Source organism: Danio rerio, chromosome 3, assembly GCF_049306965.1.
Source record: "Danio rerio strain Tuebingen ecotype United States chromosome 3, GRCz12tu, whole genome shotgun sequence".
Classification (NCBI taxonomy): domain Eukaryota; kingdom Metazoa; phylum Chordata; class Actinopteri; order Cypriniformes; family Danionidae; genus Danio; species Danio rerio.
This window is the reverse complement of record NC_133178.1, coordinates 27,332,813-27,621,170: the sequence shown is the minus strand read 5'-3', so window position 1 is coordinate 27,621,170 and position 288,358 is coordinate 27,332,813. Positions and strand designations below refer to the sequence as shown.

General features: G+C 34.9%; 8 protein-coding genes and 8 long non-coding RNA genes across 37 annotated transcripts in view; 9 read left to right on the top strand and 7 right to left on the bottom strand.

Moving 5' to 3' along the window:
• The first annotated feature begins 2,342 nt into the window (after positions 1 to 2,342).
• eef2kmt (eukaryotic elongation factor 2 lysine methyltransferase) lies at positions 2,343 to 5,500 on the top strand. Of its 2 annotated transcripts, none has more exons than NM_001430946.1 (8): positions 2,343 to 2,543; positions 2,627 to 2,689; positions 2,772 to 2,852; positions 2,925 to 3,026; positions 3,294 to 3,427; positions 4,806 to 4,978; positions 5,128 to 5,277; positions 5,360 to 5,500. In NM_001430946.1, the coding sequence occupies exons 1-8, from the start codon at positions 2,457 to 2,459 to the stop codon at positions 5,458 to 5,460; spliced, it is 891 nt and encodes a 296-aa protein (NP_001417875.1). In that variant the 5' UTR covers positions 2,343 to 2,456; the 3' UTR covers positions 5,461 to 5,500. The 2 variants fall into 2 exon arrangements, with proteins under 2 accessions (NP_001417875.1, NP_001006058.2); NM_001006058.2 differs by having other exon boundaries at positions 4,743 to 4,978.
• alg1 (ALG1 chitobiosyldiphosphodolichol beta-mannosyltransferase) lies at positions 5,470 to 14,824 on the bottom strand. The gene is given in 13 exon segments (NM_199867.1): positions 5,470 to 5,832; positions 7,088 to 7,163; positions 7,234 to 7,348; positions 8,119 to 8,229; positions 8,456 to 8,515; positions 9,107 to 9,145; positions 9,232 to 9,353; positions 9,536 to 9,646; positions 10,075 to 10,164; positions 13,856 to 14,004; positions 14,086 to 14,189; positions 14,280 to 14,357; positions 14,534 to 14,824. Coding segments are annotated over 13 exon segments (1,467 nt in total). The 5' UTR covers positions 14,808 to 14,824; the 3' UTR covers positions 5,470 to 5,694.
• A 3,095-nt stretch (positions 14,825 to 17,919) lies between these two features.
• Positions 17,920 to 23,938, top strand: si:ch211-76l23.7. Its single transcript, NM_001346280.1, has 8 exons — positions 17,920 to 18,117; positions 20,974 to 21,126; positions 21,196 to 21,346; positions 21,426 to 21,543; positions 21,659 to 21,821; positions 21,925 to 22,029; positions 23,410 to 23,487; positions 23,588 to 23,938. The coding sequence occupies exons 1-8, from the start codon at positions 17,934 to 17,936 to the stop codon at positions 23,689 to 23,691; spliced, it is 1,056 nt and encodes a 351-aa protein (NP_001333209.1). The 5' UTR covers positions 17,920 to 17,933; the 3' UTR covers positions 23,692 to 23,938.
• A 279-nt stretch (positions 23,939 to 24,217) lies between these two features.
• On the bottom strand, positions 24,218 to 43,635 carry ift70 (intraflagellar transport 70). Of its 13 annotated transcripts, none has more exons than XR_012400647.1 (20): positions 43,441 to 43,635; positions 43,217 to 43,282; positions 42,369 to 42,578; positions 40,530 to 40,586; positions 39,659 to 39,794; positions 39,257 to 39,361; positions 39,046 to 39,174; positions 37,338 to 37,387; positions 32,953 to 33,105; positions 32,740 to 32,805; positions 32,433 to 32,486; positions 32,287 to 32,352; positions 31,673 to 32,153; positions 31,169 to 31,379; positions 30,508 to 30,555; positions 30,278 to 30,349; positions 30,085 to 30,188; positions 27,616 to 27,694; positions 26,906 to 27,035; positions 24,297 to 24,864 (listed from the first exon to the last, which is right to left on the bottom strand). XR_012400647.1 is itself a non-coding variant. In XM_021471716.2 (20 exons), the coding sequence occupies exons 1-20, from the start codon at positions 43,492 to 43,494 to the stop codon at positions 24,728 to 24,730; spliced, it is 2,004 nt and encodes a 667-aa protein (XP_021327391.1). In that variant the 5' UTR covers positions 43,495 to 43,635; the 3' UTR covers positions 24,297 to 24,727. The 13 variants fall into 13 exon arrangements, 7 of the variants coding, with proteins under 7 accessions (NP_001098119.2, XP_021327391.1, XP_021327382.1 ...); XM_021471716.2 differs by having other exon boundaries at positions 32,077 to 32,153; NM_001104649.2 differs by lacking the exon at positions 30,508 to 30,555 and having other exon boundaries at positions 24,218 to 24,864; positions 32,077 to 32,153; positions 43,441 to 43,584.
• Positions 43,636 to 46,901: 3,266 nt separating this feature from the next.
• si:ch211-76l23.4 lies at positions 46,902 to 51,646 on the top strand. Its single transcript, XM_001334914.10, has 4 exons — positions 46,902 to 46,955; positions 47,416 to 47,536; positions 47,983 to 48,112; positions 50,591 to 51,646. The coding sequence occupies exons 2-4, from the start codon at positions 47,434 to 47,436 to the stop codon at positions 50,790 to 50,792; spliced, it is 435 nt and encodes a 144-aa protein (XP_001334950.1). The 5' UTR covers positions 46,902 to 46,955; positions 47,416 to 47,433; the 3' UTR covers positions 50,793 to 51,646.
• Positions 51,647 to 69,771: 18,125 nt separating this feature from the next.
• Positions 69,772 to 74,276, top strand: LOC110439374 (uncharacterized). Of its 2 annotated transcripts, XR_012401011.1 has the most exons (5): positions 69,772 to 69,835; positions 70,658 to 70,754; positions 71,564 to 71,646; positions 72,217 to 72,309; positions 73,583 to 74,276. It is a non-coding gene; the product is annotated as an uncharacterized lncRNA (long non-coding RNA). The 2 variants fall into 2 exon arrangements; XR_012401012.1 differs by lacking the exons at positions 71,564 to 71,646; positions 72,217 to 72,309; positions 73,583 to 74,276 and adding an exon at positions 70,990 to 71,158.
• A 659-nt stretch (positions 74,277 to 74,935) lies between these two features.
• LOC101885472 (uncharacterized) lies at positions 74,936 to 78,487 on the top strand. Its single transcript, XR_011010384.2, has 7 exons — positions 74,936 to 75,009; positions 75,293 to 75,348; positions 75,738 to 75,797; positions 75,899 to 76,075; positions 76,402 to 76,516; positions 77,159 to 77,265; positions 78,250 to 78,487. It is a non-coding gene; the product is annotated as an uncharacterized lncRNA (long non-coding RNA).
• A 12,881-nt stretch (positions 78,488 to 91,368) lies between these two features.
• Positions 91,369 to 125,583, bottom strand: LOC141381210 (uncharacterized). The gene is made up of 3 exons (XR_012401018.1): positions 125,070 to 125,583; positions 109,592 to 109,732; positions 91,369 to 92,571 (listed from the first exon to the last, which is right to left on the bottom strand). It is a non-coding gene; the product is annotated as an uncharacterized lncRNA (long non-coding RNA).
• LOC101885432 (uncharacterized) lies at positions 119,196 to 122,946 on the top strand. The gene is made up of 6 exons (XR_223292.6): positions 119,196 to 119,312; positions 119,951 to 119,988; positions 120,241 to 120,315; positions 120,611 to 120,777; positions 121,089 to 121,274; positions 121,660 to 122,946. It is a non-coding gene; the product is annotated as an uncharacterized lncRNA (long non-coding RNA).
• On the top strand, positions 124,044 to 198,891 carry gsg1l (gsg1-like). Of its 2 annotated transcripts, none has more exons than XM_073943510.1 (5): positions 124,044 to 125,554; positions 133,535 to 133,582; positions 142,147 to 142,299; positions 145,330 to 145,441; positions 198,124 to 198,891. In XM_073943510.1, the coding sequence occupies exons 1-5, from the start codon at positions 125,266 to 125,268 to the stop codon at positions 198,176 to 198,178; spliced, it is 657 nt and encodes a 218-aa protein (XP_073799611.1). In that variant the 5' UTR covers positions 124,044 to 125,265; the 3' UTR covers positions 198,179 to 198,891.
• si:dkey-20j1.2 lies at positions 142,942 to 225,770 on the bottom strand. Of its 2 annotated transcripts, NR_170144.1 has the most exons (5): positions 225,721 to 225,770; positions 223,768 to 223,855; positions 201,882 to 201,985; positions 145,307 to 145,486; positions 142,942 to 143,162 (listed from the first exon to the last, which is right to left on the bottom strand). It is a non-coding gene; the product is annotated as a si:dkey-20j1.2 (long non-coding RNA). The 2 variants fall into 2 exon arrangements; NR_170143.1 differs by lacking the exon at positions 201,882 to 201,985 and having other exon boundaries at positions 145,307 to 145,489.
• Positions 169,737 to 173,365, bottom strand: si:ch211-286e11.3. 3 transcript variants are annotated; one of them, XR_012401007.1, is made up of 7 exons: positions 173,269 to 173,365; positions 172,907 to 172,962; positions 172,374 to 172,433; positions 172,188 to 172,270; positions 171,444 to 171,558; positions 171,068 to 171,179; positions 169,737 to 169,965 (listed from the first exon to the last, which is right to left on the bottom strand). It is a non-coding gene; the product is annotated as a si:ch211-286e11.3 (long non-coding RNA). The 3 variants fall into 3 exon arrangements; XR_011010381.2 differs by lacking the exon at positions 172,188 to 172,270; XR_012401006.1 differs by lacking the exons at positions 172,188 to 172,270; positions 173,269 to 173,365 and adding an exon at positions 173,061 to 173,115.
• On the top strand, positions 176,810 to 179,965 carry LOC137490606 (uncharacterized). Its single transcript, XR_012401013.1, has 5 exons — positions 176,810 to 176,895; positions 177,570 to 177,687; positions 177,893 to 178,047; positions 178,743 to 178,841; positions 179,193 to 179,965. It is a non-coding gene; the product is annotated as an uncharacterized lncRNA (long non-coding RNA).
• Positions 210,450 to 241,314, top strand: fbxl16 (F-box and leucine-rich repeat protein 16). Its single transcript, NM_001201336.1, has 6 exons — positions 210,450 to 210,765; positions 224,372 to 225,035; positions 234,717 to 235,225; positions 238,064 to 238,148; positions 238,338 to 238,401; positions 240,598 to 241,314. The coding sequence occupies exons 1-6, from the start codon at positions 210,755 to 210,757 to the stop codon at positions 240,744 to 240,746; spliced, it is 1,482 nt and encodes a 493-aa protein (NP_001188265.1). The 5' UTR covers positions 210,450 to 210,754; the 3' UTR covers positions 240,747 to 241,314.
• Positions 241,315 to 248,534: 7,220 nt separating this feature from the next.
• septin12 (septin 12) overlaps positions 248,535 to 288,358 on the bottom strand; it is a 124,928-nt gene continuing 85,104 nt past the window's right edge. For all 4 annotated transcript variants that reach the window (XM_009299472.4, XM_005163961.4, XM_005163960.5 and 1 more), the window contains 9 exons: positions 280,844 to 281,083; positions 268,728 to 268,856; positions 257,954 to 258,035; positions 255,951 to 256,088; positions 254,435 to 254,552; positions 253,372 to 253,467; positions 252,884 to 252,980; positions 252,535 to 252,586; positions 248,535 to 249,715 (listed from right to left, as the gene is read on the bottom strand). In XM_009299472.4, the coding sequence (XP_009297747.1) occupies positions 249,556 to 249,715; positions 252,535 to 252,586; positions 252,884 to 252,980; positions 253,372 to 253,467; positions 254,435 to 254,552; positions 255,951 to 256,088; positions 257,954 to 258,035; positions 268,728 to 268,856; positions 280,844 to 281,083 (1,112 nt within the window). In that variant the 3' untranslated portion in view covers positions 248,535 to 249,555. The remainder of the gene's footprint in view (positions 249,716 to 252,534; positions 252,587 to 252,883; positions 252,981 to 253,371; positions 253,468 to 254,434; positions 254,553 to 255,950; positions 256,089 to 257,953; positions 258,036 to 268,727; positions 268,857 to 280,843; positions 281,084 to 288,358) is intronic.
• LOC141381211 (uncharacterized) lies at positions 282,135 to 285,538 on the bottom strand. Its single transcript, XR_012401019.1, has 2 exons — positions 283,877 to 285,538; positions 282,135 to 283,814 (listed from the first exon to the last, which is right to left on the bottom strand). It is a non-coding gene; the product is annotated as an uncharacterized lncRNA (long non-coding RNA).

Sequence of the window (288,358 nt, the reverse complement as noted above, 5' to 3'; positions counted from 1 at the left end):
TTTAAGCTGTATAGAGGCGTCTTGAAAAATGACAAGTAAAATATTATTTACTGTCATAAAAAAGTTCAAATAAATCAGGTATTAGAGATAAGTTATAAAAACTATTGCATTTAGAAATGTGTTGAAAAAAAATTATGTTAAACAAGCTGTTGTGGGAAGAAGACAGGGTCGGCGATTCGGGTGAGCAAAAATGTTTTATTAACTATTAATTAAACTATTACCAACAGGCTTTCTCAAGCCAGCCTCAAAGTTTGTCTTGACGAACTTTACTGTCTAGTTAGATTTTAAATTACAACACACGTGTGTGCGCTCTCTCCTCTCTCCCGGCTGCTCCTTCTCTTCTTAAGAAGGGTGTCTCTCTCCGGCTCAATCACTTGAATAAACAGGTGTTATTCATTATTTCTGATTGGCCTGCTGATTAGCCGCCGGGCTCTGGGCATGCTCTCCCCCCTCATTGGGTGTTCGATCATGCTTACCTCTCCACAGACTCATAAGGTTAATTTGATTCAGCTTAAAAATGTAAGGCAACCAGAATTTTTAGTGTATATGATAATAATATATGCAGAATTTAAAGTTGAACAAAGTCAAACGTGCACGTGGGCAGCTACAACCCATGGGACCAGTTGCAACATTGATTAAAATGTAATAATAATAAAAATCTAAAACATCAGGTTGTATTTTTGTAACAATTGTAACAAAATACAGACTAAAGACCAAGCAACAGTCAATTATCAGGCCTAAAAAACTGAACAAATATATATATTTTTTTACTGAAAATAAACTGAACCTTTACTAAACTACTTCTTTGAACTTTAAAATTAATTAGTAAATCATTCATTCTTTCAAATTAAACAACAATAAAACTGTGATAAAAATAAACATGGTACATTGTTAATATAAATAATTTAAAAATAATACACACACACACACACACACACACACACACACACACACACACACACACACACACATATATATATATATATATATATATATATATATATATATATATATATATATATATATATATATATATATAAATACTAATAAATACCAAGCTTTTAAATACATTTTGTAATTGGAGACAATTGTCCCAACTCTGTCAACCTTAAATCTGCTAGGGGACATACAATAGCTTTAACGCTTCATAGCTATACATATTTAAAGACTGATTACAAAATAAACGAATGAATAATGTTTTACAAACAGATTAGACAGCATGAGAAATTTTCTGAACATTAAAAAAAAAAAATAACATTTTTCCTCAAAAGGGGTTTTTACACTGAAGGAATGGTCACATGCGGCTGACTTCTCTCAGATTCAAAGAGGGTCTGACTGAGAACATGTAGGCTAGTATGAGTATCATCACTCAGCTTATTCCTGAATGGAGGAATAAGTCCTGTTGCAACCGTTCCCACTCTCCCCTATATTATGTATCGAGTTATATGGGAAGTGACTATGAAAGAAAAAATAAATAAAATGACCTAGCACAAAGGAATACAGCATGCTATTTATATATAAATAATTACAGCATTATAAAGCATTAGTTATAAATATTGTCTGCTTTGTCATCTGTCTGCTCGACAGTTTAATATAATAACATAATTTATTAATTTATTACCGGCAATAACATGTTTTGTCATTAGCAATTTTTTCTTCATCATCACCAAGATGCTCAGCCAGAAGTCTGTCAGCGTCCTGCTGTCTTCCAAACCACGCCCACAGTTAGCCACGCCCAACACTAATCACCCTGTCAAGTATGCACATAATACTGTATATTGCACATTTAAAATGGCAATGGCTGCATCTGAAATAAAATACAATGCCTATATATTTTCATTCATTCATTTATTTTGTTTTCAGATTAGTTAGGGGTCGCCACAGCGGAATGAACCGCCAACTTATCCAGCATGTTTTACATGGCGGATGCCCTTCCAGCTGCAACCCAGTACTAGGAAATCCTAATACATAGTAAGAAAAATGCATAGTACAGGCTTGCTGACTAACAACGACGCGTGGCCATGTTTATTAAGTCCTATAGGGTGCCAAAATCTTCATCACACCTCACAAACGAGTATGCAAAAGGTCATATTGAAAAAAATTAGCTTTTTGAAAATGGAATGCAATTGAAAATTTATTTTTTAGAACACATTACATAATCATAAGCTTGTATACAACATTTATAACACATAATCTACTTGCAGAGATTAGCGTGGGCCCTGAATTTGTGTTTTACGGTCATATAAATTCAAGTGGTACTCACTGCAGAGCCACTTGGGCGTAAATCGACGATGATGCACAACCAAACCGGAGGGTGGCGCTGCATCCACATAATATGTGGAGTGACACACACGAAGAAATTCACACATGCATCTTCCGTAGTGTAAACTATTATGATGGTACGGTTTTAAAAGAAGAGCAATATAAATCCAGTGGGAGTACAAGAAGCTGAAGAAATGGAACACAAAACCAGAAAAGACATCATTCACAGATTCCAAGTAAACTTCCTCGCGATGAGTCTTTTAAATACATTTCCATGGGATGTAAGTGTTGGTTCCTCAAACGTTGATTTAAGATATTGATTACATTTTAGTTCCATAAATAACATAACACACTATTTTTACAGCATTTAGACGAAGAAATTAGAAATTCAAATACTTCAGACATTATAGAAGACATCCTTCATAAGGTAAACAAGCTATTGAGTAAGTTATTTGATAGAACAATCAAATCATTTAGATTTTATTTATATAGATTTCCTTTTTTTACAGACATGCTTGCATCCCATTTGTGTCAAGAATCCTCCCTCTTTAAAATACAGAAGACGTTTCCTGACGGAACTGATTAAAAGGGTAAGTTTCATTTACAGAGATAAAATTGTGTACAGGTTTCCCCCCTTATTGTCATGACTTATTTTTATGTAGCAAGAAAAGCTCTCTGCTGAACCTCTGGATATACTGTATGAGGCTCTCGGTGAGGTCATGTGTGCTCAGGAGGAGGACTTGTGCTTCAAAACCTACTTACTAGTAAGTTAGATCACATTAGCACTGGTTTAATTAAATAATTAATAGACTATTACAGCTCAGAACAATATTTTGTGTACATTTTTTCATATTGTGTGGCAAGTATTTGAGTAACAAATTTTATGATGAACATGCAGGACGGTTGTTTTCACAGGATAAACCCTTCAGTTTTACACAACGATAAGCCTGTCAGGCATTATTCTGCGATAATAACCACCTGAACTTACTTTATCTTTAACATATATACACGTTTTAAAAAATTCTCAACAGCCAACAGGAGATGCTGTTAGTCTAGCAGAGAATGTGGCCCTCATCTCTCAGGGCACCACAGGTCTGGTCACCTGGGAAGCTGCCCTTTACCTTGCTGAATGGACTCTGGAAAATGCACACATCTTCAAAAACAAGTACGACTGACACCTCACAACCATTTAGCATTTTACCTATGAGCTTTGTGTTCAGAAATGTATATAAAAAGTGAGAGTAAAAACATATATATATATATATATATATATATATATATATATATATATATATATATATATATATATATATATATATATATATATATATATATATATTTATTATTTTTTTTATTATTTTTTTACTGCAGTTTCCACAAAAATTAAGTCACTTAAGCTGTTAAAGTAAGATGTTTCCACACAGCAGACAAATGAGTTCTTAAAGCTCATGTGTGACTTAAAACTGTAGTAATAATGTTAAAAAAACAAAACGGGCTATAGAGCAATTACTGTATTTTGAATAAACAAATTAAAGCAACTTAAAAACTAATAAAATTAAACCCAAACATCTGAACTGTAATGTACAAATGATTAATGCATACACCGCTACTTGATATCAATTGAAATGTATTTATTATCTTGGTTAGGTCTGAAACCTTGTTGCCCCGCTAGGACTCGCTATCCTATCATGCAGTGAATCTGGAGGCAGTCTAACAATTTGATCATGTACAAATCAATTACAAGAAAGGAGTACTTTGGCGATAACTAAAGCTGAGGTCACTGCACTTTTCGCCCCATAGACTTTTATTCATACACATGCCAATGCGACAGACTGGAAACACAAGCTCAAGCGACAGATTTCACAGTTCGCTGTGTTGCAAAGTTCAAGCATGGTGAACTCTGACCTGCAAAATTGCATCACATGACTGCGTGAAACCAATCAAAGATCAAAACATGACCTCTCTGTACAGAAATGTAAAATATGGACCAATCGTTTGCTTTTTTAAAATGTCTAATCATCTTGTTTAATCCCACTTCTTTTCACAGCCCCATACAAAAGAGTTCACCTGCCCAAACTTAGTGTGACTGAGGAATAAGGAAGTACAGTATTTGCCTACTAGAATACTAACTTCTTGCTATAAATGCTATTAAAAAGTGGAAAATAGTAGCAAAAACATAAATTTACACACTTAAGCAGTGCGTTGACATACCTTGTTTACTGTTATAGTGCAAATATTAGAAATGTAACAGGATTAGGGGCTATAAAAGGCAGTGTAGGACATCTACCATTAAATTAAATCGGAAGAAGGTCTCTCAGGAAACTTAATGCCTTCCTACTTCAGAACGTTGCAGTAATTTAGAACTTTCAGATGCAATGTTCTTTTTCTAATTTTGCTAATCGCTTGAATTTAAAATATTTCATTAACATGCAGCTATACAAAAAAATGTATATTTGTGTTTTTGTACATTGATGATACAGGACAGTGCTGGAACTGGGTAGTGGAATTGGACTTACTGGCATTGTATTGTGTCGGTCCTGCAGCCTAACCAAATACATCTTCAGCGACTGCCATCAAACTGTGCTCCAGAGGCTGAAGGACAACATCACAAACTGCTTAGCTAACTGTGACGGCGTCAGTGTGGAGGAACTGGACTGGGAAAACGTGTCAGATGAGCAGCTGCAAAGAATACAGGCCAACACAATCATCGCTGCAGGTGACACAAATCCCAGGAATATCTTCTGTATTACAAACAATGAAGATTCAATTATGATTTATATAAATTTTAATTGAATTTTAATGAATCATGTCTAGTTTTGTACAGAGTTATGTTTTTTGTAACATTACCGTATTTGTTTGGGGCAGATGTGGTGTATGATCCTGATATAATTGCGTGTTTGGTGAGACTTCTGAGCCGACTTCTGAACTGTAAGGTTGAAGAAAACCATCCTGATGTTTACGTTGCATCTACTGTACGCAACCCACAGACATACGAGTGCTTTAAGAAAGAATTAGGTAGGTTTTATGTTATTAATATACAGTATATTCTCATCAATTGCACTATTGATTAAAACCTAATTCTTTTATTTATATGCAGAAAGGGCTGGACTGAGACATGTCATCATGAAAGATTCTGTTACTCAAGTGTTTCCATACAACCGAGCCTCCACTATAGAAATGATCAAAATATATGTATGACAAAATCAATTCCTTTGTAATAAAGTATTTATTTACATAATATTTACAGTGACAGTGTGCTTATTATTCTCTTATTCAAGTCTTTCCCATTGGCGTTGCTGGAATGCTGATTGTCCCGACGTGGGGACAGTTAGCTTAAAAATGTACCCTGTGCGAATACCTGACAGTAACTTTCTAGTGAATGTTTGTCAAAGGATTTGGGAGCATGCTACAGAATCCCATCGGTTTTGACGGTCAGTCACAGTGCTCTTTAATAAGTGGCAGAACGTTTTGGTCCCAGTTCTCATCCCATCGCTGCTGCCTGCTTTCCTGTAGATTCTTCCTGAAGATGCCCAGTTTCCCCTGATCACCAGGGAAATCTAAAAACAGAAGCTAAAGAGGTTGCAAGAATTAGCTGTGAACGCTTGTCAAGTTAACTTTAATAGGAGATTCATAAGCTTTACAATACATTTTCCTTTAGCATAACAGAAAAAAGTGGACATAAAACAAAAAGACTTCGATATAATTTTTTTGCTGGCTACCTGGTCATATGGAATTCATATGAAATAAATGAGATAACTGAATGTAAAATTCCGGTGTCTGATTTTAAACCGGTTTTAAATCTGTACAATAAATGGCAAATGTAATGGGATGAATGTAGAACAACAAATAATGTGAAGCGAATTCATTTGTAAACGAAAGAAATAATTACCATTTCAAAAATAGACATGATCAGGTTGTACATACAAAATGTTTAAGTCTTTTTTTGTGTTGAGAACAGAAAGATATCCTGAAGAATGGTGCGAAACAAAAAAAAAAATTAGCCATTCCATCATGTTTTTTTGTTCCTACTATGGATGTCAATGGCTGTTTTTTGTTTTTTTTTTGTTGTTTTTTTTACATTTGCCACAATTTCTTGTTTTATGTTCAAGAGAAGTAAATGGTGAGGAAATTCATGTTTTTGAGGTGAACTATCCATTTAAAATAATCTGAGCATAAGTTATTACACTGTTATTTTCTGCACACCACATGGATCGTTCACTCAAACAGAGCAGTTTTAACTGAGGCCTGGTAGAGTATTTCTTATGTTGCGATGATGCTGTTCACTCGTCACTATAAAAAGGATGAGAACCCTAGCTTCAATTGATAGAGTAAAACCAATGGCATCATTAAAACATACGCTTGCATGCATCCTCATAATGAGATTATAAAGGGACTTTGGCAATATTGTGATTAAATTTCACCTCATGTAAACAATATTTTGATCACACTTATAAGTAACCATCATTGCATTTGGCTATTTGGGGTAGGCCAATTGTAATCACAATAAACAGGGATATAGAAATCTTAAAGGCACAGAATGCATTTTTTGCCACTTAAGGCATGTACACAGATATATGGTTATTATGAATGAATTGTCAAATGAATTAGTGATAATGGTTATCCCTGTACTTTAAATCACAATTTCAGACACAGATAATATTATTGCAGTGTATATTTGAAGAAACGTAAAGTGTTTTATTTTTTTTAAATCTTGGATAGATCAAGACTTCCAGAACAAACTTGGGAAGAATTTAAAATAAATTAAATATTAAATCATCTGTTTTCGGAAGTTTTTCTTTTTTTTTTTTACTAGCAGATGACTTACCTTTAATTGTTCAGCCAGCTCACTGGAGTCTTTGAAAATGAGCCCATTTTCCTCATGTTTCACCAACTCATGCAAGCTAACAAAATACAGATAATGAGCAGATGACTTTTAATCATTTATTATACAGACTAATCTCACAGTCTTACCACTCAAAGTGTATGGCACAGACTGGCAGGCAACATCCAAACATGTCGACCACTTTCATTGGAAGGTCAAGACCACTGGAGGATTTGTGCAAGCAGACCCCAAGATCAGCAGAACCTGTGCACAAAACAAAACACACAAAAAAATAGCAAGATAACGAGGCTATATATTTTATTTTTTAAGAGAAAGGTATCTGGGGTAAATAAGAGGATTTTATTTCTGTTCAACCAGTCTGTTTTTCTTTTGTTTTTTTGAGTCTGATAAAATATGATATTACAGCATGATATGAAAATCTGACTGTCTAATCAAAATGTACAGACCGCTGTAAAAGTTGAGATGTGAAGTAACTGTTGTAAGCAAAGCTAAATTCATGCTAAGCATTTTACACAATAATTTCAACATGTTAGCTAAAGGAAGACGATCGTCGATGACTTGTATTACTTAACAGAGATGTAACATTGTAGGCTGTTGTCAAATTTTATGTGAAATTTTATGTTTTATTTATTATATTGTAATGTGTTGCTTGGCCATGTCATGCATATTTAAACTACCTAGAAATGGGACAATAAAGTACAAATAACAACAACAATAAATATGTGCATTTTAGGCACTCTAGGTTATATTCTGTGATTATGAAAGTCATTTTGAAGTGAAAACAATAAATCTTTTTGGTTATTAAATTTTAACTTCAAGATACACAATGACTTGCATTACCAGCACTTCAAAGATCAAATTAAATGAAGATAATGAATGAGGGAAACATTTATTGTCATGATTTTTTTTCAGTTAAGACTGCTGTGATTAAAAATCTTCTCAAGTATTAGTAGAAATTAAGGCTTATAGACACACAGAACCCCCTGATTTTGCAGTTAATTGCATCCTCTCACCAAGTAAAACAGGATAATCTTCAGCTTCCAGCCATGGAGTGCAGATCTTGACATGATGAAATTCTCTAGAGTCAATCAGTTTCTTGTAATACTCCTTCTGAGGACCTTTCCCTGCATTGACAAATCAAAGCGTTATATATATAGACCATTTCAATGTGGCGATGTCACAGGTCCATCAACATTTCCTGCTTGTTCCCAAACTATTTCCTAACTGTAACCAGGCAATTGAATCATATCTTAATTCAAAATGTAATACAGGAAACAAATTAGGATTATTAATAATTATTGTTATTGTTTACGTCCCTCAAAATGGTATAACAAGTTTCATAGTGTGTACCTGTAATCACACAAACCAGCGATGGGAGTCTGTTCTCGGTCTCAACAAATTTCTCATACTCTGTTGAAAGAAAGAAATAAAATACTGAGATTACAAAGTGTATTCGGTTCCAGTGTAAAAATAAATGTAGTACTAGTAGCAGAATCCTGGACGAGTGGAGAAAGTGTGCTCAAAATGTTATTTAAATAACATGTAAATATAAAAAAAATTATCATTTCACAAGTTAAAATGACTTTAAAATGTATTAATATGATAGCAAAGCTGAATTGTCAGCACTCAGCAGCCATTAGTTGTCTTCAGTGTTACACAATCATTCAACTAATCTGTTCAATATGTAGGAAACAGGATACTGCATATAAATTATTTTATACATATTTTTTGTTCAATGTACAGTTGTGTATGATTATTTAATAAAGTTAAATATTTAAATCAATATTAATTGGATAGATTTAATTGTTTGACATCACTTTTAAAAAGCCATGCATCTGTGCTAAAATATATATATTTTTCTTTTTGACTCCCAAACCATTGAACAATTATGTACACAATTCAAACATTGTATTTGTGATTTTTTTTATTAATTATGCCTAATTTATAGTATCTGTTAAAAATAAGCTAAATTTCTTGAATAGATAAAAAAAAATCAATAACCTTCAAGTGCTTGTAACAGAACTGAGAAGTCTTCATCCTCTGTTAGAGAAAGTAAATAGTGAATAGTTAGGACACTTCAATTAAAGAATGAAGCCAGTGTCAAGCTCAGTGTATGTGGCACTGACCAGTCCAGCTGGTGCTGCTGATTAGCAGAGCAGGTCGTCCAGCAGAGCGTGTCACGGCTCCTGTCTGAGTGTTACGCACTGTGAAGGCTGTCAGTTCCATGTACTCCTTAGTGACAGCAGAACTGAAATAATTCATATAAAATGATATATATATGTATATATATATATATATATATATATATATATATATATATATATATATATATATTTTATTAGTACATAAAATGACAAAGACATAAATGACTGGTTTTATATTCTCTAAAAATGTTTTATACTACAACACAAAAGGTATGAAAATAGGTACCTAGGCCTAAATGGTAGATAAGCACTGCCCATTCTGACAAACAGCTCATGCTGAAGTTTCAAAGGTGTTTCTCGAAATATTGAGGGCGGCTTGTCATATAACGTGGTTGCCCTATAATTGCAAAACAAATAATTAGCACGTCTGATTAAAGCTGCGGTCACACTGGGCTTTTCCTCCCATAGACTTCCATTCATACGCACGCAAATGTGTCAGACCGGAAACACGGGGTCATGCGTCAAGTTTTGCAGGGTGCTGCGGTGCAAAGTTCAAGCTTGATGAACTCTGACCTGCGAAATCGCAACACCTGACTGCGTGAGACCAATCAAAGATCAATACATGACCTCTCTGTACAGAAATTTAAAACAGAGCAATCACTCACTTTTTTTAATGTATAATAATCTTGTTAAATTCCGCCCCTTTTCGCAGAGGCTTACGACAGAATTTCGCACACACAAACTCTAGTGTGACCGCAGCTTACGAAATTATTCAGTATTAATTATTTGATAGTAATGAAAACAAAACATGAACTCTATACATACTCAATATTCCAGTTCTTGCAAAGATCTTCCCTCATTGCACTAGTGACACACAAGTTGTGATCCGAGAGACATCCAAATAGCTTCTCGTACCTTTCAACAAAACAAAGGTTGGATTATTCTCAAGGGCCATTATATCCCAGTGTCCTTAAGAAACTATTTATGCGCGCTGTATGATTTATAATATTCCTTTATGGTTTGTAATTAACACAGGGATCTCTTTTGTCATTAATACTAGACTGTATTACAGTCAAGACTAGCCCACAGTTGTACATCATTAATCTGTGGTACGTTTGATGATAGCGACCTGCATTTACAATACAAGCAGAATTTAAATATTGCTTTGCTAACAAATATAACCTCTTGAACAGCTTGTCTTAAAATGAAAGTTACAATGTGCAGAAAAAAAAAGGCAGTTTGTTGTCGTCACACTAACTGCATCGTCAGGTTTTTTGCTCATATTAGTACTTAAGAAAATGGAAAATAGTTAAAAAAAACTATGACAAACCATTTGACACTGGCAGAATGTTATCTTACTTATTTAAATTTTTTTTGCAGTGGCCATTAAATGGTTAGTTCTAGGGCTGGGCGATTAATCGAAAAGTAATCGGAATCAACATTCAGAACCCATAATTTTTCCAGGTAAATGTTTTCAATTACTTTCCCTACCGAGTAACGTGACCATGCTCTGTTAAGGCCAATTTATACTTCTGCGTCGAACACAAGGGTATGGTCCGGCGTAGCCTTCACTAAAAATTGTAACTACACGTTGCACCTTTGCACTACATTGAGGATGCTTGGAAGCTGTGTCAGAAATGCCTTAAGATGGCATATTTTCTACTACAATAAAATGATCATTTACATTAAAATATTTGTTTACAGAAGAATTAAGAAATGCACTGTTTAAATTATTATTTACAGGATATACAAGAGGTATTTTATTTAGGAGAGATGATGCTTATTTTCAATGGAGGAAAAAACCTGCAAAAACAATGAATAAATAAATAAATACTTAAATATATTAATAAATGAGTAAGTAAAACCATAAATTCCTACATAAGTAAAATAATTAATAAATATGCAAGTAAATAAATAAATAAATGTATATAAAATAATAAATAAAATACATGTTTAAATAATGACTAGTGCGGGCAGGTAAATAATTAAATAAATTACACAAATGTTGGGGGAATAAGAAAATGCTAAGCTGAAAGTTTAGAAATTAAAAATAAAAATAAAAAGTAAATTATTTCTTGAATGTAGTTTCGTATTTAGTTCCCAACATTTGTGTAATTTATTTAATTATTTACCTGCCTGCACCAATAATTATTTATATATTTATTAATGCAGGAATTTGTGGATTTTATATACATTTATTTATTTAGTTGCGTGTTTATTTTTATTTATCCAGGAATTTATGGATTTATTTACTCATTTATTTATATATTTGCGTATTTATTTATTGTTTTTGCAGGTTTCGTCCTCCATCATTTTCTACTTTTAATATGAAAAACATTGTAGATAGTAGATGTGTGTTTCCTTCAATTATTTTAAAATCAAGTAATGCACCCTTCATTTAGAAATCTCACTTATAATATGTGCGCATATTTACTGTACAAAGCTTATTAGTGAACTATAAAGGTAAAAATAAGTAAATAAATAAAATAATTGTTCATTAATTGTAATCAAGTTAACATGTTTAATTAATCAAGATTTTGATTTTAAGCCGAATCGCCCAGTCCTAGTTACTGTAGTTCACACAATAATGTAAATTCTGTTGGAAATTACTCATCCTCATGTAGTTCCAATTTCTTAAGAGTCACAAATTTAGGCATTTTAAATTAAATGTGAGAGCTCCTTAACCCTGCCCAAGTCTGGTTTAAAGTCCAGAAAATGAAACAAAAACATTGTCAAGACATTCTTTGTGACTTCAGTGGTTCAACTGTTATCATATGAATCTTCAGGAACACTAACAAAAACTACAGAATTGTTTGGCCATGTCTTTCGCATTATATCATTGTGTTTAATACAGGCACGATGGAGCTTGCTTGTTCTACTGCTGACTCTAATGGCAAGTTCATTAGCAAAAGCGCATCAACTACCTGACATGGAAGAGAAGATATAGACATGAGAAGTCGCATTTACAGTTTGTTGGTGACACAAACATATTTTTGGAGCTTAATTAGTTGAACATGGAAAGTTTTGACTGTTTTAGTTCCTTTTCTGGACACTTAACGTCACGCTCGCTGTTGTGCATGAATGATAGAGAGAGGGTTTTGAATTTAGAAAATCAGTCCAAGGCACTTAAAATAAAAAATGAAATATAATTTTTTTTTTTTAAATGTTTTGACATTTTTCCAGCGCCCTGGACTGATTTTTGTTGTTTATTCTGATAAATCCCCTTCTCAAAGAGCACCGACATATTATTTTAGCTACCTATGAGCACTTTTTGTTAGATTTTGGGTTTTGAGTTTATTGCCATATCAGCTTCTCTGGCTATCTTGTCAAAAAAAAAAAAAAAACTGATCAAGTTTACCACATTTGATAAATATCACAAATATTATTATAAACATATTTTAACAGTTAAAATTTGTCAACAGCAAAAAATAATACATAGAAAAATACATTGAAAATGATAATAATAAGGCACAGCGGGTAGCGTTTTTGCCTCACAGCAAGAAGGTCGCTGGTTCAAGTCCCGGCTAGGTCAATTGGCATTTCTGTGTGGAGTTTGCATGTTCTCCCCGTGTTCATGTGGGTTTTCTCTGGGTGCTCCAGTTTCCCACACAGTCCAAAGACATGTGATATAGGTGAACTGAATAAGCTAAATTGTCCATAGTGTATGAGTGTGAACGAGTGAGTATGGATGTTTCCCTGTACTGGGTTGCAGCTGGAAGGGCATCCACTGCGTAAAGCATATGCTGGATAAGTTGAAGGTTCATTCTGCTGTGGTGACCCCTGATTAATAAAGGGACTAAGCCAAAAAGAAAATTAATGAATAATGATATTATAAGATAAAAAAATCTAAAACAGTTTTTTAAATTTTACAGTTTATAAAAATTGTGCAATTCTGAAAGGATTCGGATTGGAAAATAATTCATTTTAAGTCTCTCCAGATAAAAATCGTTCTCTGGTAACATTAAAAATAGGGCATTCCACAAGAATATTGTGAACAGTTTGGTTTCTGTTGCAATATTGTCACTTTGGGAGTTCTTCAAATTTAAAGAATTTATTTTATCTTATATCTTAATTTGATTATTAAAGATGAACTAAGCGCTCAGGAGTTTGCAACAACATGTGAGTAAATAATAATGGAAGTTTCACTTTTGCGTTGACAAATATTTTAATCCTCAAGTTTTATACAAGAATTGTGTCCTCAATCAAGTGGAAATTATTCTGAATGATCCAACTAATTTTTTGTTTCCACATTATGAATTGCTTCCCTCTGGTTGGAGATATTAGAGTCCCTGAGCGTAGCTTGAAAAAAATATAAGAAATCCTTTGTACCAGTTTCAGGGGGGTTACTTAACAAGAGTTTACCTTAATTAGCATCATAATTATTGTAATCACTGGATTTTTCATTAGTTTTATTTATATGGAATGTCTGCAGCAATATGGTGATGCCCATAACTAATTTACTATCAAGGACAATACAGTTTTACTACTATTAATAATAATAACCCAGTCTATAAACTCCTCTGATCTCTTGTTCCTTACACTTCTTTGACAACGGCTACAGATTTGTTGTCAAACGTCCAAAATTCACATAATGTGCTTCACTTACCATTTTGCCAACCTAACAATTAAATGATTTTCCCCATGACTTAGAGCCATTATGGTGTATCCATAGTTGTGCCAGTCTATGATAAACTGGTTTCCCCTGATACGGCTCGCCATCCATGTCACCGCTATAGCCGGCAGTCCAGGAGGGTTCTTCGGAAAACACAAATACGACTTCAGATTTGAATGACACCATTAGATTTAGAAATGTCACTTTATACATGAGACCGATACCTGCATAAGAATATAGCCTTGGTCTTCAATCGTCATCAAGACATAGAGCAGCTGGAAAGACTGGAGTATCACCTTTGAAATATACCTGAAAATTCTGGGGCCAACTGAAAGGCACAACGCAGATAACGCTCTTTATATCAAAATGACTTTCTATGGTTGTGCTTGTGCATATCTTTATAGAGTATTTGTATTACCTGTTAGCCCCTTTAGCTCTGAAATGGGAAGAATGTCTATTCTGTCATCTTCAAGAATGTCTTGATGAGGTTTAGTTCCTACATGAACAAGATCTCAGTGTTAGATGTTCTATAATCAAGCACTGCATACTGAAGTGATTCGCATGTTTATCATCAGTATGATTCAGACATAGGGGTTTCTCTTATGGGAACTTGAATCATGCATACAAGCAAACGATGCGAAGAAGTGCATGCGATAAAATGTATAGTTATACCGAGAAAGCCAATTATGGTGACATTGTATCCATGTTTGCTGAGAGAGAGCGCATGATACTGCATGCGAGGACTGCGCCCGATATCTCCCAGCACCAGCACGCAAACGTTCAAATGGGCAAGTTCATCTCGTCCCTTTAGTCCACTGGCTAGTACAAAAATAAGCACCACTACAGCGACCGGCAGAAGAGACCACAAAACGCTTAGCCCCGATAAAAGTCCTAAAAGAACCAATGAAACTGTCACTACAGCTACTGCCGCATTGGCATCCGCCATTGTGTTTTCCTGATTATGACGTGGCCGAATGTAGGGCAGGAGATTTAAAGAGACACGAACTGCGCGCCTGCTTTTAATTACATTGGCAAACTGTGATGCTAATAATGGCTTTGAAGTACATAGACTCAGATTTAAGTAAGATATAAGTATATAGAATTAATAACATATAGAGTTATAGATTTATAAAGTAATAAGTATATAGAGATTTAAGATATAAGTGTATTGAGTCAGATTTGTTTATTATTTATTCAATCATAAATATTAAGTTTGAGAGCAAAACTGAGTATATTGTAATAATAAAAAATTGCAAATAAAATGTTTTGTTAGAACGATTTTAATCTAAAAATAAAATGCTGTAATTTGCATAATTTGTTTGCATAGAAAAAAATCTATTGTCAAAAATCTTATTTGATTGATTAATAAATAAACAAATCTCATTCCATATAAGTAGGCTATACAGTTAATGGTTAGAATTTATTTTAGTCCATTTGAGTATTAGTAGACTGTCTGTTTAATAGCCTATCTGCTGATACTGCTCCTTCAACAGACATTTAACTGGCTATAAGAAACTTTGCAAGTACATGTCAACTTACACTAACCCCAACCCCAACCAAACAGTCTACTTATATTCTAATGAGAATTAGTTGCTATGTAGAAGCAATGTAAATTAAATTCAACAAACGGACCATCAAAATAAAGTGTGACCCAGTTAATGACTTCAAAGTTTATTATTTCGATTGTCAGAGTTCCAGGAGAGGCTTGCACATAATGAAAATTTAATGTATATAAAAATACAAAAATATGAAAAATAAAGTAGTGACCAAAACGAGCAATGTTCTCTGTATAAAGCCATAAACAATAGCACAATTAACTGTATTTATAGACCATTTTTACAATATCATATTCAATACACAGCCATATCACCCTGCAGCCCAAGACTAGTCATTCACTCTGAAGCTAAGCAGGGTTGAGCCTTTCAGTACCTGGATGGGTGACCACATTGGAAAACTAGGTTGCTGTTGGAAGTGGTGTAAGTGAGGCCACCAGGGGGAGCTCCACCTGTGGTCTGTGTGAGTCTTAATGCCCCAGTAAAGTGAAGGGGACACTATACTGTCAGTAGCTATGTTTCCATCAACCTATTTTTATGCACGTTTTGCATATGTGCATAAAAAAAGGTTGATAGAAACACCATGATGTGCATAAATTTTGAAAATGCTCATAAAAAACATGCGCATAACTGAGTAGGATAAACTTTTTATTCGATAAGAAAAGATGCGCATAAACTATGATGGAAACTGATAGTATTAGTGTTATTATATTATTAATTTCCTCCAGAATCAAGAGTGTCTGTGCTCTGCGTCTGACACCAACAAGTGTCTGGATTGCCTTCTAAGGCGCAAGTCATTTATTAAATGAAGAAAAGATTGACGCAGCTTCTCCTACTGCAGCAAATTTCATATTTACTGTTGATATTTGCCGCCATTTAATCAGGAAGTGACCATTTTGTTTGCTTTGACTGGTTGGATGGAAACGCTGATTTATATGCACGTCTTGTGTGCGATAATCCCGTTTTGCGCATCCATTTCATTCACATTTTTGGATGGAAACATAGCTAGTACCTAGAATAGCAAAGTCGAGTAAGGGAGGTAGAGCCTTCTCCTTTATGGCTCCTAAACTCTGGAATAGCCAACCTGATAACATCCAAGGCTCAGACACACTCTCTCAGTTCAAAACTAGATTAAAGACCTATCTGTTTAGTAAAGCATACACTCAATGCATCACTTAGTGGGTTTCCACACAAGTTTCTACATCTTGTTTATATACACTATTAACAGCAGCTACGCTAATTATTCTCTTTATTCTCCATTTCCACCTGGGGATACTCATCCCGAGGTCCTCAGATTGTGCGGAGTCACTGATTGGACCCAAGACCAGCGACGAGATGATCCCAAGGTGTCAATATCCGGGACCAGGCCGTATCCTGAGCTGCTGCTGCTGCGCTGTTGGTCATGGGGGAGTGGAGAGCATGAGACTGATTCCAGTCACGCTCCAGGGACAGACGAGTCTTCGCTGAGGCCAGCTTCCAGCCTCCTCTGCTGAGACTGCAGCTCTGCACAAGACTTTTGGCCAGTGGAGAAATTAAAATGGTCGTGCCGAACTGAGTCTGGTTCTCTCAAGGTTTTTTTCTTCACTCTCCAATTGGTGAAGTTTTTTTTCCCTCTCCGCTGTTGCCACTGGCTTGCATGGTTCAGGATCTGAAAAGCAACTCATCGATGCATTCGCTCTTCAGTGTTTGGACTCTTAAAAAAGACTTCAAACCACACTGAACTGAGCTAAACTGAACTGAACTTAAACACTAAAAACTGAACTACCCTGATCCAGTTACTATGACCATTTATGTGAAGCTGCTTTGACACAATCTACATTGTAAAAGCGCTATACAAATAAAGCTGAATTGAATTGAAAGTTAGTGAGCACTGTCTTTTGGCTGAGACAATAAACTAAGTTCTTGACTTTCTGTGGTCATTACTTCTCATAAAAGAGTAGGGATGTAACCAGTGGCATAGCAGACGGGCCTGATAAATCCCTGTCTCTACAATCCACTAATAGATGGTGTGTGGTGAGCGCACTGGTGCCGTTGTCCTGTGGTTGCAAGATTACAATACAGTAAACCGAAAAGTGTCTTAAAAACATGTGTATGAATTAAATGCCTACAAAAACAAGTATCAACATACACATGAATATATAGATGTATAATATTACACAACCGAAGCATAGTTATTTTTAATCAGAAAATCAAAATATCAGAAATGTTATTTCAAAAACATTCATTCAAAGACTAACAGGCATTAATAATTGTCTTTTGAAGAAAAAAGAAAGAGAGAAAGAAGGAAAGAAAGAAAGATGACAGAACTGTCCGCGGTACATGAGAAACAACGGCTTCTTCAACAAAAGAATGTTCAAACTATGTGGCACCCCATACTACTTCCCCAAATCATATTCGGACCGAGACCGAGTCACGTGATGTGGTTTGCTATGCCGTGCAGCTTCTACTCACGGGGGGACAAAAATATCTGGAGCCTACTTTTTCATTAACGACTGTATTCTACCTGTTATTGTTTCTGTATGAAGTCTCTTAAAATGCTGTATCCGTTATTTATGCTTCTTGTTCTCTCGTCTAAAATCGATTTATCAAACCAGGATGTGATTGATAACATTCTTATGAGTTTATCCAAGGGAATCACTTACTTCGACATGCAGGGCAGTAACATAAACCTGGACGGTGTTGTTGGATACATAATACTACAAGGTAAGCTTTTATGTCAATGTTGAATTTACAATGCGCTTGTTTCACTGTATTTAAGGCTATTTAACTTTTTATAGGTCGATGTTGTCGAATAATATGTATAGAATAAAAATCTTGACATAATTACTTTCGGGAGGACCGTTTTTTTTAACGAAATTTGTTAGGTCCATTTATCATTTTCAGATGTATAATATTCATGGCGCAGCCAGTGTTGCTATTTAGAGCCTTATTTGCACCGTTGTCTAACCACATCCAGTTATCATTATAGATGTTTCAAATAAAATAAATCAGCGAAATTTCTGGCATTTTTTCTGGCAGTTATGTATTCCCTTGATCTGCGCACTTGTCGTTACCCCATCATGCAATAGCACAACATGTCTATAATAAGATTTAGATTTATTGTTAGAGACATAGCTACAGTGTTGTTTGTTTAATTTAAAACTATAATTTATTTAATCAACATTTTTCGACATGACGTTGGACATTTCCAACAAGATATAGGTTACAAGAACAAATTTGCTGTCAAAATACTGAAATACAACTGTTCTTTAACCAAATATGCTGTTTTTGACAATATTTTACACTACAGGATAGAAATGCCTTTAAAGTGAAACCGTATTAGCCTACATAATGGGTTTTATTTAACCTTGAATGTCGAACAACTAAGAACGTTCAAATTAGATACAAACAATATAGACATTGAATAATAATAATACATCCATAATTAGCCTTAATTCTTTCACAGATCTAATAATATCAAAACTTTATCACCACTAAATATTTAAAAATGTAATACATTCACGCTCGACCAACAAAAAGAGAGAAAGAGATTAATAAGGAGTTCGACAAATGTTATTTAATAGTTTCAAATGCTTCGTAAAAGACCCTTAAAGACCATCACATCTGTCACTCTGTGTCCCATTACACATTATATATTTGTCATACCAAAGGAAGGGTCCGTCTTTTTGTGTCATTTATTAACCTTTCTATTGTTAGCTAACCTCTAATTAGCAGTTATAAAGTTAGATGTGATTTACAGAATCATGCTTGAGGCAATCACATCATAGTCCAATTATGAGATTTGGCAAAAAAAAAAAAATAAATAAATCAACTCTTTTACTGCCCCACCAAGAACAAAAATTGGATTGCATTTCTTTACCTCATAACGGGGCTAGTAAACACACTCAATGCATTTTTAAACACATCCTATAATTTCTAAAACATCTGCCTCTACCAAATGATTGATATATTGGTTTATGGTAAAAGTACCGGACTTAATACATATACTAGGGCTGCAAGGTATTGGAAAAATCTAGCATTGTGATATTTTTATTTTATGTTGCAATAAATATTACAATATGAATACAGATTCATATTAAGACTTTATAATATTAAATTGATTGGGATGATTCTGCAGTACCAATGTATGTCAATAAAATCTAATAAACAATCCATAAAATTTTTGGGGTCCCCCGACACATTTTCGTTGTGCTATTTGCAGCACATTTCTGTATTTGCATGTGTTGTGAGTATTTTATTGCATAACAATCTATAAATACAATCAAGAAAAATATACAATTGAAATGAAGTGTTTTATCATTTTCCGAGTCAAACGGTATTAAAGTACAGTAACTGCATGATAAAAATAAAAATAATTAAATAAAATTAATCAATAAAAGTTACAAATGGTACAATTTATTTTGCCCGAATACTTTTAAGGACATTATAGACTGCAGCTCTGCACAAGAAGTCTGGCCAGAGATGAAATGGCCAACTGAGCCAGGTTTCTCTCTAGGTTTTTCCTTCACTTTTGTCAATAGGTGAAGTTTTGTTCCTCGCCACTGTCACTACTGGCTTGCTTGGTTTGGGACTTGTGGAGCTGTGCATCGATGGATTTGCTTTTCAGTATTTGGACTTTCAGCAGTACAAATTAAACCACACTGAAATGAACTTCAACTCTGAGAACTGCACTGACGCAGTTTCAATTTACAAGAACTTCTATGCTAAGCTGCTTTGACACAATCTACATTATAAAAGCGCTATAGAAATAAACATGAATTGAATTGAATTATACAGTCACGGGCATCAAATACGCATGCAAATGATGAATTATAATCCAGACTCAACATTGTGAATGCTCGTGATGTGACTATTGTGAATGATCACATTGTGATATCAATGCTGAAATATATTGTGCAGCCCTAACGTATACTATGAAAAAATAAAGTGTTTAACGAATTTATTTACAAACATGTTCGAAATAAAACATTTCTGAATACTAAATCACCTTTACTTTTTGAAGTATGCCATTAAATATTTCAGATTCTCATTTAAAGTTTTTTTTTTTATATTTTTTTAACAATAAAACCAAAATCAAATGTAGTCGTGCAACAGGATTGTGTTTGTTTGATTGTTTTGTAAACCAACAATGCTGTGTGTGTAAACCATTATTTAAAACAGTCATGCTTTTAATGACTTTAACAGTCATTATTGAAAACAGTCAAAACATGGTCAACCATTTGGTAGAGCAGGCAGTTAAAGGCATAACAAAGCAGTTTTTAAAACAACAGTTTAATTTAAGACAAATAAATGTTTAAACTATTGCATTTTAAATGATAAAAATACTAAAAACAGACATTTTTATTTTTTTTGTGACGGTGAAAATGGCTTGTCACAACAACAAAAATGTAATTGCTTATGAAAAGAAACATTTAAAGACTGCTAACATTTATTTTCTGTCTTATTAAATGGTACAGCGCTTAATCGCAGGGGGGCTCAGACCATTCGAAATCCACTAAACTGAAAATTTTAGGTAAAAAGTGTTTCACAATTAAGCTTCTGTCTGCTTATATAATTCAGCACAGCTGCGGGAGGCAACACGAACTTGGCCGCATTCAGATTTTCTCAGTCTCTCTCAGCGCGCAGCTGCGATTTCCATGCTGAAGAGACTAAGCAAGAGCCTTTCTACTGCGGCCAGCACCCTTCAGGAGACAGACCCCAAATACTTCAAAGGTAAAACTCTTTAAACAGATTGAAAACTTTTTAGATTAATGACATAATGAAAACCTGTTTCCCCTGCAGAGTTCGAGCCCATTTTGGACAGCTCCTTCTGGTCCCTGCCTGGTGAATGGAGCTCCACTGACCCTTCTCTGGTTTATACCTCGGTGAGGGCTATGGAGTGCTATGATGAACACATGAGTGACAAGTGCATGACTTTCCTTCTAGGAACCTGGTGAGAAGATTGTTGCATAAAATTAAAAATATCATCAATACAATCATAGTCAATGCTACAACTGTTATTTCGCTAAAAGGAAAGACAATGGAACCCCATGTATTGTGACTAAGACCTGTAGAGACACAATGACACAGTTTGGATGTCCACACTATTCCCTGTCTCACCAGCTGCTGTACTTCATGATAGGAACAATGGTAATTAAATCTTATTACTCTTCATAAAGCTTAAACAAACCACCGTTTACCTTGTTTTGAGAAAAGAGATGATACTGTGTAATAAATGTCTTCAGCATGATGCTTGTGTCCTCAGAAAGGGTGCTCCAAAATGCTAAAGGGGGACCTAAGATTGTCTCGTGTCAACATAACTGTGGGACATTACAAGAGGATTTTCTGCTCCAATATGATGAAAAGCAACCAGGATATTTTCAAGAACAGTCTCACTGGCCAAATGCAAGACATCTTCATAGAAAACAGTTAGTATGTGGTAGAATTGTAAACAAATGAATGGAGAATTTGGCCACATCTTGTAAATTCACATTAGTTTATTGTATTTTTTATGTGTTTGTTGTTTTGCAGTTCTTCTATGCGGTTTAGTAGGATTCTCAGACTTCTATAAATTGGACTGGCTACAGTCAATTTTAACATGGCAAGATCAAGAAGCGGGTTGTTTTGGCAAAGAAGGTGAGTTAAAGAATGTTAAACATACAAGTCTTAAGTTCCGGTTTGGTGTTCATGTCAAACTAAAACGAACAAAAGTGACTTTTTATACATAAATAATATTTAACTGCAATAATATGACTAAAGTAAAATAGTAAATGTCAAACTATAGTAAATAGTTTAATCATTTAAATCATTTAATCATTTAAAGTTAAAATTAGTCAAATTAATCAAGCTATTAACTATTTTGAGATGTATTTGTTAAACTATATAAAAGAATATGTGATTTCAAATACATGATATATTTAGAATTTTAGGTAGATTTCAAGCATTTTCCATTCATTTTCCTTAAACCAGAATTACATGAACGTATAATTTACAATAAACTGAATACACTACTTAAATGCGATAGGGAAACTTTGATTATGTTGCTTATTTTTGTCTAACTTATTGTTACACTATTTAAACCACTAGCAGAGTTGACAAAAACAAATTGACTTTTGCCACCATTTTGTGCTTGAGCTCAAACCAGATACCACCATGTGACTTGTTTAAAACCGAATTTTAAGCACGTTTTTTTTATCCTATTGTGTCTAAAAAATGAAGGAGAAATTTCATTGAAATAGCGTGATAACAGAGTTGACAAATAATTAATCTAATTTGGGTCTCTTAAAAATTGTAGAAATGAATAAGAGAAGAATAATGACATGTCTCAATGCACATAAAATCACTTTGAGCTAGTCACAAGCTAGTACTATCAGTGCTTTAAAGAGAGTGCCATACCTTTTTATAACCGATGAAACAAGAGTTGACCAGAACATACACAATCTATATATATATATATTACTTAAATTACAAATAATACAGAATACAGATGTGCAATATAGATATTCATTCATTTGACTTCAGCTTAGTCCCTTTATTAATCTGGGGTCGCCACAGCGAAATGAACCACCAACTTATCCACCATATGTTTTACACAGCGGATGCCCTTCCAGCTGTAACCCATCACTGGAAAACATTCATACACGCTCTTTCACATACATACACTACAGACAATATTAGCTTACCCAATTCACCTGTACCACATGTTTTTGGACTTGTGGTGGAAACCGGAGCACCAGGAGTAAACCCACGCCAACATGGAGAGAACATGCAAATTCCACACAGAAATGCCAACTGACCCAGCCGGGGCTCGAATCAGCGACCTTCTTGCTGTAAGGCGACTGTGCTACCCACTGCGCCGCTGTGGTGCTGGGGTAAAGTTTAGGAATTTAAAATGTATAATTTAAATTATAATTAAATTTTTTTTACTGAATGACATTTTTGTCTGTCGTTAAACAAAAAGCAAAAACATTCTGCCACATGGGTGTAAATGAGCTTCATAATGCTTTTCCTCCTCAGAGGACATCTCTCACATCTTTGAGGAATTTTTGGACGCTCCACACAAACGGGTGAAAAGAAGGGAGAAAACCCTGACAGGTGCGTCTTTGATTTTGACATTAGACATAAAAACTGAAGAATTATTAAGTTACTGTATTCAGATGTATTTAGTCTAAAACTAAACTGTTTCTTTTCATAGATGGCTGCTCAAGTCACATGACAGGAGTTGCAGTGAGTGCATTAGGAGGTTTTCTCAACTTTTACCTTTCAGAGCAGGACATAACGAAGAGGCCCATAATTTAAGGGCCATACACAGAATTCCATTATCTTTTTTAAAATGCTTTGTGGACAGGGTTCCCACACTTTCATGGACACCAAATTCAAGCACTGTCATTTAAATAAAAAAAAGTAGACCATTTTAAACAGTTATGTTCAAAGAATGTGTTGTATTCAATTCTGTTCCTATTCAAATGTGGTTTCTGAAATATTGATAAGATGTGCATTATTAGTCATAGTTCTTCTATGAGCTTTAAATTAAAAAATTTTAAATGAAGAGTGTCTTAGTTTTTCATTCAGTTTTTGAGAAGCAGCACAGTACAATTGATTAAATAAAACAATAATAAGCACTTTCAAGGACCAATGTTTGTTTTAAAGTACTTCCCAGGCCTTGAATTCATATGTCTGAAATTCAAGTACTTTCAAGAAGCGTGGGAACCCTGTGTAGATCAGTATTTTAGTATTTATTCTTTTCTTCTGTGAATGTATGTTGGATTTTATGCTGTGCATGTGAAAACAACATGATACTAAGAAGTGAATAAGCCTGGCTTTGAAGATAAAATACAAAACAATAAATTTTAATAGTCAAATAAATAAACAAAATGTACATTTTGTGATAAATAAAAAAACAATTTATTTCCATCTATTTTCTTTTTTATTCTGAAGAAAAATATTTAGACTGTACAGTTTTAATGCCATTGACTGTGATGCACAGAACCTAAAAGGTTAAATAGACATGTTTTATAATATTTAGAGCAAACAGAGCTTAGTTTAAATTAAAAATAGATGCCCTTCTGTGTCGAATATTTCCTCATGGGTTAAGCTTTCCTGTTTCGAGGGAGCAAACCCCTGTGGCTTCATTATTACAATGAATGCATGCTTAAAAATGCATGTTTGAATTCAGTCCAGAAACAGCGTGATCTCCCCAAAAGCCGCTTAAAAAGTAGCCAAGCTGAGATACCTTATTAGTCAAACTGCCATCTATCCAAGACATCATTTAGACTTTAAAGCTTCAGTGAGAAAACCACGCTGTGTGTCTCTGAATATTCGTGATGTATAAGGGTTACTCATTCCATCCTGTGACTTCATAGAAGAGAGCTTTTATCAGGCGGGATTCATACGTGACGGTGTTCTTGCCAATGTGCATGCGATCCTCCTCCAGAGGTTGCTCTATGATGGCAAGCACATCTTTGCCGTACACTAGAGAGGAAGGGGAGAAAGTAATTAGTCCCATGGAGAATCTGAGGATTGGAAATTAATTAGCGTCTCTGCTTTCAAAAAGCAGCATTTCATCTCCACTGAATTAAACAATCAAATCAACGGCAAACTAGTAATCAGTGGATTAGATTTTGAATCTTTCCGTATTACAGGAGGATTAAAGCTGTCCATTGACACAGTCCTGCTATGAATGAAATAGGATACAGCACCTATTTTCCAAACACTTAAGCGTGAGGGTCATGCTAATTCTCAATCTTTCTACTTGTGGAGCCATTATCAAAGGTGATAAATGAAGCGCACCAAGACAGCTGAGCAACTTCTGCTGTTAAAGATAAGCTGTGCATTTTCGGTTTTGTTATTCACTGTGAATGTCCAAAATTCTGACACTTTAAAACCCTAATAAAAACATAAAATGAATTCAAACTTTTATTAAATTATTGATTATTATATAACTTTTGAATTAAAGTTGTAAAATTATAGTTTTCCGTTGAGCCATGATCAGTTTATAGGATTAACAAATGTATTAATTATTCACAGATAAACACTAAAGTATTTATTTATTAGGAGGGATGGGGAATTTACATTAATTAAATCTAAAAAAAATTGAAAAAAAAAAATTTATATATATAATTGAGTAATACAATCATATGTACCCCAACGTCATGGGGACAGTGGATTTTGTTTGGAAATGAAAATCAGATTAACATCAGAACCCAATATCAGGCCGATGTCAGTGTCCAATGTCCAACCTAAAAACAACTAAATATCAATGTCTAATCATGTTACACCTTGACGTTGTGTGGACGTTACCAATATGACGTCTATCAGTTGTTGGATTTTGGTCACTTTCCAATACAACCTAAAATCAACCAAATATCAATGTGATTTGACATCGTTATTGAATGACAAAATAACGTTGTCCTTAGACGCTGGCTAGACATTGAATTTTGGTCACCTGACATCAGGACCTAAATCTTGTGATGTTGTGTGCCTGCTAGGAAGATAATACAAATTTTCCATGATTTTTACAGACCTAGAAATTACACCTTTAAAATTCCTTGTAGTCATCTGAGATTATAGAAAAATACTGAAATAAAACCATGAAGTGCTTTAAAATGTGCAGCTTTTATTTAATGTTTAATGTAGTCTCAAAAGAAAAATGAAGAGAGGATGGGACAAAGAGTAGCTCCTCCTCTTTTAAAAATAACAGCCAATAGCATTTTATTTTTTATCACAGCTCTGCCAGTTGAGCTCAAGCCGTCAAATAATAAGCAAATGAGAAGCGTGTTGAAAGGGGAAAGGCATGTTAGATACTAGAGAGCATTTGATCAAGATATGATGAGAAACTGAAGTATGAGGTGCCAAAAAAATAATTGATCAATTTAGGCAGAAGTGACAAACTGCAAGTTTAGGATGTTTATACTAGTTTTATATGTTCAAAATATAAATTTTATTTCTATTTTGGAGCAAACTCGCTAATAGACAATTTTGAGGGATGTAAACAAAAACAATGGTCCCAACGTATTTCCTGTTTTACATTTTTAATTTCTTTAGTTTCCGAGAATCCAAAAAGAGCCACATATTGATAAATAATGTTATGGCAGCTGTTTTAACAGTAAGTTATGATTGAATTGCCTCTTGTTAAAGTTATGAAATAGTTTGAACTCGCAGGAAATGTTCAAGGGCCAATGGCATGACTACATTAAAATAGTCTATAGACATCCTTAAAACTAACAGCATGAAATTACCATTAAATTCTTTTTAATTTTAATTTCATGTGACCTTTAAGATTTTTTAATACTGTAATTCTACAGTGGCTTATAAAATAATTTAGAGCTTAATATAACTAGTATTGAAGTTTAAAACCTACATTTTAACATCTCTTGTTCTTAAATAAAAATCACAAGTCTAGATTGAATCAATTACCTTTCGTTTTAGCTTATTTTCAATCATATTTTGTCTTATTTTAAAGTCATCTTGCGGCCCTCTAATAGGCTGGTGCTTTAAGATACCATATACTTACATTCACAGTGCTCAAGGAACTGAATGCACTCTTGCACTACTGAATCTCTGAGCATGATCATGTGCTTGGCCATGTTTTCCAGCAGCGAGAGAAAACATCTCTTAGCGTAGAACCATGTGTCTGTTCCAAGCTGAAAAACAGGACGTCAGTGTCATGCCAAGCGAAAATAACTAAGTAACATCACATGAAAAATCACACCAGTAAAACTGGTAAACATCAAGTTGATAAAAAGTTAAGTCTAAAAAGGCAAAGACAGTGCATCTGCTACACTGTTGTGAGAACCAGAATGTTATGTAACACTGTTTATGCAGCTGGACAGAGCTCTAGGATAGATACGGATGTGGACAAAGTTGTTGGTACTCTTCGATTGTGTCCAGGCCAGTTTCATTAGTTTTCCTATTTTAATGCTTCTGTTGAACCACAATTCAAAAGAAATATCAGATTTTCATTAGTTTATTTTCAGTTTAGAATCATTTTGTATTAATTATTACCTATTCACTTATTTTATCAGTTTTTCACTCATATATCTCAATGGAAGAGTACAAACTAATTTGTCCACGTCTGTATTTGTGAATACACTAAAATAACATAATGGAATTTGAGCAAGACTTTGAAAAATAGAGTAAATAAAAGACATGAAAGTTGATGTGCTATAAAGCCTCTTTACATATTATTATAAGCATTGTATATATGAAATAAATAATAATTACCTTTTTGTTGTATGGCTCAAGGCTCTTTATGACTCGGGAAATGCCAAAGTCATAATTCCCTTTAGCACAATACAAAGTCCTGAAGGAAAGCATATGCTTCAAATTATAAGTGCAATTCACACTGATGATATGTCTTTAAATTTAAAGTTACAGTTGGCCCTAATTTAAAAACAAAAAATATATATTAACATTTAAAGATTGAGGTCAGAAAGGTTTTTATTTCTTTAATTATTAAAGAAAAATATATGTCTTTCATTGTTTTCAAAGTGCTTATGTTTATAAAGCTATATTTATTTCATCAAACAAAGTATAGTACTGTATAGGATAATTATTACATGGTATCTGCAGGGTCTTAAAAAGTCTCTTAAATGTCTTAAATTAAAAAAAAAGAAAAGATTTTGGCTTTAAAAGTCTTAGATTCACTAAAATATATATTTTTTCGGTCCTAAATCATTTTAAAAAGTTCTTAATTTTCCTTTGTTTATGTAAAGCTACCCAACTGCTTCAACACAGTTACATTCATTCATTCATTTTCTTTTCGGCTTAGTCCCTTTATTAATCAGGGGTCGCCACAGCGGAATGAACCACCAACTTATCCAGCATATGTTTTACGCAGTGGATGACCTTTCAGCTGCAACTCATTACTGGGAAACACCCACACACACTTATTCACACACGTACACTAAGGACAGTTTACCTTACCTAATTATATATATACAGCATGTCTTTGAACTGTGGGGTAAACCGAAGCAACCGGAGGAAACCCACACAAATACAGAGAGAACATGCAAACTCCACACTGAAATGCCAACTAACCCAGCCGGGGCTCAAACCAGCGACCTTTTTGCAGTGAGGCGATCGTGCTACCCATTGCGCCACTGTAACGCCAACACACTTTCAATCACCAACAATACATCTTAATAAAACTTTTAGCAAAACTCTATTTAGTAACAATATTATAACAGTCTGTCCATACATTTCGTTTTTAAAGTTATGTTGAAAAAAAGTATGTATGCAACTAGGATCTGCTTGTTTTGACACATTATTTGAAATTTTTGGCTAAGAAATAACTAATAAGAATTAGTTTTTTTGATGGGGCACGTACATTTTTTTTTCCTGCTGGTCCATTAAAAAAATTCTTAGCTTTTAGCCCTATATACTGTAGGTCTGAGATTTCACTCTTCATGATCTTAAAAAGGTCCTAAATAGTCTTAAATTTGACTTGGTGAAACCTGCAGAAACCATAGTCTTTTTTAATTTGTTATATTTTAAATACAATTTATTATTGCAAAAGAAAAGCTGAATTTTGAGTCTTATATATAACAGTGATGACAAAAATCAATCTGCTATACTTACTTGGTGAAATATTTTGAAAATTATCAATGTTGAAGACAGTTGTGCTGTTTAATGTTTGTTTTTGTGACAAGATCAAGAAAAAAAACAACGTTTATTTGATCTTTTAACTTTTCGGAAACACTTTATTTTGATGGTCCATTTGAGTATTAGTAGACTGTCTGCTTAATATCTGTTGATACTGCTCCTTCAACAGACATTTAACTGACTATAAAAAACTTTCAATTACATGTCAACTTACACTAACCCCAACCCCAACCCAACAGTCTACTTATTATCTAATGAGAACTAGTTGGCATGTAGATGCAATGTAAGTTAAGGTAAACAAACGGACCATCAAAATAAAGTGTGAACAACTTTTTGCATCCTTGTTGCATTCAAAGGTTTTAAAAACAATGTCTCCTTGTCAAAAAATACTAACCTACAACATTTAAATGTAATATTTCAGAATGTAAAGGACATCCAGTTGAAGTCAGAATTATTAGCCCCCCTTTGAATTTTTTTCTTCTTCTTTTTTTAAATATTTCCCAAATTATGTTTAACAGAGCAAGGACATTTTCACAGAATGCCTGATAATGTTTTTTCTTCTGGAAAAAGTCTTATTTGTTTTATTTCGACTGGAATAAAAGCAGTTTCAATTTTTTTAATCACCACTTTCATGGCAAAATTATTAGCCCCTTTAGGCAAATTATTTTGTTCGATAGTCTACAGAACAAACCATCATTATACAATAACTTGCCTAATTACCCTTACGCTCCCCAGTTAACCTAATTAACCTAGTAAAGTCTTTAAATGTCACTTTAAGCTGTATAGAAGTGTCTTGAAAAATATCTATAACATTATTTATAATGATGTTCAAATATTATTTACTGTCATCATGGCAAAGATAAAATAAATCTGTTATTAGAAATGAGTTATTAAAACTATTATGTTTAGAAATAGATTGAAAAAATATTTTCCCTGTTAAACAGAAAACTGGGAAAAAATAAACAGGGGGGCTAATAATTCTATGGGGCTAATAATTCTGACTTCAACTGTATATAGCACCAAAAATGCTTAGGAAATTTGCACTTGTGTGTTGATTTAACGATTATGCAAAAAATATATTGTACGCACCCTATTACAAGGTTGACAATGCACAAATGAAAGATTTTTTTGTCTGGATCATCATAGGAGATCTGCTCTTCTTCTTTCTCTATTTTCCTCATCAGTTCCTCTGCCTGTAATCGCACACATAAATAAAATAAATGTAGGGAAGACATCTTCTCCCACTGTGTTAATTATATTTCATTTAGATTGAAATGTTTACCTCTTCATTTTGGCTGGTCATGATGTACGACACACACAGGTTTGCAAGAACAATTGCACTGACGTTGAGGATCTACAGGACAGAATGGGTCAGTTAATGTTTTGCAAAGATTTGAATGATATCAGCCACTCTTCAATTAAAAGAAAATAAATAAGTGCATAAAAAAAAAAACATGCCGCAATCCCATGCAGTCACACAGCAAGACTCCAAGAGTCACAGATCATTTTTACCGAGGGTTTAGTTTTGCAGGGACACTCTTGAATGTTACACTGTTCCAGCTAGCAAGCAGAGGAGCAAAGAACATGTTTGCATTTCAAATATTTAGGTTTGTTAATTTAGCTTCACCAACCATCACAAGAAGACAAATGTTTATATATTTATCTACTAATTTATTCATAAAATATGTAGATTTTAGAATGCACTATTAGCTAATTAAATCATCAAAATGAATTTAATGATACATAAAAGGCAGATTGCTGTGCTTCAGGAAGTCATTGAATAATTGTAGTGTTTAATAGTGCAGAGTTATGGCAATTTTGCACGCACAATTATCTTTGTGCACATTAAATCCTCAAATTTTCATCTCTGTATTTCTCTCTCTTGTTCAATATTATTAGCATTTTTAACATGGTTTAAAAAAAATCTGATTGGCTGGTTTGTGTTATTGTTTTTTAACGATCAATCCAAACATAGGCATCTGCAGAACTGCACATATTTGATCAAATATCTGAATATTTCAAAATGTGATTTTTTTTTAAAGTACGGACTATTTTATATCTATTTGTATAAATTGGTATTAAAGAAGTATTTTAAATATTAATTATAAATATATTATATAGTAAAATATATTATGCACAAAAAGGGCATTTGGCAGTATTACACTGTACTTACATTCTCATAATGCTTTTTAACAATGGGCTCATAGAAGCCAATGGCTTCTTTATATTTGTTATCTTGCATGAAGAGCACATGAGCAACATTCAGCTTCCAAGTGTCGTGCTCATTGCAGAACTCCAGTGACTTGTGAAAGATCTTTTCCACCATGCTGTAGTTTTCACGGTTCCAGTAGATTTTGGCCTGTGCCATTAGTACAGGGATGTACCTAAAAGAATGTCAAGAAAACATACTGACAATTAGGTTGCAACTTTACAGTAATACAATATTTATTGATCTTAGTTTATGTTAGTTAATGAAAATAAAGTTGTTCATTGTTGGTTCATGTTAACATATATTCCAATATCTAATGTTAACAAGCATGAACTTTACTTATGCATTAGTAAATGCTAAACTACGCAAACAACAATGCAAAACAGGACAATACTGCATTTAAAGGTTAAAGTAATTTTGATTTACTCTGAATTACTCCACTATGCTAGCAATAATAATGTTACATACTTATCTACAATATCAGGGTTTCTCTGCTTCTTAGATGCTGAAGCTCCAGATAGTGTCTGGTTTTAGTGCATATTTTCTGAAATAAGAGTTACTCAAAAGTAATTTTTAGATGAATTACTTGTGTCTCCTTCAAAACTAAAACATGTTATGTTTAATGTCTCCGTATAAAAAGCAGCTGCTATATCCATGGATTAATCATTATACTCTTTGTGGGCCAGGGGGCGCTCATTGGCTAGACGACTGCCTAGTTCACCTATGCCTAGAAATGGCACTGATTGTTAATTATTGGTTAATGCTAGAAAATATATTAACGAAATATTTTAGTGAAGTGTAAACAAAATGTTGTTATACAATATATAGTTACAATTTTACATGCATTTACATAAATCTAAGAATAAATGTACTTCTCAAGGACTTCGTCATAGTCTTGGACGTATTTTTTTAAGGATTCATCATCTCGGTTGTGCCTTGCTTCTTGCACCTTTAAAGAAAAAGAGTTTCTGATTTGCCATTTGAACGTCAGACACATTGATTTCATCATGGTGTATTCGATATTAAACACAAGCAGGGATGTGTGCTAAGAATTCTAAAAATACAAAATGCCAAGCCGTAACCTGTTTCGTAACCTTGCGGAGCTGTTCAGTCAGTTTCCCAGCATTTTCGTCAAATTTTCGAAACGCCTACAACAGATGAGAAGTCAATCATTTAAAATCGAATGCTTACTAAAGTCTTGCAGAAATTTCTTCAAAAGATCACTCACTTCCTCAGGAGCTGTTTGGCATGTGATCATGGCATCCAGGAACTCATAAAGATACTAAAAACAGAGCAACAAAACTTGAACACTACAGTCTTCATGCAGGTTTGGGCTGATATAAATGTCAATTTGAATAAAGCTACTCTACAATTATTACCTGGTGTGTTATTACTTGCAAAATGCCTTATGGCCAGATGAATTAATCAGTTATTATTGGACTGACTATGTAAGCTAATAAAAAAGAAACTTGCATCTACATGACTCCATTTAAATAAAACTAAAGAGCTGAAAGGAAATAAATATTGTGCCTTACCGGTGTAAGAAACTTGTATGTGAGATGCGCATTTTCAGCCAAGACATCTGCTGCAAGGTCAAAGTACTGTAGATGGCACAAACAAATAACCTCTTGTACACCTCTTGAAAGAACAATGCATTGTAATAGCCTCTTAAAAGACAATTTGTATAATTTTAATGCCATTAATTAAAGAGTTTGAAGTAAGAAGTGTTATCGATATAGTACACTTACCTCATATTTACAGTAAAGCAAAAGTAAGTTGCCAAAAGTAACAGGAGGGAAGGGGTTTTGCTGAAGGAGGAAAGCAAGCTTCTCAAAGCCCTCTGTAGGTTTGGTGTCCATGTTCATTAAGGCCTGATTGTGAAGAGTAACTGGATCCAATTCCTAATTTCAAAAAAAGAAATGCTTATCACTGACGTTTTCTTCATTTCTATGGTTGACATCATACATTCCAATTTGTATATGATCCTATCATGCTATGTCAACTTCTAAACTAGAAATCAAAATTAAAATGTGTGTATTTTAAAGTATTTAGATGGTTCTGTTTTTTGGGGATGAAAATTTCAAATTTTAACATTTTGAATGGGATGAAAGTGCAAGTTCATGAATATCCGATTTGAGGATTTGATTAAAACTACAAAGATTAATGACAAAGTGTTAAAAATCAACACTGCAATTATGTGATACTGATGAAGAGAGCTTTAATAAAGTTTTTATAATCAAAATCTAAAAAACAAAATCAGTATTACCCACATTATTTTATTATTTCACATGCAACAATGCAGTGAGATATTCTAAAAATATTTTTGATCATTACCTTTTCGAAATGTATCATTATGCAAACACACATGAGCATATTTGGAAAACAACATGCTACTTCATTTCTTTTTAATCCAGTAAGAAATTACATTAGATTTAATGTAGATGTTAAAAACGTTTTTCAAAATGATTGACAGGGCAGTTTAAATAGTGACAGAATGTGCATACATAAGCATCAGAGTAGACAGCTAAGAGATTACAGTAGTGTATGCCAACGCATTCTGTTCATGTTTTAAGTTTAGTGCCATTTAAGCTTTACTGGCTATTAGTATATGGTGCATACAATTTAAACCTTTAAGAACATATTGTCATAAAACCAGTACATTAAAAGCAAAGCTTTCATCAAATTAAATACAAATAAAAAAATAATAAAAAAGACAAAATTGAGTGAAAATAAAAATGCTTTTCTATAAAAGAACGTTTATAGAAATGCATTATTTGAATGTAAAACAGTCCCTGTGGTTTTTTAAATGTGGCTTTTATTATTTAATTTTATTATTTAACAATTTAACTGAAGTGAACAGTCTTCAGTAAAAGCATGAACTTCAAATTGGCTACTAAAAGGCAATAACAAGATTATGAAATATTACAAATTATTAAAGTCTGTTAAAAATACCTGTGTGCTTTCAAGCTGTCTAATACGATGTTTTGTATCTAAATAACCCCCAAAAAGTTAATTAATTACACTGCAAGCCATACGCATTATTACAAATTTATACATGTCTTACATGAAAAATAAGGTGGATCAGTATGCAAATAGAGACAAAGAAATAGGAGGCTATTGCTAAAATATAGATGACTTTAAATAGATCCCAACTGATAAGTCTGTCAAATGTTTTTGTAGGGAATCACCAGTGACATTCGTTGTCACTAGAGGGCAGCAGACATCTGTGTTTGCTTATGCATTTGTCAAAACAAGAGTTCTGTTCTGCATATAAAGGCTTCATCATGGAGGGTTATCAGTGCATATATAAACTAACAGTAAAACTGTAATGTATGTTAGTTAAATCTCAAATCATATATAGAGACGCTGTATAAAAAATAGCAAACCTCTGTGAATACTAATTTGTTAAACACCCTGCATTTGAAAAATAAATAAATAAATAAATCGGATACATTTCTTACGCTAGTCCTAGCTACAGATGCAGTGTTTAAAAATACCTGTCCTGCGGGAAGAAACTGTGTATTTAATGAGTGCTTATGTAAGATGGATCACTGTTTGGACTCATTAACTTCTAGGTGCCAGAACAAACTAGCACAGAGACATGTCCCTGCAGCCCACCATCATTCCAGCCAGCAGGTGTGGGCTTACCATTTCTCACAATACAAACCCCTGCAGAAACGGATTAAGCCCTGCACAGAATCACAAAAAACAGGCAATTCCCAGTGCATAACTGAAGGCAATCTTGTTAGCATTTGAGAAAATTAAACTTCTCTTGTGCTAGTAAAACTGGCTTTTTTTTTTTGTTCGTCTCCCAGAATGGATGGCACATGGTCTGTCAATATAGGATAAAAGTTCTGCGAGTGAATTGGCATGCCTATGACATTGATTCATAAGAAGCAATGCTGCAAGAGTGAGCACGCTCAGATCAAACAGCATAACTAATGAGGAAAATATTCTCCTGACAGGCATCTTGTCTTATCCAGCAGCTTTTGTTTTCTGCATCGCTATACAGAAATGAGAAAACAGAACTTTTGGGAGATATAGGAGCTAAATCACCTGGAAATATACCAGAAAAAAACAGTAATGTGCTATTAATACTGTATAAGCACTTTAGATTATTAAATTGGAAAAGCACATAAAGAGTTAGTTGACACAAAAATTCAAATGTACTCACTATTTAATCACCCTCAAGCATCTTTAAACGTTTATGAGTTCTATTGAACACAAGAGACAAAATTTTGAAGAATGTTGGAAACCGGTATCCACTGATTCCCATAGGAAAAACAAATACTATGGAAGTCAATGGTTACAGAATTCAAACATTTTTCCAACCATCTTCTTGTTCAACAGAAAAAAAGATACTCAAGCAGGTTTGTGACAAGTGAGGTGTGAGTAAATAGTGAGATAATCTTAATTTTGTTTCCAATTTTAGATTATAAGCCAAGTGTACATGCATACACAAATACCATGGAAGTCAATGGTTACTGGTTTCAAACATTTTTCAAACCATCTTTTTTGTGTCCAACAGAAGAAAGACACTCAAACAGGTTTGTGACAAGTGAGGTGTGAGTAAATAGTAAGATGATCTTCATTTTTTTTCTAATTTTAGATTATAAGCTAGGTGTACATGCATACACATTATAACCAGATTGTGAAATGATCACCGAAACCCCCGTCAGAAGTTCTTATGATTTTATGTAATGAAGGATAAATACGATAAGATGTACTGCAAATTCATTTTGATTAAGCAGTGTGTAATGATTACACTGATTAAGTTTATATGTAATGAGATTGAGCTACAAATACTAATTGACTGTCACTTTTGATGGACTAGGTTTAAAATTTTAATATCATGTATTTAAAGAGCTTTAGCAGCCTTTCTTCTATTATTCTGCTTGCACAATTAGAATAAAGTCAACAGGCATTTAGGTCTTGCAATCTGCTAATCCAATTTTATGACCAATATCCTATGAATTATTTCACAGACTACACAGAGAATCTTTAATTCCTCTGCCCATGCCTTACTTGTGTTTCTCTTCTCCAGATCTGTTTTTGTGTGGGGCATTTTTAAAATGTTCTCTTTTTCTCTACTGGTATCCTTTACTTTTAAGCAGGGAATATGCATGTATATTTATACATAAAATATATGGCAAATATATACATCATTCAAACATTATACCTTCCAGAAATAAAGTGATGTTATTTGAAAACGAAATTAACCTAATTATACTCTACAATTGATGTTGTCATTAATTTTCATATAGCTTTCCAAAATTGTCTAGTTCAGTGGTAACTACTAATGCTTCCTCTGACAGTCCATCATTTAAATCAAAGTTTTAATTCTTGTGCCTCTATAGTCTTAAATGTTCTTGATGTTAATGCAATGTTGAGTAATATTGAAAAATATGCAAATGTTAAGATGATTTATGTTCAATAAGATCTGTGAAGCAGCACTTAAAGGTCTTAAAGTCTTATAGTGGATATATAAGTGAGCAACTGTAGCTTCCATTACCAATCAAGTGGTTCTAAATGGATTTGCATTTTAAACCTTAAGTAAAGAGTAAGAAGTTATTATTTTATTTCATCTATTATGCTTTCAGCTCCTTTACTTACAAAATCGTTCTGCAAAAATCTGTTAATGTTTTAACAAAATGCTCCACAGGAATAGTAAGAAAGTGCACAGATTCTGTCTGGGCCATGGCTCTTGCCAAACACATTCACCATGCCAATAGTTTTATATGGCATATAAAATATATTTGTCTATGTATCCGTTTTTTTTTTTTTAAATATATATTTTATATATTGCATAGGAAATAGGCCAATGTTGTCATGTCACGAATTTAATAATTTTTTTCTTTCAATTGTGTGAATAACATGAATATGCATAATGTGTGAATATTTTCATGGCATAATATGTCAGCTTTGTGAGAAAACTTTTTTACCTGCATAGTATTGTTTTATTATGGTAAAGTACAGTTTAACGACATAGCATCTCTTTATTACAACATAATTGAATAGAACAAAAAAATGCATGTATGTATGTGGAAGCAGTGTGCCAATTTATAAAAAATGAATAAATTAAAAACACATTTGAATAAAAATGGTAACATTTTAGGAGTGAACATTTTATTACCTCTTCTGATCTGGGAGGCATGTCCGTCAGTGCTTCCTGTGCTGCAGCATCTGCAAATAGATTTAAATATATTTCTCAATTACATTTTTTAATTACATAAGTGCTACAAAACTTATGTTAGCTAACTGAAATCTAATTAGTAAAAGACTCTGGTTGTTCATCATTTACTCATGCTCAATACATTACAAACCTATAAGACTTTTGTTTATCTTCAGAGCACGAATGGAGATATTTTTAAATTCTGTCTCACTGTAGAAAGTCCAGATCTCTTATTCTCTAAAATGTTTGTAAAGAGGGTGAAGCGGTGGCACTACCCACTACCACTATCGCCTCGGCTGGGTCAGCTGGCGTTTCTGTACGGAGTTTGCATGTTCTCACTGTGTTCGTGAGGGTTTCCTTCGGGTGCTCCGGTTTCCCCCACAAGTCCAAAGACATGCAGTATAGGTGAATTGGGTAAGCTAAATTGGCCGTAGTGTATGTGTGTGATTGAGTATGTATGGGTGTTTCCCAGAGATTGGGTTACGGCTGGAAGGGCATCTGCTGCATAAAAGATATGCTGGATAAGTTGGCGGTTCATTCCGCTGTGGCGACCCCAGATTAATAAAGGGACTAAGCCGAAAAGAAAATGAATGAATGTTCGTAAAGAGATGTAAAATAAAGGGTTTTGTAAAATGCAATAAAAATTAGGAACATCTGATTTGTTGAATCTCTATACAGGGACCGTTCATCCAGAATTTAAGAATCTGTCATCATTTTCTCACCCTCAGGTTGTTCATATACAATTGTTTTTTCAGCACACAAATATCTGGAAGAATTCAAGCAACTAAACAGATCTCGCCAGCCTTTTACATACATAGCTGGAAAAATAAATTAAATGGGAGTAAATATGTTGCAAGATCCAATTGGTTACTGACGTTCTTCCAAATATCTTCCTTTATGTCCAACAAAATGGTTTTGTAATCATTTAATTAATACAGGGTTGGAATAGCCTGAAGCTGAGTAAATAATGGCAGAAATGTCATTATTTTCGAAAAACTGTCTCTTTAACCTTTAATATTTACTTGACAAAAGTACAAAAGACATGATTTGCAATGTTTCCACTGACCAAAAACATTTACTTTGCAAATATAAACATTTTTAGATTTTGATGGTTGCAGCACAATCTAAAAACATGAGACAGAGTGATGTTTAAGGTGTCATAAATTGTCATTGTAATTACAATGAGTAATTGTTTGAAAATAGAGAACACTGATTGCTCAAGTTTCACAAGTAATACAGTATGTGTGCCTAATCTGACAAGATACAAGACTTCCACTGCTCAGCCTTCAATCAATATCTAACTCTCATTTTTATTTTGGATCATACATTTTAAATAGAGAACAGATCTAGACTGCACACAGGCAGACTTGATTTAATAACTAGCGAACTATCTATAGAGAGACAGAAACCTCTCAGACTTGTTAAAAATATGTTCATTTGATGAAGATGAGCAAATTTCTCAATGGTATGAAACAACATGAAGGTGAACGGATGATTAAATGAGAAGTTGCATTTAAATCAAATGCATAAACGAATCCTCGAAGGCCACAGACTCTTCTTATGAACCTGTTTTATTATATACACTATGAATAAACAGCACAAATAACCAAGTATATAATAGGAAGGCGCCTACATGAAACCTCAGGCCAGACACTTTATCTATACTTACAGTTCTTTAGCTGGTATTCAATAGCTGCTTTCAGATTAAAGGCTTCAATCAAAGCAGTCTCGTGCAGGATGAGGGTGTTGCCGACACTCCTTACATCAATGCCTTCTGTCGTCATTCCAATACTCAGTTCTAAAGACATAAAATCGGTCTTAGAAACTCACTGTTTAGCATTTTGCAACACCTACAGTAAAGGATTTTCTGTCACACATACCCGGATGCTCTCTAATTCCACGTTCAATAATTTCAGCAATATATTTGAGCGCTGAGGCATACTGTTTTAAACTGTAGTAACAAAGCGCTATATTGTATGCCAGATCTGTAACAAGAAAAAAAACAACAACATTTAATTAGTTCAACATTACAACAGCTACTTTTATAAAACGTCAGTGTGTCAAAAGCTCCCCATATTGCATTCATTTCCATAAAAATGTAAAATTACTACCCTTACGCGGTGTGGTCAGCCAGTCAATGTTATGTTTGTTACTCTTGGCTAACCAGTTACTATGAGACACCAGTGTGTGTATATGTTTTTGCGTGTTTTGTCTATTAAGCATTAGCATGTAGACACCACAAACACACACAGTTATAAATCAGCACAAGTAAAGAAGCTCACCTGGCTGGTAGCCTAGTACATTCATGGAGGACATAAACTTTTTGCAGGCCTCTTCAAACTCGCCTTCCTTATAAAGCAAACAGCCGAGATCCACATCATAGTCTGGATCTTCCTGAGGCAACTGCTCAACCAGTGTCTGGAGAAGCAAAACCAAAGATTCCAGCAAAATAAACATTCATATATGCTGCATTCTGTGGTCAGATGGTGATTCGTTTTCCACATGTGCCATAGCTCAGCGTTCTGACTGGGTGTTTCATGTATACTGAGGTCTCTGAATGCATTTGGGCACTTAAAGGGACAGGACACTCAAAAATATTGCCCAATACAAATAAAATATTTTATGAAGAAAACAAATGAGGGGCGACACTGTGGCTCAGTAGTCAAGAAGGTCACTAGTTCGAGTGCCGGCTGGGTCAGTTGGTATTTCTGTGTGGAGTTTGCATGTTCTCCCTGTGTTCGCGTGGGCTTCCTCTGGGTGCTGTGGTTTCCCCCCACAGTCCAAAGACATGCGCTAAGTGAATTGGGTTAAAATAAATTGGCCGTCGTGTATGTGTGTGAAAGCGTATGTATGGATGTTTCCTAGTACTGGGTTGCAGCTCGAAGGGTATCCACTGTGTAAAACACATGGTAGATAAGTTGGCAGTTCATTCGGCTGTGGCAACCCCTGATGAATAAAGGGACTAAGCCAAAGGAAAATTAATGAAAGAATAAAAACACATAAGACTTCAGTGCTTCTTAATGAAACAGTTCATAGAAGACTGAAAACCGAGTCGTCATTTATCCATATTTCCGGATGTTTATTTTTCTTCAGGTTTTTTTTTTTTCATAGGACATGTGGATGTTTAATTGCAAAAAAAGAAGATGCTCTTACCTTTGCACCAGAATAATCTTCCTCTCCATATTTGATTGCAGCCTGCAGTTTGATCATCTGTTTATAAATTGGACAAATAATATGTTTATTTTAGGATCAATAGAATTACTATAAAAGCCCATTTCAACACATTAAGCAAAGTAATATGATGAATAAATACTGATTTTAAATTGAGTTTATTATCAAGAGTCAAGTAATATAATATATACTTTTTGTAAATCTACATTTTTATTAATGACTACATTATTATTACTTATTTGTATTTTTTATATAATTTTTTTTTAAATATAATAATTGATTTATTTGCTAACCCTGAGGCCTCTAGAACTTGTGCAGTGCCACTTGATCAGATATAAGACCAGTGAAAATATGATGCCAACTATCCAAGCCAACTATCCAAGTAAATATTAACTAACTCGATTACAATTAATAAACGGTAATTTTATTTATTTATTTAGTTTATTTTTTTGCCCTCATAGTGCTCTGACAAGTTTTGTACAGTAAATATGCTCACAAATTACAAGTGACGTTTGATTAAAAAAGTGATTTTTGATTGAGGGGTGCATTACTTAACTTTAAAATAATTGAAGGAAACACACACTATCTACTATATATGATTATTTTTTTAACATCAACATTGAAGAACTGATATTTAAAACAAACATTGCCTAAAACCAACAGTCACTTTCAACAGTGAAACTAATAACTTGCACTTTTGGAAACAAAATAAATTATTTTCAATGTTTTTCATAATAAAAGTAGAAAATAAACAGTATCACTTTTAAATAAGATAACTTGTATATCCTGTAAATAATGTTCTAAACTGTATATTCTTGCATCTTCTGTAAAGAAATATTTTATTATAAATAATAATTTCATTGTAATGGAAATTATGCTGTCTCATGGCGCAGCTTCAAATCATTGTCAATGTAGTGCAAAGTAAGGCTTAAAAACGGATCCATCATCCTACTTGACCAGAGGTCAGATCTGGCTGCAAAGTGTGGCTAACAGAGCGGGGTCAATGGACCCCACATGCGGTAGGGCAAGTCATGGAAAAAGCTTGACCTAGAAAAATTACATCGACTACTGGTTCGAAATATCGATTTCAATTCCTTTTTGTTTAATCGCCCAGCTTTACACAAAGTACTATATAACAGCAGGTTAACTATGTGTAAGTGTAATGTTCACATGTTTCTGATTTTGATTGTGATGCAATAATGTGCACCTTTTGTAAAGCTGCTTTGAAACAATAACTATTGTGAATATATATATATATATATATATATATATATATATATATATATATATATATATATATATATATATATATATATATATTTTTTTTTTTTTTAATATATATATATATATATATATATATTAAAAATAACAAAATAAATCCAATACATTATCTAATACAATACTAATATTTTATCTATACAAGTAAACTTGAATTGAATCTGATATGACAAATAGGATTGTATACACAAAGTGATGAAGGATAAATTGAAACAAATTATGGTAATGCTGCAAGAACTTATATAATTTGCAATACTGGTATTTTAACTTTTAACCGATGCAAGTAAAAACAAAGATATAAAACAAAATATATTCTTAAATATTATGGATAAGCTTTTATGTGACTTTAGGAACATGTGGTTCTTTTTACAAAATGTATAAGGGTACAAATTAATTACAACAATCCAAGATGCTTTTTTTTTATTTTATTTAATTTTTATTGATTTCATGGGACAGCTGCAATGCAGAACTCAGTTTTAAGGCTGGTAAAAATGTAATTCACTCACAAATATGATGACAAAAGATAATTTGATGTTTGTGCACCTTGGTATGACTTGTTGTGTTGTCCAAGAGAAAAGTAGACTTCATGGCCTCTGGAAAGGCACATGCTCCATATAGAGACTGGGCGTAGTAAAGTTTGTAGTCCTCCACCTCAGGGTGAAGCTGTGTTAACTGCTCATAACACTCAGCTGCATTAGTGAAGTCTTGCATGTGATAGTAACAGTAGCCAAGGAGAGACAAAGCAGCCCTGGACTGGATATAAACAGAGAAATAATAAATCATAAAGGTGTATATAATATCCCAGTTTCTCTGGAATTATGATTTATAGTTATGTTTTTCAGTAAATTGTATTTTGTTTATTCATGCATGTTTTATTCTGTAAACTGCTAATGACAGTTCTTATAAATTGAAAATAGGAATGTTATTAATGTGATTTGGTTTTAATGTTTTTAATCAGTTTAAGATAACACAATAGCAAAGTTTTAACAACTTTTAAGGGAAACAAAATCAATAGTTGGTAGAATAACCAATATCTTCAGTCACAATAAACGAAAACATTTGACTCCAGCTGTCATTTTTTAAAGACAAAATACATCATTTTGATTATATGATTAAATAATTATATGATGACTGATTACTAGACAAAAAAATGTTATCTAGAAAGACCTTTATAAAATAAAACAAGTCCATAGAAACTGTGGATGTTCAAGTGGCCTCATAATTATTTTACCATAACGTTAGCTGTATATAAATCCCAGTATAATAACAATAACGTTAAATAATATATGCAGTAATAATATATTGCTATTGATGTTATTAAGAGTTAGTATGGTTACAGTTAGATCGTATTTGGATGTTAACAGATAAAGAATTGGTGCAGTCTAACTTACTTTAGTGTGTTTCTGATGTTCTTTGCTCAGGATATGAATTGCGTCTCCATATCGCCCTTCTTTAATCTTACAAAGACATAGGTATAAATTAATAAAAGCCAGAAATTCCATAAAATGCCTGTCGCTTATTTTAAAACGCGGATGAAATCAAACAGCAGATGAGAGAAGATGAAACGTTAACTAAATTAAGGTTAGCCTGTTAGCTTGTGCAGCTAAGAACTCACCATTTTGTACACGGTGGCCGTGTATTCGCCGTCTTTAATCGTCATTGGCGGCATTATTGAACCCAACGCTTCATGCAGCTTTACTCCATAAACAAAAACGTATTTTTTTTGTAAAGTTGAAGATGCAGCGCTGAATGTTTTCAGTGGAACGACGCAGACATCATGTCGCTTAGCAACCGTCCAAGAAACGGAAGTGACGTAATCAATACATGACGCTTCCCAGAGCTTAAAAACATCAACAAAAAGAAGTACAATTTAAAATATTAAATGATATATACCCTTCTAATAGATTCTTACACCTAAAATTCAACTTAGAAAACTCACCATGCCATTTATGTAAACACTTTAGTGAAGACACAGAACACATATTTTTCTCTTGCAACGCCGTTCAATCATTTTGGAAAAAAGTACAAGACTGGTTGATAATAAAAAACGTGGATGCTGAAGGTTTGACTTTTACATTACAAGATGTACTATATGGAATTACTAAAGATTGCTCTGCTTTACACGATTTGATAAATATGATAATTGTGTTAGCCAAATATTTTATTCATAAATGTAGATATTTCAAAACACCTCCATTACTTATTGTATTTAAAAAAGAACTTAAAATATTTTCAGATGCCCTGGTTAAAATGAAAACAAAAATTGCCTTAAAAATGTTCAATTTATTTGTAGTATATAACTTGCCATAGATGATATATATGTTGTACTTAATTTTTATTTATTTATTTATTTATTTAATTTTTGCGTTTTCCTTTCACTCTTGGATTTATTTAACTTGAATGTTTTTTGTATACTACATTTGTATCTTTGTATATTATTTTGTGTTGAGCCTTCCATATATGACACACAAGTTGTAAAGTTGAATCCCATTTTGTTGTATTTGGATTTTGTATTTTCAATAAAAAAAAAAAAAAAAATCAACTTAACATATTTTTCAGAAAACACTTTCTAGTTTAGGAAACAGTAGAAAAACATTATCTTGTCATGCCCTATTTAAGATTCCCCTGTAACATCAGCACTTGATTTTGAATTAATTACACTCTTAACATTTTATTTTTATTTTAAGCTTTACTTTTTATGTATTTCTTGTTGAACTTATTGTGTTTTGTTATTATTTTATGAATATTGTGCCGGCAGCACGGTGGTGCAGAGAGTAAGCACAATCGCCTCACAGCAAGAAGGTCGCTGGTTCGAGCCTTGGCTGGGTCAGTTGGCATTTCTGTGAGGAGTTTGCATGTTCTCCCCATGTTGGCGTGGGCTTCCTCCGGGTGCTCCGGTTTCCCCCGCAGTCAAAAACATGTGGTATAGGTGAATTGGGTAAGCTAAAATTGTCCGTAGTGTATGGGTGTTTCCCAGTGATGGATTGCAGCTGGAAGGGCATCCTCTACGTAGAACACATGCTGGACAAGTTGACGCTTTAACTTTTTTAAAAAAAAAAATTCTTTTTTACCCCCCTGGCTTCCTCTACATTCCTTCTACAGTTTACAATGATTATACTGTAATAATTACTCACCATTTACTGTTTAAAAAACAACAACATATTTTTCAGATCTTTCTAAAGCAAATTGGAATAACTGCATTGCCAAATTGAACTAGCCTACTAAGAGAGTATTTACTGATGAATAATCTTCCCTTTTTGTAAATGAGAATGTTGATAAAGACTTTTCCTTACTATGGGAAAATGTTTTGTTTGGTTTTGACAATTACAATACAGAATAAAAAGAAAATATATTTCCTTAATTTTATTTTATTTACATAATTTTACAAACATAAATGTCTTTTAAAAAAAAATTTGCTTACTGAAATGCAGTATTATTTTGAAACTATTTATAACTCTTTTACAAAAAGGCTTTATAAACAACTGAAATTTGTAAATTCTAAAATCATTTTCTTTAATGTGTGATATATACAGTATGTACCCCTTCTGTTTGTCTTTTTATATTTGTTTCATTTTCTAATGTACTGATTGTATATTCTCTTTTCGCTTGATGAAAAAATAAAAACATGTTTTTCAGATACAGTATTTGAACATGTTGAAAATGTTTTGTTGTATTATCATCGGCCTATTACAAAAAGGCAAGCTACAAAACAACAACAAAAATAGATATTTGTTTATGTTAGCTTATAAATTATCTGACATTAATAGAATCATATTATAAAGCAGGGGCAGGAAACTGTTTTACAGCAAAGAGCTATTTCTGATTTTATTTGGGCAAATGCATTTTTTAAAGAGTCATTGGGGTACACACACACACACACACACACACACACACACACACACACACACACACACACACGCACGCACACACACACACTACTACTACTACTACTACTACTACTACTACTACTACTACTACTAGTAATAATAATAAATAAATAATACCAAACCTTTATTTGTGTCCATGCACAACTTAAAAAATAAACAAACATAAAGCATCACATGTTGAGCAAGTCCATGAATGACGACAGGACAATTTATTTAAATTTTGGGTAAATAAACTCTTTTTTTCCTGGTAAGCAACACAATTTAAAATAAACGTTTTAATACTATAAAAATTACACAGTTACTTTCAATTATTTAAAATAAAGTATACTACAGGATTTTAATTTTGGCTAGTTTTAAAGAACAAACATCATATTTTACTATTATTTAGAAAATAAAGAGCAAACAACCTACGTTTCTATAATAACTAAAAATGTAGGTTGTTTGCCCTTGATTGTTGTTGCAATTAAATTTTATCCACAGCACAGCACATATGCATTGGTCAAATTTTTGTACTGAGGATTTATTAATTTAGCTGTAAAAAAAAAATTAAATAAAAGGGTAATGTTCAAACGGAAACTGATTTCTAGTTCATTCATTCATTTTCTTTTCAGCTGAATCCCTTTATTAATCTGGGATTACCACAGTGGAATGAACTGCCAACTTATACAGCATATGTTTTAGGCAGCTTACCCTTCCAGCTGCAACCCATCACTGAGAAACATCCATGTACACTTATTCACAAACATGCACAACGGACAATTTAGTTTATTCAATTCACCTGTACCGCATGTCTTTGGACTGTGGGGGATACCAAAAGACCTGGAGGAAACCCACGCAAACACAGGGAGAACATGCAAACTCCACATGGAAATGCCAACTGACCCAGCCAAGGCTCGAACCAGTGACCTTCTTGCTGTGAGGTGATTGTGCTACCGACTGCACCACCATGCCACCCATAATTTAGTTTAAATACTAAAATGTAAATATTTTAACCATTAACCAGCAAAAATGTAGCAAACAAACCTTTACAGAACATTTTGGACCTAAAGGAAAGGTTTTGACATTTAAGTCTCGGTGGCTTGTTTGTACAAGCCAAGGGTTTGGAAAAGATGTGTGTGATGGGGGAATGTTTTAAAACCAGAGGGAGTGTTCTTCAGTCTTTGGGACAGACTGGTGCAACTACCAAGACACAGAACTCCAGGGGCACCACATAGAGCACACATCTTCCCAAACTCTCTGACTGGTATGTAAGCATGGGTATTTAGACCCACACATTTATATTATTCCAAGAATCTAATTTACTTTAGCTGTTTGTAGCAATAACAAATGACAAATGTCTGTTAAATGCATTCTATGTATTCATATTAACTTCACATAAATATATTTATTATTTTTATGTGTATTGTATTTGCATGCATATTGTTTAAAAAAAAAAAAAAAGTAGCTCACAATCATGAACAATGTTTTCATGCACAGCTATCAGGTAAGTCGACACAGATTGTGCCCTGAAACCAAATAGTGTTTATGCAGAAATATAATTTTTAGGATTAGGAGTAATAGTGAGTTCAGCAGCACAGGGATTGGTTTATGTCTCACTAAATATACATCATCTGCTTAGTGGAACGGAAGAAAAGACCTGAGCCATTATTTAAACATTTTTACTGGAGGAAACTGACTTTTCCGGACATGTTAAACTCTTATAGGAAACGTAAAGAACCAGGATGAGTTTCAGGGTGAGCTTGTTGAACCTGACCATGATTGTGGTCATAGTCTGTGGTCAAAGGAGACGCCCTGCAAAAGAGGAGTGGAACTACCGTGATGGCTGTGAGTGGATGTATTTTTGCTTTAAAATAAACAATTGATGAGTTATAAATGTATATGTGCATGCTGATATGCTAATAAAATGGCCACTCTTTAGAATAAGGTTTCATTAGTTAATGATAGTTAATGTATTTAATAAAATGATCTAAAAATGAAGAAAACTTGTACAGCATTTGTTAACCACAGTTTAACATTACTAATGCATTATTAAAATCTAAAGTTGTGTTAATTAACATTAGTTAATTCACAGTGAGAAGTTAAGAAGAACTAATGATTAACAACTTCAATTCCATTAACTAATGTTAGCAAAGATGAAATACTGTGATGAATGTATTGTTCACTGTTTGTTTAGTGAATACTAATGGATGCTTACTGTAGAGTATTACCACTGAAACTGTGTCCAAACGGACCTTAAAAATGTGATTAATTGTGAATATTTGGATCCTTAGCTGAGAAAGTAAGCATGCGAGGAGTTGCAAATCTGACTCAAGTGCTTGATGACTGGAGGTTTGACATCCTGAGCCAGGTCAAAGGACTCCTGCAGAACGACCACCAGTCCCTGCTGCCCGACTACTCTAGGTACACTTTCACAAAGTTCAATATGTTACATCAGACTCTTAGATTCAGGCATTTTTCCAAAGAGGAAAAAAAAGAGCAGAAACACAGCATGGTTATTTTGGTATCTGCAGCTATGTCAGAATCTGGATGGCTCTTTTCAGAGCAGAACATTTCATTATGCTGGAAACTTTGCAAAATAGTTTATGTGCTTAATGGGGAACTTCCTGGCTCCTTATGGTCTGGAAGCAAGTTGTGTTCATATTCCTCAAAGCTATTTGCCAACCAGTGACTGCTAGGGGCGTTTTTTAGGCTTTCATCTGTATTGGGCCACAGGGCCCCCATAAAACTGCCTATATTTTGATACTTTTAAAACAGATCTTTTTAGATTTAACAGTCAACATTTTTGACCATTTGGAAAGCTGTTGGACTGATTAGATGAAACAAGTTGATTACTTTGCAGTAATCTGAAGTGTTTACCTCAGTGTTTAGTCCTGAGTCTAAACAGCAAATAGAAAATACCAGTTACTTGATTGCTGAAATATGTGACTCTGGACCACAAAATCAGTAAAAGGTTTTTTTTTATGTATGGGATAGGACAAAATTTGGCTGAAATATAATAATAATAAAAAAAAAAAAAAAAATATATATATATATATATATATATATATATATATATATATATATATATATATATATATATATATATATATATATATATATATATATATATATATATATATATATATATATATATGTGTGTGTGTGTGTGTGTGTGTGTGTGTTTGTGTGTGTGTGTTTGTGTGTGTTCTTGAATCTGATTGGCTGATAGCCGTGATATATTTAAGTAATATCAGCACCCGTACAGCCTCTTTACCCTTTGTGTATCACTCCGCCCACATACAGCCAGCAAAAAGCAGACACTACAGATCTAAAGTTTAAAAGATGCTTGCTTAGCTGTTTAACTGTCAGCTTATGATTTGAATCCAACGCGGAAGAAAGTAGTTCCTCATACAAAGAGGGTTTGTGAGGCTCTCCATGTTTGATTTTGTTTTTATATACACAATTATGCTGTCAAACTGTTGTATAAACGCAATATGACACTCGTAGCAGTGCAATATGGCTGTATATCGGCACTGTTGGGGCTCAAAGGCACTCGGCCTGAGGCCTCGTGCTAACGCACGCCTCCCACCAGTGCCGATATACAGCCATATCGCACTGCTACGAGTGTCATATTGCTCATATATATATTAGGAAATCATCTTTTATTGACTGCCCCTCTACCAAATGGTTGACCATGTTTTGACTGTTTTATATAATGACTGTTAATTCAAAAGATGACGATTTAAATAATAGTGCACACAGAACTGTTGATTTACAAAAAAAATAAAAATAATAAAAAAATTTAAAAATCAAACCAACATAATCCTGTTGCACCACACTTGATTTGGTTTTACTGTAAAACAACAACAACAACAACAACAAGACATGTTAAATGAGAATATAAAATATGTTATGGTATACTTCAAAAAATGAAGTATAACGATGAAGTGAAACGATGATTCAATATTCAAAAATGTTTTATTTTGATTTTTTTTTTTAATAAATTGGTTTTTGGCTTGATATTTTCAGATTTTTCAAAGTATATGTATTAATTCTTTTACCATAAACAGACAGACCATTTTGTAGAGGTTAATATTCAAGAAATTATGGGATGTGTTAAAAAAATTTTAAAATTAAGTGTTAACCAGCAAACATTAGGAGTTAAGAAATGCAATCCAAACATGTTTTTTCTTGGTGGGGTAGTTAAAGGGTAAATATTGAATGCATATTAACAATCCAAACATTACTTTTAATATATTTTTAGAAGGATATTTACTAAATATCTATATGGAACAAGATATTTACTTATTATTTCAATGATTTTTGCCATAAACAAAAAATCTATAATTTTTACCAATATTTAAATACAACTTAAGTTAACTTAAGTTTTGTGGTTCAACTAGGTCACATATTACAATAGAAAAGACAATTTCATCATCCCACAAACATGTATCATGGATTTATGAAAAGCAAGAATGAACCTGAGTCTCGAACTTCTAGGACCAGATGAAGTTAAAACAGTTATAAAACAGTCTGTTTTTCTGAAAATAAAATTTGAATCCTGAATTAAATCCGAAATAGAAACTCTGACAAAAATGATTAGTTTAGAATACGTAAATAAGGTTACGCTTTATTTTGATGGTTCATTTGCTGAATTTAAGTTACATTGCATCAACATATCAACTAATTCTCATTGGATTGTAATTAGACTGTTTGGTCGTGGTTAGCGTTAGTGTAAGTTGACATGAACTTTCAAATTGTCTAATAGTAAACAAAATATCTGTTGACGGAGCAGTATCAGCAGATATTAAACAGACAGTCTACTACTCAAATGGACCATCAAAATAAAGTGTTACCATAAATGATGACAGGATCCTTTACTCCTTTACATCTCCCCAGGATTCAACCTCTCACCGAAGCGCTTGATGATTTGTACAAAGAGTTTAATGCCCTGAAAGCTCATCTTGGTGATCTGACAGAGAAGTTTGGACCATTGGAGACCTTTGTGGATGAACTAAAGACGGAAAGAGCCAGTGCAAGTGCAGCACCTGCTACCCCGGTGCGCAGACGCCTTGTTAAGAAGACCCCTGCTTCCACCTAAAAGCCTTACACTTTAGTAGAGCTGGATCTCTCTTAAAAGCAAACGACTTTGATATTGATTCGTTTAGCAGCCTTTTCTTGAGCTTTTTACTCTTTGGGCATCTTGTTGCTGTTTATACGTTGCTGGGAAACAAGGTAATAAACAATATGCTGAACATTAAGAATCTCCCTCTACAGTATATGTGGTTTGGATTGTATCCGAAAGCAGCAATTTAAAATGTGACGGCCTGCTCTAATTAACATTGCTAAAAAAATAACGAACACAGCTGTGACCGCAGGACTTTATTTTTAGAGCCCCTTCCATTACTCCTAATAAAAAGGAAACAAACAGCCATTTGTTATTCAGCATAAGAGTATCACATTTGGCTGGAAATGAGTCTGAATGAGTGTATTCAAATATGCATGACTGTCAGTGGAGTGATATGTGGTGTTTGCAGCTCTTGGGATGATCAACGACTCGTGCAGGTATAAACGGATTATGTACAAGCTAAGAACATTTCAGGAACACAATAGATTGAGATTTTCATTGTGTATTTGTGCATATAATCTGATGAGCATGGTAATTAGATGCTTAATATCTCTTGGCTCATATTTGCCATCTCATGCAAGCTATAATAAATTCAGTCTGTTGCATTCACTCCTAAGTTTCGGTGTGTTAGCTAACTTTTAGCATAATTAGCTTTGTGTGTAACAGTCAGTATGGTGTTTTGTGCAATAATCAACCATTATAAGATTGTTTGTCTCATCTCCTTTTCTCTGCTTCTTAAACTCATCGAAGAAGCCTCCATCCATCCATCCATCCATCCATCTTTCTGTCTGTCTTTCATAATATTAATAAATAAGAGGACCAAACAGCATTAGAAAAGATGTCCATTATTTATGACAGTGTTTATGTCATTATTTATGGCCAGTTATATAAGGTAATATAATGTCTTCTGTAGCCCTTTATTACTATAATTCAAAAATGTTCCCCCCTCATTAAAATGCATATAAAAATAACATGCAGCACTATTATTTATTGACTCTGTCACAGTTTCAGTCTGAGATTCCTTTCAAAAGTGGAACTGCATATACTCTACAATGTGGACACTTTGCAATTTTACAAACTTCTACAAGACTTTAGGATACTGAAGCCATACAGTTCAGGTTTTTTATTGCATTGATCAAAAATCTATGTATGAAGCATTTCCTATACAAAACAAAAACATTTTTAAAGGTGCCAAAATTGTTCAAATACAGTGTTTGATTTAGAAAACAATTTATAAAGACTTAAAGAAATTTGAAAGTATTATAGTTTTATTTTAGTGGCTTTACCATAGTGGAAAAGTGTTTTACAAAATAACCAAATCACTTAAAGGACCTAAAAATAACCAAAAACTCATTATTTTTGAAACTCACCAACACATGGTGATCCAATCAATGGAACAGCAGTTATTGTAGCACAAATGAAGATTAAAAACGTCTATAATTTTCTATCTCCACTGCACTTTTAAAGACCATTTGTTAAAATGAAGAGTTCATCTGCAAAAACAGATAAACACTTTTTTTATTATAAAGTTTTTTTAAAATTCAATGTAATTGATATAATTTCTGAAAACTACAAAAGATTGGCAGGTTTAGTAATTTTATCAGGTTTGCTTTTTTATTTATTTAGTCAGTCAGTCAGTCAGTCGGTCAGTTTGTTAGTTATACTTTTCAATGACCAACATAAAAATACTAAATGACAACAACAACAACAACAACAACAAAAGATTTAATAGTCTAAATTAAAGTCTTCAAATGTTGATTTAAAATAATCTTATGTAAACTGTCACACTTAATTCAACAGTTTATGTAAGAGTGCGATTTACACATAACATCTGGTTGTATTTTATGAATGAGGCTCACAAACCACAGAACTGTGAGGTTTATACAACATGTAACCACCAGGAGGAAATAAAGGATTTTGTATCTCTGTGGGTATACATTAAAAAGTTGTTAGGACACTGTGGTCGTGAAGTCATGTAGTAATATCAGAACTACCAGACCACAACTTTTATGTCCATTATAGCCTCTGTGTCCTAAAGGAACAACACCAAGAGACGGTAGTAGCAAAACATATTAAAATAACGGTAGACTTAATGACGGAGGCATTTCATTAATCATAAATCTCAGAAGGAAGTCTCTTATCTTGGAAGATTTATGAAGCATAACTTTGAAGAATGTGTTACACAGCCCTACATTTTATATAATCACCTCTTATTCCCGTAAGTATCTTGAGCTGTAAATTCATTTTCATGACTGTAATCTGTCATTGGTGTTATGGAAAAAGAAAGTTATTAAAAGTTTTTTGTGACAGTATTAAACATGTTGCTCAGTTGCTTATCCACAGGATTATTACAAATAGCTCATTACAAATGACAAATAATCCTGATCTGTATTTTAATTATTTAATAATTAATTAATTAATTTATAGATTTTATTTAATCAAACTAAATGTCCACTCCAAGAATGAGAACCATACATTATTATGATTTACAGTAGACATAAAGACTACTAAATTTGCTTTCACACCAGCACACAAAAACGATACCACCACAACTTTACATTTTACATCGCTTTCTTTTTTTTGACATTCTAAAATTTCTCTGAACTCAATTGTACTAACTGGCAACAGTCTGGTAACCAAATTGGCAGAATTGCTTTGTTTTCCAAATGTTTTTGATTTGTGATTTTTGTGCAATTATTTCAAATTAAAGTAGCAAATTGCTTATTTCAAAATGAAAAAAGCTTAAATAAGGGAAATACATTTTACAAAATAAAAAAAATAGATGATACTTTATCACTTTATTTAAAATACATATTCTAGAATACAGAATTTGGAGGAAAAATCATAATTTAAAAGGATTTCTTATAGATGTCATCATTTTAATCATCCAGGATTAGTGATAACACATACTGGAATGTGGGATATATATAACGCTGTGAGATTAATATATGCTATAGGCTATTTTAAGCACAGAAATATTATGTAACTAATCTCGAAACGGGACTGTGAAACATATAGATTTAAGTAAGCAAAAACTCAATTGTTTTAGACAGTAATCCAACTGCTTTGTTTTATTTTTCAATTATTTAAATAGAAAAATGGGATAGAACTTAGTGCATTGTTATAAATTATTATATCAGAGGCAGAGCCATATAGTTTGTTGTGTTCCACTGAGGAAAATTCATACAGAATTGGAAAAACATGAGTATATAGTTATACAACGATGTTCAAATTTGCGGTGCAGTATCCCTTTAAATGTGGCTCAGGAATAAGCCTGCTAATCGGGCATTACCAGATGCATGTCAGTATTTCAAGAAAACGAAAAAAGGAGAAGTGGCCAGGCCTTTAAAAACCTGATGTCTATGACGTTCGTTGATTGATGTTTACCTAGTTGTAAAACAGAGGGGTGCTGTCACCTCTTAGCAAGAAGGTCGCTAGTTCAAGCCTAGGATCAGTTGGAGTTTCTGTGTGGAGTTTGTCTGGAGTTTTCCGGGTGCTCCGGTTTCTCCCACATCCGAAGACATGCGGTACAGGTGAACTGCGTAGGCTAAAATTGTCCGTAGTGTATGAGTGTGTATGGATGTTTCCCAGAGATGGGTTGCAGCTGGAAGGGCATCCGCGGCATAAAACATGTGCTGGATAAGTTGGTGGTTCATTCCGCTGTGGTGACCCCAGATTAATAAAGGAACTAAGCCGAAAAGAAAACGAATGAATGAATAATTGTGTTGGCTACAATAGAATTACCTTTATTCTTTACAATTCTTGAGATTTCATTGGGACAACTTTATTGTTTTATGTTCAATCCATTTAAATTTGTAAAAAGTTACCTTAATTCCTTCAAATCAATTGTGTGGAACCCAGCATTTTTTTACTGTGTAATGCACTTCTAATTGAAATCCATTTGGTAACACTTTATTTTGATAAATCCTTTTAGATGGTACTATTGTTGACTATAAGTGATTTCAGCTAGTAGACAAATAAACATTATAATAAGTACTTTTGTAGTAGTTTTTGTAGCACTTTTGAGTAGGCTACACACAATTTCATTTATCTCTAAACTTAATTTAACTCAGCAACCAATTTTGTTTAAAAGTCATCTGATAGATGTCTAAACATAGACAATTGTACAATATTTTGTCTAAAACAAGGCTAAATTTGGTCTGCAGTAAAAATTGAATAGATGTCTCAGCCTGATCTCACAAGGAAACGTACTGTAACTATTTGACGTTTTGTCAGTTTAGTGTCTAATTCGTTCAGTTAAGTTATACGAAAATGTAGGATTTTAAAAAGTAGGTCCCCTAAACTCAACTGGCATTGGGGGAAGCAAATCGTACTAAATTGTACAAATGAGAACGTACAAATCTGTTTGTTAAGTGTGACATCACACAAAGTGCTCTATCAAACTGTATGGGGAGACCCAAGAAATGGTAATAATAAACGTTTACAAAGTAAAATATAGGTGTCTGTGATGCAGCAAGTCTAGAGACTGCTGTGTACACTATGGTTTTATATAAAATTCACTTTAATGTGCTATATAAAAAGAACTAAAGATACAAAAAAGTGGATATTTTCTCAATTCAAATAAGTAGTGGCTTGGACCCGAAAACAGTATTTCAAGGAAAGGCAAGGCAAGTTTATTCATATAGCACATTTCATACACAGTGGCAATTCAAAGTGCTTTACATAAACAAGAATAAAAGAAACAAGTAAAAAAAAATAACAATAATAAAACTGATTATGTATTTCATGTGTAACGACTTAACAAGCAGATTGATACAAATTAGCCACTAAATCAAAACTAAATTCCTGTGAGATCGTTTTGGATGTTTAACAATAATAAAAGAAAAATAGACTAACAATCAAATAGACAGGCTTCACATTTGTAGCCATTCATTCTGTCTATTCGATGACTAATATATTTCTGGACGTCTATTAGACATCATTTAATCACACAGATATAAAATGCTTGCTGGCAACTTATACTCTAATGAGCATTAGTTGACATGCAGTTCCAAAGTTACATCTAGTGAAAGTTTAAAGTAGAACAACAAAATAATCAAATGGACCTTCTTTTTTTTCCTTCTAGACCTAAAAAGCTTATATTGAAGGTGCTTTATGAACATCTGATGTGATTTATAGCACACAGTTTACAGAATGTATTCACAAATAATCAGTGCACTTGTTAAATTTACATCAGACATGGTCAGCCTCATAAAATAGTTATATGTGATCACTTTTGATTAAAGGGAACTTAAAAGGAATCTTTCAGAGCAAAGCATTCAGACTATTTCAAATGTTTTGAACTTCTATAGCTTGAAGGGTATGGCTTTAACCTTGAGTCATGGACTGCTTACGTCACACAAGTCTCATAGTTCTGGGAAAATGGCCATAAGGGGCACATTTTTATTGATTTCTCAGTCGTTTGCAGAGTGTAATCAAAACCTCAGTTGGAAAATTGAGATTACAATTTTAATATGTTAGGAGGGACTGTGACCGCAACTGGAATGATGAAGTTGCACATTTATTGGTTTCTTTGAAGCTTTCTGGTTAAATTCAAGGCCACTGCCCAGACATTGCACTAAAAAACACCTCCTACTGCAAGCTAAGTGAACTGCAACAGATGTGTGGAAGTCCATTGGGAATTGACTCCTAAGGCATTTGTCATCGCTGCCATAAAACCTTAATAGATTCATACTGGATATAATATAGCAGCTTCAACAGGCCATCAAACAGATGAGATTTAAATGATATCTGATAACATGAATTAATACTATAATCATGCATTATTTATCAGTCTGAATATTCAGCACAGCATGGGTGTAAAATAAAAACAAAAAGTTATACGTAACAAGAGTTTCAGTCAGAAGTAAGGGGTTTGAGGGGTTCGATATTGTTTTATCTCAAACTATTTTATTTATTTATTTTACTTTCTTCACAAATTAATATATTTTAGATTATATCTGAGAACTCTTTCATCCTTCATAGACAATGAAACAGTCGGAACCGTTAAAGTCCAGCAAAATACATCCATGCTCAGTGCATACCATATGCCTTACGTAGTTCAATTGGAATATTTTTAAAACCTTTGTGCTCACATAAAACAAAAATAATGACAGAATGTGAATGTGTGCCCTATATTGACATTGAGGAGAAGAAACTTGAATAAAGTTATTTTTGTTTGATGTGCGCACACAAACGTATTCTCATTGACTTATAATATTCTGATTGAACCATACAGTGAATAAGGTCTGTTTTGAGGATGTTTTTTATGAACTTTGACAGTTGTTGTCTATGAAGAGAGCTCTAAAATGTAATCTAAAGTATCTTCATTTATATTCTGCAGATGATTGAAGGTTTTAGGCGATTAGAAAGACATGAGGGTGAGAAATCAATAATATAATTTTCATTTTCGGGTGATTTAACCCTTCAGCATGTCCAAATATGAGCTCTCTAATCAAGGGCATGAAATTAGCATGAACAGAGCTGACTTGTCCTCAGCAATATCCACTGATTATTGAAATGTCCCCACTAATAACTGAATGTCCTCCAAATTAAAATAATGCTCATTCAACTCTCATTAAACTAGATGTATGTATAAGGTTAAATCATGATCTCTACTTGAGTGCCCCGAACACATATGGACAATGTGATTGGTTTTGCTTTTCTATGCCGTCACAAGTGAAGCTGTATCTATGTTTGTATGCTAGCATCGTCAAAACTGCAAACTAATTTTCCAGTTCTAGGCTTAATGTGCAAGACACAAGGGGCTCTGTTTTAACGATCTAGGTGCAAAGTCTTAATCACATAGCTCAAAAGCATTAAGGTTGTGACCGAATCCATTTTTGCTACACTTTGGCACATGGTCTAATAGGGTTGAGCTTATTCTCATAATGCGTTATGGGTGTGTTACCAATTAACCAATCAGAGTCTCATCTCCCATTGCCTTTAAGAGTCAGTTGTGTCATGCAAATGAGTAAATGAACAATTATAATGAAATGTGGTCAAAAAACTGAGTTATATCCAAAGCCACTTCCTATGCCCCCTACGGTCCAGAACCAGACAGGTGGATAAATATTAGCTTGTTTTTAATAAAACAATTATGCATTTAAAAATACTACTACTACTGCTACTAAAACTTTTACTAACAATAATAATAACATTATACAAAAGCAAATTGTCATGAATAAACTGAAGAAGGCATGTAGGCAGTGGTTATATTTATGTGGAAAGTAATATTTTTTGTAATATTTTAATCCTTAACCTCTTTTTTATTTGTAAAGATATTTGTGTATTGCTGTACATCCTGTTTGTATTAAGCAATGTTCAATAATTTTCTTTTCGGCTTAGTCCCTTTATTAATCTGGGGTCGCCACAGCGGAATGAACCACCAGCACATCCAGCACATGTTTTACGCAGTGGATGCCCATCTCTGGAAAACATTCATACACACACACACACACACACACACACACACACACACACACACACACACACACACACACACACACACACTACGGACAATTTAGCCTACCCAATTCACCTGTACCGCATGTCTTTGCACTGTGAGGGAAACAGGAGCACTCGGAGGAAACCCAAGTGAATGCAGGGAGAACATGCAAACTCCACACAGAAATGCCAACTGATCCAGCCGAGACTCGAACCAGCGACCTTCTTGCTGTGAGGCGACAGCACTACCTACTGTGCCACCGCGTCGCCCCTATTAAGCAATGTCTAAGCATTTAAGGCACGGAACTAATGTGCTCCGCACTGGACTTTAGATCTGCTTTCAGCTGGTCTATTGCACAGTCTATTTTAGTTCCTTTCAAAAGTAACTTTCCCAGCACTGTCCATGAGTCTATCATAATTATAATAACTCCACTGTTAAAAATATCCATAAATGAACAAAAAAAATATGTTTTGGATATTTTTTGATTCATGTTTTTTATTTTTTTAATTCCCCTCATATATATACTGTATTCATGCTTTTGAGTTGCATTAGGGGACCTTAATCTTTCTTTTAATAACTTTTAACCTTGACATTTATTAACATTTTAATAGTTTAAAATTATATATTTTTTGTGTTGGTGTTGTATATTATGGTACAAAATTCTTGTAGTAAACTAACAGTACATTTTTGCCATTTTACAGACTCTATATATTATTTCTGATATTATTTCAAACTACTAAAATGTCAATAAAAGTGACTTTGTTAAACTGCAAAGTTGAATTTTTTAACATCAAAAGTTGACAGAACAGAGATCAACATCCCATAATACAATTCACAACCATAAATAAACAGAAAAAACTTAAGGATCACAAAATATGGAAACTATTAATTAACAAAAACTTTTTTACAGTGTAGGGATTGTGTGGTGTAATCAGGTCCTCACCAACGTCAAGAGCAAATATTCACCCGTGTCTCTACTAACAATCCTTCCTCAGCACTAACAATAATGATGCCAGTGGATTTCGATATAGCCTACCATAAGGATTCAAGTTAGAGTCTTCATCCGTTGTATGTGGATTTTCTTTTGCAGTAGGTATAGGTAAGACACAAAACAAACCTTTCCAGGCTAACTAATGTCCTTAACTATAAAATCCTCTTAAAACTCTGCAGTTCAAATTGTTCTAAATTTGAACGTCTGTTTAAAAAAAAACTATTTCATTCTTGGATATCTTTATATAAGATTCCCCCCTGATGAGAAAGTGCACGTCAATAAAACACAGAGACAGACATGCTTTAAGTCTTGACTAAGTTCCAATCAAAGTGCACATCTTGACCAGAGATTTAACGAGCTCTTGGAGTCTGAGAAGTTAATCCAAAGATATTGGAGGTTTTACAACTTTAGATGCTGCCAAGATGACAGAGTCTCAAGAACGATGTTAATTCATTTCTATTTCCGGGTTCAACACCAAAGCAACAAATTGCAATAACCTCGACCTAAAAGCAAAACGACGAGCATTATTTGATTTTAGCAAATCCATCTGAATGAGCAAAATGGACTATTTACAGAAGTTCTAGGAAAGGCATTTAGTATTTCTGGCATCCGGGGTTGAGAGTATTTTGAATTTAATAAATCTGAGTAGTGTTTCAAGTACATCATTCTTGGTATCTGTGCCAGGCGGACTTACTGTGACCCTACAAGCTAATAACTGTCCATTTACTGCTCTGTGAAAAACTGGCAGAGAATATCTAGACCTGAATAAGTACAAATACAGATAAATGGAAAGCAGGACATGTTTCTTCTTTTTCACTGTCCTTCAAAAACATTTGTTCTACATAATTAAAATTTCTGACTTGATTTGCCTTCCATTTGGTAGACCATAGCTTTATTTTTGTCCAAGTAAACAAGGGAAATCAAAGAGCAGGTTTGCCTGTACTTCAATACCGAAGTAATTAATGTCAAAACACAAAATATATTAGTCAAAATCTATATTTTAAAGCTATTTTGATCAATGTTTAAGTGGTCGACAAATAAGTGGTTGAGTAAATGTTTTAACACATTCATAAAGATGAAAAATTCCATTGATTTATTTTAAAAGGCACCTATGATGAAAATCATCTTTTGTAAGCTGTTAGAACAAAACTGCTTATCCTCTGTCATATTGGAGAAATACAAACTCAATAAGTCTCTTTTTTAATTTCCTGACATTAAAATAGGACCCAAATCCCAGTGATTTTGAGGCTGACCACAACGTAATGTAGGTGTGCGCCCACCGATTGATTGACAGGCGGCAATGTTTCTATAATACCATATATACACGTCCACAGAACTGTTTTTTTTTTTTTTTTTTTTGGCAAATAAACAGGATTAAAATATCTGTTCAACTATGTGATTTTTAAAACTTCAAAACATTTTTGAAAGAGGCCAATTTTTTAAAGCCACAGGCTACAAAAACAGCTACAATGTGTTCAGACAACAAAATGGAGGCTAATAAATGATCTAATGGGTATTTTTGAGCTGAAACTTTACAGACACATTTTGGAGACACAAAAGACTTATATTACTCTTGAAAAAGGTGTAGAATAGGTGCCCTTTAAGATTTAAAAGAGTGAATGATGTGATGATTTATTCACAGAGATGATCATTGTCAGTTGTTTCATTCCTAAATGAATCATTGGGTGCTCAATTCTACATTTTCATATCCTCTTTTCTCTTTCTTTGCATCTTTTGAGGGAAGGATACAAGGAAAAGATGCAAGGACTGAGCAACTGAATAAAGTGAAATGATATATCCTCACTTTTTGAAGCATCACTTGAAAGCATTGTCATTTAATGAATACTGTACATCATTGTTTTTGCTTACATGTTGAGATTCTCAAATATTACAGGTAACAATGTACTTTGTGGCATTTCAAACCTCCACAAAACACCACGTTTGCCAGTATTTTTTAAATTTTACTTATGATTACCAATTAATTAGCATTTACTGCTTTTTGTAATTTAATGTGTATTTATGTATTGCATTTATCGTGTATGGCCATACACCCAAAGCACTGCACAATCATGAAGGGGGTCTCTCCACACCACCACCAGTGTGCAGCATCCACTTGGATGATGCGACGGCAGCCACAGGACAAGGGCGCCACTATGCTCACCACACATCAGCTATAGGGGGATTGGAGAGACAATGATAAGGCCAATTCGGTTGATGGGGATGATTGGGAGGACATTATGGGTAAGGGTTAATGGAGGGAATTTAGCCACTGGGGTTAAACCCCTACACTTTACAAGAAGTGCCATGGGATTTTTTTACTGACAGTTTAGTGTCCTCTTCATTTTAGTGGGGCATTAGGACTCACACAGACCCCCTGCTGGCCTCAATAACACCACATCCGATAGCAACCTTGTTTTACCATGTGGTCTCCCATCCACTGACCAAACAACCCCCGCATTTACAATAAACTTTTGCTTATTATAAACATTGACACCATGAGATCCAAGGACTGAAAGACAACAAAAAATGTAATTCCTGATTAACTGGCGCCAAATATCAAAAGTAAAAATGGAATTTACTGTGGTAGGAAAAGCTGTGTGAATCTTGTCTTTATTTAATAAATGACTTGACCTCAGAAGTCAAATGCCGACGTGCAATGAACGCTTGGGGGTGTTTGAAGGTGTGAGACTTGGAGCACAGACATTCTTGATTCTGGAGAAAATTAATAATATAATAACACTAATACTGAAACTGTAAAGGCGTTTCAAAATGACCAAAACTACATTTCAGATGTTTTACAATGTATTCAGCTTGCTAGTGTCTCGATTCACACACATTTTTACCATCACATGATCGCTTATAAAAAACCTTTTTAATGCACATACTTGCATTTGTTCGGTAAAAGTGTTTCCATCATAGTTTATGCACATCTTTTTTATCAAAATAAAAAGTTTCTCCAACTCATTTATGAGCCTACGTTTTTATGCTCATTTTAAAAATGTTTGCGCATTTTAGCGTTTCCATCGACTGTTTTTTATGCGCATATCCAAAATGTGTAAAAATTGGTGGATGGAAAAAGCTATTGAGAAGCACCTCATTGTTTTGAACAAGTCAATAGAATCATGAATGATCCAGAATGCTTACTCATTAAGACAGCAAAGTGTTGCCACCTACTGGCATAACTATGTAACTTCTATTGCTAAAAATTACAATGTATACCAGTAAGTGGCAAAAATTGGTTGTCTTAATAAGTGAGCATTCTGGTTCAATAAAAAAATCGATGCTGGAGGCAGACCTGGTGCAGTGCAATCTGAGCCGCATCCAATGCTTTTTAATGCGCTCACCTTACCCTACCCGTCACAGTGACGTCACTCACTCCATTGAGTGCATTGTGTCTGATATTGCATAGCTGAGTGATGCAATCTCAGCTTGCATCATAAAGGCTGCATCCAGATACAATTGAAAAAATCTCTCTATAACCTGATATTCTTTCTAAAAGCATATAGTAAAACAGACAGATCATTATCGTTTGTTGATGTGGAGACAAAGTGTTATATATATATATATATATATAGTTATCATTCTTGGTGTGAACGGCACTTTAAAATTGCAGGGATGAGTATATATATGTATCTACACTTAAATCTCTAATACCCTGACTAAATCTGTGTGCTTTCATCAAGGTTTAGAATTATGTCAAAACAGATTTCCCTACGCTTAATTTAAAACTTCAAACTTCACAATAGTAAAATGTGAAATTAGCTCTTTTGTCTAAAAAAAGGAAGCAAACACCACACTGGGCATTGACTTTAATTGGGTTAAAGGCATGTTCTGGTTGCACATAACAGAGAGAGAGATCATCATTTTCAATTACGCCACAGAATGGGATGGGACACACATTACACAATCTTACAGTGTCTCAAACATCTGTGCCAGGGATTAATCAAATAAAAGGGAGATGGAAAGCAGATTAAGTGGTCCCTTTCTTTCACAGCTCTCAACTTCAGGGATGTCTTTGCAGTGTTATAAAAGATTATAACCGTTCAACAAGATGGCGATAGTGGTTCAGCCTGCTACCATGTGCTTTATCAATAAAAAAATAATAATAAATAAATAAAAACAAATTAATAAATAAACAAGAACAACATAGGGAATTAGATCTTGAGATCACAAGACATGTTTAATTTCAAATGGGCCAAGGAGAACCAAATCGAGACAAGTCCATCTGACTGAAATAGAATCATCGTGCCATGTGGCCTACTTTCAGATTGTGACAATGCATATGCTGTATACTTGGAGGATTGTTAAAGTTTTTGTGAAGCTATGTTTCTTTTGTAGCTTTTGACTTTGCATTTTCACAAAAGTGACACAAACCTTTGGAAAACATCTTGGAGAAATGCCAGGTGACAACGAAATGCCGGGAGGAATCGCTGCGCTGTTAAACTGTCTCCGGCAAGGCATGGTTCCTGTTAGCACACTATAGATCTAAAGGCCTCAGACATTTATGGATGACGTGGTAATTAAATCAGAGAAGTGACCTGCCAGGGGGGTCAAGAGACTGGAGGATTCACTCTGCAAATTGTAGCAATTAAAGAAATGTAAGACTTTGTAATATTTGATCATGATATGACAGAGCGGTCATTAAAACCACTGGCTTTGATTAATGAAGACCTTTCATTTTTTGTGCCGCGCTATCAAAGTTTTAATGTGTGCTAATGAGTGCTAATGAATGTACATTTGATTCATCCAAGAAAATAGTTCAAAAAGAAAAAAAAAAAGATAACATGAATCAACCGACCAACAATCAACCAAGTTCTCTAATTTAAAGTCTGCTAAAAACAGTAGTTTTTTCCTAAATGCCATACTTTATTCCTATGCTACATACAGACATGCATTCTGTATTGCATAATCACAATATGATCATAAATATGAACACAACGTGGTGCATTTAAACAAAACAGATTAATTAAACACATATTTATTAAAATCATATTTTAGTCACCAAACATATTTAGAAATGGAAAGATAATACAATTAAATTCAAGCAAAGTGTTGAAAAATAAATTACAAACTACAAACTTTTCCCTTTTTTGCATTTGATTTTTCCTCATTTTTAAATTTGTATTTACTATTTTTCTATAACATATAAATTTGGGTGTACTAGTTTTTTTGGTTATCATAAGTTATTTTGTTAGATAAGCTCCAGATTTGACTTCTGTACATATATATATATATATATATATATATATATATATATATATATATATATATATATATATATATATATATATATATATATATATATATATATGTTAACACGACCTCTGATATATACATATCAGAGGTCGTGTTAACCGAATTTTTTCCGTCATTGACAGATTTTTTTCAGCAGTGATGGAAAAATCTGCAGGTGATCCGTCATTTCAAGAGATTATGCTGAGGGTGATCTATTGTAATTTGTAGCTAACTGTAATTCCCACTCCTGTCCAGCTGATGGCTATTGCCCTTGTTTTGTCTCCTCTTTTTCAATGCTGCGTACAGTTGGAAAAATGTCACAGCAGCTGAGTGTGATAAGTTTCTTTAAACGGCCAAATAGTTGAGATATTAATAATAAAGGTGAAAAAAGAGGAAGTAATGCAGTGGACGATGAAGAACAAACAGATAAAATACGATCCAACCAAGCGTCAGGTTTATTGTTTTTATATAGATGTTCTTGTGCACTACAAATTAATTAATTTATTTTTAGTATTATTTGTTTCTTGCAATCAATAAACGTTTATTATTATTTATTTTGTCCTTTGTTTGATTATTTTTGTTAAAGGATATGTATGCTGTTAGCTTTTTATTTAAAGGTTAAAAGCAGTGCCTACACTTTGTGTTTACATTATAGCCTGCGTTTGCTGTTATATAAATTCAAATGGTTGTAATACCATGCATCAAGTAACAATGTAATACTAAAAGGTTTTATATGAAGGTATGAAGACTGTCGCACCAGCTCCGGGCATTCAGAGAACCCAGCAAACTTTCTGATCACAGCCTTAGGAGAAATGTTTCCTAACTACAACACGCTGGCTGAAGAGGCGCTAGTAAATCCAGTCTTTGGTCACGAGAAGTCAAGTTTCCGAGGCAAAGACAGTCTCCCTTGATGCGTTTGATTACGCACAGACAAACACCCAGTTCAGGTCGACACAGGAGGAAAATATGAGTTAAGGCAGATAGAAGTGGTCGAATAAATAAATAAATAATTTAGCCAATATGCTCGTCGTGCAAGTTCGTTATTAAAATATAAATGAAAAAAGCAATCAGAAAGTCTGCAAATTAATTAACGATCAATAATACAGTAATGAAAAGACAATGAAAAAGTCTAATGCACACTAGATATGCGACCTACCTGTGTGTGTGTGTGTGTATTTAAATATATTTAAATAAATAAATAAATATATATATATATATATATATATATATATATATATATATATATATATATATATATATATATATATATATATATATAAATAAATATATATATATATATATATATATATATATATATACACTGTAAACGATTTCTGTTGTTTTCACAGTATTATACTGCATTTCTCAACAGTTTTTTACTGTATAAGCTGTGCACAGTGTGTTACTGTATATATTGTTGTTTTCACAGTATAATAATGTATTTTCAACTTTTCTATACTGTGAACATGGTTAACAGTATGTTACTGTACATTTTACAATGAATTTTGGGGAAAAATCCGTTACTGTGCATCTAAATACAGTACTGCAAATGACCTAGAACAACTCCACACACACTATATATTATGATTATTATGTTTATTTATTTTTGACAAATTATTTTGTGAAGTAAATAACCTAACCAGTCTCTTCAGACTGTTCAGTGCATTAAACTGTCCCCTGGTTTTCCATTTTTGGGTGCACTGCACCTACATTTTATAAGGTAACACAGAAATATTAAATAATATTCAATAAACATAACTTTGTGCAAAACCAAAACGTAAATTGAAACAAAAATAGTTGATTCACGTAACCAAAGACTGTTAAACACACAAAATGATTCCAAAGTCAGCTTAAATGTCAGAGTGACCTGCCTGCTTTAGACGGATTCATGAATATTGGGCGCCCATGACTGACACCGTAGAGGTCCCATATCTCAGCATTTTCAAAACAACATTTTAAAATACACACTATTTTAATACATAAACCACAGACTTGAGTTTAAAACAACTACATTCTCACATGAAAAACGGTTAAAACTTTATTTCATAACACATTTATTATCGAGCCATCGAGGACAGGGGCATGTCTCAATAATGTCTAGGCCGATTAAAGCATGAGGTTTGCCGGATACATGAGTGATGGTGCGCCGTCAACCCCTGGAGGTCAGAATCTCCCCTATCGGCAAAGCACACTTAAAATTAGGCATGATATCTATAAACAAACCACAGATTTGAGTTTGGAAGAACTACATTCTCGCATGAAAAACTGTTAAAACTTCATTTCGTGATATATTAAACGAAATATTTATGATATGATCTGGCTTTTCTCATCCTCCATTAGCCTACTACTGCTTGTTGGTGTGAAATGAATTCTAGGAGAAAACAATATTAATTCTCAAAACAGATATATGTAATTTTTTCGCTGGTAAAGTGAACAAAAAAACAATATTACTATTTAATCAATATCACGTTTGCACTGGTTCGGTTCAGCGGTCAAACGACACCGAATGCGATTGAACCCCAGATAGCATACAGTTCTGGGCCACATCTGGGCCAACTAAGGCACATATGGCTCACTTCTGGCAATGGCAGGAGACATATGGGCCACATCTGGCCCATATGTGTCACACCGGGTGTAGTGTGAGTTGTGGCCTGCCGCATGTGGGCCAGATGTGGCCCGTGTGTGACACCCCGGGTGTAGTGTGAGTTGTGGCCTGCTGTATGTGGGCCAGATGTGGCCCGTGTGTGACACCCCGGGTGTAGTGTGAGTTCTGGCCTGCTGTATGTGGGCCAGATGAGGCCCGTGTGTGACACCCCGGGTGTAGTATGAGTTGTGGCCTGCTGTATGTGGGCCAGATGTGGCCCATATGTGTCACCCCGGGTGTAGTGTGAGTTCTGGCCTGCTGTATGTGGGCCAGATGAGGCCCGTGTGTGACACCCCGGGTGTAGTGTGAGTTGTGGCCTGCTGTATGTGGGCCAGATGTGGCCCATATGTGTCACCCCGGGTGTAGTGTGAGTTCTGGCCTGCTGTATGTGGGCCAGATGTGGCCCGTCTGTGACACCCCGGGTGTAGTGGGAGTTGTGGCCTACCAAATGTGGGCCAGATATGGCCCGTGTGTGACACACCGGGTGTAGTGTGAGTTCTGGCCTACCGTATGTGGGCCAGATATGGCCCGTGTGTGACATACCGGGTGTAGTGTGAGTTGTGGCCTGCTGTATGTGGGCCAGATGTGGCCCGTGTGTGACGCATCGAGTGTAGTGCGAGTTGTGTATTTTTAGTTCCGGTTTAACTATAAATGAACGGTAGCCTTTGACGTGGTTACAAACTATTAGAAATTAAAAATCAAAGTTAATTTGTCTTTCTAAGTCTGTACACTTACGTTTTATAAAGTAGAAAATAGAAAATAAATATTGTAAATGAATGTAATGTGATGCAAGGATTTACATTTTTCCGATCGGCTACTTCTGCCTGTGGACTGCATACCTAATAAGTGGGAGGGGCTTGCTGCTCAAACATTACACAGACTCTGATGTGAAGCAGCAGCAGTTCTGTGTTTCCTGGGTTTTATTAACATTATTGTCCCTCATCAGGCAGTGAGAGCGCTACACCTTCTCTGAAAATAATAACATTGCATGTTCTAAATAAGACTTTCTGAGATTGAAAATGATTCTTTAGGTTATTAAGAATAGGAATAAGCTATTGCTTATCCGGGAAAGTATATGTTTGTAACCTTATCACATATTAATTTAGTTTATTTCCTCAATAATGGATTTATTTTACTTTAAGGCTGCTATGAATATAAATTTATATTATCAGTTATATGTAAATGTTCCAGCATGAGTAAAATTCATAATTCTTTTTCATATTACCTGTATGTCTATAAATGTCTATAAATGCAATGAGTTTCATCATTTATTATGTTTTGATCTATTAATGTTTTGTTCAGTTTTTCCATTTGAATGAATTAAGACATTGTCCTACCGCCACCTACTGGGTGGATTTAATTTGCTATTAGTACTACTTTTTAATGAACAATTTTACAAATGAATTCATAATCTAATAATGCTGAATTAAAGTGCTGTTTTCTTGGTGTTATATATAATTTGCAATTCTACATTTTTATAATGATTTTTTTTATTAAATGCCACATACAACATTGTTCTTTTTTTATTTAATCTAAATATTAAATACACATAAATGTTTTGTTTATGAATAAAATAACTATATAGATAAAATGTCAGAGAACTGAGCAGTAGAATGTGAATAACATGAATGTGTTCGTGAATAAGCTGATCTTTGTAAACAACACAAAGTTTTATTTACTTATTCTACAGAACACAAAAAATAATAAAAATAAATCTGACCAATTTTAATGCACACACCTAACCCCGCTCCTAACCCTACCCCTCACTTTGATGTCACTAGCTCTATTTGAGTGCATTGTTTCTGACATTGCATGTCAAACTGTGTGTCTCAGCTTGCATATGCAAGTCTGCAATCAGATACTAATGCTTCTGCAACACAGCCCTGAGGGTACAATCCTCAGTGCTGGGAAACACCACACATTATCTTAATCACAAACTACAGCAAATTTAGTTTATCCAAAATTCACTTATACTGCAAATTTTTGCACTATGGAAGAAACTGGAAACCAACAGAAACAACATGCAAACTCAACATAGAAAGGCCCAAAAGTCTATCCTGGTTCTGTGTGTGTGCACCTGTAACAGTGTCAACAAATTTGATAGACAATATGCTATTTATAAGCATGTTAATTAGCAATTAGTTAATTGTAAATATAAGTGTTATAGTTTTTATATAACAAGCTACTGAATATTAAAAATAACAGTAAATATTCTAGAATTACAGCATGTTACATAACAGAGCAAGGACATGTTCACAGTATGTCTGATAATATTTTTTCTTCTGGAGAAAGTCTTCGACTAGAATAAAAGCAGTTTTTTATTTTTTTTTAAAAGTGTTTCAAGGTCAAAATTATTAAACCCTTTAAGCTATATATTTTTTCTACAGTTTCAGAACAAGTCATTTTTATAAAATAACTTGCCTAATTACCCTTACCCTAATATATATAATATTATATATATATATATATATATATATATATATATATATATATATATATATATATATATATATATATATATATATATATATATATATATATTTAAAAACATAATCATAAACTGCCCCCTGGTGGCGAATATGTGTTTCGCTTCATCCTTGCATTACGGTGGAGTGGGCGGAGCCTCGTAAATGACGGTTATTTTTTTCAAACGAGGAAGTGAAGTCAAGTCCGCCATTTCATCTTCTTCTTTATATCGGGTAAGTTATTATTTTAAAATCATATTTGTGAGATATTTGTCGTCAGGTAATGTTTTTATTTGTTAGAAAAGCCCCTGTTTTGTATAGTGATAAAACTGTAACTTAAATGTGGATAATATGGCTAAAAACGGCTAAGAATGATGGCCGCCGTCAATTCAGTAACGTTAATCTGATAAGTTGATTGTGCTCGGGGTTTCAACAAATTCATTTAAGTTACAATTGAAATGATCAATAAGACGTGTTATATGAAGAACAGCGTCGAAACGGGAGCTTGAATGAATGAATCATATGCTGTCCGTTTTATACAGTTGTAATAGGTGCCGAGTTCTGCTTTTGTTACTGGTTTTAAGCTCAAACACTGAACGAACAGTCTCTTTTTGGTAACGTTAATCCTAATGATCTTGATTTGCTTGTTAATGTGTGTTTTATCATGTTTCAGCAAAAGTTTGCAGAGTAACGTTATGTGGTTCATGCTGGCCACTGTTGAGACTGGTCTGCATTAAAAAATGTTTTAAAGCCAAAACGTTTGAAAAAAAATCCACAGATGAAACATGATGTGTTAAATGACTTATGAAGGAAATTAATAAGCTAAAAAAAGAAGGCTAAGTGTGTTATGAAATATTAAACCTTGTTAAAAAATAAAATCAATTGTGTTAAAAAAGCTTAAAATCCATATCTTATGTTTTATATTATTTCAAAACAGCCTGGAAACTGAATTGCACCATTAATCTTGTACATATGTATCAAGTACAAACAAATGGTTTTGTGGCAAGTAAAAATAATATTTTTATAAATTGATTGTATTGTATTAATTTGTTACAGAAAAGAAAGGAATCATGCAAGGATGCAAGCTGAAGGAAAGGACAACTCTCACATCAGTGCATTACTAATTGTTTGACTTCATCATCAAGCACACCAGGTACAATATTGTACATATTTTGTAACTTGTATATGTCAGACTGGTTGTTGGGTACTGAAATAATATATTTTATGTTTTATTTATTATTAAAATATTACAAGATTTATTGCTGCTTTTTTATCACTGTGTGAGGTCATAGCTTATTTAAAAAATCTAATAATGACATAATAATGACATCTTTTATCCTCCACTTGTTTCAAAATTGTTTTTTTTGTTCTTTTGAACATAAACTCAGACGGTGCGGTGGTACAGTGGATAGCTCTGTTGCCTCCCAGCAAAAATGTTTCTGGTTCGAGCATCGGCTGGGTCAGTTGGCATTTCTGTGTGAAGTTTGTATGTTCTCCACGTGTTGGCGTGGGTCTCCTCCGGGTGCTCCGGTTTCCCCCACAAGACATGCGGTACAGGTGAATTGGGTAAGCTAAATTGTCCATAGTGAATGTGTGTAAATGAGAGTGTATGGGTTTTTCCCAGTGATATGTGGTAGCTGGAATAGTATCTGCTGCGTAAAACATATGCTGGATAAGTTGGCTGTTCATTCCACTGTGGTGACCCCAGATTAATAAAGGGAGGAAGCTAAAAAGAAAATGAATGAACACAAACCCAGTTTTTCCTACTAGGTATATCAATAGTTACAGGATTCTAACATTCTTCAAAATATCTGCTTTAGTGTTTAACAGATTCAAACTGCTTTGAAACAAGTAGAGGATGAATACATGGTGGCAGAATAGTAAACTATATCTTTAAATGTTTTATTCTGTATGTTATGTGTATTCATATTTGTCTTGTCTTTTGTCATATTGTCCTTCTAGCTAAGATTGTGATGGACGGGAATGCGACACCAGTTACTCTAAAGTCAAGAACCAAATGAAGCACCAGAGTACAGATTATGGAGGTATCTGAAGTTGAACTAACTGGAAGCAGGGAACCATACTAATAAAGTTCCTTTAGGTAAAAGCACCTGCTTTATTTTGATAGGAAGTATTTTTTTATAGAGTTCTATTGTTTTATTCTTATTCTAATTTTATTTTATTCATATACTGAATGGAAGTCATTCAAATTTCACAACAAATGATTTGCAGATTGAATATAAAATATAATGACATTTTAATACATTATTTCTTTTGGTTATTCTTTACATCTATATATGGGCAAGTATTTAATCAATGAAAATAATTTTAAACAACTTAACTAAACAAATGACTCTGTTGGACCCTAATATTTAAAATAGCAAAATCCTCAAACTAACACACACTCTTGTGAATGCATTCTCACATTCATACACTTAAAAACACACATTCATACAACAGTCTGTCTCAGTCTGACTCACACACAACATCCTCTCTCACAGATTTTTCTAGCAAACCTCCACCACTAGCTTGTCTTGTTACGCTGCTTTTATTTAAAATATTTTAGAGCATGATATAGTCCAGGTTTTATCACTAAGTATTTTTTTTCCATTCAGCAGGTTCCTTGTAAAGATGAACCCAGGGAAGGATCGAAAGTGGAGAAGACCAGATCAAGAAAGACCACATCAAGATCTGCGGTCAGTTCAAAGGTACTTTCACTAATTACCAAGATTTCAGACTATGAATTGATGGAGTAAACTTGTCAGTGAGTGTCAGATCTTCCTAGCAAAAATTCTTCCCAGTGTCTTGTAGTAGAAGTGATGCAGTCAATCAAGTTTACATTATTTCGTAAATTGCTTTCTGATTTAATAAAAATATAATAACCAAACTTGATTAATGTAACAATTTTGATGAAAAGGGCATGTTTAACTAAAGCTTTTAGCACAAAGGCATCCCCATCTTGTAATATTGCTGTGTCTGACGTCACGGGGTTGGTATGCTGGAAACGTTTTTGAATGAGGTATTTGTATGATTTATACATAGTCTGTCTTAAAGCATCACTAAATTGTACAGGCATTACAGGTCAAAGCAATCTGTTATTACATTTATCAAAATAAACAATAAGGCTCTTTAAAAAATGTAGAAAATGTAAAAAAATATTTCAAATACCTCAAATGAAATGAAGTCATTCGTTTTATTATTTTTAAAAATAAATTTTTTTTGTAAAGTCATTTGTTTATAATTATGTAAAAAAAATCCAAGTACTATAAAAGTTATTTAAGCAACAAATTTGCCAGATTGTAAAGGCAGACACAGACTGAGCAAACAAGAAAAACCGTGTAAAATGTGTAAATAAAAGGCTACATTTTAAATTTTTACATCTTTTCATCATATACGTAAAACCTTCCTAAACTTGAAAATATATTTCCTTAAAATAAACTTCCTTTGTTAGTGCAAATTTCTTTTTATGTAGTCTTGTAATTAAACAATTAAACCATTCAAACAAGTTTACACTTAAAAAAAGGTCCGTAATGAAAATCCGATTTTTTTTCCAAATGTAACTAATTAAAATAGTACCATGTTCTTTTACTCTGTATTAGTATTATTTACTAAAATTTGTTTTATTTTAGCAATGTAATAGTATTTCTAGTCCTTTAATTTAATGTAATTTAATTTTCAGTTCTCTTTCCATCTACGAAAACATAAAAAAACAATAATTTCACAATCACATTTAAAATAGGTTTAATACTATGAAATATTATATTAATATTATTATTATTTTTTTAATAAATTGATAGGTAGTTCCTATGGAATGTTTTTATGTATTGCTGAGAATACATTTCAGGTGTTCAATACGTTGCTTTGTCTTAAAAATAAAAATAGGTGCTTAAAAAAGTGCTTAAGTCCTTAATTTTAATCCAGTTTTACCTGTATGTACTCTGCAAACAGCACCTTTTAATTGTTGTCTTCTCCTATTTTCAGGATTTTTTTTGCATTGGACTGTTTTTTTTTTTTTGGCTTTAACCTTGCTCGACCCTGACCTCACTCTTGGACTGCCCTGTTGGATTTTCAGTTTATTTAATTTAAATTTTTTATATATTTTTTTGGTTCTAGGTAAATGCTAATAAATATTTAGTTGTAATTATTTAAGTAATATATTTTTGTTAAATATGCAATTTCTGTGTTTGTTCTGTCTACTCATACTTGTTTATCTTGTTTCTGTAATTATCATTTGTTTATTTGACCCCTGCCTCGCCTCTGATCTTGTTTTTGGATTGCCCTTTATTTATCTCTTTAATTATTGGTTCTGGCTATATGGTTATAAAATATTTGTTAATTTAATTAATATGCATTTTATAAAAAAATATATATATATTTTCTGTGTTTTTTTTCTGTATCTATTTATCTAATTTGTATATACATTTGTGTTTGTATGTTCTTCTTATTCTGTATATCCACTTACCTAATTTTAACTTTTATATATATTTATTTGCATTTAATTTGTGATAATTCTGTATGCATTTATTTATCTAATTCATATATTTATTTGTATTGCATTGATCAATCTGTTGTTGTTTTTTTTGTATGCATCTATTTATATAATTTCTATATTTGTATTTATCAATTTATATGCTTCTTTTAAAGCATTTTTTTAAATAAAGCAATTTAAACTAAGCATTCCTTTTAATGTGATTTATATAGCTACCAAATGTAGATGTCAGCCACATCTAACCCAAAAGTCAGCCGCAACTGAACCAGATCTGTGAAATTGCATGGGCCGCGTCTGGGCCAGATATGAGAAACTGCATGGGCTGCATGTGGGCCAGATCTGAGAAAGTGCATGGGCCGCAGCTGGGCCAGATTTGAGAATGTGCATGGGCCGCAGCTGGGCCAGATCTGAGAAAATGTATGGGCCACATCTGGCCCAGATATGGACCATGCTTTTTCTGAGATATGGCCCAGATCTGGTTCAGTTGTGGCTGACTTTTGGATCCTTATGTCAGCCACAATCAGGTTGAGTCATCGCCGTCATTCCGCGCGGTATGTGGGCCAGAAGAAAATGGGGGATGTGGGCCATATCTGGGCCAGATGTAATTTGCTATCTGGGACCGTTTGCTCGGTTTATGCTTGAATTATTTTATCACACGTGTTCACAAGCATATTCAGCAATATGCACTTAGTGTATAAATGCGTATGGCTGAGCCGTATAACGAAATAGTAATGATTCATTGTTGTGTCTTACAATAATATACTAAAAGGAATCGGTTTTAGGCGGATTCGACTCTTTACTGTTCTAAGGAGCCGATTCATAGAACCGAGCTGACTCGATTCGACCTTCAACAGGCAAGCAACGGCTCTCCTTATTTGAAATCCACCTGTCGCCTTTTCTTCCAGTGAATTCATCCTCGGTAAGTGTTTCAATGTCAAATTATGTCCGTTAAATGATTGTTTTGTGTATATTTCTGTGTAGTGTGTGTAATTTAAAATAGTTAACCAAGTTAACTTAGTTGTAGGTTCTTATGTCACGTAATTCGACGCCAGACCGTGATTGTAGTGTTTGCGAAGTACGTTAACTATTAGATAACGTAACATAGAGTGAGTTTATATTGAGTGAGTTTTTGACCATAGTAACGTTACCTGATAAAAAACGTAACTTTTACTTAGTGTTGTTAACTGCATTCTCTATTTCAGCACAACACTGAGATGAAGGCAAAGTCACCATGAAAAGTTAAACGTTTAACGTTAAGGTAAGCTCTGGTCTTCACGTGGTCATTATGACTAAGTTATCATTATGGTTAAATTTGTAAACTGTAAGTTAGTTATTTAAACTAAACTCACAATGAAACAAGTCTAAACTGTTTTATTAAATTGAGCTGATAATAAAATTCAGTTGATGTATTTTAAGCTAACGTTAATATAAACATAATTCATATTAATTGTCTATTTCTCACTGGTTAATGAGCTCATTGTATAGTGCGTCATTAATTGTACATTTTATTTTTGGTGTTCAGGTGTAAGGAATGATTTATATACAAATTTATTTTAACCCCACACAGATTGGTATGGTTGTACCATAAATTTAGATTATTAAATGTTAAGTCTTATTTTACTATTATTATATGTATCTTTTTTGCAGCTACAGCAATTGATGTTGAAAAAGTGATGCTACCAATCTCTCCTCACTTGATTATTTAAGGTAATGTTGATGTCTTCCTCATTTTGTAGATTTTGAAATATCAAGTTGTTCACAGATTTGTTGTGAGGAGTTTCATGTACAACCTATTTTTCTTCTTCCAGTAGCGACGCAGTGGCACAGTAGGTAGTGCTGTTGCCTCACAGCAAGAAGGTTGCTGGTTCGAGCCTCGGCTGGGTCAGTTGGCGTTTCTGTATGGAGTTTGCATGTTCTCCCTGCGTTCGCGTGGGTTTCCTCCAGGTGCTCCGGTTTCCCCCACAGTCCAAAGACATGTGGTACAGGTGATTTGAGTAGGTTAAATTGTCTGTAGTGTATGAGTGTGTGTGGATGCAGATGGAAGGTCATCTGATGCATAAAACAAATGCTGTATAAGTTCATTCCGCTGTGGCGACCCCAAATTAAAAAAGGGACTAATCTGAAAAGAAAATGAATAAATTAATAAAACAACCATGGCTAGGCTGTTTGGCTATCAAATGCTGAGTAAAAATTAGACACATATTTTTTACTATAACTGTAGTCATTGTATTTATTAGCAATTTTATTGGGCGTGTTTGTTTTTTTTGTTTTATTTATACGTGTCTTGTCTTTTGTCATATTGTCCTTCTAGCTCAGATTGTGATGGACCTGGAATGCGACACCAGTTACTCCTAAGTCAAGAACCAAATAAAGCACAGATGTGGAGGAATCTGCAGCTAAACTAACTGGAGGAAAGGAACCTTTAGGTAAAAACACCTGCTTTATTTAGATCTGAAGTATTTTATTTGGCATAGAGTATTATTTTTTTATTCTTATTCTAATTTTATTTTATGTATATATTGAATAGAAGTCATTTAAATTGCACAATAAATGATTGAATATAAAATATCATCTACATGTCTTATTTATTATTGTCTTAAACAGGGGTGCTCAACCCTGTTCCTGGAGATCGACCCTGATCAAACACAACTAAACCAACTAAATAGTATCTGAAGGAGAACTTGGTAATTAAAGACTGGTGTGTTTGATCAAGGTTCCAGGTGAGCTTTGCGGAAAGGTAGATCTCCAGGAACAGGGTTGAACACCCCTGATCTAAATGCTCAAAAATGCTGTTTCCAAGGCAAGGTTGGATGTACCGGTAGTTCAGAAATAGATTCATTAGGATCAATGCTTAAAGTAAACGTTTACTTCTCTCTGTTGACCAAACATGCTTAGTATCCCACACATTTTAATAAAATTTTTATTTTGGTTACTTTTACATCTATATATGGGTAGGCAAGTATTTAATAAATAAAATTATTTTAAACCACTTGACCTAACCAAATGACTCTGTTACACTAGCTGCTGGAAAAAAAATGGTAAAATAACAGATTTTTTTTTATTTACAGTGTGGGTGAACATACTACCTTGATGTCCAACAAAGGCTGCACAAGAGCTCATTTGATGGCACATATTCTGTCTACATCTCTGACGACCTGGAAGTGCTTCAACATCAGTGAGTAATACATCTTTATATTGTCATGCATTCAGGATTTCTGTAATCCTTCTTTAATGTTAGTTTGTAATCAGCAGTGACTGTTTTAAAAAAAATAGGTATTTAAATTATTCTTAAGGTTTTACTGATGCTGTGCACAGTAACGCCATGATGATTTAATTTGAGGAAATGTCACTGGAGAGGTGTTCGTATAAAAAAAAAAAGAAAAAAAATTGAACAAAATAACTCTAAAAGATTTATTTGTCTCACTGACATGCCATCACTGCATATTGAAATACAATAATACGAATTGATCGCAGAATATTACCACAAACATTTCATGAAGTAGACTGCTTGACTACTCTTCAGTTCTCTGCTCAACTTTAACACATTTTGTCGTGTCGCTGCGCCTCGGCTGATTTTGCCAAAAATGAGTGCTTAGTGATTACTTTGTTTTATGCGAACCAAATGTCAGTAACTTATCATTAGCATTATTTAAAAAAATCACCTAGGGCTTTCATGTTCTCTAACGCAATCTCGTCTGTAAGTTAGAAGTGGATTTATATGTGTTAAAAGCTTAAAAGTATTTGATTAACATTAGTCACATTAAAATAGATTATTTTATTTATTTATTTTAAATATGTAGCCTCTTAAGGTCAGAATAAACTGTGTTCACCCCTCTTAAATCCGTGGAAGCGCTAGTAGAGTAATCATGGAATCAGATATTCAAGCTATACAGAGTCAGATATTCAGTTAAGATGAGATTTTATTTTTTATATACCTGTGTGGATACTTGACTAGTTTTGACTTGACTGATCTTTTCCCCATTAACGTTACTGTAATTGTAAATTGACAACAAACTATTTCGCCAACAAAAACTATAAAAAACAGTGTTTTATATATATATAAAACAGCAGTGCGGTGTTTGGTTTCTGAATGAATGAAATAATTTGAGGCATGATTAGTTTGTTCTCCAGTGATTGATTTTGCTTGTCATTTTTGCAGGATCGTCATCATGCTGCTGCCCTTTTTTCACTGTCCCTTTTCCACAACAGCATTTGGCCTTCATCATTTCCTGTCTTGTAGCAGTATTTTCACCTGTTTTTAAAATTGGAATAATTTTTGATGCATTTATTGTTGACTGGTTGTAATTATCAATTGTTCATTAGTGTTCTGTTGCTTTGTTATATTGAATAATTGCTACTGTTTCAGTAGGGTTTACACAATAAACTTTTATTGTGAAGTTAAAGTTTCAGTTTCTTTATTTTTCTTGTATTTCTTGAACAGTTAAAATATCACTGTGCAATTTTTTTACATTTTTACTCATTATAAAGTAGCACTAATAAATACAATAAAATAACATTTAATAACTGTAAAATACTATACAGTAATAATGAAAGTAACGTTAAAATACCGTAGTTCTGCATGGTAAAAATGTACAGTAAAATACTGTTTTCAGTTTTGCAGTATGTGTATCACTACTGTAATTGGTGTTACAGTAAAAAAGAAAACAGTAAAATGATGTATTACATTTGACAATAAATGTAATACTAATGTAATTAGTATTACAGTAATGTTACTGTTTTATAAAATACAGCAGCTACTGGATAATTGTTGCCAGTAACTTACTGTTAATTTAACAAGAAATCGTTTACAGTGTATATATATATATATATATATATATATATATATATATATATATATATATATATATATATATATATATATATATATATATATATAAATTAAACACACACACACACACACACACACACACACACACACACACAGGTAGGTTTATAGTCATTTTAGAATAGAATAGCTACTCATAAAATCTATTTACTTACTGTTGAATGCTAAGATGTATTGCAAATACATCTGCAAACTTTGCTGCTCTTACTAGCTTCCTTCAGGCTGTCTGTTTTCTGTTTAGGATTCTGGATGAGCAACACAACTCACTGGATGTCAGATTACTCGTCTCCTTCATTGCTGATGCAAACAGGTCTGCCATGAGCAACGGCTGAAGTGTCATCCAAGAATGATGATTCAAGAAAAATCCTTTTGTTGTGTGTTGAACTTGTTTATCAGGAAAAACGCAGACTGGGGGATAATTTCAGGTCTTGACTGACAAGGGTACAAGGCCACCGTAGCTGGTCGATTGTGAGGCTAAAATAGCATCAGGTTACTGAATGGCACTATTAAATTAAATGAGGTGGCACATTTTATAGGGTGGACAAATTCCATTTGCTGTTTTAGCCACACGTGAAATGAGTTTTGAGGAAACAGTCCCTACCTGAGCAAGATGCTCCGCCATGCTCTCTTCTCATAAGAAGATTTAAGAGGGCTGAGGATTGGATTACAAACTGCAGCCGAGTCACTCCTTCTTGAGAGCTGGGGAACAAATTACTTGGCTTTAACAATTTCTGGAACATTAAATTAGAGCTCAAATGACATCTTGCATTTTATATGCACTCTGCAAGACCACATTTTTAAAATAATAATGAGAATGAAACTACTTATGACCCCGAAACAATGTACCAAACAGGTGAAAATGATCCTTAATGTCCACATGAATTTCAAATTGTTTTCCATTAAAACTAATTATAGACTTAATTATACTAAAGATAAAATTACCAGGATATCAGTAGACAAGGTTACAAGTCCTTTAAAATCCATTAAAATCTGACAAAATTATGCGTGTTCTACAACGATGCCATAAAATGCCGAATTGCGACTAGTTGAATTTGAGACACATTGCAAAGCATCTTTTATTAACCTCTCCAAATGTAACAGCAAATTAGGGACAATCTGGCGCACTCAATTATGCATGAGAAGTCCCCGTTTTTCAGCACCACAAGATTTTTCTGTCAACCCATTTGTTTAAAGATTTCCATTTTAAAACACTTCTTGAATCCCCTCTGCCTGTGGTGCTGTAATTAATGGCTGAGAGAGGACAGAGACGAGATCTGAAAATGGACTTTTCAGGTATTTCATTAAAATGCCGGGTGGCCCACAGGAGCGTCCGCTGATCCAGTGAGAGCAGCCACACTACCCAGACAGATCTGAGGCACCACTAATAGATTCGCAGGACTGGGACTTGAAGGGACAGCAGCACAAGTCTCTGCTTGAGCCGTTTTCAATTTGACAGAAGCTCCCATATCTTGTTCCCCTCTCAAAGGGACTATGCAGAAGGTTCAGAATGGTTTCAGTCTGGAATTGCTGTTAACTGTGGGACTGTGATAACTTATACTATGTCCAGAGATAAAACCTGGTCTAGGTTTACTTGTCTCTACACAACTCCAATAAAATAGATTTTTTTAAAGGAATGGCCATTTCATGGTACATGCACTGTAAAGTGCAACCATAAACTCATCAAATCTTCAGAGACTTTTAATTCACCCAAAAATTAAAATGATCACAGCCTGCACAGGATGTCAACATGACTTCAGCTTAACGTTGTACCCCAACGTCATGGGACGTTGCCTTTTGTTTGGCAATGAAAATCCGGTTGACGTCAGAACCCAACGTCAGTTCGATGTCAATGTCCAACGTCGGACAGATGTTGCTTTTTGGTTACTTTCTAAGGCAACCTAAAAACAACAAAATATCAAGGTCTAATGATGTTACAGCTTGATGTTATGTGGACGTTACCAATATGACATCTATCGGACGTTGGATTTTGGTTGCCATACCTCACGAATTAATGTCAGTATTTGACGTTAATATGACGCTGGTTTACGATGTGATATCAATGATATCAATATCATTTTATGTTGTTATTGAACGTCAAAAGAAAATTGTTCTCAGATGCTGGCGACCTAAATCTAACCTAAAATTAATGTCTTATGATTTTGTGTCTGCTGGGATGTCATAATTTATTTTTTCATTTTGTTTTATAGTGCTAGTTCTTTTGTCACTTTGGGTTCCTTCATAATAAAGGGAACGTGCATACATGCACTCTCTAAAGCAGGGGTGTCCAAACTCGGTCCTGGAGTGCCGGTATCCTGCTGAGTTTAGTGCCAACTTGCTTCAACTCACCCAGGAAGTTTTTAGTAAGAGCTTGATTAGTACAAGATCTACATTGTACTTCACATCAGCTACTGTATATGTTTAATCACCATGTTCATGATCTATCTGAATGATTAATTCACTTCCAGAATGAACATTTGCTGATCACTTACTCTCTCTCGTGTCCTTCAAGATGTTCATTTCTTTCTTCAGTCAAAAAGTAATGGAATTTTATTTTTGTTTTTGGTGGAAAACATTTGTCCATATTGGACTTCTAAGGTTTCAAAGGCAGTAAATGATCTCTGCTAAGGAATAATGGACTTATCTAGTAAGATGGCTGTCTATGTTCTCAAAATGAATAAATACATAAATAAATAGGATTAAATGGGAATATGAATAAAGAAAACAAAATAAAATTGTGTAGTTTTTTTAACAATAGCACCTTCTGGCTCTATAGCTCTGTGATGCAATCTTATGTGGTAAAAAAAATATATAGGTGGGCATTTTTTATTTATTTTTTATTTAAAGAAAACTAACATTTCGCTGTAATACCCTTATTCCTTGGCCAGGATCATTCCGAGTCATTTGAAGCTGCACAGAAGTTAGAAGTTCAAACCACTTAGCACCATAGAACTCAAAAATCTTAATATAATTTCGGCTGAAGAAAGATAGAAATTTGTGGAGGCAAAGGGTGAGTAAATTATCAGAATTTTTAATTCCGGAAGTGTAATAATCCTTTAAGTCCATATGTCACATTTGTATTTATTTATTTATACTTTTAAGCGCAGAAGAGCTGTAGTTCAAATGACAAATTTGTGATTCTATTTGCAAATGATTATGGACATTCGGGAAACACAAATTTGCTTAATTATGTTGGTAATGGTACAAGTGATGTACCAATCTATTTGTATTGTTGTTGTTTTAAACAGTTTATTATTTTTTTTGTCCGTTAATTAATAGACAACACAAAAACACAAATGAAGACTGGAAACTGGATTTATGCATGTCATAATTTTGTGTTGCTAAGTGGTAAAATTTCATGCAAACTTCATGCAAATAAACAGACATTTTCTTACTGTTTTCACATCCCTTTTTGTCCACTATACATGGAAAATACATGCTGTGAAGACATGCTTGCTGTCCTTTTCAATAGAATCACGGTATTTGCAATAGTCATGCTTGTTTATGCCAGGCATGTATTTTACTTCTTGAATGCTTAAGCCTGACACAGATGAATGGTCCAAGCAGACACAAAGTCCAGGAATCCTTCCGGACCAGGGATCAGGGAAGAATCCTTTAAACCCCTGATCTCTGAGAACAGCCCACCTCAGAGGAAATGTATGATGTTGTATCGAAACAACAGGAGGAGAGAGGTTTTCTTCTGAGGAGACAGGAGGAGGTTTTCTTATGTGGTTTTGTTTGCTATTTTTAGAGGAGCTAAATATGTCAAAAGCGCCTTGTTGGAATTCAGAGTTTACAGTTGTAAACAGGAGTTTACTACTGATGTCATCGCCTTTAATCGTTATGCGTAAAGCAGCACTACATAAAGCTGGTAGATTGCAACTGACCTCTGACGCAAGATATGCTGGGTTTAGTGATTCGTACACAATAAAGTATGTCAAAGCTGGCTATTTTTGGAATATGCTGCTATGATTGACGTTGGTAGTTTATTATAAATTCCATTGACACAGACTGCACACAACCAGTACAGCTTTTAGCATATAAATAGAAAATCAATGACTTAAAATTTGACTCAGAAACTGCTGATAATGTTTTACAATTACTTACAAGGAAATGAAATTTCTGATTTTACCCGTTTAAATGCTATATCACTTGCACATGGGATTCATTTTGTTGTGCATTATGTAAAAAATCATAAAATAAATAAATGAACAAATAAATACACAAATAAATAAATAGATAAATAAATAAAACCTGAAACAAAGATAAAGTGACAGTTTGGTGACTGTGGAGGCCATTTGAATACAGTGAACTGGTCAAGCAACCAGTCTGAGATGATTTGTGCTTTATGACATGGCGCTTGCTGGAAGTAGCCATCAGGAGATGGGTACACTGTGGTCATAAAGGGATGGACATGGTCAGCAACAATACTCAGGTAGGCTGTGGCGTTGACATGATACTTAATTGGTACTAATGGGTCCAAAGTGTGGTAAGAAAATATCCCCCACACCATTACACCACCACCAGCCTCTGGCATCAGCAAGGCATTTGCGCCCACAGAACTGCCGCACACTAGATATTTTCTCTTTTTCTGACCATTTTCTGTAAGCCCAAGAGATGGTTGTGTGTGAAAATACCAGTAGATCAGCAGTTTCTGAAATACTCAGACCAGCCCATCTGTCCCCATTCTGATGCTCGGTTTGAACTGCAGCAGAATGTCTTGACCATGTCTAGACGACTTGCTGCCAAGTGATTTTCAGGTTAGAAATTTGTTTTAACGAGCAGTTGGACAGGTGTACCTAATAAAGTGGCAGATATGTGTGTGTGTGTGTGTGTGTGTGTGTATATATATATATATATATATATATATATATATATATATATATATATATATATATATATATATATATATATAAAATAAAATATATGGCTAAAATGCCAACATTTAAAGGATGTGTTTGTAAAAAGACAACAAACTAAAATTAAAGTTAAAAGAAAAGTACTAATTAAAATGCAGTAATCAGAAGAATTTTTCAGAACAATGAACAATGACTTTAATTTTATTTAAAAATAATAATAATTATTTAAATGTGTACAGTCTGAGCCAACACACATTTTGCATGCATTAAAATTGGTTACAAACTATTTTAACTCAAATTGTTACTAGTAAATCTTCCATTTATTACAAAAACTATTAATACACATTAATAAACAAATGAATTAATTAAATATTTCATGCAACATACCAGGAAACTTTATTTTATCTAGCTTCTATTAACTTCAAAAGTATTTTTATAGATTCACAAAGAAAATGAAAAAAGGATAAATAGCAGAACCCAAAATTAATCCTATTTCCCTTCTTCTTCTTCTTCTTTTTTTTTTTTTTTTAAGCAATAGACTTGTATTAACAAGTCTGCAGAAAACCCCAGCAGGATGAGTACAAGGCCTTCTGAAAATAGCACCTGACATGCCGAAGGACTCCTGCTCTGACCCAAATGAAGGACACAGATCCATCAAAGCGCCTGCCTTCTCTGTCAACACCCTCGCAGTCAAACAGACGTCCAGCACTGTGGGACAGGTCCCTCCTCCGGCTCATATTCATAACCTGCTCACGAAACCGGAGCCTTTAGCAGCAAGTGGGCCGCAGGATGTGATGCGTCGCAGACCCCAGGGACATTTTCGCACCTTGATCATTAGCATGCAGACTTTTCATCCAAGCGTTTGGCCAGAATGCAGCACAGGAGGAGCTGCGAGCGCCGGGTAGAAGCACTACCTCATACTTCTGCTCGGCCTCTTTAATTACGACTCAGGCTGAGATTAGACACATGCTGCTAATGGGACAGCATGGAGGAAGTGGCAGAAGGGGCATGTTGTTTGTGTGTCTCCACCACTCAGAGTTGCTTGTCCATTTGCGATGATGGAAGGAATTGAAACCATCATCCTTGCTGATTCATATAATGCAGTATTTCCCAACCCTGTTCCTGAAGGCACACCAACAGTAATCTCCCTAATCAAACAAACCTGAATACACTCATCACGGCATTAGAAGAGAATCCGAAACATGAAATGAATGGGTCAGATTAGACGGCCATCCTAAATATGTACTGCTAGAGTGTCGCCAGGAACAGGGTTGGGAAACACTGATATAATGAAAGCCAACGGCTACTGCTCTTTCAGAGTCAAAAAACAATACACTCACAGGTAGAACCAAAATTCAAATTCCGTTACTCAGAGTTGTTTGTCCATTCGGGATGATGGAAGGCATAGAAAAGCTCCTCCTTGCTGATTTATATAATGCAATGTTTCCCAAACCTGTTCCTAAAGGCACACCAACAGTACACATTTTCAACCCCTTTCCAATGAAACTTGCCTGAATCAACTCATCAGAACATTAGACGAGACTCCAAAACCTGAAAGGAATAAGTCAGATAAAGGAAGACATCCAAAATACACTGTTGCTGTAGTCAGGATGCCAGGGTAACCCTATAATCTTTTTTCGAAGGACATTCTGGGATTTTTAACAACCACAGAAAGTCAGGACCTCGGTTTAACATCTAATCTGAGACGTGTTTATGGTAGTAGAGTCCAAAAATATATACTGGGGCGTTAAGACCACACAGACCACAGAATGAGCTCCCCTGCTGTACAAATGAAATTGTACAAATTCATCTGAATTAGCCACTAAATTAAAAAGTTATGGATTACCGGAGATCAAGTTGATTATTCATATACAATACTTTGTTGCAATGTTGATATCTTTTTGTTTGTTTTGTTTAGTTTTTGAGGCAAAAAAAGGGAGATTTTTTTCAAACCTAACCTGTAAATAAAAGAAGCTTGGGGTGTTTGTCTGCACCAACAGTGTAAAAAAGTAGCCCAAATCCTTGAAAAAACAACAACTACACTCTGAAAAAAGTATAATCATTCCATGTGCGTATGAACATGACCTGTCCAAATATTAGTCCAAAATAATAGTCCAAAATAGTCCAAAATTACAATGTTGGTAACCATAGCAAAGCTCTGATGTTGTTTGGTATCTGCCAATTTTAATCAAAGTAATATTACAGTGACCAAAACCATATTATTTGTTTTAACTGAACCACCATCAAGGCATCATGTTTTGAAGGCTGATTAGCAGAGTTTCTGTTTCCATGCCAATTAATAGTTCACACAAAAACTGAAAGTTTTGTCATAATTTAATTACACTTAAACACCTGCTGGAGTTTCTTCCTTCTGTTGAATGCAAAAGAATGTATTTTGATTCTACAAAACACTGAAAATATGATTTTTATGATTCCATACAATTCCTTAATGTTGACCCAACACAAATCGATAAGGTTAAAATAATTGTTTTTACAAATTTTAGTGGATTCAACATAAAACAATTTGGTTGTCCCCCCATACAATTAAGAATTATGTTGATTCAGCTCATTTAAAAAAAAGTACTTTGCACAAGCAGGTTTTTTGAGTGTATTTGTAAAAGAAATAAAAAGAATTCTCAAGGTTTGTTACAATTTGAAGGTGATTAAGTAAAGTTTAGATTTTGGGTGAATATCATTTTATGTGATCTATATGGAGGTAATAATATATGCATGTGCATTACATTTTGGTGTAGTTTATTTTCAAATTAAAAGAGTTGGTTTTAAGTTTAATATACGGTTGTTCTTATTCTTTGTTTCTTCTAACAATATCTGGGATCACTAACAATTATGGCCAGATGGAATATGTGGACTTTTTTGCTATACTTATATGCAGACGTTTGTAAAAAATAATAATAATAATAATAAATAAAATAAATAAATAAATAAATTTGTGGAATTTAAGTATAGGATTTAAATACTAAAAGAAATTAAGGTTAAAATGCAAATTCAATCATTTAGAAACACTTAACCATATCTACAGGTCTCTCATATAATACAACCACTAAAAAGACAGAAAATATTATTGTTCAATTGTACTCAAATGGTCTGCACATCAAAACATTTGCAAATTACTCAATGATAAGAAATAAATTGTAAAAACGGAAATAAATTAATCTAGTTACTAACATTTTTTCATAGATAAATACATGGAATGACAGGGTCAACAATCTGTGAAAATGAGTTTTCTGTGGGCACAGATTCTGTGTGGGCCTAAAATAATAAGTCAAAACAATTGGATGTTGAATTCAGTTTGGAACACACCGTGCAGGATTTCTGTAAATGTGTTTGTCACGACTTGCATATTTCTTGAGTTAATTTGGCTGTTGAACGCAGTATTACTCTCATAAATGACTGAACTTTGCATGTATGCAACATGATTAAGCACTAAAAGGTGAACCGAAAACCAAATTTAGCAGGAGTGTGAACGTGCCCGTTTGTATTTTCAAAACAAACATGACAGCAAGATTGGAAGAGTGTGAAAATCAACAAATAACAGCTGATTTTCACATCCTTTTAGATTGTTATTGTGATTAGCATTTGTTTATGTGAAGCACTCTCTGTGGGCTGAAATAATCTTGAATACAGTCCCTGTTGTGAGTGTATAAACTGAAAAAACATTGGATTTACAAATTTTTTCTAAGGTACATTGTTGCTAACAATTTATGTAAAGGCTGCATTTAAACAAATAAATTTTGTACTGTTCAACTTAATTTCTTTGTTTATTTTCAACACATATAATGTGTGTAAAACCACTTACCTTTAAAAAAAAACTCAGTAAATGCAATGTTTTTTTTACAGTGTGTGATACTATATCTAAAAACCCCTCTGTCAGCCCGAACACAGCAGAATTCCCCATGCTCTCACATCTCCTTCCTTCCAGTTTATATCCATATTGTGTATTTGCATGCAAAGGCTTGGCAGAGATCCGAGGCATGTGGCACACAGGTGGCGATGCCTCACGGGACACAGGCATGATTCCCCCTCATGCATCTCCTGTGGTCAGTGGGAAAATCCTTAATCTGATCTCACAGCACGGCGCAAATCTTGATGTTATGGAACATCGAGACCATTTGTAGGACCCATGGGAGGTGTTCCTTTACCAGCACCTCATCCCAACTGAGTTCACACCACGTCATGATTTTATGTGGGACAGATAAACAACTTTGGGATGCATGAGTTATCAGCTATAATCTGTTTGTTTTTATGTTTACCATAGATCTTTAATGTTGTTGTCATTTTAGTACCATTTCTGTGACATTTTGGCCCACTGTCCATTGTCAAAAGCAGTCAGATATAATTTATGTATCACCTACATACCATATATGCAAATTGTACATATGACAAACAAGCAAGTAAAGTTCAAGAAAGGAAGTTCATGCTTGATTTTACATGTCATATTTGCCACACATATTGTTTCAAAATATTGCAATAATCTCAACATACATATTTTAATCACTGGAATTACAAAAATGCATATGAGTTTTTATATATACTGTTAGAATTTTATACATACATATACAGTTGAAGTCAGAATTATTAGCGCCCGTTTATTTTATTTTTTTTCTCATTTCTGTTTACTAAAGAGAAGAACACATTTCTAAACATAAAGTTTTAATAGCTCATTTCTAATAACTGATTTATGTTATCTTTGCCATGATGACATTAAATAATTTTTTACTAGATACATTTCAAGACACTTCTTTACAGCTTAAAGTGACATTCAAAGGCTTAACTAGGTTAATTAGGTTAACTAGGCAGGTTAGGGTAATTAGACAAGTTATTGTAGTTATTAAGTTATTAAGTTATTGGCTCATTCTGTAGACTATCGAAAAAAAATATAGCTTAAAGGGGCTAATAATTTTCACCTTAAAATGTTTTTTTTTTTTTTTTTTTTTTTAATAAAAACTGCTTTTATTCTACTGAAATAAAACAAATAACACTTTCTCCAGAAGAAAAAATAGAAGAAAAAAATCAGACATACTGTGAACATTTCCTTGCTCGGTTAGACATCATCTGGGAAATATTAAAAATAAAGAACTAACAACTAATAACTCTGACTTTAACTGTATGTCCAAATATCAGATTTCTGTATAAGAAACTTAGGAAATGTATTGGACAATTCTTCTTAGAGTAGAAATTGTGGATGATCAAGACAATTAAAATATTCCTTATTAAATTTTTTTTTTTAGCTTTTGCCTGTAAAATAGCAGATATGACCACATGTTATTTCACCTATACTGTATAGGTAGGTCTACTTTATCATGTCACATGCATTTGTATTTTGCTAAATCTAAATGAGTAAAAAAGAAATGATTATAAAAATACTTACTAAAAAAATGTTTGGCATAAAAATGCAGAAAAACAAACTTGAAAATAATATTTTATTATTGACTAATATGATTTGTTTTATTAATTTGAAAAATTTTTCTCTTTGTAATTTAAAATGTTTAGAATATGAATTATATGTCATGTATCACATTTGTCACGATTTAATGTTTCAGATCATTAAAAAATTAAATATAAGTCAAAGATAACACAAGTAAACTCCTTAAATTAATATTTTTGTTATTATGGTTTTTATTATAATATATTGAGTAATATTATTATTACTAAATCCAAAACAACATGGTATTGAGTGAAAAAGTATATCTTTTAATGCAAAAGTGAATTCTGTTGATGCACAAATAGAAAAATTAAGTGTTACTTAAGCAAAACCACACAACATTAATTAACATTCTTGTTGCTTTAAAATGCTGGGTTGTTGTAACTAACTACAGCAATTGCTGTAATTACATCTAATGCTGAGTTCAGACCGCATGATTTAGCCCTGAATTCAGCTCGCCAACAGGTTTTGAGCTATCACCAACAAATGCTCAAAATCACAGGCAAACCGGGGCTCGTTCACGTAAGTAACAATCACACAGTGTGAAATTTTAAAGACATAATCTGATAGAATCACTGACAAGTCGCTGACAACCATGCACTATTTGCTAAATATCTGGAGGTGTCAGTGATTCAAATCATGCCGTATGAAATGTGTTCTGATTAAAAAAATAACATTGCCGATCCTCTACAGCCAATGAGAGAGCAGCATCAACTAGTGTGGGTATCTGCAGGCCAGCGGGAGGTTGGGGGAGAAGTTAAAAGGATTTATTTTCTGTCTATTTAGAACCAAGAAATGGAGGAAAAACTAGTGGAAATTTGGGAGCACCAGTGTCTGTTTGACGTGTCATCTGAGCAATACCACAACCGGGTCGAAAAAGAAAAGAAAGTTGAGAGAAACTGCTAATTCCCTTTCAAAAGCCCGGTGAGCAAAATAAGTACATTTTCTACCCCACTAAACGCTCTTTTCTCACTATGTAGGTAATAACAAAAGATATGTGACCTTGCATTCTTTCCACACTTCTTGTGTGTGTTTGGCTGTGAGAGATGTAGTTTGCGGTCAGAGACAAAGTTGTCTGCGATTCTTACTGTACTATTGTAAAGTCATGCAGTGTGAAACCCTATCTCGCTAATCCATCTTGCAGTGCAAACAATGCAGCGACGAAACGCGACCCCATGTAGTCATGCAGTGTGTAAACATCTGTGATGTGACTACTTTGAAAATCATGCAGTCTGAACTCAGCATAAGTGTAGTAGCAAATGTAATAAATATGGACATATACACAATCCTTATAAAAAGTATTAAAAAGTCTAATTTAAAGTACAAAATCAATTTCAAGTATGACATCAAACCTAGCCATATGATTTTGTTAGCTTACATTGCTAGTTTTGTGGTGAACAATTCATCTGTGCATGTCATTAAGAAAAAAAATGCCCTTCTAATCTTTCTTTAAAATCTGAAAATGCCCTTCCTGGTTTTTTTATTTTTAATTAAATTGTGAGATTATTCAATTCAGTTGAATTCATCTTCATTTCTATAGCGCTTTTACAATGTAGACTGTGACAAAGCAGCTTCATAGAAGATTACAGTAAAGTGAAACAGTGTCAGTTCAGTTTTCAGAGTTGAAGTTGAGTTTACTTCAGTTCAAACACTGAAGAGCAAATCCATCGATGCGCAGCTCTACAAGTCATGCCAGCCAGTGGCGACAGCAGCGAGAAAAAAACTTCACCAATTGGCGAAAGTGAAGGATAAAAAACCTTGAGAGAAACCAGGCTCAATTGGGCACGACCATTTCTCTTACGGCCAAACATCTTGTGAAGTCTCCGGAGACTGGAGAACGCTAAACATCAACGTCCCTGTAATCTCACAGGAATCAGACTCATGCTCTATTCTCCTCCGTGACTACAGCAGCAGCTGCTTAGGATTATGAGATTGTGTCTTAGGTATTGGGCGTGGCTAACATACTTAACCATGCCCCTCTAACTTTCACTTTTGACAACAAACAGAAATGGTAAAAAAGAGGTGTCTTTTAGCTTGTAATAACTTTTATAAAACTCCTTCCCCGATTTTTCTGAATAAAATGCCTATTCTTTACTAATCAGCTCGCAGTAAAAATAAAAAACAAGCCACACACACTGTTTTCTCATTTTAAATTCCGATTCAATAGGAATTGCATCACAATACGAAAAAAATGATCACAGCTTCCAGTTCATGTGGACTTTAAATATAAAGTAAGATGAAAGTTGTCCATGTTAGGCGCAACATCGGTTTGCAACTTAACACATTTTAAAGTGTATAAAAGCTGACAATTGCATTGCGTTCTATTTAATTCTGCTTATTCCAGTTCAAATCTGTTGTTAATATCTTGTAACATTTTTTATTTTGGCAAGCACAGCCTATAAATCAATGAACAAAGTATTTCATAATGTTCACTGACAACATTCAAACCATCAATGACAAAAGTAAACCCTAATCTCACTCAAACGAACACACCATCCGAAATTCTGCTCTCAAGACATCAGAATGCCAATGACAATACAATACCTGCGACGGTAATAATAGTGTTGGACGCCATCCCATGATTGAGCCAATCTAGCAGGTGGTCAATACCGAAAGGCAGCATGGAGGCCAGTATGTGAAGACCACTTCAGAGGAGTGCCAGGTGGCAAGTGTCACACTCCACCACCTGCAACACTATGCCAGCCAGATGCTTCCTGCCAAGGGGGGGCTCGGGATGACTTTACGATGAAGTGTGTGTTCATGTATGTCTGTGTGTGTGTGTGGGATTACATTCTGTGTGAAGTGATCTCCTTGAATGACTCACCGGTGTTAATATCGGCCTTGCCAGCGCAAAGGTAAGTGTCTCATTAAATCTCAGTGTCAGTAGAAGGTGTTGAATGACGCTCTGCTTTTCGTTGTATTGAGGTTACCTGGAGGTGGTCCGTCCCATACCAGGGACAGCCATCCAGATATATTGCCTGTCCTAAAATGCATATGGAGAGCGGCAGATGTCGTCACGAGGGTCCCAACCCACGTCATTCTGGGGCAGGGAGAATTAGGGGCCCACTGAAGTGTCTCTGCCAATGTCCCCGAACTGCTTATTCAGTCGGAATTGCAAATGATGATCTGGTGGAACATCACACTGTTAAACTCTGGAAAACACCTTGAGGCGAGCAACTCTGCACAGTGTGTGTCCGGTGTCTGCAACTTCCTGCATTCAGTCTCACAGCCGGCTGCAAACACGTCCTGCTCATTTGCTCAGTCACACAAAATGTGGCCTGTCTGGTTTTTCGTACTCAGCAGCACAGGAGGATAAAAAACAACTTTTTTTTGTTGCTAAAAGAAATAGAAAGTGCAGTAAACAGGTGATTAGGGACCAGGTTAAAACTTATAATTGCAATTTAAGATACACTGTGCAATTCTGAGTTAGTTTCCATATTGTGTGACTCTTCTTTGAAATGCTCTGTTATCCCGGTGGGCACAGGGTATCAACATAATGTCAGATTAATGTTGCACCCCAAAGTTGTGGAGATGTTGCAATTTGTTTGGAAATGAAAAATCGGGTTAAAGTCAGAACCCAAGGTCAGGCTGACGTCAATGCCCAGCGTTCAACCTAAAATCAACCAAATACTAACGTCTAAAGATGTTACAGCTTGACGTTGTGTGGACATTACCAATATGACGTCTATCAGATATTGGATTTTGGTGCCATACATGACGAATAATATCAGTATTTGACATCAATATGACGTTGGTTTAAGATGTTGGCTCGACATTGGATTTTGGTCACTTTTCAATACAACGTAAAATCAACCAAATATCAACGTCATTTGTCATTCTTATTGGACATCAAAATAACGTTGTTCTTAGACACTGGTCACCCAACATCATGACCTAAATTAAACCAATTATTAACGATAATGGGATGTGTTGTTTGTTGTGCTGTCTTCGTGGAATGTACAGCGGGAACAATTGGCCCTTCGCTAAGCCCCGCCCTCCTTAGTTACTGTTGCTACAGCTGTGCCTGAAACATCTATTACAATATGCATACACTGGTGTCAGACATTCCCAGGAATATAATTAGTAATTTTTGGCAAACAGGTGAGATATCTGAGAAAGCCAGATAAAAAAGTACTAATAGTATCTGGATGCAGCTTTTATGATGCAAGCTGAGATTGCATCACTCAGCGATGCGATGTCAGGCACAATGCACTCAATGGACGTGTAGGGTTAGGGGTGGGGTAAGGTGAGCACATTAAAAAGCATTGGATGCAGCTCAGATTGCACTGCACCAGGTCTGCATCCAGACCCCTCTCAAAAGGACTGCAGTATGCATTAAAGGGGTATATTCATGACATAATACGCAACAGATTAGAGAATAATTTAATCTAAATAGAAGCTAAAGCCTAGCCGCCTCATAAGCTGATCATTCAACAGCTTAGTTCAGGGGTGGGCAAACTCGGTCCTGGAGGGCCAGTGTCCTGCAGTTTAGCTGCAACACTAATCATACACACCTGAACATGCTAATCAGTGTCTTTAAGTTCACTATAAATCTAAAGGCAGGTGTGTGTGATTATTGCTGGAGCTAAATTGTGCAGGACTCTCCAGGACCGAGTTTGCCCACCCCTGGCTTGGTTCATACACACTTGATGGATTTGTGGCAAATATTAGCATCATTGACCCATAACAAGGTACAGTACCTAGTACTATAATAAATGTCAGTATGATTCTGTACTTTTTATACAGTTTCTATTCTAATTTCTGTGTGGAGTTTGCATGTTCTCCCAGTGTTTGCGCGGGTTTCCTCTGGGTGCTCCGGTTTCAGTCCAAAGACATACGCTATGGGCGAATTGGGTAAGTTAAATTTGTCTGTAGTGCATGAATGTGAATGAGAGTGTATGGGTATTTTCCAGTGATGGGTTGCAGCTGGAAATGCATCCGCTGCATAAAACATGATGAATAAAGAGAAGAATAAAGGGACTAAGCCAAAAGAAAATGAATAAATGAATGAATGAATGTATATTAAATACTACATTCATTTCTTCCTTTCCACCCAAGCTTCACACACCTTCCCATTAAGAGGTGTAAATACATCATATGGTTTGCCAGCCACCATTAAATAAAGAAGATGAAGAAGGAGGTGTGATGTTTGATTTCACATGTATAGTGTGAGCAGTCAAGTCACTGCTGAGCAAATGGACTGTATAGTGTGTGCGCATGAATCCTGAGCTTTGGCATTTCATCACATGCAATCTTCTAGTGTGAGTTCGTAACTTGCTGAAATTGCATGGAAATTGTGCAATATTAGCCCTGAATTTCACTTGTCAACAAATTTTGTGAAATTGCAGACAAATGCCTGAAATCTGAGGCAAATCGATACTCAATCATCCAAGTGACATGCAGTGTGAATTATAAAACAACCCAATCTTATGTCAGGTTTGGTTGTCAAATGCTACAGTATTGGCTCCCTAACTGTCTCATGACCAGTCATGTCAAATTCTATTGTCTCATGACCAATCGACTTATGCTAATGTGCTGGAGTATCTTTTTAAATCAGAGGATATCAGCAAGTAAAATCCAAACTCTTTCATTCATTCATTTTCTTGTCGGCTTAGTCCCTTTATTAATCCGGGGTCGCCACAGCAGTATGAACCGCCAACTTATCCAGCAAGTTTTTACGCAGCGGATGCCCTTCCAGCCGCAACCTATCTCTGGGAAACATACACACACACACACACTCATACACTACGGACAATTTACCCTATCCAATTCACCTGTACCGCATGTCTTTGGACTGTGGGGGAAACCGGCGCACCCGGAGGAAACCCACGCGAACGCAGGGAAAACATGCAAACTTCACACAGAAACGCCAACTGAGCCAAGGATCGAACCAGCGACCCTCTTGCTGTGAGGCGAACGAGCTACCCACTGCGCCACTGCGTCGCCCAAAAGCCAAACTGTTTTCAGTCATGTATTCATACATTCATTAATTTTCCTTCAGCTTAGTGCCTTATTTATCAGGGGTCCTCAGAGCGGAATGAATCACCAGCTATTTCAGCATGTTTTACGCAGCGGATGCCTTTCAGCTGCAACCCAGTACTGGGAAACACCCATACACTTTCTACTGCTCTTATACACTACAGGCAATTTAGTTTATTAGTTTATTAGTGATGCAACAGGGCTAACCACTGAGCCACCGTGCCAACTTTTTCAGTAATTTAAATGTAATTAATGGATCTGTTCTTGACATAAAGGCAATGTATGACTTCAGCAAACTTGTAATGCAACACAGCTATTTGCACCAATTTTATGTGGTTGGTTTTTAAAATAAATGTAAATGTGCATAATATTATTTGCCTGTTGCTTATGTTGTTCAGAAGTGGGTAGGTGTGGGTGTAGGTACTCCAAAATATTTCTGAAAGTATGCATGCTCATAAAATCATTGATATTTTACAAATACATGTTAATTAGGACGCATAATGTGAATGACCAAAAGCATCAGAGGACCCCAGTCCTCATAAAATGATGCCGAAGGGGTACCCAGGGCGTCACAAAGTGAAGCAAAGGCGCTCTAACCAAGCACCAATATGTGACGAGTAGGGAGTGATAGTGTGTTGGCTTCATTTTGCATCATCTGCTTCACCAAAAAAAAAAAAAAAAAAAAAAAAAAAACATGGTCAAAGATTCATGGGAAGAAAAAGTGTCCATCACTTGTGACCTTTGAAATGGCCAGTTCTAAGCACTTTGGTTTAGAATGACTGCTTGACATGACAGCCATGACAGCATCATTTTAAAAAGGAGTGGGGTCCACTGATGTTTTTGGTCATTCACATTAAATTTAACATTCACACAAAATATGAATGATTTTATGAGCATGCATACTTTCAGAAACACTTCAAAGTAATTACACCTACACCTATCCACTTCTGAACAACATGAGCAACAAGCAAATAATATTATGCACATTCACATTTATTTCGATTTGCAACACATTCAATTGGTGCAAATAGCTGTGTTGCATTCCATGTATGCTGAAACCATACATTGCATTTATGTTAAAGACAGATCCATTTAAAGTGGCTTTTGGGTGGACTTTAAAGTGGCTTTTGGGTGGATTTATCAGGGGTGCGTTTCCGGAAAAACAACGCTAGCCAACTAAGGTCACAAGTTCCGTTGTTACAAACATAGTTTGTTGATCTGACATTTCTCAAATCTATCGTACCAATGAACCTTCACAAACTGCGTCTCAAACTTTTATGCTTGCAACTACAACTGTAGAACTGTAGTTAGAAGCATAGATCCTGGTTGTGTTATATTCTCACTTATCCTCCCATGCCCTATTCCTTTTAAACGTTCCAACATTTAAACTTGGAAGGATTAAAAAAAAAAGTCCTCTCTCTTAGCTGTAATATGGTTTTAAAGTAATTTTTAGAGTTTAGTTTTAGTGATCTTTATTTTGACAGTTGCGTTCCCATCGGAGTGCACTTTGAAAACATTTATGCCATTTTGCATGCAGCCATGGCTCATGACGAAAGCTATAGGTGGCCTATAGTGAAATTTTCTTTACGTCTCCAAAGCTTATAAAAACTAAAATATATAGCATATTTTAATGCTTTTAATTCATAGTAGGTTATTTTTTAAGAAATGTATCTACTGTAAATGACATGGGCCTGATGGTTAAAACATTTCTGCAGTGGTTCAAATGTGTTAAACTGTAAAAGTAGACTTTTACAATGAAAAAAAACTTAAATAAACAATATCCTACTTAATAACAATAATAAAATTAATAACAATAATACTAATGATTTAGCTAATTGATTTTATGTTGTAGAATAGAATATGAAATATTTTCTATACTATTTGTAAAGGAAACATAGGCCCTAAACGTGTCGTTTACATTTCAAATAATATGGAAAACAAGTGTTTTAATCAAAACTAATATTTAATTTTTTTGAAAAAATGCATGTGCGTGTAAAACATTATAATTTGCCCAAAAAATTATGGGGTGTTTCTTGTTACTCCACCCCATTTAGAGCGTCAATATGGACATTTTACGTTTTAACTAACATGGTTCAAACCATAGATCTACGACAGAGATACTACAGTTTTGGGAAAAACTCATCACAATGTCATTTCTTTTCCAAATAATGCATCATGCTATGTTCAACCACAAGTTATGTCATTGTTTGAGAAATGCAGCCCTAAAAAGTTACAGGCAGCCAAATGTAGCCTATATTAAGAGCTAAACTTTGCAGGAGAGTGGACATCAATGACCTTTTTTTGTATGATTTATTCAATAAAACATAGTCAAAAATTTACTATTGATTATTTAAAGTCATGCAATCTTCAAAGTTACACTGAGCTCAAGACTAAACTTGTTTAAACGTGCAAACAAAACAAGTCTAGTAAGCTAATGAAAAAAGCATTTCTCACATTTGTCATTCAAAGCCCATATAACCTTCGTTTTTCCATTGAATGCACAAGTATTTCCAATGCAGCTTACATTATTATGGAACAATGACCTGGAACAACACTATGTTTAGGCTGATAGACAGTTCATTTGTAGTCTCCTTTGAAAAACAAGAAGCATTCAGTTTGGCTGCTACGTTCCATTTTCTGCCCAAAGTCCGTAATCATGACGCATGCTGTTGACTAGATCTGCATGTCACTCTAGGGAGGAGACCCAAGCTTTAGAGAGTAAGTGCTGGTCTTTGAACTGGATCATGATGTTGACATCTCTTACACACATTAACATCTGTTCCTCATGCAGATCAGTTCTAAGCCAAGAGGCAATGTGCTTGACTCTCGATAAGATGCTGGCTTTGTCTTTGTATTAAACATGCACAAACCTTTTTCACATAAAAACTAAATAGAGCTTAGTTCCACATCACGGTTTGAAGAGACACAACTAGAACAAAAGTCAAGTGCAAAACATTGCATATAAAACTGAAGCATTACTTTAGTTTCGTTTAAATTCATTTCACACACAGTTTGTTTTAATTTGTGGTTTTCAGGTTTATAAGCCTCATCACTTGGTAACCTTTATTATTTAAGGAAAATACAGGCTATGATAGTATGTTTTCATTAAGTCAAGCAAAAACGCATATGCATCAAAAGCACAGTGGTTAATGAGAACAAGCCTTGCCGTTGGGCAGAAGATTACATGAGACGGCAGCACACTAAGTCTGTGGTAAACCCATGAGAATCAAATCTCATAAGTGTTTGACCAGCGCACAGCATGTTGCTTGAAACAGTCACTTTATTGAACCGAAAGATTAGGACTCGCATGCACATTAAACAGAAACAAATTGTGCTACACGAAAGGACACAAGGATAAACCACAATCCACAAATTACAATATATAACATATAGGAACAGTACTCACAACATAAATGTGTATTTGAGGCTTCTCGGGATCATACTGCTAGGGTCTTAGGTTTTTGCACTGAAAGCATCATTAATGAAGAATGTGATATAATGACAAAGCGGATTTTCAATAAATACAGGAGGAATGTTTCAAATGTTATTACATATGAGAAAAAAATCCAATAATAAAAAAAGCATTGTTGCCTTAAAAGACACAGGGGTTAAATAAGGTTGAGTCTATCTACATATTTCATCTAATCCATGCAAATAAAATTATGTTGTACTGAATAATGCAATAAAACTAATAAATCTAATAATCCAATTAAACCTAAACATGCTAGACTATGGGCCAGATTTAGTAACATGCTTGCTCCAGTGCAGTTTTTATTACTATTTTGTGTGTGTGTGTGTGTGTGTGTGTGTGTGTGTGTTTAAAAAAAGCTATCTTTTTCTCTTCTCACAGCTATTATTGCACCTGACCTTACTGAATATGCATTTATAAAAGTTTCCCAGTCAGACACAAATTATATGGGAGGGGAGTAATGAATCACACAACATGGTTTGCTAACATTTGCGCTCCTTAATATATGGGTATTTGCACCATTATGTAATGGCTAAAAATAATATTGTAAATGTTGTGCTTGAAACAGCGACAGTAGTTGTTGCCAGGGAGAGGTAAAAAAAAAAATTCTACATGTGTTTATTTTAATTGTTTTATTAATTTATGTATTATTGGGAATGCCAGATGACGACATCATCAAAACATTTGTCATTTTGAAATTATGCTTTAGGAATTCAGAGACGACTTAAACCCCGTCAGATCACACAGTTTTTATTGTCAATATGAAAGTCACTATGTCAGATTATGTGATTTTATCTTAATAAAATCTTAACTTGTCATGGGTAACAAATGTACCAGACTATACATTCCTTCACAATCAGTCATCCTATGACGTCTACAACGAGCGTTACGTCTTTTGTAAATCTCAATGAACACTTATGCTTGCTAACAAATAGGCTTCATTATTTAAGGGCATTTGTTATGAAATTGATAAGATCAAATGTTTATTTTCTTTGTAATATTAAGATTTTATTTTTTTTTAATATAAACGTATATTTTCCAGCCATGGGTTGCTGATTAAACAATCCCTCACCTGAACTTGCCGCGACTGAGACAGAGAAAATAAAAGCACATCAGCAGCAAGTAAAAATCTGATGCTCAAGACATAATCTTTAATCTTTATAAAAATAACGACATATTAAAAAATAGCAAATATGTGACAGAGGTTTGTGATACAACAATTACAGTAAAACATTAAATAAATCCTTATTAAAGCGAAACAAATCATTCAACTGCACAGTGGACTGTGGATGGGCACAAACAAAAATATAATTTATACATTTTTCTTGAAATAGGAATTTCATTTGGTATCATTTGTATCTTAATTTTAATGTATTTTTTGTTTGTGAGTTATCTAATAGATAAACAAAAATTACAAATACCATCTAAGGTGAAGTGTGACATGTTTTATATGCATCTGAACAGCCAAAAACACAGTTGTCAAAGCTACATCTTGTGGACTATCTCACATAAATAGTTGGAAATAGCTTACTGTAAGTACCGTATAAGGCAAACGTTTCAGGTCATAATTAATCCTCTGCACCTTATGAGACATGTAAATCTGGCCCTATATGTTATCATAAATCATCTGTAAAATACTAATAATCAATACACTGGTGCATCTCTATTTTAAAGATATGCTTTATGGAAAAAAAAAAAAAAACAGTTACATGATTGTCCAGCAATGTTTTGGATCAAGAAGTCAATCTTGTCATTTTGTTGCAAGCAACAAATCTGGGGTAAATTCTGAGGCCTTCAATCTAATTGTAATTTGATTAATTCGCCACAGCAGATCAGCAAGAAAAAATAAACATGGAAAAAAGTCAGACTACGTTCTTTTCAGTGAGAGCTAAATAGTCTAATTGCTGCCTTGAGATTAAGGCACTGGCCGAATCAAATGCGCTTACAGAGCATTGAATTGAAGCGAGGCCCATTACAATGAATCACCATTATTCTCCTCCATTGGTGCTGCTCGCATGGGCTGGAACTGAGTTTTCTTGCTTACGAAGAAAACAAATGATTTCAAATATAAAGATTCTTCAATCTACGTTTACTTATTCTGAGTTTTTAAGCTGATGAATTTTTATTTGGAGCTCAAATAAGTTCCTTGATTACGGACCAGTATTTTCTCAGGGTTCATACTAGAAGTACATGATTTTATGAAGATTTTTTTAAAGCATCACACAAACAATGTATATATATATATATATATATATATATATATATATATATATATATATATATATATATATATATATATATTTGTCCTGCTATACACACACACACACACACACAGTTGAAGTCAGAATTATTAGCCCCCCTGAATTATTCGCCCCCTTGTTTAATTTTTATCCTAATTTCTGTTTAACAGAGAGAAGATTATGGTATGTAGGTATGTAGCAATGTTCTAATTATTTAATAGATATTAGTTGTTTTTACTATTGTTTCACCCTAGTGACAGCCTAATACTTTTTTAATCACAGAGAATGTATTTCATAATATTTCTTGTTTACTTTTTGTACAGTGGATTTATAGTTTGATCTTATTCTTCAAGAGGTACTTCTTACCAAAATCTCCTTTAAGAGAATGGCTTTGTGAATCATGAGATACGATCAAGTTTAAAAATACAGTAGGCAGAGGATATTCTTCTTAAATACATATTTTACACAGCTACAGAATTCACATAGTTTGTTTTTTTTAAACAACACTTACTGTATCTAAGAAGACATCTCATTTATCAATTTGTTAGCAGGAGCTGTTGTACAGGCCCATAGCCAGGGGGTTTGGAAAACCCACCCCTCACTGATAAAGGTCCAGAATTTGTCCCATACATGAGCTTATTTGTTCTATTTTGACTGCTATGCCGTCATAAATAGTAAAAACTACCCATCGAAAAAGGCTTTAAGACCAAGCGGAATCCTTGTGTGACTTCAGTTAATCAGTTTTGGCCAATGCAAACAATTATTTTTCGAGACTCCAACATACAGCTGTGCAAGAAAACATCTGACACAAGAGAAGTCATCTTTCGCAATACTGTATTGTTTTTAAATAGAGAAAACATTTGATAAGTAACTTTTATTCCTAATCTTGGACCTTATTCTTAAAAGAAAACATGACCAATAAAAAAAGTGTAAAGCACCTTTACAAGAGAGGCTAGAAAAAGTGTAAAGTTGTAAATAATTATAATAATAATAATTATTATGATTATTATTATCATTATTATTATTATGTTTTTTTTTTTTTTTATTATTCAAATGGCCAAATTCTGATTGAAGAAAGGTAATTGTGCTGGACAGTTTGTTATTTGCCTAACAAATTAAAATAGACCACTGTTTTTAATTTAGAACTTTTTTCTGATGATGTAATAATTTAATTTTATATTAATTTAATATTTTAAAAATAACCACTTGTCACGTTTCTTTATTCGAAATATTTAGGAAATATTTTGGTACATCAAAAAGTGTGCTTATGATGACCATCCGACAAGCTAATACATCTAAAAATAGTGTTAAAATGTCACCTAAATGAAGAATTTAAATCTCATAAATAAACAGAAAATGAGGTGAATAACTGCAAAAAGGTCCACTTTTTTAGAAAAAGAACCACCCCTTTCACTAGGCTGGCTACAGGCCTGGTTGTAGATGTGTATCTATACAAAGAAATATATATTGTTATCAGTTAGAGTCTCCATAGAAACAAAAAAGTTAGGAAGTTCACATGCCTCCTTTAAAAAAAAAAAGATGCACACACTCTTTTAGGAAGCATAATAAGATTCAAGTGGCAGCTCATTAATGCAGTTTCCATTGGCCATTAATCACTCTCTTGTCATTAACGTCGACCTTCTTAACCTGTTTGTATACTTTCTCACTCTCTCTGGCACGCTGCATGTGCTCTCCGCAATATTCAGCACTCCCACTCCCATACACCGCTATAAAAGCTCAGTGTGATTTGTGTACACGACGTTGTCAATACCCAGGTGGAACAAGGAGCCTTTAAGTTGGATAATATATTGTAAACAAAATCTTCAGTCGCAGGTTTTTTGGGGAGAGGCACATTAAAGATTAAATATTGATCCTTCACAGTCCTTTGGTGTGTCATATTTCCCACCGCCGACGGCTGAACGCTTTAAGACAGCAGGCGGCTTGCTGAAGAGAGACTCACGTCCATCCTCAGCTCAACGGCCATCTATCAGTCTTTTTACAATCCCTTTCTCATTCCCCCAGTCTGGCAATAGGGGTCTTCTTAAAAAGTCAGCGGAGGCATCTGATGGCTCGTAAAGATTTCTGCTCCAAAGGCTCAGCTGGGGAGAGAAAACTATAATTGGAATTGACAAGCTGGCAAGATATCACCGGAGCTTTTTTCTGAGAGAAGTTCTTTCTAAAGGAAAACCTTCTTTGAAGTTAGCCACATTCACAAACGCAGAACGCAATAACGATGTGGGTTTATAGCTTTTATAGCCAAACACACAAAAACAGAAGAGGAAGGCAAGCACAATCTCTGACAAAGGAATGAATAAAATATGGCAGAGTAAAACTGACGCAAGGGGATTCAAAGCGAGCGAGATATATCCAATAAACTATTCCAAGCTGGGATTTAAGAGGATATCCTTGACACGTTCATTACAAAGTCAGATTTTCAAGTAATTGGTGAAAGAATATATATTTCTTCTTAGGTTGCGATAGTAAAAAAGTTCATTAATCGAATGAAGAGTACCGAGGGGCTTACTGAATTCTCAAAAGACTTGGGTACCAAAATATTGCATATTTAATGTTTCGGCTTTTGATTTATTAATGAAGGCAGCCACATGTTCTAATTGGAAAATCTATAGAATATGTTACATAATATAAATCCCCCATATTAATCAGCATAGATTCCACCAGAGCGTTTGCATCTACCGTATCTGTTCCTGTCTACAAAACAAAATGGAAAATCGAAGTGTGCGCATCCATCAGAGAGGTATATTGTAATAGCCTTGTTGCACTCGCCATAGAGAGGCATCAGATTTACGTCACCTCTCCGCTCCCTGGCCACCACACTGATGGATGCCAGTGAGTTTGTTTGGTTTGCTCCCTCTCTTCCTAAATCAGAAATGAAAACGGCCCCAAAAGAAGATCACTCTTGTGCGCCATATGTGAAATAAAGGTTTCAGAGAATAGCCAGGGCAAGGGCATCTGACACGGAAAGAGTGCAAAATCCTCCCGAGGAACTTTTCAGTAGTGATACTTAAAAAGATTTTAATTAAAGGAGGATGAAGAACGGCATGTGCACCTGAAACATCACGAGGGATGAAATTTATGCACATTCATCTGCGAAACCAATATGATTCCCATATGAAGTGTTTACGAAGCTGAGTCATCACGCTCATAACAGTTGACATTCACAGATGCTTTAAAATAGAATTACGAGGGGCAAACAGTGTTTGTTTACAGACTTCATCCCTTGGACTATAGATTCCTTTGTCCATCTGTGGTGTTATGTGTTCAAATAATGTTATAATCTGGTTTCCTTCACCATATGGGTGATGCGCAGACTAAGATATTTTCTTTGCTTTTTTTTAAATCAAGACAGGATTAACTGTTGTAAACATATGATGCAAAAATGAAATAAACACCAAGTACAAGCAGAAGGAAGAGAGTGTTGAGATGAATTGGAGCCATTGACTTTGGGCATCTGTATAGGTGTAAAGATGACACACAAGCAGCTGTCAACACCTTTTTCTCTGCCCCTACAGAGGTTATGAGATAAGACAGGCCAACAGCTGTTCTCATCCAAGATTAAAAACACCCACCGTTCAGCCGCTAACCGACTCTCATATCAGAGCAATGCTGTGGTCCAATCGGGGTTGATCCTTAGTGATCAGTTTGATATAGTATGAGAATTTTGGAACTTTCAGAACTCCAAAGTACTTAAAAAAGGCTTGGAAAATGGCAACATTGTTACATAAGACAACAAAAAGAAAAATGAAGCTCTCATAAAAATACAGAATAATTAAATTATTCCTGTACACCAAAAGGAATTGTTAATAAAAGGTCTTGATTGATAGCCTAGTCTTAACAGTATTTTACAGCACATTTCAGTACAGACAATTTTATGAAATTTATTTTGTGCTGTAATGCTTAATGTTCTTTTTTCCCCAAAGAAGCTGTAAGGTGACAGAAAAAAAATAAATAAAAATAATACAACCATTTTATATTTACAGAAGCAAGAGTGATTTTGCTCTTATACAGCAAAAACAAATATATTTAAGAGGTATGATTGATCGGCCAGAGATCGGTATCGGCCGATAATCATATTTCATAACTTGATACTCACCAATCTGTCCGATCTCATGAACTGACTGCAAGTGCTTGTTTTCGAGTTTACAAGAAAAGGAAGATTTATAGGTGTGCATTTTAACTTCTCATGCATCAAGTATGTGCTCCAAACTTTTCCTTCATTAAGACATGTTGAGTTTTTCTTCCATCATTTACATTTTCAAATCGCATTAGTAATTTTTCTTACCGTTTATTTTTAATCTGTTTAATGTATTATATTCTGACCATGACATGTCCACATTAAATGGTTGTAGGAGACGTGTTTAAGGGATTACATGCAACATCCTTAATCATTCTCTTGAGAATAAATCTAGGCTGAGATGCCCAAAGTAGGACCTGCGGGCTAAAGTTGGCCCATTGTAACCTTTAATTTGGCCCACCATCCCATTTGAGAAGAGAGTGAGAATTATAGAGAGAGTTGAGGTGAACGCCTTTAAAAGAGATCGTCATTTCTAATTTGAAATAACCTTTTTGTTTGTTTGTTTTATTGCTGAACTACAAAAAAGCAAACTGAAATTAAATGTTGTAAAAGAGTTGTCACTCGTTGGATAGATGACTATGATAAAGACATCAGCGAGCAAATCAAGGCAAAAAATAGTGTTAAAAAAAAGCAATGATTTCTAGTTGTTTTTAAATACTATCAAATAAATAAGGATATTACATATATGGCAATTATATTTACCTTCGGACCACTAGCCTCAATCACCTTTGGTTTTTGGCCCTTCATAAGAAAAAGTTTGGGAATCCCTGCTAAGGAGAGATCTCTGCTTAAGTGTCATACTAAGAGGGCAAATGTGCTTAATTCAATGGCAAAATAATTTAAAGCTTGAAGCATGAGAATCTTTACTCAGCCGATCACCATGACAAGGAATGGGTACTCCATATCAGCTGCAAAAATCCTGATCGGATATAATCCTGATTGGTGTGTCACACCACTAACATAAACATTTATGGCAATCATTAGCATTTTATCCAAAATTACATACATTGCATTGAATGTACAACTACTTAGCTGTTCTAGCTTTCCCTGGCAATTAAACCCACAAATCTTGGCATAGCTGGTTCAATGTTTTACTATTAAGTAGAGAATTACATGAACAGATTTATAAATGCAATGTTGTCAGTTACTGTTTTTACCAACACAGGCTCATTGTGCATATGTACCACTGTTTACATTTCTGGAGAGTGCGAATTATGTAGCCAGATGTCTGTATGGCTGCATTTTGTCTTTAAAATGAATTCTAAAGGGGGGTGTGACGCCACCGATGGCTTCTGTTCTTTTTAGTGCTACCAACTAACTGCTCTGTACGGATGGCTATTTTGGTGTTACCAGTTTGCCCAGTAGCTCGCTGCATACTCTGATGGACTTGGGATATAGAGCTGAGTTGACCGCGACAACGAAGTTCAAGTACGGTGCAGAATGGTTCCAGACACCAGGTAAAACAAAAGCAAATAAATAAATAAACAACAGACTGAAAATCAGGTGAAATAACATTGTCGCGACTGTAATTCTTCTTCTAGGTTGTTAATTCTTCATCGGTTGGGTTTAGTTGGTCAGTCAGTCGACAGCAAGCTAACCTAGTCAGCTGAAGTGTATATTGTGCCCTCTAGTGGATTTATGCAAGAAGAGGATGCGTGAGAGAAAGACGTACTCCCAGTTATGCATTTTGCAGTACCCAAAAATGTACACCTAGGTACGTATCTGTAATGAGTTGGGGTTGATGTTTGCACCTTCTAAACAGTATTGAAACTGATTTATACATTTATACATTTTTTTCCCATAACAACAGCATATATATATATATATATATATATATATATATATATATATATATATATATATATATATATATATATATATATATATATATATGTATATATATATGAGCAATATATGGAGAGTCTCAAAAACCCTTTTGTATGAGGAACTACTTTCTTCCGGATTCAAATTATAAGCTGACAGTTAAACAGTTGAGCAAGCATCTTTTAAACTTTAGATCTGTAGTGTCTGCTTTTTACTGGCTGTATGTGGGCGGAGTAATACACAAAGGGTAAAGAGGTTGTAGGAGTTCTGATATTGCAGAATATCACACGGATATCAGCCAATCAGATTTGAGAACCAGACAGAACTATTGTATATATGTATATATATGTATACACACACACACACACACACACACACACACACACACACACACACACACACACACACACACACAYATATATATATATATATATATATATATATATATATATATATATATATATATATATATTTATATATACACATTTTTTGCACAAGCAATTATGTGAATAATTAATTTTTATTTTGTATAAATAATTTATTATCCTAAATTATTATATGGTTATATTCATTACACATTTATTTCGAAAACAAACACACAGCCAAGTTTGAATACCAAACATTGTGATTTAAAGAGCTAAAATCGAAAAAAAAAAAAAAAGAATAGGTTATTTCTGGATTAGAAATGTTCATGAAAAAACTAAAATATGATTGTGTGATAAAGACCTTAGCAAACTAGGTCTTTCTATTACAGACTGGCACAAAAGTGAGGAAATTTAAACTGATATAAAATGTAGAAGTGTCACAGATCTCTGCTAGCCCATCACAACCTTGTGACGCATACAGATTCAAGGTGACTGTCTCAGAGAGTGAACTTAACAGTTTGTGTCTGAGTTCAAGAGTCATTAATGCATTAATGGTCAGGAATGAGGAGATGAGAGGAGGAAAAGAGCTGTCTGATCATGCTGTTAGGTTAATCACAGTAATTCTGGGAACTACCTGGGGAGAAAGTCTGCATTTGTATGAACAGAATATGAATGAGACTTCCCCACCTTTTAACAAACTGAAGAGACTGCATAATGTAGCATGAGTTAAACAAGTCTGACACTTTCTGCTGGCCAAACTTCTGAAAAATTCCAGCAAAAATCACAACAAATATAGGATATGCTTGTTAAACATGAATTTAAGCCTCTTTCTGATCTAGAAGAGTTAACTCTGGTTTGATCTTCGAGTTTCAGGCCTCTACACACAACCATGTTATCGTCCTTTTGTCCAAATCCATCACATTCCAATTTGCATAAATATCATTAACCTCTCAAAATAATGGACTTTCCTAGTTTATGCCATTCAAATTTGATGGAAATGTCATTTCGAAAATGATTCCAGGCTGTGGAATGGATTCCTAGATTACTTTCAGAGCAAACAGCATTTCATCGGCCGTTTTTGCTCAAATCGAGACTCAAAAGGAAGGGACTTTACTGGAGGTGACATGGTCTTACATAATATCGCAGTCTAGACAGTATGGTTTGCGGCAATATTAAGTCAGCAAACCAAAATGGAATGGGTTGAATGAATGCCCTGACAGAGATCAAGACACAGCCTGATTTTATTAAGCTGCAAAATGATTCCGAAGAGGTCAGAATTAGTTGACAAGCTCCATGGTCAGAATAGCAGATGTCAATGTCACATTGTATCTAGTGAAGCCGCAGAGCATCCCTTGTGTACTGCTGATCTTGTTTGCTGAGTTTGTTTTAGTGGGATCTGAAGGCATGACTGAGCAAAATTTAATGCGAAATGACAGTCTGAGAAGCGACGCAACCACCTGCCTGTTTGTCAGCGTGTTAAGCTCAATTTGCTATGGCTTATCAAGAAAGGCTCCTTTGTTTTTTCCCCCCATCTCATCTCAGTGCAGGTATAAATATGGGGAAATAAACAATGGCAAGAGTTTTGTTTTGTACTCAGAAATCTCAAGACAGACACACAATGCATTGTTGTATGCCAGTGATTAAGGAGCACTTGGGTAGGATGACAGAAATACGAGTTCCAAGTCTTGCAGTAAATGTGTGTGGGGTAGAAATGCTATTTCATTATGATGAGAATACTTTCATGAATGTCAAGTTGACTGCGCAGGGTCAGGCTTTGTAACCTTGTGCCACTAAGAAGACATTAGCTGACAGCTGGGCCATGCTCTCCATCCTAATGGAAATGACCATATTAGAAGCTTTAACCCGTGTAATCATTGAATACACACACACGCACACCCTTGATGTGGTAAAAGAAGTTTATAGCTTTAAATAACAGCCTATTTTTATTGCTACCATGGCATCTCTGTTCATAATTGCAAGGTCCTTCATGTCTTAAGAATTACAGTTATGACAGGTTTATTTCCAGATAGGAAATTTGATTTCTCTTGTATAGATTACAAAATAATGCTACAACATAATGTTCACTAGACAAGACTGTTCTCAGTGAGATATTTCACCCTTTAGCAGAGCGCAGCTCATTCACCATTTATTGATTGAGGAGGGACCATAAAATTATGAGATGAATTCTCATTGTGAGCGGTCTGTCTAAGACAGAGGTCTGTGTATAAATCAATAAAAGCTGATTTTTGATATGCTGTAAACATACACATTAATCCTGTAAAATAAATCCATAGATTCAAAGCTCTTGCAGGTTAAAATTGCAATTTAGTTTAGATAAAACACTTCTGTATATGAATAAAACAAACAAAGGTCATTAATACACTACCTGAAAAAACTCTTGTCGTCGATTCTAGTTGTGAGCAACACATAATAACTTGACATTTAGTTGATCATTTGGAAAAGTGGCAGAAGGTAGATTTTTCTGATGAATCGTCTGCTGAACTGCATCCCAATCATCACAAATACACTGTCAGAAAAAAGGGTACGGTTGGGGTACATTTGTAAACACTTGGGGTACAAATGGTGAAGTTGTACCCTCAATGGTTCAAAGTAGCACCCTAAGATACTTATATGTACTATTTAAGGGTAAAAAAGGTACAAATATGTTCCCAACTGTCAAATGGTCCATGTTTGGGCCATTTAAGGCCCAAAGAAAGGTACAATCACTTGTGTGAAAAAGGAGCAAGTCAACGTGTATGAAATGGTCCTAAATTTGGCATGAGTTGTTGGTTATTTGGAAGAAATGCACACACAAAAACTGTACATTATAAATTAAATTATTTAATTATATAAAACATGGCCTTATAAATATTATAAATTAATATTTTTGATTTAAGAAAATGTTGACATAAATCCCCCTAAATGTAAAGTGAAATGGCTAATTATACACAGACCTTTCTTTGATTATCAGATTTAATAAACTACTAGAATGGACATACAAGTATAAAGTAGATGAATACAATAGGAAATATAGCTGCAAGCAGCAATTAAGGGGCCAAGCACTATTGGCCATAAGGTGGCGCTGCTCCAGACGTTTTTGAGTACTTTCAGGGCATGGGGTTGAAGATGCATACCATGTTTTGTAATGATATGTGAATGTGTTGGTAAAATATAGCATTTTTGGCCAAAAATCGAAATGGGCGACACCCAAAATGGCTGACCTGTGAAAATCAGACATCATTCGACTCGGCATGCTCTGCCGGATGTAATGAGACCAGTTTCATGAGTTTCGGACAAAAGGTTGAGACGTTATAAGCCAAAAAGCAAGTTTTTAGTATCTCCGGACCACTAGAGGGCAGTGCGCCGAAACTCCGCAATTAACCTTAGACCCTAGTTGTCATAACACACACCAAGTTTGGTGTGAATCGGTGAATGCGTTACAGAGATATCGCCTCAAGTCCATTTTCGCAAGTTCTACGTTAAATTATTTCGCAAGTTAAACGAAAACGGTTGGTCTAATCAACTTGAATTCCATAACTTTTGGTTGGCATGGTCTGTAGATCATGTGATTCAATTTTGGTAAAAATCGGAGACACGGCCTAGGACGAGTTCGATCAAATAGGTTTTTCGAAAAATTTAAAATAGCGCGAAAAAATTCATGACGGAAAATGACGTCATAGGGTGGGTTTGAATCGGACTGAGCCAAGGAATCAGAGGAAAAAAGAATTTTGATTGTAGCCCATTCGGTTCAAAAGTTATGATGATAAATGTATGTGAAAGTTTGGACAAGTGGTGGCGCTAGAGAGTTTGATTTTGAGACTTCATATTTGGCCTGATTAATGTTAATACTGGCCTCTATCATTGTGCCAGATGCATACCATGTTTTGTAATAATATGTGAATATGTTGGTAAAATATAGCATTTTTGGCCTAAAATCAAAATGGGCGACGCCCAAAATGGCTGACCTGTGAAAATCAGACATCATTTGACTCGACATGCTCTGCCGGATGTAATGAGACCAGTTTTATGAGTTTCGGACGAAAGGTTGAGATGTTATAAGCCAAAAAGCAAGTTTTTTATATCTCCGGACCACTAGGGGGCAGTGCGCCGAAACTCTGCCTGTAACCTCAGACCCTAGTTGTCATAACACACACCAAGTTTGGTGTGAATCGGTGAATGCGTTACGGAGATATCGTCTCAAGTCCATTTTCGCAAGTCCTTCGTTAAATTTGATCGCAAGTTAAACGAAAACGGTTGGTCAAATCAACTTGAATTCCATAACTTTTGGTTGGCATAGTCTGTAGATCATGTGATTCAATTTTGGTGAAAATCGGAGAAATGGCCTAGGACGAGTTCGATCAAATAGGTTTTTCGAAAAATTTAAAATAGCGCGAAAAAATTCATGACGGAAAATGACGTCATAGGGTGCATTTGAATCGGACTGAGCCAAGGAATCAGAGAAAAAAAGAATTTTGATTGTAGCCCATTCGGTTCAAAAGTTATGATGATAAACGTATGTGAAAGTTTGGACAAGTGGTGGCGCTAGAGAGTTTGATTTTGAGACTTCATGTTTGGTCTGATTAATGTTAATACTGTCCTCTATCATTGTGCCAAATTATACAACTTTCCCGCATACGCCTATATGGGCTGCCATTCAAATCCGGCGGAAGAAACGGAAGAAGAATAATAATAAATATAGCTGCAAGCAGCAATTAAGGGGCCAAGCACTATTGGCCATAAGGTGGCGCTGCTCCAGACGTTTTTGAGTACTTTCAGGGCATGGGGTTGAAGATGCATACCATGTTTTGCAATGATATGTGAATGTGTTGGTAAAATATAGCATTTTTGGCCAAAAATCAAAATGGGCGACGCCCAAAATGGCTGACCTGTGAAAATCAGACATCATTCGACTCGGCATGCTCTGCCGGATGTAATGAGACCAGTTTCATGAGTTTCGGACGAAAGGTTGAGACGTTATAAGCCAAAAAGCAAGTTTTTAGTATCTCCGGACCACTAGGGGGCAGTGCGCCGAAACTCCGCAATTAACCTTAGACCCTAGTTGTCATAACACCCACCAAGTTTGGTGTGAATCGGTGAATGCGTTACAAAGATATCGCCTCGAGTCCATTTTCGCAAGTTCTACGTTAAATTAGTTCGCAAGTTAAACGAAAACGGTTGGTCTAATTAACTTGAATTCCATAACTTTTGGTTGGCATGGTCTGTAGATCATGTGATTCAATTTGGGTGAAAATCGGAGACACGGCCTAGGACGAGTTCGATCAAATAGGTTTTTTGAAAAATTTAAAATAGCGCGAAAAAATTCATGACGGAAAATGACGTCATAGGGTGGGTTTGAATCGGACTGAGCCAAGGAATCAGAGGAAAAAAGAATTTTGATTGTAGCCCATTCGGTTCAAAAGTTATGATGATAAACGTATGTGAAAGTTTGGACAAGTGGTGGCGCTAGAGAGTTTGATTTTGAGACTTCATATTTGGCCTGATTAATGTTAATACTGGCCTCTATCATTGTGCCAAATTATACAACTTTCCCGCATACGCCTATATGGGCTGCCATTCAAATCCGGCGGAAGAAACGGAAGAAGAATAATAATAATAATAATAAGAACACTAACGAAAGCAATAGGTGCCTACGCACCTACGGTGCTTGGCCCCTAATAATAATAAGAACACTAACGAAAGCAATAGGTGCCTACGCACCTACGGTGCTTGGCCCCTAAATATAGCTGCAAGCAGCAATTAAGGGGCCAAGCACTATTGGCCATAAGGTGGCGCTGCTCCAGACGTTTTTGAGTACTTTCAGGGCATGGGGTTGAAGATGCATACCATGTTTTGTAATGATATGTGAATGTGTTGGTAAAATATAGCATTTTTGGCCAAAAATCGAAACGGGCGACGCCCAAAATGGCTGACCTGTGAAAATCAGACATCATTCGACTTGGCATGCTCTGCCGGATGTAATGAGACCAGTTTCATGAGTTTCGGACGAAAGGTTGAGACGCTATAAGCCAAAAAGCAAGTTTTTTGTATCTCCGGACCACTAGGGGGCAGTGCGCCGAAACTCTGCAATTAACCTTAGACCCAAGTTGTCATAACACACACCAAGTTTGGTGTGAATCGGTGAATGCGTTACAGAGATATTGCCTCAAGTCCATTTTCGCAAGTTCTACGTTAAATTAGTTTGCAAGTTAAACGAAAACGGTTGGTCTAATCAACTTGAATTCCATAACTTTTGGTTGCCTTGGTCTGTAGATCATGTGATTCAATTTTGGTGAAAATCGGAGAAACGGCCTAGGACGAGTTCGATCAAATAGGTTTTTCGAAAAATTTAAAATAGCGCGAAAAAATTCATGACGGAAAATGACGTCATAGGGTGCGTTTGAATCGGACTGAGCCAAGGAATCAGAGGAAAAAAGAATTTTGATTGTAGCCCATTCGGTTCAAAAGTTATGATGATAAACATACGTGAAAGTTTGGACAAGTGGTGGCGCTAGAGAGTTTGATTTTGAGACTTCATAATTGGCCTGATTAATGTTAATACTGGCCTCTATCATTGTGCCAAATTATACAACTTTCCCGCATACGCCTATATGGGCTGCCATTCAAATCCGGCGGAAGAAACGGAAGAAGAAGAAGAATAATAATAATAAATATAGCTGCAAGCAGCAATTAAGGGGCCAAGCACTATTGGCCATAAGGTGGCGCTGCTCCAGACGTTTTTGAGTACTTTCAGGGCATGGGGTTGAAGATGCATACCATGTTTTTTAATGATATGTGAATGTGTTGGTAAAATATAGCATTTTTGGCCAAAAATCGAAATGGGCGACGCCCAAAATGCCTGACCTGTGAAAATCAGACATCATTCGACTCGGCATGCTCTGCCGGATGTAATGAGACCAGTTTCATGAGTTTCGGACGAAAGGTTGAGACGTTATAAGCCAAAAAGCAAGTTTTTAGTATCTCCGGACCACTAGGGGGCAGTGCGCCGAAACTCCGCAATTAACCTTAGACCCTAGTTGTCATAACACTCACCAAGTTTGGTGTGAATCGGTGAATGCGTTACAGAGATATCGCCTCAAGTCCATTTTCGCAAGTTCTTCGTTATTTTAGTTCGCAAGTTAAACAAAAACGGTTGGTCAAATCAACTTGAATTCCATAACTTTAGGTTGGCATGGTCTGTAGATCATGTGATTCAATTTTGGTGAAAATCGGAGACACGGCCTAGGACGAGTTCGATCAAATAGGTTTTTCGAAAAATTTAAAATAGCGCGAAAAAATTCATGACGGAAAATGACGTCATAGAGTGGGTTTGAATCGGACTGAGCCAAGGAATCAGAGGTAAAAAGAATTTTGACCGTAGCCCATTCGGTTCAAAAGTTATGATGATAAACATATGTGAAAGTTTGGACAAGTGGTGGCGCTAGAGAGTTTGATTTTGAGACTTCATAATTGGCCTGATTAATGTTAATACTGGCCTCTATCATTGTGCCAAATTATACAACTTTCCCGCATACGCCTATATGGGCTGCCATTCAAATCCGGCGGAAGAAACGGAAGAAGAAGAAGAAGAATAATAATAAATATAGCTGCAAGCAGCAATTAAGGGGCCAAGCACTATTGGCCATAAGGTGGCGCTGCTCCAGACGTTTTTGAGTACTTTCAGGGCATGGGGTTGAAGATGCATACCATGTTTTGTAATGATATGTGAATGTGTTGGTAAAATATAGCATTTTAGGCCAAAAATCGAAATGGGCGACGCCGAAAATGGCTGACCTGTGAAAATCAGCAACATTCGACTCTGCATGCTCTGCCGGATGTAATGAGACCAGTTTCATGAGTTTCGGACGAAAGGTTGAGACGTTATAAGCCAAAAAGCAAGTTTTTAGTATCTCCGGACCACTAGGGGGCAGTGCGCCGAAACTCCGCAATTAACCTTAGACCCTAGTTGTCATAACACACACCAAGTTTGGTGTGAATCGGTGAATGCGTTACAGAGATATCGCCTCAAGTCCATTTTCGCAAGTTCTACGTTAAATTTGATTGCAAGTTAAACGAAAACGGTTGGTCAAATCAACTTGAATTCCATAACTTTTGGTTGGCATGGTCTGTAGATCATGTGATTCAATTTTGGTGATAATCGGAGAAACTGCCTAGGACGAGTTCGATCAACTAGGTTTTTCGAATAATTTTAAATAGCGCGAAAAAATTCATGACGGAAAATGGCGTCATAGGGTGCGTTTGAATCGGACTGAACCAAGGAATCAGGGGAAAAAAGAATTTTGATTGTAGCCCATTTGGTTCAAAAGTTACCATGATAAACATACATGAACATTTGGACAAGTGGTGGCGCTAAAGAGTTTGATTTTGAGACTTCATATCTGGTATGATTATTGTTAATACGGTCCTCTATCAATGTGCCAGATGTTTACCATGTTTTGTAATAATATGTGAATATGTTGGTAAAATATAGCATTTTTGGCCAAAAATCGAAATGGGCGACGCCCAAAATGGCTGACCTGTGAAAATCAGACATCATTCGACTCGACATGCTCTGCCGGATGTAATGAGACCAGTTTTATGAGTTTCGGACGAAAGGTTGAGATGTTATAAGCCAAAAAGCAAGTTTTTTGTATCTCCGGACCACTAGGGGGCAGTGCGCCGAAACTCTGCCTGTAACCTCAGACCCTAGTTGTCATAACACATACCAAGTTTGGTGTGAATCGGTGAATGCGTTACGGAGATATCGTCTCAAGTCCATTTTCGCAAGTCCTTCGTTAAATTTGATCGCAAGTTAAACGAAAACGGTTGGTCAAATCAACTTGAATTCCATAACTTTTGGTTGGCATGGTCTGTAGATCATGTGATTCAATTTTGGTGAAAATCGGAGGAACGCCCTAGGACGAGTTCGATCAAATAGGTTTTTCGAAAAATTTAAAATAGCGCGAAAAAATTCATGACGGAAAATGACGTCATAGGGTGGGTTTGAATCGGACTGAGCCAAGGAATCAGAGAAAAAAAGAAATTTGATTGTAGCCCATTCGGTTCAAAAGTTATGATGATAAACGTATGTGAAAGTTTGGACAAGTGGTGGCGCTAGAGAGTTTGATTTTGAGACTTCATGTTTGGGCTGATTAATGTTAATACTGTCCTCTATCATTGTGCCAAATTATACAACTTTCCCGCATACGCCTATATGGGCTGCCATTCAAATCCGGCGGAAGAAACGGAAGAAGAATAATAATAATAATAATAATAAGAACACTAACGAAAGCAATAGGTGCCTACGCACCTACGGTGCTTGGCCCCTAATAATAATAAATATAGCTGCAAGCAGCAATTAAGGGGCCAAGCACTATTGGCCATAAGGTGGCGCTGCTCCAGACATTTTTGAGTACTTTCAGGGCATGGGGTTGAAGATGCATACCATTTTTGTAATGATATGTGAATGTGTTGGTAAAATATAGCATTTTTGGCCAAAAATCGAAATGGGCGACGCCCAAAATGGCTGACCTGTGAAAATCAGACAACATTCGACTCGGCATGCTCTGCCGGATGTAATGACACCAGTTTCATGAGTTTCGGACGAAAGGTTGAGACGTTATAAGCCAAAAAGCAAGTTTTTAGTATCTCCGGACCACTAGGGGGCAGTGCGCCGAAACTCCGCAATTAACCTTAGACCCTAGTTGTCATAACACACACCAAGTTTGGTGTGAATCGGTGAATGCATTACAGAGATATCGCCTCAAGTCCATTTTCGCAAGTTCTACGGTAAATTAGTTCGCAAGTAAACGAAAACGGTTGGTCTAATCAACTTGAATTCCATAACTTTTGGTTGGCATGGTCTGTAGATCATTTGATTAAATTTTGGTGAAAATCGGAGACACGGCCTAGGACGAGTTCGATCAAATAGGTTTTGCGAAAAATTTAAAATAGCGCGAAAAAAGTCATGACGGAAAATGACGTCATAGGGTGCGTTTGAATTGGACTGAGCCAAGGAATCAGAGGAAAAAAGAATTTTGATTGTAGCCCATTCGGTTCAAAAGTTATGATGATAAACATACGTGAAAGTTTGGACAAGTGGTGGCGCTAGAGAGTTTGATTTTGAGACTTCATAATTGGCCTGATTAATGTTAATACTGGCCTCTATCATTGTGCCAAATTATACAACTTTCCCGCATACGCCTATATGGGCTGCCATTCAAATCCGGCGGAAGAAACGGAAGAAGAAGAAGAATAATAATAATAATAATAATAATAATAATAATAAGAACACTAACGAAAGCAATAGGTGCCTACGCACCTACGGTGCTTGGCCCCTAATAAGAACACTAACGAAAGCAATAGGTGCCTACGCACCTACGGTGCTTGGCCCCTAATAATAATAATAAATATAGCTGCAAGCAGCAATTAAGGGGCCAAGCACTATTGGCCATAAGGTGGCGCTGCTCCAGACGTTTTTGAGTACTTTCAGGGCATGGGGTTGAAGATGCATGCCATGTTTTGTAATGATATGTGAATGTGTTGGTAAAATATAGCATTTTTGGCCAAAAATCGAAATGGGCGACGCCCAAAATGGCTGACCTGTGAAAATCAGACATCATTCGACTCGGCATGCTCTGCCGGATGTAATGAGACCAGTTTCATGAGTTTCGGACGAAAGGTTGAGACGTTTTAAGCCAAAAAGCAAGTTTTTAATATCTCCGGACCACTAGAGGGCAGTGCGCCGAAACTCCGCAATTAACCTTAGACCCTAGTTGTCATAACACACACCAAGTTTGGTGTGAATCGGTGAATGCGTTACAGAGATATCGCCTCAAGTCCATTTTCGCAAGTTCTACGTTAAATTAGTTCGCAAGTTAAACGAAAACGGTTGGTCTAATCAACTTGAATTCCATAACTTTTGGTTGGCATGGTCTGTAGATCATGTGATTCAATTTTGGTGAAAATCGGAGACACGGCCTAGGACGAGTTCGATCAAATAGGTTTTTCGAAAAATTTAAAATAGCGCGAAAAAATTCATGACGGAAAATGACGTCATAGGGTGGATTTGAATCGGACTGAGCCAAGGAATCAGAGGAAAAAAGAATTTTGATTGTAGCCCATTTGGTTCAAAAGTTATGATGATAAACATACGTGAAAGTTTGGACAAGTGGTGGCGCTAGAGAGTTTGATTTTGAGACTTCATAATTGGCCTGATTAATGTTAATACTGGCCTCTATCATTGTGCCAAATTATACAACTTTCCCGCATACGCCTATATGGGCTGCCATTCAAATCCGGCGGAAGAAACGGAAGAAGAAGAAGAATAATAATAATAATAATAATAATAATAATAATAATAATAAGAACACTAACGAAAGCAATAGGTGCCTACGCACCTACGGTGCTTGGCCCCTAATTAAAGGTAACCAGCTTGGTAAACAAAGACAGAGTGCAACCTTGTAGCATTAATAAATAAATTAATAAAACTATTTTAAAACGTAAAAGAATAATACTGCCAAAATAATACAGCTGAGAACAAATAATAGATTTAAAAGACCAAAAACTGGCCGTTAGATATACACAAAATGTATTAAATATCGTGTCTTAACTACAAGAGGGAGATTGAATCCAGCGGCAGATGCGAGATTGACTGGCCGAAGTAAATGCTGCTGTCGGCGGGGGAGAGAATCATAAAGCTCCCGCTGACAGAGTCCGCTTTCACTGAAGCACATTGTCAAAGAAGCGCTGTCTTTTTAAATAAACTGCCGATTCGAGTTTAAAACAACTACATTCTCGACTGAAATACTCTTAAAACTACATTTTGTGAAACATTAGATGATATTTTTTTAAACTTGCGGGTCTACACAGCGGGGTATTGTCCATTGACTTTCACTTAGCATTAGCAGCCAGCAGATTTGAATTCGTGTTGTCCAATAGGATTCTTGCCCGCGCCGTGCATTCATAATGCCAGCTGATTACGTGCGACGGTTAATCTCCAGCTGTTGCACTGTTGTTCTGACGCTCTTCTCGGCATCGACGGAGGATGGACCTGAAGGACGCAAAGAAGCTGGAATACGCTCGTGAAGACAAAGCACAGACATTTGCTGGTAAGTTTAATGTTAAATAACGTATTGTAAATATCCGTTGGGTCATATTCAATTCATATTTGATGTTACTTTGCCTTGTGTATGTAGTTAAGATTAACGTTACTGTCGAGTTACCTGCCGCGTGAGGGGACCCTTTTGTAATTTAAGGTTGACCAGAAATTAAAATTTGATTTTTCACATAACCTGGCCATGAGACAGAGCTCGAGACACTGGCAAAACAGCGGTGAAACGTCTAGAGAAACAGTTCAAACACATTTAGTTTTGTTTGGATAATGTGGTTAAGTCTTTATTGCATACGTTATTTATAAACTCAGAATTTCCTCAGTGTTGGGAAGCTAACGTCCATGCTAACGTCCATGTTTACTCCGGAAAGGAGTGAAGTGAATGCCTTCATGTCTGAAACAATATAACTTTAACGTTAGTTTATGCATATCTCGACCCACGTCCATTTATAGCAGTTGTATTTTGCAACGTTACATATTTAAATAACGTTATAAATGCATGTCCAAGAAAGTCATAATCATCTGTCGTGTCAGATCGAGGTGCGAAAACCTTTAAGTTGCTAATTTAAAGCTTTTTTTTTTTTTTTTTGCTGTTAACCTCAAGTTCACACCGATCATAATTTTTTTTTCTTTCAGAAAATGAAGTGGACGAGGAAGCAGTAGAGTGTAATAACGTAAGTATTTAGTATTTCATCTGTTTGTTAATAATAATAATATATATATATATATATATATATATATATATATATATATATATATATATATTTATGTATGTGTGTGTGTGTGTGTGTACTTTTTCCCCAGGAATTCATTGTGCAGTCTTAAATTTAATCTCCCTTTTTCTATGAAACTGTTAGGTGAAGTGTTAAAGTTATATTTGAATTTTTATGATTGTCATTATTTTGCACTTATATTTGATCCAATAGGTGATTCCTGCAATTGGTGAGGATGAATCATCTTTTAAGAGTAATGCGAATGTCCTGCGTATCCAGTGAAATAAGGTGTGTGACCCTTTATTAAAAACACCCTTGTCAGTGAGATCACACATTTTAAATCAGTTCTCAGTTTAAATGAAAAGTTTAATGTCAGTATAAGCCAAAGTGTAGGATCAAATGACTATTATAAATGTTATGACTATTGTCATAAATTTTTAATTTTTAAGCTTTGTGGTGAACATATGTGCATTCAAGCTTACAACTATTTGTACAATGATAACTAAAGGGAAATGGCAACAAAGAATATTAGATAATGTTTTTAGGTAAAGTGAATCACTAATTTCCTTTTTATTTATTATAGTCATGGTGAACCTGACTGAATGCATTCATCAACCATCTCCAACCAAGTCAGAGCTTCAAGGACAGCTTGTGCTAAAGGTGCCTGAGCTTGATTAAGAAAAAAAGCATCTCCACTGGCCAAAGTCTACAAAAAAGCAAGAGAATAGAAGTTTGCAGATGATCTAACAGGTATTACCATAAAACTTACATAATAATAATTCTGCTAGATCAAACCCCTATTTCTTGGATGGTATCATTAAGTGCCTTTTCAAGCTGCATTTAGCATGTTCAAACTCATGGGCCTTATATACAAACCCTTTATATACAGAACATTCCTTAATGTTTTTCTTTAAAAAAAGTTAATTCATAAAAATACATCAATATCTTTTATTCAGCATTTGCTAAACATTCCAATATTTTTTTCTTTATTTTAAAAACAGGTCCTTTATATTATTAAATTATTTAAGAGTACTTCATTATTTGTCTTTATTTTATTTCAGGGTGTCACAGTGGTGCAGTGGGTAGCACGATCGCCTCACATCAAGAAGGTTGCTGGTTTGAGACTCTGCTGGGTCAGTTGGCATTCCTGTGTGGAGTTTGCATGTTCTCCCCATGTTGGCGTGGGTTTCCTCCGGGTGCTCCGGTTTCCTCGACAAGTCCAAAGACATGCGGTACAGATGAATTGGGTAAGCTAATATGGCCATAGTGTGTGAATAAGTGTGTATGGGTGTTTTCCAGTGATGGGTTGCAGCTAGAAGGGCATCCGCTGTGTAAAATGCATGCTGGATATGTTGGCGGTTCATTCCGCTGTGGCGACCCCAGATTAATAAAGGGACTAAGCCGAAATTAAAATAAATGGATGGATTTTATTTTGCAATAGATTCAGACTTTCGTGCAGCTCTAATTCTGCTCCCCCATATTCTTAAAGAGAAAGTTGATTGCTTACAGTAGTTACACTGGGAGAAGTTTGGGTACTGTTGGTTAAACACTTTGTAATACTCTGATAGATGTTATGCAGTTCTGACAGATTTTACATTGTTTATTGATGTCCTTTACTTTTTCTTTTCACAGTGGGATGATGATGATGCTCCATACCCAACTCTACAGATGGCTGAAAGTCAGTTTTAAAGGCATTATTACATCCTTCGCTGTTTACTGTGTTTTCAACTTGGCTTATCCACGCTACATAAAGAATGCAAAGAATGAACATCAGCAACTCCCCAAGATGGAGCAACACTTTGAATTTGAACAACAGCAACGATGTGAAGATGGAGATCCAAAATTACAAGAAAAATCAGTGCAGCTGTCCAAGAGAACTTGTATTGCGGTGTCTGCTTTAAACAGCAATGCTTGGATCTTTGCATTTACTTTGATGCGTGCGTTTCGAGTCTGTGCATCAGTATTTTAAGACTAGCAGCTATAGACATTTCAATAACATTGCCCAAATCAACTGAGAAGCACAAGATGAAACAATGCTAAGACTTTTCTCCGCCCAACATCCTTGGATTGACACATTCAGGTGTTCAAATTTATCTGTTTTCGTGTGCATGTGAGACCGCTAATGGAGAAGAAATGACACTTTCCTAATGAAATACATTTTAAATGTCAATACTGCACTGGTTTCTGTGTAGCAAGTTTTTAATTCTGCTATTGTATGATTCATATTTCCATGCAAATACAGTAAGAGTTTGACTTTGAATGGGGTGTTATAAACCAAGACAGACGGACTTTCAGGCTCTTGAAACATACTCTGCTGATAAACTGTTTCTTAAGAATGTTTAGAAATTTCAAATCAAATGTGTAAAACTGTTTGATCAAAAGTGTTTTTGAGATCTAAAATGATTAAAGGTATACTTTAAGTGACATGTTTCAATGTACTGTATGGAAAAAGATTGCTTTGAGATTCTTGATGCTTTTAGAAAATGTAGAGTGCAGTGCACTAGCAAAAATGTACTTTATTAGGTCTACTGTTGTTTTAGAAAAATTACTTTGTTACATTGGTAAAAATGCTCAGTGAAATGGGATGCACTGATGTTAAAAAAATAATATTAAGTTTTTTTTGCTGTTTCATAAAATGTTTTAAAATGTTTAAGCAGCTATTTTTTTAATTTTATGCATCTGGTATGACTTTGTGATAGTTTAAAACTTTCATCTTCTAAAAAGGTGACAATGTTATTGTTTTGAATCTTTCAATGTGTGTTTGTGATAAAATGTTACAGGTATAAAAGTACAATTATCGTGCAGTTTGTACTCATGGAAAAATATTGCTTTTTATTCTTTTAAAATGATGTAATGTTTAAACATTCATCCTGTAAAAATGTTGATATTTAATATGTTTAATAAATGTGATAAATGAAATTTATTGTGTATGGAGTACAAATCTGAAATGAAAGAGTACAAAATTCATCCCTATGGAGGAGAAATTGTACCTTTTTTAAAGGTACATTATTGTACCATAGCCCAAGTAAGGTACAAATTAGTCAGCAGAGGTACATATTTGACCCATTAAGGTACATACTGCTAGGGTACAAATATGTACCCATGTGAAAGGGTACAACAGGTGTACCCTTGAGGGTACTGCCCCAGTGACAAGCGATTGTACCCCAAAAGGTACAAATTTTGCACATTTTTTCTGACAGTGTACTGCAGAAGACCTATTGGAACCCACATGGACCCAAATATCCTCACAGAAATCAGTCAAGTTTGGTGAAGGAAAAATCATGGTTTAGGCTTACATTCAATATGGAGGCGTGCAAGAGATCAGCAGAGTGGAAACATCATGGGCCTGAGGTATCAAGAAATTTGTGCTGCCTGTTACATTACAAACCACAGGTAAGGGGAAATTCTTCAGCAGGATTACACAAAAGTCTGGTCACTTAACATAAATAATGTAAAGTATTATTATTACATCAAAGTTCCTGCATTGAAGATGAATCCAAAGAATCTGGATGATCTTTGGGAGTCCTGCAAGAAGACTTTCTTTGCCATTCCAGAAGACTTTATTGAAAAGTTATATGAGTCATTGCAGAGAGGTATGGTTGCAGTTGTTCAAGCTCATGAGAGTCATACACAGTTTTCATTTATTTCCCAGTGCACCATGACTTTATATTCTTTAATTTGATAATAATACTTTACATTATTTCTGTTAAGTGACCAGACTTTTGTGTAAGCAAAGTCAGACCTTACTGTCCTAATTAATTAAAAATTAAGGCATAATCATATTTTATTTTGGTAAAATAAGCGTAATACCAAATGATCAACTAGAAGTCAAGTTATTATTTATTGTTCCTAAAACTTGGATAGGCAACAAGACTTTTGTCAGGTAGTGTATATTTAAATTTCAGCTCCAGTTATGATGGCCTTAAATTTAGATTATCACATTTAGATTATTAAAAAATAGATAGTTCACCCAAAATAAAATTGCATTCACCATTATTATTATTTTTTTTCCACAGGGTATTGACAATACAAACCAAGAAAAGCATTTGAGGGTCAAGCTGTTCCCTGACAGCTTTAATACCTCAGGCTGGCATTATGCAAATATGTTATAGATCTACTGTACATAGTTATTCGTTTTGTTGAGTAACAAACACTTAATTTATCACACAGTATGGGTTTTAAAACTTTGCAAACAATTTATATTAAGAAATCAACATGAAACAAAAGGGGGCACAAATTTGACACTTTAAATTCATTTATTCATTTTTTGCTGCTTAGTCCCTTTATTAATCAGGGGTCGCCACAGCAGAATGAACCGGCAACTTATCCAGCACATGTTTTACGCAGTGGATGCCCTTCCAGCTGCAAACCATCACGGGGAAACATCTATACAGACTCATTTATACACATACACTACGGACAATTCAGCTTACCTAATTCACCTAGAGGCATGTCTTTGGACTTGTGGGGGAAACCGGAGCACCAGGAGGAAACCCACGGCAACATCGGGAGAACATACAAACTCCAGGCAGAAATGTCAACTGACCCGCAGCAGAGGCTTGAACCAGCGACCTTCTTGCTGTGAGGTGATTGTGCTACCCACTGCGCCACCATGAGGCACTTTAATTTAAATCAAATGCTATATTATAAAAACTGAGTTTTTAAACGAAGCAACTATACAATTGTATCTAGTGGACTCACTAACTTACTTTCTTTATTTATAGAAAACTTAGAAGTTATGGAAAAGGCAAAAAAAATCACTGTTTATTAAATTTCCATACATGATTTATCAAACGTTAAAATAATAGGTCTATATTTTAGAGCTGTCAAAATAACTAGGTTTACAAAATAGAACCGTAACCAAAAAATAAATCACGAAAGCCATATTAAGGATACTTGTACGAGACAGCAAGGCAAGAAATTATAAAAGAGGGAGACGCGCGCGCAAGAGTGAGTGAGAAAGCGAGAGAGAGAGAGAGAGAGATCACAACAGTTGGCAGCGTCAGTGTCTGCCTCAAAGATGCTTCAGAGATCTTTCTTACTTGAGTCACGTCTGTCTCCAAGCGAATGGATCCACCTCACTTCCTATGCGCGAAGATCGAACCTGTCGCTGTCGTTTCGGGCCGGTGAGCAGACTTAAGGTGAGCGCAACCGCTGCGCTTTCCTCAAACCAATCCAGATTTTCCAGCCCTTTTTGAATGAACTCGTTCAAGTGTGAGAGGCACTTGTGTTAAGACTATGAAGACCACTCGAAAATGCCGTGCTCTTCTGTCTGTGGGGTTAAATCTTCTGGCACTCTTATTCTCAACGACAGCGTTCATCACGACCTACTGGTGCGAGGGGACTCAGAGGGTCCCTAAACCCAACTGCAGCAAGGACAGACGGCATAATTGTATTGACTATGGGGTGAACGAGACAGACCCCAGCAAAGTTCACTATAGCTGGGAAACAGGCGACGATCGCTTTCTCTTCAGGCATTTCCACACGGGGATCTGGTACTCATGTGAGGAGAATATCCATGGAGGAGGTGAGAATTCGTGGAGTCCGTTAAAATTCAAATTTCATAGCGAATTCTAACCGTTTTCTTCATTACAATGCGTTGTTTTTAGCGTTTACTTTTTCTAAACGTCGGTGTATTCTGTTTTTATGTTTCTCAAACTTTGAGGATAGTTGTCTCTTACACATTAAAGTGGTTTGAATTTGATTTATGTGTAGCTTAAATGAATATCAGCTTCTTGCCACCGTTGTAAATTCAGGGTGTACCTTTTTTACATTATAAAGGAATTATAGCGTTGAAAATTTGTATGAAACGTTTTAATTAGTAAACCAGAGTTAAACATATAGAAATAATGGACACAAACAGACATAAAACTGTTTGGTCACTCCATGTAGCACACAGTATATGAATGCAAAAACCTCTTGAGCGCTGTCTGGAATTTCCAACAAAAATTATAATTTTTTCTCAGCCTCCTTTGTTTATGTTAAGATATTTTACTTTAAAGACCAGGAAAAATACTTATTCTTTGCCATTAAAGTGATTTTACTGAACATACACAGGAGCCCAGTAAAAATACAAATTTTAGAGGAAAATTTCAGACCGCATTTAGAGGTTTTTGCATCTAAATTCTTCATATACACATATTGTGTTGTCTTCCAGTCAAAGTTATTAGCAATTTCATAAGGTCAAGTGAAATTAGTGCTTTAAACATGTATGAAAGCTGGTGTATTATATTAAGTTAAATGAGAGAACCTGGTGGTTTAGATGATGTCATTCAATTAACAGCCATTAACATTCATTGACAACATCGCAAATTAAATTGTAGCTACCCCATAATGAAATTATAGAGTGTTTTCACGCTGAGGAAACTTCCAACAGGTTGTGTGTAAAGCAGTGTGAATATGTTGCGCAATGGATTGACCGGGAATGATTGTGCGCCAGCAGCTTTGGAAACATCTGTTAGGATTTACTTCACTCTCAATGAGTTTTGAGGAACTTGGTAAAGGCATCATTAGGTAACCACATTCCCCATGGAACACAGTGAAATAAGCAACTCTTGGATAGCTTCAAATTTTAAGGACATGCTCTGTCATTTTTTTCAGAGTTTTGTCACATATTCTAAATGAGAACATAACACTTTAACAAATGTTGGTTTCATTTAACTCAGTCTTTAGTCAACTATCAACAGTTTGGTTAAAAATTTACTTTGACCATTTAAATTTGACCCTTTATGTTTGACCCAAATTTGAGATAAAAACTCAAATTATAATTTGACAAATGAACCACTTTTAGTGTGCTTGTTGGTTAGTGGACTTACACTAAGAAATAGGCTATACTGTAGATGTTTTGAGTAGTTTGTTTGTCAATGTGTGATTCATGTTAACTGTTAATTGTTTTTTGTTTGTTGTCGGTTAGACCCATGTGACATGTACTGCCTAGTCTTGTCCAGGACGCTTTTGTAAAAGAGATTTTTTATCTCAATGTATTTTCTGGTAAAATAAAGGTTATAATAATACATATAATAATATAAAATGCAACTATGTCCTTTTTACATTTAAATAAACCCATTTATTCCTGAATAATCTTTTAATTTATGTCCAGCATGAGAGCTTTGATACCCAAATAAATGATATAGTGCAAAATGTTTACTTTGTATTTGCACAATTTCTGAATGTTGGTTAAAAGGGATAATTCAACCCAAAATAAAAGTGTACTAACCTTTTACACAACCTCAAGTGGTTCCAAACTTGTATGCAGTTATTTTTTCTGTTGAACACTAAAAAGATAAAACACAGTTAAAGTCAATAGCTACTTATCAATATTCTTAAAATAGACTTTATTTTATACAACAGAGGAAAAAACTCAAAGGATTGGATCTAGTGGATGTAAATAAATGATGACATAATATTCATTTTGTGTGAACTATCCATCAGTCATAGTTTTCCAAAAGAATGGCTCTCGAATGGATTAATTCTGCTGAAAACATTATTGAAACATTCAGGACATTTCAATATGATGCACAGTGTGAAAATGGAAAACATCAAAGAGCAATTCCACAGAATATTTCATTAGTAAAGTCAACAGGATCAAAGTCATACAGGATCACGGGTCTTACAGACACAATGACATAATGTCTTCAATACACAGACGTAAACAGACAGTTCAGTACTGTATTCAATTTAATCCCAACAGATTTTGCCAGGAGAATGAGAGAAGGTCAGTGTGTGTTACGCAGTTCAGGATTAAGTTATGTGACTCTATGAGTTTTTTTTTTTTTGACACCCTCTTCTATCTAGTGATCAATTGGATTTATGATTAATCTGACAGCAGTGTCAAACAGGCTTTGTGCTGAAAGCTCATCACACATCCACCAAGTACCTCAGCTCAGTCTTTGCGTAATAATTCATCATCGTCATTACCATATATTACATTGTCCATGTATTATCCACTGACATACCTTGATCGGTGCAGAAATGCATGAAAGCAAGAAAGTAAAACAAAAGGCAATATACACCGGTCAGCTGTCAGTCAGATGTACCAGCTCCCCTTTCATCAACTTTCTGACTCTGCTGATGTTTTAAATCCCTTGCATGATAATACAGAATTATAACTGCATAATCGCCAGAGCCATCAATAACTGTAAAGACTCATAAAGTGACCGATGTCCCCATTTTACACTAAAACGTCTAGGAATTGAACTGATGTGAGTGGTGAAGCTATACTCATAGAGAGCTTGAAAACATAAAGTGCTAATTAATAACTCATACTTAAAGATTTCTTCGCTTTGGCCAGTGCCTGATCATACAGTACCACATCATAATGCTAATGGCCATCAAATCATTCACTCTCATTACCGATGCAATTACCCTCCACCAACCTCAGATAGCAGATTAAACACATTAGAAGCTGATCAAAAGCCAAGGACCTTTATTCATATGTAATATTGGAGGAGCGGGAATGGATTGAATGAAGATGATTACGGCTCTTAAATCCATAATGAGTGAGTCAGCCCATGTCATTCTGATTCCCTCCAGTAAGCATTGGAAAATGAATGGCATATTCTTTTCGATATGTATGTAATATGTTTGCATTGCATTGTGCCAGAGATTAGCTGCTCAAAGAATAAAGATTCAGCAGAACCACTTATGCTATTCAAGTGCTTTTATTTTTAAAAAATAGCTCTATTAAAACATGTTTGTTACCACAGCATACACAAATCTGGAACCAAAAACCAACTGGACTAAAATGAATCATTGTAGACATTCCATGTTATTGATATAAATGAAACGATTACCAAAAGCGCCTCAACTAACTGCTGAAATAAAGCCCACAAGAAATTCAATTACTCATGTTCTTGCATCACCGGCCGTTTTTTTTGTAATCGGTTAATATATTTCTCTTGGTGCAGTGAGATTCCTTTATTCAAATCGAGGAGAGGTTACCACAGGCCACTTATCTGCCTAGAAGAAGGATTAAACTCCCTCCAGGGACCTTATTTACACAGAGAAAAAAACCCAGGGGAGATGTAATGAGAATAGAAGTGCACTTAAAGGTGAAGAATATGAAATCCAGAATATGACTCCCTGTCATGTTTGATGACAGCCTAATGTGTGATCAGTCACATTCTGAACCACTCTCGGTATGATTTTTTCCTTTACTCCTGCTGTCAAATATAAAGCAGGTTTCTGCAAGGAGCCACAAGTGGCATATGCTTTCAAAGAGCTCCAGACTAAAATATCAGTTAAATTAGCCATATAAAGGTGACATTTGGAGATTATGCCATTGAAAATTTTTCATTATGTTTGGCATATTCTGGCAATGCTTTTTGTGGATTACACTTTGCAGTAATTTGGCTATGAGTAGTTTTATGGTGTTGACTATTATAAAACTTTTATACTTTAACTGCCCCACCAAGAAAAAAAAGTTTTGGATTTCATTTCTTAACTCCTAACGTCATTAGTTGACACACTCAATGCATTTTTTTTTCTAACACATTCCATAATTTCTAAAAAAATTAGCCTCTACCAAATGTTGATATGTTGGTTTATGCTAAAAGTACCGGAATTAATACATAAACTACGAAAATCAGAAAAATATAAAGTGTAAGACCAATTTATGTAAGATCAAATCAAAATAAAACATTTCTGAATACTAAATCACCATTATTTTTTTAAGTATGCCATAAAATATTTCAGATTCTCATTTAACACGTTTTCTTTTTTTTCTTTTCTTTTTTTTATACAATAAAAGCAAAATCAAGTGTACTAGTGCAAGATGATTATGTTTGTTTGATTGTAATTCAACAATGCTGTGTGTGTAAACCATTATTCAAAACAGTTATACTTTAAATGACTCTAACAGTCATTATTTAAAACAGTCAAATTATGTTCAACCATTTGGTAGAGCAGGCAGTTAAAGGGTTATTGACATAGTTTCACCAAATACTCCTTTATAGAACACACATGTAAACAAACATTGCATGCAAAGTGCAAATTTATATTTTTGACACTGACGATCTTGGCAAAACTGTCCTTGCAAATTAATGTTTTTGATCGCAAAGTGAAACATTTGGTGCATTCTGGAGCCCTGTTTCTTTAATTTGTAATGACTAAACTTAAATTTACTTCGTTGGTGTTTAGCAGTGCAGTTTATTGACATTCATTTGAATGGCTTTTATATTTTTTAGCCAAGCTTAAATCCTACTTTAAATCTTGATTTCTGAAGGTAATAAAACTTTGTAAGGCTTGTGTGGTCTGTGATGTAGACGACACAGCACATAAAATTTTGTTGAGTCTGACAAGCCTGGAATTATGAGTGTTGTGTCTGCAGACTTGTGTAGTAGTAATATTTATTGTATTCTTTATACAGCAGGGGCACACTGAAAGAGAAACTGAGCCATATACAGATACTGTTGTATTGTCAGAGTCAAAAGGGAAATTGCACCTGTGACAATCACAATAAAATGGTTTGACATGCTTAAAGTGCACTATTGTATCCCCCTAAATATTAACTTTCATGCAGTGTGCAATGTAGCGTCCTGTGAATATAAAAAATATGCAACATTTTGAAGATTAAAGTGCACCACAAAAATAAGGTTATTGCAAATCATTGGTGATTATGTTTATCTATCTGATCTGATTCTACTGTTAAAACATGTGGTCTTAATTGTCTGCTCATCTACTTTGACCCACACTAAAACACTTAATTTTGTTTTGTTGACACTGTTAAGACAGATTTATAATTGGCGGTGGACTGTCATATAACCTTGAATACTATGTCATGAATATAAAGGCTTATGACAACTGTCATTAACTGTCAATCAGGCCAGGCATGTCATTTTAAAAGCCAGAACATTGTTTGAGATCTCTTTGTTATGACAACTTCACTTTAACAAATACAGCACAACTTGTCAGTGTTTTTGTCATAAGAACTTGACATTATTAAGACAACATAATTTGTCATAGATCTGTCATAATGTTGGGGAAAGTTACTTTTGAAAGCAATTCATTACAATACTGAATTGCTACCCCCAAAAATAACTAGTTACTTAGTTATTTTTTATAGTAAGTCTTGCGATACGTTACATTTTTAAATAAAATTTTTAAAACCTAGTTGAGGCTTGATCTCTTTCAGAACTTTTTTTTAATTTCTTTTTTAAATAGAAGAGTTCTGCAATTAACACCATACTGTATAACCTTAACTTTTATTCACCTTTAAAAAACACATCAAAAAATAATATTTTAGGATAATGTTATCTGAGAACTTCCTTACCCCAGCACTATACAGGCCGTATAATCAGATTATTGAAAGTTTAAAGCAACGTTTTTGTTTCATTGAGTTCAAAATGATGAACACCTTCTCTCATTGACTGCGTGATTCATTGTGACTACTTTCATTTTAATTCAACAATTTATTTTTTAAAAGCTCATTAATTAAACTAAAAAGTAACTCATGTTACATTTTCAAAAAAGTACCTCAAATATTGTCACTTATTCTTTAAAAGTAATGCGCTACTAACATGATTGTCATGAGGCTATTAGGATTGTTATGAATTTTATAACAGTGTCATTAATATTTTGTTAACTAAGGTTGTACAACTTTAATTATTTGACTTTAAAAATGCTGTTATATAATTATTTGAGGGTATTGACACTTTTACTAAGAAATATTGATGACATTTTTTTCCTTAATCAGAAAAATGATCATAAAAATATTCTTGACAGAATTACAATAGCCACATGACAGTCATGTTTATGACAGATTTATGACAAGTTATGTTGTCTTGAAAATGTCAAGTTGTCCTAAAGACACTGACAGGTTGTGATGTATTTATGTCAAATTTTCATAAAGACATTTTAAACAATGCAATTGTTACATTTAAAATGACATAACTGCGCTAATTTGTTATAAGCACGCATAAAATCTCCTGCAAAAATTTAGAAAGGTGATATAAGTGATATAAGTGCTACCAAGTGTTACCAACTTTTTTTTATTTTAACTTGTGCAGTTTCACACACCAAACAGAATCCCATTATAATTACCAAAGCAACAAAATGAAACTCTTAGATTGTTTAACACTTTGTATTTATAATGAGAGAATCTGCAAGAAAGTAAAATCAGTCACTAAGCTCATGCAAAGTGGCACACACAACAAAACATTGCCATGCACAGCTGTGACAAATCCAAATATATCTAATTGACCACTGTATTCATAAGCTCAACAGAAACATTGGGACTGGGTATTATTTTCAGTGCTAAAAGAAATCTGATGCAATATACACAGTTATAAATGTAATGCTGGAAATTGACACTTCTCACTAATTTAACATAACACATCTTATAGATTTAGTTTAATCATGCAGTTGCATTTTCTCTGCTTATCTTTATTTTGTAGAATATTTATGGCATGTCAAGTTTTGGTCGCATTCATGAACAAATTTTCTGATTATGATAAACATACTCTTTTTAATGCTTATGTAGTGGAATTATACTTCTAATTATACTTATCTAACTTCCCCGGCCAAACTATTAACTTGCAGTGGAGATTTATGTTGATAAACTAGTTCTTTCAATGTTTCATCGTGAAATAATATGGTCAAATTGGCGCCATTGTTCGGTACTGTGCAATATTGCATAAAATTACTGAAAATTTAAAAAGCCTTTAAAGATGAAAATTAGATGTGGTAATGGCAGATTCAAATGTGCTGTAATTGGTAGACCAGTCACAACAGACTGGATAATCTAACCAATCAGAGAATCAAAGGCTCGTGGAATGAGGTATTTAAATGGAAAGATGAATAAATCATCTGAAACCATTGAAAAAATGAGAGTGTTTTTGACCCTGGATGCATAAAGCCTATTTTAGGAGAACTGCAAAAGACAATTAACATTTACAACAGCATAACATTGGCATTTGAATACATTGTTCTCTTTGTATTTATGATGTAAAATTAAATCATCACTCACATATTTGACCTCTGTCCTTTAGTTACAGTTTAGCTTCTTCATTATCACCGAAAGTTGCAGACTAAAGTTTTACAAAGGAATGGCCTTGAGCCTCAAATTATCCCCACCAGTTTAATTAAAAGTCCAATTTAAGAGGATGCACCGAAAACCTCTTTATGTTTTAGCCCAGAGACACATAGGACAATCTTAATTAAAACAGTTATTTTGGTCAGACCACAGACAATTGGTTTACTCCTTTTATCAAAGCATGTTCAGACTTTCCACACATTAATATGATAGCTGGTGATTAATATTAGAAAAGGCAGGAGTGTGCTTCAAAATTTTTACACTTGTCTCAAAAGACACATAGAGGTTAACACTACAAATATCTGTATAGACAAAATGTAAGTGATGGAGTCAAGCAGGGGGAAACAGACTGCTAAAGCTGTCTTATCACTGGGAAGCAGCACGGTAAAGATGAAGCTGAGCCCTCTGACTTTCAGTACACAAAAAGAGCTTGTCGAGCACAGATGTTAACTCTTCGGTCGTTTTGTGTCTTTCCAGGTGAGAAATGCAGGAGTTTTATTGATCTGGCCCCGGCATCTGAGAGAGGTGAGTAATGGCTGTCATTATAGCGCCGTTCAGGCTTGTCCGACAGCACTGAAACCTACAAATGACAGATCTCTTATCTCCTCCTTGGAGAATCTTTGCTTTATTTTTTTATTTATTCATGCTATGTGTGTGGTGCGCTATAGCGGAGTATGCATGTTTGACAAACTATTCACATTCTGTAGGACAGTGCAGTTTATGTCCTCCAAGTATAACAATTCATAGTTGTCACTTGATGTCAGACTCTTAAAAATCTGGATATACCTTGGCATAGCTGAATAAATAGCATTCAGTACATGGAAATGACACACCGTGAGCCTCAAGCACTATTGTTTTCTCCTTCTCATGTAAATCATGTGAGTGTAAAATCACAGGGGAAAATGGCCAATCTGAACAAAACACTTCATTTGTTCCACGGGGGATCATAATATGCATGCCCCAGGCTGTATGTGATTGGCCAGAATGATTTCCTTGTATTATAAACAGTTATATAACAATTTCCCTTATGTTCTAAGTTTAACACAGCTTATTATATTTCATATGTATTTGGGACACTTAATTTTAAAAACGAGACCAGCATTATAGAACTCTTAGGTAATGCAACATGAAGCATCCCAACAAAAAAAACTTCAGAATAAAAAAATTCAAGAAAGACAGCTTGTACGTTTAAGGCTGGTTTATACTTCTGTGTTGAGCGATTTTTTGCATAGTCATGCATCTACACTTCTGCGTGCTGTTTGTGTTGCTCTGCAATAACACTTCCTAAATGTTATCTGGCAGTGAGGTTGTTACGTTTCTCTGTGTCGAGTTTCTTTGCTGGTGTTTTGTTTTTTCTGAACGCTACCCTACAAGTACAAGTAGCTAAAACTCGTTCATTCTGAGGCTGAAACCGGCTGACGTGCAACAACTTTAGTCATAAGGTAAACACAAAACTAAAGTTTCCATCTGAAGCTCCTTCACGTGATTCCACACTTGTAAACACTCGCTCCATTCGGCTCGCGGCTCTCAGCTCCGCCCACACTCGTCACAGCTAGCAAGCTGACCAATCACAGACCTTGGGCTGACCATCATTGCGATATGTAGTTATATTTTTTGAGAGGTGCGTGTCAGCGTTGGGGTCAGCCACGGCAAGGGCTATGCGACCACGCAAAGGCTACACTGTAGTATAAGTATAAATCAGCCTTTATTCAAAGACACATAAAGCTGCATAATGTCTGTTTAACTGTATCTATGTTAACTTACCGTGTATATTGTCAAATTTGGCACATATGTTTGTAATGAGGCAACAGATACGTGTCAGTTTGTAATGAGGCAACAAACACACCGCTGAAAATAAATGTATGATGCAAGTTTATGCATCATGTCATATTACTCCGCTCTTAGTGTGTGATTTTTCTGGAGTAAAAACACCCAGCCAATTGCCACAATAGCCAATTGTTGTAGCCATTCATTTCTACTATTATTATGTTTGGACTGAATAGGTTAATTGGATAATTTGATTATTATTAAGTTTACGTTTCATAATGGATATTATTCAGATTTGAGTATTTGCTTTATTGTTTTGATTTTGTGGATGAAGTTTTTTATTCTATCGATGCAAATCTGCATCTAAAGCAGCTAAGGTAATAGGTGGGGTTAGTAATTGAAAAGGAAAAATTTTCAGACAATGAGTTTGTATGTGGTGACTGGTGGTACTGATTAGCAATAAAGCTATTTTACTAATTTGACGGCACAAGATGTGATAAAAATAAACAATGAAAAACAGTCTCACACGTCATTGTCTGCCCTTAATGAGATAGCGGCTTAGAGCAAAATGCCGCTACACCAATAAACTTAAAAAAACAAATCTGTTTTGTTCAGAGGTGGATATTAACCCCTTTTTGATTTTGTTTATTTATGTTAAAACCATTAAATACAACTAAAATTTATAATTTAGCCAATATTTTATCCACAACGCAACTCAGGAGCAAACTAGGATATTCTGATAGCATAAAGATATCTCACACATTCCAAGCTAAAATAAATCTCTCTACCACTTACGTTAGAGTCTACTCAATTTGTTAAAAAATATTTTGGCAACTAAAGTATGATTATTTTGCATGTGTGTATTTTGGGGTGCATCATGCTGTGTCAGAGCAGAGCTCACAAAAAAATCACAACTTTTCTAAATAATTTAAAATTTCTCAAATTAACCATATCATAATAGGGCCAAATATCTAGAATTTGAATAGCCTGTAAAGGTGTTTCTAGAGAATTTTTGCTTTTACCCAAGCTGCATACCTTCTATTTAAATTAGAGAACAACTTAAACATATTGTTTCAATGCATTCAAGCAGAGCTGTGCCAGGTCAGTGCCTGGATGGGAGACCACATGGGAAAGCTAAGTTGCTGCCGGAATGGTGTTAGTGAGGCCAGCAGTGAGTGCTCAACCTGTGGTCTCTGTAGGTCCTAATGCCTCGGTAAAGTGAAGGGGACTCTATACTGCTCAGTGAGCACCGTCTTTTGCATGAGACATTAAACCGAGGTCCTGACTCTCTGTGGTCGTTAAAAATCCCAGGATGTCCTCCGAAAAAAAGTAGGGCTTTAACCCCAGCATCCTGGCCAAACTTGCCCACTGTCCATCATGGCCTCCTAACCATCCACAAATCATAATTGGCTTCATCACTCTGTCTCCTCTCCACCAATCAGCTGGTGTGCGGTCTGCGCTTTGAGTGGCTAGAAAAGCGCTATATAAATGTAGGAAATTATTATTATTATTATTATTATTCGATGGCATCTTTAAAGAAATGCTCTTCTTGAAGGAAAAGCAACAGCCATTCGCTTTATTATAAGTTCTTAGTAAATGCTAATGTAGTAAGACAGTTCAACTGAATTATATTATAGACCTCATTGATAATCAAAACAATAGATGAACCAATTCACCCAGAAAATGAATACTAGCATTACATTGCTCATTAAGCACACAGAAAACATTAAAATGTTCAATTTGCATCAATACATTAAGAGATTCACATTGTGGGCTCATCTTTTTTTAATAGTTTGCATCATTGATAAGGGGTAAATAAAAAAATTACTTTTTATTTTCACTGTCTTAAAAAACGCATTATGCCTTTATTTAATAAGCATTTATTTTTAGGAAATATTCTGCAACATGTGCGGTATATTGCCCAAGGGCCAGATTTACAAATACAGGGAAAGTTAGTGCAATTTGTAAATTAACAAACACAGACACAGACAGCTCATTTACATTATAACCAATGAAGTTTACCAAGAACAGTTCAAATTAGGTTGCAAACAAACTGATCGTATAATTAGGTAAAGGTAACTGGGTAAAATCACAGGCACAATATGGGCTAATTCTGCATAATCCTTGTAAATATACAGTACTGTAAGTTTCCTGCTCAGAAATTGGACATGAACATCTTCTCAAGTCATTTGTTCTAGTATTTAATGTAAGTAAAGTGTAATTTTACCAAATGATTCGTTTCCGTAGACACATAAATGTACAACACTGATATAATAAATTTATTACTACTGTAAAATAATAACAAATTTACAACATCTAAATGTAAATGAATTTTGAGCAACTTTGCAGACTTACAACTGAATCCTACTGAACATGATGAAAGTTGTGGAATTGACATTTTCATTTCATTACATTCCTGTCATGATAATGGCATTATGTTTTCAGTAACATTTGTGAAATGCAGTTTACTAATTTACTTCAACTAATTACTAATTATTAGTAACATTATAACCAAATTAATAAGTAACCAAATTATTACATTAGTGTTAGAATGACTACATTTCAAAATCTTAAATTAATACATTATTTTTTAATCTTTACTTTTTTTTCTGTCATTCTGTGTCTGACAATAACAAATAAAATACATGAGAATTTTTAGTTTTATTCCTACCTCACAATATAAATGTAAAAAGTTTTACGACAGGTTTAATAGCAATTTTGTGGCATGCTTTACAGCAGTAATGATTATTTTCATAAATTTAACAATTATTAGTTTTTTCTCTTGACCTCCCAAAACGATTGTATTTTGTCATATTGAACTGCAACACATCCTCAATATATAAATATATAGTCATTCAGATAGCTGTGGCCTTTGACCATGTGACACATTCTGATCAGGTCAGGATGTGAACATTTATTTATTTCTTTTCTTATCTGCACTGTTCTATGAATAAAAAGTGTGTAAAAACAAACTATATACACCCCTAGTGTAGTGTGTGAGGGTGATTCTTCAGCAGACATTTTCAGTTTTACTGTAAAACTGATTTAAACTTTTTGACCTTTGTGTTTTTTTTATTATCATCCCAAACAAAGATTTTTTTATTTTATTTTAAAGTATGCACATTCATCATAAATATTGTTAAAATATAATTTGTGAATCATTTATTGCGCATTTTTTCCTCTCTCCTTTGTAATGAAAATCTTTTGTAAATATAAAATTCAGTATACATAAAGTTGCCCATTTTTCCAAAAATGTTTAAATAAATCACCTTTTTTTTTAACCACAGAATGACATTAAACACAATAAATAATTTAATAAATACAATTGACGGTGGCAAAATATACCTTGTTAGCAGTTAGCAAACTAATTAAACAGGAAGAGTGTCAAAACTGTGAGTTTTATTTTCTGATGTCCAGAGGGCTGTAGTTGAAGAATCAACTAAATCAAATCAAAGAATCAAATCGTGATACAATATTGATCTAATATGTTTGGTGTTTACATTTACATTTGATAATGCAAATCTGTTATTAAAAATCATTTTAAAAGACAGGCTTTAATGTGCTTTCCCGTTTCGCTGCGTAAAGCCTTCACAGGGGAAATATTTTGAATATGGAATTTTATTTCAGTTCAGGGAGGGAACTACTGCATAATACATCTCGCCTTGAACAAATCTGCAGATAATACTGCGCAATCAAAAAAGGAAAATGAATTTTGCTTGTAAATTGCATCTGCCACAGTTTCAGGGGAGAACATTTGCAAGGCAAACTACACCATTCCCCGTTATGTTTAGACTCCAGTTTTTATCTTACAAGTCATGACTGACACTCAAGGTCTCTGGTGGTAATCACGTTTAATACAAAGCTGCAGATATTTGTGGAATCAGCCGAAGAGTGGTGGTAGCGTATTTTGATTGAGGTGTTTTCAGATTCATCCTTCTACGTAAGTGTTTTCTCAGAAGATTGTCAAGACCTTGTTTGTGCAAACATTAGAATGAGAAATTTGATTTATGACTACATAATATTCTCAGGTCAGGCCAACATTAGATTCAGTGCTTCCATCTCTCTCCTCTTCCAATGACGCCACAATTCATACGATATCAAGTTCTTAAATAGTGTGCTTTTTTCTCTAAAAGAGCCTCAAGGAGCCCCCAAGAAAATCGACATTGTTTACAATTGTCTATGAAGAGTGTAGGGCAGACTTTCAAAGGTGCCCTGCCGCTTTTGAACTCTTGAAGACAAGCACTCAAGACATTAATATTGCATAATGCCGTCATATTTCAGGTAAAGATGCTTTAATCACTCACCACCTGCGTTTCTCTAAAAGTCTGTCATCTTTTATTCACCATGTGTGCGAGGGAATGCGTTTGGAAACCCAAAATGAAGCTGAATTTCAGAGGGGATAATAGGTAGCAAAAGTTTAGTGGCAGACTAGGCTGTTAGGTGAGCTCTAAAAGGTGAGTTTTAAAATTAAACAGTATATAACTCTCACACCAGAACAACCAATGCCATCTCATGCCGGATCCTCCTCTGAGGAAGCTCTGGGGCAATTTCTGCTAATTAGACGAAGCAGGTTGCTGTTACAGAAACACCCTCGAGTCAGTCTGATGGATACAGTCAAATTTTTCCCTAATCTCTTTCAAAAAAAATATTGGAAAATATTTAAATATAAATAAAGATTAGGCATCCTTTAGAGACACAAGGCAGCTTTGTTTTTCCAAACTGCAGATGTTGCTGTCATGTCAAATTTAGTTTGACTAACGCTAATGAGAAAGTTGACTTTAGTAAGAACACATGGAAATCTTTATGCATTTGTTTGCTTGTCTTTGGAGTATAAAGTACCATTACAGTGAAAAAGTGTCTGTTTTGCCTTTTTCTAATTTAATTCTAATTGTTTTTATTTCTTAAATATGTAACTTATGGGAATGTAAGTTTTTTTATTGTTTTGTTTTTAAAAGAAATGAATACTTCTACTCATCAAGGACATAGTTAATTAAAAGGGACAATAAAGACTTTCAGATTTAGAATGTATTAAAAATGTATGTTGTTTTTAAATCATTAAAAACAACAACAACAAAAAAAAAGTCTATCCATCAAATGACCCTAAACTAAAATGTGTCATGGATTGACAAAAATATAAATAAGCACGAACACAGCTTTTGAAAAGATTCAGCTTTGCCATCACAGGAATAAGTAATTAATAACCAATTGTTTGCCATACGTTTAATGATTTTAAATGCATGACACACAGTCAAGTTAAAACTAGTAATGCTCTTTGTACTGCAATATTTCACTATATTTTCATTAGTTACGACACACTAGATCTCCCCATTATGAATCAGTCACAGGATGAGAAATCATGCGTGTGCATGTGAATTACACATAGGCATATCTAGTTCATAGTAACATGTGCTAGCTACCTCTTTACAAACATTTAGAGAATATTTGAGAGTTGAATGATCAACACCAGCTCTGTTAAACACACATCTGTGTTCATGAGATTGCACAGATGAATGAAGTCTCTTACAAATATCACTGAATTGCAGTAATGTTTAAGGAAACCAAGTTGATTTAAATAGTATTAAGATAAGAATATCATTTTGATGAACTTTGAATTAATACTCCATAAGTTTTGCTAACTTGTTTAGTGACCTACAGTTCAGACTATTACATATTTATGTATTCATATTGTTGTATTGCTTTACATGATTCAAAAATCCTAAAACCATTGTTATCAGTTTTAATTCAGCTTTGTAATGTGCACTTATCATTGGTGAATGTGCTTAAAACAAGAATATCTACTTAAATCTAATTATTACTTACTATTCTAAACACCCACATGGTAAAAAAAAAAACAACAACATTATTTGTCTTTACTTACTTGTTGATTTTAAAACAATTAGTTGCCCTATTTAAAAGGTGAGTAAATTAGTTGCCTTAAAACATTTAAAGGTGCAGTACGTAAGTTTGACATCCAGTGGTTGAACTAGTTATGACATTCCTGGACCAAAACAAATGCAAGAACAGGTTTGAGATTGAGGAGCGAGTCTGACGATCGAGCCTAGACTCATTTAAGTTGAGTTCTATATGAAAGCATCGGTATGCAATAGAAGGAATATTTTTCGCAATAAAAGGAGTTTTTGTTATAACCAACACCTCGAATTGATATTTTAGAAACTGCTTCTATTTCTTGCAGCTGAACAACAGGATAAACTGATCACCTCAGGTACACCTTGTGTGCTTTATTAAGTGTTAAATACTAACAATGTGAGTTTGAATGCCATTTTACATGACATTTATTGCCATACTACTGAAAGCAGCAGCAGATAAAATAAATAAATAAATCATAATAAAATAAATCATTTGAAAATGAACTATAGAATTGTGAAACAATGCAAACCAACACATATCAGTGATTCAGCATCTACATTTCATAATGTTAAAGAGGTTTGATGTGTATTAATTAGATTATAAAGCTTACCATATCATTAGTAAGTGTATAGTCTGTGCTTCTGAATGGCTGTATTTAAATTTCTGTCGTGTTTCGTCTGGTTCAAACAGCCAAATTGCTCATCACTGCAAGTGGTGTTAGCATGTTGTTAGGACACGCGATTACAATGTAACCTGCTCACCTAATGTTTATGCTTGTAATATTTATATTATTTGATAATTAATAATCGCATGTGGAGCTCTGAATCTGCGTCTCATTTCCGAGTCTGCTACTGTCCAACGGAGGTCGCATTTCGGTCACGGATGCATGCTTTGAGAGCCTTCTTAAATGAATGAATGAATGAACTAGGCAGTTTTCTACCAAGGCACCTGAGGATGCTGAAATATAATTGGCTAAACTGGCATTGGGCAGGTTAAAAGAAACCAAAACAAAGATGGTGATCTGGCACAGAAAACACATTAATCTATAAATAAATATCTGCAAATATATTATGGTATTTTAATGCTTTAGAAGAGTCAAAAACGTACTTACAGCACCATTAAGTAAATGACAAAACTTTGTGCATAATTATAAAAATTAAGTTTAATCAACATAATTCCAAGTTACAAAGTTTGTTTTTTTAGGTAAAGTCAGCTTGTCCCCTTTAACTGCAACAGGTTTACTCACTTTTTTAAGCAAAGTAAAAAAACACCTTTTACAGTGCATGTGATATGCAGAAATATGTCCAGCCCATGTCTGTTTTATTAGCAGGGGGCGAGTTGCTAAAATTCCACTTGAATCTAATCGCGTGAATAAAAGCGGCAAAGAGAATTATGGAGCAGGAGCTGAGCGCTTTGCTCACCAGTGTGCCTGTGTATGTGTGTGTGTATTGCAGGTGTCCTTTGGCTGTCAGTTGTGTCTGAGGTGCTATACATCATGCTGCTGGTCGTTGGCTTCAGTCTGATGTGCCTGGAGCTTTTTCACTCCAGTAATGTGATCGATGGACTCAAACTGAACGCCTTCGCCGCAGTCTTCACCGTGCTGTCAGGTAGGCCTCCACCCATGTCCCCACCTCACACTTAGAGAAAATAAATTGTGCATTACTTCATTACTTTTATCACTCATACAGAAACACACAGCCTCGTTCTTATGTTTGGTCTCATTACGACTTTCACAATGACCGCATTTTCAGGTAAAGGATTGAAAAGGATGAAAGAAAAAAGTAGGCCTGCTTGAATTTAGCAAGGACACACTAAATTGATCAAAAGTGGAAGTCTTTTACAGGGGTAAAAGTTTATTTAAAGGCAACGCTGTTTTCAGGTCAAGTAAATTTTTTTCTATAGCGCTTTATGCAAAAATAAAATAAAAAACATTTACAAAGCAAACAGGCATTCATTCATTCATTTTCTTGTCGGTTTAGTCCCTTTATTAATCAGGGGTCGCCACAGCGTAATGAACCGCCAACTTATCCAGCACATTTTTACGCAGCGGATGCCCTTCCAGCCGCAACCCATCTCTGGGAAACATCCACACACACACACACACACACACACACATTCATACACTACGGGCAATTTAGCCTACCCAATTCACCTGTACCGCATTTCTTTGGAATGTGGGGGAAACCGGAGCACCCGGAGGAAACCCATGTGAACGCAGGGAGAACATGCAAACTCCACTTCTAAATCTTCAGCTTTTCCATTACATTTTATTTAAAAAAAAAAACATAAGATTTATAAAACAATATTTCACAGAATTAAACGTTTTACTTAATATCAGATGCATTGTGGGTAAACCCTCACATTTATAAAGCCAGAACAGCTGCTGCTTTTTGAATTTTTGATTATTTGATTTGCTGAATACCCAATAGCCCTTTTCATTTGGGGCCTTAATGCTCCTCTTTAATTCCAGCTGCAACAGAGAGAGAGAGAGAGAGAGATGAGAGAAATCATCCATCTAGCTGACAGCAGTTTAACATGGTTTAGGATAAAATAAATAGGCTTTAAACTTGTCAAAGGAAGACAAAAGTATTCCCAAAAGCTTTAGCTGCTGACATCTCAGTCATAACAGTATTTTGGTGTAAATTCATCTGATAATTTATAGGTACAACAGTAAAAATACTCAAGGTACCAGAAAATAAATAAAAAGCTGCTACATTAAAAAAATTATGCATAAATGTGCTGCAGACTTTCCTCCGAATATCAAAAATTATACAAGATTAATGACAACATCTGGTCAAATGTGCCTGTTTGCATAAGCAAAATGTCAACAGATGAGCTCAGTGATATTACGATAATTACAGTTTAATTTTAAATGTGCACAAATCAAATTTTGCCAAATAATGTTTATATGTTTATAACTATTTTTAGCTCTTTTTGATATCTCCACTATAATTACTAGACAATCTCCTTATTGCAAGTGTTTGTTGGTTTGACAATGTTGTCATTTTTCAAATATTACTTTAATGCCTCTTTAAAGTATAATTTCTGTAAGACTGTAGGTTATATAGATCTGGCTATGTGTATCTGTAATGAATTATTTCTTTCTTAGTGCTTGACACATTGACATTATTGTACAAAAAATGAACTGACCACTTAAAGAGTCTTCAGTTTCTCTGGATTGATGTTTTTAATACAATGAATTAAATATTTAGATTTTAATGTTTGTTTAAGAAATGTCTGATACATTTTCTTTCAAATTTCAAATACAGTATTGTTATTTAAAGCATTTTGGCGTCAAAATATCAAATATTATTTATTATTTGTGGTGCTTGAAAATCAGGGTTATTCCTAAAGTTCCAGAACATTGGTGATGTGTTGTCTAAAAATGAATATAAACATGTCAGAAAGCTTGGCTGTTTCTCAATTCCCAAAATGCAGAGAATGGACTCGCATTCTCTTGTTAATTCACCTCAATAGATTGAACTTGGAAGACCGCAAGAACACAGAAATAAGAGAAATAATAAAAACGATGAATAAGATTCTGCATTATTATGGTCACATGATCTTTACAGGTTTTCAAACGAAAAATAATTTAGACAATCATTTTCTAGATATATGTACTTACTATATATATATATATGTACAAAACATGTTTTATATTATATATAAACATCCAAAAGCCTTACAAAGATACTTTGCACAATAGAAATTAACGTAATTTTACTATGAATTTCAGCTAATAAACACCCTTAATGTGTTTCTGCCTTTGTTACAATATTCTTATTAATGTTTACTATCACTGGCTCATTTAAGGAAACTTCCGTGATAAAGAAGTTAAATATCTGAATTAAAAAAAAAAAAAAGATACATAAAACACTGTGATTCCCACCTCCTTTAGTTAGCGACAGTGACTTCTTTGAGAGCGAATTCTCCGCTCAAGACTATATTTGATGCATCCTTGATATCAAGAACGCATCCGGGTTCTTTTACACATCCTCTGTTTTGAGTATTGGAATTGAACTTTGGAGGTTGATGATGATGTTACATAATAACACGAGGACGTGAGATCGCTTAAGAACACATGTGGAGAATCAGCCAATGTCTGTCTGTCTGTCTATGAATGATAGGTTTGCCAATAGAGTAACAGGTTTTATTTTAAGTAACATGGGCTAAAAAAAGCAAATGTTATGCAAGTGAGGATTTGCAGTTACGCCGTTTCATAATATCGCAAACTCATTCATCCCTCAGCTGTAGCGTTTGAGGCCTTGACACTTGCTTCACCCAGCATACTTCACTGACCGTACTGTAAGGCTAATAGGAACAGGTTCTACCTGGACATATGCAGGGATTTGGTCTTGTAATCCAGTGGATCAAAAGTTAATAATACTGTTTGTTGGATAGAACTGTAAATCTGTATTTTGAGTGTCCTTATACCATCTCTATGACGCAAATGTGTACTCAGTTTGATAAATATAGAACACATACATAAGGGTTAATAATTTTCTCCTCTTTATTCCAAGACCATGCTGTTCTTCTATGGAACATTAAAGGGGATTTTGCTTTTCAATAAAATTATACAGGTATGATGTGACATGAAATGAGCAAAACACTTACTGGACATGTGGATTACTCAACAGGTCTTCTGGGAATGGTGGCCCACATGATGTACACACAAGTGTTCCAGATTACAGTCAGCTTGGGACCTGAAGACTGGAGGCCTCACACATGGGACTATGGCTGGTCATTCTGGTGAGCATCTTTGATACTGATCATATTTGCATCGTCAGAAGGAACCTGCTGGATAAATATAAGACAATTAATTGTTATTATTAAAAATAAAAAAGGTCTTAAAGGGCACCTATAATTAAAAATAATCTTTTTAAAGCTGTTTGGATAGAAGTGTGTGCAGGTATAGTGTGTCCACAGTCATACTGGAGTAGTATAAAAACAAGAAGTCTTTTTTTTTTCCTGACATTATAATAGATTAAAATCCCTCCCATTTTGAGGCCTACAGCAGCCAACGTAGGAGTTCAGATTTCTTGCCCACCAAATTGATTGACTGCTGTGGATTAACCTGTCTCCATAGTAATGCGTATAATCACATCAACAAGACAGGACGTGCGCACAGCTACTGGGATTAAAAGATCTGTTCAGCTCTCTGTTTTCATCAATGATCATCAAATGTTATCAAGAATGAGTTTTACAAGTTTAAAAGGTTTTAAGACAGTGCATGTTTGTAATAAAGTAAGTTAAAGACGGTATAAAACGCTGCAGTGCAAAGTTACACGTGTGCTTAAGGCTTGAATTAACTCCACACAAATACAACAGATAATCATTGGAAAAGTTTTTACTGTAGTATTTCTCACAAACGTTACATTAGATCTGCTTCCTTCATATTTGTCACTGCGCAGTTTATCTGACGCAACCAAGGTGGAGATTGAGGCAACCTCTGACAGACACATGGGAACGGTGGGCAGGGAGAACCAGCATTAAAGGCACAGGCAGCAAAAACCACTACATTGTGTTCAGAGCAGAACGTTCTAATGTTTGTAAAGGTATAATAAATAATCTGATGAGTGTTTTAAGCTGAAACTTTACAGACACAATCTGGAGACACAAAAGACTTCTCTTAAATCTTGAAAAAGGGATAAAAAAGGTGCCCTTTAATATTGTGTAATTTAGGAAGAACACTGAATTATATTTGATCAATAGTGGCAATAAAATATTCCTATCAATAAAAAAACTATATTCAAAGAATTCTGAAAAAAAAAAATCATAAATACATCAAACAGCATTCAAAAAGTCAACATAAATTAAACATGTACATTCATTCATTTTCTTTTCGGCTTAGTCCCTTTATTAATGTGGGGTCGCCTTAGTGGAATAAACCGCCAACTTATCCAGCATATGTTTTATGCAGCGAATGCCCTTCCAGCTGTAACCCATCACTGGGAAACATCCATACACACTCATTCACACATATACCCTACAGACAATTTAGCCTACCCAATTCACCGATAGAGCATGTTTTTGGACTTGTGGGGGAAGCTGGAGCACCCAGAGGAAAACGAACACGCAAACATGCAAGAACACGCAGCAAACTCCATACAGAAATGTCAACTGGCCCAGCCGAGGCTCGAACAAGCAAACTTCTTGCTGTGAGGCGATTGTGCTATCCACTGCGCCACTGTGCTGCCCTCGAAGATTCATCATAATTCAAACTCATTAAACAGCAACAATTTTCAATACTGATCATGTATTTTTTAAGAACTAAAGCTGCATTTGTCACTATATACTGGAGTAATGTTTTAAAATATATTTATATACATTAAAGTTTACTTTTTATATTTGTACAGATTTTAATAACAAATGTTAGCCTTATTAGAATACTTAAAAAAATTATCACACAAAATAAACAGATTAAAAACTGCTTTAAAACTTCAAAATGTGAATGCACATTTTTTTTAAATGACAAAGAGAGAGAGAAAAAAGGTTTTTACTCAATAAAATGGCGACTCTTTTTAATATAGTGACAGTGAATATTGATAGAAAACTTCTAGCTAATGATCATCATAAAGTCCCCTATACGACTTCAAAAGACTCAAAAGTGAGTGTACATGCTGTTTTTTCGCAGCAAATTCATATATTTCATTCATCTATCCTCATATTCAAAGAAGAAGTAGCGCCATTCTGCTTGTGACCAAATCAAACTCTATATTTTCACCCTTAGTAGCTCCTGATCAATATTTCAATGGAATTCTCTAGAGCTGGTCTCACTATTGCCTCTATGCTGTGTTATATAATTCACCAAGGCATCTTCAGGAGTCACAGATGTGCTGGGGTCTGCTCCTCATTCTCGGATAAATGAATCTGGCTCTAGTGGATCCTTCTCATTTCAGCTTCACTTTCTCCAATATAAGTGCTCTCTTTCCCACATAACGGACTACATAAAGGGGGGGAAACATATGAGAAATGGTTTCCTCAGTATCTCACTGTACTCTAGGCCACATTGACCCATATATCTGTCATTTGGACTATTTAGAGTAAAACTGCAGCAATGTAATATATTATATTTTAATGTTTTATTCATAATTTTGAAAGACGATCACCAGAAGCGTATGCCTAAGGCTGCATTCATTCAAAAAATCAGTATCCCAGTAGTATTGAGAACTAAACTCTAAAATAAGCATTTCTTCATGTAATATAATAAATGTAGTTTATTTCTGTGATCGCCACATTTTCAAGAGCACAAGAAGTGTTCTGCAGTACATTATGAACACAGTTAGTACATTTTATTTATTTTTGATGCATAGATAAGTACATAGTTAAGATAAGACTACCTGATATTAAATGGGACCCATTTATTATTTGATTAATGTGTCTTAAAAAATAAATAAATAAATAAAAAAGCATAAACTTCTTTACTTGAAAAAAATAATTTCTTGCTTGAGAACAGATAATTACCTAAAGAAATTAAATCATCCTTATATATTCCTACTGATCACTGACATCCTGTTAAGAACATCACAATATTTAGAGGCTTGCAGTACAGAAACATTGACCTTTACAAAAGTCTTCCATGTGAACTATGCTTTTGTATTCAGTTTAGAATCTTTTTCAGACACTTGGACTATTCACACTGTGCTGAGCCTCAGGTTATTATCATTGTTTTTAACTTCGGGTCAAGTCTTCACACTTCACTTTTAAGTTAGTCACCTTTTAATCTTAAAAAGTTACAATTCAAAAAGTGAATGCCACATTTCAGTGCCAAAGGTGTGCATTGTGAAATGAAGTGGTGTTACAATGTTATGGTCAAAGGCATAGAAACTGACAGTTAATCATGGGCCTTATTTCCACAAGCTTTAGACAGAAACACCCTAAAGCCACGGTCACAGTTGATATTGAACATGCAACATTCTCTCGTTTGGTGCTGTTAAAAGAGGCGGGATAAAACAAGATGATTAGACATAAAAAATAAAAAGATAAAACGAGCGATTGCTCCATATTTGACACATTTGTACAGAGAGGCCACATTTTGATTTTCTAGACCAGTGTTTCTCAACCACGTTCCTGGAGGACCACCAGCACTGCATGTTTTGGATGTCTCCTTTGTCTGTCACACCTATTACAGGTCTTTCAGTCTCTGCTAATGAGCTGATGATCTGAATCAGGTGTGTTTGGTTAAGAAGACAGGGAAAATGTGCAGAGCTGGTGGTCCTCCAGGAAAATGGTTGAGAAACACTGTTCTAGGCTCAAAGTTTGTGTTAGCTTGCCTGCAGATGTTAGCATTGGCTAGCCCCTGGCCATAGATATTTACATTAGATGTTGCCTACTGTTGTCTACCGGAAGGAATGCGTCAATAGAGTTACCATTTTAGTACAGGGTAGCGCTCCTTTGAAATGAATGTGAGACCAAGGTGCAGTGGAGGACTGGCCATCTGGAGCTCAAGTTATGTACACGTATATGCATATATCTATGATCGGGGGTTTTTTCCTTGAGCATGTGTTTGTGTGCATGGAAATGTATTATTCTTCCTCCCTGTTGAATTTGATCTAATCTGTGTCCTGAACCAAAACCCTTCTCCTGCTTTCACCTCTCATTCTAACGGATGGAGCGATTTGTTTGCGAATGAATCTCCGTTATGAATGACTTGTGTGAACCATCGATATCCCTGTGTCTCAATGTGCACATCCATTTCTGATCTAAATGGTATATAACATTTGTAATATTCAATAATTTAGGGTGTATGCACATTGAGGTGCAGGCTTTGTTATGTTATCAGGGACCCTTATAAGTTACTAGACGTTACTTCACTTAGCCGACGATAATACAAGTTTCTGGCATTAGCGTCCATTTGACATATTTATTTTACATTGTTCGCTGATTTTATTCAACCAAACTAGCATAAGCCTAGTATTTAGTGTGAGTTGGTGCTGCTTTGCTCTTTATGGTCAGTGCAGTGACTATTACCTTCAATGACGTTACTTGTTGAGCAAAAAAGTTTGTAACGTACAAAATCGTAAAAACTGAAACCTTACCTATGAAATGCCTATATGCTTTGTTTTCTTTGTTTGTTCGTTACTACACCCGTACATAGCGCAAATGTCCAGCATCTTCAGATTGGCTTTAGTCTTGAATAATTTCAATGGAATGACATTTGTCCTGGGAGCTCTTTACAAATTTGGCAGCGGTAGTGACGCATGTTTAGGGTCCATATGCGATATCTAGTGTATACAACCCAGGCTTATTAAAGTGGTGTCTTTTTGACAGTGTTTATAGGTTTATTCCTGGTTAATGTGTAAACTTTGCAATATTATCAAATTAAATGAAAACAACAAAGTTTTTGAAGATTTATTCCAAAATCATGACACAGATGTAATCATACTCCATGTGCTACTCTCTAGCACCCCCACATTTTGATCCTGTGACACACACACACACAGAGAAAATGTACAATTACATGTATACTGTCACATGACTAAACATAATTAAGATCACATATATTGCAGATCAGATCATCTTTGGAATGCTAAATTGGAACCAAAAAAAGTGGTATCAGTATACAGTGACCCTGTTTGTGTCACTTTTAAGAACAGAGTTGGTGCTTTAACTGCGAAAGTCTGAAATGGAAACTTTTTCAGTGTTGTTTTATGTTGCGTATCAGCCCTACAGTGAATTTTGTTTTGGAGTGAGTCACCATCATTTAATTTTTTGGGACCATGCCTGTCTGTTAGACCAGAGAGGGAATGGCGGTATTGGATCTCCCAGCAAATGATTTGTGTTATTTTGGCACTTGGATATAAGAGACATGCACTGGGGTTCTGACAGGCATGAAAGTGGTATTTACATTGGCTGAATTACCACAGATGCTTGCCTGGCATCCATTAGTCTAGGCTAAAATTGCTTCATTTGTCCTCTGCCATCTGGCCAATTTCTTGTTTTTTTTCCCCCCACCTCCGTTTCTGTACTACCTTACTGAATGGTAAAAATCTGAAAATCAAAGGGTAATTGAAGATTGAGCTTGTTTAAACCCTTCAGCTTCAAGGTTTAATTTCCCCAGCTCACAAGTACAAATACGGCACTCTCATGGGCTCCAATTGGAAACCAAAGGTAATCTGCAGTCTATAAATCACAGTCACTTTTTTGGGAAACGCAACTTTTACACTGCCGGTGAAAAGAAAAACTTATGAACATAGAGAACATATAGTTTTTAAATAAATTGATTGCTGAATTAATATGCCCTTTTTACTTGATTCTAATTCTCAATTATGAATGGACAGCTTGAAAAAAAAACAGTTGACAAAAGGGTGTGGACATTGTAATTATGGTAAAGCATTTTCTATAATCTCTTTGCAGATACACGAATATGTATTTTTCACAGAAAATATAAAAGTACTCATTTCTTTGAATGTCTGGGTGTGTGATTCTGTGATTTCTAGAACCTACTTGTGTAATGATGTAACCTGTAGAAAGAGTCTCCTGAGTCACGAAGGAAATACTAGTTTAACAAATTTGTGTTTGATCATTTATAAATGCAAAATGTCACATTTGTCTAATGATATGTTGTAATGGAAACTACATCTTCCTCAACCAAGTTGTAGCCTATTAACCGAAAAAGTGTTAAATGTTAAATTACTGTAACTAATGTAACATTTAACACTCCTTGATCACAATTGACATATCTTTTCCTCATGTATGGCAACCCTTCTTTCACATGTCCTGTCATTCCACAGATTTACTCCATTATAGTATAGCACACTATTATGCATCATTTGAAATAATTAAGTGTTTATACCCAAAAAAGTAAAGAAGCAGACGAACGAGTGACAGAAGCATTGCTCACCTGCATAAAATCTAATGCAATTTTACAAATTTTAAATGAGAGCCTTTTTGCATTTAAAAATACATTTATAACAAGTGCAAAAGTGGCAATTTGAAAAGTGACAACAATTTTTATAACCAAAACACAACCAATACGTACACTACTTGACAAAAGTATTGTCGCCTATCCACGTTTCAGGAACAAATATAAACTTGATTTCTAGTTGATCATTTAGTATCAGAAGTGGCTTATATGAAAAGCAAAAGGCCTCTAGATTAGGCTTATTTTTCCAAAATAGAACATGATCATGCCTTGATTTTTAATTATTTAATTAGGACAGTAAGATCTGACTTTGCTCAGACAAAAGACTTGTAACTTAACAGAACATAAAGCCATGGTGCAGTGGAAAAAGAATCACTATTGTATATGACTCCCATGAGCTTGAACAACTGTATCCATACATCTCGGCAATGACTCCGTTAACTTATTCATTAAGTTATCTGGAATGGCAAAGAAAGCATTCTTGTAGGACCCCAAGGAGTTCATCAAGATTCTTTGGATTCGTCTTCTATGCCTCCTCCATCTTACCCCAGACATGCTCAATAATGTTCATGTCTGGTGACTGACCTGGCCAATCCTGGAGCACCTTGACCTTCTTTGCTTTCAGGAACTTTGATGTGGAGGGTGAAGTATGAGATGGAGCGTCATCCTGCTGAAGAATTTGCCCTCTCCTGTGGTTTGTAATGTAATGGGCAGCCCAAATGTCTTGATACCTCAAGCTGTTGATGTTGCCATTCACTCTGCAGATCTCTCACATGTCTTATACTGAATGTAACCCCAAACCATGATTTTTCCATCACCAAATTTGATGGATTGAGAATCTTGGCTCCATGCGGGTTCCAATAGGTCTTCTGCAGTATTTGCGAATCTTAATGATTATCCCAATTTAACAGTTCAACACGATTCATCGGAAAAATCTACCTTCTGCCACTTTTCCAAACGATCAACTAAAAGTCAATATATTATTTGTTGCTCTTACAACTGGGATTGGCGACAAGACTTTTGTCAGGTAGTGTACTAAAAAAGGACAATAGTGCAAATTACAAAGCAGACCAATATGAGAAATGGCCCTGTCTGTATTACAACAGCTATCTAAACTTGTTTCAATGTGATGGGCTGTGCAATATGATAATTTTATTATAATTTTAATATATATAGAAAAAATCAGAATAGAATCAGAATCATATAGAAAAAACGAAAAACAAAATAGTCTATCGTTTCATATTCTGCTTTATCATTTGTACTGTGATGTTCAAAATATATTGTTTATGGTAATAACTTTTCATAATTTATGAGCACAATATTACACGTCATTACAAAGATCCAGACAAAAACATGAATAACAGCATCATGAGAAAGTTGTAATCATAAAAGTTCAATGTTTACATTTTAATTTTTATTTATAAATATTTTATCTTGGCCCTGTAATGATTAGTTTTTGATAAGTGTTGTGTATTTCATTACATTCCACATTCTTAAAGTGAGATATATGTTTACATATAAATTTGTATATTTTCAAGTATGTACTTTGCTTTTTATTAAAAGGGAGAGAAAATGTACTATATGGTGATATACTGTATATAATGTTATCAGCTTTTCAAGATGACTTATAACATGAGATTTCTGCCATATAGCTTAGTATATATATATATATATATATATATATATATATATATATATATATATATATATATATATATATATATATATATATATATAGTTAAAGTCAGAATTATTAGCCCCCCTGTTTATTTTTTCCCCGTTTTCTGTTTAACAGAGAGATTTTTTTTAACACATTTCTAAATATAATAGTTTATAAAAATTTATAACTCATCTCTAATAACTGATTTATTTTATTGTTGCCATAATGACAGTAAATAATATTTTCCTAGGTATTTTTCAAGACACTTCTATACAGCTTAAAGTGATATTTAAAGGCTTAACTAAGGTAATTAGGTTAACTAGGTATAGGTTAGGGTAATTATGCAAGTTATTGTATGATGATAGTTTGTTCTGTATACGATCATAAAAAATTAGCCTAAAAGGGGATGAAATAAACAGATAAGGAGTTCTTTATGTTCAGAATTTTTACACAACACAATATTCTGATGGCCATGAAAGACGAAAATAACATGGGTTGAGAAAGAGTTAACTAATTAAAAGTAAGTTTTCTAAAAGTAAGTGCTTCTACAGAACAAAAAAAAAATACATTTTGCATTAGAGCATTTTATTATGACTCAAAAAATGCAGACCTTAACAATGGTGACTATAAACAAACATTAGAGATGAGCTCTTAACATCATCAACAACAAATAACTGACAGTGACAACCTAAAAAACAAGCCTGAGTAGCCTGCAACAACAATTGCATCATTTATCCATTCTGCTTTAGGAAGCTCATAAATCAGCAGCATTGTTTAGAATGAAATATTTCAGACAGCCTTTTTAATGAAGTTCTGACAACATTTAGAAGAATTATGTTGGATAAATAAGTTTAGGTACACATTTCTTGTGTCGGTAACTATCAATCCATCCATCCATCTAGACAAGAATCCAGCTACAAGTAATTTGGCGGTCCACACATGATGCAAAAAATCCAAACAAACTTAAATACATCCATCTACAGTATCCATCCATCCATCCATCCATCCAGCCATCTAGACAAGAATCCAGCTACAAGTAATTTGGCGGTCCACACCTGATGCAACAAATCCAAACAAACTTAAATACATCCATCTACAGTATCCATTCATCCATGGATCCATCCATCCATCCATCCAGCCATCTAGACAAGAATCCAGCTACAAGTAATTTGGCGGTCCGCACCTGATGCAACAAAACCAAACAAACCTAAATTCATCCATCTGCAACAAATCCAAACAAACTTAAATACATCCATCTACAGTATCCATTCATCCATGGATCCATCCATCCATCCATCCATCCAGCCATCTAGACAAGAATCCAGCTACAAGTAATTTGGCGGTCCGCACCTGATGCAACAAAACCAAACAAACCTAAATTCATCCATCTACAGCATCCATTCATCCATCCATCCATCTAGACAAGAATCCAGCTACAAGTAATTTGGCAGTCCGCACCTGATGCAACAAATCCAAACAAACTTAAATACATCCATCTACAGTATCCATCCATCCATGGATCCATCCATCCATCCAGCCAGCCATCTAGACAAGAATCCAGCTACAAGTAATTTGGTGGTGCGCACCAAATGCAACAAAACCAAACAAACCTAAATTCATCCATCTACAGCATCCATCCATCCATCCATCCATCCCTCTATCTATCCCTCTATCTATCTATCTATCTATCTATCTATCTATCTATCTATCTATCTATCTATCTATCTATCTATCTATCTATCTATCTATCTATCTATCTATCCATCCATCCATCCATCCATCCATCTCTCTGTCTGTCTATCTATCTATCTATCTATCTATCTATCTATCTATCTATCTATCTATCTATCTATCTATCTATCTATCTATCTATCTATCTATCTATCTATCTATCTATCTATCACCGATCCTTCCATTAATCCATCCATCCATCCAGACAAGACTCCAGCTACAAGCAATTTGGTGGTCCGCACCAGATGCAACACAACCAAACAAACTTAATTACATCCATCTACAATGCATTGTTGCATTGCATGTAGTTAGGACACAGTGTATATGTCTGTGTGCTCATCCATCTTTCAACAATGCACTATGCCAAATAAATAGTTTATAAAATCTTGTATAATAACATCCTGTTTTATATGCGTGTCTGTTTGACAGTATGGCCTGGGGCTCGTTCACCTGTTGTATGGCCGCCTCCGTCACCACCCTCAACTCCTACACAAAGACGGTGATCGAGTTTCGCCACAAACGGAAGCTCTTTGAGCAAGGCCTACGCGAGGAGCAAACCTTCCTGGACCCCGAGACCTTCCACTACTTCCGTGACAGATCTGTCCAGTCCATCTCCAGCTCGGTAGATGTTTACCCAAGCCACGGAAGCAGCCACGGAAACAGTCGTGGGAAAATGCGTTCCCCACCGGCTCCAGTGGACCAGGGAGACAACACCGAGTCTCTGGGAGAAGAGCAATGCTAAGAGGACACACATCCACAGCTGGCCTTGCTCTGACCAGAAAACTCTAATCAAAGAATCCTTGTGAACTATGAATGCGAGGGGTCCGAATGTTAGTTGAATTCCCTTTTTGGATGTGACTTACAAGAGTGAAATGAACAAGAAAAGCAAAGCTGAGCCTTAGTGAAGGGTAATTGGAGATTGTAAATAAAATCCAGTTGAAATGGAGCTTTTTTCCAGCCGAAAGATAGTGGAGGTATACAGGCAGGTGGGAAAACACAAAAATGACTTACACACTGCTGGGAAGACTGCTATATTCGTACGGAAGCATCTGTTGGCCCCTCATTCTGACAGCTAGACAAGCTCTTGAGTATTTACCGGTTGTACACAGTACATGAAATGCCCTCCTCCCTTGAAGAGATCTGCTTGAATATGCCTTCATGTTACAAACAGCAGAGTACAGTACCGTTTAATCTTGCCTTTAATACTGCTGCAGCTGAACACAAGAGAAGCACAGCCATTTCAGATACAACATACACTCTCTGGAAAATAGGTATAAAAGCTGTCACGTTTCAAAAGGCATATTTTGGTACTTTATTTTCCCCTGAAGCATTAATTAGTACATTTTCAGTGCACTAATATGTATCATGTAGGTACTAATGTATGCTTTATGTGTTAATATGCTGTCTTTAAGGCAATATTATACACTATTTAGGGCAAAATAAAGTACAGTACAGTTACAAATGTACCTTTTGAAATGGCTTTTTGTACCTTTTATCCTTAGAGGAGATACAATGTTACTGCCGTTTATATTTTTGCCTGTTTCTGTCTTTTGTCATGCATTACCAGGTTGATTAGCAGAAGTCAATGACAAGATTATAACTCCTGTCCTTAAATCCTTATTTTCTTTTTTTTTTGTAACATTTTGAACAAAATACATTAAATGTACATACAATGAATGGAACTCTATCTATTAATGAATGTACTAAATTGTATATTTATCTATGTATGCACTATAATCGTGTCTTTTTCATATGATAAATGAGGTACAAAATTGTCATGTTGACTCTTTTTCAGGTTTGTTTTTCGGACTTACATAATACTTGTTTATTTTCTTTAAATTAAATAAAAAAAAAAAATTAATCATTTGGCCAAGTTTTGTGATATTTTATTTATTTTATTTTGTGCCAAAGTGAATAATTTTATACCACACTAATATATATATATATATATATATATATATATATATATATATATATATATATATATATATATATATATATATATATATATATATATATATTGTGTTTATACAACAGTTTGACAGCATAATTATGTGTATGTATGTATATATATATATATATATATATATATATATATATATATATATATATAAGTAAATCAAACACGAGATTCTAAAAATCTTTTTGTACGATGAACTTTCTTCCTCCATTTCTTTACATTTGCAGCTGACATCAGAACAGTAGAAACTCTTGCTAATTCACAAGCATCACTTTAGAGCTAGTATTTGGATGATTCTCTAGCGTAAAGTCTAAAGTGATGACAAAACAGGGGATTTTCTAGAAACATACAACTGTCTAGAAACATTTGTAAATATTTCTCTGTTGCAATCGGGATATCACAATAATTAGCCCTGAAAAAGCCAAAGCAAAAGAAAACATTACTGACATAGAAAGTCACTGAACTGTTTTATAATGGTTTGATCAGCTGTAGTTTGAAATCTCGCTAAGTTTTTCTCCTCTTAGGGCTGATTATGCAGTCTCTGTCACCATTTTGTTGCAGAATATCAACAGTCTTTGCTCTGTTCAGTATGACAGGCTAATGTATGTTGACGCGATATCTGTCATAAACTCTAAATATTTAAAATAGACACTATCCTTATAAAGTGCATAGATGCAATCTAAACAACTACAATCTAACATTAAAAAACCCAGAAAAATACATTATGTTGTCCAACAGCAGCAATATTTGTCAAACTGTAGTGAGTTTATTGATCTGCTATCACTATGTGGATGGAGTAATATAGAAGGGTGAAGAAGCTGTACGAGTTCTGTTATTGCAGAATGAATATATATATATATATATATATATATATATATATATATATATATATATATATATATATATATATATATATATATAAATATTACTATTATTTATTTTAATTAAATATGTTACTATATGATTTAATATGTATAAGTATATCAACATTTGAATTGGATCATCACCTTTCATCAAAGTTGTCCTAAAAATATTGAACAACACCCATTCTTATACTAGGACAATGTTGACCCCTGTATATCAAGCTAAAAAAATTACATTTGATGTTTGTTCAGAATGACCTGAATTCTTGATAATTAGAGGATGACTTAATTGTTTTATGTTCAATCCACTTAAATTTGTAAAAACTAATAAGTAACTAAATATTAATAAGTGACAAATAATTAACTAGTTTCCTCAAGTTGTCCCAACACAAATTAATTGTGAGGAACCCAGAGTAAACTGTAAAAAAAATGCTGGGTTCCACACAATTCCTTCATGTTGTCCCAACACAAATCAATTAAGTTAACTTAATTGTTTTACAGATTCAAGTGGACTGAACATAAAACAATTACGTTGTCCAAAAAACCTCTCATGAATTGTGTTGATTCAGCTCATTTTAAATAAGTACTTTGAACAAGCAGCAAATACTTTTTTGAGTGTACATAGCATGATAAAAAAAAACAAAATGGAGGAAAAAATTAAAGGCTTTCTACAATATCTTGGAAGATTTGTGAGCATGCATTAAGGATGTTCATTATCTAATGATATTAGCTAATGATTCTGACTCATCCATGATACACATAAAAGATGTTCACTTCTGACCATCTATTGACGTCACAGCATGCAATTAGTGTCACTAAATGAATGGTCGGTGTCTTACACACAGTCAAGCAATACCAAAAACATGTTGAGGGCACATTGTAAACGGCAAAGAAAAAAAAAAACACATCCCCGAATAAAGAAGACGACCCCTATTTGCTTTTACAGGGGATGTTTTGAGCTTCACATCTGGAGCTCAGCAGCATGTCCGTGAGCGCAGTCCTTTTCAGTAAATCATCTTCTGCGAATTCAGGATTTATTCTCTCCAAGTGTCTGAATTACACAGTATTTACTAGATGCCGTAAAACTGCTTGCTGTAGCGCGTGTGAGCATTGGTTTAGAAACAAGCCTTCAGCAGCAGCCCAGATCAAACATCCAGTCAAATTAAAAAGGGATTGATCGTGCAGCGTGAAAGCTAACAGATGAAGCTTATGCTAATGCAACACTCTTAATGCTCATATAATTGTGCGCCGTTAGACAGTGAGTGAGTACGCTTCCATTCATTTGTTTTATTAAGCAGAGAGGATGTCCGTTTTCTCATCTTCTCGTGTTAAAATTTTACATGTCTTTTTTATTCTTCAGTTGAAACTTTTTTATTTTGGGAGGGGTAGAGAGGGCAGGGGGGTTGTGGGGGGATAAAAAATTCCATGATGGATTTAAAGTCATTCATTTATTTTCCTTCTGCTTAGTCAACACAGCTGTATTAACTGGCAACTATTCCGCCATATGTTTTACACAGCAGATGCCCTTCCAGCTGCAACCCATCACTGGGAGACACCCATACACACTAATAGACTAAAGCCCATTTTGTTTACCCATTTCACTTATACCACATGCCTTTGGACTGTGGGGGAAACTGGAGCACCCAAAGAAACCCATGCAAACATGGGGAGAACATGCAAACTCCACACAGAAATGCCAACTGGCACAGCCGGGACTCGAACCAGCGACCTTCTTGCTGTGAGGCGACAGTGCTAACCACTGAGCCACACCGTGCCTTAATAGTTGATGTCTCATTATTAATAAAGAGCTATAATCTATTAAAAACAGGTAATAACTAATATATAATAAAATGATAACTACTTTTTCTTTATTTGTCTTTCGAAATAGTTTATATTTTTAACGCATTGCGCAGCCCTGTCAGTCAGTCAGCATGTGAGGGTTAAACAAATAACGCACATCTCTACTACAATTACAGAAAAGTTCGCTCTGTTATAATGCACTTACATTTTGGGTATTTTCACACCTGCCTTATTTAGCTCAGTTGAATCACACTAGAGTTTGTTTTCCCTCTTGGTGCGGTTTGGGCAGGAGTGAATGAAGCAATCGCCCTCGAGTGCGCACCAAAAGCGGACCAAACAAGCGTACCGAGACCTCCTTGAAGAATTACCTAATGGACCGTGGGTAATTTTTCCGGAAGATGACCATGTTGCAGTTTAGCTAAATTAATTCACGCCTCCTCCTGAAATGACTTGCGATGCGCCTTCGCCGTTTGCAAACATTGTTTTCCAGCCGCAGCCACACTTCATTTACGTTTAACTATTTAGCAGGGGTCACCAATCTCATTTCTGGAGGTCCGGTGCCCTGCAGGGTTTAGCTCCAACTTGCTTCAACACACCTGCCTGGGTGTTTCAAGTATAGTAAGACCTTGATTAGCTTGTTCAGGTGTGTTTGATTAGGGTTGGAGCTAAAATCTGCAGGACACCGTCCCTACAGGAACACGTTTGGTGATCCCTGCTATATAGTATACTATGACCAGGGATACAATAAGCCAGCTCTAGTCATCCCTCCATAGTAAAAAGCGACATTTTGTGTCTGCCGGTTTACTTGCGGGAGTTAGATTTGCATTTTCCCGAACGGTAATTCTGACAAATCGGAAAGCAGTTCAGGAAATACGTTCAATGACATCTGGCCAATGAGTGATGTAGATTTTGTCACATGACTGCATTTTGGTTATTTTCAACTGGGTCGGACCAAAGCAATCAGTGTGGTGTAAAAAGGACCCAAAAACGGCAGAAAAATGCTACAATGTAAAATTTGTTGCATTTGGTCTGGACCAAATGAACCAAACAACAGATGTGAAAGCACCCTTTAATACGTTTGGGTGTGATTATAACCTGCAAAAAAAACAGCAACAGCTGAAGGTTTCGAATGAGAAGCTGAATTTTGGTGTGGCGCCCTGCCATGTAAGAATGATATGGTGGAAACTAAATGGTTAAACAATTCAACATGCACGAATACTGCCTGTTTAGAACTAATTTCCATTTTTGGGTGAACTTTCCCTTTAAAGACAGACCTACTGTTGAGTTAATTAATTATATTTATATATGTTTTTTTTCACACCAATTTTTTTGCAATAATTCAATTGCTAAATAGTGGAAATCATGCAGAAAAATATTACCAATAGTGCTGTATTAAACATCAATATTCGAAAAGTATTCACAGCAAGCAAAGTGCACCAAAAATATCTTTAGCTTCACCTGCTTGCATAATCCAGTCAGCCTGTCTATGCCCACAATATTTTTACTTATTTATGCATTGAATATAAGCAATTAATCCGAAAATGATGCAGTGCTATTGAAATAGTGGCAAGCAATTAGGCACTCTATATAAATGAATCTGGCACAGTCATGCATATTAGCACATGCTACATCAACATTGTGAAATGTTATTCATACTTCTTAGATCTTTACAGATGGTACAACATAATGTGGTCAAACTGTGACTCTAGATTTAAAACTGCCTTAATGAATAACAAAACTCTGGCTTCTGTTGAATTCAGCCTCTTCTAGAATTCATTCCTTCATTTTCCTTTGGCTTAGTCCCTTTATTAATCAGCGGTCGCCGCAGCGGAATGAACCGCCAACTTATCTAGCATATGTTTTACACAGCGGATACCCTTCCAGCTGCTACCCAGTACAGGGAAACACTCATACACACTCATTCACACACACACACACACACACACACACACACACACACACACACACACACACACACACACACACACACACACACACACACACACGCACGCACACACACACGCACACACACACACACACACACACACAATGGCCAATTTAATTGATTAAAATCACCTGTATTGCATGTCTTTGGACTGTGGGGGAAGCTGGAGCACCCGGAGGAAACCCACTCAAACACGGAGAGAACATGCAAACTCCATACAGAGATGCCAACTGGCACAGCTGGGACACGAACCAGCAACCTTCTTGCTGTGAGGCGACAGTGCTAACCACTGAGAACCCGTGTCACTCTTTTAGAACAAAAAAACAAAAACACTGTATGTTTGCTGAATGTTAGCACTTAATGAATGCTCTATATAGTCAACACGTATATTAGACACAAATAACATACAGCACTGCCACATAACATCAGCCACTACCTCTAGTGAGTAAAATCTACAGGGATGAACCTAAAGCATGTTTTTCCATGCTGGGCCTTTGAAGATGTGTTCGGCAATGATGAAAATCTGGCAAAACCGACAAACATCCATACTTCTATTAATCCCTCATCCATCATTCTTTGTTTCATCCAGTTTATTATTATTATTTTTATTATCGGCAGCTTGGGTTGGGTGATGTCGACCAATTTGGCATTGTACAATGTCTAATGTGAAACATCGTGATGGAAATTAATTATTTATGAATAATTAATTAATTCATAACTTAGTAATGATTTGTAGCCTACCGTTTCAACTACCTGACCCACCTGGTCTTTGTTTTACCCATAACCAAATCATAAATAAATAAAGATAAGTTACACACAAATTACCACCTCTCAATCACCTTTTCCGCGGGACTCTGGCATCAATAGGCAGAGTGATCTGTGTCGTTATAATAGTGTCGAAAAACTTAGTTGGTAAAAAAAGGTGCACAGCCAACAGGAACCAATCAATAGTATCTGAGGTTTTGGCTAAAATTACTATGTACAAGCATGAAAGCGAAAGATTGAAGCAGTGTACTGACGCTGTGACACGTAACCTGATGGATTCAAAACACTGAAGAGTCGTTAGATAGAGTGAAGATTAATTGAATATCACATTTAACAACTATAGTGAGATGCAATCCAGCGGTACATCCTTGATTAACTGTCCGATGGGGTTTTGTGCTCAAAGCACCTGACTGCCTGGAGCTCAGACGTGTGCATATGCTGCAGCGCATGACAGAGTGTGTGTGTGGTCACGTGATGTGTGTTTTCAGTGGTGTGGAAGGAGGACTTTTCAGAAATGCTAGATGAAACACCCGTTTGAACGTGGATCGTTTTTGTTCTAAAATGCCATTTTAATGTATTAGTGTAAACGAAGCCTAAGGGTGCTTTCACACCTAGACTTTTTTTTCAGAACATGGCGCGTTTGCCAAGTTGGTGCGGTTTGTCCGGCAAATGTGAATCCAGCAATCGTGCTCAGTTCCACACCAAAACAATCGGTCTGAGATTGCCTGAATGAGGTGGTCTCGGCTCAATTGAAACAAACTCTAGAGCGGATTGATTGTAGTGAGCAAGCAAAACCATCAGTGCCCAGTTATATCACAGTGTATTATGGATATGCAATAGGCATATGGCTATATGAAGAGAGAATGATGAGTAGGGCGGCACAGTAAATGTGTATTTAATGTCAAATACGAAAGTGAAAGCATGCTGAACTATTAATGAGAGCTGCTTATCCGTTAGGAAAATTGACCAAACTGCAGTCTTAGTTTATCTGTTATTTCTCTCTATAATGTTGGCTGCATAATTCTAGCCAAGGCTGTGTATGAGAAAGTCTTACCTCTGATTTGGTGATGATGTCTGTGGTTTCACCATTCAAAATTGAAGTGCAGCTTTCCGCTAATAATGTCTTACTGCTCATCATCATAAATTAAAATAAGGACACTTGACGGCTGAATGGGACTCGGCAAAATAAACCGTTAAACTGTGACCAATGTGAGGAGAGTTTACTCGCACGTGACTTGTTTTAGCTATTTTGGTCCGTTTAGAAACTTGGCTATGTGAATGCAAACCGCACCAAGTGCAAAATTCAACTTTGTAACAATTTTAATCCCTGTTTCAGAACAAAACAGGTGTGAAAGCACCCTAAGTGTGTATTTTTTGCAAGCGAATTGCTGCTGCGACGGGTCAGCATTGTGATGTCTTTCGGCCATTGGCGATGGATAGGCCCACACGGAATCTGCGCGTGCAGAATTCCGCAGATTTCTGCAGATTTTTAGCCTATTATTAATTCTGTTTATTTACTTGAGTAAATGTGTAAATCTGAATTCATTCAGTTTTTATTCAGTAATTTATTACTTTTTATTTAATATATCAAGGTGTAAGTTATAATACTCCACTGGATACTCCCAAAATAATTCCGGAGAAATTTTCAGATTTTTACCAGAATTCTCCGCAGAAATAGCAAAAAACGTCCGCAGATTCCGTCTGACCCTTGCGATGGATGATGGCATCGTCTACTGAACCAGCCCATCTCTGATTATTTTACAGAATATTACCCTTCAACTAGACCACTGACCTGTAGATGACCCTAAATCTGCTGCTCGTAGATTATCATCACCTTAAGTGAAAAGCAATTACATCAATCTCCATCTGCCAAAAGGATTCACAGAGTGATCTGAATTAACACTACATTGCTATGCCGATAGTTCAGTGACTAAAAAAAGAGCTTTCTTCTGCATTCGGTTTTACAAAGCACACAATAAAAAGCTGCTTTCACATTCGTCTTACAGGAAGGGTCATATGGTACAAGCTCAATTTTAGCCCTGGAGATGAAACACAATGAGCTGGCATTTGGGGCAAGAGATAGCGCAGAGGGAGAGAAGAAATTCATCATGGTTTGGTGATAAATCAAGGAGAAGCCATCACTAATTAAAGTGCATCAGCAGTGTGTCTCTCGCCTCGCGGCGTTGCTTACAGTATTATAACTTTCATTTCTGCGAAATGATGTGCAAAACAAAGGGACTCATTTGTAGGGAGAGGATGCAACCAAAACGCTCTGAAATTGGCTTCCTTTTATCCACACATGAGACGACAGGCCTCGATTGTTTTCGGAGCATATTCGCCATTTACATAATGTTTAGTCATGGTAAGTAATGAAATGCAGCTGAAGAGTTTATGAGGTGCACCTGCTGGGCTGTTTGGAGATGGAGCGATGGACGGGTCATTTGTTTAATTTTCATTAGCCGATTGGCATCCCTGTCGCCATGATACAACATCGTCTGAAGGTATGACTGGCCGGAAATCCAGCTTTAGCCTTGTTTCCAGATGAGAGGAATCTCTCTCGCTTCCTGCCCCCAATGTGGCCCAAATAACAGTAATTAAGACGTGTAAATTATAATAAATTATGTTCCTCGCAGCAAGCGTAATGGAGGTTGAAAATAAGTGCAAAAATAAGCAGCGTGCCATGCATGAAACCAAAGAGACTAGCTGCAGAGTGATGACATACATTTCCGATGACATGGCATGAGTCATTAGCAGATTGAATTAATCAAACATCTTCTAATTGTGGGGTGGTGATTCAACTGCTGACTGAAAGAAAACTGCTGACAGTTTACCTTTATTTTATGGTTTCAAACCTATGGGTATCATGGGTGTGGGGTGTGCAAGTAGAAAAAAATAACCAAAAGTCTTCAATAATCAAAGACAAACACAAAGAAGAATAAACCAGAACAGGCATTGACCCAACAGAAAGAGAGAAAAAAAACTAGGGGCAAACCAAGGTAACTAAATAAGGAACAGGTGAACCTAATTAGTAACTAAGGCAGCTGAAAAAAGATAAACGAAAAGAAAACACAGAAACCAGAAACACGGAAGCAAAACAAAAACTAAACATAACCGTATCTGTAAAACAGAGATGCCTTAACTAGGGCCCGTGAGCTAAAGTTGGCCTATTGTAACCATTGATTTGGCATACCATCTCTTTTGAGAAGAGAGGAAGAAATTTGGGGAGGGTTGGGGTTAACGGTTTTAATACACATTTTCATTTCTAATTAAAATGTAACCTTATATTTGTTAGTCTTTTACTTTTAAGCTACAAAAAAACAAACAAACAAAAAAAATTAATTTAAACCTAAATGTTGTAAATGAATTCATTTTTTTTATGAACACACTGCTGCTTAGAGTATTGAGCACAATTCTGAACTCTTCAGTGAACAAATCAAAGTAAAGGCAGGTGCAACTTGACTAGTGTATTTAGCATTAAACTTCATGTTATAAATGGAATTCCTGTTTTTATAATAAGTTCATTACAAAATATAAAAAAATGTTTAATGGATTAGTTATTATGCTTAAAGTAATGTTTTCTATTTATTTTTAAATAAATGAGGAAGTTATTAATGGAAACTTTGTAATACAGCTTGATATATTTACCTTCAGCCCATGGCCCTCAATCAAGTTAGTTTTTTGGAGTTTAATAAGAAAACGTTTGGGCTTATATATATATATATATATATATATATATATATATATATATATATATATATATATATATATATATATATATATATATATATATATATATATATATATGAGCAATATCACACGAGTAGCAGTGCGATATGGCTGTATATCGGCACTGGTGGGAGGCGTGCGTTGGCACGAGACAGTGCCTATATACAGCCATATCGCACTGCTACGAGTGTGATATTGCGTCTATACAACAGTTTGACAGCATAATTGTGTATATAAAAACAAAATCAAACATATATATATATATATATAATTATATAATTTTTATAATACTTTTTTAAAACTTAATTATGTTAAATCAAAAGTATATTTTTAAATATAAAAGTATGTATTTGATTACATTGGAGAAGCAACAGTGAAAGTGAAAAGTAAAAAGACACTGTTGGTGTTAAATTCATTTCTTTTTTATAAAGTGCCCACACGTTTATCTACACAAGATGTTCAGTAATTTGATGTAAGATTGATGGTCCTCTCTATCATCATGGGATTTAAACTGGTCTCTCAGATCGTGACATATGTTCCAGACGGAGAATAATCAAAGGTCTTATCAGAGCTTGATGGATGGTCAAATCACACAAGTCCATCTGTAGGACAGGAATAGGCCTTGGACTCTCTCTCTCTCTCTTTCAACTATCTGGGTTACAGAAGTGTAACTGCTGCAGACATTAAAGCATGTCAATGGTCATTAAATTAGTAAATCTTGCATAAATAAAGAAATAAAAAAACATATAAATGGGGGATATATTTTCCTTTTTTCTTAAGTAAATAAATCCATGGTGTCTCCAGAATGTAACTATAAAATTTCAGCTCACAAAAAACTAAACAAATTTGCCTTTATTAGAGTACCTTGTAAAATGTACTGTACTGTTAAAAGCAGGATAAAGTACATCCAGGCGGTTGTTTTAGCAGAATGAAGCCCTATAGTCTCAACAGCTCTCTGCTTCACACAGGGTTGTATTCTGTGGGCTCCATCTACATCACTAGTAAAGTGAAAACTGAGCCGCTCTTTCTTCACATGCAGTGGAATGTCATACAAAAACAAAGTTACCAGGTTTTCACTTTATACGTGGTTTATTTATAAGCTAATTTCGATAGGATCATGTGTTTATAATGGACAACGGCTGGTTCTACATTAGTCATTTCATGGTTTACCAATCGGATGAATCCAAAACACATAAATAACCGTATTTCCTTACTATAGTCATCTTCATTTTGAAGAATCAACCCTATCGACCCTCCCCTCCCCCATTTTCCTAGTGTAATTCAGGGTATGGTGGCATGGCAGCTCAGTGGCTTGCACTAGTGCTTCACAGCAAGAAGGTCGCTGGTTGGAGTCCTGGCTGAGCCAGTTGGCATGTCTGTGTCAAGTGTATATGTTCTCCCCATGCTCGCGTGGGTGTCCTCTGGGTGCTCCGGTTTCCCCCAAAGACATTTGCTATAGGTGAATTGAATAAATTAAATTAGTCCGTAGTGTATTAGTGTTAGAGTGTATGGGTGTTTCTTGGGTTGCGGGGGGAAGAGCATCCACTGCGTAAAACATTTGCTGGAATAGTTTGCGGTTCAGTCCACTATGGCAAATCCCTGATAAACAAAAGAATAAACTGAAGAAAAATGAACAAATGAATGGATTCAGGGGAGCTCTCGAGACCTACCTGAGCTCAGACTCCCCTCTCTCCACATGAAAGAAGAGGGAGCCCTAGGCTCAAGGATCTTCTGAGCTAGGAGGCTCTCTTTTGGGACAGCATGCCAAACATGCTTTATTTATCAATCATAAGCTAAGTGTGAACTCTTAAAAAACTGAAACCATTATAATGCTTAAATGTGAAAGAAATCAGATTTTCATGATGTGTCCCCTTTAAGATTTGCTTCTGTAGTTCACCTTGCATTGACCCATCTAGGTTTTAATGTCCTTTAAATGGGTGGGATTTGTTCCTCAGCATCGCCTCCACGTGATGGATTTGTTTTAGTGTTGTCAGAGGTACAGTGTGGGCGGACATGTAGGGACGTGTGTTTTGCACTGCATCACTGACCGCTTCTTAATGGATACAAGAGATTTATGCAAGCAGTCACAAGGAATAGGGCTGTATCCCCCTCACATAGCTCAGCTTCAGAGCGGCCCGTCTCAAAACCTGCATATATTTTATCTGTGCCAGTTTTATAGTTGCACAAGTCTGGAGGATATTAACTGAACCGCAGATGCACTTCAAAACACAATACAGAGCCGCCTACGAATCTTACGGCATTTTCCAAAACATTCATTAGTTTATTGTACTCATTTACAGTGCTGAATAATTTATGAGGGTGTTGTGACATCATCTGCCACTTTTCACATTTAATTACTTTTGTTCTGTGGGAATAAGGCAATATTCGTTCTGGGCTCATTCATGCATAACCTATTAGGCATTGTTAATAAACTGGTTTGGTGGAGTTGTAGAAGAACTGCACGAGCTTTCAAAGTTCCAGAAGTGCCAATAAAAAAATAATAATAATAAAAAAAACTATTGGAAAAGTAGTTTTAAATCCAGTCAGTTAAAAAAAAACCTGCATAAGTAAGCAGTTTTAGCAAACCTGATGCCACAGGAAAACTTTAGGTGGTGAGTTTTTTTAGTTTCATGTGTTATGCTATGCATTAATATTATTATCTATATTCATATTATGATTTTATGTTGTAAGTCAAATTGACCCTATTTGCATTCAATATAATTCTTTAACAATCTGTCTATAACAGTTTTTTTTAGATAAAAACAGTAAACGTCTGCCATTAATAGTAATGCTGATCACACAACAAAGCAAAAATAAACATCTTTAATGATGTTTTTAATGAATATGTATGATATATATGAGCAATAACACATGAGTAGCAGTGCGAAATGGCTGTATATCAGCAATGGTGGGAGGCATGCATTGTGGCCTCATGCCTTGGTGTCCCACCAGTAACGATACACTGCCATATCACACTGCTCCTAATTGGATAATGCATTTATACAACAGTTCGATAGAATAATCATGTTTATAAAAATGAAAATCAAACACGAAGAGTCTCAATAACCCTTTTTATATGAGGAACTACTTTCATCTGCCGTTCATTCACATCTGCAGCTGATGTCAGAACAGCAGAAACCATTGCCAGTTCACAAACATTACTTTAGAGCTAGTATTTGAATGATTTTCCCGCATTATGTAAAGTGTTATAGTGTCTACATGATGACAAAACAGGTGATTTTTCTCACAAACGTCATGCTTATAAGACTGAAGGGCATGAAATGCCATCAGTCTACAGAGATCTCCCACACTGTAAACGATTTCTTGTTAAATCAACAGTAAGTTACTGGCAACAATTATCCAGTAGCTGCTGTATTTCATAAAACGGTAACATTACTGTAATACTAATTACATTAGTATTACATTTACTGTAAGATGTAATACATCATTTTACTGTTGTTGATTTTTACTGTAACACCAATTACAGTAGTGATACACATACTGCAAAACTGAAAACAGTATTTTATTGTACATTTTTACCATGAAGAACTACGGTATTTTAACGTTACTTTTATTATTACTGTATAGTATTTTACAGTTATTAAATGTTATTTTATTTTATTTAATAGTGCTACTTTATAATGGGTAAAAATGTTCAAAAATCGCACAAGTGTTATTTTAACTGTTCAAGAAATACAAGAAAAATAAAGAAACTGAAACTTTAACTTCACAATAAAGGTTTATTGTGTAAACCATGCTAAAACAGTAGCAATAATTCAATATAACAAAGCAACAGAACACTAATAAACAATTGATCATTAAAACCAGTCAACAATTAATGCATCAAAAATTATTACAATTTTAAAAACAGGTGAAAATACTGCTACAAGACAGGAAATGATGAAGGCCAAATGATGTGGAAAGGGACAGTGAAAAAGGGCAGCAGCATGATGATGATCCTGCAAAAATGACAGGCAAAATCAATCACTGAAGTAAAAACTAATCATCCCTCAAACCATTTAATTCATTCAGAAACGAAACACTACTTTGTTGTTTTTTATACATATATATATATATATATATATATATATATATATATATATATATATATATATATATATATATATATATATATATATATATATATATATATCAGTTATAATATATATAACAGTTTTTTTTATTGTTTTTGTTGGTGAAATACAGTTTGTTGTCAATTCACAATTACACTAACGTTAATGGGGAAAAGATCAGCGGGCATTGTTCTTGAAGATTGCTATTCAGGTGTCCACACAGGTGTGTAAAAAATAAAGTCTCATCTTAACTTAATGTCCGACTCTGTATAGCTCGAATATCTGATTCCATGATCACACTACTAGTGCTACCGCGAATTTAAGAGGGGTAAACACAGTTCATTCTCACTTTAAGAGGCTACATATTTAAAATTAAATAAATAAAAATAATCTAATTTAATGTGACTAATGTTAATTAAATACTTTTAGGCTTTTAACATGTATAAATCCACTTCTAACTTACAGATAAGATTGCGTTAAAGAACATGAAAGCCGTGGGTGATTTTTTAAAATAATGCTAATGATGAGTTACTGATATTTGGTTTGCATAAAACAAAGTAATCACTAAGCATTCATTTTTGGCAAAATCTGCAGAGAGGCTCAGCGACACGAGGAAATGTGTTAAAGTTGAGTAGAGAACTAAAGAGCAGTCTAGCCTACTTCATGAAATGTTTGTGGTAATATTCTGCGGTCAATTCGTATTACTGTATTTTAATATGCAGCAGTGATGGCATGTCAGCGAGACAAATAAACATTTTATCGAGTCATTTCATACAATTTATTTATTTATTTATTTTTTATACAAACCCTCTAGTGACATTTCCTCAAACTAAATCATCATAACGTTACTGTGCACAGCATCAGTAAAACGTTGAGAATAATTTAAATACTTAATTTTTTAAAACAGTCACTGCTGATTACAAACTAACATTAAAGCTAAGCTTACAGAAATCCTGTATGCATGACAATATAAAGATGTATTACTCACTGATGTCGAAGCACTTCCAGGTCATCAGAGATGTAGACAGGACAGAATGTGTGCTATCAAATGAGCTCTTGTGCAGCCTTTGTTGGACATCCAGGTAGTATGTTCACCCACACTGTAAGAAACAAAAACAGAAACAATTTATTAAAATGTGAGGGATAGTAAACATGTTTGGTCTACAGAGAGAAGAAAATGTTTACTTTAAGCATTGATCCTAATGAATCTATTTCTAAACTACATTTAACCTTATCACGGAAACAGCATTTTTGAGCTTTTAGACCAGGGGTGCTCAACCTTGTTTGCTTTAAATTAGAATTAAAACAATAAATCTCTATGTAAAATAAAATACTTCAGATCTAAATAAAGCAGGTGCTTTTACCTAAAGGTTCCTTCCCTCCAGTTAGTTTGGCTGCAAATCCCTCCACATCTGTGCTTTATTCGGTTCTTGTCTTAAGAGTAACTGGTGTCACATTCCAGGTCCATCACAATCTGGGCTAGAAGGACAATATGACAAAAGACAAGACACATATAAATAAGTCTCAGAATAAAATATTTAAAGGAATAGTTTACTATTTTGCCACTATTTACTCCACGTGTTTTAAACTAGTTTGAATTTCTGTTAAACACTGAAGCAGATATTTTTTAAGAATGTTAGTAACCAGTAACTATTGACATCCATATTTGAACCAAATTTCTTTAAAAAATACGAGTTTGTGTTCAACGGAACAAATTAAATATATAACTATTTTGAAACAAGTGGAGGATGCCAAAGATGCTATTATTTTCATTTTGGGGTGAACTGTCCCTTTAATTCAAGTGTCAAGCAATAGTCATAAAAACTGATGTGTCGCTTGAGGAAAACTAAATCAAGTACCTTCTTTGAACAAGCAGAATCATTATGCCATTGTATTCAGTGATTCTCTTTTACATTTTCCCACTATAAAACGATAGCTTCAACATGCAATCCATGTTAAGACAAAAATGAATAGCATAAAATAACATATTGAACTAAACTTACAGTTTCCAGGCTGTTTGAAAAAAAAAAAAAACCCATATGCCCAGTAAAATTGCTAATAAACACAAAGACAACAGTTATAGAAAAAATTGTTTGTCTAATATTTACTCAGCACTTGGTAGGCAAATAGCATAGCCGTGGCTGTTTTAACAACAGATGTTTTTTTTTTCTTAAAGTTTTCTTAGGAACTGCTGGAAGAAGAAAAAGAGGTTGTACATGAAACTCCTCACAACAAATCTGTGAACAACTTGACATTTCAAAATCTAATCAAAATGAGGAAGACATCGACATTACCTTGAATAATCAAGTGAGGAGTGATTGGTAGCATCAGTTTTTCAACATCAATTACTGTAGCTGAAAAACAGATAAATATAATAAGAGTAAAATAAGACTTAACATTAATTAATCTAAATCTATGGTACAACGATACCAATCTGTTTGGGGTTAAAATACATTTGTACACAAATCATTCCCTGGCCCCATCAATTTCTCTTAGATTAGGATGGATATGACTTTGGCTTATATCTGTGTACTCAGAACGTACACTCACCTCAGGTACACCTGAACACCAAAAATTAAATGTACAATTAATGACACACTATACATCAAGCTCATTAACATTATTGAGAAATAGACAATTAATATGTATTTTGTTAATATTAACGTTAGCTTAAAATAATTCAACTGCATTTAATTTTCAGCTCCATTTAATAAAACAGTTAAGACTCATTTCATTATGAGTTTAGTTTAAATAACTAACTTACAGTTGAAAAATTTTACCGTAATGATAGCTTAGTCATAATGACTATGTGAAGACCAGAGCTTACCTTAACGGTAAACGTTTAACTTTTCATGGTGACTTCGCCTTCATCTCAGTGTTGTGCTGAAATAGAGAATTCATTAATGCAGTTATAATAAGTTGAAGTTATGTTTTTCAGGTAACTTAGCGTATGGTCAAAAACTCACTCAAGATAAACTCACTGTATCTAATACCTCGCAAACACTACAATGACCGCCTGGCGTCTGTTATTTCTTGTTTAAAATACCATTTGTTAACGGATAGCGTGACATAACATAAGAACCTACAACTAATGTCACTTGGTTAATTCTTTTAAATTACACACACAATACACAGAAATACTAATAAAACAATCCTTTAACGGACAGAATTTGACTTTAAAACACTTACCGAGGATGAATTCGCTGGATGAAAGACGACAGGTGAATTTCAAATTAGGAGAGCCGTTGCCTGCATGTCGAGTCGTGTCCGTTCGGTTCTATGAATCGGCTCCTTAGTGAACAGTAAAGAATCGAATCCGCCTAAAACAGATTCCTTTTTGTATATGATTCATTACTATTTCGTTATACTGCTTGGCCACAAGCATTTATACACTAATTATACACTAATTGTATATTGCTGAATGTGCTTGTGAATACGTGTGATCAAATAATTCCCGAGCAAACGGTTCAATTCGGTTCAATACGATTCAGAGTCGCTCGAGTGCTGAACCGAACCAGTGCAAACGTGATATTGATTACAATATAGTAACATTGTTTTTTATTCACTTTACCAGCGAAATTATTACATATATCTGACCTTGACAATAAGAATAAAGTTCGTTTGAAGTGTTTTGAGAATTCATATTTTTTTCTCCCAGAATTCCTTTCACATCAACAAGCAAATGGTAATGGCGGATGAGAAAGCCCAGCTAATATTATAAATATTGCGTTTAATATGTCACGAAATGAAATTTTAACAGTGTTTCATGCGAGAATGTAGTTCTTACAAACTCAAATCTGTGGTTTATTTATAGATATCATGTGTAAATTTTAAGCGTGCTTTGCCGATAGCGGAGATTCTGACCTCCAGGGTGTCCATCATCACTCATGTATCCGGCGAAACGAGGTTATAATCGGTTAGACATGTGAGACTTGCCCCGGTCTTAGATGGCTCTATAATGAATGTGTTATGAAATTTAGTTTTAACCGTTTTTCATGCGGGAATGTAGTTGTTTTAAACTCAAGTCTGTGGTTTATTTATAGAGATGGTGCGTATTTGAAAATATTGTTTTGAAAATGCGGAGATGTGACCTCCATGGTGATGACGGGTGCCCTAACCTCATGAATCAGTCTAAAGCAGGCTGGTCATTATGACATTTAAGCTGACTTTGGTTTCATGAATCAATTACTTTTGTTCCAGTTTAAGTTTTGGTTAAGCACAAAGTTATGTTGATTAAAAATGATTTAATATTTTCATGTTAACCTTATAAAATTAAGGTGCAGTACACCCAAATATGGAAAACCAGGGGACAGTTTTATGCACTGAACAGTCTGAAGAAACTGGTCATTTTATTTTTCTTCACAAAATACTGTCAAAATATAAAATAAACATAATAATAATAATATAAAGTGTGTGTAGAGTTTTTCATGGTCATTTGCAGTACTGTATTTAGATGCACAGTAACTGATTTTTTCCCAAAATTCATTGTAAAATCTGCAGTAGCATACTGTTAATCATGTTCACAGTATGGAAATGTTGAGAATACATTATCATGCTGTGAAAACAGCAATATATACAGTAACACACTGTGCACAGCTTATACAGTAAACAACTGTTGAGAAATGCAGTATAATACCGTGAAAACAACAGAAATCGTTTACAGTGCAGTTATTCTCTGGAAAAAAATGTACCCCTAAAAAAGCCAAAGCAAAGCAATCGCTATGAGATTACTTTGGCATAGGTACAACAATAAAAAATGCAAAAGAGAGAGATCGACTTAGAATGATACCAGTTTTATAATGATTCGTTCAAGTTTGGTTTTAAATTGACAAATGTGGAAAACAAAAATTCCTAACAAAATAAAAAAGATAAATATAAAGTCTTCAGATTCATGTGCAAAATCTATGTAATAATAAATAATTTATTTTAAACTTAAAGATAGGAGGAGTGTTTAAATAATAATGCAAGTCAAACCAAAACTTCACACATTCACACATACAAAATAAAAGTTTTACAGTTTCATCATCCTTACCACAAACTGGGGAACGACTCGGAATATCAACATATTTGTAAATAAATTAGATTTTTATTGCAGTATTTTAAAATGCCTTTATTTTTATTAGGAAGAAAGTATTTATAAGGCAACAACCAAGCTTTTCTCCAGTCTACATTATTAACTAATGCAACCCAACAGAATCTGCCTCACAGAACAATACGATGACTTTGCTGAGGAATTAAATGGATCTGTTCATTCATTCATTTCCTTTTCGATTTATTCCCTTTATTAATCAGGGGTCGCCACAGTGGAATGAACCGCCAACTTATCCAGAATGTTTTACTCAGTGCATGCCCTTCCAGCTGCAACCCATTACTGGGAAACATGCATACATTCTCATTTACACACACACACTCGTACACTACGGCCAGTTTAGTTGATCAATTCCCCTAAAGCGCATGTGATTGGACTGTGACCCAGCCGGGACTTGAATCAGTGACCTTCTTGCTGTGAGGTGATTGTGCTACCCACTGTGCCACCGTGATGCATAAATGATTATGTTTATTATTTTAATGTATTGTATATGACTATTGCCCAGATGCATTACACCAGTGGGGATATCTCTACGAACAGTATTATAATCTCTGAAGTGAGTAGGAAAGTCACGAACAGTCATAAAGCGTTCATAACACAGTAAGTTCCCCAAATCATCAAGTACAGAAAATAATCACTTGTAACAACAACTGCTGGCTGCTGGGATTGACGTCATTTTTGGAATGCGCGTGCTGCTGGCTCTGACGTCACTCTCGGAACACGCGCGGGTTCTTTTAAACCGTCATTTCTCTGTCGGATTATCAAACTTACATTCCACTTTACTGCTGATTACACTGTTTCCCAGCGCGCGATGGCGAAGACGATTGCGAGAACTGCGAGGTCCATCGCGGCCCAGATAAACGAGTGCTGCTCCTACATCCACAGCAAATACCAGCAGCTGCAGGCCTTCCGCCGACAAGTCAAACGGAGGACCAGACCCAAGCACTGGGACTGGATAGAAGACTTCGAGCTCGAGCACGAGCTGCGCTTCCCCACCCGCGGGCCCCGGAGCCTGCTGAAGCTGCGGAACCTGCAGCACTTCCTGCGGGAAACCGAGCAGAACTGGTGGGACTTTCGGCCTCCGCGGGTGCCCGGGAGACCGCACCGCGTGTTGCGGATAAACCTCCGGGACCGGCCGATCAAAGCCCTGCTGAGCACCGAGCTTTTCCCTCCGAAGCCCGTAGACCGCACCGAGAGACACTACTGCCGGAAACTGCTGCTGATGGAGCGGCCGCTGGAGATCAGCTTACCGGCAGACGTACTGGAGGAGATCCGTGCGCTGGAGCATCTGGAGGAGGAGCAGGGGCTACCGCCACACCTGCACTGCTCATCCGGTCAGGAGGACTATTATTCCGCGGATGAAGAGTGAACTTTAATAAAGCACACTGTAAAAAGTTCTTCAAGGGTGTTGTCCATAGGAATTAATTTTAAAAAGTATATTTCTTCCAATAAATTGATTGCCTTTCCATTTTGAATTAATTTAAGCTTTACATAAGTAAAAATTGCGATTGTTTTTGTAACTTATTATTACCCATCAAAAAATTGTGTTTTACTGACCTTCAAAATAAATTGCTTCTACAAAACTCTATTTAAGTGTTTATATCCAAAGTAAAACTTCACGACCCGCCCACATGACGCAGCACGCATGCAGAGCAACGACACCGTTGCTCATACCTGTACCGGACCGGACTGGAGTTTTTGAGGGCTTTATACAACGTGCAACACATGTAAGTAACTATTTACATTGCATAAAGTTAGGTTTTAGCCGACTGAGCACGCATTTATTGCACTGTAAAATGTAAACAAGTCGCCTTTCATGACAGTAACGGTTAAGTTTGTCAGTTTTGCAAGCGCCATGCGGCCTTACCGAAAGTACGGAATTTAACATTAATCTTAAAACAACTATCGCAAACGTAGGATCGAAATATGTTAGATATATTGCCAGATTATGTTTCTACTTTGTTTTGTGTACTTTTACAAAAAAAACATTGTCATTTTGTTTGTCTAGTATAGCATTGGTGAATGTGAATTATTCTGTCTCAAATCATTCGTCTTAAATGTTATGCCTCTTTCCGAATTAGCTAGCAGAACACCACTAGCATGGGCTATCTTACTCGTACATGTGTCAGTTATAAGTTAACGGCTAAGTTTGTAGTCACAAATGTATTTCCTGCTTGATTGAAAAAGATGAGGACATTATATTTTTACCACCTATCTCTGCAATGTATCATAAAAATTGTTAAAGGTTTAACTTTATCTTTTGATAATTTGTTTGAAATATTTTAATTTGCCTTAAATCATTTGTTCAATTTAAAAGATTAAATGTTTATTTGCATTGCAATATTATCAATGATCCTGATGTTTACCTAAACTCTTCTTTTAATTTGTGTTGCTTTTTTAGAGAGATGTCAGAAGCATAAATGACATGATGGCTAGGACATATACTGTAGCTGGGGGAGATGGGAAATGGTTGTCCAGAGCCCAGATGTGCAAAAATTAAAGAAAGATGGCCTGCCCAGGTAAATGATTTATCAATGACATGCTGCTTGGCAAATAATGGTGAACAAAGATGTTTATGTGATGCTAGACACACTTTTTGCTGAACACATACTGAAAATTTTACCTCACATGTTTTTTGGAGGATTTCATTACATAGGAATAAAAGGTTGTCAATTCTTTACACATTTGGTTCCAAATAACAGACAAACAATTGATGTATTACAGATAAATGAAGAATTCCAAAGGTGTACTGGTGTTCCACAAGAATCGGTTTTTATGTCCCAGCTGGACAAATACACTCCAAAACTTCTTGACCTGTTTAGTGCGAAGGGTGCAGCGACTGGTGAAAACATCAATTGGAGTTATTGGAACTGATACAGGTAAGGCAAACATGGTAACAATGTGGCTGATGCATGTTTATGCAATAAGTACTTTATTTACTCATCTTGCCTAATAGGTAAATAGTGCAAAACAAAGTCATTAATTTTAAGGGTAAATATAAAAAAAGCGTGTGTGTGTGTGTTGTATGTGCGTATGTGTATAAATATATATATATATATATATATATATATATATATATATATATATATGTGTATATATATGTGTATATATATATATATATATATATATATATATATATATATATATATATGTGTATATATATGTGTATATATATATATATATATATATATATATATATATATGTGTATATATATGTGTGTATATATATATATATATATATATATATATATATATATATATATATGTGTATATATATGTGTATATATATATATATATATATATATATATATATATATATATATGTATATGTGTTATTTGTGTTATTTGTGTATATATATATATGTGCGTGTCTGTGTGTGTGTGTGTATATATGTATGTATGTGTGTATATATATATATATATATATATATATATATATATATAGATAGATAGATAGATAGAGTTGAACTCTGTTGAATAGGTTGTACAGAACCACACTGATAATGACATTTTACGTTTGTAGTTATATTGCCTGCAATATTCCGTTTTTTCATTATTCACTTACCAACTATAGGATTCAAGTACATCTGTGGTGAGGAAGAGAGACGTGGCTCTGAGATGCCTCATCGAATACATGGGAGAGAGTGGGCAAAAGCTGATCTCTGACTACTATGTAAGTATTGTTTAAAAAGCATAGTTTGACTTTTTTGGGAAAGGCACACATTCCTCAGATATCAATCTTATGTCTGACTGAATTATAGTACAAAGATGGAGCTCTGTCAAACATTCGAAACACGCCTACAAACACCTAAATGAATATGCAGGAACCAGGGTCCCAAGTTAACCTTTTGGACTTTTAGTTGCTTGTAGACTTGATTTAAAAAATAATGTCATTGTTAACTGCAGTTTCACAAAAGTAAAATCCTTGTTTTACATTATGCAAAAATCATAATCATCTGACAATATAACTGTCAGAATGGCTTTTTCAGTTTTGCCACTTATTGTTCTGTTTATTCTCATACAGGGAAAAACAGAGAGCAGTGTCTATGAAGACTTGAAAATGCGCAATATGCAGATATATGTCTGCCGTGTTCCAGATGTGGTGGGCATCATCATTGAGGGCATCCCTGTGCTTACTCGTCTTGGAAACCACGCCAGGGCTATGAACTTGCAGTTTTCACCACAACTCAGCAAAACATTTCAGGTGTTTCAAAGACATTTTGTGGGACTTGACACACAGCGTCCAAAGTCTTCCTCCTGATTCATGACATAAAAACTTCTGAGTTAGTTAATTAGTTGCCGCTCAGAGGTTCTGTTTCTTTGCTTCATCACTTTTGTTCAATGGACAGTTTGACTTGGAACAATGTGGTAGTCACGCACCGACTTCTTCAGTTTCTGGATAAGTCTGCAGCAAATATGGGCATTTGATTTGCTTTTGTATATATGGGGCAAAGTTTGTTTTGTTATGTCAAATGCTGAGATCAGAGGCACTTTATTTTTTTTATTTCAATGTTGTAGTACATATGAAAATGTACTGTACTGTGCACTTAAGCTAGTCTGTTTATGTAAATTGCTCAGATCAAGATTCACTGTATTTTATTGTTAGTGTACAGATTGCATTTAAAGGTCTTCTATGCTGCGCTTAAAGATGAGGTTAGAAGTTTCTGTAATTTTTAATGTTAATGTTTACAACATTAACAATAAAATTGATTATAGAAACTTTTGATTATAAATTGATAATAAGTGCACCCAGTTGTTTGTGTATGGCAAATGTTAGAGTAATAAACATTTGACAAATACCTCTCTTTCCTTATTAAAGTTGAATTAAAAAATAATTTGTATGAACTAAGAGTAATAGAGAAAATGATTTAATTAAAATCAAATAAATTATTTTTTTATTTTAAATGTTACTTATTTTAATTAAGTATTATTTGATCAATATACTGATCTTTAACACTTTGGTTAAACTCAAAAATTTTGCTTTATATTGTAGACTCTACTTGATTTTTTTGCAAACGGTAAAATAATAATATTGATTTTTACCAAATCAAAATAACAAGAAGTTCACTAAACTTACAAAAAGTAATTGGAAAATGTTGCCTTAATTTTTTTAAGTTTTATTTAAGTAACACTTTTTACAGTGTATACATAATTGTTTATTATATATTTGTATGTCTCTGTATCCACCATGCTCACAAAGCTCAAGGAAATTAAATAATTATTTAAAAATCCAAGGCTAACAATATTTTCTGGCAACTTATTAAGTACAGACAACATAATATTATGGTTAGGACAAAAAACTACATGAGATTAGAGCTGTGATTTATGTTGACAAGACTCACATGGTAGTTGGTTTGTTGTTATGCATGATTTAAAATTTACCACAAACCATCCATTGCAATGATAACGTATAATACTTTAGTTTTGTTACATTAGCTCAAAATGCTCCATTTAACATGGAATGCAGCATTACAGATTCAAATAATTTATAATAAGAACTAAAAAATTGTTCACAATCAATGAAGAGATGTTTCCCAAAAACAGCTCAAAAAGATGACTTCCAAAAAATGAGCAGCTCTGATGTATGTTCCCTGTAAGAGTCTTATGCTACAAGACTGATTTACTTAAAAACATTCACACGCGGCAGTCTGTTCAAGGGCACAGCAAATATAAAGAAATCTAATTAGTCGACAATATATAGCTGACATCTTATACCAAAGCTTTTCATTGTTCTTTGAAAGTCTATGTGGATTCATGTTGTGGGTAACTTAAAACAAAACTAATTCTATAAAAACCTCCATTTAAGGAAGAAAATTGGTGCTTTGTAAAAATGAGCAAGCAGAAGCATTTGCTTATTTCTATCTTTAGAAGCATGCAATCGATATCTTTATTCACATGAATTAAAGCCGCTCATAAGAAACATGTTGTGGAGTCCCGTTGTGAGATTAATTTTGGCTCCATCTTTTAAATTGGATCTGATGACACCCCGGCCCATTTGTCATTTGTTAACGCTGGTCTCAGTGACACACTCGCTGGAATTCTCTGTCAATTAGATCAATGGATTGATTAATTGTGAAGAGCTACAGATGGTCCAGGTCCTTGTGTCCAAAATCCAGCTAACCAGACTGGACTAGCCCTGATGGTGGTTCAGTTAAGTGTTTCTATTTTACTCTAAGTGCCACCTACTGTCAAAAAATGTTTTTTTTTCCCTATACCGACTACTATTTTGAGCTAGTCACATCAGTATAAACAGATGTTTTTTTGTACTGGTTTGTTGAACAGGTCAAGCACTACGTTCTGGAAAAAAACAGCCATACATGTTGCTATATTCTGATTCATCCATCCAGTATGCATATTTTCATTAGTAAATATAATGTGGAAACAACAACAACAGCAACAACAACAGATTTTCCATCTTGCATGGTGTGATATACAGTTAAGGTCAAAATGATTAGCTCTCATGTACAAAGAAAGTCTTATTTTTTTTGTTATTAAAGCAGTAAGGTCATTAATATTATCCTTAAGCATTTTTTTTCAATTGCGTACAAAATAAATTACTGCTATACAATGACCTCCCTAATTACCCTAACTTACCTAATAAACCTAGTTAGGCCTGTAAATGGCACTTTAACCTGAAAAGTGTCCTGACAAAGATCTAATAAAATATTATGTACTGTCATAATGGCAAAGATATCAGAAATTATTAGGATTTAGTTATTAAAACTATTATGTGGGCGAGGCAGTGGCGCAGTAGGTAGTGTTGTCGCCTCACAGCAAGAAGGTCGCTGGTTCGAACCTCGGCTCAGTTGGCGTTTCTGTGTGGAGTTTGCATGTTCTCCCTGCCTTCGCATGGGTTTTCTCCGGGTGCTCCGGTTTCCCCCACAGTCCAAAGACATGCGGTACAGGTGAATTGGGTAGTCTAAATTGTCCGTAGTGTGTGAATGTGTGTGTGGATGTTTCGCAGAGATGGGTTGCGGCTGGAAGGGCATCCGCTGTGTAAAAACTTGCTGGATAAGTTGGCGGTTCATTCCGCTGTGGCGACCCCGGATTAATAAAGGGACTAAGCCGACAAGAAAATGAATGAAACTATTATGTTTAGAAATGTGATGAACATTTCTTTCTGTTAAACTGAAATTGGGGGAAATATGTGGGGGGCATAATAAGTTAGGAGGACTAACAATTCTGACTTCAACTGTATATAATTTTTCCCTTATAACAGTTCTATGAACAAGAATCTAGTATTAAGTTACTTGAAACACTATTAGTGTTAGAAAACACTATTGTCTGTTATTTTGTACACTTTTGCTCCACCAATGAAAATACCTCCAAAAGAAGCCATGTGAAAATTAAACTGCATGTCTCCAAGCAACTAGGGTGAAGGTTTGGTCACATTAGTGACATTTCAGTGGTTCCGTTCCATTGTCTACTGCAGCAGTGCAAAGCTCTACTGCATGCAGCTTACACAGAGGTCACTTCCAAACCAAACTGTTACTGTTTGTCGAAGTGACAAATTCAAGCAAAATCTGTGAAGATACATTTTTTTGCTATTGCAGTTGTGAGGATTCCTACTGAAATGCTTATTTTTTTCAAGTAAAAGCATCACTAAGCCACAATAAATGTGACTGTGCTTAAAAAGTTTTTCAACTTTTTTCTAAGTAACAGAGTTATTTTTTTTCATGAGCTGGTCTGATAGCATAAGCACAAATTAGATGTTTTCATACTTGTGTGAACATAGTTTAATTGACATGTTTTTGTGTTAACTGTGTGAACTTTAATTGTGTTGTCTTTTTAGAACAAGTTATGCGCAACATTCTGGAAAAGCAGCCCTTTAGTGCGATAGTCTGATTATTTCATATGCACATTTACATTAGTTAAATATTAAGTAAAGATCACACTTTATACCAAGTGGCCTTGACTAATTACACTGAAATTTATATTAAACACAATGTACTTATTGTGTAAACATGTTTTTCCATTGTACTTAAGCTTAAATAAATACATGTATTTACATCTGTAATTAATTTCTCTAACTCCATTTATAATTACCTTTTTATCTTAACCCATTGCTATCTCATGGCTTTTTGTAACTTTTTGGTTTGCCAGACAAATTCATATGACGATTTCATTTGTACAATTTAGCAGGATTTGCTCATCCCCCAGTGACAGTTGGGTTTAAGGGTGGAGTTTAATTCCACGTCTTTTAAAAATCGTACAAAAACTAAACCCATATGAATTCATACAAATGAGCCACTAAACTAAAATAGTTCCATTACTTTGTGAGCCCATCCTTAAGCCTACCCATACCACCAAAACTGTCCCTGATCCAACCTGTATCCGACCTCAAGAGCAGCAGACAGATTCTACAATACATTATGTATACATTAAGTATATTGTACTAATATTTTGATGTAAATTTATATTACTTAAGGCCACTTAATATAAATTGGGAACTGAGTGAATATTATCTAGAAAAAAGCAGCAATGAAGACTTTTTAAACTAGCCGACACATAGTAAAGTTTAGTTTAGACTTTAAGTAGTAAACAAGTAGATAAAAATGTACTGCTGGCTTCCAGTACTGTTAGAAAATATGATTGGTAACCAACCCTTATACTTAAAGTGGCTCTGTGAAATGTAATGCTATCTAAATCACTCATTTTAATAGGAATCTGCATGTTTGGGGAGTTTGGGCAAGCCAGAAAATATTAATCAAACAAATTCCAGTTGGCTTTACAAACTTGCAATAGATTGGATTGTGTGTATGTGATGAATGCCTGTAAAAACAGCTCTATATTCAAAAAAGCACACACAAAGACATGAACACGAAGTGATGCAACCTATTTAACAGATTATAAAAGTCTGTTGTGCATAACCCCATCTTTACACTCAGAACACAGGGCACAAATTCACATTACCTCATTTGTACTCTTTTGACTGCAGTTGCCCTTGTACATTAGATTGTGTCTGATATAGCATGATGTTTACATCCCGTAATCATTATATTCTGAAGCATTCTCATTTATATAACTGATGCACAGAACGTACAAGAGCATATAACTCCAGCATCCACAGCACCGGCTTTAATGAACTAATGTATGCAGCTAATGTAATGCACTCGATAGAAAGCACTTCCACACACTTCATTTGCACAGCTCCCATATAATGCGCAGCACAAAAGCAAATGGTAGCAGTCATTTGTCAGGGCTGAATATTTCCAGAACATTTCAATGATTTGTGCGATCATTGTGTTATTGTGCTACCAGTACAAATCGCAAGACAGATGTCATACCCTGATGCATTATTTGTGTGTACATTTTGAACGATATATTAACTTTTGAATGATGCTTCAGTAAGCAAATGAAGAGTTCCGACTCTAAGTTTCATCTAAAATTTACTTCCGAAATGAGCATTTTTTTCACAGCCTCCTTTCATTCAGAAATTTCACTTGTGAACCATGTGAACCAGAACTTGCTGAGACTTTTGTTTCAGGATGTTGTACATCCAAATGATACAAAATATTGAATAGTATTTGAGCCTCATTTGCTCATAGCAAACTACCGGTAATAATATAGCCGAAGTAGTCAAACTGATATCCAAGAGAAGGACTCCCACTCCAATCATCGAAGCAAATGAGTAAATGGTCAGACTTTGATTGATTACCAAAAATAAACTTTTAACTTGCACAGATTAATTGTTCACCAAAATAACAATGTGTGCTAGAAAAATAAACATGGTACTATCAGTGAAGTGGAGAGACAGTTTCCCCCAGTCACCCTCATTGCCTTTGTTTTTCATTGTCGACTCCCTTTTGTTTCCCTATTGTCTTGTTTAGTTTTTTTTTTGCTCCCATATATACTGTCAGGTCCATAAATATTGGGACACAAACACAATTCTAACATGTACACCAACAAAATGAATTTGAAATGAACGCAAACTGCAAACTGTCATCTTGCATTTGATGGTATTTACATCCAAATCAGGTGAACAGTGTAGAAAATGCAACAGTTTGCATATGTGCCTCCCACAAGTTAAGGGACCAAAAGTAAAGGGACAACTGGCTTCTAAGCTGTTCCATGGCCAGGTGTGTGTTATTCCCTCATTTTCCCAATTACAATGAGCAGATAAAAGGTCCAGAGTTCATTTCAAATGTGTTATTTGCATTTGAAATCTGTTACTGTCAACTTTCAAGATGAGATCCAAAGAGCTGTCACTCAGTCAAGCAAGCCATCATTAGGCTGAAAAAAACAAAACAAACCCATCAGAGAAATAGCAAAGACATTAAGTGTGGCCAAAACAACTGTTTGGGACATTTTTAAAAAGAAAGAGCCCACCAGTGAGCTCAGCAACACCAAAAGACCACAAAAACAACTGTGGTCGACGACTGAAGAATTATTTTCTTGGTAAAGAAAAAACCCTGTAAAACAGTTGGACAGATCAAGAGCACTCTCCAGGTAGGGCATGTATGGCTGCCAGTGGAACCCATTTTCTTATATTTATTGATGATGTGACTGCTGACAAAAGCCGTAGTATGAATTCTGAAGTGTTTGGGGGAATATTTTCTGTCCATATTAAGCCAAAAGCTTATAAACTCATTGGACGGTACTTCACAGAGCAGATGGACAATGACCTAAAGCATACTGCAAAAGCAACCAAAGAGTTTGTGAAGGGAAAGAAGTGGAATGTTACGCAATGGCCAAATTAATGCCCTAACTTGTATCTGATTGAGCTTGCATTTTACTTGCTGAAGACAAAATTGAAGGGAAAATGTCCCAAAAACAAGCGGAAACTGATGTTTTAATTTCTACACCGGAATTACAACTGTAGTAATTTGTTTCATCTCAATTCCATTGTGTTGGTGTATAGAGCCAAAAATGTTAGAAATGTGTCGATGTCTCAATATTTATGGACCTGACAGTAGCTGGTTATTTTTAGTTCTCATTGTCGCATTCTGGGATGTCTGCATGTCTCCTGTCTTTGGTTTTGTTTGTGTTGGCAGTTGAAAAACTCAGTTTTAGCTGGATTTGTTATATTTTGTTTACCTGCACTCTTGGACTGTGACACACATAGAGTTTAAGCACAATGAAAAGATTACCATAAAAGTAAAACTACTGCACATCCTACACACAAAACTGCTTAATTTATTAAGAAATTTCAGACGGAACTTATAGTACCTGCATCTGAACTCTTCAAATAGATCCATTATTTGTTATTCTCACCTATTCCTGATTGCTTTTTCACATGTCAATACATGAAGGCTTTTGTATGCAAACTAATGAAGAGTTAACAATCCTTTGGTAAAGCACTGTAGTGATTTTACAAGTAACTTCATTCCACTGGTCCCCTCATAAAAAGGCAACACTCACTTATATGATTAGTGATAATCAAATTGTGCATATGGGGGAGGTTGATTACAGCTTAATAAATAATGTGGGGTCTCTGCAACGATATCAATCAATTCACATTGGTCAATTCTCATTAGGTTTTGTAGCTCTCAGCTATGGAGGGCAGACAAACATAATGGATTTTAACTCGCTGCCAGTAGGAGATTTTCTCTCTCTCACCTTTTACTGGTTTGTTTGGAAGTCTGGCATGAACTGATGCCCCTGTGACAGGTGAAACAGCTGCCATGCCATATTGTCCTCTCTAATGACCTGGTTTGCCAGGTGAGGCCAGGCCCACTGCATAACACGTCCACCTTAATTACCGTTCAATTACCTAGGCTAGGACATCAGATCCATCAGAGGAGCTTTTAACTAAACCACTGGCTTCATCTACCAAGCGCACTTAAAGCATAGCCAAAAAGAGAGATTCCAATGTGTAGATCGGAATTTGCTTATTATTATCACCTTTTTTTCTAAATTACAAAACAATTTTCTTCTTTTCTGAACATATGACATAAACCACCATTAATAAAGCAGTTATAGTTTAGTTAGATTTTTTGTTAAGAAATTTATATTTTTATTAGTTAAACATTGTATTAAACTAGCGACAGTAGATACGTTTCTAAGTGAAAATAATTAAGTTTCAAACAAATGCTTTTTATTTGAAACTTCTATTCACACAACATCCTGAATGTAACACAATTTGGACAAAAATATAAGGCAGCACAACTGCTTTTTAACATTTAAACATTAAAACAAATGTTTCTTGACAGCAATTTGCAGTATTACAAATTTAAAAAGTGCAGTCATGTTTAAATCATGTTAACTCAAACTCAAAAATAAAGAAGGACATGGACATTTTACAGTAAAAAGCTATACTTTAGTTACTTTAACGTCAGATTTATGATAAAATTTTATTTACAGTTGAAACCAGAAGTTTACAAACACTCTAAAAATAGAAACATAACCATTTTTTTTTTTATTCTGATGGTAAATCATACTAAATGTTTACTATTTTGAATCCATTAGGATAACCTAAATGATTTAGATTTGCTAAATGCCTGAATAATGAGAATTAATATTTTTTTAAATTAATTTCTAGACAGTCAAAAGTTTACAAACATTTCCTTGTTTTTTTTAGCTTTGCTTTTAAACTGTGTAACTTTGGTTAAATGTTTTGGAATTAATTAAAGAGTCAGAGATTTGACTCTGCCCACAAAGTTTGTGTAGGACTGAGATCAGGGCTTTGTGATGGCCACTCCAAAACATTCAGTCTGTTGTCTTTAAAGCACTTTTTAACTAGTTTGGCAGTATGCTCAGGGTCATGGTCTGTTTGTGTATGTGTCTGTATGTGTCCAAAATTATTCTTTTTCCCAGTGTAATTTAGCTAATCGTAATCTGGCTTTTTTTTTTTTCTTTTTGATTCTGGCTTGTTGATTTTCCCACATTGTCACAAAAAGAAGCAGTGTGTTTGAGGCTTTCCTTAATACTATTCTACGTTTGTGGCTCCAATTAACTCAAATGTTGTCAATCAGAAACTGCTTAAACCTTCACACCTTTACACCATCATCTGAGCTTTTTCAAAGGCATAATAATCTTATTGTATGTAAACTTGGCTTTGTCAAAAAAAAGTTATAACAATTTCTCTGTCAATGTCTTTATTAAGCATAACAGAAACAAATTTGATAATCCCAACTTACCTAAAATATAAAAAGTTTAGTCACATTAACATCTGACATTTTTTTAATGGTTATGTGCCTTTTTACAGTGTATGTAAACTGATTTCAGCTGTATATATAACCTTAAAGCAACAAGAACGCTGACCAAACGTTTCAGACAGACAGATAAAAATACAAACATAATAAGCAGAAACACAACAAGTATTCTGTCCAATAATAATGAACAAGAGAACAACATTAAAAAGATATATGCGAAATAAAACTAAAGAATTAAATATAGCCAGGAACAACAGTTAAGTTTTAAACAGTGTATTAAAGACGTCTTTGAAAAAGTTAGTAAACCTATTGCCTTGAAAATGACAAGTTGACTTTAAAAAAGTGAGTAAATCTGTATATGGGACCTGTTAAATTGACTTAATTTGTATGATTGCATCCACAGTCCATTTACTTAATTTTAAGGCAACTGGTTTACTCACTTTTTAAAATAAAGTCAACTAATCACTTTAAAAGCAACATGTTTTACTCTCTTTTTAAAGCCAATAAATCACTTTACACAGTGGTAACCTCGTGTCGTTGTTAACTCACCTCAATGTTGACGTAGGATGAGTAACAGATATCTGATGCTGCTTTTAGGCCACTAGGTGTCAGTGTTTGTCATCAATCATCAATTGTGTTTGAAAAATGAAAATTTACTGACCCAAAAATGGTACCAAATCTTTATTTATTCATTTATTTTCCTTTGGCTTAGTCCCTCTATTCATCAGGGATCGCCACAGCAGAATGAACTGCCAAATTATCTAGCATATGTTTTACAAAGCGGATGCCCTTCCAGCTAAAACCAAGTGCTGAGATATATTCATACACTCTTGCATTCACACACGTACACTACGGCCAATTTAGTTTATTCAATTCATCTATAGCACATCTTTAGACTGTGAGGAAAACTAGAGCACACGAACATAGGGAGAACAATCAAATTTCCCATAGAAATGCCAACTGACCCAAGGGGGGACTCGAACCAGTGACCTTCTTGCTGTGAGGCAACAGAGTTAACCACTGAGCCACCATGTTGCCACCAAATCTTTATGATTTTCCTTAATCTGTTAAAAAATGATATTTTGAAACATGTAACCATTGACTTCCAAGGTTGGAAAAACAGATGCTATAGAAGTCAATAGTTACATGTTTTCATGCTTTCTTCAAAATATCTTCTTTTGTCAACAGAATAAAGTAACTTAAGTTTTGGGTGAACTTACCCTTTATGATCTTTTATGAATCTTTTAGATGAGCTCTGGAGATAAAATGTATTTTTATTTTATTTTTAGAATCTCACAAGCTCAGGGCTCTCTCCCGCGACAGCATGCCAAACACGCTTCTTTATCAATCATCAGCTAAGGGCGAACTCTTGAAACTTTTACGAAACCCACATACATTAGAAATAAATACAGGCCACAACTGAACATGGAGGATGATTTCTGAGTGGTGTTCTCCAAAATGTAATGAAAAATAGACTTGGGCCTTTACAGTCGATGTGTGTGCGCTGTTGCATGCAAGATATTACGTTGACTGTGGGTAACTATGTCAACTAATTCTTACTTTTAATATGAGTATTTCTAAACTCTTTGGTTAGAGCAGAGATAGTAAAAGTTGACCTACGTGCAAAATATATTCAGTAGAATGTCTGTTGGTCTGCTGTATGTGTATAAAAATAAAGTGCAAGCAACACACTTCACTAAAATAATCTTTACTGGCTGCTAATTGACATTTAGTAGCAAAATTGCATAGCAGAATGTCTAAATGAGAGCATCAAAATAAAGTATTGCCATAATTTATGCAGTATGGTTTTCTAATATACATTAATAATAGTTTATAATAATATAATAAACTAATATTATCCACAGCTTCTTTTTTTCAGCAATCCCACATTCCCTGAGAGGAAGCTAATGTTAGGATGATGATTTAGCGGTCGAGCAACAGCTGGCCAGTGTAATAAATATCCTCAACATCCAGCAGAAAGAGAACCCCCATGGCTTCTGCTTTTACTGTCATTAACCATATGCCACTTGTTTCATTATTATTATTTTTTTTTTTTTTTTGCCTTTTTTTATTTTTGATAAACATTAAAAGTTGTTTTGGTCATAATGGTGTGGACACCCAGCAGAAATGTATATGCTATATGTGGCTTAAACTTTTAAAGCCGTGATTGCTCATTCACACCAGCCTCTTTGGTGTCACATTGATCCTTGTATGTCTTTAGAAGACGAATCCTGGTTTACTGAGCCGTGTATTGGGAGATGACAGCACAAACATCTCTTTGAAGAGCCTCTTGTTTGATGCTGAACTCTCACAAGGGATTCTGTCACAAACCGACACCAAAACAACCATTGATCCATATTCCGCACGAGCCATCGCAGTGCAAACCGACTCTCCTCCAGTCCCCCAGGCTCAGGGCTTAGTTTTCTTTAAGGCACTTTATATAAACAATAAATCTCTCAGGGGGAATCGCAGCATCCCATTGGGAAAACTGTCAGAAATTAATTTTTTACTTTTGCTTCCTGGGTAAAGAGTCGGTGGGGTGACGTTTTTTTTTTTTTAATAAACAAGAATGCTGACATGAAATGGTTATCAGAAGGTGGATCACAAACACATATCAGACTTGTTCACAATGCTAAATGTGGACAATTTTAAACATAAGAAATCAATATAAATATGATATGTGAAGTAAAAACAATACTTACTATCAACATCCCAATGAAACCACTGTAGATGAATATGTGTTCAGATACTCTCTAAGAACAGTTCAGCTCTGCTGCCATCTACTGTTCAGAGTTACAAATAAAACGCAATAGCATTACGTCATGGCTGCATTTGATTTGCAGTTTGCTGGGATATACAGTTGAAGTCAGAATTATTAGCCCTCCTGTTTATTTTTCCCCAATTTTTGTTTAACGGAGAGAAGATTTTTTTTCCAGCACATTTCTAAACATAATGGTTTTTATAACTCATCTCTAATAACTGATTTATTTTCTCTTTGCCATGATGACAATAAATAATATTTGACTAGATATATTTCAAGACACTTCTATTCAGCTTAAAGTGAAATTTTAAGGCTTAACTAGGTTAATTAGGTTAACTAGGCAGGACAGGGTAATTAGCCAAGTCATTGTATAATGATGGTTTGTAAATATATAGCTTAAAGGGGCAAATAATTTTGACCTAAAATGTTTTTTTTTTTCGTTATCAGACATGCTGTGAAAATTTCCTTGTTCTGTTAAGCATAATTTGGAAAATATTTAAAAAAGAAGAAAAAAAATCAAAGGGGGGCTAATAATTCTGATTTCAACTATTTGTATATCTGTTTAATTTATTCCTTTGTTTTTTTCTTTTTTCTTACTGGTTCATACAGTATCTGGTTTATATGAATTTATAATATTATTTAACATGACTTAAGTTATTATCATTGTTAGTGTTATTGTCTTTTTTGTGTAAGCTTAAATTTTGTTTGTTATATAAGTAAAAAAAAAAAAAAAAAAAAATAATAATAATATATATATATATATATATATATATATATATATATATATATATATATATATATATATATATATATATATATATATATATATATATATAAACCAGATCAAATTCAATATTGTTTTTTATTCCTAATTACTGAATTAATTGGTTTAATAAAATTTTGAAAATAAAATTTCAGAAACTTTTTTATTTATTTAAAATAAAAAGTTTACTAGGTTATAATGTAATATATTATAATATAATATAATATACTATAATATAATATAATATAATTTCCTTATTTTCTTGTACTTCAGTCCCTGCTAATGCATTACGTCATGTTTACAACAGATTTGTATAGACTTTGCTATGCTTTTACAATTACTGTTTCAGAGAAAAAAAAAAAAAAAAAAAGGAAAATATAGAATACAGAATAATAATAACAAGTGAAGAAACTAAAGTATGAAAAATTCTTACATGTTATATTGTTTTACAAGGTTATTATTACTATTATTTTTATGCATTTGATTATCCTTTTTAAACAATGATCATTTAAATAGAATTATTTTTATAAAGTATACCTTTTTACCTAATTATTTTTCAAATCTTGTTTTATTTGCATCAAATTAGCTTAAATAAATTAATTAAATTCAGTTAAATTAAATCAAAATCTCCAGAAGGACAATACTCTCAAAAATGACTTTTGCTGATTACTATACATTTAAAGTTTAAACAACACAATTTAAAGCTTTTTTTTATTTTAGACAACTTATTTTTTTAATGTTCAATTAACTTAAATTTGTGCTGGGACAACAATAAATTATTTTGCTTTTGCATTTTTTAGTGTCCTAAAACTAGCCTGTACTGTTTTGTTGTTTCTTGAAATGGACCACTGAGCATTGAAAAAGAAGCATGTAAAATAAAAATAAATCTATATAAAAAAGAAATAATAACATACGTTAAAACAAAATCTTCAAATTAACATTATAACAAGTCCTGTCCTATGATATTATTTGAAGCGGGTAATGTGAATAAAATACATTATAATAAAACATTACTTTAGTGATTGACAATACGTGGCACAGCAGAAAATCTAAGTAACAGACTACATCAACATAAGCATCTAGATGTAGTACCAATAACTACCACAAGGAGGACTCAGATAGCCAGAAAAAGTGTCTGTTTTTTCCACTGACATGAGTGGGTTGCAAAACATAAATCTAGAGTCTGGAGGTGTAAGGAAAATTATTAATGTAGCTCTGTACCTCCAGGAACACATACAAAATTTTGACATAACGGAAGCGCCTGTAAATCTCAACAGAACAGAAAATGTATCCCAACATCTTGTGCAAAAACATTCACAACTTAATCGAAATCTACTTAGATCATACAATCCTTAAAGTTGTGTAAAGTACTACTAACTTTATACTTGAGTGAAATTAATTCTAAATATTTAGTTTGCATAGTCACTTTTACGGTGCATTTTTTCTTAATCTTATTTTCATAGTTTATTTATCAGGGGTCGCCACAGTGGAATGAACCGCCAACTATTCAGTCATATGTTCTATGCAGCCAATGCCCAGCGGGCCTTCTTGTGGTGAGGCAACAGTGCTAACCACTAAGCCCTATTCATTATTATTATTAATTAATATTATTATTTATGTTTGTTCATAATACATTCAACCATATGCTTGACCTGGCAAGTTTCTATTTATATTGTAAATGACTTTGTCACAGAATTAGAGAGCAATTATGGGCGGGTGATAGCACTCCAACTTATAGGTCTGTTCCTTTTAGTGAATCAAAACATACAGCTTCAACAGCGAAGTCTTATTACAAAATTAATGATTTATTTTACAGAATCAATAATGGACAAAGCAGTCCAACTCGTCATGATTCTTGCAGCTCAGTTCATTTTAGCGAATTAATCATAAACATTGTTTCAGGCGTCACATATTGTGCTGTGTGTATACATAACTCAAATTCTCTTTGATGAATCAATAATCCACCGCATAACAAATGTAGCCTGATTCCTGAATTAACGTGTATTATTATGCATTCCTATTTACTGTAACTACAAATTATAGTGTAAATGGAGCAGTGCAACTGATGAATTGATTACTGAGTCAGTTTGTTATTACTATAAACGGCACAAACTATGAAGCTTGAATTATAATTCAGAAGGTGTCTATTTGTTTAGAAGGTTTGTTGATCATATAACCTTGTGTGATTAAAGAAGGCATGGGACGTAAACCATTTTCAAGGTAGACCACGGTTTGGAAAAGTCAAGGTTTTAAAACCGCCAACATTTTCTGTTATCCCGTTCCTATAGTATGTGTAAGATTTTTTTAAATGTTTTTTTAAAGGACAACAGTATCTCCAGCAAAAAAAAAAAAAAAAAAAGATATCCAAAGATGCTGTTTTTAATGGTAAAGAAATTTGTGCTATTGAAACTAATGAAGACAAAAGAAGTCAATTATTGATTTGAATTAGTTAGCCTCACATGTTTACTGTTTTAAAATATTTGAAAATTTGAAAATTTTCAAATGTTTCTCAAAAAATACATTGTGTTCAAAGGAGAATATTTTTTTGTTTTTTACCCAGAAATGTAAAAAGAATATATTTTAGAACAGTAATAACAATAGCGTGATATTTTTTATCTAAGGTTATCATATCATCTGAATCTCATATTGGCCCAGGCCTAGATTAAACAGCAACATTATGAGTGAGTTTGGTTCGAAAAATAAAATAAAATCAAAAATAAAATAAAATTTTATTAAAAAAATAATATAAAAGTGTTTAATTAAATAATATAAAAATAAAATAAAATAAAAAAATCCTTTCATTGTTTAGTCAATTCCCATACCAGATGTATACTAGATGGCTTCCTTACACCAGATGAACACAAACAAATTTTCTTGAAAAATAATCAATTATTGTGAACTAATACTATATAACGTAAATGGATGGGTTAAAGTTAATAAAAAATAAATAATAAAATTTTAAAAATCACAGAAAATGAACAATTGATCAGTATAAACCACTGTTTCTGGCCGGATGTCAAACTGCACAAGAAGTGGCATTAAAGTTTCACAATGAACTTGCTGACATTTACATAAAGCATGAACTTATCAATCAGTGTTTGAATCACTTCTGACCAGAAAAATTAGATCAGAAAAACGAATGATTAATTAAACATTTGCTTTAATTCACCTCTTTAAAACCCTTTAAAACCTTCTATAAACTAAATGAAAACTAATCTCAAACACATTTTATGACCAATTCGTGTAATCTATTAAAAACATATATATTTCATACAAAGTGACTTATTTGGTACCATGATAAACATTGAAATACATGTGCTGCATTTGCACTGATTATATAAAATAAACTAAATAAAGCAGAAAGTGAGCAGCGAGATGCTTTGACATACTTATTTGAGGGAAAACCTCAAAATAATGTCACACAGTTCATTCATGAATTTGTGTGAACAGCCCACGGCATCTGTGTACGTCTCAGCACGTACACACTTTCAGGATGATAATAATGAGATTGAGGTGTTTACATTCCTGATCATTGTGATTAAAACAGCAATGCCACTACTGTTTACCTTTACTGTGCTTATGGTTACTACATGACCTTAAGCTTTTTGAATGTTAGTCAATGTAAAGTGTGTATGTTTTTGCATTAAAAATATCTACAATATTACAAATCTCTTTTAAAATATATATCATTTCAAGAACTACAACAAAAAACTCAGTTGGACAACAAACATTTGTTATCCTGGGTTTTTAATGTCACAAAGTGGCCCTGCTTATGAAAATGCAAATGGTTAATGGTTGGGAAGGGGCAAAACAACAATGACGTTGATACTCTGTCTTGCTATGTCTGTGTGTGCAGGGTTCTGTGGGATTTCTAGACCAATATTCTTTGTGAAAGTGCTTTGGTAAGTGGCAAAGTATAGAAACAGGTAAAAAAAACAAACACCATCTCTGTTCACCGATAACAAAACACTGGCAAAGTGTACACAGTTTGATTTTTAGAAGGTGGGCTTTCATCAAACCTGGAACTAAGCATGCCATTTGTGCCAGACTAGGGAGAAAGTTGTTGTAATAGTATAAATTATCTGGAAAATAATGGATTTTCATTCTCACTCACTCACTCTCCTTTGGCTTATTTACTCCTTTACCAAGGCTTGCCACAGCTGAATGAACCACCAATTATGTTTTACCAGCATGTACACGCATCAATGGATTTGCTCTTCAGTGTTTGGACTTTCAGCTGTGAAATTTAAACCACACTGGACTTCAACTTTGAAAACTGGGCCGACACAGTTTCAATTTACTAGAACTTCTATGTTAAGCTGCTTTGACACAATCTACATTGTAAAAGTGCTATAAAAATAAGCATGACTTGAATTGAAAACATGAAGATTCCCTTGTTGTCACAAACAGGACTGAGAGTACAAGCCTCAGTGCTAGTAAACACCCACAGTCTCCTATTCACACACTTTTAGGATTATCCAATTAACCTATATCACATGTCTTTAGACAGTAGGGGAAGCTGGAGCACCTAGAGAAAGTAAAGAAAATCAATACTTTGTTATTTGTCAATACTTTAATTGCATCAGCTTGATCAAAATACTGTGGGTTTTTTCCTTATCCCGAGCTCTCCATAATCCTTGACCAAGCCCTGTCCTGAGCAGATGCAGTGGTGGTCATGGAGGTGTAACCACAGGGAGTGACACATACAACTGAGGTAGGATCCAAAATGCAGGTTTAATCAGTGGTCAGGCAAGCAAAGGTCAATACAGGTGCAAACAGATATATGAAGACAGTCCAGAATCATAGTCGAAGTAACAGGCAAGAGGTCAGTAGGCAGGCAAAAGGTAAACAAGGCTAAGGTCAAAACACGGAGAAACAAGACAAGGAAAACGCGTTGTACTGTAACTATACAGTTAACAAGACTCGGCAAAGGGAATGAGTGTGTAGCTTAAATAGTGTGTGCAACCAGTCTCTGACAATCCTCAGGTGGTGCGAGTAATCAGTCTAGATGAGGAAGCATGTGTGAGTGTGAGCGGAGTGCATGTATGAAAATGTAGTCCAGAAATGGCGGATTTAATTGTAGTCCATAAGTTATTGTTAGTGAAATCCAGTGATCTTATGGCATACAATCACTGGTAATCGTGACAGGAGGAGTGGAGAGCATGAGAGACGAGTCTCCACATTGATACCACGAGTCAGCCTAAACACCCGCCTATGACCTACACACAAATACAGCTTCTTCACGATGGACGTCCAGCATTCTCTAGCCTTCAGCGCAGAGACTGCAGCTCTGCACAAAAACTTTGACCAGAGGAGAAATGGTTGTGCCCAACTGAGCCTGTTTTATCCTTCACTTTTGTCATTTGGTAAAGTTTTGTTCCTCGCCACTGTCGCCATTGGCCTGCTTGGTTTTGGGACTTGTGGAGCTGTGCATCGATGAATTTCCTCTTCAGTGTTTGGACTTTCAGCAGTGCAGTTTAAACCACACTGAACTGAACTAAACTGAACTTTAACTCTGAAAACTGAAAAACTATTTACATTTTAAAAGCGCTATAAATGAAGATGAATTGAATTGAAAACATGAGAAAAGTTTAATTTCAACTTTAACATAAGGGAAAGCTGAATATTTCTAAAAGCTTGTCATAATTTCATGTAAACGAAGCCAATGATTTATCGACTATCATTCTGATTAGAATATAATCAGTTTGTTTGTTTCTTTGCTATAAAATAAATGTCCGTTTTTCAGTATAATTTCAAAGTTGTGCAAATAATAAACATGCAACCTCCAAAAACAGTCACTAAAAAGCACATGCAACAATCATTCTGAGTTGATTTATTTTTGCAATCACTCCATAATTCGCCAAACCTTTATTCCTAACAAGTCCAAAAAAGGTTCCCACTCTTGATGTCCAGCCATAGTGTGTTCAGCAATTTAGTTGTGTTCCTTTCCTGCCAGTGGACTCACACGCTTGTGCAAACGCTGACAGCGCAGCTATATGGAACACCCCAGAAAAAAAAGTAGTCATTTACCAGACAAATGCTAATTCAGACACACCAATGCACACTCTCAGCAAGTCCCCATTCTGTCCGCTTCAGCGATGATAAACAACACCCAGTGTATCACCCATACAACACACACTAAAGGCTTTTGATCAACCATCAGCAGCATTTCCACACAACCATCCCATGTTATGTCAATGAACACACAGAACCATTTTGGACACTAGACAAAAAAGGCATTAAATCCTTGCTATGGCATCTGTGGAGGTAAACTATCAGTAAGCATTAGGATTATGTTGTTTTTTTTTCTTCTTCTTTTTTTCCGGTAACCAAACAGGGACAGAATGTGGACGACATGCTTGAGAACAACAGAAAGGAATGGAGAGGAATGACAGGTTGAGAGGAGGAATATGAAGCACGATGCTGCATATGCTGTTTGAGGGGGCTAGACAAAGACCAGTCGCTACCCCCTCCACCCCCACCTCCCCCTGCTCGGTGCCAGCTAAAAATACTTCCTTTTCAGGCTTGCGCGTGGCTGCCTTTGATCTGCGGGCCACTCCGGGCCCTGTGCGTCAGCAATGACGTCAATGAAGCTGGAGAGGGGCTCCTGTTGTAGGTGGAGTGGATTGTGGGTGGGCTGCTGCTGCTGCTGCTATGAATGAACAACCTAGAGCTGAGAGATCTGCATTGTTTGTGGAGCAGGGGCCCCCTGATCTCATTCTCTTGCGCTTTACATTGTCTGTTAATTGCTGCCCTCTTAATCACCTTTAAATGTGTTTATTTGTGTTGTTAACATCGGGTTGAAGCGATGCTTGACATTGAATGACATTGAGATTTATGGACATGTTTGGTAGCTTTTCCTTCATGGAAAATACCATGGACTTCTATTAGATATCCACACGCACACAACAACAAATAGATTTTACTGATTTATATATTTATGTATGATTGTATGTATGTATGTATGTATGTATGTATGTATGTATGTATGCATATACAGTTGAAATAAAATGAATAAAACTTTCTCCAGAAGAAAAAAAATATATTATTAGACATACAGTAAAAATGTCCTTGCTCTGTTAAACATAATGTAGGAAATATTTAGAAAAGAGAAAAAAAAAAATCAAAGGAGGGCTAATAATTCTGACTTCAACTGTATATATATACACACACACACACACACACACACACACACACACACACACACACACACACACACACACACACACACACACACACACACACACACACACACACACACACACACGCACTATGTTGGTGTTTCATAGGAGGACCAGGCCATACATTACTTAGAATTTTGATTTGATATATCCTAATATAGCCAAAATAAAACAATAAAATAAGACTTTCTCCAGAAGAAAAAACATTATCAGACATACTGTGAAAATTTCCTTGTTCTATTAAACATCATTTGGGAAATATTTAAGACGCTAGAAAACTTCAAAGTGGGGCAAATGACTTCAACTGTATATATCATGTCTGAAATAAATGTTTGAAGAAAAAAACAACAATATATAAAGAAATAACACAAATAATAGTTTTTAATTAAAAGCAATTAATAAATAATTACAACTATAAAAAAGACTGAATAAAATGCAAGATAAATAAAAATAAACATACATTTTCACTGAAGTAAAAAAAAAACTAATAATTAAAATATTTATAAATGTATTATAAAAATGATAGAAATTTTTAAATAGTCAGACTTATACAGAAATAAACTAAAAAATATATAAAAATGTATTTAGTACATATTACAATTTATAATGAAAACTGGATTATATTAAGCAAATTAAGTAAATACAAGTGTATTTATTATTTTTTAAAAGATTTATTTTTGGCTTTTTAGCCTTCATTAGATAGGACAGTAATGAGACAGGAAGCAAAGTGGGGGAGAGAGAGAGATAGGGGTAGAGTTGGGAAATGTCCTCAAGCCGAGATTTGAACTTGGGATGCCCTGACGTGCTACTGCACCAAATGTCGTTGTGCTAACCACTAGGCTATTAAACACAAGTGTATTTTATTGTAAATTGTTTGGTGTCAAAAATTAGGGCTGGGCAATTTCACCTATAATCAAAATCTCCATTAATTGAACATTTTAACTCAATTACGATTAATAAACGATTATTTTATTTATTTATTTGAGTTTTTTGCCCTCATAGTCCACTGATGAGTTTTGTACAACAAATATGCTCACATGTTACAAGTGAGAGATTTTTGCATGAAGGGTGCATTACTTGATTTTAAAACAATTAAAGGAAACACGCATCTACTATCTATGATTATTTATTAAACATCAGTTTACAACTGAAATTAAAGCACACCTTCCCTAAAACAGTCACTTTTTTCTTATAAATAGTGAAAATAAATAACTTGCACTTTTAGAAACAAAAATTATTTTCAATGTTTTTCATATTAAAAGTAGACAATAAGCAGCGTCTCTTCTGAATAAAATACATCATATCCTGTAAATAATCATTTTAAACAGTGCATTTCTTGAATCTTATGTAAAAAAATATTTTAATGTAAATAATAATTTTATCGTAATGGAAAATATGCCATCTCAAGGCATCTCTGGTGCAGCTTACAATCATCGTCAATGTAGCGCAAATGTGCGACGTGTAGTTACAATTTAGCAAAAGCTGCACCGGACTTATTCATCAGCCTTAACAGAGCAGGGTCACATGACTCCACACACAGCAAGGAAAGTAATTGATAAAATGGTCTGGTAAAATAAGATAAATTATAGGTTCTGAAAATTGATTACTTTTCATAATTGAAATAGGGACAAAGTAGGAAAAAATAAACCAAAATCGACATTCAGAACCTACAGTACAATCGATCTAATTTTTCCCGGTCTTTTTTTCAATTGCTTTCCTTTTTCCTACTTCCTAAATCGTCAATGTTGTGCAAATGTGCGGCGTGTACAAGTTACATTTTAACAAAGGCTGCACTGGACCATACCTGAGCGTTTGATGCTTGATTACTTTTCGATGAATTACCCAGCTCTAAGTAAAATAATCAAACATTTTGTTAAGATAAGCACAAAATAGAAAAAAGTACAATAGGATTTAAATATCTGAATATTTATAATAATTATTAAATTATTTAGATTACTAAAACTAAAAATATATAAATGGATAAATGTAGTTGAACTTAAATTTAATTTAATAAACTCATAAAAACAGCAATTAGTAAAATAAAAAAAAATCTTTAGTACTAAAAATGTAAAAGAACGGCAATGAAATGTAATTCATTTTCCAAATGAAATTTTAGACATAATAATATTAATTGTAATTATTTTTAAATACTGCACTTAATATTAATTTTACTGTTGGATCTCAAGTAAAAACTTATGTGTTACTATTTTGTCAATCACTTAAAAATGCTCTTGTTAAATGTATTCATGTAAATGTAATAAGCAGTTCTAACAGCACCAAACTAAAACCCACTCTAAAAGAGTGCAAACTAAACTGCATTTGGCTTCAACCCTTTACTCAAAGCTTTATACATTATTACCAAAATTGCTAATTTTAGAAATGATTACATTAGTACTCTTTTTTTTTATTATTTTAATCCCAGAGGAGATCCACAATCTCGGATTAGATTTCATTATTTATTTATGCGTTTGTTACGTCAAGAGCGGTTGGAGCGAGCAGTAATGTCGGTGCAGTGATTCACAAGCCCTCGTGTAGAAATCTGAATGTAACTCAATAAACACAAACACACACACTCACACATGCGGTTACTTGGCAACAACACTGTTACTAAGAGACGGAGGCTGGTTTCGATGGCAACAGCTGTGGCTGAGTCATCCGCAGTGCAGCATGTTGCTGGACTGATCAGTCTCTAAGTCACGGTGAAAGTACAAGGCCTTGCAAATCAAATTGCTGTTATGTCACGCCGAGCGGTGTGATGCAATGCAACACATTTTTATTCCTCAAATCTGCCTCAGAAGAGATTAAATTAGATGGGACACATAGAGAAGCGCTGATGTGTTATAGTTAGATCCATACGCTAATACTCTGCGCCCTTGTCTAAATCTCATTAGCACTCAATGGACAGTTATATTACCTCATCAGGGATGTTTGCTTGAATTCAGATGCTTGCTGAATTGAACAGGTTATGCACCCACCCTATGGTCATCATTCCAGCTGTTATGAGGCCTGTGGTGACATCTGGATGAAAAAAGCGAGGCTTGAGCAGAGAGCAATCTGATTGGTTGCTGCTGACCCATGGTGCATAAAAAGAACACAGATGGTATGAAATCCTACTTCATCATGAACCATAGCACAAGAATGATATGTTGGACTATGTACAAAAGCATTCATGCTTGCAACAGTATCATAAGTTGATCTTAAAAAGGCGTACACTATATTTGGCTCACTGTAAAAATGTGTTCGAAAAACATGAGGTTTATTATAATAAAGACAACACAGTCTGAGTTGTTTAAACTCACATTGGATAAAATACTTGATAACAACAGTTTGGTCAAACAGTTATTTTAAAAATATATACTGTAAATAACATAAATGTTGAGTTGGTGCATATTTTACTAGTTAAAATAATATTGCAAGTTTCCAAAAACTGAAATAAAAAAATTAATAATAAAAAGACTACAAACATTTTTTATACATAGTCATATATATATATATTTTGATTCATTCATTTTTATATTAGATTTTTTTTTATATTTACTGTTGCACGAAAGTCCAAAACTTAAGAATAGATGTTATTTATTACTTGATTGTTCAAGCTACCTCACAGTAGTGGTCTGTTTGTTAACATACAGTAGTTGTTGAATGGTAAATGTTAAATAAAATGTTAAATAAAAAATAAGGAACATCCTAGATCTGTTTTCTACGCTTTTCTTTATTCTTTTTTATGTATTATAGAAGTATCGGATCAAATTTCCGTAGATACTCAAATCAAATGATGAGGGCAAAAAAAAAAAAAAAATGATCAGGACAGTATTTAAGTATTTATTTATTCATTTCTTCATTCATTTTTTGTGTAATTCAGTTGAACATGGGGATTAAACGTGGCATCTGTTTACCTTACTATAAACATTCAATTTGTGTTGTCAGAGAATCAATAAAAGTATATATGTAGATGGAATTGATCACTTAACTCATGTTTAACTGCTCATAAATGCGTTAACATTTAGGCATGAAGACATGGTCAAGATGGTCTGCTGTAGTTCAAAATGACCATGCCAAAGAGGAGGAAATTTGAACATGGCATGATTCTTGCTCCCAGACAAGCTGGTCTATTTTATAAACTGCTGATCTGCTGGGATTTTCAAAAACAACCCTCTCTGCGGTTAACATGGAATGGTCTGGAGAAAAAGAAAATATCCACTGAGCTGCAGTTGGAGGTCAGGAAAGAATGACCATGCTAATTCAAGCTGATTAGGAGTAACTCAAATGATGACTGTTTTCAGTAGAATACTGCAGAAGAGCACCTCTGAGCATGTGAAATGCTGAACTTTGAAGCAGATGAGCAGCAGAGATGTCATTTAAGAACAAAAAACTGGACAAAAGCTAGTCTAACAATTTTCACTTCTGCTGTGACAGTTGGAGAGTAAGGTGCAAATGTGTCATAATAAACATGAAAGTTTTGATCCATTCCATTTTATATTAATGGTTCAGGCTTCTGGTGGAAAATTTCTTTGCACACTAGGCTCCCTATACCAATTGAGCGTCATTTAAATACCTAACAGAGAATTGTTGCTGACAATTGCTGACCACAGTGTACCATATCATGGTGGATTTGTGATGTGCCATGTCACAGAACTCAAATCTCCTCAAGCTGATTTCTTCAACATGGTAATATACTAAACCCAGGGCACATTTTAGAGCACATTTAGGATGTGCTGAAATGGAAGATCAGCTGCCCATAAATCTGCAGAATTGTGTGATGCTCTCATGTTGGTATAGAAAATTAAAACAGATTTAATTTGGAATCTCCTAAAGTTCCCTAGTAATATATTCATGTGTGCAACATATTTTCCTTCAGGTCTTGTCGTAGAGTTTCAGAACAACTAATGAGGAGTTAAGATCAAAATAGTTTGGCTATTGATTATTATTTTCTTGTAGTATTTTTTTTGACATGTGAATAAATTTGATTTGTAAATAAATGACCAATTTCAGCATCAGCAATACCACCTTTAAGGGGGTGAAGCATATCAAACATTTGTGAGCTTTGATTGTGAAATTATTTGATGAGAAACAGAAGTATGAGGTGACATCAAATAAATCGTTAATTTGTTTTGCCAGAAGTGACAAACCTAAAGATTTGGATTGGTTTATATCTTCTAAATGCAAATCTCATTATTGTTTTGTGGCACACTAGATAACAGATTACCTTAAGACTAACATATTGATACCAACACCTAAAACAAAAGGCTTTAAAGCACCTTGTTGAGTCAGTGCCACACACAGTTCTGAAGGCTTCAATCACTACTACTGTAGATAAAGTACTTAATAAATTGGCCAGTGAGTGTATATGTTTATTAATATCTTTCTAAAATACACCTTTTAAAGACATTAGTTTAAAAACCCCCACTCAGCATCATTTTAATGGATAGCTTTTCAATCCCTCAATGGATCAAGCAAACTATGCAGCTGTTTTGTTCATTCGCTATAGGAACTCTGTTTTGTGATTGGTATTCCAGTGAATGTGATATTGGATTTAATGTTCCAGGGCATGGAGTCCCTTTGGATTACACTGCCTTTGTCCTGACTCATAAAAATGACTTTACGGAAACGGTTGCAATCATTTTCATATGGTTCAAATATCCTGTGGATGTTTGTACAGTAAGTTTATCACATGCGGATTGTCAAACTCGCTCTCAAGTTTACTCTCTCAGCCCTCCTGACCACAGTTTATCGTTGGTGGATTGATTTGACTGTCCAAATGAGTGAAGCTTTGCCAGGTGTCTCTTAAACTCTGCACTCTTTGTTTTTTTTTTTGCATAATTATACATGATCCAGCTGTCATTTGCCACCACACTACAACAATTTGATTTGCTCTAAAATAAAGGGTGGTACAAACAAACAGCCACATACTTTGCATTGTTTTTGTGGTGGCATTTAATCAAATTTGTGGGAAGAACTAGGAGGACTGAAAGAATGGGTTTCTTTCATGAGGGTAAGAATATGATTTGCATTGTGAAAAAATAAAATTTAAAAAATCGGCGTTTACTGTACATTTTCGTAAAGGTCTCTGCACATTTTACTAGCAGACATGTCTATAAACTTCTTAGGAAACCACTTAGCCACTGCCGAGAGTATGTAAAACACATTTTAAATGATTCCATCTTATATTTAAATAAAATAACAATGCTAAATTTAAAAAAATGTAATAATTCAACGCAATAAAAATTCAATATTTAGAAATTCGTCACTTTGGAATTATAAGGTTCTGTCTGCATTCTAAATGATATTGAGATATTGTTCTTTAAGGTTTTTGCATTACATATAGCAAACAATATGAGTGTAACAGTTCTCTTTCATACATTAGCATGACAGAGACAATAAATATACTCATCACATTAAAACTCTCTTAAATTTGCAAATTGGGGTAAAAAAAAAAAAAAAAACAGGACAAATGCAGGAAGAAGCTTCTAATTCTAAAAAGTCATTTTCTGTTTGGAATTATAAGGTTTTATTTGGCAGATCTTTAACTAAAGCATTATTTTTCAAAAAATACAATGAGTCTGCTTATTAATTCAGTTAAAACAAAATATAGATTAGTGTTCTAATATGTGGATGTTTTACATTTTGGCTTTCTATAACATTTATTTAATGTTTTAGGATGAATATTTTTTCTTGTTCGAATCAAGCATACAAGGGGGTGCTAGATATTTTGCCCAGTGCAGATGTTCATTTTATGTAATTATTATAGCAATATTTATTGTTGTATTTAAGCAGCCTTGAAATAAATTAATTATTTGCGCGATGTGTTGCAGACCAACGCAACCCATTTCCTGTTTTGCAACACGTTTAAATAGCAAATCCATTTGCACTGCTTTGTGGACTCATAGGTATGCCGGTCTAAAATGGAGGTGTGTTAAGGTGCTTTGGTGACGTGTTGCTATTTTGAAGAACTTAAATAGACTGCGCAATTGACCAGCTGAATGCAGGTCTAAAGTCCAGCGCAGAGCGCTTTAGTTGTGCACCTTAAATGCATACATAATGCTTAATACACACAGGATGTACAGCAACATGCAAATATCTTTACAAATGAAAAAGAATTAAAGGAATAAAATATTACAAAAATTATTATTTTCTACATAAATATATATGTAAATCAAAGGCGGCAACACCAAGGCTCCAAAAATGCAAATTTATTAACTTAAAAAGGCTGACACAGAGCGTTTTGTACAGTTTCTACATAAATATATATACCGCAGCTTCCATGCCTTCTTCATATTGGTTTTTACTTTCAGTTCAGTTCAGTTTCGCTGGCTTTTGTTGTCATTTGTCAGTGTTGCAGAATTATATTTGCACAAAAGTTTCATTTTGTACATAATGCACTTTGTTTCTTTGAAAATGCTTGTGTCCTACAGTTTCCTTTAGAAACCCTGAACCCTATTATTACAGAATTTTCTAAACAAACCTGCAAATGTTAGTTTAAGAGAAATCGTGAGTAAGGGGGAGCAAAACGTGGAAAACATCAGGTTTTGGCAGTTATAACCTGCTCTCTCGCATAACTCCTTTTTATTGACATACCATAAACCATAACCGTCTCTCTCTCTGAGCTGCTTTGTACAATAATCCAGAGTAAGCTTGTCTTTATGAGATTCCCTAGACCTGCAGTGAAAGTACACAGACACGCAAACCAATGGAGAGCCGAGTCTGCTAGGACGGGGCCTGATTGTGTGGGAATCCTTTGTATGGCATGAAGTCATGACTGATGAGATTGGTGCCAGCCACGAAGAGGCCGAGAGGGGCCCTTCCATTCAAAAAAAAAAAAAAACATCCAACCAAGGCTACGAAAAACACTAAATTTAGGACAGCACTCATTCCTTCTCAATTTAAACGAGCTAAGCAAATCCCCGGGGCGACCCCTAAAGACACAATTTCAGTATGCCAGATGGCCAGTGAGACCCTACACCCCAAATAGATGATTGAACACAATACGGTCACATGCTCATCCACCCCAGCTTCATCCATGGGAAGAATGAGGCACAGTTGCCCCATACGCTCATGCATTATTAAGAAGGTGCACTTCTTCTCCCCACAACCAAAATCCCTCCATTATTTATGCCCAAGGACTGAGTAGGATCCTAATAGGCATATAGGATTTCTTGGTTTGTTGTGCAGGCTCCGTCCAATGAGGGAGGCTGGGAGTGGGTGGGAGCAAGTGAGCGGGCTATAAATAGATAGCTCTCTAGCTCTCTGACTCCGTGTGGAGGCTGACACGGGATGCGCTCAGCATGCATAACGAGTAAAGGTAGCGCCGAAGAATTCTTCAGCTCACAGCCGCAACTCACCGGCAGCCATTTGACAGACCCGCTGATGGTGAAAAGCGGAAAGTCTGTGCCTTGTCTGTGAGAAGCTCCAGTTTGGGTACTGGGCGTAAATGTTGTCCAAACAACTGCAGCAGGAGATGCAGACTTCTTGGCTATAAGCACTGATGCCAGTATGAAGATGTTATGTAATGGCAGCTAAAATGGGCGTCGGATACATCCTATGCCTCCGGGCAAAGCTGAAATGACTGATCAGAGTGTGCATGAGTCAAACAATCTGCTAGTGCACACTACGGTGAGCTTAAATGCCCCAAAAATTGTAGATTAGTAACTTAATCACATGTTTTTTTTTAATCTGTTAATAAGTTAATGACAAAAGCAAATAATGCCATTCCAAGAAATGACCATGGTTTTTTTTTTTTTCAATTGATAAAACAAGTTTTTTTTACTTATTGTACTAAATCAGCACTTCTGTGATTTGGATGTTTAGGCCATTATAGCAATGCTAATATTCAAACCAACAACATAGACAACAAACACCACAGGTTGCCATTAAACAGTTATTTAAGAATGAGTAATTTACCTTTCTGGAAAAAATAAAATATATGGATGCACTTCATTTTACAGTGTGTGTACTTATTGTGTACTTACCAAAGAAAATGCTGGATTATACAAGATTACTACATGGGTTAAGGTTATGTTCAGGGTAGGTTTGAGGATAATACTGAGTAATCACTCAGTTTTGGTTATGGGTTATATATAAATATATTAATAAGATAAGCATGTAATTTGACAGAATCTACAAATTACAAATTCCTACCGAATATGGCTAGTAAGATAATGTTTTCCTTCCCAAATTTTTTTACTCTTGTTCAAGTAGGCAATAAGAATTATTAATAATAATAATAATAATAATAATAATGGGCGTCATGGTGACACAGTGGGTAGCACGATCACCTCACAGCAAGAAGGTTGCTGTTTCTAGGCCCATCTGGGTCAGTTGGCAGTTCTGTGTGGAGTTTGCATGTTCTCCCCATGTTCATGTGTGTTTTTTCCGTTTGCTCCGGTTTCCCCCACAGTCCAAACACATGCGCTATGGATAAACTGAATCAGCTAAATTGGCCATACTGTATGAGTGTGAATGCAAGAGTGTATGGGTGTTTCCGAGTGTTGGGCTGGAAGGGCATCCACTGCATATAACATATGCTGGATAAACTGAGGGTTCATCCTGCTGTGGTGACCCCTAATTAATAAAGGGACTAAGCAGAAAACAAAATGAACGAATGAATGAATGATTAATAATAATAATAATAATATTAAACTTTATTAATAAACCTCTAAAAGTAGCATCTCAAGGCACTTTACAAACATATAGAGTGCAGAAGTAAATATTTACAAGGATGAATGCAAAGAAAAAAAATATTAACAAATTAATGAAAAATAATTAAAAACACATAAAATTTGAATAATAGTAAAATATCTAAAAATTAAATAAATTGAAAAAAATCTAATCAAAACGTTACCCCAAAAAATACGCTTTAAGAAATGATTTTAAAATACTCAGGGATTCTGCATTTCGAATATCAGAGAATAAAGAGGTCGAAAATTTAGGAGCCAGTGTAGAGAATGCCCGGTCACTCATAGTTTTTAAGCGTGTTGACCGAGCAGTTAAAAGACTAACATCAGATGAGCGCAAAGCATAACTAGGAGTGTATGGGATTTACAATACAAACGTCTGTCTTTTTGACATTTTTAAATCTGAAATATCATTATAGGTAACCTAAACATTTAAATTCTGTCATAATTTACTCACTTTATTTGTTCCAAACTCATTTGAGTTTCATTCTTCTACTGAACACAAAGAAAGATATTTTGAAGAAAGCTGGAGATCTGTAGCCACTGACTTCCATAGTAAAGTGTTTGAAGAGTTCAGATGCAAAAACCTCTAAGTGCCATCTAAAATTTCTATAGAAAATGAAACATTTTTCTCAGCCTCCTGTGTTTATGTTGAGTAATTTCACTTTAAAGACCATGCACATATCCTGTGCTGTAAAAGTGAAATTACTGAACCTACACACAGGAGGCTGAGAAAAAAATGCTCATTTTAGAAGAAAAATTCAAATGAAATTTAGAGATGTTTACATCTAAATTCTTTATTTGCTTTTTCCTACAATGGATGTCAACGGTTACAGGTTTTCAGCTTTCTTTAAAATATCCTATTTTGCATTTAGCACATATAAAAAAAAAACTCATAAAGGTTTGGAACCACTTATGGGTGAGCAAATAAAAAGCGTTTTAAAATGTTTGGCTTGACCATCCCTTTATACATTAAAATAGTGTTAGCTAAAGTGTGGCCACATTTACCAAATCTTCAGCAACTTCCACTCAACTATTATTATTTGTCTATTCAAGTTAGCCATGGCAATACTTTGCATTATATCAATATTTGATATTTGACATAACTGGTTTGAAACTGACTATGTGCAAACTGTATTGCAAATAATACACTTCATTATATGCATCACTAAACAACATGAAACTGAGCTTTTTGGGATAGAATCTAAAAGTGACCACACCTTTATGCACTAACATGAGCAATTACAAACGATTTCAATGCATTATTCGGGAACTCAATACTGATAAACAAAATGTTACAAAACTGAACACTGCTGATATATAAAATTAACTTAGAAAAAAGTAACACACAGTTAAAAACACCCAGTAAATGCACTCCATGTGAAGCCAAGCAATTTATACAAAACATTTTACAGCATTAATCTTAATTTGAGAGTAAAATGTGCATTTATGCATGTATGGAAGATAATTCAACACATGGAACGCTGCTCAGGCAATACAATTTTGAGAGCTAGAAATACCTGCCATTTGAAGATTAATAACATTTTGAATTATTGTGTAATATATTATGCATCTGCATCTTCAAAAGGCATGTCAACATGGGGTTACATAACAAAACATTACCTTCGTCTTTCTCTTACGGAAGAGTTACAACCAACGCTAACAAAACATTCAATGCTCACCAGCCCAAAGCGATGCATTATTGATATTTTTCTGCTGCTATCTCTTTAAATGGGATTGGTCTGTTTTGTGTGCGTGTGCATGTGAGAGAGAAAGAGACAGCGAGTGGGAGGCAAGCTTTGTGTGGAGAAACAGAATGAACGGGCTGTTATTTTAGGCTAGGGCATTAATTCACTTGTTTAACATTCCCTTCCATACACATATAAAGTGATATTTCCCGGCTTTCGCTACCGAGAAAGGTATACATCTCTATGGCAACATCGACATATCAAATTATCATCACCTCTGCAAGGAAATAACGGGCAGGGCTGCTGCTGCTACTGGTACTGCTATATTTATTTATTTTCCCTCATGCGTCCTGCAACGTTGTGGGAAACGCGATCGAGCCAGGCAGAGATAGCACTATATAATGGATTAATGGTCGTGTGAGCTGCATATGAAAGAAAGGTAAGAGAATAAACTATTATTACAGCCGATTATTAATGTGATGCTTGTTTTGGTCAAGCTTAAACGGCGTTTGACGCAACGGATTCAAAGAAAAGCAGGATATCAGCTACTGGTAATAACAATTGTCCCAAGGGAACAAGCCATAATAGGAAGAGGATCAATAGATCTGATCTGGAAAAAAGGGGAAAGGACAAGGAAACGAGAATGCAACATTATTACCGCTCGGGTGAACGTGCATGTCTTTGGCGGTGTCTCAAAACCTAGCGTGTTGCCTACCTAGGCAGCATTTTTGTACATCACAGGCGCATGCTGCCCAAAAATGCTTCACGCGACTATGAACTGAAATGATTATTCATCTAATAGAGCATTCACAAACGAGGATAATACGAGTTTGTCGTGTAAAATGTATTTCACTGTACGTTTATTTAGCTTCTATTTGACAGCTATCCTTGTTTGTTTCACTCATAGGCTAAACCTTTAAGTTACAGTAGGTGTAGGCTTTAAATAAAAGACAACAAACTTATTAAAAGCTTCTTGATTAAAGTTATATTGATACTAGGAAACCTGCACAAATATACTGGTTTATGAAGTAAATTGCCTGTTGTTGTCTAGGTAGGCAGCTCACTAGGTTTTGAGACAGTCTTTGTCTTTGCTTATGGGATGCTGAATATTCCTCATGTACATGACGTCACCTGTCCGTCTTCCTGAGGTCGAGATACACACGTTATCCTCCGCGTTTCGCGCGGTTGTCGTGACGTAACAGGCAAATGTTTTGTTCGATAAACGGCAAAGACGTTTATACAATCACAGAAGGCCGAGTAGAGTGTTTGTTAATATTTGGACAACTGCATGATTCCACACTTGGCGCCAAGGTTGCTCTCTGTGCAGTGTTATTCGACGACAGGAATTTAAAGGGATAGTTCTCCCTAAAATGAACATTCACGTGTTTCCAAACCAGTGGCTTCATTGTGCATTAAATAAACAAATGTATGTTTTATGTTTTAGTAAGCCTACAGGTGAAAGTGAAATGAAAGTTTATAGCTTCTAAATGAATGAATGACTGTTAAAATAAAACTGCTAATATTTTGTTAATACAAAAAACACATTGTTATTATGGGTGCTAATGAACTTCACTTTCGAAATAACAGTATAAAGTATTATTGTTGCTATAAAGCCTAATCTTTTAAACTTTGGTCAGAATATATAGTAGTATCGCAATACTGACATGAACTGCAACTATGAATAGTTACTTTAGCAGATATAATGGCAAAAAATGTTCAGAGTAAATTTCAAAGGTGATAAATTGTTAAATTATTATAAAGTCAGTGGTAATAATAATTATTATTTATACCTTACAAGTAGTCTCTATATTTAATAATTTTAAGTGCAATAACCACTTAACTGTTTTAGCACTGTTTTTTGTCTAAACCTGAACTTATCTTGACAAATATATCTAAAATATTTTTCCTGTGTCATTTTTAAGTTTGAACTCAAAAAGAGTGTACAAATCTATTATTACAGAGATTATGTTAATGCTAAGTTTTAAAAAATGCAACTGAACTTTGTTGGTTACTGGCTTCATTGAATAAAACTGTTATTATTTTACAAGTATTTGCAGTTTAGCCTCATTGTAAATTACTAAAGAACATTGGACCTACACTCTCAGAAATAAAAGTACTAGAGCTGTCACTTTTTAAAAGGTGCACATTTGTACTTAAAGGGTCCATATTGGTACCTTAAAAGTATATATTAGTACTTACAAATTTTAAGAGGAACACTTTTGTACTTTTTAAGGACTATGTAACCTTGAGGAGGTATTAATATGGACTTTTTATGTTCAAATTTGTACCTTTTGAAAAGGTAACACCCCAGTGACAGCTCGCATACCTTTATTTCTGAGAGTGTACAATCAGAATAAGAATCAAAACATTTTCAATCAATATCTCAGGTATGTTGTAGGACAGAATAACTTGTAGATTTGTTCATGATAAGAACAATAGCCTATAAAATTTGTAAGTATTTTGTGTAATGCTAAACACTACTGTCAATAAAACAATCTGAATATACTTAAGTCATTCTAAAAGTTTACATTTTAATAATTATCCACAGTATTTTGAAGCACTCACATGCTTCTTCAGTATTACGATATCTTGTGTAATTGAATATCAGCACATGTCTACACCTCACACTAAACATCTCAATTGAAAGGCCTACTGGATTTCTTAACAGGTCTAGTCAGGGATTGATTCTCCTAAGCTGTTTAGAAGCTTGGAAGACCCTTAGTGATTAAACCTGCTATTCTAATTTAATAACATCAGTGAGTTAATGAGAGTTAGGCTATGTTTAGAAAAACATACAATTACGCTGATCTTAACATCACTGCTCTACATTGTATTGCACACCAAGCATGCACATTTCTGGATGAATATCTAGATGACCTACTTCAATCATTTGCTGATAATGAACAAAAGAGAAGATTGCTAACTGCACAGAATACTTTACCCCTTAATGCAACATGCTTGTAGCCTACTAGACTTTCTATTTTTAGTGTATTATAAAGTATTATCAAAACGATTTCCAACATTTTTTCAAACTGACTGTAGCGCCAAATTATTGATATATTACACAAAAATAAGAAATAATAATAATAAGAAGAAATAATAATAATAATAATAATAAGAAGAAATAGGTAACCAAAAACTGAAAATTGTGTCATCATTTACTCACCCTTTACTTGTTCCAAACCAGAGTTTCTTTTGCTAAACATAAAATACATAAAATAAAATAAATTAAGGAATGTTGCAAAACTTTAACCAACAACTTTCATAATAAAAAAAAAGTCATTGGTTTCCAACATTCTTCAAAATATCTTATTTTGTGTTCAACAGAAGAAAAAATCAAACTGGTTTGTAAAAAGTGAAGGGGTGAGTAAACAATAACTTTTATGTGAACTATTCTTTTAGGTACAAGCATTTATTTTCAAAATCATAGACTTTATATACTATATCCATCCTGAAAATTGTACAATTACAAATGTAAAAATTTGAACAGCATTACATTATTATTGCATCATTATTACCAAACATTAAAATATTAAAATGAAGGTCTGCATGAAACATTAACAATGACACACCACTCTCTATAGGTTTATGACAGCATTTACAGCTGTAACTAATATCATGGGTGAAAGTGAGCATGTGTGGAGGCCCACTAAGTGTTGACAGCATGGCATACACTATCCCCAGTGAGACAGTGTAGATTACGCATCTTCCCTTTCATACTGAGCATCCCCCTCTCCTCGGGTCGGTTCACACCAAGTACAATAATTACAAATACTAAAAACTAGAACAATAATGATTCCATGAAAATATGAAAGGCCACACTGCAGTTAATGACAGCGACACATACTAACATTATTGTTTTACATTTATTTCTGACTGATTTATCCAGCTAATGAATAAATACAGTTGAAGTCCCCCTGAATTATTAACCTTCCTGTTTATTTTTTCCCATATTTCTGTTTAACGGAGAGAAAAAAAATGTCAACACATTTCTAAACATAATAGTTTTAATAACTCTATAATAACTATTAATAACTTTTTTAATAGACTGATTTATTTTATTTTTGCCATGATGACAGTAAATAATATTTGACTAGATATTTTTCGAGACACTTCTATACAGCTTAAAGTGAAGAGAGTAGGTTTATTAGGTTAACTAGACAGGATAGGGTAATTAGGCAAGTTATTGTATAATAATGGTTTGTTCTGTGTAGATTATCGTAAAAAAAAATTTCCTAAAGGGGCTAATAATTTTGACCTTAAAATGGTTATTAAAAAATGAAAAAAAACTGCTTTTATCCTAGCTAAAATAAAACAAATAAGACTTTTCCAGAAGAAAAAAATATTATTAGACATACTGTGAAAATTTCTTTGCTCTGTTAAACATCATTTTGGAAATATTTTAAAAAGAAAAAAATTAACACATCTATATCACGAGTTGTTTCAACTCACATTTGGATAAAATATGGAAAAATTAAATAAATGGGTCATATTTTCAATAATCTTTCACCCTAAAAGTTGTGTTAGTCCATATTTGCCTAAAAATTTGGACTGAAGCATTTTAGAGTGTATGTTTCTTTCACATTTTTGAAAGGTTTAACGTACAGATGACAAAATTTTCAAAATGACCCCGTTTACATCGCAAAAATAATTAATGAAGCTGCATTATATGTGTCAGACCAGTATTGCAGTGTCACTTTGTAAGGAAACTCTGTAGACCAATGTTATTTTGGTGTTCAAAAAACTCACATATACATATGAACAAGTAATGCATGATGTTACCATTTTCACAAAAGTGTATTTTTATAGTTTGAACGAAGATGACAATGCTGTTGCAGTTGTCAAAAACTTTAATATTTTGTTAATGAACAGTTAAATTCCGGATACAGTGTTTTTTGAACAGTAAAGTGGCAGATGATATAACAGCAGATCTTACTTATAATGAACTGAACATTATAGTCTGCTGGGGATACCAAATACTTATAGATTATATATTTAATATAGATTTAAAATCCTTTATCGTTATAGCTTATGCCGTAGACATTTATCAGGTGGCTTTATCAGACTTTTTTTTTCTTCACTAAGTCTGTTATTTGCCAACCTATACAGTTTTGGCTTCCAATATATCTCAAACTATCTTAGATCAACTAAATGTTTTCCATAGGGCACCATGTTAAGCTACAAAGGTATAGTTTACTCAAAAAAAATCAAACTTACTGTTTGGTCATCATCAGGTGTCCTGAAACCTTTGTTTTTCTATTCTGTTCAACACATTTGTTCCACATATTTTAAAGACAGCTGAAAACCGGTAACCATTGACATCCATAGTATGAAAAATAAATACAATAGAAGTCAATGGTTACCGGTGACCAGCTTTCTACAAAATATCTTCTTTTGTATTTAACCGAAAAAAAATAAATTTTTGAACCAGGGAAGGATGTGTTAATTTTCACATAATTTTCAGTTTTGGGTGAACTATCCCTTTAACATGCTATTTTGGTTCCCTCCTGGTTTAGAAATGATACCTCATTCTTTATTTTTATTTAAACAACTGCAGTCACATTTATACAGGTGCAGACTTTTTACATTAGTGTAATTTGTGAAGACTAATGTGAAACTATTCTTCAGAGAGTACAGATTTAAAACTGTTGCCCCACTTCCAAACTTCTAAAAACTCAGTTCAACTTCCTGTAACTCCAGAAACTTCATTTGAAATTCCGCTGAGGAAGTCTCAGAAGTGCTCTTAAGCCACCTCTCACTGAGCACCACTAGATTGTGTGGTTACTTTGAACATGCAAATCCCTTTCAAAGAGACCACTGCCAATCCTGTCCAGTCCAAGAAGCTTCCACTATCCCATCTCCCCCGTTCCCTCTTGTCCCATCCCCCAACCCTCATTGTGTGCCAAACATCGCACATCTGTCCGTGGCAGAAGCACCAGGCTCCATTCTCTTCTTGTTTGTTGTGATAGGGCTTGTGTGCTTCGTCAGTAAATCCAAATAACACGGGTACGGAGGCTGGGCCTGAAGGCAGAAATGAAAAGGCTTGCAAAGTGGCAAAAGGGAGAATGGATTTACTCCATGCAAATACATTGCCAAGAGTTGGGGAAACAAGAAAGTTGAGTTGTTGCCCTCTTTAGCGATGCCAACCAGTTCCTTTCCATTGGAAAGCATTTGCTTAAAGGAAAAACTTCCATTACAAATGAGCATAGATGAGTTTAGGGCTGCACTATTAATCAAAAAAAGATTGTAATCTCGATTCGACCCTCTATACCAGGGGTCACCAAACTTGTTCCTGGAGGGCCAGTGTACTGCAGATTTTAGCTCCAACCCTAATCAAACACCCCTGAACAAACTAATCAAGGTCTTACTAGTTATACTTAAAACACCCAGGCAGGTGTGTTGAGGCAAGTTGGAGCTAAACACTGCAGGGACACCGGCACTCCAGGACTGAGATTGGTGACCCCTACTCTATATGATCTAAATCCAGCATTTCTACGATTCAGCCAAAAATGGGTTCTGTATTCATGTAATGATGTATTCCCGATCATGAAATCACACGTGAGCTGACACACTGTTTGTTTACTACCGAGAGGACGTGCACGCGGTTGCGAATGATATCTACTGTTGTGAACAGAATCTGCATAGGTTATGAACAACAGGTAATAAAGTTGTAAATAACATTCAGCTTGTTGCACCGAGATGTCATTTGGGAGCCGAGTGGGAAGTATGATTTGCATGTGTGTTTTGTTTCTCAGTGACGGCAACCATGACATGAGTGCACTGTGCAGTGAAAGTGAAACCAAAACCGCACAGATCATTTAAATGGTCATATCGCTTTTTAGAGTTATGATTACGACAAGCATTTAATATGTTTTTTTTCTTTCTTCATAGCCAACACAGAGTGTTGTGCATGAAAATATTTTTTTTTAGTACAACTACTCCAGCCTATTATAATATTGAATATAATGCAAGAGGGAATCAGATAATGACAAATGTTAAACATATTAATTCAACTTCAGAGTTATCAATAGTTATATTCTGATGTATTCATATCCTGTGCATTAACGACCAGGACAAACTTAAAGTCTATTCAAGTCCATCATTTCAAGTATAAAATTGAGCACAACATACAACCTACACATAGGCTTAATATTATTATTCTTTTAATCATATGTTTCAGACGTAACAATAACAATAACCTACTCATATTAGCCTTTATTTTACATCTACAGAATTGTGAGAAAATCGTGATCTTTATTTTAAGCAAAAAAAATAAAAAAATAAATCATGATTCTCATTTTATCCAGAACCGTGCAGCTCTAGATGACTTTAGAACTTCACAGATCCATATTAAGTCCAACACTCTAATTATCTGATCTCCCAAGTAAGAATATTCATCCAAAAAATGAAATCTTCATTTATTTATGTTTCCCAAAGTTGCATGACTTTCTTGCATATGTAATAGAAAGAAATAGGATATTTGAAAGCTGTTTGGGCTGTATATGAGTTCAATGAGTTTTTTCTACAAAAAGGAGCTCATTCTATGCCCTTTGGCCTTAAAATGGCATTATGTTTAAAGAATAGCATGGTCACTAATGAACACATAACATATGAAAGGAGGAAAATATAAATGTATTAGCATATTAACTCATATTCCACCAATTTGTTCTAATTTTAATGAAGCAGGGGTTTTAGTTTTGGTTAAGAGCAGACAACAATAATAGTACTTTATTAACTACTCCTTTTTTCAAATTTGCATGGCTTTTCTGTATCTTTAAAATAAATAAAATGCTCTATATTATAAAAAGGCAATGGAATGTTTTCCTCGAAAAAAGTATTATCATTGAAGACTAACCCTGTTGCTAACAAACAGACTGCTTATGAACAGGATGATATGAAAGCATTAGTAAATCAACTCAACAGACGACATATTTTGTTTCATTCTGGTTAACAGTCAATAAGTATTCCAAGAAATGAAGGAAGTACTTTCAGTAAACATCTTTTCAGAATTTGGGCTTGATCCAATATGGGTTTTTATTATGGCATCATTATAGATATTTGAACAGACTTACTTAAAAATTCAGATGAAACATCCTTCACTAAAAACAGCAGAATAATCTAAACAAACAGTGTAATCTGTTATTTAGTTGATCTGTTAGTAATGAAGCGGTGGATTTATCTTTGATAAGCTAATTCTAGCTATTCTAATCCTCTCAGCTTGATTCAGAAAATAACTTCTGCGTGCGTGCCACTTTTATTTGGAAAAGTCGAAAGGCGCTCAGCATGCTGATACGATTTATAGCCGTGTGCTTTTAAAAAAACACCCCCCTAATTATTTAAGAGCTGTTTTTTTCCCCCCTTCTTTGTATATCCAAATGAACTCCCTTGAACCCATCTGGATGGCAGCCATGCCCTTTCCATGTCTCGCTTTCAAATGCTTTGCTGCTTAACAGTGTTTCTGGAGGTTTTCACTGGCTACGTCCCCTTTTCAAAGTCTCCATGGGGGCGACAGCTGAACTAATTTGTTCTAGCGCTGAATGTAAAGAGCTGAATTTGAAATGATCATTATTTGAATTTTAAATTCCTCTCAATGCTTTCATATGACAAGCAGCTATATATAAATACATTGATGCATACTGTTAACAGCCTTTACGTAATACTGTTTTAGTGCATGAAAAGTGCACTGACTGAAATGTGAGAACACATCCAGAGGTTACAGTTAGACCTTCACACCAAGGGGTCACTGTGTCAGAAATATGCTGAGCGTCACACTTGGTTTATTTTAACCCAGACATGATGCCACAATACTTCATCTATGAGTGAGTTTGTTTTCATATTAACGCGAGAAGTTTAAATATAGATTTTACTTTACAGCAAGGTAAAAATACTCTATTATATATAGAGTGCTGCAATCCCAACACTTTTCTTAACTTAACTTAACACTTAACTTGCTGTTTTAAAATCTTTAAAATGATATATTTTGTGCTGAAAGGGTGGGTAAAGAAGACAGCATATGGATGGGGCCTTGGCAAGCTGCCATTCCTTTTTCTTGGCACATATTTCCGTACAGAGAGTTCCCATCAAACCCAGTGCAGAATATGTCAGCTAGTCTCTTTTTTAAATCACTTCTCCCACTCCATTTAAACATATGCTGCTGATAGTTTGACAATACGTCTCTGGCCCAGTGCATATTTACATTGCCCCAGTGCAGTGGACTACTAGCCCTGTCTGTGTCAATTTATTGAATTGCCCAATTTTCTTTTCCTTTTATGAAGAACTCTTGACTGCATTACCCAAACAAGTTGCATATCATGATGGGCCAAACTCTGCAGTGCAGAAGTGTAGCTGAAGGCAGACTGATGTGCTTCATCAGGCAGTTCAGTTGCTCTCCTTGGTGCTGAAGTTGCACTAACAGGTCCTTCTCTCTCTCTCTCTCTCTCTTTCTTTCCAGCAGTTACATTTTATATGAGATACTTTGTTACGTTTAAATATGTTTTCTCTCCATACCTTTTCATATCCTCCCTGCCATTTGATAGGAATTCATTTGCGATTTAAGTCAGTGTTTGCCAAACCTTTTTCTTTGTTTAATGTACCCTTACAGAATCGTCCATAAGGCTTGAGTGCTCCTCAATCAATATCAAACATTTAAAAATTATTATTAATTTCCCTAAAATAACCATTATCACAGTGTTTACTTTTAAAGTTTAAAAAGATGGAGGAAAATCAGAGCCACCAAGTTTTATCTCACCTCCCTTTTTTAATGAGACACCTGAGCTTGTTTGTCTTCATAGGTTTTGACACTTCTGGGGGAAATGTTACTAGCACTTGGAAACAGCTCTCTTTCTGTGTGGTTTAATAAATATGCAAACATATTCAGATTTTTTTAAGTGTAATTTACACCATTTAATAAATTCAACACAAACCAACCTACTTTGTTGTCTTTCGCTAAACAGGAACTGTAGTACAGCTAATTGCAATGATAAGTAGTATTTTTTGTATATTTATTTCTATTTACACTTTATTAGGTATACCTGTTCAGCTGCTCGTTAAAGCAAATATTTAGTCAGCCAATTACATCTCAATGTAGCAACTCAATACATTTAGGCATGTAAATACGGTCAAGATGATCTGCTGCAGTTTAAACCGAGCATCAGAATAGGGAAGAAAGCTGATTTAAGTGACTTTGAATGTGGCATGGTTGTTGGTGCCAGATGGGCTGGTCTGAGTATTTCAGAATCTGCTGACCTACTGGGATTTTCACGCACAACCATCTTTACAGAGAATGGTCCAAAAAAGAAAAAAATATCCAGTGAGCGGGCAGTTTTGTGGGAGCAAATGCCTTGATGCCAGAGGTCAGAGGATATTGGCCAGACTGGTTCAAGCTGAGAAAGGCAAAAGTAACTCAAATAACTAGTCGTTATAGTCGAGGTATGCAGAAGAGCATCTCTGAATGCACAACACATTCAACTTTGAGGTGGATGGGCTACAGCAGCAGAAGAACACACTGAGTGCCACTCCTGTCAGCTAGGAACAGGAAACTGAGGCTGCAGTTTACAAAGGCTCTCCAAAATTGGACAATAGTAGATTGGAAAAACCTTGCCTGATCTGACGAGTCTCGATTTCTGCTGTGACATTCGGATGGTAGGTTCAGAATTTGGTGTTAACAACATAAAAGTATGGATCCATCCTGCCTTGTATCAACGATTAAGGCTGGTGGTGGTGGTTTAATGGTGTGGGGGATATTTTCTTGGCACACTTTGGGCCCATTAGCACCAACTGAGCATTGAACTCAGAACTCAATCCAACTGAGCAGCTTTGAGGTGTGATGGAAAGGGAGATTCACATCATGGATGTGTAGCGGACAAATCTGCAGCAACTGTGTGATGCTATCATGTCAAAAAGGACCAAAATCTCTGAGGAATATTTCCAGTACCTTGCTAAATCTATGCCACGAAGGATTTTAAGGCAGTTCTGAAGGCAAAAGGGGGTCCAACCCGATACTAGTAAGGTGTACCTAATAAAGGGGCCATTGAGTGTATTTGTATTTATTAATGGTACAAATACTATTTGTACCATTTTCATCCCAAGGCTCATGTTACAATGAGTGCACACAAAGCAGTTAAATTATTGTGATTTATTGTGCAATATTCATTCATTCATTTTCTTTTCGGCTTAATCCCTTTATTAATCTGGGGACGCTACAGCGGAATGGACCGCCAACTTATCCAGCACATGTTTTACACAGTGGAGGCCCTTCCAGCTGCATCCCATCACTGGGAAACTATTGTGCCATAATATTCTGATATAACTGAATAATATTTAATGAAATTCTTTAAGTTTGTTTGTTCGATAAGTTTGTTTGATAAAATGCAAATAGTTGAATTATTCAATCGAGCTCATATGAACGTCACCTGTTTTGAGTATGAGTGGAATTGGTTTTTGTGGTCTGCTCCTATGTTTGATTTTCTAGGGAAACAAATTAGATCTGCTTTCCCCCACTAGTATTTCAAAAGCTGTGAAATGAGTTGTGTATTTGCATACATTTTACCTAGATTGTGTTTCTCCTGAGAAGGTCTAGTGGCTATTTAGTCAAATCGCTCTTATGCAAAATCAACATTTTTGTTTTTCTTCATGCAAATTACAATCACTTCATATAATCATTCTGCATTCAAAATTAGTATATGCTGTTTTTAAGTAAGCATTTTGTTCTGCGAAGATAGTCATGGCATGGCTTATTGAGAAAAATGTCTGAAAGCAAGCAACACTCATTGACATTTTACACTTGAACCATTAGTTCTCAGAGCACGCACACCTGCATGGAGGGTTTAAGGTGGACCAGGGTGTTGAAAATGCAGCTCTGGTTCAGTGGATATTCTTCAGTCTTTTCACACAGCCATTATAACATCCTGTTTAGTTCTTTTAGCACTTTCTTAACTGATATTTTCATTTCATGTATCATGTTTATTTATTTTTATTACTTGAGTCTGTATACACATTTAACAGCATATGTGCTGACATGTGTCTGTTGTGCAACCTAATTTCCTATTTTTCACTCAGTATGTGAACTATGTGACTGTAATGCCAATAACAAATGAGTCAGCGATGAAGTGTGTGAATGAACACCTGCATTGATGTGTAAAATACCGTAACTCAGCTGACGCTTATGTTGTGTCATGTTGTATCTTGTGCATAGCTCAGAAGAGATCACTATGCCTATCAGATGCGAATCAGATTGTTAGGTTAGGATTTCTTTTGGTTTTTCAATACTAACAATCAGTGTCTGTATAAACAATTAAAAAACACCTCATGTCACTGTGCCTACAATGAAAATCGATGTTGATATATCAGATATTGAACGCATGGATTCAATTACTTGCTAAATGACAGTGTAGACAAGAAGTCTTAAAGATCATGTTTGGAACGCTAATCAGATTTGTTTGGTGTGTCAGCCAAGCATATGAATTTTTACATCAAGGAATAACGAGGCTTAAAAATACATTGTCCTCCAGTTTCAGAGACTAAATGGCACGTTTGAGCTTCCTAAATAACTTGCCCCAAGACATCTTTAAATATTTGATTGTTTTGTCTCAAGATGCACACTAGCAATGTGCATTTATAAAGCTTTTTTTTTAATCAAAGCTACTTAAATATCTAAATTAGGACTAAGGCCTTTGAAACCAGCTCTAAGCCACCCACAAACTGTGAAGAACACATTGCTATAAATTTAATGGCTATAATTATCAAAACCCAAACTATTACTTGCAACTGATATGTATTTTTAAATATAATAATCAACATCACATTCTAATGTATTTGCAAACATGGAATTAAGGCAATTTGTTTTCTAAATGAATAGTACATTTATGTTTTTGTCACACTTTACAATAAGGTTTTATTAGTTAATGAATTTATTAAAATGAACTAAGTATGAAATTAATTGTAGTTCAACAGTTGAACTAAAAATGAATGACTTAGTTTAAGATGAATAAATACTGTAATTAATGTATTGTCTTTTGTGTCCATTTTAGTAAATACATTTACTTAACAGACATTTACCAATGTTTACCAAAATCGATGTAGATATATCAGATATTGAATGCATGGATCCAATTACTTGCTAAATGACAAGAAGTCTTAAAGATCATGTTTAAAACACTAATCAGATTTGTTTGGTGCGTTAGCCAAACATCTGAATTTTTACATCAAGATACAATGAGTCTTAAAAAATAGTTTCAGAGGAAAGCCATTTGAATATGGAGAGAACATGCAAACTCCACACAGAAATTCCAACTGAGCCAGCCGAGGCTTGAACCAGTGACCTTTTTGCTGTGAGGCGACAGCGCTACCCACTGCGCCAACTTCCTTCCCCATACTATGTTAATACGAATACAGTTAAATGAACTTGTTACCTAGTGTGAAATTCATTAAGGCATTCACTCACCTTATGTGTTTTCTGCATTCCCGCACTTCCTATTTCTTTTTTAGATGGACGTATTGACTGTTGCACCCACGTCTTGTCTTTTACAGAACTGCACACATGACAAAACTTACAATTAGGTCTATTTTGAAAAACCACATCTCAAGCCCTTGCATTTTTCCTTATCTTTACTGCGTATCCTGTTTTAACCACTAAACATATTCATAACAGTCATTTAATTAAAATTTTTTATAAGTAGTACTTTTTAACCAACAAAACTGAGGATTTTCTCCACAAGTATGTATTGACTATGAAACAACATTACGAAATGTAATATAAACTGAAAATGAGAAACACATAAAAAGATGTTGCTAAAAATATTTATTTATCCATCATACAGTATTTGTGAGCCAGTGAATATGTTGGCAGGGCAAGTAAAAATCTGTCGTTGGAAAAAAAAAACTGTTATTGTTAAGCCCTGCCATAAAACAATTAACACTTTTCTTAAGAGCTGTGATCGCATTTATGCATGGTGTGAAGAAATGTTTTCAATCATAACGTTTTTTTAAATATCTGTCAAGATGTTACTCCATCCAAGAGAAATGACTCAATTCTGGTCTATTCTCAGGCTTCCAATGCTGAATATGTCCACTCCCAGTGACCTCAAGTCTCCCTGCATGACGCGGAACGGCATGGTCAAGCTGCCCCCCCAGCCCAACCGCCTCGGTTCAGCCAGCATCACTAAAGGCACTCCAGCTGCCAAGAATCGCCTGTGCCAGTCATCCTCCGTGCCCACCATCTTGCCTCCGCCTAGCCTCCCATATCACCTGGATCCCCTGCCCACAGCAGCCTCGCTGCTTGGGCCAGACCTGGACACGAGTCCCGTGACTGCGATCAAACCCCCACTCCGGCAATTCCCCAAACCCCTACTGGAGAGACAACTGATACTGGACGAGAAGGTGCTGAACCGGCTCTTATGGTACTTCACCACAGCAGAAAAGTGTATTCTAGCCCAGGTGTGCAAGACGTGGCGAAAAGTGCTCTATCAGCCCAAGTTCTGGGAGGGGGTGACACCCATCCTCCATGCCAAGGAACTCTACACTATCCTGCCCAATGGGGAGAAGGAGTTTGTTAGCCTGCAGGCGTTTGCACTCAGAGGCTTCCAGGCCTTCTGTCTGGTGGGAGTCTCGGATTTGGACATTTGTGAGTTCATCGACAACTATCCGCTGTCAAAGAAGGGAGTGAAGTCTGTCAGTCTTAAGAGGTCGACCATAACAGATGCAGGACTTGAGGTAATTATGGTGTCATGCTGAATTATTATAATTTATTTGACTATTAATATAAGTTTATGTTTTCATGGAAGCAACTTTATATGTTTAGTATAACGGTAAAAATGTATCACATAAATTCTTACCATGATAAAATCTGCAACTGAACTGTAGTTTGAATTGTAGAGTTTGAATTGCTATATATTTTAATTTTGGAAGGACAAAAATACCCCTGTATGTTTTGTTTTTGTACGTTTTTATATTTATAAGACATGATATGTATGATATATAGTAACATCACACAAGCAAGAGTTGTTTTTCAAAATACCATCGATTGAGCACAAAAGTGAAAAAGATTTTTAAGAGCATGAAAAGCTAATATTTAACATTAGCAAGTTGCATTTTTAGACACAATATTCTTTCATTCTTTTACTTAATTCAATTTTAATATATATAGTTTTTTATTTAGTAGGCTCATAACATTTGACCTGTGTTCAAAAATCGAGCTTAGTTAACAGGAAATGGCGATATATGCACTATAAACAAACAGCCATGCTATGCTTGCAAGATGCAATTGCTTACAAGTACCACTTAAACCTAAAATAACTATGATTAAAGTAAATTTAGGATTTATTTAAAAGTTTAAGAGTAAGAAAAGTGTTCATAGCAAGCTGTGTTTACATTAATCTCGTGACAAAATCCAACTTACATGACTAGCCGAATGCACAGGCACTCTTCCTAGTGAGCATTTGCGTTTACGGTTAAAAACTTGTCTACAGCGCCATCTGATGGTAAAAACTAAACCCATAATCCAATCGAGATGCATTTTAAAAATCTCAGAATTTCTGGGGAGATTTCTGATATATAAGGGTGCTTAAGTATGTAGTCATTTCAAGACAAATACTAAAATGAAGAATATTTGTGCATTTCAGAGCAATACTACAAACGAACGATGATCCATTCCATAAAAACTGCATCTGAAATCAGATATTACCTTTTAAGTAGGCAGTTACTTTAAAAAAAAAAACACTAAAAGTATGCATTAAATAGTGTAAATATGAAAAGTATGAATTTTATTGAATGTACTACATGTAATATATCCTCTGTCCTTTTAGAATTCAGTTATACTTATCCTGTTACATACTGTACTTCACTTGTATAGTAAAAAGGTATGCAATTTCGTAAGCAGGCTGCGTTCAAAAGTCACACTCTATACCCTCGTTCAAATTAGTCCACTAAAGGCCACTTGAAGGAGTAAATGAATGTAATTGTGTGTGAATTCAAACACACCAGCAAACTGGCCGTTACAATTAGAGATAGACAGATTTATCTTAAAATTATCTTGAAAATAAGAAAGTTTAACCTTAGTTAAATAATTTACTAATCAATTAAAAGAGAATTTAAACACACAAAGGGCCTAATATTATGCTGTTCTAGGGTTTCTACAGGTTTCACAAAGTTTTAAGACTGTTATGAATGAAATTTCAGACTTTTACAGGACTAAACACTATTTTTTCCCCTGGTTGGTAAAGTGGAAAAGAGGTTTACTTGTCTCCTCCAAAAAAATCTAATTAGTTATTTCTATGCCACATATTTTAAGTAATGTGTCAAAACAAGCAAATCCTAATTTTATGTATGCATATTAATATGTAGATGTTGGTTGAATGTTTTTGAGATGTATTGTTGGTGATTGGAGACATTGACAGATGAAAATTAGGACTTGTTTAAAAGGATTTAAGACCTACAAGACAATATTTTAGTCAGACCTTTTAAGGCCTAAAATTTTGTTTTCAAAAGTTAAGACATTTTGACTTTTTAAGACCCTGCGGAAACCCTGTGTTCCCACAATGAGCCAGTTGTTTAGACAATGACTGGATAAATTAGCACCATCTTCTGATGAGATGCTAATGCCTTGCCATCAAATTGCATTATAAGTATTCTTCATCTGTTAGTTGTATGAGACTGAATGAGTGCACTTGTGCTATGGCAGGGGTGCCCAAACTCGGTCCTGGAGGAACCTAATAAAGCTCTTTCTTGGTATACTAAAACTTCCAGGAAAGTGTGTTGAAGGAAGTTGAAGCTTAACTATGCAGGATAGCAATCCTCCAGAACCAAGTTTGGACACCCCTGCACTATGGTTTCCGACACCACTACAAATGGCATTAGATATATTAGTGGGTATAGAGGGCAGTTTCAAACACGACATGCTACTGAAGCACTGAAAGATTCAGCCTTGTGAACAAATAATTTTAACAAATAATTATGTAAAAAGGTTTTATTATTATACTTATCCATGACTTACATATCTCAGCACAAACAAAATACCTAGAAAAGTAGCATTTATTTAAAAAAAAAAAAAAAAAAACATAAAAGAAAAAAATAATAATAAATGCCACATTTGTACTATACACCCCACTGTAGGGCTGGGAGATAAGGCAAAAATGCAATCTTAATAACTATTTTCCATAATGAACGATAACAATATATATTTCGATATAAGTTGTTATGCTTCCAGATTTAATACACTGTTATTACTTTAACACATTGTTACCCCAACACTGAAGCCACATAAAATTAGAGGATCCATTAAATAGCATAACATATTTTCAGCTGATAAATTTTTGGCGACATGAAATTCAGTACCTAATGTCATAACACTTGCACGTTTCTGCTGTGTGATTGGCTCTTGGATCAATATGGATTAAAAAAAAAAAAGTCCAGAGCTTATCATTTTTATTGACATAAATTTTATTGCGATTCGATATATTGTTTATTGGCCCAGCCCACCCCTCTGTGAAGTATTTAATTCTGAATTATAAATTGTTAACATAGTCCTTTAAATATTTAAGTTAGAACCACAATACACTCAAAAAATTACTCCATGAATAAAGGTTTCCATCATTCACCAATCACTCCAGTTAACTATTGCTAAATAATCATCTGGATTGAAATGTAACCAGAAGCACCAAGCAGAAATAATTGTGTTTTGCAAGAGCATGCAGCAATAATCACACTCATCACACTTGTCTCTATGCTGTTGCTATTCTAGGACTGGGCTTTTGTTGCCATGGTGAACTCTCAAATTGTTCATGACGGCATCTAAGCTATTTTTTTTTTTTTGCCTCAGATATGCAAACCAACATGTGCAGTGATAGAGGCTATAGAGCGTCTTCTGTCTGAGAGAGGACTGTGCACCTCAGGCTTGTTTGTGAATTATATGGGGCAGGGCAGATATCAAAGCACAAGCCTTGGACCATGACCAAGTACTCAATATTAGAGCAGAGTCCTGCCTTTAAGAGTTGTTTTTCTACCTGAAACTAGCTCTTTTATTTCCATGCTGCTTTGCCATTGGTTACATCAAATATATTATAAGTGATTATGATAAAACTAAACACACAAAAAGTGCAGAACATCTGAATGCAAATAAGTGTTGTTGATCACACAAAGATTTGGTCAAATGTTCTTGTGTTTACATTATTTGTGACTCTGGACCACAAAAAGTCTTATGTTGCACTGGTTTTATCATTACAATATTAAACCTTATGTACTGTTGGGGATGTTTTCATCCACTCTGGGGTGATTTTGTGTCTTAATTGGCCATATTTTTTTCTTTGTTTCAGCTAGCAGAATGGTTTTTGGTGACAAATCTTATTTTGACATATTTTGAAAAAATGCTTTCAATGAAAAAAAAACAACAACTCGAAAATACACTCTGGGCAAATTTACTAGCCTTTTGTTATTTTTGTGATGAAAACATCCACTAAATTAAACTGCTGTAAAAATGCATCAGATAAATATGTTTTTCATATTTTTTTTTTTTTTTTGCATAAATCTGTTAATCAACCACAGTCCTGATCAAAAGATCTTTTAACTCTTTTAACTCTTTAATTATCAAAATCATAAGTGATGTCACTGATTTGTTGAAAAACACACTCAAAATGACGTATTTTTAATACGAAAAGTAATTGTGGACTGGATTTTTTTTTTACCTTATATCAAAGTTTTGGACATGTGGAACAGCATTACCTTTAATGCATTGTTTTTGATTCATTTTACTTTTTTTTTTCTTCTTAATGTACTGTTGGTAGCTGTTTTTGTCCCATCAGCTTCCATTACAACCACATTTTTTATTACAAAACCATGACACCATAAAATCATGCATTTTTGATTGTTGCTAGTTTTCCCTGTTGGGAAGAGGTAAAACCTTTAATTTTTACTGTTGATCATCAGTTGGCATGATTAAGTCTTTGGATAGGCCAGTGCAAAACAAAAAACAAAAAAACAAAAAAAAACTTAGTTTCATGGATTTTATATGGAGTATAACAAATGTGTGTATGTACAGTATGTCTGTGAGTGTGTTAATGACCTTTGCTCACTTACCTTGATGTGTCAGAGAAAATCAAAATATGCATCTCTACTACGTGGAGTAACTAAAAACAAAGACTGTGTAGCATCAAATGCGGTTATAAAGGAAGTCAATGGGGAAAAAACAGCCATCAACAGTAAATAAGAAAGAAAAAAATTCAAATCTAACAATATCTCAGAGCCGATGTTGTTATCATTTACATGTCCAAGACTGTGATAAAAGGTCAAAAAATCCAGGCCACAATTACTTTTTATATTGAAAATATGTCATTTTGTTTGTTCGTTTTCACCAAATCAGTGACACAATTTTTGATCTTGGCAATTAAAGACTTAAAATCCTGTAATTTTTAAAAACATTTAGTTTTGATCATGATTAATGAAAAGAAAATTTGAAAAAAAAAAATCTATCTAATGCGATTTTGCAGCAGTTTAATTTAGTGGACGTTTTCATCCCAAACAAAAGGGTAGTAAATATGAACAGTGCACAAAGGTTAAATGCAAATCATGTTCCATACGTTATTTTGTACATTTTCTATTGATCTAAAATCTTACTTTTGATCAACATGCATTGCCAAAAACTTAATTTAGATTCCAGATTTTCAAGAAGTTGAATTTCCTTAGATTTACCCTTATGACTGGTTTTGTGATCCAAGGTAACATTTGGGCTGCACACTAGATATTTTGGATAATCTTTGTTTTTAAAGCACATAAAATGTAATATACCACATTTAACAGCATTTTAAATGGCTCTGTGAATCTTTAAAATTAAGAATAGAGCCACAATTCACAATTAACACCGGTTGGCTAGTGTTAACAATAATATAATAAATTTGGAATTAAAAGATTGTTAAAGGTTCAATAGATGTAAAGCTGTACAGTATGTTATCATGTGTGTAATAATATTGATTACCACTGAATTTGACTCCAAATAATCATGTGCCACATTCAAAACAAACTATTTTTTATTCTGAAACGAGTATCTAATTCAGCAACACGTGCGCTGCCACTCACCGGTGATATTGTGCAGGATCGTGGGCGTCCATGCTTCATGGGTTATTTTCATCCTTTTCTTTGCACTCTGTAAGTTCGAGTGATTTAAGTTCTGTGGTGGATGGTGTAGCGTCGAGGCCGAGCACATTGCAAATATCCACAACAGGAAAGTCTTGGGCTTCTATGACTTCGTTGGAATGCAAATGTTGCATAATGAAACCTGCGACGACGTTAATAGTTTTATTTTTATGTTTTTGTGTTCACATTTTTTGCGGATGTTTGAAAATTTATGTGCAACTGGCAACATGGCAATTATCTACAACATACAGCTGCCAGATTTAAACTCAGAAGAATCGATTTATATGTAAGACTTCAAAACGTTATGAAAGAATCGATATGCAGAAAAACCGTTCATGTTTTGTTCATTAAGTGGATTAATAACATGCATATTTACTCTGGTCGACCCACAGACTAATTCAATCTTTATTTTAGTCTTTTTAGTTTAACATTCTCAGTGATGAAAATTGATTTATAAAAGCTACGTATGTTAATTATTTAATTATTTCTGATAATATTATTAAAGAAATGTATACTCTTCCCTTACAAGAATGAACAAAATTTTCAATAAATTAAAAATGTAAGGCTTTTGGCAGATTGATTACATTTGTACTGTTTTACCACAGTGGTTAAACTATGGTAGTGTAGCAGGGTTAATTAGGTCTACTACAACTTTCTAAATAGAAAACCATGGTTAATTTTTGTAAGGGCTGTTTCTAGACTTCAATACAGTTCATATACCTATGTTGGTGAAACGGAACAACAGGGGCAACATGGTGGGTCAGTGGTTAACACTGTCACCTCACAGCAAGAAGCAAGAAGGCTGGCTGGGTCACTTGGCATTTCTGTGTGGAGTTTGCATGTTCTATTCGTGTTCTCCTGAGTTTCTTCTGTGTTTCTTGGCTGTAGCATATGCGTGTAATTGTGAGAGTGTATGGGTGTTATCAAGTACTGGGTTGAAGCTGGAAGGGCATTCAATGTGTAAAACATATGCTGGATAAGTTGGCGGTTCACTCCGCTGTGGCGACTACTGATAAATAAAGGAACTAAGCTGAAAGAAAACGAATAAATGAAACAGAACAACAGACAACTTTGTGTCAAAAATGTAGCTTACTCAGTATAATCTTTTTGTTTATTAAACTCTACAAAAAAGTAACAAAATCTGTGAGATTTTCAAAAGGTACACATTTGTACATATGGGTCAATATTGTTACAAAGAAGTCCCTAACTTTTTAAAAATGTATACTTCTATACTTTTTAGCTACTAATATCATGTACACTTAAATGGATAGTTCACACAAGAATGAAAATTTGTTGTAAAACCTGTAACCATTGACTTCCATAAAGGAACAAAACATATGAGGAAGTCAGTGCTTAGGTTTCCAGCTTTCTTCAAAATATCTTCTTTTGTGTTCAACAGAAGAAAGAAAATCAATCAGGTTTGGAACAAGTAAAGGGTAAATAATGACAAATGTTTCACCTTTGGGTGAACTAAATCATTAATCAGTGTTGGGGAAAGTTACTTTAGAATGTAATGCATTATAATATTGAGTTACTCCGCAAAAAAGTAATTAGTTCTGTTACTCAGTTAATTTTTATGGCAAGTAATGTATTAAGTTATTTTTGAGTTACTTTTGCGTTACTTTTTCTGACCTGGCTGAGGCTTGATCTCTTTCAGAACCTGCAGAAGGTTTTATTCTTTTTCAAATAGTGGAGCTCTGCAATTAACAATGCACTGTATACCCTTCATTTACCTTTAAAAAAACACATAAAAATGAATATAGGATAATGTTATCTTTAGAGTACTTCCTAACCCCTAAGCTATACATGCCATATTTACAGATTCATTAAAGTAACTTCAAAAGACAAACAACTTTTTGTCTTATTAAAAATAAAATCACTGTCCAATCAGATAATCCTCTTTTCCTTTTCTTCCATGTGTTTAATTTAATGACAATATTTCCATCGCAGAAATGTAAAGCTCTGCTGTCTTCATGTCCGTTCCTGCATTCACTCATTGCGTGTGTGATTCAGTGTGACTATGTTCATTTTAATTCAGCTATTTATTTATTTTTAAAGCAAATTAACTACACCAAAAAATAACTTGCATTACATTTTTGAAAAGTAACTCAAATATTATAACTTAATTTTTAAAAGTAATGCGTTACTTTACGCATTAAAGCCTTTTGTAATTTATTTATTTACAATATATGATGGCAAAATAGTAAAAATAGGACAAATGAGCTTATGTATGGGAAAAATTCTGGACCTTTGTCAGTAAGGGGTGGGTCTTCCGGAACACCCAAATTCCGCCTGGCCATGGACCTGACTTGTAATAACTTTTGTTAGAACAAAACAGCTTTTGTGCTGTCCAGCATAAACTTCAAATAGATAAAATTATAATCACATTTGCAATCATGCTCATACTGCTCATGTTGCAAAGTGAGTGACTCATATATAAAAAAACAGGGATATTTTAGATTTTTTAGTAGTAGGTAGTGCTGTTGCCTTACAGCAAAAAGGTTGGTGGTTCGAGCCTCAGCTCAGTTGGCGTTTCTGTGTGGAGTTTGCATGTTCTCCGTGCGTTCGCGTAGGTTTCCTCCGGGTGCTCGGGTTTCCCCCACAGTCCAAAGACATGCGGTACAGGTGTATTGGGTAGGCCAAGTTGTCCGTAGTGAATGAGTGTGTGTGTGTAAATGAATGTGTGTGGATGTTTCCCAGAGATGGGTTGCGGCTGGAAGGGCATCCGCTATGTAAAAATGGGATAAGTTGGCGGTTCATTCTGCTGTGGCAACCCCAGATTAATAAAGGGACTAAGCTGACAAGAAAAAGAATGAATGTATATGGACATTGTAAACTGCATTGCAATAGTTACTCAAACCTGGAATTCATTTAAGCTCTTAGTTTTTTTTTTTTTTTTTTTTGCATTGTGCTTTAAAATATTCTGGTTTAAATATTTTTATTATTAGAAATTTTAGCAGACATTCACTTGTAAATACACCTTTTTAAAAATACAAACAGTTTAGCAAACAATCTGAAATAAAACAACAACAACAACAACAACAACAACAACAACCAACAGTCATAAAAATATTAATTAAACAAAAATTAAAAATACTTTCTCCTAACCAACCACCAACCAGTGCTATCCAATGGTAAAAGTAGGTACTAAAGGCGTGGTAAACATATTAATCACAAGTTTGCAAAAAATAAATAAAAGAGGATTCACATTTTTCAAATAACAAAATCATTCATTAAAATTGTCAATTAGGGCACCTGATTTTTTCCAGATGTAATGTACAGGTTAACTCTGTCAATCATAATTTAAGTAACTTTTAACATAACTTTAAGTAAAATAACTTTTTTCTTCCAAAACAAAAAGATAAATGTTTTGGCAGAGATCAAGCCATATTTAACAAACTGTTGTTGTACCTGTGTAGGTATAATTAATATAGGAACTGGCTCAATTAGAATGTCTCATGCAGAGATGCCCAAAGTAGGGCCCGTGGGCCAAGGTAACCTTTAATTTGTCCCACTGTCTCATCTGAAAAGAGAGGAAAAATCATAAGGGGATTGAGGTGAACATAGATCGTGATTTTGAATTTATTTCCTTTTGTTTCTTTGTTTTGTTGCTGATCTACAAAAAAAGTCAACTGAAATTCAATGTTTCAATTAAATATTGTAAATTGATCAAACTTTTAACATGCTAGTACAGTCACTTGACAGACAGAGGACAATGCACAAGACATCGGTGAGCAAATCAAGGCAGAAGCAGCTAGAATAGTGTTATCAGCACTAAACTCCATTGTGTTATAAAAGGGATTGTTTATGTTTTTCTAGTTTTCTATGTTTTCTAGTATTTTTTATATAATAACTATATATATATATATATATATATATATATATATATATATATATATATATATATATATATATATATATATATATATATATATATATACAATGATTTTGTATATATTTGGCCCACAGCCCTCAATTAAGGTTGGTTTTTGGCAAAGTTTATGAACCCCTGGTCTAATGTATCTGAAAAAACTTGCAAAATTTTGTTCCAGAAACTCTGTAATTTAGTACACATATAGGAATGAGACAGTTTAGAATGTAAAAACTGACATTTGTCACACAATGGAAAAAGGAAACAGTCTACTAATACTCAAAAGAGAAGTAGTCGGCATGTTATTGCAATGCAACTTTTAGTCAACAAAATGTGCAAAAGGGACCATCAAAATGAAGTGTTAATAAAATAACATTGCTCCTCCGTCTTGGTCTGTTCAGGTGATGCTGGAGCAGATGCAGGGCCTAATGCACCTTGAACTCTCCGGCTGCAATGACTTCACAGAAGCCGGCTTGTGGTCCAGCCTGAACGCGCGGCTTACCTCGCTCAGCGTCAGCGACTGCATCAACGTGGCAGACGATGCCATCGCTGCCATTTCTCAGCTCCTTCCTAACCTATCAGAGCTCAGCCTGCAGGCCTACCATGTGACCGACACGGCCATGGCCTACTTCACGGCCAAGCAAGGCTACACCACCCACACGCTGCGTCTGAACTCCTGCTGGGAGATCACTAACCATGGCGTAGTCAACATGGTGCACAGCCTGCCCAACCTCACCTCCCTCAGCCTGTCGGGGTGCTCGAAGATCACAGACGATGGTGTGGAATTGGTTGCTGAGAATCTAAGGAAGCTCCGGAGTCTGGATCTGTCATGGTGTCCTCGCATCACCGACATGGCCCTGGAGTACATCGCGTGCGACCTGCACAAGCTGGAGGAGCTGGTTCTGGACCGGTGAGTGTGCTGAGTTTGCAGAACAGAGCAGAAAGGAAATCTTGCTGAGATTTCCTCTTACAAAGCCTCACTGGAAGTAAATTTTGTGGTCAAAAGTAGTGATAGACTAATATATCAGCTTGGCTGTTTCATTAGTTGATATTTGCTATGGGTAAACCGCAGCTAAATTAGATTTTCAGTTCGCCTGCAGTTCTTTATATCAAAAAAGTTATAACTGTTCAACCACCATATTAACCATGCATTTTTGAAACTTAACCAACATGTGAGGAACATAACCGAGCAACTTGTTGTTTATGATGTATTTACAGGGGTAGTTCACCTAAAAATAAAAATGCTGTTATTAATTACTCACTATTAACTTGTTCCAATTTAGTTTGAGTTTTTTGTTTTGTTTTGCTGAACACAAAAGAAGTTATTAGGAAAAATTGTTGGAAACCTGTAACCATTGACATCCATTGGAAAAGCTAATATTACTGTATGTCAGTGGTTACAGATTTCCAGCATTCTTTAATATGTTTTATTTCGTGTTCAACTGGTTGTGTTTATCTGGTTTGGAACAAGTCAATGGGCTGTTCATTCCGATGTGGCGACCCCAGATTAATAAAGGGACTAAGCCGAAAAGAAAATAAATGAATGAATGAACAAGTCAAAGGGTGAGTAAATGACAGAATTTTCTTTTTTTTTTTTGGATGAAGTATCCTTTTAAATGCATATCATATATTTTTTCTCTCTTCTTTATTCATAGTGCAAGAACATACAGGGAACAAAGTACACTCTCAGTGTTGAAAAGCAGCAAAAAAGCAAGCTCAAAATAAACGTAAATCAAACATACTTTGTCTGTGAAAAAAATAAATCTTATTTCAAAATATTGGATCCTGCACTTTTCTACTTTAGTAACCCTTGGGTATTGTTTGAATTTACTACCCTTTTATTATGTTCGTGGTGTTTTTTGCCCCATTGACTTCCATTATGAATTTTGAATGCAAATTCTTGAGTCCAAATAATCATGCATTTTTGATTTAGGTGTTTTTCTCTATTTGGAAGAGGTAAAATATGTCATTCTTACTGTTGATCATCAGCTGGCACCATTAACCCCCTATATATAGGCCTGTAGATCACAATATGTGCATAAATACATTTACTATGTTCTGAGAGTTAAGCTGCTTATTTAATTTTCTCAGACTTATCATGTAAGTATGCAAAGATCTCTTTCACACTTTCAGACACACACACACACACACACACCCATGCACACTATACTCCAAATGAATCAATTTAAAGGCCAGAAACTACGCTATTTTTGCATTTTAACTGATAATCGACAATAAAAAGTAGAAATTGCACCTCTTCCCAACAGGAAAAATCATTAACAATCAAAAATAGATGCTTAAATGGTGTCATGGCATTGCAATTAATACATGTAATTTTAATGAAAGTCAATGGGGCAAAAACATGACAAAAGGGTAGTAAACTTAAAAGTTAGTAGTTAACCGTAGTAAAAGTTTTTGAAATATATAAAAGCATTTGTCAGCAAAAAAACATCCCATTTGTTCAAACAGATGGAAAACTAAGACTCAAAATCACTCCAGAGTGGATGAAAACTTCCCCAACACACACAAGGGTTAACTGTGTAAACTGGAATGCTAAGCTCAAAAAATGCTTAATAATCATCTCTTATAATAACACTATGAGAGTGCTTTGTGAAGCAGCTTTCCAGACATAAACATCAACACCTTTGTTGACTGTGGTTTATTTAAAGTTGCTGAAAATAATGAGTCATAATTGGTTGCATTAATATTTCTATGGTCAGTCATCATACTGTAGTTTTGGTAGAGTCCTGTTCTGAAATTAATTCATACTCTTGTATTTAAATACACTTGTCAAACTTTAAAGTTAAATTTTTTTTGCCTTTTAATTCATTATATTCAATCTGGCAATAGTTGATTTTTATTTGTTTTTACACACATCAATTCAGCATCGAAGTTCTGCAGAGCTTCTCTCTTTTGTTAAGTGTTTTTAGGTCTTTATTGCATAACACAAATAGAAGAACAAGCTTCACCGGCACAATCTAAATATGGGTTAAGGGTTTCTATGGATTGGATCCTGCCTATTCAGTCAGAAAGGACATAGTGAACTATCTGATAAATCAGATGCTTCTATTATAATACTGTGGCGTCACCTATTTTATAAAAAGCCCAATTATCTAGACCACATCAAGACCGTTTCAAAAATCACAATATTGAAGATCCTTGTTCACTTACAATGTCAGTGGAGTGCTGTGCTTCAATGATGGTATCTAATAGTCCTTACTAATAATGATTACTATATTCATATATTTATACAGTACTTGAGGGATGTCAGAGAAAGTTAACTCTGTTACATGGTCAGAAAAAAGGTACCCAGCAAACAATTTTGTGTTTAATAGACGTCTAATAGACATCTAAACGTAGACAGCATAGCTAAAACAAGTCTAAACTTGGGCTGTCAGTGAAAATCTAATAGACATCTAAGAATATCCCAAAACTAGACTATAGACAGACAAATAGACAGACTTTGTATGCGTAGTCATTCATTTCTGTTTGTTTGATGACTAGTCTAGTTTTGGCCTAATCTTAGAAATCTATTAGATTTTCACCGACAGCCTAAATTTAGCTTTGTTTTAGCCAAGGTGACCATGTTTCCACACCTATTTGACGTCTCTTAGACATCTTTTAAAAACAAAAAATGTTTACTGGGTAAAAGCATTTTGGGGTATTGTTGAATGTAAAGGTTTTATGTGCATAAATATGGCAGTGTCTGAAAGTGAAAATGACTCCCCTTTCACATGTCTGTATTCAGGTGTGTGCGGATCACAGATACAGGCTTGGGCTACTTATCTACCATGTCAACACTGAGAAGTCTCTACCTGCGCTGGTGCTGTCAAGTAAGTGCCTGCAGAACTGTTTCAATCAGATAAATTGCATATAATGATGGCTATAGTTCACTCGCCTAACTTCATTAGGATATACAATATATATTTAAGACAGTTTATAGCAGGTCACCTTAACAGAACTCCTTGAAATCATGTAATAAGTTTGAAATCATGTAATGTGTTAATCTATTTTGTTTTTAGGTGCAAGACTTTGGGTTACAGCATTTATATGGCATGAGGAGTCTTCGTCTTCTTTCTCTAGCAGGTATAACGGATCTTTCTCTGAATGTACATTGCCGACACTGCAGGATGTGCAAGTAAAATCATGATCAAGTACTATAATGAAATATCACAGTATGTTTGGAGGTAGACCTGAGCTTAATCATGTTATGGAAATCTCAGTTAATCCCTGCTGTCTGAGCAAAAATGTATTATTTTGAAAGAAAGATAGATTTTCACATTTAGATGATGAATACATAATCACGATGTGATATACAAGTCTAATTTAAAAGCACATTGGCAGATGAAAAATAATCGCCTGTTTCAGCAATAGCTGCTCTTAAGGATGTTCTGTTCTAGAATTTAAGGGGAAAAAAAGCCCATTGATAGGGCTCAAGCACCACTTCATCCAAAAAAACCCCAAGTATTTCAGTCGATATTATTTTTAGCATGACAAACTTAAAAGTTAAAAACTTAAAAACTTAAAACTAAAAGTTAAAAATTGTAGTTTATATAGATAAAGGCTTCCTCACAAACTTATTTGTTATTTAGGTTGTGTTTAATCTCACTGTGTGTTATTAATGAAGTTATAAATAAGTATGAATGCTGTGATTTAATCTTCATAATTCAATCATCTCTGAATTTTGATCGAATTATGATATCAATGTGAATCAGAGAAATCTAAATTAACCAAAAATAGGACATGATGCCATAAATTATGACCCCATAGCAGGGATCACCAAAGGTGTTCCTGGAGGTCCGGTGTCCTGCAGATTTTAGCTCCAACCCTAATCAAACACACCTGAACAAGCTAATCAAGGTCTTACTAGGTATACTTAAAACACCCAGGCAGGTGTGTTGATGCAAGTTGGAGCTAAACACTGCAGGGCACTGGACCTCCAGAAACGAGATTGGCGACCCCTTCCCAATAGCAACAGAAAGCTTAAGTATACCTGGCTCTTCTTTTCCTAATTATACTGTTGCTTATTTCAGGTCAGGCGTCGACAAGCAAATGTTTGTTTTCTTGCTGCATATCTTGTTTGTTTGTGACAGAGGGATTGTTTATATGCATATCTTCACATGTACATACGCACATAAAATGTGTGCATTCAGACCTGATCACAATAGTGTTTTGGATAAAAAGTGAGTTGCATGTATGTCACAAAAGTTTTTACTTACTTTTTTAAAGTATTTATTTTAAAATATTCAATACACACATTTATAGATGTACATGTCTTTAAAATGTAAACATTAACTTAAATAAAAAAAAAAACTAATATTTGTTTTGTATATTTTTGACAACTCTTTATTATACTCTTATGCACCGGCTTATGTAGATATAAGTTTTTCTAGTTGCGTTTAATTGCTTAAAGCTTTTATCACGATATTGACCTAAGCTGCTAGAAACTCACTTTAACAGGTTTAATAATAAAAAATACTGTATTGATTTAGTGAATGTAAATCAAATGAATGTCAATGTTCAAATGTAAACAAACTTCCAACCAAATTAAGCAAATTAAAGCAAAGGATTAAATTCTAAAGATAAAATAGGTAACACTACAAAAAAAAAGTTTCACTTGTAAACGTTATTAAGTTTCTGTATTAAAATTAACAGTAAGAAAAAGAGACACATTTATTAGTTACTATGTTAAAATAAGTTTAAATAAACACAACAGATTTATATCAGTAATTGCCTATTTTTAATAAAATGATTACGAAATTTAATCAGATGATGACTATGATTTTAATGTGTTATTAGAAGTTTTAGAAAGTAACATCATCTATGATTAATGTGAGGTTAGTTAGAAATAACTAATGTTAACTATTGGAGCCTACATTAACACTGTGCAATAGATAAATAAATAGTCCCAAAATTGTCATTGTTCTGTCATAGGCTAGATTAACGTGAAAAGGATCGTGTTTTAACTATTAAGCGAACCAATTAAGTCTTTAAGCTGTTAAAACCTTCGATCAACGCTGTAATGAACACCACTGTAAATACAATGTGAATATTATTAAAAAATCTCACCAATAATAAATAATTTATCATGGTATTTTGCAGGGTTCACAATAACGACATTGTGCATATTGGTTATCGTGATATATCGAACACCAGCATATGTCTATTATACACACCTATGATGAAAATAACAGTGTTGTTGTCACACCACAATAACAACAGGAAATGAGCTGTTGAGGTCAGATGGCTGTGTTTTTGACGTGTTCTCATTTACTGTCTCAGGCTGCCCTCTGCTGACTACTACTGGTCTATCAGGCTTGATTCAACTACAGGACCTGGAGGAGCTGGAACTGACCAACTGCCCGGGCGCCACCGCCGAACTCTTCAAATACTACTCCCAACATCTGCCACGCTGCATGGTCATCGAGTAGAGCAAAACGAGTTTTACGGGCACCAGCACCCAACACATCACCAAAACCTCCTCCTTCAGACTGATGATAAACCCTATTTCATCCTGGACCCACAGGGAGAGAAATTGAAAAGGAAGGTTTTTTTTTTTTTTCTTGTTTTTTTCCGGAGGGGTGAAAATTGAAAGTGGGAAGATAAAAAGGAAATCTGAAAGAAAAATCCTGTCGGAATGGGTCAGGACTGGCAAGAGAGAGGGAAAATGTTCAAAGCGCAGTGGGTCAGAGGCTAGATCTTTCATTAAATAACATGACACATGAGTCAGCCCCTACACATACATGAAACATGTTCCTCCACTGAACTGTGAGACTAGCTTCCGTGTCTCATCCAAAAACTGTTTATCTTGAAGTGACAAAGGTGTGTGCCGACTGTTTGAGCTGTCTCTCATATCCAGGGAAAGATTGAGAGGACGTTTAAGGAAAGGAAAGAGGTTAAGGAGCCACTGCAACAGGGTCTCTTCGCTTTTGTCAAGCGGCATCTGGGTTTCTCGCTCCATTCAGTGGTGCTGCCTCTCCATCTTTGTGTCTTAACAAAGAAAGAAAAAAAAACTAGAGATGAACAGCTACGTAGATTTTCACATCAACGCTACTTGCTTTTTTTGGTCATGCGGTTCTCTTTGGTCGTTTTTATTTTTAAATATTATTTTTTTAAGTATTATTTTTGATGATAAGGATTACTGTGAAACATTTATCGGTACAAGTTCGAGATTTGAGACACTTTGAATAAGATGGAAATCCAGGTATGGTGAAGGTACAGTATTAATTAGGTACTGTCCTTTGAAAGGAACCAGCATAATCAGAAGTCAGGAGGTTATTTTTCTTCTCAGCAGATCGCTCTTTTAAAGACATTTCCAGTTATTTCGTGTCGGGCTGCGGATGGGATCGGAACTGCTCATACATTTTAATGTGGTTCAAATGGACAGTGGTTTGTACAAACAATAGCTTGGCTTTTTCACCTGCCTGTTTTTGTTTTAATTCCATTTTGATGTCAATTGATATTAGTGGCTTATGTGCAGGTTTCCATATTAATCCCGATTCAAATGAAGACGAGATCTCGGAATGATCCCATAATGCAGCAGGGGCCAAACGATGGCCTTTTTTATTCACAGACTGAAACTGCACGTCATTGCTTACTTGTCACCAGGCCAAACCATTACAGCATGGCAATTCTACCATAGTTTCTTACATTACGGGCACAGTGTCTCTTTCCGCCCGAGTGCTTTTAAATACATCTAATGAATACAGTTTACAGTGATTTGCATCAAATGCAGAGGCAGGCCAGTGTAATTAAAGTCATCACAAGCATCCCACACAAGCTTATTGCAGTAGTCTCTCTTCATCTAGCAGTTTTTACTTTCCCATTAAGCAATACCCAAATGTCTTCTTTTAGATTAGCAGCACCTCTTTTTGTTTTCAGAGGTGCCAGGTTCTTCGACCTCATATTTGAGCTTAACTGGTGTGCCTACCTCATTGTATCATGGGGTATGTGGAATACAGGTTCGCAGGGGAATTCACAAAAACCAGCCATTTATTTATTTATTTATTTATTTGTCAATCTGCTTCATAGCCTATTTTAAACCCTGCATTTGTCCTCTCAGGAGAATTATGTGCTGCTCAGATCATCTCAGATGGGTCTGCTGTGATGTTAATTACCTTAATGTTCACCTATTTTACCTAATCTCAAACTCAATACCTGCAATTTGGCAAAAAAGATGGTATAGTACACATTTTTTGAGTCTTAGATGGGCAGGTAATTGAATTTAAAGCATCCCTAAAAAGTCTAACAAGTAAAAATGTGTTTACATCTGAGTTTTATGATGATTTGTTAACAAATTTGGGATGATTTGCTATTCTTTTTCTCAGAAAAAATTTGTGAATGAATTTAAAGATGAATTGACTTGACATGGCACATTGGCAGTTTGGCTAGTTAGCGCCCCTGTTGGTTGATGACTGAACTGAATGCAAAAAAAGCATATTTATACATTGACAGCCACAATTTTTTATGAAATAAATATTAAAATAAATATTTATAAAGACAGATGACCATCATGGCTTCTGCAAAGAACCTTTTAGTTACCATTTGTCAGTAAAGACGCTTTATTTTTCAGAATTCACAGTTGAGCCTTTGTATTTAGCTCAAAGATAAAGCTAATCTCACTCCAAAAAAGTGTGGAACAAAACAGGTGGATTCTACTCTAAGGTAATTCCTGCATCACAAAGTGGACACTACCCTTTCCCACCCTAAATCCTCCAGGCTGTAAAGATAACAAATTATATCTACTAAAAGACACATTAGCATAATCATTAGCACTCACCTCAGACAGTCGATCTCTCTTCATGTACATAGCGGCCTGTTTAATGGGAAGGTCATAGCTAATCAGCGTTAGCGGCTGCTGCTGCTTATCCAGGCGAGATCCCTTGAGACTTTACCTGAATTTATCTTTTCGAATCATTGAAGTTGTTGCATATTTATTTGCTTTAGCTTATCATTGGTAGTGGGTTAATTTATTGACACGATGCACATATTTATTTATTTATTAAATCTCTGAGGATTATGCGAGGTTGTTTTTATTTAGAGTTAGAATATGTTTTGGTAATTTAGGAGACAGGAAGTAATGCAGGAATTTGGGATTTTGTCAGATGAATAGTTTTGGGTTTGACAGTTAATTCTAACGTTTTTGGTGGGCAAAATGCTGACACACAGTATGGATGGGCAATAACTGGTCGACAGCCTGGCTGACAGTGAGTTGACCTACCTTTTATACCCTCCAGCTGGCCATTTTCTTGTGTTTAGTGACCGAGTTAAATCTGTTTGCTCAATCAAATGGATGCCAGTTGAGAGACTCTATCATAAAGCCTAGAAATATTGATTATCTCCAGAAGAAGATGTTGAATAGCACCAGTTAATATGACTGAATCTGCATTTGGTTGTTTTGAGGTATCATGATAATGGTTTGAAGACATATTGCAGTATTTACACTCTCCAATTGTCTATTTAAGGAAGAGAATGGCATTCATTTAATAGCGAAGGTCTGAAGGAAAATCCCATCAAAGCGCTTTTCCATTCCATGTGTCTTCATTGATAACATAAACAGAACCATTTGAGATGAATGAAATAAAGAGAGATTATTAATATATCACTGAGGCATTTCATAGTATTTGAGGACAATTATATTAAGCTGTCGGAGATATTGTATTAATCTTGTATAAATACTATCGTTTTCAATTCAAACCCAAGCCTTTTTCTTCTTTGTATGGAATGAGAGTTTCTGTGTGTGGGATGATCTTTTGTTTTTCACCATAGAGAGAACCCTAAATATAAATATAACAACTCATGCACTAACCCCCACTGTAATCTGTAAATATATGTCAATATGTCGAGATCATTTGTCACAGTTTCAACTGTTTTGATGCTGCCTGGCTCTAATCATGCACGTCTAAACCGCTCCAAACGAAGCAAGAAATGAAAGAAGGAGGCAAGATATGCAAAAAGGTTAACGTCTTTTAGCGATGAATCACATCAGCAATCGATAGTATAAAAGACTTGTTTCACTTTGTACATTGAGCTAATATCAAAGACATGTTAATACGGGCTAAATGCAAGATTATTAACAGATGTTTATTGTACGTATATTGACATTCTCCTGCTGCCTCAGTCATATATACAGCGGGTATAGAAAGTATTGGACACATCACAATTTGGTGCTGTTGACTTGAAATGTTAACCAGATGTCAGTAGCGACTAAAAAAGTCCATACATACAAAGACAATTAAAATAATTAGTTTACAATTTAAGTAATGTGTGCAAACAAATGAAATGAGTGGTCAAAGTATTGAACACATGAAGAAAGGAAGGTAAAAAATGCATGGAAGGGCCAGACAGCAGCTGAAGTCACTCGGTGGTTAGCAGATCTGATCCTCATCAGTGTAAATGATTATTAGCTGCTTCAGTCCCAATCAGATGATGAAGATGAAACCAGGGTGGACATTTCAGCAACACATTTACTATGTTTACATGGACATCAGTAATCAAATTATTTGTTTTAATCTGAATAAGACAATAATATGATTTAAATGTTTACATGAGTTGCTTTTTGAATGTTCCTTTCATGATCCCATTTTACATTATAGCCCATAGTTCGATTAACATCATTGCATCAACATGCATGTTTCCTCTGGAGTGTCATGCAATTTCAAATGTTTCATTTAAAATTTTTTTAAACTTTAGCTGCACTTCGACAGCTTCACTTTAATTTAGGAACATTTCATTCATGTCGCCGGGACAAACTGAAGTATTGGACGAGAGTATGAAGTAAGGACTGGTGTTTTAATGGATTTTTTGATACCGCATGTCGAATGAAAAAAAGACCCCTCCACATTTCGTGATGTGTCTGTCTGGTCCTTTACTGACTCGGTAGGTGTCACAAAATGCGCCGAAAAGTCCTACATGACGGTAGTAGATTGATTAAGGTGTTTCTTTACTGCACTTCAATAATGCCACTAAAATACTTCACATCTTAGTTCGATCTCTGTTTAGTTTGATTATGACTTTAGTCAGATTAAGGTCATCAAAAATCTCTGTGTTCATGGAAGACTCTTAATCAGAGTATTGACTTAATCATATTAAAATATAAATTAATCAATGATCCTAAATACAGACAAGGAAACTCTCAATTGGTTTCAGAAAAGAAAATAAAGCTGCTAGAATGGCCTAGCCAATCACCTGACCTGAATCCAACAGAAAACAAGAACTGAAGATCAGAGTTGATAGATGAGACCCACAGAAACATCAAGATTTACAAACTCTGTTTATGTCAGAGGAAAATCTGAGCAATGCATGTGACTACATTCTCCATACAAGAGGCGTCTTGGTTACCAAAAAAGCCTATTATACATATTGTTAAACACATTTCAGGAATTCAATACTTTCTCCTTGTATCATACTGTCATTGGACATAATATAAGTTTCTGAAATGTATTTGTTTAGTTTTATTTGTATGTTTGGGCTTTTACGAAAATCGTTTTCATGTCAGCAGCTCCTTTAGAAATGTATTTACCACAAAAAATAATGACATATTCAATACTTATTTTACATGCTGTATATATGATTCAGGCAGAGTTACTTTTCCGAGTCAATGAAATACTGGTACTACTGTGTGAATTTCGCTTTCTTACCAGACACAGCTGGCAGAGTGGTTCTAATGGATTTACACTGTAAATGTACATCGTTTCAGGGCCAGTTTACACGAGTAACGCTCCTCTATTCTTGCTTTCTGAAAGAGTTTTACTAGCTTACCACATCCAGAGTGTGTTGGCAGTTTCTATTCAACCTCAAGCTTGCTTTTACCTCTAAATGTCTGGCGCTTCTAATAGAATAATTCATCTATTCCTCTAACTCTTCCCAAACTAACATGTCAGGCTCGTTTCTTTTATAACATTTGAGATCGACAGGATTCAACAACAGAAAGCAACTCTTTTGTTGGCTCTTTGTATGTACTTGTACATGTACTATTAAAAACAATATTCGTAATGCTTTTGACATTCATACAGGGTCTGTAATAACGACTTTTATTCTGGTGCAAACACTTGGTTTGGGTGACTGTGGTTCAACAGCCTAATGAGCAATGTTAGATATCTGCCTCACACACTCATTATCTAAAAGGTTTCTCTTATTTATTTGATACTTTATTTATTTGGTTGTGACATAGGCATGTCACAGTTTGCTTTAGGGTACATTTCTTTCTGTAAATAAATACTGTTGTAGTGGTTTATTTAAAATGAAAGAGGAAAAAAAGACAAAGTTTTATGAACTCCATCTTATGGCTGCAGTGCCTTGTCAGACAAGCGTTGTTGTTTGGTTGGTTCCAGTCTGCACCGTTTTAGTAAAAGTTGTACAAAATAAGCATCATATTTTGCGTCATTAATTTACTCTGATGTTAAACTGTTAAAGGCTTAGTTCACCACAAAATGTATTAAATGACTACTATAGGATGATAAGGGGAATAAATCAATACGTTTTCAGTTTTATTTTGGGGTGAACTCTTCCTTTAAGACATACTGTCAGCCATGTGTTTTAATGTTGCATGTGCACACAAACACATCTCTATTGCCTATTTTGAGACACACCATTGTGTTAAGTGTTTTGACCTGAGGTCCATTTTTTCCATGAATAAGGTTCTAAAAAGGAAGAAAATATTACTAATACTTTGCAGGTCAACAAAAACCTGTCCTGCAGAGCCTGATAAAAGACTTTCAATCAGGCAGCCGTGGCTATGCTTTATAAGCATGTTACGTAAGAGTTTTAAGTAAGCTAGTTTGGCAAATGTAATGCTCCTGAAGCAAGTCACAATATAAACATCTTAAATAGGAACCCAGTGGATTTCCCAAGTAATAAAAACACATCAGTATAAGAAAATTGATCAAAGGTGAAAAGACTACTGAGGTATGATTATGGTTTTAAATGTAGAATGATGATATCAGCCTTACATGTAGGCCTTAGAAAAGAGTTTACATCTTTTTAAATTGACGAGAGACTCCATTTCAAGTATCACAGAAAAAACTATGAACATACACTATCGCTCTAAATCTTAAGGTAACATATTTTACATAAATCATTTAAGTTATTTTACATAAACCATAGATTTTAGTAAAAAAAAATTCTATTACAAATAAAGCTTTATATATATTGCTCAGCATAATTAAATACACCCCATTTTGAAAATGAATATTTTTATACATTTCTTAGTGAATATAGACAATGTATTTAAATGTATTTAAACAAAACAGATTTATTTAACTGATATATTTATTAAAAATATATTTTAGTCACCACACATATTTAGAATTTGAAAGTTAATACAATTAAATTAAAACTTAATATTGCAAAATAAATTACAACCTGCAAAATTCCTATTAAAATATGAACTTAAAAGATGGATTTGTGAGGGGTGTACTTATATATGCTGAGCACTGTATAAATAATAGCCATTTTATAAAAATAAAAAAGAATATGGAACTCAAATTGATCAATATTTGTTGCTAAATAAACAGGAAAACATTAAAATGGCATTAAAATAAGAATTCAAATAGAAAGCAGATAATATTGTCATAAATTCAGCAATTTAGATTTTAAAGGAACATCCGAACAAAAAAAAAAAAAACGAAAAATCTAAATTTGTCATCTTTTACTCACTCTTGACTTGTTCCAAAAAAAGATAAAGAAGAATTTCAGAAACCTTAACCAGTAACCATTCACATCCATAGTAGAAAAACAAATACTAATACTATAGAAAACAAATACTATAAAGTCAGTGGTTACTGGTTTCCAATTTTAACATTCTTCAGTTTGTCTTATTTTGTGCTCAACAAGGAAAAACAAACAAAAACGGGATTGTGAGTAATTGATGACAGTATTTCTGTTTTAGAGTGAACTATCTATTTAAGCCAGTGCTTCTCAAACACATTCCTAAAGGACCACCACCTCTGCACATATTACATGTCTTCTTAACCAAACACACCTGATTCAGATCATCAGCTAATTAGCAAGGAATAAAAGACCTTCAATAGGTGTGACTGCCAAAGGAAACATCCAAAACATGCAGTGCTAGTGGTTGAGAAACACTAATTTAATCCAAATAAATGCAGCCTTGAAAATCATTTAAAAATCTTTAAAAATCAGACCCCAAAATTTAGAACGGTAGTGTATAATAATAAGATAATCACCTCTAAAACTAACAGCATGATGATGGCTCCAAATAAATGTTCAATGGTGGGATTTTTTAATCATAAATCAATTGTGTTTACATGAATAGTAATATTAGTAACAAGGAAATCATGTTGATGCCGCTAATACACGTCAAGTAAAAAAAAAAAATGTGACACTGATAGAAAATAAGAACACATTATGGTTATGTACAATAGCTTTGATAAGCAAATGGGCAAAAGATGAGCTCCTGACGTTCAGTAGAGAGAAGTAAACAGCACAATGTGTACCTTTAAACAGCAAGTTACTGACTGAAAAACATCCCTCCGTAAAACTTGACCCTTTACTGTACGGCGGACATCACTAGGAATCGACTTTCTCTTGTTCTTTTATCCATCTCTGCATTAGAAACAATCAACAGTATTACATTTCATACCAGACCTTTAAGGTCGAAGGTTACACTTGAGATATTTCCCATTATATCAACACAGCAGTTGTTTACGAAAAGCAGTAAGAGACTATTTAATATCTGTTAAGAAAATACCTTCAGCTTGGAAAGCAGCTATGGTAACAAAATCTTTGTCTAAATGTGTCTGTTTTTGACATTTTATAAAAGTATAGGGAAATATCATTATTTGCTGTAAAAAACATCTATGAAAATAAAGCAAAAATAGCATGTCACATTGTTGGTTCAGTGTAAAAGTACAGGTGCAGTAAAACGGATTATGGGATTTTCTCATCCGATGAGGTGTCAGGCATGCAGGCTCGCGTTTTCCAAACATGCCAATCCTCCGTGCCACTCATTAGGCAAAAAATGGTCGAAAAATATCAAGAAGAATTAAAAATAAAAAACTTTCTCTGAGCCAAACCCTGGTTTAAAAACCCACAATTCATCAATTATTTGTTCTCCCCACAATATAGATTCATTTCGAAAAATAGACTCATATATGATGTTTACATGCCTACGTGGAAATGTCTTCAGTCAAATGTGATGATGTTTTTTCCATCAGTGGCAATCTCGACGTAAAATGTTCATCTTTCCCGTTGTGACGGCAGGCACGCTCTCCATCTCGTTTAAAGGTGACTCTCCGCTTCGCTTTTCTCTAGGGTACCATTCTCCAGGGTCAAAGGCGAAAGCGCCAGTCCGTTGGCATTGCTCTCGTTAAGTCTTTTCACCCTGTACGTCTCATAGTGGATGTTGTGAGTGACGTCCTTCAAATCTTGCAGGTGGGACCTTGAAAGTAAAGCGCAGCAGAGCATAATATCAATTTTGATCCCACAATAACACGCCCTAAGGGAAATATGCGCGGTGTAAAAATAAAAGTCATTCTCTTATATGGAATTGAATTGTTTTCTGACTGCATCAGCTTTTTTATGATCCCTTTCATGTTTTCTGCTGTAATTTGATCTCCGCTTCAGATCAAAAAGTGTGAAAGGTGATTCAAAAGTGTGTAGCGTTCAAACGGTCATCCTTTGTTTCCTGTTTCAGCAGGGAATCACATCTCGCGCCATCTGTCATCGGGCCGCCATCCAAAAGGTACGGCGTGAGAGCTTTGTGACCTGCCCTCACCCCACACTGTAATTAACCTGTCTTTTACTGAGCTCACTGAAAAGAATGTATCTGTGCCCTTCGCCTCTGTCCTTTCCTTAACTTGACTTGTTCTGCCTCAATACTCACTTTAACCAATGCAACCAGTTTTCTGAACAACTGTCTCTGCAAGATGCATCAAAGGAAACAAAGTTTTCTTTTCTGTTTTAAGTGAGTGAAATATATGGTTGATTTGACTGGCATGGTAAAAGATTTTCCACAATTTATTTTAAACATTTGCACCAAGAACGAGAAAAAATTTGCAAATAATAAAATAATGATAAAAAAACGAACCTAATAATAATAATAATAATAATAATAAGAGCTGAGCAAAAATAATCAAAATTAATCATATTCAAAATAAAAAAATGTATTATTTTAACATAATATATAAATGTCTGTTTTTATTAAGTATACGATATTGCATGCATGTATTTGAAAACTTTTTAGCGAATTTTTTCATTTTCATTTTCATTTTATTTAGCTATAAAATATAAATATTGTATGATTCATATTATATAAAAAAGTAAATATCTATTCAAAAATAGTGTTATTTTTATATGTGTATGTACTAAATGTACATAAATAAACACTGTATAATACACAAATATATCTTACGACAATATACAGTTTAAGTCAGAATTATTAGCCCCTGTTTATTTTTTTCACATTTTCTGTTTAACGAAGAGAAGATTTTTTTATATAGCTTAAAAAATACAGCTTAAAGGGGCTAATAATTTTAACCTTAAATTAAAACTGCATATTGGGTGAAATTAATCAAGATAAATTTTTGACAAACACAAATAATAATAATAATAATAATAATAATAATAATAATAATAATTATTATTATTATTATTATTATTATTAAAGGAGACAAAATACAATAAAATAAAATGGTTTCAAATGGATTCAATCAATGGGCAAATTTAGAAGCTAGTGAAAATAATTTACAAGAGGTTGCCATTTATCCAAAAAAAACAAAAACAAAAAAAAAAACACAAAAACAAAAAAACACAACTGGCACACCGAGAGCATCTCATCTTTTCTACCATCAAAAAATACATAGTATCCACAAACCACTCTGAAATACCTGGTGGTTTGCTGGACTTCCAAAGAAATGAAATCTGTTGTGTAGCTATTAAACAAGTGAAGGATATTGTGTTTTCAATAGTGAATCGCAAGGACGAAAAATGGATAAAATTATGTAATATGCCCAGAAGTCAAGTTAAAGGCCCTAGTAAACTCAAGGTCTTTTCATTCTTCATTTGGGGGTAAAAATACATTTGAAACACTTTAACAGCGTGCTATAGTTAACATAATAATGTTATGCAGATCATAATTGAACTTGCAAACAAGTGTTGCTCTCATACTTATATTTCTTCTCTCTATAACTAAATAAACAAACAACTAAATTTACATTAGCAAGAAAACAGCAGTATAAAGCATCTGTGATGTGGATGCTTGCACAAGCTCTGTATTCAGCACTCTACATCAAACTCTTTATTTATACAGAATTGTTCACAGTATATTGCAATTTACTGTAAACACAAACTATACACATTTTTTGGCCTAATTTTGTCCAAAAATGATATTATATTTTGTAGATCATTCTTAAATGTCTTATGTTGCCTGGGTATATTTGTTGGAATAGCCAAAAATACACTGTACAAATCCAAATTTGCTAGAAATTATTACAGACATCATTAAAATAATAAGTAAAGATCATGTTCCATGGACACATTTAATACATTTCCTTATGTAAATAGACCAAAGTTACATTTATGATTATGACGTATTGCTAAGAACTTTAATTGGACAGCTTAAGGGTGACTTTCTCAGTATTTTGATTTAGATCCACTACGATCTTAATAAATAAAGGACATTTCTGAGGTTATAAGAAACTGATTCTAAATTATGATATGGAATTAAATACATTTTTATGAGGTAAATTCAATTCATTGTTTTGGTATTTTATTGTTAATAGGTAAGAAATAACAATATCTAATTATTAAGCAAACAAACAAACAAACAAACAAACACATAAATAAATAAATAAATAAATAAATAAATAAATAAATAAATAAATAAATAAATAAATAAATAAATAAATAAACTTCTACTACTAATTATTATAGTTATTTTTTGAGCCAGATATTAACATGTTGTGCTGTATTTGAACACATTTGTTACAGTTGTCCACATATAGTTGGCCATTAAAACTGATCCCAAGATGGTTTGGGATCAGACTGATGTAGCAGTTTGGAAAATATTTTACATAATGTATAATGCAGGTCTAAACGAAAGTTTCACGAGGAGAATGTTCTTCATGTTCAACTATCATTAACCAAAAATGTTTAGGAATAACTGCTCCTACTTTCCCAATGAAAATATCATACTATTATGACAATATATTATAAAACATTCTTTATTTTTTATATACACAACTAAAAAATCTGACTTACCTAATAAGAAGATCTCTCAAGTGTGCAAACTCGCAATGCGCAACATTTTCAACTGAAATAAAGCAAAAATGCACATTCATGAACTCGGCATTCGGTATTGATGTACTTTCTGTACACACCACTTGATGGCAGTGTTGAATAACCTAAAATCACAGACAGCCCTGTGAAGCCTGTCAGCCGTCATTACACAATTAGATTTGACAATCTCTACACTTACCCTGCTGAAAAGACCAGCATGGTTTTCCATGTAGGTCAACCAATATTACAAGGAAAATAGGAGAGACACCACCATCAAATACACAAATATAGTATGAATATCCAGCAATCCACACTGTCCTCAGATTCTCACCTTCAATGATCCCCCATTTCGTTTTTCTTCCTAAGACTTTGTTCCCATTCACCTGGTGTTCCTTATCTGTTCCCACCACAGCAAACGGAATGTTTTCCTAATAAATAAATAAATAAATAAATAAATAAATAAATAAATAAATAAATAAATAAATGTTTATAACCAAAGTCATCAATTCGTTTTTAAAATTTGTGACAAAATTATGAAGAGTTCACATTCAAAAACTTCAGATTTTATTTCTGTAAAATTAACATTTTTCTCAGCCTCCAATGTTTATGTTTAGCTATTTCACTTTAAAATTAATGACACAAACCTATACTTTAGCATAAAAGTGAAATGACTGAACTGCCACACAAGAGCCTGGGCAAACAACATTTCAGACGGCCCTTAGAGGTTTTGCATCGGAACTCTTCCCATAATTAGAACTACTCGTTTAAAACAATTGGTTGTTTACACAGCAATTTAGCCTCAGACTAGCATCACCATACCCTAATCTTATCGTTGAGTATCCGGTCTTCGGCATCCTCATCATATTCTTTCTGTGGATACACTCTGATCCCGTTAGCCTGGAGGTCCTGTCTTATCTGCAGAGAGAGGCTTCCTGTTAGATGGATTTGCACTGATTTTTACAACCTACTGCGCACACACACACACACAATCGCCCCGGGGGTGAAATATGACAGCATCTCCTCTCCCTCAAGCTTATCCCACTGTATTTTACTAGTCTCAATCGCAACCTCATGCATTCTTGCGCGAAGAGGCCACAGTAAAGTTCACCAGGAATTTCTCTTTTTTTTTTTTTTTTTTAGCTCACAGCCAGAATTTCAGGCCCGAGGTGCAGAGCATTAGACTTTAATGCCTTTGCTGCCATGTGTTCGTGTGGGGGAGGATTTTGGAGTGCGGCTGTTGTACATGGATATGATATCAGCGATTGATATCTTGAGCACAGTGTGACGTCCGCCTCCGCACGGCGCTCTGCTCGGGCTATTGAGCAGTGAGAGACAGCTCTGGATAATGGGCTGAAATGACAGAGTACATCATTAGGAGTGTTGTTTGGTGTATATTGATAGGAGACACAGTGCGTGCGGGGGCAGTTCTGGCCCTGCGGTCCGTGCCGTCGAAGCTGTCCAAAAGCGCTCCGTAGGGAGAACTGATGGCAAGTGGCCCAGGCCCAAGTAGTAGCTATACATCAGTCAGAGGAGAGAACGTATCCCGACGGAGACGCTGCAGACACTGCTCATAACCTCGATGTGGCCTATTCATTTTTCCAACCGGCCGCACGCCAAGACACCTTTGGCGATCTGAAAGCAGCTCTGCTCCATTCAACCCTGCTTTTTTCGATCCATCTCACTTCATATCCACACAGCTGAACCGTGAATTTTGGAAAATTCCAGCATTTACAGCAGCAGGTCATCCATATTCATGACCTCAATTATGCTGAATATTTTGCGCGTAGGCGGGAAAATATAGAGGGGTGATTCTGGTTGTGCCTCTGCATATCATAAATGTGTGTGCAGTTGTGTGCGCAGGTGTGGATGACGGACAGCTCACCCTCTGCTTGAACTCTAGCCGCTCCTCCAGAGTGAGCGTGTCTGCTTTGGCGATCACGGGGACGATGCTCACGATCTTTCCCAGTCTCCTCATGAACTCCACATCTATAGGGCGTAGCCTGTAGGAGAGGAGGATGGATCATTACACCACTTACACATTTGACCCCCATTAACACACAGTGTTAACACAGATTTGATGGTTACACTACTGTTTTACAGTATGTGCACTTAAAGTGTACCTACAGGGTTGTAAGCTAAGACAGCACTGGTGTATATAGGGATGTTACAAGAGTTAAGGTCAAGGGTGGGTTTAGAGCATACTGTACCTAATATCCAGTTTTTGTAATGATTATGGTAAGTATGTAGTATGTACATGCGAAACAAGACTTTCAAGAGTTCACACTTAGCCGATGATTGATTATAAGCAAGTTTAGCATGCTGTCCCGGGAGAGAGCTCTGAGCTCAAAAGGTTCTTGAGCCCTGGGCTCTCTCCCGTTTGCAGGGCGAGAGGGCAGCCTTGAGCTCAGGTAGATCTCGACAACTCCCCCCTTGATAAGAGCTAATAACTAAGAAAGAGATATGCTGCTGGATGAGAGATTGACAGTAGTGCTAAATTAAGATTGATCAATTCACTTGTTGTGCATGTTTTTGGAATGTGGGAGGAAACCGGAGGCCCCGGGGAAAACCCACGCGAGTACGGGAAAACATTCAAACTACGCATAGCCGGCCTGTTAAATGACTAGAACTGGTGATGTTCTTGCTGTGAGACAACAGTGCTAACCACTGGGCCACCGTGCCGCCTAATGGAGGGAAAGGGGAAGAGGTAGGGGTGGAAGGGGGATTCTTCAAATCGAAGATGACTGTAGTGAAAAACCCTGGCGCTTTATAGTGGGTTAGGAATGGCCTGATTGGTGGATCATACATGCTAATGAAGAACCAGCCGTGTTCAATCATAATCACGTGATCCTCTCGAAATTAGTTTATAAATAAACTTCATGAAAATAAAGTGCTACTGTTTTGATTGATCTTCTGATTGCAGGTCAAATGGGGTATAATATAATTTGCTTTTGATAAAAGTAAGTGCTCAATTGGCACCAGAATTATTTAAAGATAAAAATGTTATTATTTACATTATTTTGTTGCAATGTAGTAAATTTAACCACAAATTAAATAACATAAGCTGGTTAAGCCTAAAAGGTAATGAATGAAAAAAACTACTTATTTCAAATGAGCTGAAACATCATAACTCTTGAAATTTCATTGGGACAACTTAATTTGTTTATGTTCAATCCACATAAATTTGTTAAAAGTGTTAAGTTACCTTAATCGACTTGTGTTGGGACAACATGAATGAATTATGTGGAACCCTGCATTTGTTTTTACAGTGTACAGAGTGCTAGGACTATATTCATAATTCATAATGTCATGCCATATAAATGTGCCAAAAGCATAACATCATTTTAACACGTCTGGCTAGGTGTGAGCCCAATCAATGTGCTCAGGAAGTCGACACACACCAGTGTCCAGTGGCTGGGAGGAAGTAGACGCAGCAGTGAACGCGGCTGTCAGGGATTCTTCTCTTCCTGTTGACATTCAGTTCCTCCTTCAGGTACTTTTCATACTGTTCATTGACATACTTAACAATGGGCTCCCAGCTGTGGAAAAAAAAGACAACGAAAAGCATTAATACATGCTTACAAGCAAACATAGTAGTCAGGCAAAGCCAAAATAATATTCCGAAGGCTTGGTTTTAGAGTCAAAACAAGATTGCACTGTAAAAAAAATTCAGGTTGCCTAAAATTTTTAAGCTAAATCAAATCAATCTTATGAGTCCAATGAACTTATATTATGTTAAACTGACTTTAAAATAATATGTGAAAACAAAAATCATTTAATCTCACATAGATTTAAAACTCCCTTATAACACATTTAGCGAAACAATCTCAATTAATTTAATACTTAAACTCATTTAATTTAGGCAAACATAACTTATTTATACAATTTGAAATCATCTGCTAACATCCCAATGATGGTCAAGTTGAGCTTTATTGTCATCCTGCTACGTGTGTGGACATACAGAATAACGAAATGTCGTATCTTGCAGGACAACAGTGCTACATAAATTAATCATAAATACAAACACAACACTGGACATAAGAGCTATTTAAAAAAAAACTACAAATAACTAACATATACTATAAAATACTTAACTATACACATAAGACTATACAAGTACTTTTACATGAGACTGAACAATGTTGTGCAGGATATTGTGCAAGAGAGGTATTAAAGGTGAATACTGTGCAAAAGAGGCATTTAAGGTTTAATATTGTGCAGGAGTTATTTAAGGTTGAAGCAAGCAGTCCAACATGATTGTTACATTTATAGTAAACATTTTGTTATTTATTGAGTCCTTGTAAGATGGAGTTTAGATAAAGTGTCAGGTGCATAAGAGGGAAGAGTGTTTCTGCAGGTGCTTTGGTTATGTGTAGAGATGGCGTTAACAGTGCACCTTCTTTAAAACTTTTCATTGGAGTGATTTATACAAATTTATACAAAAGTAGCCTCTAATTCACCAAAATGTAAAATAGGTTTGTTTCCCTGTAAAATCAGGTTGGATATAGTGGGCCAAACGTCATGTAGAAAGATGTAAAATGCTTTATTCAATATCAGAATACAAAGTTAACATAAATTAACTTTTGCAGAATGCAAAGTGAACATAAATTCCTTTTGTGTCTTTTTGTTTGGCTTGTGTAAAACCTGATGACCATGTTCTCCAACATGATTTCAGAATGACTCGAAAGAGCATCTCGAGCAAAAACATCTGACCTTTTGTTAAAAGGTTACAAATGTCAGACAAAAACATACTTTTAAAATATATTTTGATTAGTGACCTACAAGTGGTAAAGGTTTAAACATTGTAATGTCTCCCTAATCCTAAACATTGCTATTTTTCATTTATTCATTCATTAATTTTTCTTCGGATTAGTCTCTATTGCAGAGGTCGCCACAGCGGAATAAATCACCAACTATTCTGGCATATGTTTTATACGCAGTGGATGCCCTTCCAGCCACAACTCAGTATTGGGAAACACCCATAAGGCTGACATTCATACACCCAATGGAGCGTGTGACGCCACTGTGAGGGGTAGTGTTAGGGGTGGGGTTAGGTGAGCCCATTAAAAAGCATTGGATGCAGCTCAGATTGCACTGCACCAGGTCTGCATCCAGACCCCTCTCTTTAATTAACCTATACTGCATGTTTTTGGAGTGTGGGGGAAACTAGCACCTGGAGGAAACCCACACAAACTTAGGGAGAACATGCAAACTCCGAATAGAAATGCCAACTGGCCTAGCTGGGACTCGAACCAGTGACCTTCTTGCTGTGAGGCGACAGTACTAATCACAGAGCCACCGTGCTGCCCTTAATTGCTATTTTGACATATTTAAAAAGTGGTCTCTTGGCTGTATCTGCAGATAATATCAATACTACTGATATGTCTTTAAATATTGCTCTCACCAGTTCTCATTGTTGATTTGGTCTCCAAATCCAGGGGTGTCAATCACAGTAAGCTTCATCTTCACCCCTTTCTCCTCGATGACTAGAAAAAAGAACAAGACAAACATGTTACAAAATAAAAGAGCTCTCAGAAAATGAATTTTGCTGCATGTTGTATTTGTTTATGAGTTGAAACAAACAATTCTTAAATTTTTGAAATGGGATAACTTTTATTTTTTAATGTTCATTCCACTTTAATTTGTAAAAAAAAATTATAATAATTTAATACTAAATCAACTTGTGTTGGGAAAACATGAAGGAATTATGTAGAACCCAGCAATTTGACAGTGAGAGGCAGGAAATGAAGAAGTACTTTTCCCAGCAACATCAAACTTTAGGCACTAATCAGTTGAAAATCACAAACCGAAGACCTTGAGCTATTCATTTAATCTCCATATCTGATACAATGCTGCAGGAATGCTTTGTACCACAGGAAGTCAGCCTGCAAGAAGAGTCTAATAAGCTGTCTCTGCGAGCTGGGACCCCCACTGTATCCTTGGCATTGGTTGATTGACGTTTGCTGTTAACTCATCACGCTAATCCTTTTGGATGAGGCAATCAAGGAAAATATGACGAGATTGTAACGAGGAAAAATTAAACTGTCAGTCAACTCTGGTTTATGAGTTCTAAAGTGTTATAACCATATCTGACGATGATCAGTTTTTCATACACAGTGGGCCATTAGCAAAAGAGAGCGCCAGTTTTTTGGGAATTGGAAGGGCAGTGATTGAAAACCCCCTCATGATCAGCTACTGGAAACGCATATGCTGCTTTTGGCGTGACTCAGCAACAAAGCAGGGTTTTAGGCATATTCACCCACATGGAGGGAGAGGAGCTGAATGGTGGCATTGAGCGGCATTGAGCGGCCCGCCACTTCATTTTCTGCTCTGTGTAGTCTGTGTAGTCTTGGAGAAAAAGGGGGAGATTGTGTAACACTCATCTCCCCTGGCGGTCAGTCTACAGGCCAGCTTTTTTTTCAGGGGCTGTGAGGGCCACTGGGCTGCTCTGTAGTGTGTGGAGGTGTCAGGCACCCTGAGACTTTGGTACGCTTTGTTTTCCACAGGCCTGCACTTTGGAAAGACAAAACTGCTGGGGAAGCGGGGAACAGCAAGACATCTGCAAGACGAAATGTCTCAAATCCTAGACTGCAAAGGAAATTTAGTAGTGTGGCAGTAACACACAGAGTTGGTTTGTCATTTTGATAGAAAATACCAGGAGGGTCTATACTTAGTTTTCTTTTCAGGCATTTGCAAAGGTTATATTTACACAGACAGATGTACGAATTATCTCTAACGAGAGAAAAAAAACTGTTGCTAGAAAACTAAAAAATAGTGTTAAAGGGTACCTATTTTGCCTGTTTTACAAGATGCATAAGCTTTTGGTGTCTGCAGAATGCGTCTGTAAAGTTTCAGCTTAAAATACCCATCAAATTATTGATTATAGCCTCCAGAATTTGCCCATTTTGGTGTCTGAGCTGTAGCCTGTGGCTTTAAATGCAAATAAGCTGCTTCTCCCCGCCTACCCTTCCCACATGTGTCTGCTTCTCATAATGCATTATGTCAGATAAACAGCAGTCAGTGACAGAGACAGACTGGGATGAAGCTGAAATACAGCTCATTAGTCAAAAATAAGTTTATGTCATGTATTTGTGGTGGAGTTTATTCAAGCCTTTCTGAAATGATGAATCTCACACAAATGCCGTTTGTAGTACACACACATACACACATATGTAGGTGTTTACTAACAGCATGCAGCCGTGGTGATTATAGCGGTTAAGAATTACACGGTGACTTTACTGTCTTTATTACAAACAAGCTCTGTTTTAAAAATGTTTTAAACTTATAACCCCCCCCCCCCCCCTAATCCCCCCCCCCCCCCCCCCCCCCAAAACAAAAATTACAGGGAGTTGTAACAAATATTTTAATACCAGTTTCTTTTCAAAAAAATGTACTGTGGACATGTGTATACAAGGTATTATAGAAATCAATCAATTATAGAAACCAATGGTAATGTCAATCAATTCGGTGGGTCCTATGTCACGTTACGATGGGCCTCAAAATCATTGGGATTTGGATCCTATTTTTTAAGGTCAGGAAATTTTTAAAAGGACACTTGTTGGGTTTATATTACTCCAATATAACAGTGGGCACACTATACCTACATACAGTTCTGTCCAAACAGCTTACAAAAATTGATTTTCATCATAGGTGCCTACTAAAGGGATAGCTCACTCAAAATTGAAAATTCTGTCACCATTTACTAAACCTTCATTTGTTGCAGTACCAGTTCTTTTTTCTGTTAAACATTAAGGAAGATATTAAGAAAAAATCTGTGAACATGTAAAATATGTTTCTGTGTGTTTAACAGGATAAAGAACTGGAAAGAAAGAAACTCATATGGGCCATTTCAATGCGGTCATGTCATTGGCCCAAGAACATTTCCTGCTTGTTATCAAACTATTTCATAACTATATCAAGAGGCAACTCAAGCATAACCTAAAGTTAAAACAGCTATCATAAAATTATTTATCAATATGTGGCTCTTTTTGGACTCTCGGAGGCTATGAAAATTAAAAATGTAAAACAGGAAATATGTTGGAACCGTTGATTATTTTAACATCCCTCAAAATGGTCAATAGATTTGGAAGCACTTGAGGGTGAGTAAATAGTAAGTTTTCAATTTTTGTCACTTGCATGAAATCATAATTTACTATGTTTACTTTGTTACAGTATATAAGGTGAAAAATTAATCCATTCAACTAAATATACCTAAATAAAAATTGTTTGTTTTGGCAATCTTAAACAAATCTAACCATTCGCTACCACTCGATGTCAAACATAATTAGCGACACAAGTGAAAGACAAGAGGAGGAAGGGAAAAACACAATATTCTGTTCGAGTTGGAAATAGCTCACCTTTCTGAAATAAACAGCTACAGTAGCATCCGCTTAACACAAACTTTAATTAGAATATAGGCAGAAGTTTAACACTTTCTCTTGTATGAAAAAGAATATAGCACTGAATGTACAGATTGCATAAAAGTTATTTTTTCCAGGTCATGGGACTTAATGGAGTTATCAATTATGTATCAGCATAACTTCAATAAGATAACTGCTACTTAAAAATGCCAAAATGTTCAAAGGTAAAACTATTTAACCCCAAAATTTAAATATTAAGTGATAACTATATTTTAAATATCATCTAATATGCTGTAGAATGCTGTACTTTTGAATTTTCTATTGCTAATATAAAAACAAAACAAAAAATCCTGAAACAATATAGCCTGGTTTCCACTCCAAGATTTGAATGTGAAAAGACCCCATTAAGTATGAATTTTAAGCATATTGAGTTACTGGGACACATGGCATGTCATTGTAAACCATCTTAATAGAGTACAACTAGGTCATACACATGTCATTAAACAAATTATACTATATACCAGTCAAAAGTTTGGCATCAGTTTTTTTTCATGCATTTTTTTTAAGAAAATCATTCTGTTCATCAAGACGCCATTTATTAAATGTGGAAAAAAAAATATTGTTAATTTTTTTTTTTTTTTAATTGAAAATAGCTGCTTTCTTATTGTAACATTTAAAAATCGTACTGACCCCAAACTTTTGACCGGTTGTGTATATAAGGTCCTTTTAAACCACCAAACCACTACACACACACACACAGACACATTGTTAAGCTGAGATGACTTATGAAAGATCATATGAATATTAAGTTTTCCCATTACTAAAAAAAAAAACTATTAATATTTAAAAAATATTACCATTTTTACTGATCAAATGCCTTGATGAGCAGAAAATTTTTATTTTTAGGTTTAAAAATCTTATTGACTTCAATATATAGATTATCTATCTGTAATTCAAAAGTGTGATGTCGGTGAAAAGATTTTATTGTAAAGAGTTTAACGTAAAGAATATTAATTGTCTGGATAGTAAAACTTTCTCGCAAGAGGGCTAATGCAATTGAATAAGTAAATATTTATCTCATGTGTCAAGCTCTGCAGACTCGCCTTTCTGAAGGCTAGCATGAAAAAGGCGACGAGGAACAGGACACTCTCATTCACTGTTATGTTTACGTTGTGCTACGCTGAGAAGTCAGTGAGGGGTGTCTCCTGAACCGCCGGGATATCTCAGGAAGTCACAAGCTGAACCGACTTATCGTCAATCTTCTTTTGTTAAGAAACAGCACACCCAGCTTCTCCCGTTCTATCATTCTCATCCACCCTTTCTCTCATTCTACATGTCAAACATTTATAAACTATTGGGCCTCACGTTTCGAGAGGTCTATGAAAAATGAGGTTTGGCTTTGGTAGGATAGAGATACAACAGATGCTACTGCAACTTATAGAAAGCTCCTTCTACTTGTAGTAACACTGCTATGCTAAAAACTTACACAAAAAGAAAAGATACAGACTTATGACTATGTAAAGACTGTGAATAGTTTTAAAGGTTGCACAGAATTATAGTGTTCAATCTAAAATGGATATTTACAGTCTACCCTTTGGCTATACCTGAAGTGAAAGTTGTGAACAAGCTTAGCTACTGTGAGACATTGGTAATGGCTAACATTTGCATATCTAAAGCTATCAAGGGGAAGTCAGAAACGGAAGAGAGATCAGCAAGCAGATGTAGGCCTGAAACTTTACCTGAAAACAAAATCGAATGACTCATTTCAAAACCAGTGGGCAGCAAGCTAAAAACGACAGATAATCATAGCGACTAGGAAACCTTCCTGTGGCTCTAGCGACAATTAACTTTATAGCTTCTGCACTGAGTCTCCGTAGGGTTTTGTAATTGGATATTTCTTCACCCATATTCAGACTGGGGGGAAAGTTCAGCAGTCTTCATACATTTCTGCTGTCAAGTAGGAACCATGGCAATTAACATAGCAGGCTACGCTAATGACCTAGTCCAGCAAAGGCCTTTGCACAGCAATTGACTGACACTTAAAACTACAAGAGGAGGCATATTCTCCCGCATCTCGCAACATCCTATGACAGAATCATTAGATTAAGTTCCTTCTATAACTGAAATGCTAACTTGTGGGTCATTCAAGGACAGATCCGTGGTTATGCTACATAGCATGGGGTAACTCCACAAACTTTTGACCCAGATAAAAATGTCATGGGTAATTAGATAACGGTGCAACGGCATATACATTTTATTAGTCAATCTAATATTTGCAGTTTTACAAGCCTTTGTAACTGTTTAAAGGGAGCAAATATTCTTGACTTGTCCTACCGGGCTGTTTCTGAACACAAGCGACAGAGGACCACTATCAAATTTTGTGTTTGTTAGACCCTTGTCAGCCAGTCTACAGTGAGAAATGAAGATGGATAGCTAGCACGACTATACTAACTACTGAGGGCAAGCAAACACACACAAGCACACACACACACTCAAACAATACTTTCATTTAAAGGACTGGTGAAGTTGGCTACGCCATCTGCCTTTCACGCCTCTTTCCAACGAAGCATGGTGGCGCCGCCAGAAGCAAAATGGAGATTCATTGCTTTTTCATTGCCGTATGCGGGATGCTTGAATGTACGTGCGGCTCTATGAGTGATCTACAGCTCAGCTGCACAATGCAAAAACAAGCAACAGAACCCTTGTATAGTCACAAACATCATCTTGAAGGTTTATCACCAGCAGTGTATAAATGAATAAATAATTCTCCATAATCATAATCCAGGCCTGGTTTTCACCTGGCATTAGCATACATTTCCATTAATCACATTACAAGTGGTCTCTTGTGACCACTTATGTTTGGATTCAGATTTCCACCTCTGGAGATGGTCAAAAGTGGACAAACATTTCACAACCGGTTTACACATATGTAGTGTTGACCACTTGAAATCAGATTGATGATGAAATGCAGCTTATACCAGGTGTAAATAGGACCTAAAATTAAGAATACATCTGGCATCTCCTAATGTCCTGGGTATGCTTTGTTTGTTACTGCGTACAGAGAGTGCTTTGTACATTTGGTTATCAGCCATGTACAAACCTGTACTGTGAGTGTGGAGCCTGATTACTCAAACTTTGCATATTTGGTGTGTTCAGCTAGCTTTGCATTTTTGTACTAATCCGTTGATCCACCTGATTGTCTCAGACATTGAAGTTACAAATTGAAGAAAGGTAATTGATAGACGGATCAACAACTACTACACAAAATACCACAGATCTGTACCCAACTGCTGATTATATTTTGAGGTGTTTTCTGTGGAAGAATATAAAATTATAAGGCTAAATTAGAAGGTAACTAAGTAATGTGTTTTTTTATATAGCGAATTTATCGTGAATGGCTATACACCCAAAGCACTAAACAATCATGATGGGGTCTGTCCACACCACCACCAGTGTGCAGCCACCGGACAATGGCACCATTGCGCTTACCACACACAAACTATAGGTGGAGTGAGGAGACAGTTCTCTCCAATTCAGTGGATGGGGATGATTTGGAGGCCATGATGGGTAAGAGCAGATTGAGGGGAATTTGGCCAGGACTCCCTACTCTTATACGAGAAGGGATTTTAAATGACCACAGAAGTCAGGACCTCGGTTTAACATCTCATCTCAAAGGAGGTGACAGTATACTGTCCCCTTCACTAAACTGGGGCATTAGGACTCACACAGATCGCAGATTAAGCGCCCTCTGTTGGCCTCACTAACACTACTTCTATTAGCAACCTAGTTTTCCCATGTAGTCTCCCACCAGGCTCTACTGACCAGGCTCAGCTTTGCTTAGCTTCAGTGAGTAACCAGTCTATATATATACCAGTGTGTGTGTGTGTGTGTGTGTGTGTGTGTATTGTTTTTTTTTTACAATTATTATTATTTATAAAATATATTATTTTTACATACATTATTAAAAGTTTTGTTCAATTTTAAAATGCAAAACAATTTGCCAATTTAGCCTTTTTTTCTGACAAATTCTCACTGTTAACTAGTGACTTTATACCTGCCTATTATTAAGATATTGGCTGTTTATTTGTATTTATAAAGGAGAAATATTATTCTTGATTGTATTCTACATCCCTAACCCTAACCCTAACCCTACCCAATCCTTAAACCTACTAACTACCTTATTAAGTATTAGTGTGCAGAAAATTATGTGTTTATTGAGGCAAAATATATATATTTATTAGCTTGTTAATAGCAATAACTGTAACTTAAAATAAAGTGTGACCATTAATTTATTTATACTTAATTGTTTTCTGATGTTTTGATTATGGTGGAAACCAAATATAGCACGTTTAAGTATGGCATATCCGAGTGAAGGAAATCTGTTATAACAGTCCACAGTCGGAAATCAAAGCAAAGAAGCAAAGGTTATCCCTCAGAAGCATTCCAATCAAGCTTTGCTTCGTTGCCAAAACAAGCATAAATGCAACTTAATTCTACACATCTCCACAAAAACACACCTGCCTGTTTGGAGGCAAGAAGCCAAGCTTCCATTGATTGGCACTCTGGAGGAAGTATGCGAGACAGAGACGGTGCATTGCTCAATCAACCAATTCATTCTCTCAGCTGAGCTTGCTTCACTAAAGTCAGACGCCATGTATAAGTGGTGGCCTCCATTAGAGCAGGAGTCATCTCCTGACCCGTGCGATAAAATACGGCCCTACGTGCACTCTTCCTCTATCATTCTCCCTGAAAGAGAGCTCATAATGACAGCTGTGGCCTGATCTCAACAGCCGAAGTCGTGTGATTGATCTCTCCTAATCCGTCCCCCTCGGAGGCTTTTAATTTCTCTTTCCTTTCAGAGCCCATGCTCCGATCACTCTGGCACTTCTCCAAGTCAAACACAACAAAACACTGAGCTCTGCCTCCAGCCTGTCCTGTCCAAATGTCACTCTTCCTTCATCCTTTCAGAAATCACTCAGGCCAACGCACCATGTTACACGTCATCTTGATATTGATGTAAAACCATGAGCTAACCAGGCTTGACGCTGTACATTTCTGGCAGCATGCAGGTGGCTCGTCTACACTGAAAGTGAAAAATCTGGCCAGCGTACAATAACTGCTGGGTTTATATTGAAATCAGAAGCATCAGAGAATGTGATTTTTAGTTTTTCACCTTTAAAACAAAGTTATAGTTTCTGATTAAACGTTTAAATACTTCAGACACATTTCTTGTAAGATTTATCCACATGAACACATACACTGTGAAAGCAATTTAGTTATGAGTAACAGTAACATAGTAATATTATCAGTATTTTATCATTTAAAATAAATGTAAAAAATGACCACTGGGTTTCTTTTCATATTTTAAATGATCAGTTTTTAGAGCACAGTTAGTTTGAACACAAACGATATTCTTATTACAACTTCTCATCTACAAAAACAACTTCCCAGAAGCACTTTAATGCACCTCCAATTGAATACATGAGATAGCATATAGTGGAAAGACATGTCTACAGACCAAATGTCCTGCTTCAGTGTTTAGGACGAAGCATAATTTGGTGTTGAGCATTACGCATTAACAAAAGTCATGTAATCAGATTACTTTATAATTTTCAAGAAAATATTTGAGTTACATTTTCAAAAAATTATCATCGGTAACTTTGTTTTCCCCTTATTGACTAAAGGCTGATTTATACAACTTCTGCATCAAACGTAGGTGTATGGTCCGAAGCAGCCTTCGTGTGGTCGCATAGGCCTCGCTGTGGCTGTGGCACCTCTCAAAAAATATAACTACACGTCACATTGACACATAGCGCAAGCTTTGTGATTGGTTGGCTTGGAAGCGCTGACGAGTGTGGGCGGGGATGAGAGCTGCAAGCCTGATGGAGCAAGTGTTTATAAGTGTTGAGTCTCATGAAGGAACTCCTGCGGGAAACTTTTGTCTCGTGTTTACCTTTTGATTAAAGTTGTTGCACATCCACCTGCTCCTGCCTCTGAATGAGCGAGTTTTAGCTACTTGTACACAACATAAATACCTACTGCCAGCTAGCATTTCAGTAGTGCTATTAATCAACACAAACAGCACGCAGAAGTATAAATATATGACTACACGCAAGGCATGCGTTGTGGGTCATGGCGATCACTCGACGCAGAAGTATGAAGGCTGGCTATTATTATCTATTATTAAGGCTTTGTATTAGCCCTTCTTATTACCCCTACTCCTTGTTTTGCACGTTCACGAGAAGGGATAGAGGTGTCCCAATTCTCTTTAGCTTGAAGGTGTAGGGCTAAGGGGAAGGGCTAGATGGCCCTTGAAACTGAGATTTTTTCTCGAAACCAAGGGGTACAAGAATTTCCCAAAAGACACCATCTACAACGGCAGCATGGCTGCACACGGAAGTCAAGAGATGCACAAATTAGTATTTTTTTGTCATTATTACAAATTTTTATGACAAACACGCATTTGTATTAATACATACATAATGGCGTTTATGTTTTACTGTCATGCTTTTTAAATAAAAGGTTAATTAAAAAACTATAAATTTCACTATTTGTAATCCATACACAGTGATGAGTGTAGTTATAATAATAACTCCTGTATACACTGAAAAAAAAAATATTCAAAGATGATTCCTTGGTGAAGTGGTTGTAAACAATTTATTTGGGCTGAATTTAAACAAACAAATTAAGTTGAACATTATTAAATTTAAATTGTTTGTTCAAATTCAACACAAACAAATTGTTTGCAACAGTTCTGCATGCAGCACTTTTTTTCCACAACATACTTTCTCATCTGTCATCCGATGACAGCCGAATACCCGGTCAGAAAAGTCTAGTGTCTGGGAATTACCTTTTTACAGTGTCTGCTATAATGTTAATGATGATGTTTTTGTGTGTTTACATAGACGAATATGGCCACTGTGTAAAATGCACAGTACAGTTACGATCTTATTGCCACATTATATCATTATGATATGATAACACAATATCATTGCTTTCAGTGATTTCCTGAAGATAAATACCAAAAAATAAAGCAACTGGAATAACTGCAGCAGTCACTATCACTAATCTCATATGAAGTGGGAGATTGCAATGACATATGATGACATGTGCAGGTGTTGTAGTGGTGTCCCAATTCTTAGGGGTAACTTTGAAGCCCTTCCCCTTCACACTCTAATTCAAAGGCCGAGGTAAAGGGGAAGGGGAAGAGGAAGGCATTGGGGTACCAAAATAGAATTGGAATTGGGCCTTACTGTAGATCTATTTTAAATGTGAACATGTATTTATCTCACCTGCACAAAAACAGATTCAGTATCCTTTAACATGAATGAAATCTGAAATGCAAACTCAAGATATTCATTGCTGAAGAGCAGAACTTTTTTTTTATACATACTATTCATCATGCAGTTCAGAAAGGCAGCAAATTGTCATGGTTTGCTTGAGCTCCACTGTCCAGACCTGTATTTACATTTCCTACATTGTGAATTTATATTTCCTACAATTGTTCCTACAAATTTAATACAAAAACAAAAATATGTTTATAAGTAGGGTGACGCAGTAGGTAATTCTGTCGCCTTACAGCAAGAAGGTCACTGAGTAATCGCAATCGCAAAATCGCAAGATTGCATTGCATTTAAAAGCAACTTCCCCAATCCCTGCTTTTGAAAGACCATCAAGCTGTTTACTGGGTCCAAATGGTGTGTTTACGATATTACCAGCAGGGGCTGACTGGCCTATATGAACCAGCTAAATCTTGAGCTCTAGGGTGTGATGGGGTAGCATTGAAGAATACAGAGTGTACGAATGTTCAATACTCACTGTGGCTGACTGATTGCAGGTGGACGGTTTTGGAGATCTTCTCCTCATAATTAGGAGTGCACGACTTCCTGCTGACCTTGGACTTGAAGAGTGTGTTTACGAGCGTCGACTTCCCCAGACCGCTCTGACCTGTCGATGAGAACAAGAATAGCTTTAATGACTTTTGTTTGTAAACTGCAGTAAAGCACAATTAACTGCATATGTAGCAGACCCTCGAGCGCGTTTATTTGCAGGACGACCTTTGCTTAGCATTAGCAGGGGGGGATAAAACTTTATTACTGCACACAGATAAGATGGCACACATAAAATTGAGGTCATAAAGTATCACATGATCAGGCGGCGCAGGCCTCCAGGGTTTACATAAGCCCTTGATACCGCAAATCATCGGTGATGTAATAGGACCAGGTCAAGCCAAGGCAAAGTGCTTTAGCGTCTTATCAGGTGGGTGTCCAAACACACTGACAACACCACGCCGCCGGGAGCTTTGTGGAGCTTTTCCACTTAATGACTCTTTCACACTAGTCCTCACGGAGATCAGATCAGAGGGAGGAAGCTATTACCAGAGAGAGAGCCTTATCAAGGCCATCTCAATTCACACAAATAAGGCTAAATCTATGGGGCCACCTTCATTGCCTCAAAGGACATGTGCTCTGTTAATGTGAGCCGCTTAGTATTGAGTGCTGATGATGGCCAGTGTTTTCTGTCTCGCTCAGGGGGCCCCTCGAGTCCACCGGTCAGCTTCCCGTTCGCAGGCCAGGGGTGGGGGAATGTGCTAAACGCTCTCACCGCTCCGTTTTCTACCTGTTGTGAGGCCTGGCCGCCTCAGGAAACTGTCAGTGAATGAAACAATTTGACAGAGATAGACGACAGAGCCGGGGCGATCTGGCCCCTCCATCATTGCCCACCTCAGCAGAGGCTTTGATGGATTTACGCCATGGCCTCTTACCATTGGAGGCGGTTGACATCAAATTTATGAGGAACTGACAACCCGCGTTGTGTGTCCTCCTGGGCCTGTTTGATTTAACAGTTTAGGCTATGGCTGAGCAAAGCATGGCTTCCTGAAGCTTTCCGTGTAGTTATGCATGCTTCATAACTGTTTAACAGGAAAGAGAATCTGAAGTTTTGATTCCTCTGAATGATTCTGGTGCAGTAATTATGCCATTAACAATTGTTTTAGTATTTCTTTTGTAACATGCAATTTTGTATATTGCATGTATTTATTATATTGTTAAACATATCTTAATATTTGGCCATTTCAAATCATTGGCTTTGATTCATGAGAATAAATTGTTTATGATTTAAACCACCAGTATTGCCAGATGCCAGTGCTGCCAGCCCAGAAGCAGTCCAAAACCCACCCCCAAAAAAACGCCCAAATTATTACATTAATATTTTATTGAATTTTAATTAAATGAAATCAGAAACTAGCCTAGTTATTTTAATTGTCATATTTTTTTAACCACACAGCAACCGTCACCAACAGTCACAGAACCACAATAGTAAAATTAAAGCATAACTGGATCCCATCATAACACTACACTTATTGTTCTGTAGATTACACTACCTATTCGCCTATATAATTGTAGATGTATTTGTTTAAAGATGATATTTAAATAGTTTATAAATTCTTTGCATTAAATATCCCGTGAAATTAAAATAAACTAAAAGTAGTTTAGATGTTAGTTTTAGTCTGCTAGTTTATCTATCTGCTTTTTTGCATTTTAAAAAACTACAACAAAATATAGAAGAAAGAAAAAAAAACAATACAATACAATAATAATACATATAAAATACAATACATAAAAACAAACCTATGACAGAACAACCAAACAACAGAACATATAGGGGAAAATGCACATTAAAGCAAAATATAATTTAGCTGGTCAGGTAATTTATAAATAAAAGTAATTATAAAGCAACATAGTCCTTATATTACCGAGAAAAATGTATTATCCTGACTATCAGTCTGTTAGTTTTAAGGATATCTTAATAAGCTAGTGGACTCCAATGTGTCTCTAGTAAATCTGGTAATAATAATTAATTTAGCAACTCATGAAAGGATGACTTGTTTGACACATCAGAAGCATGTCACAGGAGTTCCAGCTTCCACAGCAGTTCTATGGATTTCTAGTATAGATTCAGGTAGATGCATAATGGCGTAAACGCATAAATACGTCCCATTTGGAGTTATACATCCTTTTGAACACATTGAGGTGCTGCTTGTCAATGAAGCAACGCTTCTATGTTCGTTTTTTGCAGTCAATTGTGGGAAAATTGAACGATAAAGGTTTTATAATTACCCGCTGTAAGTTTAACTGCAGGCACTGCGTGAGTCAGCTGTTTTTTACTCGCACAATCCAATTCAAAACCGCCCAATCTGGCAGCACTGCAAAATACACTCATTGGTAACAGTTTATTGTAAGGTGTCTATGTTACATGTCCCATGAAATTACTCTAATAATTACAATTACATGCATCTAAGACTAGACACTAACCATATAGTAAGTACATGTAGTCAATTCATTTTATGGCCTGTTTCCACTGAGTGGTACTGTACGGTACAGTATGGTTCAGTACGCTTTTATGGCCATTTCCATTGTTTAAAAAGGTACCAAAAAGTGAACCGTACCATACAACTTCTTGGGTACCCTTTGCATAGGGTACCTAGCACAACAAAAGGGTACCAAAGGCAGAGCTAGACGTGCAGCCGAAGGCTTTTGGTTTACATAGAAATGTCACCAGCGCAAACACAAGCAGGAGAATAAAAACAAAGGAAGCTCCATTTTTAAATACACAGCTGAGACATTACATCATGATACTATATACATATAATAACAAGCCATGGTCAACCCAAGCTTAAGCAACCCTTGTTGTTGTCTTGATAAACAGCCACAAAGCCAATAAGAACAAAATCTGCCGTGTCCTGTTTTTGTTTTATGAGGCCGTCTAAAAGTGCAAGCGTTTTCACTTTCTCCAGCCACGCGTCTATATTTGAACTAACAAACTACTTGAGCTGATTATATTGAAGTGCTTCTGACATCTGATCCAAGTGAAGTGCAAAAAACTAAGGAGAAGCCAGAAAAAACAAAGCAAACGATTCTTTCAGCAACCTAAAACAAAAACAAACTGCCATGTTTGACTATTATCATCACCTTTTGGACTATTATGAACTCAGAAAGACAGAATTACTCTCTAACAGAGGTTACATGTGCTGTTGGAGATACAAGATACAGATCAGAGATTTGCACTGACTGTGAGCTATATATACTGTAAATTTTGCGTGTTGTTTTTGAACCCAAATAAGGACTAAATGTATGCTGTGTGTAGTTTTTCTGCAATTGGTAACATATCTGAGACTGTAAGGGTTGATATGTGTTTATATTTGTTGCATTTATTTATGTATTTAATATATTTACAGATGTTACAGTTGGTTATTTTGTTATTGTTCTGCAGTTATAATCAAATTATGTTCATAGAAAAGTTAGTAATGAACATTTATACATAAGTATTTATGTGTGTAAAGCATCTGTTTTGGGAGAAGTGCTTCTCATATGATATGTGAACGACCCATACAGCTTCATTTTGAGTGAGATTTCCTTGAGCGAGAATGATGTTGATTAAAACTTTCTGTCATACACACCATTGGTCCCCTTTTGGCAGTGGAAATGCAAGCCTGACAAAGGTGATCTGTACCATATTGTACTGTACCAGTCAGTGGAAACGGGCCATTACTCAGCAGTCAAACAAATAGTTACACTGTAACAATTAAACCTTAAAATAAAGTGTAACAAAAACTTGTAACAACTCATACTACACCTGTCATTTAGTGTGTTTTTGATTCACTAAAATTAACTAGCTTTTCCTGATTTAGACTGCACTGTTTGCTCTATGTGCTTTTGATTCACAAAATGTATGCAACACAAACACCATTTGGTTCAGATATTCAATCCAAAAAACAGAATTCAAACAAGCACAGATGATCTTATAAAGAAAGTGGCAGGATAATGTGGAAAGAATAAAGGCCAGACCCGGTCAGGAGTCTGTCTGAGTCATGCACTGACACATTCACCCAGAAACGCTGCGTTATACACAGCTTGTCATTTACGGCAATCACCTAAAACTTCAACAAATGCAGCTAGTAATTTTACCAGTGTCATATCCATTTAACTCTGATTGATTTCTCAAAAGCGTTTCAAATGGTGAAAAGACCTCTCCCCTGCGACACTTTGATGCGCAGTTTACAAAGATTTTCTTTGAACACAATATCTACAAAGCCCTCTCGACTTGAGGGCGCCAACAAAGCTGAATGTATTGACTGCATTGAAAATGTCAGAATATGCTAAACTCCTATTTGGAAGTGCTCGGCTACTTGACTTATGGGAAACCGGGAGACTCCGAGTACTTTAAACCCTGAGGCTACACAAAGGTCCTGACCTTTACAACCGAGGACAAACCACACAGACCAGCAGACTCCAAGTGCTACCATATGTGTGTGCGACTCGATACAAGCACCCCAGGGCAGGAAAATGTGGACGGGCGAGTGATGAGCACCAAACTCATCCTGCAGAGCTTCCTCCATTCCTGCTATTTCATCCTGTTGTGTGTATCTTGGGTTCGCACAATTCCTCCTCTTCCTGTATCTTGTCAACTTCGCATTCATTGCCATGTCATGCTAGCTAAAACATGCTCGTGTTCCCAAACACACCCTAGCCCTTGTGTTCTACAACACACCACTAAGGCAACAGCAAAAAAAAAAAAAAAACAGTATACAACATTGAATTCTGTGTTCAAAAATAACAGCAAAGGGAGAAACAAATGATCTGTCAGTTGCCTTAAAGTGTGTCAAGAATGAGCCAAACAGCTCCCCGTTTCCATGCCTGTCTTTACCAGTAAAAGAAGAGAGCAGCTTTGATGTTTGTCCAGAAAAGCAAGCATGCATAGCACCACCCTACCTACAATACCAATATTGTATCCAGCATAGTTCACTGAGGCATGGAAGAAACTTGTGCAGGCCAAAAGGCAGATTGTTGCTCTGCTGATTTCATCACAATACTGATCTGCTTTAACATGATTTAGATCCCGACTGAACAGATCTCAAGCAGAAAAGCATCCAAGTGGCCAAAATGTGAACAGGTGAAGACTGTTATTGTCATATCTATTCCAAAATAGCATTCCCACACGGTTTGAGAAAATGGAAAGCATCGAATTTAAACTGAAGTGTGTTTATTGAGTGCTTCACAAGAGATTTATTTTTTTAACTGTGACTGTTTTTTTTTTTGGATTAGATATATATTAAAAGCAATATTTTGTTTAAATTTGAGGATTATTCTTTTTATACACTGACAAAATGATTCAAAGATGATGCATTGGATTGATTTTTTTAATGTTAAGTGCTTGTAAACAATCTATTTGGTTTAATTGTAAACAAACAAATTAGGTTGAACATTACGAAATGTAATTTGTTAGTTTACATTCAACCCATATAAATTGTTGGCAATAATTTTGCCAGTTGCCATTTTTTCCAGTGTAGACTCTGAATCTTAAAACATAAGATGTTTTAATATTTAAAAAAATAAAGAAACAATAAAAAAAATAAAGAAACAAAGCAGAAAAGACAATTTATAAATGTTAAGCTCTTGTTATTTCAAGTACATATAAAACTTAATCCACAATATGGTTCTCATTTCCAATATATTTAATGAACTGCAAAATCAAATGTTTGCTCATCCTTTGAGTAAAATGTTTCATTTGTTTAATTTCCAGTATTTCCTTCTAGTAAAACTGTAACATTTTGAGTTATTAATTACTAGTTTCTACTTTACCATTTTAAAATGATAAAATATTATCCTTTAGTAATTGCCGTAATATGCTTTTTTTTCTTCATTTATTCATACAGTTTCCTTCAGCTTAGTCCCTTATTTATCAGGGGTTGCCAGAGCGGAATGAACCGCCAACTATTCCAGCATATATTTTACGCAGCAGATTCCCTTCCAGCTTCAACCTATCACTAGAAAACACCCATACACTCTAATTCACAACAAACAATTTGGTTTATTCAATTCACCTACAAGGCTTGTGTTTGGACAGTGACTAAAAACAGGAGCACAGGGAGGAAACACATGCGAACACGGGGAGAACAAGCAAACTCCACACAGAAATGCCAACTGACCCAGCGAAGACTCGAAGCAGCAACCTTCTTGCTGTGAGGCGACAGTGCTTACCACCGAGCCATCGGGCTACCCCTTAGTTCAGGACCTACAGTCGTCAACATTTGAAGTGGATCTACAATGGGTGGTGTTAGTGAGGCCAGCAGGGGGTGCTCAACCTGCGGTCTGTGTGCATCCTAACACCCCAGTATAGAGAAGGGGACTCTATTGACCTTATTCTAAAATGCGGAAGTGTGCCTGTTTTCGCGATTGTCTTGGAACTTCCGATTCAGTCGCCTATGGGAGAAATGACAAGGAATAATAAACGGCACAAAACGGTCAAACTACTTGCTCTACAAACAAATGTTTACATGACTATACAGAAAAAGTAGAATAATATAATAAGAAAATATCAAATTGCAACATCAAGCAGCGTAACGAGCTGCTTTACGGTCACAAAATTAATGGAAGTGAATGAGACCGGAAGTCTCAAGCCAAAAAGATTCAAATAGCAGCGCCCGCTCGTCGGCGGAGAATAAGGTGAATACTGCTCAGTGAGCACCGTCTTTTTAATGAGACGTTAATCTGAGGTCCTGACTCTCTGTGGTCTTTAAAAATTACAAGACGTCCTTCAAAAAAAAAAAAAAGTAGGGGTTTAACCCCGGCATCCTGTTCAAATTTGCCCACTGGCCTCTGTCCATCATGGCCTCCTAACCATCCACATATTATAATTGGCTTCATCATTCTGTCTCCTCTCCACCAATCAGCTGATGTGTGGTGTGTGGTCTGGCGCAATATGGCTGCCGTCTTGTCATCAAGGTGGATGCTGCACACTGGTGTCGATGAGGAGATTCCCCCTAGCATGTAAACCGCTTTGAGTGTCCAGAAAAGCACTATATTTAAGGAATTATTATTATTATTAACTAATAAACAGGAAATATTCTAGTGTACAGAAATAAATTAAAGCCATATTACACCTTTTTTTCTAATCCTTGCAGCAAAATTTGCCAAAAATCATCTAGTGTCCATCACACAAATCTTTTAAACACCAAACATGATTTAAAACGTGTTGGGAAGAAAACTGTAGTAGGCATTTTCATACTTGCAAAAAAGGAGTGCGTTTACCTAAATATCCGAACAATGACAGATGGCAAACTAGAACTGTTTTGGAGGAACTGTTTGTAACACTATAGCAGTGATGCCAGCGGTGCAAAAACGGCACACTTCAGCTTTCATTTGTTTTGCTGACATGGTTGTGCAACAGCAGCTGATACTCTGATTTTTTTTTTTCTATGAGACTCAAAGCCTTTGTAGGATTTGGCGAAACCTCTTGTCTATTACCACTACAGAGGAGCCAACAATGAGAATGAAAGCACAAGCAAAGGAGTGAGAAAAACCTGGCATCTCGGTTTAAAAAATAGGCACAAAAAAAAAGTGGGAAAGAAGAATGGTTCTCACTGGAGAGCTGGATGGCCTTGAATTTGTGATGCCGCAGCCATCATAAATCCCCTTGGCTGGCCCAGTTGGGGAACACTCTGAACACACTGGGCTCCAGTCTCCCAGTGCACAGACAACACAACAATAGCCCTTGCCATTTAATTAGGTAAAGCCCACAGTCGGCCAACACCTCCTCCATCTGCAGGCCTGCCCTCACTCTCTCTAAAGGGAAAAGGGGGATTTGGGAGGTTTGAGCAGCTCTCTGATTGGTCAGCTTTGAATAAGGTGGCCTCTTTGAATAAGGCAGATGTCTTGTAACTGCCAGAGCTCTGCTGGACTGTCAGAGAACAATCCTAATTTTGAAGCTGGAAGAAAATCTATGACTTTTAGGAAGAGTAGAAGAGTTCAGAGTGTCCTTGCTGAACACTGAAATGGAGGAAATCTATTTTGTTTGCAATAGGGTGCTGTATCCAAAATTCACAGTAAAAATCTTTTTAATAAAATCTATGTTTAAAAAAACTCTATTATAAAAATATAACCACTGATGTTTTGTACTTGTAGTGGAAATGGTACTACAGGTGGTAAGGTTAATTCATTTCTGTGAATCTCTTCTGAGTTTGCAGAACCCATTTGGCTGTCGTTATAATGTCTGATTTTTAAAATACTAAATATACTTTTCATTAGGTTTGGGTTAGTCAATTTTTAAGTGTTTTCTTCAAATGCTCTCTTGTTTCCACCAAGTTACAGTAAATACAGTAAAACTACATAATTTTGTGTCACATGATCTTCACATTGATTAGATTCTCAAGAAACATTTACTTCTTATTATAAATCTTGAAAATCTTTTGCAGCTTATTGTTTTTGTTTAAACTGATTTATTTATAAGTATATTTTGTATCATTTTTATGGGTTTAAAGGAACAGCTTTCAATTGAAATAAAAATATGATCAATTTAATGCATCCCTATTGCCCTATTTCTATTTATTTTATGTAAGTTTGATCAATCTTGTTGTGTGTTTTTGTTCATTATTATTATTATTATTATTATTATTATTATTATTATTATTATTATTATCATTATTAATGCCCATTTATTATTATTTTTATTTTGTAAGTAAAATGCCTATTTAAAATATATTTAATTAATTGTCTTATTTATTTGTGTTTGGATTTAAAATATATAAAAATATAAATATTTATATATCTAGACATAACTAGATTGTTTCTGTTAATATTTATTTTTAATTCTTTTTTTCATTATTTGTACAGTTAGAAGTTGTGTTATATTATTATCTTTCAAATCTAAAGTACATATATAGTTTTTACTCGAGTATACTTTTTACTAGAGTATATACAGGAATCAGAGTGAATTTCATTACTCTTTCCATACAGTTTCAACTGGAAACACTGGTGAGATTTTAACTTACAGTACACTTACTAAATATTAAGGTAAGAAACTAATCCAAAACTAAAACATTATTCATAAACAGAAAAAAAAACTATCTAATAGCTAATTTATAGCTAATTTAGCAGGTTGGCACCTATAGAACTGCAGAAATAATGGTGTTGCATTGACAACTGCTGTAAACAAAGCAGCATAATGTCAAATCTAGCAGGATTTCATTGATTTCATAAACTACACAGCATTCTGATATTCGCAGGTTTAATACAAGTAAACTTTAGCGTACAACCATGCATTGCATAATCAAAAATGATATACAATTGAATACCATGCAAAATAACATTTAAGACTTTTTAATAGTTTAAATTTCTCTACATTGATTTATTAACTTTTAATAATTTTGAAGACCCTTCGAACACCCTGTTACTGTTAAGCACTTTTGAAAATTATTTTCTGTGTAAGATACTTTGCAATACATTTACCTACTTATCTTAACTGAATATAAATAAACTTTTGTAACATCTGAATAACGGTTTCTGAAAAGAACTGAGTTTCTAACCATTCTTCTAACAGCCAAACATATCATTTCCCCTTCACCTGACAGTGTTTCCTGTTTTAGGCAGAACATCTTCCTGCACCTTTCTCAAGTAATACTCAGCTTGGTGTAGATAGTTTTGCACAAACTTTTTACCTGATTTCACATCTCAAGTCTGTTCTATTTTCGTCGCTGCAGTCTTGGCTAAGGCAAGCCCAACTAAACGAAGCACTAAAAAACTAGCTGAGCTGAAGTTCACACTCAGAGCAGGAAAGCAAGAGGTGTGAAGTCACTGAGGCTGAGCCGTTATGCATGCCGTTTGAAATTGAAAGTTTAAGAAATCAGCTTTGAGGGTCTTGATTCAAGTTCGAAGCAAACTGATTTATTTATTTAAGGTGCAACACTGCAGGCAAAAACTTATAAGAATTTAACCATTTTTTTTTGCAGTCTAATAGAAAGAAAACATCCAAAGTGCACTTTTTTTTGCACTGTTTCTTTTGTTGCACTTTTTCAGTTTGTGTCTGTAGATTTCAATAAAAATACATATTTTAAAAACGGCTTCTTAAAATTTCATTTGACTATGACTAAGACTTTAATTTTTTTTTCTCCTGCACTTATCCATAAATCTCAATTTCAGCAGCACTTTTAAATAGATAACTTCACAGATATATCCATATTTATTTAGTAATATTCCTTCGGGTTAGTCCCTTATTTATCATGGGTCACCACAGTGAAATGACCCTACAAGTATTATGGCTTATGTTTTGCCCTTATAGCCACAATCTAGTACTGGGAAACACCTATACACTCCCACATTCATTCACACACAAACATACACTACTTCAAATTAAGTTACCAATTCACTTATAGCGCATGTCATTGCACTTCTTGCATAATAAATCTGATTATAACAATATTGTGTATAAATGTATATATAAAAATATTATTTAAATGTATATCCTTCCTCCCAAGGCCATTTATATTGAAGTTGATATTTATCCGCACCAATGCTCAGAGCTTTAAGAGATTTAGACACAAACACTGTACATACATAATTTAGCTTGTTCAATTCACTTATAGTGCATGTCTTTGGACTTGTGGGGGAAAATGGAGCACCCGGAAGAAACTGTTGTTGTTGATTTTTTGCTGTTGTTGCTGTTGTGTGAAGCGTTTTCTGAACTATTGAGTGGTAAAAGAGATTCCCCATTATACCTTCAGTGAAAACATTTGACTCTAATATAAAAAAAATATATATATATTACCTAACTTCATCCAATTTTCTGATAATTTTTTTGCTAGCAATATTAAAAAGCAATCAGCAGCCCTTTAATCATATAATATCTTAGTAAATCTATGTAATATTGTCACATGATCCTCACATTGATTGGATCCTCAAGAAACATTTACTTATTATAAATCTTGAAACCAATTATGCGGCGTATTATTTTTGTATAAACTTATTTATTTATACTTATACTTTTTATGAATAAAAGGTTTAATGGAACAGCCTTCAATTTAAATAGAAATATGATCACAGTGCATCATGAAAATATTCATAGCTCTTCAATTTTTTCCACATTTGGTTATTTTACAGCCTTAATGCAAAATAGATTAAAATAGTTTCTTTTCTCAAAATTCTACAAATAATACCCCATAATAGCAATGCGAGAAAACAGTTTTTGAAATTGTTAAACAAATCCTGAAAAATCCCATGTACAACAGTATTCTCAGCCTTTGCTCAATACTTTGTTGATGCACCTTTGGCAGCAAAAACAGCCTCAAGTTTTTTTGAATATGACGCCACAAGCTTGGCACACCTGTCTTGGGAATTTTGCCCATTCAACTTTGCAGTACCCCTCAAGCTCAATCAGGTTGGATGGGAAGGTGTACCATTTTTAGATCTCTCCAGAGATATTCAACAGGATTTAGGTCTGGGCTCTGGCTGGGCCACCCAAGGACATTCCCAAAGTTGTTGTGAAGCTACTCCATTGATATTTTGGTGGTGTGCTTTTTTATTTTTCTACAAACACAGTTATAGTGCCACAGTTAATCTAAGTTAGTCTACAGACAATTCTTTTGTCTATATGCTTGGTTTGTGCTTTGACATGCACTGTCAACCCTGGGCCCTTATTTAGGTGTATGCCTTTTCAAATCATGTCCAATCAACTGAATTTACCACAGGTGAACTCCAATTAAGCTGCTGAAACATCTCAAGAATGATCAGTGAAAACAGAATGTACCTGAGCTCAATTTAGAGCTTAACGGCAAAGGCTGTGTATACTTATGTACATGTGTTTTTTTTTGTTTTTTATTTATTTTTTTAATAAATTTACAATTTAAAAAAATATATTTTTCCACATTGTCATTATGGGGTATTGTGTGTAGAATTTTGAGGAAAAAATTATTTAATAAATTTTTTTAATAAGGCTGTTACATAAAAAATGTGGAAAAAGTGAATTGCTATGAATACCTTCCGGATGCACTGTATGTCAATATCAATTAGTTATTTTTTGTTTTCCCTTTTCACCGTCAGACATTTGCCTTAAAAAAACAAGCTTTTTAAGTCCAATTTATGTCTGTCCAATGGTCCACTTACCAACCACCATGATGTTAAATTCAAAGCCGGCCTTCATGGTTTTGCGTCTCATCTGGTCCAGAACTGCCTCAATGCCGACATATCCGAACAGATCTCTGCCCTTGATGATGCCCTGTGTGTCAGTTTCACTGAGGCACGGCAGTGGATCTTCAATCTCCACCTCCATCTCCTCCATCACCTCCTTCTCCTCCTCCATCGGGACAGGCGGCTCCAGATCCAGGCCCTGCTCCTGTGCTGTGTCTGCCAAGAGAGAGAGAAAAGCCTCCAAGTCAGCATGAAGAAAACTCATAAGAAGCCTTTAAATAAGTGTTGCACTACATTGAGTGGTTAATAAAAAAAACTGAATCAGCTCTGTCCGCAAATAAGTGCTCGCTTTTATTTTTGATGTAATGCCACATATTGTTTCGTTTATCAGTCTGAGGTGTGGTATGTACATAGAGAGCAACTTTCTGCAAACTAAAAATGACACACTAGGATGCTTTATGTAGATTGTGATCTACATTTACAGTTACATTACATTTAGCAGATTGTTTTGTCAAAAGCGACTTACAAATGACAAAGGCGTTAGGCAACTCAACATGAAGAGGCAATACACACAAGAAGTGCCATATAAGGGTACTTATATTTCTTAGAGATTGTATTAAAGTATTCATTTACTTGCATTCAAGTGCTCTTATATGATATCACTAATATAGAAATATATAAAAAAGGATATGATAAAAAAAAGAAGTCATTGCAACACCTTTTAATTATTTTTTTTTATTTATTGAAACAATAAAATGTTATGGCAACATAAGTTGCTATTTTTACCCCATAAACTCATCAAAGTAATTAAATTTCAAGTTACATGAAATTTAGCTTGAGTTAGCTGCATATATATATATATATATATATATATATATATATATATATATATATATATATATATATATATATATATATATAATTCATTCATTCATTCTCTTTCGGGTTACTTCTTTATTTATCAAGAGTCTCCACAGCAGACTGAACTGCCATATATCAGTTTGATTATACTTAGTTTAAAGCAGCAAATGACTGAAAATGTTTACAGTATAATAATACTTAAAACAGGTACATGTATACCCTGTGTACCATGTATAAACATAATTATTTTGCTTTATTTTTGGCTTGTTTATTATTCAAAATATTATTTTATTATATGTATTTTTTAACATTAGCACTGCAACTTAATCTTACCTTACTGCTGTAAATTGCTTTTGTAAATAAAAGTATTTTTTTTTTCTTAATTGGTCTTCTTCTTACATTTATATTTGGTGTTTGTTTAAGCTGTCTTAATAAAAATAATAAAAATTCTAAGTCAGTCATTCATTTATTTTCTTTTTGGCTTAGTCCCTTTATTTTTCTAGGGTCGCTGCAGCGGTATGAACCTCCAACTTATCCAACATATGTTTTATGCAGCGGATGCCCTTACATCTGCAATTAATGTCTGGGAAACATCTATACACACACTCATACACTACAGGCAATTTAGCCTACCCAATTCACCTGTACCGCATGTCTTTGGACTGTGAGGGAAACCGGAGCAACTGGAAGAAACCCACACGAACACAGGGAGAACTAACTATCAAAACTATCATTTTTTATTAATAAAGAGACTAAGCCGAAAAGAAAATGAATGAATGAGGGCTTAGTCCCTTTATTAACCAGGGGTCGCCACCAAATGATGCCATTCCAGCTGCAAACCAATACTGGGAAACACCCATATGCTCTTGCATTCAAACACATACACTATACGGCCAATCTGGCTTATTCAGTTCACCTATACTGCATGCGTTTGGACTGTGGGGGAAACCAGCGCGAACACGGGGAGAACATGCAAACTCCACACAGAAATGCCAACTGACCCATCCGGGGCACAAACCAGCGACCTTCTATTGTGAGGTGATTGTGCTACCCACTGACGCCTATAAATCATAATATTGCATATTATATTATAAGCATTATTACACGGCGAATCCATTTTGCACACAATTATCCAGCATCCACATTACCTGACATGTTCTGTGCTAGCACAATGCACGGCTGCAATTAATTAGGAAGTGATGTTCATTTTGGCCAGTCTCGTTTATGAGCCGGAGAGGTGTGCTGTGAGCATGCTCAGAGCATCCAGGTGGAGATTAATGCACATTATCATGACTGACAGGAGGCAAATGTACGAGCGGCGCAGATCGATTCAGACGGGGAATTGAAATAATGAGGACGAAGAATTGAGAATTGTCCATAATTGCGCTTCCATCCTGGGCTAGAAATGAGGCATTAGATTCATTTGTCAACGTTTGAAATGTGGGTCACGCTGGGGTTGATTTTTATCTTAAGATTTACTCAGCACCCACAGAATGGAAATGGATATGGAAAGCACCCTCGATGCGCATTGAACTTTAGGCAGCATATTGTCAGTGGCGAATAAAAAATGGCTTTGCAGCCCGGGCTTCAGTTTGTTCAGCTCAATTGAGTTCATTCGCAAGATCGCCCAACATAGAGACAGCAGTTGACACGGCGCTGGTTAACTACTGAGGCACGGACACCTGTCAGCTGGTCAGAGGATGCCCGTCTGACTTAACTGGCAAAGCAACAGGGGGTGGATGGAGTGTGTTGCTGTTTGTCTTATCCCTGTACTGTAGTTTGTATATCTCGAGACAGCTCTGTTTTATAAGAGGATTGCTAGAAATCCCTCTGATAACCACTGAAGTTGTCCTGTTGGACAAAACACTCCAGTCACATTGTTCAAAACAAAAGTCGGAATCACATTAGCTTCACAAGTAAGCAACGATAGCAGCTTAGTATTTGACTTCATTTGATGTCAAATTGCAAAAATAATCTCACTCTTAATGCTTCACACTCGGATCTTACCACCTGGCTGGTCAAATTTAGCCATGAAACCTTCAACACTAAATTGGCCAGTGTTTCAGTCAGTTTCATTGACCAACCCCTGTATTTATCTATATCTATATCTATATCTATATCTATATCCATACACAGGGGTTGGTCAACTGAAACACTGGTCAATTTAGTAGGGTGCCTTGTATAGAGATATAAAATATAACTGAATTCCGAATCAAAATGTAGGCGTGCTCTTTACACAAACACTGATCAGTGAACTCAAAAGCTCAATAATACATGATTGATGCTCAAACTTGCCTTGTGACATACAAGAAAGAATTTAATGTGGTGCTTTTGTGTCCAAAGTTGAATACTGTAACGTGTTTGTGTGTGAAAAGCCTAAATAAAATCTGTTCTAAATCTCGTAAAGCAATCATCTCTCTTTGAAAGACTGAAATTAAAGTACTTGATTTTGTATTTGCAATCATTTCTTATGAACATTCTGAAGTATTTTGGAGTTTAGAGATGAATAGAGGTTTGGGTGAATAGACTTTCAATGAAAGAACAGAAATCTTTAAGATTTGTTAAAAAAATATCTCGTTGTAAATACTTCTGAATGATTTTCTTACGTGTTTGGAATATTTTGAGGGTGAGTAAATGATTAGCAAATGTCTTGATTTCAACAAATGGTTGACATGCAGTCTTGAGATCAATGTTCTGTATGATGTACCTGGAACATATGCTAACAGTGTGTGATTCATCACGTTCAAAACAGTTCTGTAAAAGACTTTACTTGCATAAATGTATGATTTTTTCTTCATATACCATCTAATAGGGCCATGGCAGAAATCTAGTAATGAAAAAACATGTTAATTTGCTTTATAGTTTAATCTTTTTCCACCCTGTAAGTGATGTTAATTTATAAAGGCGAGCTAGCCAAGATGCTAACGAACATAGACAGCGCTCTCAAGTCTCACACATTTACCATGTGTCACGCATTTCAATCTGTTCACACGCTCACACACCACACCTTGTATTTCTCATGCTGAGAAGTAATGGGTAACTTGAGCAGGTAGGCCTAAACGTTTAATAGATAAGATACACATTAACTGTTACTAATTTAATGTTAGAAATTAACGTGGCTCCCACCTAAACCTTTAATGTGGATGTGCAATCTGATTTTATATTAGAGAAAATTAAATATTTAATGTTGGCATTTGTCCAATTTGTATGAGACATGGCAACTTGTGATTAAATGCTTAAAAAAAATGAAGACTCTCTGTTTTAACTGATTTACATGAAGAAAATTGTGTAAACAGGTTAAAATGTGATCCACAGTGGTGGAAAGAGAACTAAAAAGAAATACTGAAGTAAAAGTACCATTACATGCCCAAAATGTAGAGCAACTAGAAAAAAAAGTACCTGTTTAAAATATTACTCAAAGTATTGGTTAAAAATAGCCCTTTTAAGAGTACTCAGGAGTAGTGAGTATTGAGTATTATACTGTGAAAAAGCTGATGTGTTTACATGCATTATGTTTGTTAGTGTGTGTGTAAACGTAACATTCTGTAGTGCATTTGGGGATTGTTTGAGGCCATTTAGCAATTTCAGTCATCATAGAGACATCTTTATTCATCAGTAACATACAGTCTAAATACATACATACAGTTGCAGTCAGAATTTTAGCCCCCCCCCCCTTCTCTTTTTCAAATATTTTCGAAATCATGTTTAACAGAACAAGAAAATTTTCACAGTATGTCTGATATTATTTTTTTTTTTCTGAAGAAAGTCTTATTTGTTTTATTTCGGCTAGAATAAAAGCAGCTTTTAATTAAAAAAAAAAAAACATTTTAAGGTCAAAGTTATTAGAAAAAATACAACCTTGATTGTACAAAATGTTTTGTTGAAAAAAAAAAATGTGTTTATATATATATATTACTACGTCCCTTCCGGGGTTCCGTAAGCATGTGACCCAGCCACAAGGACATTTGTTATTAGGTGCTGTAAATATTAAAATTGTGTGACAAACTCACACAGTGCACCAGTCTACCAGACGAGCATCTCCATGTGACTAATAACAATAAATGTATCAAAAAATACACTAGCGTATTTTATACCTGTGAACTGACATAGTGCAAAAAATAAAAAAATAATAATAGTGCAGCTTAATAGTGAAATAAATCATCTTGAAAATATCCCCTATTTAACAGTCATTATGAGTTTACCTTCACTTTAATTTTATAAAATGGTTTAATTGTTTTTATTAATTACTATAAAAGTATTCAATGCAAATGCAAACATATGTTGTTGAATCTGATCTTTAAATGACAGCTAGCAAGGTTCTAGAGAAAAGTTTTTTATTATATCCTGGGTTGGTAGGGACAGTAACAAAGTATAAATGAAATATTGAAACAATAATAATAGAAATAATAATACATATATTTATGTCCAATCATTTTATAATCAAAAAAGCTAGTAATTATATAAGAGCATAAGCAAAGAAAAATAAATACATAAATAAAAATCCTACTCCAAACTTTCTTGAAGAGCCCTTCATTGATTAGCAAAGACAGATGTTGTCCTTGGTGCATCATACAAACTATTGTTCCCATGACATCAGTGACTGAATTTGGATGAAAAAAAAAAATCTCTTTACAGACCTGGTATATGTATGGTCTGAGTAATACTGGACATTAAAATGAGAAATAAATAAATAATTTAATGTATTAAAGAAAAACTCTATTAGCATTTATGATGAGCGTTTGATTCCTCAGATCTTCAGCAAAATCAGTTGATACTTTTGCTAGGCATCTTCTTTTAGTGTGGTTAAAATACCAGCATCATCTGTATTCCGTAGCTCTTGTAATGCTTTACATCTTTAGCGGGAGAGATAAGCAGGAAGCAGAAAAGGGTTGAATGAAGGACTTTTGGCCCTAGATATAAATATTTGAGGATATGGTGTCAAAATCATTTCTATAAACGACTCTGAGCACCTGGGCACATTATAAAGCCTGGTTTATACTCAATGCATTCACTAGTTCTCTTGTATAATTAAGTAACAAATTATTTCTTTGATAACTAGAAAGGAATATTTGAATCGGTTTACGATATATTGATGCCCTATTTGTCTAGGCTTTATTGGTGATAATGGTCAGGAATTTTGAACCATTATTGCTTTATAGCATATACGTGGAGGACAGAAATTAACCAAATAGTCAATTGTAGAGTGGATTAAATCTAAAAAAAAAAACATGTATTTTCTGTATTTTTTAGTAACTGTACTTTTTTCTTTTATTCTTTCCATAATAAAAAGTATATTTGTAGAGCAAATATTGTTCTGTTGTCATTATTATTTTAATAAACTTTAATAGGTGAAACTGTCCGAGATATGAACAAAAGCAAGTAATGCATCAAAGTTTGATTTTAAAAATCTTGAATGGTTATAGAGTATAAAATAATCATTAAAATAATTTTTGAAAAATAATAAAAATAAGTCGTTTGAAAATCTTCAATAATATTATTGATACGACATAGTTCCCGAAACTTCCAACTTCTCTGTTTATCCATCTGATTTTATGGTAAGTTTTTTTGACCGCCCCCTGTCATTTAAAAGTATATCCTAATGGCAAACGCGCAAAGTATAAAAGCCTTGTCCGTTTCCTGAGGTGCACTCAGCAGAGGTCCGCGACCTGGCACCAGGTGAAAGTATAAATCAGCGTTAAATGTGTCTGACTGGAACCAAATATGGGTCTAGAACCTTACCCTGGCCTAAAATTTTATGATGTTTTAAATTTTATCATACCATTTCTAATCTTGAAAAAAAAAAAAACATTCATTGCTTAAAATAACGATAAATGAATCTTGAATAAATGTGATATTCTGACAGAAATGTATTCATTTGTGACAGCAGGATAAATACGATATAAATTAGAATATAGTTTGGTCATATAGTAGCACAACAAAACAAAACGCAGGAAATATTTAAATCAAAATGTTTTATTTTTTTATTATTTATTATTTTATTGTTTATTTTACTGCTTTATTCTTTATTTTTTCAAGAACTATTATCTTTTTAACTCTTACCTATTAAGAGTTATTATTTGTAGAGTATCACCTTTAAAATTAAATCTACCTTCATCTTGAAAAAATGCTGCATTGGTTAAAGTGTGAGTGCATTTAAATTCCATTGCATTCATACTTATAATAACATTTGGGGAAAATGTTATCAAAACTGGACAGCCACAGCACAATAACACACTGTAAAAAAGTAATGATAAAAAGTCAAGACAACAAAAACTTTTGTGTTGCTTTCATTTCATTTAAGTTAAGTGGGTTTAAACTACATGTTGTAAGCTGTCCAAAGTTTAGCCTAACATTTTTTGTAAGTTTGATTAATGGAAGTTGAGCATTATGATCATTATGAGGATTATGGCAGCAATAATGATTTACAGTGCAGCACTTATGATGAAAATGGATCTAGACCTAGGGCATAGGAAGAAATCATCTTAAATATGAGTTGATGCGTTGCAACCACAGCTTTTTTACACCCAAATTCAAAGCAGGCATCACACCGTGTGTATGTTAAAACCAGCTCATTTGTGTATGAAAACACGAGAATGTAAAACGATCCCCAGGAAATGCCAAGTCTGCAGT

Excerpts from the sequence above, each read along its gene's own strand:
- fbxl16 (NM_001201336.1), top strand. Across the intron at positions 235,226-238,063 it reads GAGGAGCTGGTTCTGGACCG|GTGTGTGCGGATCACAGATA; the intron begins GTGAGTGTGCTG and ends GTCTGTATTCAG. Across the intron at positions 238,149-238,337 it reads ACCTGCGCTGGTGCTGTCAA|GTGCAAGACTTTGGGTTACA; the intron begins GTAAGTGCCTGC and ends TTTTGTTTTTAG.
- ift70 (XM_021471716.2), bottom strand. The coding sequence starts at position 43,494 with ATGCCGCCAATGACGATTAAAGACGGCGAATACACGGCCACCGTGTAC. Across the intron at positions 42,579-43,216 it reads AACATCAGAAACACACTAAA|TCCAGGGCTGCTTTGTCTCT; the intron begins GTAAGTTAGACT and ends GTTTATATCCAG. Across the intron at positions 30,556-31,168 it reads TTAAAAAGCATTATGAGAAT|CTGGAACAGTGTAACATTCA; the intron begins GTAAGTACAGTG and ends TCTGCTTGCTAG.
- gsg1l (XM_073943510.1), top strand. The coding sequence starts at position 125,266 with ATGAAGACCACTCGAAAATGCCGTGCTCTTCTGTCTGTGGGGTTAAAT. Across the intron at positions 142,300-145,329 it reads AGTCTTCACCGTGCTGTCAG|GTCTTCTGGGAATGGTGGCC; the intron begins GTAGGCCTCCAC and ends ATTACTCAACAG. Across the intron at positions 145,442-198,123 it reads GACTATGGCTGGTCATTCTG|GGACAGAATGTGGACGACAT; the intron begins GTGAGCATCTTT and ends GTAACCAAACAG.
- si:ch211-76l23.4 (XM_001334914.10), top strand. The coding sequence starts at position 47,434 with ATGAGTTTCAGGGTGAGCTTGTTGAACCTGACCATGATTGTGGTCATA. Across the intron at positions 47,537-47,982 it reads GTGGAACTACCGTGATGGCT|CTGAGAAAGTAAGCATGCGA; the intron begins GTGAGTGGATGT and ends TTGGATCCTTAG. Across the intron at positions 48,113-50,590 it reads CTGCTGCCCGACTACTCTAG|GATTCAACCTCTCACCGAAG; the intron begins GTACACTTTCAC and ends ACATCTCCCCAG.
- si:ch211-76l23.7 (NM_001346280.1), top strand. The coding sequence starts at position 17,934 with ATGAAGTCTCTTAAAATGCTGTATCCGTTATTTATGCTTCTTGTTCTC. Across the intron at positions 18,118-20,973 it reads TGGATACATAATACTACAAG|CACAGCTGCGGGAGGCAACA; the intron begins GTAAGCTTTTAT and ends TATATAATTCAG. Across the intron at positions 21,127-21,195 it reads AGACCCCAAATACTTCAAAG|AGTTCGAGCCCATTTTGGAC; the intron begins GTAAAACTCTTT and ends TTTCCCCTGCAG.
- eef2kmt (NM_001006058.2), top strand. The coding sequence starts at position 2,457 with ATGGAACACAAAACCAGAAAAGACATCATTCACAGATTCCAAGTAAAC. Across the intron at positions 3,428-4,742 it reads GCACACATCTTCAAAAACAA|GACAGTGCTGGAACTGGGTA; the intron begins GTACGACTGACA and ends TTGATGATACAG. Across the intron at positions 5,278-5,359 it reads GTGCTTTAAGAAAGAATTAG|AAAGGGCTGGACTGAGACAT; the intron begins GTAGGTTTTATG and ends ATTTATATGCAG.